Source organism: Rattus rattus, chromosome 17 (genome assembly GCF_011064425.1).
Source record: "Rattus rattus isolate New Zealand chromosome 17, Rrattus_CSIRO_v1, whole genome shotgun sequence".
NCBI classification, from domain to species: domain Eukaryota; kingdom Metazoa; phylum Chordata; class Mammalia; order Rodentia; family Muridae; genus Rattus; species Rattus rattus.
The window spans coordinates 43,719,541-44,007,191 of record NC_046170.1 but is presented as its reverse complement, the minus strand read 5'-3'; the positions used below and the strand labels follow the sequence as shown (position 1 = coordinate 44,007,191).

The following is a 287,651-nucleotide window of genomic DNA, read 5'->3' as shown; positions in this document are numbered from 1 at the left end:
AATGCTCTCCTCTCTTTCCCACAATCCCCCACCACTACCAAACAATGCTTATTTTAGCCATGTCTAGGGGTTCTTAATTAGCTCTTGGGCCTCAGAGTTCTCTTAAACTGATTCTCCATGTACCTTTCTTTTTTTTTTTTTTCCTTTTTTTTTTTTTCGGAGCTGGGGACCGAACCCAGGGCCTTGCGCTTACTAGGCAAGCGCTCTTCCACTGAGCCAAATCCCCAACCCTCCATGTACCTTTCTAAAGACACACAGTCAGCCTGGAGAGATAGTTCAGAGCAACATTGTGTACTGGCCCTGCAGAGGCCCTGAGTTTAGTAACCAGATGCTGGTAATCCCCGCTCCAGAGAAATTCCCCCCCTCTGGTGTTTTCAGGCATGAGAATTCACACGTGCGCACGCGCGCTTGCACACACACACACACACACACACACACACGTTACTGAGAACACAAGAAATCTTTAAAAAGTTAAAAAAAAAAAAAAGACAACTTGGCAGAGAGGCTGAGTACTTTCCCTGTGAGTGCTTTAAATATATTTGTACAAAAGGAACAGTTGTCTGTCTGTCTGCTTGCTTTGACACACAGGGCCTTAAGTATCTCAGGCTGGCTTTGAACTATCGCAGCCACCGGAGCTGGCTCTCTCTGGGGAGTCTTAGGGTACCCCAGGAAAATCCCTCCGCTCTGCTCACTGTGAGTGCAGAATGGCTCAGGGAAAGACTCACTGGTTATGTTGCTAAGGATGACCTTGAACTCCTGACCTCCTGCCTCCACTTTCCAAGCACTGGACCAAAGGCATGTGCGACCACATCCAACCTCAATAAATAGGGCTAAACAGAATCGAAAGCAGTTTCCACCAGCCCCACAGTGATGCTCTAACCACGCCCCTCCTCTCACAGCGGTCCACATTGGGATGAGGTCCTTCTCGGTCACCCCCAACATGCCAAGGGCTGCCACTCACTGCCTCTCCTCTTTTAGGGGAGAGGAAGTACAGGTTCCGAAACCAGCTTCAGGTGGCAGCGCCTCTTGGAGAGGGTCTTGTAGTCTCTCTCAAGTAACTTGTCCTTTGCAACCCTCAGCATCCTATGCACCTATGATCATTGATGCAGTGAACCAGCCAACATCTTCCTGGCACTCCCTACGCCCACTTCTCACTGAGAGCTTTGAAAGTCACACAGAGCTTCTGGTTATCAGAACTTCCTGGGGAGGCCCAGAGTCAGTCTGTGCTCAGTAGACTGGGGCTGGAGTCCAGACTCGAAGTCAGCAGACTGGGGGGCTTTAACTGGAGTGCCCTAGACTCCCAGAGACCACCAGCTTCCATGGTCCCTGCAGTGTCCTCATTCCTGGCAGCCAGCACCACAGAATCTGGCTTTGAGCCGGTGTTTAGTGCACATGAAGACAGGGTACCCTGGGTTCAGCAGATCCTCAAATCGAGTTATTGATTCCTTGATGAGCTTGCCAATCTCCTCAGAGATCTCTTCTCACCAGGATTTGGTATGGAAAGATGAGAGTCACAGGGACCTGTATCTCTGAGAGGGGAATGGCCCCACGGCAGCCTTCCAGCCCACTCTGTGCAACTCGGGGCACAGGGCGTAGGAGATCCCAAGCCTCTGGGATGTGAAGGGCAACAGAGCTACTGAGGTGGACTTTCCAGGACCTGGAAAGGCTAACATGCCTTGTGAGTGTGACAGAGGACAAGGGGATACAGAGGCGCTCAGTGTGATGAAAATAGAGTCTGTGTGGTGTGTAAGGTATGTGATGTATATGTGGCTTGGTATACAGTGGTTGTGTGACGCACACACACACGTTAGGTGTTTGTATGTAATGTGAGTGATATGTAAGTCATGTGAGTGGCGCTGTAGGGGGAATGTGGCGGTAGTGTATAAGCAATATATTTGTATATGTGCGTGGTAGTAGCAGTGGTGTGTGTGTATAGTGTGTGTGTTAGAGAGGGAAGGTGAGAGTGTGAGAGAGAGTGTGAGAGAGTGTGTATGTGAGTGTATGTGAGAGACAGAATATGTGTGTTAGAGACTGTGTGAGTGTGTGTGTGAGAGAGACAGTGTGTGTGTACATGTGTATGTAAGTATGTGTGTGTGAACGTGTGTATGTGAGTGTGCATGTGTGTGTGTGTAAGAGAAAAAGAAAGAGAGAGAGAGAGAGAAATGGAGAGGGAGAGGGAGAGGGAAAGGCCCAGCCCCGGGTCCTGTTCTCCATTGTCATTATTAAGCCATGGCTTACACTATTCATTGGTGTGCACTGCACATGCACCCCCACATATGTTAGATGAACTTCATCCCTGGTCTGACCTGTCTTAGAAAGCGATCAGGACATGGGGACGTCTGCTGCCTCAGGAAACATCCCGCTGTACTTGCCAGCTAAGGCCTGTGCACACCGGTCAGTCCTCATCACAGACCGGTGTGTTCTCCGTGTCACACAGAGGCCTCACACCCTGAGATGGTGGGCCTGGCCTCTTTGTTCACAAGCTCTACGAATCCTCCATGTTAAGGAGGCAGTAGTCTCGAAACAAGCTCTTGACCCCTCCCTGGTACATCCTCAATGCAGGAATGAGGGACTGGGGAGATGGCTCAGTGGGTAAAGTGCTTGCTGTGCAAGCCTGAAGACCTAGGTTCACTCCCCACCCATATGTAAAAGCTTGGTGTGGCTGTACTCTCCTGTGACTGGGATGGGGCAGTGGCAGGCAGATGCTAGGGGGCATGCGTCCTGGAGACTCACTGGTTTCTCAGTCTAACTGAAAAGCAGCGAGCGCTATGCTTAGTGAGAGACTGAAGTGACACTCACCCAAATGCACCTTGTGCAAGTACCCCACAAACGTACACTGCAGTCACCCCATGCAGATGCACACTACACATGCACACCCCACACACAAGCACATATGCCACACTGCACTGCACACACCCCCATGCAAATGCACACTGTACATGCACACGTGCACATTGCCCCCCACTAGTACATAATGCACATTCACACACCTTCATGCAAATGCACATTGCTACATAAATGCCCTACATACATACATTGTGTATGCATGCCCTACAAATGACATGCATATGCACACACACAAATATACACTGTACACACACATATGCACACTGTGCATGCATTCCCCCCACAAATGCACACTGCACATATACACGCCACTCACAAAAGCACTGTACATGAACATACACACATAAATCACACTACACACGAACACACACAGTTACGCATGCACGCACACACACGCACGCACACACACACACACACACACACACACAGCAGGATGGAGACAATTAATTTAGGAACAGCTCTGTGAACATGTTCCCTGCTGAGGAGTAGCTTTCAAGATCCATTCGCCTGTAAACAGTCACCATGTTTAACGAGCCCGACTCTGAGACGGATGAGGCCAGTCCACCCTCATCAACTCTGAAGCAAAATTGGAGCTTTTTCTTCATAAACATCTTAACACTTTTATTAAGTTTATTTTGGTACATAACTATGACATCTTTGGGACATCTTTATAAAACTGGGAAAGCGCCCAGTCCTTGCTCCCTCTGCCATGCTGGGTATAAAACGGGTGCAAGGCAGAGACACGAGCTCAAGTCACTCACCACTTCTTGAACTGTTCAGCAGGCATTGATTCGCTGCCCAGGGCTATTTAATCGATTCTAGTGACTGAGACAGAAAGGACATGGTGGCCATCCTCTGTGGGGCCAGGAACAAATGGTCAGCTATTGCATGAAGAATCCTTTGGCTGCTTTCTATGACATGCTAATGCAACCCACTTACCCAGACCTAGGCAGCACTGCCCTCCGCAGCCCTCTGGCTTCACCATGGAGCCTGTTACAGCTCCTTGGCCACACAGCCTTCCAGGCTTCTTGGTTGCATGCTGTTACTGAGGGCCCCCCGGCCCAACAGTGCAACCTCTAGTGTTTTAGCTACAGCCCTGGACAGGTTGCCTCCATCCCATCGCTGGACAGAATTCTGCAGCTGCTTCGCCACAATGGTACTTACATAGTGTCTTAGTCAGGGTTCCTATTCCCGCACAAACACCATGACCAAGAAGCAAGTTGGGGAGGAAAGGGTTTATTCAGCTTACACTTGCACATTGCTGCTCATCACCAAAGGAAGTCAGGACTGGAACTCAAGCAGGTCAGGAAGCAGGAGCTGATGCAGAGGCCATGGAGGGATGTTACTTACTGGCTTGCTTCCCCTGGCTTGCTCAGCTTGCTCTCTTATAGAACCCAGGACCACCAGCCCAGGGATGGCACCACCCACAATGGGCTGGGTCCTCCCCCTTGATCACTCATTGAGAAAATGCCTTACAGCTGGATCTCATGGAGGCATTTACTCAAGGGAGGCTCCTTTCTCTGTGATAACTCCAGCTTATGTCAAGTTGGCACATGAAACCAGCTAGTACACATATCTAAACAGACAAAAGACAATAAGAATTTAGACTGTAGGGATTTTCCAGGTCCATTATCCTTAGCAGAAATATCTCTGTGTGAAACCTGAGGGCGGTTCATACTGCCACCCTGTCCAGTGTAGTGACTTACTCTGAGTTCTTATGAGTAGCCCTGACTCCAAGTACTGCCATGGTGTGTGTAACTGGCCTCCAACAAGACTTAGAGACAGTAGGGTCTGGGAGAGGCTCATGGACAGTTGTCTAGAGGCCAGCCTGTGTATGTCAGCAGGGGCCAGGACACCTGTTTTTCTCACAGAAAGCATTCTGCCAACATTCACTGAATTAATTCGTGATGGAGAAATGATTAGAGCCCTGGTGCTGTGCGTGACTTGTCTCTTGCCCTTCCCTCCTATATCCTTGTCTCTCCCTGCCCCCCTGTTCACATACTCTCTACCCTGATCAGAGGCGAGCTCTCTGCCCTGATCATTACTACAGCCCATGCTCACTGCTTTTCAATCTGTGACATGGAGAGGACCATGTTCCCCACTAGTGCAACAGGCAGGACTGAGCCTGTGGTGGAGACTCTGCACAATAGTGACACTTAGTAGGTACTCAAGAATGAACCTGTGGCCCTAGTGGAGACTGCATAACCGTGATACTTAGTAGGTGCACAGGAGTGAACCTGTAGCCTTGTGGAGACTCTGCACAACAGTGACACTTAGTAGGGGCTCAGGAGTGAGCCTGTAGCCTCAGCAGAGACTCTGCACAACAGTGACACTTAGTAGGTGCACAGGAGTGAGCCTATAGCCTTGGTGGAGACTCTGCATAACACTGACACTTAGTAGGTTCTCAGGAGTGAGCCTGTAGCCTTGGTGGAGACTCTGTACAGCAATGACACTTAGTAGGGGCTCAGGAGCGAGCCTGTAGTCTCAGAGGAGAGTGCATAACAGTGACACTTAGTAGGTGCTCAGGAGTGAGCCTGTAGCCTTGATGGAGACTCTGAACAACATTGGCACTTAGTAGGTGCTCAGGAGTGAGCCTGTAGCCTCGGCAGAGACTCTGCACAACACTGACACTTAGTAGGTGTTCAGGATTAGATGTGAGGACAGGAAGAAGAAACTGTTCTTCCGTTTATCCTGTCTTCTGACCCAATAAATACTGTGGCCCCTTTCAGGGCCCCTGGCTCTATGACTTCCAGTAATTGCCAAAGCTACGGATCCTGCGTTGGTCAGTGATCTGCTGCTGTGAAGAGCCACCATGACTGCAGCAACCCTTATAAAAGAAAGCATTAAGCTGGGAGTGTCTTACACTTTGAGAGATTTAGTCCACTGTCATGGCGGTAAGCATGGTAGCACTTGGGCAGACTTGGTGCTAGAAAAGGAACTGAGAGCGGCAGGAAGGGAGAGACACTGGTATCTGGCTTGCATCGTAGAAGCTTCAAAGCCCACCCCCTGTGACACACTTCCTCCAACAAGGCCACACCTCCTAATCCTTTTAAATAGAGCCCCTCCCTTTAGACAAGGCATTCAAATAGGAGAGCCTGTGGAGGTCACGCTTATTCAAAGCACCAAGCCTTCTATAAAGTGACCACACGTCCCTCCCCACCTCCTCAACCTTTTGCCAAGCATAAGAGCAATGAGTGTAGAAGCAGAACCCAGCCAGGGACCCTCCACTGGGGACAAGGGACTGGCTGATTCAGACCTGTGAAAATATCAAACCCACAGGAGGATGCTGGACACACACCTGCCCCCAGATCTAGCTGTGTGCATCTCTTCAGATCCCCTTTAGATAGATACTGTTTCCTGGGGCAGGGAGGCCACCGGGGTCCCTGAGTCCTGGATCCCAGCAGAGCTCTCTTTCTCATGTCTCTTGCCTTTGAGAAGCTGGACCCCAGGCCCTCTTTCCTACAATCCTGTCTGTGCCACCAGCCAAGAGAGGCCTCATGCAGGCGACAGGCCTGGGTCCTGTCTGCCCTTTGTTCTGCTCCATTCAGCTCGGGCTGTTCGTAGCCACTCTGAAAGGCCGCCACCACCCCATTCCCCAGGAAAGTGGAACACAGAAACATCAAAGAGTACTTTCAAAGAAAAAAGTCCCCTCACAGGATCAGGAGGTCAATTCCTTCCTATGGGTCAGCTAAAAATAAGCCTTCCAGCTCCTCGGAGAAGCCCATCCTGCCTCTGCCTATCTGCCACCTGCCAGGTTGCAGAGAGAAAGCCACAGGCCACTTTGTCAGGGACGCAACAAGGTCGGTCCTAATTCTCTAATCTGTGCAAAACCCCAATATTGTTTGCTGGAAAATGTTTCTGATTAAAGCAGATAGAGCCGGGGGTGGGGGGGGTAGCTAGATGAAAACAATCCCCAATCTGGTGCCCACAGTCAGGGTTGCTGGACACTCTAGGCAGCAACAAAGCCAGACACAGAATTTGCCAGAAATCTCGAGCAGAGCACTGTGAGTGTGTTGGGCACCCAGGCCAGAGCCAAGGAGGGCAGTGGGCACATGCAGACTTTGGGGTGCATGTGTGGGACTTCTGACAGGGTAATCAATATTCTTTTCTTCTAGGGGTGTGTGATGCTAGCCCTCACCCCCTTCTCAGTTATGGCTGAGGATTGTTCATTTATCACCGGCAGGGAAGCACCAAGAGGTGGCTCTGTAGTAATCCACCACATGCTGACTGGATCCAGGTCTGCTCTCTGCAACCTCTACCTCACCTCTTCCTGAGGTCCAGGATCTGTGGTCCTCATCTGGGCCCCAAGTCTTTACTACACACACTGAATCAGTCCTAATTTTTCATGATGATGAAACACTTGAAGTGTTTGTGTAGCTCTCTACAGAGATGAGGTTTATGTTGCTCTCGGTTCTGGGCGTTTTGAGGTTTGCCGCTGATAAAAGGGCTCTGTTCAGGGTCTCTTGGCAAATGGTATCTGTGGTGGTTTGTTTATGCTCGGCCTAGGGAGTGGCACTATTAGGAGGTGTGGCCTTGCTGGAGTGGGTGTGGCCTTGCTGGACTGGGTGTGGCCTCACTGGGGTGGGTGTGGCCTTATTGGAGGAGGTGTGTCAGTGGGGGTGTGGGCTTTAAGACCCTCATCCTAGCTGCCTGGAAGCCAGTATTCTGCTAGCCGCCTTCAGATGAAGATGTAGAACTCTCAGCTCTTCCTGCACCACGCCTGCCTGGATGCTGCCATGTTCCTGCCTTGATGATAATAGACTGAACCTCTGAACCTGTAAGCCAGCCCCAGTTAAATGTTGTCCTTATAAGAGTTGCCTCGGTCATGGTGTCTGTTCACAGCAGTAACACCCTAACTAAGAGAGTGTCACAGGGTGGTAGCACAGGAAGGATCACATCTGGAAACAGGAACTAAGAGACTCAAGGGTCAGTCTGGCCAGAGCTCAGGGGTCTCAGATGGCTTTCCTAATCCCTTATAAGGACAGGCCTCAGCCATCCAAAGACCCCTTTCCAGGCTCTGTCATTCCACCACCTCTAGCTGCCACTTGAACCCATGGGACAAGCTTCATGCAACTGTAGAGCCTAGAGAGCCTGAAACACCGGAGACAAGAAGCCCAAGCTTACAGAGTGAGCCATAGAGCCCTGGAAGTGGAGCAGTGCCCATTCAGCTGCTGGACACCGCTCTACAGTGCTGATGTAGGCGGCATAGGCTTCCTGGAAGAAGATAGCTATCCATGCTCTGGGATTATTCACAAGGGACAATTGGCTGGGGAGCTGCCCACTGGGCTGCCCCTTCTTTGAGAAGTCGGTTCCTGCCTCCGCGTATCTGCCACCCGCCAGTCAAAAGAGAGAAAGCCATATGTCACTTCGTCATGGATCTAACAAGGTCAGCTCTAATTCTCCAAACCCGGAAACCCCCAATATCGTTCAGTGGAAAATGTCCTGACTGAGGTGGAGGCAAGGGAAGTGTCTAAGTGACAAGTAAAAGACCCTTCCAGTGCTCAGAGCCACAGGACCCGTGGATGCCTATGACTAAAGTCAGGTGACCTTTCCTGTTCAATGGTTCCCTAGGAGGGTCCAAATTAGCTGTGATTGTCAGCTTGACAAACCCTGCAGCCCAGAGTCACAAGAGAAGCCTTGATCGAGGAATTGTCTAGGACAGATTGGTCTGGGGGCATAGCGGGAGGCACCACTGCCTGGGCAAGTGGTCGTGGGCAGAGCTGTATGAGAAAGCTAGGCAAGTCTGAGCCAGTCGATGCCAGTCTATGAGCAAGCATCGTCCCCCATACTTCCTGCTGCATTTCCTTGGTGAATGAATTTCCCCGTTTGGAGGTAATGTTTTGTGTGGACTACTGTGCAAGTCTGTCTCAAGCTACAGCTTTGAGTTCCTGCCCTGACTTCACTTGGGGTGACCGTTCCCTGAAAGTATAAGATAAACAAGTCACTTCCTGCCTTAAAAAGCTTTTGGTCGGTATGTTATCATAGCAACCCAAAGGAAACTAGAATAGTCAGTCTGAAGCAACGTTGAACAAGTCTTTTACAAATGGTTGAATTCAGTACGGTGTGAGTCCTCAGGTGAGGGCAAGCCCCTTGGGTGGAGTGGCAGGTTGGCCCTGGTGATGGAGCTGAAGGAGCCAGGTCAGCTGTGGCCGCTGCCGCATGGTCCCTTCCACTGGGGGCTCAGGTTAGCTTCACCAAGCTCCAGTGCTTCACCGAAAGGACTCCATTTGCTTCCACTTGCAAGGACCACTTCTGATTCCAAGAACAGGACCTGGATTGGCTTCTGTGGAGGAGGACTCTGTGATAGTTGAATATTAGAGCATTTGCCTAGCATGTGCAAGGTCTGAGTCCGGTCCCCAGAATAGATAAAAGAAAAGTCTTCAGGGGTGGGGAGGTAGCTCAGTGGTAACCCGGGAGGGTTAAACCACAGCGTGAGGTTGGGCTCCTGGGTAAAACTGCTGTGTATGGTCACACATGCGCACTGGCCAGTCTGACAGAAGCCATTCTTCAACTGTGCTCCTTTCTTCACAAGTTTGTCAAGTGACAACCAAGGTTAGCCATCATAGGCCCTGCCTCGGGAAAGCAAAAACAAAAACAAAAAACAGCTGGCCATGGTGAAGTCCCCACTCTTTCCTTCCCCTGCCTGCGCCACGCACCACTCCTTCAGAGGAGAGCCCAACTGTTCGCAAATGGCCGTGTGACCAATAGAAGACAGTTGTTCTGGAACTTTCTGAGGCCACATTATAGCACCATGTGCCGGGAAGCCCAGACTAGCCACGGGCAAACGTGTACTTGAAGCAACAGCTTGCTCAGCTTCTGTCTTACTGGGGTGGCCTCTGCTCAGTATCTCAGCCTGAGGGGCGTCTTCGCTCAGCGTCCTGTTTCCGAGCAACGGTGTGTATGGACATAGCTCTTTCCCTGTGTGCGTGACGGGCCGTTGTGGGAGTTTATTCCTCTGTCCATCCGCTCTGTCAGCCCCACTCAGCTAACTGTGACCGAATGAGTGTTCCCAAGGGAGCACGGTGAAACTGAGGCACCATTGAACACCGCGGTTCTGAGCCGCCGTGCCCGGGGCTGCTCTCTGCGTAGCTCTAGATGAGAAGAGCAGTGGAGGGCTTTCCCTATTGACTGTTTGCTTTCTTCACGACGTGCGGGGTAATGCACAGTTTTAATTACCGGCATCTTACATTCAAGGGACTCCCATTATAGCTTGTCTTGTTTCGCAGGGCTGCTGTGAGAATTAAGTCTCTGCACTAATATAACCGCTCCTTACTCTCGGGGTCCGTGCGCGCGCAGGCGAGTCAAGCTGCAGTAGGGTTCGTGCTTGCCCCCTTCAGCTCCTCCACTCTTCCCCCCTCTCCTTCCTGAGAGAGGTCCCAGCTCCCCAGCCTCCCCGCCTCCTCCTGCTCTGTAGTTTTTCTCCCCCTCTGCACCTGCTTTTCCTTTCCTCAGTTAGAAAGGGAGGATGTCAGGTGCGGGAGTGTGTGAATTCTGAAGAAAGTCACATTTCCTTCAAACACCTAAATTTGGTTGGCACAAGCCTTCTTTGTTCACGTGGAAACAGCCGCATGCCCGAGATCCCCGGTGCTTAGGTGGGGTTTGTTCGGTTGGAGCGAGTCACGTGTTCTTCTTCTGCAACCTTGCAGCCCAGGCAAGGCTACATCTCCAGACTCTGGTGGCTTCAGGGCTGTGTGTGACACTGTCATCTCCCCAAGACACCTGTACTCGTCACCCCAAAGAGGACTTGAGGAAGTGTGGCAGGCTCTGAGTAACCAAGCCTAACGGATCTCTTAGAGTTGAGCATCAGCAAGGGCGAGCCTACCAAGCCTCAACCAAACCACACCCACAGCTAAAGATGTCTGAATGGCTTTTTCTTATTTGTTTTTATTGAAGATTTGAGAAAATTCTGCGAGGGTGTGCATACCTTTGCCCTCAGCACTTGGGAGGCAGAGGCAGGCAGGTCTCTGAGAGTTCAAGGCCAGCTTTTTGGACTTAATAAATTCTAGTCCAGCCAGGGCTATATAATGAAGCCCTACTTAAACAAAAAGCACGTGTATATGTATAGATTTGTGCACGCAGTCACGCACGCAACCACAAGGCAGCATTAGATTTCCCTGGAGCTAATTAAGGGATTTTCGAGTGGTCGGACATAGGTGCTGGAGACAAAATCAGGCCCTTTGCGGGAGCCGTTTGCATTCTAAATTGCACAGCAATTCTTAACTGCTCTCCACTTCCTTTCTTAGTTTTTAAATCATGTCTTTTAAAAGGAAATTTGTTTACCGAGATTTGGGTCTGGAGCTCAGTTGGTAGCATGTTTGGTTGGCAGGAAGCACTAGCTAGGATCCCAGCACTGAGCAAACTGGACAGGATAGCACCGACCCGAAACCCTGGTGTTCAGGAGGTGGGGGCAGGAGGATCACAAGTTTAAGGTTAGCCCTGGCTATGTAGCAAGTTTGAGGCCAGCCTGGGCTACATGAGACCTTATCTCAGAAATACCTATTCAATAGGCTTACTACAATGCCCACATAGTATTGCACACCGTTTGACAAGCTGTATGGGCCGGTCCACTGCGGTGACCAAGTGCCCATATCAACAGTCAGACGCCAGCTGGCCTTGTCACTGGCCAGCAAGCATGGTCGCTTGTGCACTCTCCTCCCACACACAGGCGCTCACCTCTTTCAGTTCTTCACACAACCCTGTGTGCAGCTTCCCGCTCTCCATCTTGTTGTGAGATCGCCGGTGTGGTGTCTGACAGAGCTTGCTCTTCACGATGGTTGTGTGTCCCCCCCCCCTGAGAGATCCACTGCTGACGTCTATCTAAGTGGTTTCCAAATCTTGGGTGTGGCAGACATGCTGCTCTGAGATCTCACACATACACATCTTGGTGTGCTTGGGTGGCCTTTCTGTTGAGCCCCCACCTACAAAGCAAATTCAACCCCAGTTAACATTGCTGGTGCTCCCATGTGACCATGTGAGTGGACACATCGTCCAGCTTTGGGAGAGCACACCTGTTCCCACCCTCACCGGGGAGGGCTTCCTCTTTTCCATGGGTCTCCAGTCAGCCGAAGACAGTTCTCTTTCATTGGTCACTGACTCCAAGCCAAAGGCTCCACTAAGTGTCCCAAACATCACCACGTTAAGCCCTTTGCTAACGTTTAACTAATGTTAAATAAGCTGTCGCCCACCCTGAACTGTGTGGCCAACACTCAACCTGCCCCTGGCGTGCATTAAATCCTGACCTCACGGAAGATTCAAAGCATTGGATTAGACCTATAGCCAGCGATCTGGGTCTCCCTGCTTGGTGGACTACTAGGGAACAGGACAGTGATTGCCCCTAACTGGGGACAGCGTCCATACTTAGGACCCTCTTGATTTTACTCTTGTGTCTTTTTTGTCCCACAGCAAGCCCCGATCCTCTATGGCAAAGGTGTGACCCTTAAGTACAGCTCCTGGTGAATCTGTGGGTCAGACTAGGAAATTCAGTATTGAACCCGGGGGTCCTGGGAGCTCCCAGACTTATAGCTGCTGGTTGGGTAAAGGGGGAGTCTATGACTAAACCTGAAGTGGGAACAGTCTTACACAGGATGGAACCTTCAGCTCCCCTGAGGAGGTCACAGTTGAGAGCAATCCAACATTGGCTCCTTTTATTAGAGAGCCAGTTAGTGGCCACCACTGCTAGCGTCATGCCGAGGCCATGGAAACCAATGACATGTCCATGTTCTTCCTCAAGGGTCTTGGTTAGCGGGAGTCCAGACACCCACAGTGCTCCCGGGGAAGCACCGAGTTGGACAGGAAGTGACTAGCCAGAATATGGACCCTGTGTGAGCTGGGATGTAGTCACTCCCAGGTCTGGTAGCCTTGTCCTTCTCAGAGGCCCTCCCCTTGGGTTTCGGATAGATGTCCCCTGGTTCATTTGGATCGCATTTTCAATGTGCGGTAGATCCAGTGGGTAAAAGGTCCTCAGGAATGCGGTTTGCTCCACCACCCTTTGTGCTGTGGTCACACAGGAAACTGGTGATTTCAGAGCCTCGGCCCCAGTTTGCGAAGGAGGGTAGTAATGAGTGGGAGAGTCACATGTCCCTGGGGGAGAGGAGTTGACAATAGGTTTTTAAGTGTGTGCTTGTGCAGGTGTGCGTGTGTGTGCATGTGTGTGTCCAGTGCCAGATGTGTGGAGCTGCATGAGTGCTGGACATGGCATGGGCTGCACGTGTGTGTGTGTGTGTGTGTGTGTGTGTGTGCATGTGTGTGTGTGCATGTGTGCATGTTATCAAATGTCATCCTCAAGAACACTGCCCACCTCCTTTGAGACAGGGGCTCCCATTGGTCTGGATCTGGTCTATTAGGCTAGACTGGCTGGCCAGTGGCCCCTAGGGCTCCTCCTGCCTCTATTTTCTAGTGTGGGGATCGCCTCACTTGGCTTTTATCTGGGTTATAGGGGTTGATCTTGGGTACTCACACTTGCGAGATAAACACCTCACCAACATAGTTACATTACACACAGAGAGGCCATGGGGAGAAGAGGAGAAGAGGAAACAGGACTGTGTGGAGATGGCCCCACCCCCAGCTCCGGGAGAGCAGCTGAGCGTTTGGGAACAAAAGCACCCTAAATAGAGACAAGATTTCACACCTATGTGCTAGAGATTTTTAGAAAAAACGTTCTAGAAAGAACTAGTCACTGTGTGTAGTCTTCCTGGAATTATTTTTTCAAAGCCTGTTGGCTGGAACCCTGGGGTCTCTGATTTCTCGCTAAGTTCCTCCCAGAGCCTCAAGAGGCTCAGGGCCCCGTGGATAGAGAGACCGGAGCTTGGAGGATTCCTATGCTTCTTCAAACTGACCAAGCCTAACTTACGGGAGGGAAACTCTTTAAAAACCCCACCTCACGAGAAAGGACTTGGTGTTTCAGTTTCCTGAGGCCCCCATCTTTGATGTTTGGAGGGTCTTTTTCTCTGTGCATCTGCTGCACGTGTGTGTCTCCTTATCCCCAATAAATGCTTTTCTTCAACTGCTGGTTCTATACACTGCCGTGTGCTGCCATGTGCTGCCGTGTGCTGCTGTACACTGCTGTGTGCTGCCGTGTGCTGCTGTACACTGCTGTGTACTGCTGTGTGCTGTGTACTGCTGTGTGCTGTGTGCTGCCGTGTGCTGCCATGTGCTGCCGTGTGCTGCTGTACACTGCTGTGTGCTGCCGTGTGCTGCTGTACACTGCTGTGTACTGCTGTGTGCTGTGTACTGCTGTGTGCTGTGTGCTGCCGTGTGCTGCCATGTGCTGCCGTGTGCTGCTGTACACTGCTGTGTGCTGCCGTGTGCTGCCGTGTGCTGCTGTGTGCTGCTGTGTGCTGCTGTGTGCTGCCGTGTGCTGCTGTGCTGCCGTGTGCTGCTGTGTGCTGCTGTGTGCTGCTGTACACTGCTGTGTGCTGCTGTGCCGTGTGCTGCTGTGTGCTGCTGTACACTGCTGTGTGCTGCTGTACGTGTGCTGCTGTGTGCTGCTGTGTGCTGCCGTGTGCTGCTGTGTGCTGCTGTGTGCTGTGTGCTGCTGTGTGCTGCTGCCGTGTGCTGCCGTGTGCTGCTGTGTGCTGCTGTGCTGCTGCCGTGTGCTGCTGTGTGCTGCTGTGTGCTGCTGTGTGCTGCTGTGTGCTGCTGTGTGCTGCTGTGCTGCTGCTGTGTGCTGCTGCTGTGCGCTGTGCTGTGTGCTGCTGTGTGCTGCTGTGTGCTGCCGTGTGCTGCTGTGTGCTGCTGTGTGCTGTGTGCTGCCGTGTGCTGCCCTGTGCTGCTGTGTGCTGCTGTGCTGCTGTACACTGCCGTGTGCTGCTGTGTGCTGCCGTGTGCTGCTGTGTGCTGCCATGTGCTGCCGTGTGCCCTGTGTGCTGCTGTACACTGCTGTGTACTGCTGTGTGCTGCTGTGTGCTGCCGTGTGCTGCCGTGTGCTGCCGTGTGCTGCCGTGTGCTGCCGTGTGCTGCTGCTGCCGTGTGCTGCCGTGTGCTGCCGTGTGCTGCCATGTGCTGCTGTGTGCTGTGTGCTGCCGTGTGCTGCTGTGTGCTGCTCTGTGCTGTGTGCTGCCGTGTGCTGCCCTGTGCTGCTGTCTGCTGCTACCTGCTTTTCTGGGGACTTCTCTGCTGCCTCCTGATGTGCTCCACAATTTTCCTTCCTCTTAAGTCTTTAAGTGGCAAAGCAAATAAAATCCATCATGGCCCCTAGATGGTTACATGTTGAAGTTAGGATAGAATTTCCAGTGATTTCTGAAACAGCCCCGAACGTGCTTCTACCGTTTTGTATCACATATTCACACGAAGTGACATTCTCAGCATTAATGATTAAAATCAAAATATTGGTAAACTCTGAAAACTACTGGAAAATACTTCTGTGTCTTGCACGTCAACCAAGGCTTATGCAAAAATAGGCAAGCACAAACATCTCATAGATAGGCAATCCGGCTTTCACACTTAATATATGGTGGAGTTATATGTATACCAAACAATTATTTAAAACAACCTTATGAGTTATTATATCAATAAATGCTTTGTTCGTATACTTATTTTATGAGCCTATATATCCAGGATCATTTAAAAACGTCTCTGGCACAAATGAGTGACTCATGGAATACTTTCAGAAGCTCTGCCTACCTAAACCAGAGCTTCGTGCCTCCCGACCCCCACACTCAGCCTTCCCAGCCTGAGGAGCCCTTGAGAGCAGAGTTGGCTCTGTAGCACCCATCCTTACTCAGTCTCTGGTCCTTACCCGGCCTGGGCATGTAACGAGATTGTAGAACCCTCGCCTAGCACACGGGTTCCGTCTCCAGTACCATGTGGGAAAGGGTGGGGGTGGGGGACAAGTTAAAATGCAATGCTAAGTGGAAGACACAGAAAGAGAGCCCGGGTGTCATCCCATCTGTGTAAAACACACCTGTTACAGTTAAGCCCTGGTTCTACCTCCCAGCCTTGTGCTCCCAGAAATAAGACTCAGACTCAAACTATATTTACAAATGCCTTGGCCATAGAGCTAGGCTCTACTCTGACTAGATTAAAACTAGCTTTAACCTACGTTCTGCCACATACCTGGTTACTAAACTAAGGGGTAAACTAAGGGCTTCAGTGGACCACAAGGACAGAAAGTGGCACTGGAGGGCCCAGGGGCTCTAGGGATCTCTGACACCAGCAAGGTCTGAAAAGTATGGTGAAATGAATCTGAGATTACTGGCTGTTACTGCAGAGTCAACTGTGTTCAAACCATACCCAACAGGGAGAAATTGGACTGGGTGTGGCAGAGCATGAGGCTCCACTCCGCTGAGGTGTCTGCTTGCCCGAGGATAGCATCTTTCACATTTCACGATGCTCACCTGAGGGCGGCATCTTCCCCACCATACTGGGGTACCTGCCTGAGGCAGCATTTTCTCCTGGGCTGATGTGCCCACCTGAGACGGCATCTTCCTCACCACACTGAGGTCCCCTCCCGAGGACAGCATCTTCCTCAGCACACTGAGGTACTCTCCTGAGGACAGCATCTTCCTCACCACACTGAGGTGCCCACCTGAGGACAGCATTTTCTCACCACACTGAGGTACCTGCCTGAGGACAGCATCTTCCTCCCACCACACTGGGGTGCCCACCTGAGGACAGCATCTTCCTCAGCACACTGAGGTACCCGCCCGAGGACAGCATCTTCCTCACCACACTGAGGTGCCCACCTGAGGACAACATTTTCTCACCACACTGAGGTACCCGCCTGAGGACAGCATTTTCTCACCACACTGAGGTACCCGCCTGAGGACAGCATCTTCCTCACCACACTGAGGTACCCTCCTGAGGACAGCATCTTCCTCACCACACTGAGGTACCTGCCTGAGGACAGCATTTTCTCACCACACTGAGGTGCCCACCTAAGGACAGCATTTTCTCACCACACTGAGGTGCCCACCTGAGGACAGCATTTTCTCACCACACTGAGGTACCCACCTGAGGACAGCATTTTCTCACCCTCCTGAGGACAGCATTTTCCACCACACTGAGGTACCCACCTGAGGGACAGCATCTTCCTCACCACACTGAGGTGCCCTCCTGAGGGACAGCATCTTCCCCACCACTGACTGGGTACCTGCCTGAGGACAGCATTTTCTCACCACACTGGGGTGCCCACCTAAGGACAGCATTTCTCACCACACTGAGGTGCCCTCCTGAGGACAGCATTTTTCACCACACTGAGGTGCCCACCTGAGGACACCACCACACTGAGGTGCCCTCCTGAGGACAGCCTTTTCTCACCACACTGAGGTACCCACCTGAGGACAGCATCTTCCTCACCACACTGAGGTGCCCTCCTGAGGACAGCATCTTCCTCACCACACTGAGGTACCTGCCTGAGGACAGCATTTTCTCACCACACTGAGGTGCCCACCTAAGGACAGCATTTTCTCACCACACTGAGGTGCCCTCCTGAGGACAGCATTTTCTCACCACACTGAGGTACCCACCTGAGGACAGCATTTTCTCACCACACTGAGGTGCCCTCCTGAGGACAGCCTTTTCTCACCACACTGAGGTACCCTCCTGAGGACAGCATCTTCCTCACCACACTGAGGTGCCCTCCTGAGGACAGCATCTTCCTCACCACACTGAGGTACCTGCCTAAGGACAGCATTTTCTCACCACACTGGGGTGCCCACCTGAGGACAGCATTTTCTCACCACACTGAGGTGCCCTCCTGAGGACAGCATTTTCTCACCACACTGAGGTACCCACCTGAGGACAGCATTTTCTCACCACACTGAGGTGCCCTCCTGAGGACAGCCTTTTCTCACCACACTGAGGTACCCTCCTGAGGACAGCATCTTCCTCACCACACTGAGGTGCCCACCTGAGGACAGCATCTTCCTCACCACACTGAGGTGCCCTCCTGAGGACAGCATCTTCATTTTTCTTGGCTGTTTCATACTCACACTCTACCTGAGTTCTGTCAAGTGCATGGACTTTGTCCCTTGTGGGTGATGGGATACCAAAGAAGTGGGAGGCTCACAGGTCTAAACACAGAAGTGCTGAAGGCTCCCTGACCTGCCCTCGGGAAGAGTGGGAATAGCCTTGGACTCTTTGTCTTGCAGTGGGAAAGGTTGGGCTAGCCTTGGCCTCCCTCTGCTCTACCCAGGGTGTGGTTAGACTAGTTTGGGCCCCCCGTGACATGCACAGGGGTCAGTAGGGGATTGGAGCAACTGTTGGCCTTTCTATCTTACAGTAAGAGCTATTTGGGCTAACCTTGGAGGGTAGCCTCTTTCTAGAGGGCTGTCTTTGTCCAACATTCCCATTTTCTCTGCCAGGTATGAGGCAGAAGGAAAGGGAGGCCTCACCCTTCCTGCATCAATTGCTTCTAGAAAACACCAATAGGCAGCCAGATGTGGCTTTCTGGTCGTGAGGAGGACAGCACGCTGAGTCTGGGGACGGAAGTTAGTGGCCCACAGACATACGTCCCTGCGCTGTACTGGAGACTGAGTGAGATACTCAGTTTATCATGGTTTCACTTCAGATTTAGGTCAAGGCTGTTGAGTGGAGAAGACGGTCAGAGGAAAGCTACAGCCCCAGCTGTTTCTCAGCTTGGCCAGCAGTACCCAGGCCAGCCTCCAAAGCTGAGGGCAGGTTGGGACTCTTCCCTTAACAGCTCAGAGAGGACGAATGCTGGACCTTGATGAAGACTTTAATGTGCTTTGGGAAACCGGGGTCCCAGGTCTGTTCGCACCACTCTCTGGACCCCGGCACTTCCAGTGGCTCCAGGATGTCCCACCTGTCCCAACGTCCTCCTGCAGGCCCACCTTGCCTGCCAGGCTCCTCACTCAGGCAGCAGGATCTTCCACCAAATAGCCAGCATCCCCAAGAGCGCCACAAAGGCACCGTGTGCGCAGAGAGAAAAATGACCATGTATTCTCAGGAGGACAGTCCGAGCTCAGAAGGCAGATTGGCTTGTGAAATTTCCTGGCTTCCCCCAAGACTTTGAAAAGTAGCAACCAATGTATAATCTCTCAGAAACACAATTTCCCTGGCAACCAGAGCCAAGCTCTTCCCTCCTGTGGGGAAGTTAAAAATAACACACGCTCAGGCCACGGCCGCTAACTCACATCTCCAATTACCTCCTGCACTGTCCCCTGGCTGCAGCAGACACCCAGCTCCCTTGCATCGCATCCATCAGCAAGACAGCCTCGTCGGGACTCGGGGTGCTCACCTGCCTACCCTTGCAGAGAGCACCTCACTGCCTGCAGGAGAAAAGCTGGAGCCTGGTCATTAGTAGAGGGGCTGCAGGGGCTGGGGATGTAGCTCAGTGGTTAGAGCGCTAACCTAGGAAGCGCAAGGCCCTGGGTTCGGTCCCCAGCTCCGGAAAAAAAAAAAAAAAAAAAAAAAAGTAGAGGGGCTGCTGTGTGTACGTGTGTACGTGTGTGTGTGTGTGTGTGTGTGTGTTCGGTGTGGTGTGCTTCTTGAATTCATAGACCATCCCTGGCTTCAAATCTAGTATGTAGCAATTTTTCTCGAGACCCCCATCTCATACTGGAGCCTCCCTTCCACGGTGAAAAATCTCAGTTCTTCAAATACCACATTTCTGGGTTACTAAATCACACAAGTGCAAACCGAGGCAGAACCCAGGGTCTCTCGCTGGGCGCAAAGCATGCGCTCTGCCAGTCAGCTGCACTTAGACCACTCTCGGCTCTTCTCTGGGCAGCACCAATGTTTCAGTCAGTAGCAACCCTCAGAACTCTCTGATGAGACCACCTTCCTCTCCTTCCCTCTGTCCCTTCCCTGTCCTTCCCTTTTTCCCTCCCTCTGTCCTGCCTCCACCTCCATTCTTCCTTCCAATATGACTAGCACAAACACAGAAGATTTTTCAACAGTTACCTCTGTGAGCTTCGCCACTTATAAGCAGGGCGGAATATAGAACACGCCCCATTCTCTCTAGAAAGTTCACCTCCTGTGGAAGAACATGGGGCAGATATGTTCAATGTGGTATACTCAAACGTCAGAAAAGATCTCGAGTTTCCCCTAGGGGAAATCGAGGAGGTGAAAACCCAGAGCTAAGCATGCTAATTCCAGCCTGGGAAGTGGAGGCAGAGGATGGGGAGTTCCTGCCAGCCTGGCAACAGTGTAAGGCCTACCTCATAAAGCAACAGGCCAGTGACAACAACAGACATTTATGAGACCAAAGAGATGGCTCAGCACTTGATGGCCGAGAGCAGGTGTTGCTCATGCACAGGACCTGGGTTTGATTCTCAGCACCCACATGGGCTCACCACCATCCATAACTCCAGCTTCAGGGATGTGATGACCTCGTCTGACCTCTTTGGACACCAGGAAGACATGTGGTATACGAACATTATATTCAGACAAAACCCTCATACACATAAAATAAATAAATCTTTCCTTCCTGAATAAGCTTGATCCTTTAGTTGTTGTAAGCCACTTACTTATAATATCATCCTCTATTTTAATACTGCTAAAGATTGCTTCCTTCAGCGATAACAGTACAGCTCTGATACTAATAAAACAGAGACACACACCAAAGGGTTTATTTGTGTTCTCTTTAATCTGAGAAACAGTAACAGGTCACAACTCATTAGAAGGAAAGCTCCCAAGAGCGAACACATACAGAGGCCACGAGCGACGTCAGCATGAATTGCTTAATAAATGAAAAACTGGCTCCTTTTGTGGTGGCAAAGGAATCAATTAGGCTTCCCCTGGGGGAAATTTCATTGTCATGGTGAAACCTGTGTGTTGTAGATGTGATGAGGGAGAAGCTGGGCTCACACCTGTGACCCCAGCGCTGAGATGCTGAGGCGTTTCAGTTCAGCCTGGATACAGAGTGAGACCCGCCCCCCGCCCCCCCCCCCCTCCCAGCCTCCCACCCCCCCCCCCCACCCCCACCCTCCCTGCCCCCCCCCACCCTCCTGCCGCCCCCTAGACGGTGGAAATAAGTTTGATCTAGTGGTAATAAACCAGGGAACTTAAGGAGGCTCATGTAGATTTTTCTACTCATCTAAAGATAGTCCCTTTTGGGGTACAGAGAAGTGTCTCTTTAAGGGGAATCTCTGAGGACCCCACTTTATTATGAGAGTTCTCTAGAAGTACAGAACTGAGAGAATAAACCTGTATCACGGGGTTTATTAGATCGGCTTGCACGTGAGCTGGGCAGCCCAGTGAACAGCTGGTGCGTGCTAGAGAGGCAGAGAAATCGGTTTGCTGCTCAGTCCAATGCTAGATGCTTTAGCGGTTCCAATCTGTCCATGGAAGCCTGGAGGAGAGACTTCAGTTAGAGGACAGAGAGACCTGTGTTCTGGTGTTGGAAGGAATGCTGCTGCAGTGGCCATCAAGTGGCGACACACAGTCAGCCAGCAAAGGTGGGTAAGCCTTCCTGGGACCCGAAGGTTCTTCCCCTACTGCTTAATCCCATCTGGAACCCCCTCCCCGACACCCCCCCAGCATGCCTCTTGGCTTCTTCCAGATCCAATCAGCCCAACGAGGAAGATTACCCATCATGCCCTTCAAGGTCTTGATGCTCTGGTGTGGGGGTAAAAGGCAGGAAAGTGGTCATGACCTTCCTGCTTCTGCCTCCTCTCAGGTGCTACTGAGCCATGTTTGGGAGTAATGTATTTCAAAACGCACTTCTTCGTACTAATATATTAGGACAATAATTTGCTACAATGGAACAAACAATACCCATATATTATTATGGGATAAAATCTATAATTTTATCCTGTTTTCCTCAGTTTTTCCCCAGTGTCCTTTAACTGTCTTGGGAACCTCCCCCACCCTGCCCACCCTCCCTCTTCCCTTCCCACCCTTCCCCCTTGCCCCCCAACCCACCCCACCCGGCGCCTGCTGCCCAGGACGAACTTCTATCACCTTGATGTTAACAGACAGTATTCCTACCGTCAAGCAATACTTCTTTGCGTCGTGATTGGTTTGATTTTATTTTGAGATTGATTTATGTATATGGGTGTTTTGCCTACATGTATGTCTGTACACCATGTGTGTCCCTGGTGCCCATGGAGGCCAGAAGAGGGCATCAATTCCCCCGAAGCTGAGGGACAGGCTGCTGTGATCCACCACGTGGGTGCTGGGAATCGAGTCAGGTTCTCTGGAAGAACAGTCAGTGCACACAATGGCTGAGCCATCTCTCCAACACTTGAGATTGTGTTTAATGGTAACTTGCCACAAATTAGACTCACCTGAATAGGGAGATCACCTGAACAGGGGTCCCGATTGCCCGGCTGAGTGGGAAGACCCACCTCAACGTGGGCGGTGCCTTCCGGTAGCGGAAAGGGCGTGGCGTAGGGAGATCACCTGACCTTTGTACTTTCGCCCCTTTGCTGCTGCGCCTGCTCCTGACTTCTTTGTCGACACCAGACCAAGTGTTTCCGAGCTTTCATGGCAGACTGGGAGCCAGAGGCTCTCCGGGCTTCCACACCACACTGGGACTACTGGACACCCAGTCTCAAGGACCATGTAACTAATGAGGTATCCAGATATTTTTGGATATATATTTATATATATATATATATTTGTGTTGAGGGTCAGCATGCAGATGTTCAGATCTGTTGTGTATGTCCGTATCGAAAATTGATGTGCACAATGATTGTTACCAGTAGGAGTTTTACCACCGTCACTTGTTTATAGTGCAGGGGGTTGAAGCCAGGGCCGAACGAGCTCTACTGAGCTGCACTGAGCCCCATTCCCAGTCCTGTCTACGAGATCGCTAATACAAGAAAGAAGTTTCCCCTCTCCTACACAGTCAATCCTGTGGCTTTTCAGCTTGAACTTCAGACAAATCTTCCTGAAGGTGCCAGGCTCAGTATCTTTCTAGATTCACGACCTGTTTTGCTATCGTTTGTAGTAATTCATACACAGCTATCACATTTCCTTCAAGATTCCTATCCTTCAATTACAGCGCATTAACAAAGCTAGGAAGGAACTGGATTGCTGTGGCCGGAGTGTGGGAAGGGGCACACGAAAACATAATAAGAAAGCAGCCAAGAATGGAACTGTTAATAATAATAGTAGTAGTAATAATAATTAGTAATAATATCTATCCCAACAGTGGAACGGAGGTTATGTGACCCTCACAAGGATGATCTATGGCTCTGTTCTGCAATGGCTTCTATAGCAGGACTGGTGAGACTGCAGGCTTCTAGTGTTCCCTCTCGGGCACTGCCCATTGCTCTCAATCCGTGACTCTTGCTGCTACGCGTCACTGGGCTTTTGTCGTGTCTGTCTTGTGTCCCAAACCTCAGGAGAGGATGTGATGACTCCAATGGTCCCCTGAATTCACAGAGCAGAGGCAGCCCATAACATAACCAGCTTTGGGAACCGGCCGGTGGTCCAGTGTCTACTTGCTGACCGTTGAGACAATAGGCGCATGCGCTCTCTGTCTCAAGGTGGGCGTGGCACAAACTGGCCAGGTTAGGTTTCCCGTTGGCAAAGTGATCAGAGACTTCAGCCTCCACCATCACCCAGCTAATAAATATCCGACAACAGCTCACTAAAGGTCGACTGGAGTGTGGAGGACCATCTGAATGTAAGTGTCTGGCTCAGGGCTTGTTCCTGCCTTAAACACCACCGCCCTTTTCAGGACTCCTAATTCCAACAATGGAGCAGACATTCCATGCCGCTCTCTCCCTCTTTGCCAAGGATATAATTCACAGGAGCTTCCCAGGAGGATCGAGATTGAAAGGGCAGGACAGGGAGGAGGGACAGAAAGGGACTGTCCTTACGCATGGGGTTTCTGTGAGCCTACTGTCCATCTGTCCATTTATAAAAGCCACTTAATCATGATGGTGACTGATGGACAGATGGAAGGACAGACCATGAATATGATAGATAATAGATGGATAGGTATGATAGAGCTAACAGGTGATAGACATAGATGATTGATTGTACAGATACGTGATAAATATAAGGAGATGATAGAATATATTAATACAGATGATAGATATATAGAGATTATATACAGCTGATAGATAAATTGATAGATACAGACAGATGATTGATTATGCAAATATCTCATAGATGATAGATAAATATAGACAAATGATAGCTGAGAGTTAAATGACAGCTGTATAGATGTGTAATGGCTATAGATATAGATAAATAACAGGTAGATAACCGATATTGATAGGTGATAGACAGGAGATATCTAGCTTTGTACCACATGATCAAACGGCATTCACCCGGGACCACACCTTCTATTGCAGAGCAGAGTAAACTAACAAAGAAGTAACCGATCCCCAAACTGCTAACCCGACAATTTGGACTGAGCCTTTCTACCGAGCTATGAGAGACCCAGGGGACACGAGCTATCATGTCCCCTCTCCACATCATCAACAGCTGTTTGGGGAATGAGAGAAAATTGCCTCAGATAAGCACGGACTATGGCTGGTCATGTTTGTGAGTGTACAATGGGGTGAGCAGTACTACATCACACCCTGGGTACCCCTCACATCACACCCTGGTACCCCCCACATCACACCCTGGTACCCCTCACATCACACCCTGGTACACCCCCCACATCACACCCTGGGCACCCCTCAAATCACACCCTGGGTAACCCCCACATCACACCCTGTGTACTCCCCCCACATCACACCCTGGATAACCCCCACATCACACCCTCACACCCTGGGTACCCCTCACATCACACCCTGGATAACCCCCCACATCACACCCTGGGTACCCCTCACATCACACCCTGGGCACCCCTCACATCACATGCTGAATACCCCCTTTAAATAGATGAGATGCTGCTGCATCCCAAAGTAAATGCCTCCTTGAACAGAGCTGCTTCTGTGAGCAGAGCTACTTCAGGAACACTCAGCAGTCTCCTTTAGTCTTTCGAGATGTTCTGTCCAAATGGCTTTCACCTCCTGTCACCCCCTCCACTGGTAGGATGATGGCTGGACCCTGGCACGTTTCAGAGGGGAGAAAGAAAATGTGATGCCTGGCAAGTTGACCAGGATGTCTCTGTCTCTGTCTCTCTGTGTCTCTGTCTGTCTCTGTGTCTCTGTCTCTGTGTCTCTGTGTCTGTCTGTCTCTATCGCTATCTCTCTCTGTCTCTGTCTCTTTGTGCCTCTGTCTCTCTCTGTCTCTGTCTCTTTGTGCCTCTGTCTCTGTCTGTCTCTGTCTGTCTCTGTGTCTGTGTCTCTGTGTCTCTCTGTCTCTGTCTCTCTGTGTCTGTCTGTCTCTATTGCTATCTCTCTCTGTCTCTCTGTGTCTCTGTCTCTCTCTGTCTCTGTGCCTCTCTGTCTCTCTGTCTCTCTGTCTCTCTGTCTCTCTCTCTCAGATGTGTGGGTGTCAAAATTCACCTCACTGTGCTGTTTCACTGCTATTGGGACCAGGTGTTCCTGGGCTCCTTTTGATGCTGGGGCATCTCGCATGCTGAGTATGCAGTTGTACGCACTTCCCATGAGCTTGGCCTGAGTGTTCTTTGTCTAAAGTATGCTCTGTGAGGCAAGAAGAGCTGCAACAAGGGGTCTCAAAGGGCTGTGATGTTGCCTTCAGATGCCTGGAGCTGTTCTTGGCAGTCTCTGTGTGGCAGAGGGTACATTATAACCCTGAATACCATTCTCTCTGGGATATTGTGAAAATGTCCCTGCAAAGCTCCCCTGGCAGCCGGAGGAGCTCCACCCAGCCATCTAACCTCCACTGGAGAGCCATCCATGCTGACCTTAAGGGAATGAATCACTTAGAAACATGCATGCACACATGCACATACATACAAATGCACTCACACAAACACACATGCATGCACACACACACACATACATACGAATGCACTCACACAAACACACATGCATGCACATATGCACACACACATACACACACAAATATGCATGCACACATACATACGAATGCACACATACACTCACACACTGCAAAAGACTGACAACTTAAAATTTTTTTTCCTTCTCTGACCTCTGACATCAAAGAAAATGCCATTGTCTTAATTAGAATGTCTACTGCTGTGAAGAGACACCATGACCACAGCAACTCTTACAAAGAAAAACATTTAATTGGAGGCTGGCTTACAGTTCAGAGGTTTAGTCCATTGTTGTTGTGGCGGGAAACATGGCAGAGTGTAGCAGCACAGAGACACAGAGACAGAGACAGAGACCCAGAGACCCAGAGACAGAGACATCCTGGCAGGAAGAGTGGCACTGGAGAGAGAGCTGACTGAAAGTTCTATTCCTCCATCCTTGGGCAGCAGGAAAGAAGAGTGAGCCTGGGCCTAGGTTGAGCTTCTGAAACCACAAGCTCCACCCCCATAGTGACACACTTCCTCCAATAAGGCCACGCCTACTTCAACAAGGCCACACCTACTTCAACAGGGCCACACCTACTTCAACAAGGCCACACCTACTTCAACAAGGTCACACCTACTTCAACAGGGCCACACCTACTTCAACAAGGTCACACCTAACAGTGCCACTCCCTGAGCCTGTGAGAGCCACTTTCATTCAAACCGCCATGGCCATCACCCTTAATTCAGGACGATTGGCATATTTGCCAGTTTGGTTTAGTCTAACGGGTTTCATGTAGAGCCATTGTGGTTGCTATAGAGCTGAGTTTTGCCACTGACTCCCCAAAGTCTGTAACGGGGGCCCCAGACCTTAGCATAACCGACTCCATGACGGAAGCACCATTCAGGCTGTAAAACTCAGCACACAGACAGCACAATCTGCCCAAACTAAAACCAATATCTAATCCATCAAAGTCCATAGTCCTGGAAATGTCTCTAAATGTACTAACCCTGCTTTTTTGGCTTCTGTAGTTCTGCTTCTGGCTAACTGTTCTCATTAACTGAAGTGTGTCAAATAGGGACATGGTTTTAGTGCTTAAAAGCACACGCTGAGAAAGGTCAAGCGCTATACTGGGATCCACACACACACACACACACACACACACACACACACACACACACACGTCCTGTGTAATGCTCAGCTGACTAATTAAGAGTTTCTATTGGCTTAAACCTATGGCTGAGCAGTCTCCTCTGGTGGATACCCCTACAACAAGCCCTTCTTTCAGTGTCAAAGCTGAACTCTCATTGGGACAAGGTCCTCTGTGGAGACCAAGGAGCGTTCAGTCCTCCTGCTTCAGCCGTCCTCGTGCTGGGGACACAGGCATGCAGCAGCACAGGTGGAAGAGTTACCCTTGCTTCCACCTGTAGGAAGTCTGAGATACCGTGGTAAAGACAACAGCTGAAGAAATGCTAATGTTTCCATTTCCTTCCAAGAGAACAGACCCATGCAGAACCAGGGACCATCAAGATGTAGATGGGAAATGTCTCCCATCAGTTTTCTGTGCTTAGTCCCTGAGAGGGGAGTGAGGATGTTTATAGGAAAGGTAGAAAAAAAAGACGTGGAGACAAGAGTTAGAATTGAGAGGGCTGACAGTAAATACTGCAGCAGCCTTGAGTTTATTTTTCCACAGCCTTTTTATACCCCACAGGACCATGGGAAGCGAGGCCACAAGCCAGCAGAAACAATTGCTGAAATATACACAGGGCATCTGTTCTTATCCAGAGGCCTCCCTGTTCTTCCCACCAAGGCCAATAGATCGTCCAGCCCCTTGCCTTGAGCCTCAAATGTATCCCCTCTTATCCTTCCACGCCTCAGCGGGCCAGGAGATCCTCCAACAGACCCTGACCTGCCTTGACTCTGTCTGGTAGGCAGGCTTCCCCAGAAGCAGGCAAACTGGCTCCCGACAGCTCACGTGTTTGGGTACTTGGTCCCCGATTGGGGTGGTTGTGGATCCAAATAGCTGGGATAGGCCGCTGTGGGTAGAAGGGTAGGCCTTTGGCGTTATAGCATAGTCCTGCTTGGGGTCCTCTTTCTCTGCTTCCTGCTCTGCCTCCGTGTGAGAGGCATCAGCCGTAAGCACCTGCCTTCATGCCTTCTCCACCGTGATGGATGGTGTAGCGAGTCAAACCCTTCCTTACTGAAGCTTCTCCTGCCCCACATTTTGTCACAGTAACAAGAAAAGTGAGGACGACAGGAGCTGTGAGAGGCAGGAAGTGTGAGGAAGGTCCCACCTCAGGCTCTGCTGAGTACAGGGGTGTAGGGGTCTGCACCCCAGTTGCTCCAGGGAGGGATCTAAGGCTAAACAACTGCAGGAGGAAAGACCTGAAGGACCGGCTTCAGGTCGCAGTGAACTAAGGGAGCCTTGTTGTGCACACGTGGTAAGCATTTTTACCTATCTAGACTCGGTGTTGGAAAGTCATCCCTGGGAAAACGTGACTGTAATAAGATGTGATACAAGGTTTCAGTCCAAATAAACAGAACCTCTCCAGCCACCACATATCACAGGAAGGTGTTTTACTCAAGGTGGTCCTGGGTTGGTAGCATCCTCAGGAGACTCAAAAACAAACCCTCTTTATGAACATCCGCTGGGCCACAGGACTTTTCCTCAGACAACAGGCCAGGGCTCTTCTATAAACCTCTCACAGTATAAGTCACAAGACTTGAAAGGTATTGTGTCAGAGAATTGGAAGGTTCAACAGCTATTGAGGCAGATCCTCGCAGGGAACTGGGTGGACCTGAGGATAATCTGACCTCAGACATAAACCTAAAAAATAAATGAGGGGCTGGAGAGGTAGCTCTGCAGTTAAGAGCACTCTGCTCTTTCAGGAGACCTGAGTTCAGTCCCCGGCACCCATATAGCAGCTTATAACACTCTCTAACCTGAGTTCCAGAGTATCCGATACCCTCTCTTGTCCTCTGACGGCATCAGGCACGTATGTGGTACACATGTACACACAGACACACACTCGTACACATAGAAAAACAAGATCTTGAACAAACCAAAAGCAAATAGGATTGACTAATAAATGACACGAAATAAATGACCCGATGGACTGAACGACAGGTTAGATGTGGCCAAAGAGAAACTTAGTAACATTGAAGACAAAACAAAAGTATTTTTCAGCTAAACAAGGTGCATATCCACAATGCAAGGGAGACTGAGGCAGAGGAGCAGGAGTTCAAGGCCAGTTTGAGCTACACGGTGATATTTTCTCAGAAAAATAAGGGAAAGAAGGAAGGAGGGAGGGAGGGAAGAGATAGTTATAGAGACTAAAACGGCAGTGTGAGCATTTGTCTTAAGTGTCAGCACTAGAGTGGAAGGTTGGGCCATAGTTTAAAGGATTAGAGGAGCTGGAAATGTAGCCACTCAGTAGAGAGCTTGCCTGGCATGCATGAGGCCCTGGGTTCAATCCTCCAGCACTGCATAACTGGGTAAGACGGTGAGCCTCTGAAATCCCAGTACCCAGAGGCTGGAGGCAAGATGATCAGAGGTTCAAGGGCAACTCCTGTTACAGAATGAGTTTGAGGTCAGCCTGGTCACATCCTCCAAACACTGAACGATTAGGAAAGAAACCATTGCAGAAAATCGTGAAGGGCATTAAACTTTGGTCCAAGGAACCCAGTGCAGTCCTGGTGATAAGCCAGGCCCTTGTGAGAAGGAGGGCAGGAGCGTTTCCCGAGGTCTTAGTGCCCTGCAGGAGGCTGCCAAGCTTTGGTCTCCTCAGGCTGATTCGGGTCTAGAAGAGCTCGGATGAGTCATGAGCCTGAAAACAGGACCGATAGGACGGAAGCAGCAGAGCCCTTTCACCGCGTGAGCGTGTGCATCAGCAAATGCTGAAAACAAGCCCTGCGTTCATCAGGAGGCAGGAAGCTGTCCAAACAAGCCCAGCAAAGCCCACACAATGGAGGTCTTTAAAAAGAATGGAAACGTGATTTCCCAACAAAGAAGAGAGAGAGAAGGAACATGGTGGAAGCTGGGACATTTAATCAGCCCGAAGAAGTAGGAGGAAAAGCCAGGAGAAGACACAAGATGCAAAAAGTTAAAAATGAGGACAGGATGTGTTTAAAACATAAAGATCCTAGAAAAGATCGGGCAAACATTAACCCCCAAACGATGACAAACAGACTTTAAAGAAAGTAAGAATGGCTAGAGATTTTTTTTCTAACCAGGCTCAGCTTACGAGAATGAACTGGTAGGGACATGGTATTTAACTTTAAAGCACATGCAGCAAGACTTGGCAAAGTCTAGAAGGAGAGGTATAAAATGTGCCTTAATACTGAGAGATCTAAAAGTATCTCTCTTCGGTGACTGCAGCTGCGACACTGTCAGGGAGCCACCACGTAGACTGAAGGATGGTAGGCTTGTTTGTGAGAACTGAAATGTGGACAGCCCCGAGATACGGAGAGAAAGAAGAGGGAGGGAGAACACACACTCTCCAACCCAGAGAAAGCACGAGCATTCAGTGCCCATGGAATGAGCCACCGTCTAGATTATAGTGCCCTCTCCCCGCCCTGTTGGGAGCAGCTCACCCAGGTGAGACCAGGAACGATGGTTACAACCGTGGCGTGAGCCTGGAGGTGATTACCCACCTAGAAGTTGAAAATAGACCTCTTGGGTTGAGGAGATGGCTTGTGGGTAAAGGCTCTTGTTGACAACTGACCATTTGTTTTTTTGTTTTGTTTTTAGACAGGGTCTCACTATGTAACCCTGGCTGGCCTGGGACTGACTGTGTAGACCAAGCTGGTCTCCTACTCATAGAGATTGTCCTGCCCCTGCCTCTTTGCCCATAGACTCCTGGAGTGAGGCCTTTTACCAGAGTGTAGCTGACTTAGTATGGTTTACGCTCTTAGAGAAACCTGACCCTTTCTCCCGGCAGCTGAGATTTGATCTGGCTGGGGCTCCCACAGGCGATGTGCATGCTGACACAATCACTGTGAGTTCATATGTGCAGCTGCTCTGGTGCGTCTAGAAGGTGCTGTTTGCACCACTTCTAACTCCTAACCTCTTTCTGTCCCCTCTGCTGCAAGCCTTTGGAGGTGCAGCACGATGTTTGGACATAAAAAAAAAAAAAATAAACTCCCAAGCTACTCACTGTTCCCTTACAAAATGACAGTGGAGATGGGACAATATTTAGACATACAAAATGGTTAGAATAGCATGCAGACAGGACTTGTGGGAGAATCAAAGCAAATGCCTGTTATTTAAATCTTACCACTAGGAAAAGAACGTCTCTGAAGGAATGAACAAAGTATCCAAATCAGCCTGACTAATAATGTCTTCTGTGGTAGGACATGGTGGTGCATGCCTTTAATCCCAACACTTGGGAGGCAGAGGCAGGTGGATCTCTGTGAGTTCGAGGCCTGCCTGGTGTAGGGAGAACAAAACAAAACAACAAAATGTCTTTTGTAGAGCAAGGGTTTTTAACTCTTCCTTTATTGAGATGGGTGTCTCAAATAGCCCAGGTGATATGGGAAAAATGGGGGCAGGGGAGCTTTGAGTTTAATGGAGGTCTCTGGTAGGCTTTTTTCCTCTTTTTCCATTGGTGTTTTTATTTTTTAAGATTCATTTACTTTGTGTATGTGAGTTACACTGTGGCTGTCTTCAGACACACCAGAAGAGGGCATCGGACCCCATTACAGGTGGTCGTGAGCTGTCATATGGTTTCCTGGGAGTTGAACTCAGGACCTCTGGAAGAGCAGTCAGTGCTCTTAACCGTGGGGCCATCTCTCCAGCCCCTCTAGTAGGCTTTAGCTCAGGACTTAGGATGCCAAATGTCAAACAAAAATTCCACTGAGCCAGTGACCTCTGAGTTCTTGTTGTATGAATTAAAAGACCGAGATTCGTGGACTGCAGAGGGTGGCGAGCGTTAGGGAGATGCATGGTATGGACTCACGGGTGGGGGGGGGAGGCAGGGTGAGGGGATAGGGCTACTGAACTAGCAAGGACCCCTGGGAACAATATACCATTGGCGTGCTAGGCTTGGGAACTTTTATATAGCTTACAGAAGGACCTGGGGTAAGGTACAGGGTGGGGCATGAACTGCTCGGACCATTTGACCCAACTGCAGGGTATCCAGGTGCCTCCCTTCGGTTTCTGTATGGCTTCCATGCAAGGGTAAGAGGCAAGGAGCCGGTAACCGGAACTCATCCTGGTCTCCAGCAGGGACCTTGTCAGAACCATTGCTTTGAGGTCCCTGTTCTACGGACCTGTTGCTCTCGTTTTTTTATCACAGGTTCCTCTTCAGCCTAGCGTGACCTTTAAATCCCGATCCTGCTGCACCCCATCGAAGTGAGTGTGTGGGGAGTGAGGAGGACTCCCTGTTTGAGTTTGCCTGAGGATGTCCAGTTATTCCAGAACCCTCCACGGAAACCATTCTCCCCTCTGAACTTCACCGCTTTGCTTCTTTGCCAAAGAGTTGTTCTGCCTTCTAGTCCGTCCCCTGAATGCTGTGTCCCCTCGTCTGCTTACCTTTTCTCTTGCTAACTCCACACTGCCCCTTGGTTCCTAAAGCCTTATAGTGAGGCTCACATTGGGGAGTGCCCATCCGGGAGTTGTCATCTTATCCGGCATTCACGTTCTCTACCTTTCCCCTTTCCAAATGAACATTAGGACCAGTCTGTCGGTCTACAACCATTTCTGAGGTTTTGATGGAGGCCACTCTAAAGCTAGAGATCTGTGGACAGATCCCCTCCCCTTCCATGAATATTCAGTGTTGGTCACTTCCTTGGTAATTTGTTTTTTGCTTGTCAGATCTTTGTGGTTTTCCAACATGGTGTTTGTATTTGTGACTTTTCCTCATTGCTCTAACTAAGTAGCTAACACCAGCAACTTAAGAGAGGGAGTGTTATTTGCACTCACAGTCCAAGGGCGTAATCCACCCTGGCAAGCAAGGAGCATGAGGCGGCCGGTCACGTCGCATCTATAGCCAGGAAGCAGAGAGAGATGGATTCTGGCGTTCAGCCAACCCTCTCCATATTCAGTCTGGGGCCACAGTCTCACCACCCCTGGCATGGTACTGCCTGCACCTTAGGGTGGGTCTTCTCACTTCAGTCAGCTCAATGTAGTTGTTTCCTCAGAGCTTTGTCTCCTGGGCAACTCTAGCCCCTGTCAAGTTGGTGATCAGCATTGACCCTCATCACAGCCTTGTGCATCATGCATTGTGAGATTTATACCTGAGCATTTTGATCCGCCCCCCCTTTTCTTTATTTTTGTGCTGAAGGAATTTTTAGAAGAAAATGAAATTAGGAAGCTTAGCAATTCCAAAGAAGCAAAGTAAAAGGAGGCCGTTAGGCCGCGTAACTGAAGGCATAATTACGAGGCACAATAGCACAAAACCAGTGTTAATGGTGTTAGTCTGTTAAGAAGGCATAAAGAAAGCCCAGAGGCTGCTTTAGGGTAGCAGACATGTGGGAGCGATGTGAGCTTTCAGGAAGAGCCCGCCTCCAGCACAGCTCCTAGGCAAAGTTGACTGTCCACAGAGCCAGCTTCACCGGGCTGCCTCAGCCCTGGCCACCGTACCGTGCCACATGCCAGGAAGAGCCCAGGAAGCAAGGAGAGGAGACAACGGGGGCTCAAGAAGCAAGAAGAGGAGGCAAAGGGGGGCAGGAAGCAAGAAGAAGAGACAGGGGGCTCAAGAAGCAAGAAGAGGAGGCAGAAAAGGCAGAGCTCAGAAAACCTCTGCTTTGTTGATCCCAAAGTCACAATGAGGAGCTGAGACGCCACCTGTTCTGACAAGCCACAGGCAGTCAGACAGACCCAGGGGAGGCACCACACAAAGAAATCGGCTCGGCTAATAAGCTGTCTATTGGTCAAGGATGAACTCTGAGGTTTTAGAGACCGTGAAAACAGAGTTAAACTGCAGTTTGGTAAGAAGAACAGAAATCCCAGTGCTGAGAACAGTCAGGAGGAAGCCCAGGGGAGGGTTATCAGTGCAGGGTGGTCCAGACGGGGGAGACTCCAGCATAGATGTTGAGGGCTGGTGCAAGTCAGTGGGGGCTGCCTTATCTCAAGCTGCGTCTTTAAATCTTGCCTAACTGCTTCATGAGAAACCAAAACTTGGGGTAGAAATCAAGAAAGGGGGGCTGTATCCCATACCCAATGCCAAAGAAAAGAGGAAGGAGTCACAGCAATGACACAAGATTAGTGTCACTGGGTCCTCTGTAGAAGTGACGACTCGAGGTGACCTAAACAGGGGGTTACAAGTCTCGGGGAATACATGGACCCTGTTCACCAATTGGCCAGCTTGAGAATCAAGTATTTAAATCAGTCACATAAGAAACAAAACCCAAGTCTCGTGTGTGTGTGTGTGTGTGTGTGTGTGTGTGTGTGTGTGAGAGAGAGAGAGAGACAGAGACAGAGACAGAGACAGAGACAGAGACAGAGACATGTATGTATGTGTTGGTCTATGCATATTTGGTCTATGCAACTATGTGTGTGTTTGTGTGTGTGTACATGTGTGTGTGACATATATGTGTTGGTCTATGCATATTTGTTTTGTGTGTGTGCATGTGTGCGTGCGTGTGTGTGTGTGTGTGTGTGTGTGAGAGAGAGAGAGAGACAGAGACAGAGACAGAGACAGAGACAGAGACAGAGACATGTATGTATGTGTTGGTCTATGCATATTTGGTCTATGCAACTATGTGTGTGTTTGTGTGTGTGTACATGTGTGTGTGCATATATGTGTTGGTGTATGCATATTTGTTTTGTGTGCGTGTGTGTGTGCGTGCGTGCGTGCGTGCGTGTGTGTGTGTGTGTGTGTGTGTGTGTGTGTGTGTGTGTGTGTGTATGTATGTAGGCCCAAAGTTTACACCAGAATCCTCCTTGATCACTTCCTATCTTATTTATTGAGATACGGTCTCTCAGTAGAACCTGGAGATCTCCCATTTGGGAGTCTGGCTATCTAGCTGTCCCTGCCTTCCAAATGCTGGAGTTGTGGGTGGGCCAGCATACCTGCCTGGCTCCTATAGGCACTGCCCTCATGAGAACGCCACACTCACTTGGCATTTGTGTGAGTTCTGGGAAGATGAACTCTGACCTTCATGTTCCAGGCATTTCCCCAGTCCAAGTCTTTCTTTAAAAAAAAAAAAAAACAGGTAATAAGGCTCAAGTGCCTGTTATATGTGTGTAGGTGTGCGTGTGCATGTGTGCGTATGGAGGTCAGAGGTTAACCCTACTTGCCACTCATCAGAATCACCCACCTCTGTTCATGACACAAGGTCGCTCACCGGCCTGCGACTCACCAACTAGGATGGCCGTCAAGCATACCCTTTGTACCCTGTTTCTACATCCCAGTGCTGGGAGTACAAGCGTGCATCAGTGGGGCTGGCTGTGTGTGTAGGTACCCAGGGTAACACAGACCCTCATGCTTGTGTGACAACCCTTGCTGACTGAACCTCACTCCAGTGCAAGGTTAGCACTCTTACCTCTGTTTTTACTCAAAATAGGAAAATTGAGACTTAGAGCAGGTAACGGCTTGCCAAAGGCTCAGAGGCACAGTGACTCCAGGATACAGCACCTTCCACCAGAGGGAAGGGCCTGCAGAAGCCTGTGCTAGCCCACAGGCAGAAGCCTGAGCTAGCCCACAGTCCCTTTGAGTGACCACCGGTAAGGGCATCTCACAGCCAGCTAGGGGGTCAATATTGTCGTCTCCCCACCATGAAGTTTGTGAGCTGGCTTTGAATATGAAACTACAGAGCCTCTTGTCCTTTGAAGACAAGGTTAGGCGGGACACAGACAGGACATTGACAATGCCCTTGGCACTCTCCCCACCTTGGAACCTTTCTCTTCTCTGTGGCCCTTTCCACACTTCACTTTCTGGAATTGGGCAGCCCATTTGTCTCTGATGTCTTCCCAGTCAGCTGTCTGCAACAGCCAAGGTTTTGCTCTTCCTTTCTGAAAAGCTTCTTGATTAATATTTGTCAGACGAGCCTCCATACTTAGTCTAAGGGGCAGTACATTCTTAGTGGTTCCTTTAGAAGTTAAGTATCAGGCTGGGGAGATGCAATAATTCACCTGGTAAAGAGGACCTATGCTAATCTCCAGAATCTATGAATAAAGTCAGGCTTTGTGACAGGCAGCTGTGATACCAGGACCGAGGAGACTGAGGAGGGCAGATCTGGGGGCTTATTGACCACATGTTCCCCTACTTGGTGAGCTCCAGGCTAGTGAGAGGACTAGTCTCAAAGAAGAAAGGAAGGAAGGAAGGAAGGAAGGATAAAGGAAGGAATAGAATGAAGAAGAAAGGAAGGAAAGAGGAAAAGAAAAGGAAGGGGAAAGGAAAGAAAGAAAGAGAGAGAAAAAGGAGGAAGAAAGGAAGGAAGAGGAAGGAAGGAAAGGAAGAAAGAAAAGAGAGAGGAAAGGAAGGAAGGAAAGAAAGGAAAGGAAGGAAGAAAGATAGGAAGAAAGAAAGAGAAAGAGGAAAGAAAGGAAGGAAAGAAAAGAAGGAAGAGGGAAGGAAGGAAGGAAGGAAGGAAGGAAGAAAGAAAGAAAGAAAGAAAGAAAGAAAGAAAGAAAGAAAGAAAGAAAGAAAATGTGGAGCTGGAGAGATCTTGGAGGCTAAGAGAACCTGCTGCTCCTGGCTCCCAGCTCCCTCACAACTGCCTGAAACTACAGCTCCAGGGGGTCTGATACCATCTCTGCACTGGTGCTCATGCGTATCTGCGTGCACACACCTGGACACACACACACACATCACATCACATCACATGAATACATACAAACACATACACACAGAAATAATAAAGTAAGTATTTTTTAAGATGAGGAACAATACCTGAGGTTGCTGCACATGCATGTACACACACACGCGTGCGCACACACACACACAGAGAGAGAGAGAGAGAGAGAGAGAGAGAGAGAGAGAGAGACCTATGTCTGTGTTATATACAGCAGAAAAGGCCCTGTTGAGGGTATCAGTAACAACCTTGTACCCAATAATCCAAGTGCCTATTAATAGAAAAATGGAAAGACTGCCCCTTAAACAGAAGTGAAATGCGACTGTGGAAAAGAACAACCAACCATATAAAAAACGCCGTGTGTGCATCCCAGAAGCTTGTGAAAGCGGTTGGCTGGGGAAATTAAAAGATGACAGCATTCCATTCAGATGAGCTCACGGAACCAGAGAGCCGACCCACAGGGACAGAAGCAGGAATGCTGTCCTGGGCAGGCAGCGTTCACCGCGGTCGGTCATGGAGCTTCCTGGGTATGAGAGTTCTTTATCTAGCTTTGGATTTTAGCCCAGAAATGTGACTAATGTTTTAACTTACCCATCGGGCCTTTTGAGATGTATTTTATGGCTCAATTAAAAACAAAACAAACCTGTTTTAAAATGTTAACTGAGGGCAAGTGAAATGGCTCTTTCTACTCTTCCTGAGGACCTGATCGGGTTCCCAGCACCCACAACGGATGCTCACAAAAATGCCTGTAACTGTAGCTCCAGGGGTTCCAGCGCCCTCTTCTGGCCCCTGCGAGTACTGCACTCACATATTCCTGCACATACAGACATGCACGCATAAATACGAGATTTAAAATAAGAATAATTATCTTTTAAACGTAAACTGTTAGCCAACACGAGGCGGAGAGTTCTTTCTTTTCTCTTGGGAAGCTGTATATCTAGCCCACAGGATCCATTTTCTAGTTGGGAGATGTTGACACTTCCATTTCCTTGTGTATGAGAAATAGACTTTGTCCCCAGTGGGATGTTTGTCGGGATGAAGTTAGGCGAGGCAAGAGACACAGTCGGCCTCCTACTGTCTAGCACAAAACAAGTGTTCCCTAAGGTTGCCATCTTATCTCGCAATTAAAAATAAAAGACAGTTCTCCGGGCTCTCTTTTCTCCTACTCAGGTTGAGGCTCTCTGAGCAAATGTCTGATCTGTAGGTGTGAAGAATGTCACTCCAGGAGACCACAGTGCCTCTGACCTTGAAGCAAAGCAAAACTGGGTCAAACGGAATCAATTTCGATAGTGGCAAATTTGAAGCCTGTCCCCTGAACCTCAGATCTGTCTTTTCTTTCATGGGGTGGGGGGGGGGTGCAGGGGGCCTATGGGAACCACTCATTGATAAAACCCTTTAAAACCATGGTTTTGATTCTCAAAGTAAATGTCTGCTAAAGGTTACGGATATGGTTGGTGCTGTCATTTTATTATCTCAGACAACGAAAGCCATTATTTCTTGATTTTGCATTATTGACCCGGACAGTGATTTCTGTCGCTCAAGGCAGCTGGGCTTGCTCCGGGGGGAGGCTGTGATTGCTGTCTGCATGCTGTGTGTCTCTCCATTCATCCCTCCCGGGACACTGGGACACAGAAAGGTTAGGATGTCAGCGTTGGCTCAGGCTGTGAGAACAAGCGTCTGTCTCCTACGGAATCACAGCAGCTGAGTCAGGGCCCCATCTCAGCGCCGTAAGTCCCCACACCTGAGAACCCAGGGTGTAGGCGGTGAGGTAGGGGGTAAGTCAGAACCATCACCGGTGCCCTGTGCTGTGCTGAGCCCTGGCTGTGAAGAGCGGGTTGTATAAGAGACAGACGCAGCTCCGTCTGTAAACTCTGAGACTGCTCGCTGCTCCTCTCTGCTCAGGAGTCCCCCTTTGCGGGCGACTCCTCGGAGGATGAATGTTCTTGTGAGTTACCATGTACCCGTGACCACATCTCAGTCCACAATGGATGGCGTGCACAAATTGGTCCTGTGACGTGATAATAAAGCTGAAAAAATTCAAATGACGAGCGATACTGTAGCCAGGACAACATTACAGCACCATGGCTCCCTGGTGTCAGCAAACCTGCCACGGCGCTCCATCCAGCACACATAGGATACAGCACACTGCTATACTTCGAATGTTAAAACGCCCCCCTGTTTGGGGGAGCTTGGTAAACCTTTAGAAGGTGGAGTCTCGCTGGAGGAAGTGGGTGGACCCTGACATTTGGTTGCTAAGGCCAACCTCCTCCCTGATGTCTGTTTCTCTCCTGGGGGATGCAACACGGTCAGCTGGGTCTGGTGTTCCTGGCACCGTGCTTTATACCATACTAGATCATATTGCCCAAAATGTAAGCCAAAATCCACCTGTTCTCCTTTAAGCTGCCTGTTTTCTTTGGTCACTGCAAGGAGGAAAGCGGTCTGTTGTGCGTCAGTGTTTTCCTCCCATCCTTATTTGAGGATGTGTTCTCACTGATAAAACAGGAGTTCAGGAGGACAACTGAAGGAAGGCCAGGTTGATCTTGTTCACTGTCCCCACAGTTTTGTGCATAGTGGAGTGGAGTGCCTCAGATTTTGGTGAACAGGAAAGGGGAGGAGTCAGGACCAGGCACCCCTCAGTGACCCAGTGACCTACTTCTTCCAGCCAGGCCCCAGCTTCCACAGTTCCACCACCTCCCAACCATCTATTCAGGATTCAAACCTGTCATTGGCTCAATCCTTCTGGGAAGGCAGAGCCCTCGTGATGGAATCACTTCCTAACCCCGGAGCTGGGGACCATCCTGAAGGGACATCCCAGATTCAGTCTACACCAAGCCTTGGCACACAGCATCTCAAAGTCACTTAACAAAGAGTGACCTTGACCTCCTAGTCCTTCTGCCCCCCAGCTCCCGGGTGCTGGGATACCGGGTGTGCTCTGTTATTCCTGTTTTATGTGGTCCTGGGGATAGAAGCTAGGGCCCTGAATACTCAAACCGAGCACCCCACCGGCTGAGCCACACCCCAGTCAACCTTGACTCTTGGTGTGATTTAACCTCACACTGTTTCTGTGCATGTGGGTGCAGGGGTCCTTCGTTAGTTGTATCAGACACACTGTGTGGCTGGGCGAGCAGTTGGCTTGGTCTTCTAGGCTTAGGGATCACATAGTGAGTGGAATTCTCACAGTACACTTCTCAGGGTGACCCCTGTGTGCCCTGCCGTTAAATGATTTATGAATATTCTTGCTAACTGTGGACAGGGCCATCTGACACTTTCCTGTGTGCCAACGAGGCCATTGGAAAAACACTACCCGTGGGTTAAACAAGAGGTTCCCAGGTTGAGGACATGAGGAAGAGCCACGGCCCGAACTGTGATGGCAAAGGCACGCTGACCCAAAGGCAGGGCTAAGGCTGGGGGTGTCCCTTCCCTCCTGGGAAAGTCCTTATAGGACACAGGCTCATCGGAGTTCCTAGACAGTCCAGAGACCGCTTCTTCCACACAGCTCTAGATTCTAGATTACTGCTTCTCGGGGTTGGGGATTTAGCTCAGTGGTAGAGCGCTTGCCTAGCAAGCACAAGGCCCTGGGTTCGGTCCCCAGCTCCAAAAAAAAGAAAAAAGAAAAAAGAAAAAAAAATAGATTACAGCTTCTCAGTGATAGTAGTGGCCAAAGTCCAGTCGGTCTGCAGCGTTTGAGAACGAAGTCACTGAACGTGAAGCTATGGAAAGGTTGCGTTTTAACTACAGTCATTATAGACTCCGTGTCCTGTTGCTTGGAGTCACTGCAGGAGAATCACGTGTCAACATCGACGTGATGGCTTCATCACTTCCTGCCCCAGACATCCTGATTTCCAGTTGTGTAGTGGGCCTCAAACTTTAAGTTGCATTTTAACTCTTAGAAGCTACACTGGCAAGGTTAAATAGACCCCAGTGAGATAGACAAATGGCTTCTGAAAGTCACTATCATAGGTGTCCTGATGTGTAGTTGTAGACCCATCCATCTCATCGAGGCTCCACTTCCAGCCTGGCTGACCCATCCATCTCATCCAGGCTCCACTTCCAGCCTGGCTGACCCATCCATCTCATCAAGGCTCCACTTCCAGCCTGGCTGACCCATCCATGTTACTCAGGCTCCACTCCCAGCCTGGATGCTTTGTAAATCTGTGTGCTCAGTAATCCTCAAACACTCGGCATCTAGATCATTGTAAGCAGGCCCGGTGTCATGCTGTGATAAGCCTGTCTTTGAAAGTCCATGACTCTGTAACAAATAAAAGTACATTTATTTTCAAGTTAGTTTTTGGATGTGGGAATGGTGACTCATGCCTGTAATCCCAACCCTGGTGAGGCAGAAGCAAGAGGCGCTGCACAAGCTTGAGGTTAGCCTGGGCTACAGGCACAGACCCCGTGTATTAGTTACTATGTTTCCAGTTGCTATGACCAAATGCTAGATAAAAAATAGCTTAAAAGGGGTTGGGGATTTAGCTCAGTGGTAGAGCGCTTGCCTAGGAAGGACAAGGCCCTGGGTTCGGTCCCCAGCTCTGAAAAAAAGAACCCCCCCCAAAAAAATAGCTTAAAGAAGGAAGTATTTGTTTTGGCTCCTGGTTTGAAGGGCTACAGTCATCATGGGGAAAGGCACAGCAGCCGGAGCAGCAGGTGGCTGGTCACATTGTATCCACTGTATCCAGACAGAGAGAGGTGAAAGCCAGTGTTCAGCTTACTCCCCCCACCCCAGCTGAGGCAATGCTGCTGCCCACAGTCAACGTGAGTCTTCTCATCTCGGACAAACCTCTCTGAAAACACACACACACATTCAGGCACCTGCAGAAGTGTGTTTCCATGGTGATTCTAAACCAGCGCAGTTAACAGTGACGACTAACCGTCACGTATCTCAAAAATAACAACAAATTAATTTTGAACCACACTTGGGTTGATCATGGGATTTGGGGTTTAGCTGAGTTCTCATGACCTCTTTCGTCATGACCGTGACCAAAAGCAACTTGGGGATAAAAGGGTTTATTTCCTCCTACAGGTTATTATCCAGGGAGCCCAAGGCAGGAACTTGGAGATAAGGAACTGAAACAGAGAGCATGGAGGGATGTTGCTCCCTGGCTGGCTCCCTGGCTCACAATCAGTTACTTTTCTTGTACAACCCAGGCCCACCAGCCCCACCGGCCTAAGGATGGTGCTGTAGGCCAAGGCCTCCTATATGAATTAGCGATCAACAGAATGCTACACAGACAGGGCCACAAATCATCCGGTCAAAGCCATTCCTCAGCTGAGGTTGCTCCTTTCCAGAGGATACATTATTACACCAAGTAGAGGAGAACAGACGAGCTTACCTCTTCTTGTGTGTTTCCTACTTTGGAACTGTGGCACGGAGGTAAAGGCTTCAGTGTGGCCAGCAGCAACAGTAAATGCACTGGAAATGTTGCCTCTTCAGTTTTCTTCACATTTCTGAATTCCCCTTGATGCTTTCAGGAACATAATGGACATTCAGCCTCCCTGCTGTCATGTTTCCTTGATGACATTAATTTTAGTTCATACATCATATAAAATCGGCTGAACAACTAAGATGAAAGTGGGTTCTTAAAATATATCCTGATGAAACTCTAGAATCTTAAACAAACAAAATCTGGGCTGGGGTTGGCGAGATGGCTCGTCACGTAAGAGTGTGTACCACTCTTGCAGAAAACCTGTTTGGTTCTACGTACCTAGGTGGAGTGGCTCACAACCCCTGTAACTCCAGCTCCAGGAAACCCAGCATCTTCTTTTGGTCACCACAGGCACACGTGCACTTACAGTAGAATGCGTTTAAGCTGGGCGTGGTGGCTCACATCTTTAATCCCAGCCCTCAGTAGGCAGAAGCAGGAGGATCTCTCTGAGTTCGAAACCAGCCTTGTCTACACAATCAGTCTTGGGCTACTTAGGGTTACAGTGAGATCCTGTCTCCAAAAGAACAAAACAAAACAAAAGCAAAGCAAACAAACACAGGAGTATTGTCTTAAACCAGAATCCCAGCACACAGGAAGCTAAGGCAAGAGTAGAGTGAGATGCCACTTTGGGCCACATGGTGAATTCTAGACCAGCCAGGATTTGTAAGACCCAACACAACAACAAGAACTTAAACTTTTATTGAATTTGCATATGGGGCTAGAGAGATAGCCCAGCAGTTAAGAATACCAGTTGCTCTTCCAGAGGACCCTGGTTTGATTTGCAACATCCACACAGCTGCTTACAACTGTCTATAACAATAGTTCCGGGAGATCTGATACCCTCTTCCGGTTTCCAGGAGCACTAGGCATGCACGTGGTGTGCAGACACAAGAGGCAGGCAGAACACCCATACACATAAAAACAATGGTAAGAAGAATCTGCATACTCTTGACCCTCGTGCTTTAAATCCGTATTCAGATCTTTTCATAAATTCCAACTCTCATCTTGTACTGACTCATCCAAAGGTCTTTCCTGCATTAAAGCTAAGGACCCGGTTTTGCCTGAGCTGAGGTCCTTAACCTCAGGCTGCCGCAGGCTGCATCACCGGGTTGTGGCTCTGTCCGTCTTGATAGCAGCATTGGTGGGATGAGCACGTTATGAACATTCTGGATTTTTCCTGGAGAAAGGCCCCCAGTGGAAACAGAACAGAGAGGTAGGCTCTTCGGAGAAGCAAGCAGATGGTTATTAATGTTGTCCTCGGGTTTTTCTTTAACCAATTAAAAGTGCATTGGTACAAAAGATGCCTGGCAAATACCTTTCATCTGATGAGTTTGGCTTTTGAATGAAGCCTGTCTCTTATGTGTAAAAATAACGGAAACACTAGCAACAATGAAAGGGACCCACAGCGGCTAGTGACATGTAATTAACCTCATCCCCGCTCTGTGTAGCCAGCAGCTAATTAGGTTTGGACAGCTGCATCAAGTAGGATTGAAAAACAAACTCCTCAGAGATGCCCAAGTGTTCTGTTCCTCTCCCTGTTAATTTTGGGTTAGAACAAAGGAAAAGCCCCAGGCAGGTGGTTTCTGTCACTGAACATAAGGTGGCCAGGTCCCGAATTACAGGCCGCTGGTTTGTTTTGATTGTGGATGTGTGGAGTTATGGGAGAGCACTTGGTGTTCGTCTGAAGCACGTTTCACCAGGAAGCTACAGATATGTGTTAGTATACACTGAGGAGAAAAACAAAAAAAGACGTAATTATTAGCTTTTTAATAGGCATGTATTAGTCTCAAATGCAATTGGCCCATCGTAAGTAGCTGAATCGTGACCGTTAGTCCCACGATCCACGCGCTGAGGTCAGAACTCTTGATACCGCGGAAAATGTTTGGAGACAGAGACGTCGCAGAAGTCATTAAGTAAAAGGGACCTGAAGCTTTAGATCGGCCGGTAGGACGCACATCCAATATCCAGGATGCCCTGGGTTCAATCCACAGCACTCTATAAACTGAGTGCAGTGGCACATACCTGTAGTCCCAGCACCCAAAAGGCTGAGGCAGGAGGATCAGAAGTTCAAGGCCACCCTTAGCTATCTATATAGGGACTCTGAGTCCATCCTGGCCTAGAGAAATTCTCTCTTAAAAGATGGAGAGAGTGTATTTATTAGAGTGGCTTATAGGCTGTGGTCCAGCCAATCCAACAATGGCTGTCTGGTAATGGAAGGTGCAAACATCCAGTGGCTAGCCAGTCCATGAGGCTAGTCGTCTCTGCTTGTCTTCAAAATACCTGAAATCCCAAAGAAGTAGGCTCTGGTGCCAGTCAGGGGACAGACTTGCTAGCAAGGGAAAAGCAAGCAGCCCAAGAGCAAAATGTCCCTTCTTCCATGTCCTTAAAGAGGCTTCTACCAGAAGGTGTGGCCCAGCTTAGAGGAGAGTCTTCCCACCTCAAGTATGCAGACGTGAATCTTCTTCAAATTAGGCAAAAATCACTCATGTGTGCCCCATTTTGGGGTGTGGGGGGGCTTAGTTCATTCCAAATGTAGTAAAGTTGACAGCCAAGAATTGCCGTCCCAGGGCAGTAGGGTGCGCCCTGATCTGATCTGATCTGATCTGATAGAAAAGGAGATCAGGATGCACGTGAGGAAGACGGTGACATCAGCAGGGCCAGGAAAGGGGCTGAGGAGGAGGAGCCAGACTCACTCTCACCTCGGACTTGGATTTCCAGCTGAACTCCTGTTCTGTTTTGGTTTCGCTTTTACTACAGAGGAGCAAATTCCTTTTGGAAAGGAGAAGGCTGGGACCTCCCTTCATCGTGCACACGCCTCCCTCCGTCCATGCGTACCCGCTCGCCTCCCTCACCACCGAACCATCAGCCTCACCAGACAACACAAGCACAGAGCTAAACTGCTCACAACTGCAGGACAAGGGCAGAGCAACACCGAGCTCCTGGCCCTTCTGAGGGCAGCCCTGGACCGCTGTGGGTTGCCCACGGTGAAGCTGTGTCTGAGTCAGGATAGGAAGACAGGGAGCATTATGGGGGAATGAGGAGAAGACCCCTCTCCCTGGAGTCATTTGAAGCCCCTGAAGCAGCCGAAAATCAAGAATTCCACTCGTTCACACCTTCTTGCCCTCCCCAGTCGACAGCCCCGTCTTTATAACCTGAACAGAAATCGAGCCCTTGCACTGGCAGCTAGGTTCCCGGTGCAGACACTTGAGGAACACGTCGAGACCAGTGAGGCGGCGAGGTACATGAGGGAGCTGCCCCACACTTGGAAAGGACTCACCCCACTCTGCCGTCATCTTTCTGAACACAAGATTTCACAACCAAAGGGAATACCCTTAACAAAACAATGTTAATATTTGAAAAAAACCATTAATTCATTGATTCTCAGGATAGGACAATTTACTACTTATCATGGAAACAAGTGATTATGTTTCAACTCGGAGTCAGTAAGACTTCAGCTTGGGGGCTGGAGAGATGGCTCAGTGGTTAAGAGCTCTTCCAGTAGGTCCTGAGTTCAAATCCCAGCAACCACACGGTGGCTCACAGCCATCTGTAATGAGATCTGATGCCCTCTTCTGGTGTGTCTGAAGACAGCGATGGTGTACTCACATACATTAAATAAATAACTCTCTAAAAAAAAAAAGACTTTGGCTTGGGAGTGGTAGGGGGCTGGTGAGGAGGAGGTCAGAGTCATGTGATGTTTCTGGAGCTGAAACACTGCCACTGCCACCTTCGATGGCACTTCTCTCTAGAGCCTGCATACACTAAGAGCCTGGAGCAGGTAAGGTAGCTTCTCTGCTGCTGAGGAATGGCTTTGTCTCTGCTGTAGTGGAATGCAGTCCCCTGGGCACTCTGTGCCCTGCAGGCCTCCCAAGCAGCATAGGGCCCACCCTGTTGCTGCCAGGAGGTAGAGACGGGGCTTGCAATGAGTATTTAAAATAAAAAAGTTTGTTAAATTTCTTAATATGTTATTTCTGCACATCTGCCTTTATGTCTATATTTACATATATTTGCATGACATTTACATATGTGCATATAAAACATAGCAATTATCTAAAATACTGATGTGCCCCTCTATCCTGGTAAGATGGAGCATGTGGTAACTAAGAGCGCATGGCATTTTCCCCATCTCTGTGATGTCATTTCAACATGTTCCTAGCCCTCACGGCATCCCTACCTCTTACATACTATAATTAAGGCCCAGTTTCTTGTGCACAGAAACATAGCAGTTCATGGCTTCCAGCTTTGGTCTAGCAGACCAGACCGGGCATCTGGCCAGGCAGCAGGGGAAGGAGGGCGGAGACCCCGTAGGAGCAGAAGTCACGGTGCGGGAAGTCTTGGTTTGTCTTCTTGGGCCAAGAGCAGTGTCTGTAGAAAGAGTTTGAAAATGAAGAGGAATAAATGTCCCACGGGTCCCGCGTGTCTGTGAGGAGTCTTGGGAAGAGCTTCAGCGGGCAACAGCAGGTTCTGAGGTACACCTGACTCCTGCCAGAGCCTTCGCCGATTCCTCACTTTGTCCTGAAATGGAATTCCCAGGAGAATGGTGGGGATTACATACAAACCGCAGAATTTTCGGGAGTGGGGTGGCTGACGACGTTACCTGGCAGGATGATGGGGAATGGGCAGAAATTGAACTAAATATTATGAAAATTCCTATTTGAGTGCTTCTGTTTGTTTTCTTTCTCTCCCATGGGGGTACACGTAGCGGTGAGTTTCAGCTACACCACTTTGGCTCTCTGCGCACCTGCCTAGGAGCCATTTTTGGATCCGCGAATGAAAGACACACACAGGTTAGTTTATTTTTTAAATGTCATGGCTACCTCAAAGGCTGGGCACTCCTAAACCTTCCCCGGCTACCTCCGGCCCAATAGGGGAAGTGGCTAGTGGCCACTTACCTGAAGTCTCACACTGACTGATTGGCTTCGTCTCCTGCTGTTCCTGCATCTCATCCTGCTACCATAAGTCCTGGTGATTCTGCTCTGTTCCTCTCTGCATCCTACTCCGACAACTCTAATAGCCCCGCCCCTTCTTCAGCCACTGGTTCTTAGCCTCTTTATTGATGGATCAAAAACCAATTGGGGACAAGGACTTTCAGCATCTGGACTTGCAGATTCCTGATTGCATCCCCATTGAATCAAAGCATTGGAACCAATCTCCAACAGGGCCACCTGGGTTTGCTGTATGGGTTTGTAGCTGTCTGGCCTTTCACCACACTGTACATGAGATTCAGTTGAGGGGACAGCAGGGTGATTCCAGTGGTAGCATAAGGGCTGCCCAGCATTACAGTCTGGAAACACCCCTCGGATTTTTTCCCTAACATCCTTCACCCTCCCCTCTCCTCTCTGGGAGGCTCCTGCGCTCTTGAGCAGTTTTTAAAGAAAATCCTGTGTCGTCTGTATGACCCAGTAAACTGAGCACAACGACCGCCGCTGCTTCATCGGTTCCCAAACGGCAATTAATACGGGTGGGGAGAAGGAAAGTTCTTTTCCTGGACAGAGCCAAGCTCTGAAGCAGTAGCCCTTACACACACAGGGCACACGTAATTCCTATCAGCTGTCACCTTTCCGGTGTGATCCCGTGGCTTCGGTACAGATAAGGGTAAGCAGTGGGAGTGGGATGAGGTAAAAATGAAGCTAAAGGCATCCTAGGTAGCCACCGTTAGGAGTAGACTATGCAGAGATGGCTTCCGCAAAGCCGCTGGGATTTCCAGGTTCTTGTGCCCAGGAACAAAGACTTGGACAGAGACATGTGTACAGTACAGAGCAGAGTGAGAGCTCTGTACGCATATATTACAAGGTTTGCCCAAATCACCCCATTCCCTACCCTCTGTCCCTCCTCTAGCCCCTCACTACCACTTTCCCCTCCAAAATCCATTTATTTGTTTGTTTGTTTGTTTGTTTATTATTAAAAAGCTCATCAGGGACTTCATCCCTGGTGGGAGAACTTTTTTGCTTGTTTGTTTTTGTTTTGTTTGTTTTGAGATAAGATCTCGATGTGTGGCCCTGGCTGTCTTGGAACTTGCTATTAGACCAGGCGGCCTTCAACTCACAGAGATCTGCTTGCCTCTGCCTTCTGAGTGCTGGCATGACAGGTGTGAGGCTAGTTGATGGCTTCTGCCGTGTGTGTGTGTGTGTGTGTGTAGGGTTCAGTTTTCTTTAATGAGCTGCCCACTGGGAGTTTGGCCATGCTCTAATGAGTATATAGGCAACACAAATGGGACTTGGTGGTTTTGTTTTTGTTTTTTATCTTTTTGTGTAGGGCACAAGAGGGGAGTGTGGACCTGGGAGGACTGGAAAGCAAGTGTGAGGAGCAGGGTCCATTGTGTGAAATTCCCAAATAATCAATAAACATATTATGTTGAGGTATAAAAAGAAAGTATAGACTACCTTGCCCAGCCAATGAGAGAAAATTTAAAGAAAAAAAAAAAACCCACTTCCAAGGTGTTGTGGTTTGAGTTGGTTTGGTTCCCATAGACTGGTGCATTTGAATGCTTGGCCCATAAGGAGTGACTTTATTAGGAGGTGTGGCCTTGTTGGAGGAAGTGTGTCACTGTGTGGGCGGGCTTTGAGGTCTCCATGCTCAGGCTCCACCCAGTGTGGATTCAAACCCTCTTCCTGGCTGCCTGCAGAAGCCAGTTTCCCCCTGCCTGCCCTCAGAACAGCTCCTTCTCCAGCACCATTTCTGCCTGGCCTCTACCATGCTCCCGCCATGATGATGATGGACTGAACCTCTGAAACTGTAAGCCAGCCCCAATTACATGTTTTTTTTTTAAAAGAGCTGCCTTGGTCATGGTGTCTGTTCACAGCAATGGAAACCTAACTAAAACACAAAGGAAGAAGACAGCCAGAGAAGAAAGTTTAGCCATTCAAATGGGCATTCTGTACAAAAAGCTGGGCTTTTATATTACCTAAGCCATTTTGCTCATTTGCATAATAATACTTTGTATTATAATATATTCTAAATTACAATATTGTGATTAATATAATTTTAGACAATATATAAAATACAAATTACATTAATGATAATATTAATACAAGCATACTCCACTGTGTAAATTTATTTTTCAGTTTTTATTTTTGTGTGAGTCTGCATGTGTGTGCACACATGTGTCTGTAGAGTCCAGAGAAATGTGTTCGATCCCCTAGAGCTGGACTTACACGCAGCAATGAGCCACTAGACATGGGACCTGGACTCATGTATGTCCTCTGGAAGAGCAGAAAGTGCTCTTAACTGCTGAGCTGTCTCTCCAGCCCTCCAGTCATTCTAGCTACAGCTTCCTGCATCAGATGCCCAATCAGATACTTAAATCTCTACCCAGTGTTCTTAGCCATGTGCCTCTGTGCCTGGGCCACAGCTCTGGCCAATATACATGGCTTTTGTAGCCTCTGTTCAACTTGTGTTCTCTCAACTGCTAACTCCATGAGGCTTTGTGCACTGCCATCTGAACCCTACTCTTCACCTAGGTTTTCTGCTGCAGGAGGATTACTAGGAGTTCAAAGCCATCATGGGCTATACAGGGAGACTCCAATTTAGGAGGAGAATGAGGAGGAGAGACTGGGTGACCCACCCCTAAAATCCACCATGGACAACATAGGCAAGTCTATCTACAAAACCAACCCACAACTCGTAGGGGTGAGTTTTGGAATCAGCACAGATCCTTTAAATTTCCATGCTATCTAAGAATATAAAAACCTAACTCGCAATACTTTTTTCACTCTCAACATTCCATGATATTCACTTGAAGAAAAAATCATTTCAAACCCCAGAAAGAGAAAGGCAGGTTGAAACAGTAATCAGAGCTATTTGTGGTCCCCAGCAGGGATCTACTGCCCTAGATTGTCACACGGGAATGTAAATTATCCAAACAGCTCAAGGAGGAAAAAAATCCTCAGGATAAGAAACCACTTCCCTGCCTCCTTTTTCATGTCCTTCCCTGGATTCTTGCTTGCCAACCTCCCTGGTGTTAATTCTAATTAACTGGTGGCGGGGGTGGGGTGGGGTGGGGGGGCGAGTGTGTGGTATTGGTTGGCTTTAAATGCTGATCCAAAAAGGGCGTGGTTCTGGGACAGGCTGCCTCAGCAGCTTAGCAGCCTGCAAGTTGAATGGAACTATGGCAGTTGGTCAGTTTGTCAAGTGCTTGCTTTACAAGTCCGAGGACTTCAGTTTGCTCCCCAGAACCAGTATAAGAAACTGGCATGGTGGCATGTATCGTGCGCTGTGCCCTTCAGCTGTGAACCAGAGTAAACCTGTTCTCCCTTACATTGCTCCTGTCAGACCATCTTATCATGTCAACGGGAAAACAAACAAAACAAGACAACCTAAGGCGGTGCACTGTAAAAGGAGGCTCAGGGGCTCAGAATACAGCACAGCAGTCCAGTTCAGCTGGCAAATTGTTACTAAGCATGCAAGGCTCTTAGTACAATCCCAAGCACCTCAACAAGTGAGTGAATGAATGAATCAGTCAATCGATACAAAATTAAAGATATAAAGAAGACTCAGACACAATTAAAAATGGCAACAATGTTTCATTTAAAAAACAATGTATTCATTTGTATGTTAGGTATGTATTTTGCCTGCATGTGTGCATGTATGTGCACCGTGTGCATGCCTGTTACATTCAGAGGCTAGAAGAGGGCATCAGATTCCCTATGTCTGGAGTTATGACAGTTCTGAGCCACCGTATGGGTGCTGGGCACTAAACCTAGTTCCTGTAAGAGTAGCCTGTGCTCTTAACCACTGAACCATTTCCCCAGCCTCCACCACCAAGGCATGTTCCCTTTTCTGCTTTCTATTTGATAAACTGTTGTTCCCTGGTCTCTTCCTTCTCTTTCTCTGCTTCCTCTTCTTTCTTTATTTTTCCTTTTGGAGATAACGTCTACTGTACCCGGGCTGGCCTCCAACTTGCTATCTCACTATGTCCTTAAGGGTGACCTTGAACTTCTGACTCGATGGCCTCCATCCCCCAAGTGCTTCAGATCACAAGCTTGCACCACCACAGCTGGTTCGTGCATTCCTGGAGATCAGACCAAGGGGTTCTCGAGTGCTTAGTAACAGTTTGCTCGCTGAACTAAATCCCCAGGCCTGATCATATAATCCTCTTCTTCTGTTGCTGCCCATGTGAGCTACTGGAAGAGGAGTCCAGAAAGCACAAAGGGCCCTGTATTTCCTTGGTCTGAGCACCATATCAGGGTCAGTGAATGACTGCCTGTGCTTTAACTGTTTCTCTTCTGTCCCACGCTCCCCTGCTGGTAAATTGGCCAGAACCACACCCACATTAGCTCCTTTTTTCATCCCCTTTCTAACCAAGTCTGTTTATAGGTACCCAAATCACAACCTTTGGCAGATTGCTTCATGCAGGAATTCTAGAAACTCCCTTTTCTTTGGCATGCTTTTCCAAGAGCCTTGTAATGCTTTGCAAATACTTTCTTGCTTATCAGCTAAACACACACAGAAGAGGATGATCTGTAAGTCCCTTTCTCTTTCCATCCCGACTGCTTGTGATTATCCTGTATTCAAGCCTGTGCGGAGACCTGGGTTTGGAGGGCACAGGGCCTGGGCATAGGAAGACATGAGCGAAAAGCTCAGTCGGTGGGTGGCAGATGAGTCCCAGCACCCTTATTCTTTGAAATAGAAACCCATCGTCTTCCGTTTGTGTAATTATTATTTACTACACCCAATAGGGGTTTCAAGCCCTTCACATCTACTTGATTTATTTTATGTCGGAGTGAAAGTGACTTTATGACACAATTACCATTAATGTGACTTATTGCATTGTGTTAGGGAGGAGGAGGGGAGAAGACATTCTGATGAGGGGAGGCCTGCAGGCCGACCAGCCTCACACTTTGCCCCAGAAGAGAGGAGACGGACTCTGCTCCATTGTTAGAGTGCTGAAGCCCTGGTGACCAGCTGTTTGTTTCCTGATCTTATAATCCTCTTCCAGATGTGTGTGTCCTAGAACTGCGCAAGCGATACCAGAGCGCAGGTGGTGATCGGTCTCCTGGAAGCAGTTTTGAGTTCAGAAGGTGTCAGCGTCAAGGACTGTGAGAAATGACAAGCCACCTTAGTCCAGGGTTGCGGTCCTTACATGACAGTTGTTGGAGGAGAGATTGTTTTAGTGTCTGACCCAGCTTCTCAACAGAGCAAGGTTCGGGGAAGGTAGGAGGGCAGCGTGAGATTCATGGGAGCACCCGGCTCAGCCTCCGCGGGCCGCCCACCTGGAGCGTGTCCGCAGCGTGAATTTCAGAACCGCTAGGCGGACAGCTCCCCGGCTCCGGGCGCGGCTGCGCAAGGGGCGGGCCAGAGAGCACGGAGCACTAGGAGCACCACGCCCGCGAGCCACTAAGAGCCTATGGGCGGTGCTCCCCGCGTGTGACTGCCCTCGCGCCACGCCCCTAGGAGGCGGGGCGACGGGCTATCCCCGCCCCCGCGAGGCCCGCGCTCTCCATTGGCCAGCGGCTGGAGGTGCTGGAGGCGGGCCCGGTCCACGGCTCGCGCCTGGGAAGGTCGGCGGCGCAACGCGGTTGCCGCGGGGAGGGTGCGCGGGGACGCGACGGGGCCGGGCGCGGCGGAGACGCAGCGGGTGGGGGCGGCGGCGGCTCCGGGCAGCGGCTGAGTCTCTTCCCGCCGCGGCCGCAGCCAGCGGCGCCTGAGCTCAAGGCGCATCCCGGGCGCGCGGCCCGAGCGGCCAAGACGGCGGGCCGGCCGGGCGCGGGCGGCGCGCGCTGTGCTGGGGCTGCGCTGGTGGGGAGCCGCGGGTCGCGGCAGGGGTCCCAGGCCCGGCGTGTGCGGCTGGGAGGCGCTGTGGGGTGTGGGCGCGCGGGCGGCGGCCGGGGCCATGGCCGAGGGCGGCGGGGGCGCGCGGAAGAGGGCCCCGGCGCTACTGGAGGCAGCCCGTGCACGCTACGAGAGCCTGCACATCTCGGACGACGTGTTCGGCGAGTCGGGCCCGGACAGCGGCGGGAACCCCTTCTACAGCACCTCCGCAGCCTCGCGCTCCTCCTCGGCCGCCTCCTCGGACGATGAGCGCGAGCGCCCAGCGCCTCCAGGGACCGCCCCGCCACCCCACGCCGCGGATCCCTTGGAACTGGAGGAGGACGAGACCGGTGGGGGTTGGAGCACCGTGCTGAGGGATCGCCCGCCTCCGCGCTTCGAGGACACCGGTGGTGAGGATCGACCGGGGACATTGGGATGGAGGGACACAGGGCGCGGTCTGAAGGCTGGAGCACGGGCCAGACTGGTTCCAGACACAGCCGACCCGCACCTGTGTGTTTGTGGAAACAGCGGTTTGGGGGAGCAAGGATTAAATAGAGACAGTCAGTCCTTCTGCACAGGGTGGTGGTCCCAGGTTTCTCGTGGGTGGAGACCACGCCAGCACTTTGCCAGAGGCTATCCGTCGTCTGGCAGTGTCACACCTGTGGGGTCAGTAAAGTATGGCTTTCCTGGTGGAGGGGATCCAAACGCCTGGCATGGCTGAGGCTGGATCATTTGCAGTATGCAGGACCTAGGTGTCAGGGGTCAGGCCGGTCGCCGCTGAAGCACAGAGAGAGAGCCCAGTGCGAGGGCACCTCAGGATCTTCTCTGAGCTCTGTTTTCCTAAGAAACTCCCTGTGGCGCCAGTCGATCCCTCGCTGAGCACCGGAAGGAGCGAAGGGTGATTCCACTGCGTTAGGGAGTGTTAGTCCGAGTTACTTTCAAGGTGTGTGGACCAGACTCTGGTAATCTGGAGGCGACTGGAACTGAGGGCAGCCACTCTGACACTCTGGGCCCTCGGCTCTTGGCTTCTGCAGAGTTGAATTCTGGAGTACTGCTGCTTTGCAGCATCTCAGCTTCTGCTTTCTGAGAGGTAGAAGGTGCTTTTCCATTTGACCCTCAGGGCCGCTGTTTAGGCTCCATGGCTTCCTGGCAGGCAGAGGTTATCCCATATTCTGTGAAGTGCACACAATCAGTGTGAATGGGCACCAGGAGTGCCCTTTGCATAATCTCTCTCTCTCTCTCTCTCTCTCTCTCTCTCTCTCTCTCTCTCCTCCTCCCTCCCTCCCCTTTCTCCCCCTCCCCCATCTCTCTCTCCCTCACACACACTTTGGGCAGTGTACATGACAGGTGCACAGGAGGCAGGCTCCAGGGCTTGGGTATGGAAACCTAGCTGCAGGGAGCTGGCAATGGGAAAGGTTGGCCCATCTCTGGAGGAGGGAGTGGTCTGCAACCTTGCCAGGCCGCAGTGTGGATGGGCAAAGTGGCAACTGGATTAGAGATTCACTATCACCCTGCAAGGTTCTAAGTGGGTATATTTTTAAAGCCCAGCCATTTGGCTGTGGCTAATGGTCCTCTCAGTTGTCCTCCTGTACCACCCTTCATTTCCCAGTGTGCCTTACGGGCCTCCTGCCCTGGGCAACTGCTTTCCATATCGGCTCCTGGGAGTGGACCAGCCCGGTGCCCTGGTTTGTCAGTCTTTGTGCTGTGAGCCTCTGCGATCCCGTGTTATCTTGTAGCACTTAAGGTAGCCATCTACAGAGGAGAGCTCAGCAAAGCTGAAGTCAAAGGGCAAAATAGGGATGTTGTGCTGGGTTAGGATTACTTTAGATGAAGGGCCTGGTATTGAGAAGGTTAAACACGCCGAAGTGATTTAACCAGTAGTTTATTTCTCAGTAACCTGTAAGTCAAGATGTCCGGAAGCAAAGCCATCTATCCACTGTGCACTCCCAGCATGAAGACCAGGATTGCCTGTCACTAGCATTAGGTTCACATCCTGCTTTCTGACAGTGCCACTGAGTTTGTGCCTGTTCCTGAGAGTCACCCAGAGGCTCCTCGGCCGTTTGCTGGGTATTTGTGGCCAGTGTTGTTTTTCTGCTTTAGGGGTGCTCCTCTCTTTTAAATTTAGATCTACTTTAGAATTTCCTAGGCGGTACCTGCTCCCCGAGAGAAACATGGAGAAAGGAGAGAGGGACAAAGTGGATGGCTTGTTGAGCCAAAGAAAGTGATTTATCAGAGCTTAAAATAGATTCCGACTTCCAGGTTAGTCAGAAAAGATCCTTGAGCCCAGTGGCATGGGGAGAGATGGATGTGTTTATTAGGAAGCCGGTGCTGCAGCGCTCAGCCAAGAGGGTCAGTCTGCAAAGCTACAGCGTCAGGGACACTCCAACAACTGCTGCTCTCCACCTCCACAAACGCAGCCTCTCTCCCTTCTGTGTGGCCCAGTTGTTTAACAGATGTAACTGGGCGGGGAGGGGGAGGGGGAGGAAGAGTGGTGTTTTGATCTGTTACAATGTTACATTGTTTCATAATAGAACATTTGCCTTGGCTACGGCTGCAGCAGTCTAGTGAGGACTGCATAGGACTCTAGGTTGCTATGGGACTTGCGGACTTGCCCCACTGTAAGCAACAGTATCCGTGCATGGGTGTGAGTGTGCAGATGGTGCGAACCGCTGCCTGGCTGCTGGTGGTCAAGCTGGGGAAGAGTTTCTTTTCTTTGGGGAGAATGCAGCTTTACTCCCTTGAAGACCTGGAGACCTTTGCTGAGTCTTCGGGCAGGAAAGAGGTGCATGATGGGACCATTACATATTGAACTGCTGGAGAGCAGTTCTGTGGCTCCATGGAGATTTTTGTGTATATATAATAGAGAGCCATTGGTGCTGAACTGAGACGAGGGAAGGAGAGATTCCGTAGTTACTCGTGAGAATCCTGGCCCTTCAGACTGTTAAGTCTTCCCAGCCTCATCCCCATTTTCCATGGCTTCCGCGGTCTGGATGGAGCATGCTTGGGGAAGTACAGCTGGCAATGGCAGGGGAGTGGCTCGTACATCCCTCAGGGTCTGCTCTGAGGTGTGGGTCCCCTTGGGAAGACTTAGAGATAAACAGTGGCAGGCTGGTGTCCATGCTTTAATCCTTGTGTAGATGGGAGAGTCTCCAGGGAACTGAACTGCTTTCTGGGAGCACAGGGTCTAGACTTACAGCTGAAACCCCCAAAATAGCCCAGCAAGCTGTCAGCCTCCCTTGCCTTCCCATTGTGCCAATCGCCAGCAGCGTGCAAAGTTCTCCTGGGAGCAGTATGAAATTCAGGCAGGCTGTGTCTGGCGCCTCTGACCTTCAGGCTTCTACCTCCAAGCAGGCCTCCCATCGCTTCTTGAGGAGGCAGAGAAGCAGGCAGCACCAGTCTCTGGTCGCCTGTTCTAACTTTGCTGGGTTTCTGTGGTGACTGACAGGTCCCCTCTAATCCATTAACTGCCCGGAGACTCCAGTAGAAACCTGACCTTGGGAAGATAAGAGGAACATGGGGTTGGAAATTAACATTGTTGAATTTTTGTGCTTAGAGTTTACTGCTAGATAATGATGATGATTACTAATTATTATTATTTTATTATTATTGAGGCAGAGTTTCTCTGTGTAACCTGGCTGTCCTGAAACTCACTCTGTAAACCAAGGCTGGCCTCAAACCCAGACATCTACCTGTCTCTGCCTTCCAAGTGCTTCGATTAAAGGCATGGGCCACCACACCTGGCTTACTGCTGGTTTACTAATAGTCTTTTATGTTTAATGTTTGTAGTAATTGTCTTGTTTATTATATATTTATTCTTTGAGGGTTTCCTGCAAACATTCAATGTATTTCGGTCAATTTCACACACTCTTTCCCCCAACTCTTCCCAGAACTGCTCCCCTCACATCTACCGCCCAACTTTGTTCGTTCTCTCTTCCTTCCTCCTTCCCTACCTATATCCTTCCCTTCCCTTTTTAATAACCTACTGAGTCTAATTTATGCTGCCCATATATGCAGAGATGTGGGACTGTCCACTGGAGCACGGTCAACCTAGCAGTTACCTCATCCCTAAAGAGAACTCTTTCTTAGTAGATAGTATCAAAGCTCTTAGCAGATACTAAGTATCAAAGCTCCTTAGCTGGGGTGGGGGTGCTGTGCGGCGTTTATGCTGGAACGTAGACTGACTTGATCCTAAGCTTATGAGTTCTTGAGTGTAGTGGTCCTTCGTGTCCAGGAGACGCTGCACCACCCCAGGTCCCCCGCCCCCCAGCCTGGCTTTTATATCTTCCCACTTCCTCTTCTCCAATGTTCCCTTTTGGGCAGGGGTGTGATATCCTTGTCCCATTTATAGCTGAGCACTCCACAGACGTTCTCTGAAGTCCTGTCCAGTTGTGAATCCCTCTAATACCATCTAGTAAAGCCTTTTCAACTCATGGGTAAGAAGAGAACAAGACCAGAGTTAAGTGCGGTCTGTGACTGGGGGGAGCAGGAGGGCTTCCTGTGGAATCAGGGGAGCAGTACCTTCTGTCTTGGCTCTGTGGCAGCAGGAGGAACCTGGGACTTAGGGAGCTGTGACTGCAATCTCAGGCAGTGCTGCCTAACAGTTGGGCAGCCATGCAGGCTCAGTGCAGCTGGCTTCCTGGGAGCGCTGTATCCCAGGGGTGCCCAAAGTAGGGAACCTGGGGCTCCCGGTGCGGGTCACATCAGTAACTGCTCATGTGTGCCTTGTCCCACCTCATGTTCACACAGACTCCGGCACAGAAGTCGTCATTTCTGCGCAGGAAGACGGTCTTAGCTTCCTAGCTGTGAGGGCAGTCCGCCTAGCCACACCTGACACCTCAGGACAGGCGACGTAGACCCCTTCTGCTACTAGAACTTCCTTCGTCTCTGCCACCTTCCCTGGCTTATTAACATGTTAACACATAAAACCATGTTTTCACTAGGTTGGGGGTGGGGGTGCTGCTCTTGGATTTAACGCAGGAGTATACTTTTATGAGCAACTCCTGTCAGGGCAGGACAGGAAGATGGTAGGATCTCTACTTTCCCAAGGAGCATCGTCATGCTTTTCAGGAGGCGGGACTTCCTGTCCCAGGAACTATAGCTATGGGTGCTGGCAGGGCCTGTGGAAAGCCCCCACTCAGTTCTGGGGTGTCAAACTCACCTTGATTTCTAAACACCATGACTGTATTTGAAAATCTATTAAATTCCTTTTTTCAGTTCCACAGTTTCTCCATCTGGAGAAAACCATTTGTGACACTAAATACATAAGTCATGTTTATAAGGTTATAAGATTATGTCACAGTGGGCGAACTGATTTTTAATTGCAATTAATGACCCGTGGATATTTCCCATTAGATTTTCAAGTCTTAAAATTTTAACGAATCTAAAATAAGCTGGTTCCTCTGGTTAGCCTTGAGCCTATGGCCTTAAGACGTTGTTAGTGTGTGTGTGTGTGTGTGTGTGTATGAAGTGGGGGGAAGGTGTATGCGCCATGGTGTGCATATGGAGATCAGAGGTCAATCTGGGGGAGGCAGTTCTTGCCTTTCACACTCCATGGGTTCCAGGCATTGCGCTTAGGTCTCGTGGCTTGGATGGCCAACACCTTAACCACTGAGCCATCCCACTCAGCACTACTGCCCTTTTATAATTTCACTATTGAGTCAATGTCGTGGTGACTGTCCTCGAATCTTAGTGCATGGACACATTCTTGACTTGATCCTTAACATAAAACCAGCTTAGGAGAATCAAGGGGAAGGATTTTGGTATGTTTTTAGAGGTTTGGGTACCTGTTCTGAAAGAATGTTCTAGAAGCATACCTGTTTGCACTCTTGCCCACAGTGAGGGCACAGGCCTGTCCAGGAGAGGTTTTAGTCATGAGACAGACACCTGCTTATGGTTTTAGAGGTCCCAGACTCTGCTCGCTCCCCTGCTTGGAGGCTGGGGTGAGACAGGCTGAACTGGTGGCGGAGTAAGGACTTCTTCACCTTAATAGGAGCTGGGACGCAGAGAGGGGACGGAATTGGAGGGGCAGAGGCAAGAGACACCCCGCAGAGGCATGCCTCCAGTGACCTCCCTTCAGCCAGGCTATCTTCAGAGTTTTCCACCTCTCTACAGAGCTGCCAGCTTGTGATCCATCAGTGGGTGTCTTAGTCAGGGTTTTACTGCTGTGAACAAACACCATGACCAAAGCAACTCCTATAAGGACAACATGTAATTGGGGCTGGCTTACAGGTTCAGAGGTTCAGTTCATTATCATCAAAGTGGGAACATGGCAGCATCCAGGCAGGCATGGTATAGGAGGAGCTGAGAGTTCTACATTTTCATTGAAGGCTACTAGCAGAATACTGGCTTCTAGGCAGCTAGGATGAGGGTCTTATAACACACACCCACAGTGACACACCTCCTCCAACAAGGCCACTCCCACTCCAACAGGGCCACACTTACTCCAACAGGGCCACATACTCAAACAAGGTCACACCTACTCTAACAGGGCCACATACTTAAACAAGCCACAGTCCATTCCAACAGGGCCACACCTACTCCAACAGGGCCACACCCACTCCAACAGGGCTACACCCACTCAAACAAGGCCACACCCAGTCCAACAGGGCCACATACTCAAACAAGGTCATACCTACTCCAACAGGGCCACATACTCAAACAAGGCTACACCCACTCCAACAGGACCACACCTACTCCAACAAGGCCACACCCATTCCAACAGGGCCACACCTACTCCAACAAGGCCACACCCATTCCAACAGGGCCACACCTCCTCCAACAGGGCCACACCCATTCCAACAAGGCCACACCCATTCCAACAGGGCCATACCTCCAAATAGTGCCACTCCCATATACAAACCATCACAGTGGGTGGCTCTTGCCTTGGGGACCAAGACTTTGGGGGCCACTTTTGTACTTTCATCCTGTTGCAGTGCAGTGATAAGACACTGACTCAAAGCTACTTGAGGGAGGAAAGTGCTTACTTCATCTTAAACTTTCAAGTTCCGTCATTGAGGGAGGATGGGGAAGTCATAGAAGGCAAAAACCATAAAAGAAGGCTGTCAGGATAAGACCCTCTGTACGTGCTCATGGCCTGATCTAGGCAGCGCGTCAGCTGAAGTCCCTCCTCAGGGACTCTAGGTGCTGTCAGGTTGACAGTGGAAACTAATCAGGACAGATGCTCAGCTCCAAAGTGATTAACATCACCTTTCAGGACAGCAAACCAGCATGTGTGTGGTGGGATGGGCCTTGGCCTGCAGGGAGTCTTGCACTCAGTCACGCATCTGTGGGGAGTGTAGCAGACATGGGGTACATGTGTCCTGAATCCCCAGCACAATGACACTTACACGGTGCGTTCACACACCCACACAGGCACAAGTGAAGGACACCTCAAGACCTTGAAGATCCCCCTGCTCCTCACAGCCAGTGTCTCCCTCTCCTAGAGACGGGCACTATTTATCACCTAAAATAATGTTGCTTTATGTCACACTTTGAAGACGCATTCATACCGTTGCATGTCTCATATTTTTAAAAAGTTATGCATAATTTAAAAAGATTCATTATTTTAAACTATGTGCAAGTGTGTGTCCGACTGCAGGTATGTGCAGAAGTGTCTCTTCCCAGGGAAACCAGAGCCTTCAGATTCTGGATGGAGTTAGAGGTGGTTGTGAACCACCTGATATGGGTGCTGGGAACTGAACTCAGCTCTTCCGGGACAGCAGGCCCTCTTAACCATCCACCCATCCCTCCATCCACTTGCATGCGTTTTTACGACCTCTACTTTTCCACATACCTGAGGGTGGATGGCTGGGCATGGTTTCGATGTCTGTTAAGACTTTAAGAGTAGATTGTTTTTGACTGTGGGGAGTCCGCCCCGTGCTTCATGAGCCCATTAAGAAGAATGTCAGGCCCACTCGCTTTCGCTCTCCTCAGTGCTAACTAAACCCGTCTCTGGACATCGCTGTGTATCTCCCGGGTGGGGGGGAAGGGGGAGGGGTGTGCAGCATGACTGTGTGCTGGGCGGGGACCACCGCCGAAGTGGGCAGTGACAGTTTTCCCAATAAGTCTCTGTCAGCAGAGGCACGACTCCAGATATTAATTCCACAAGCACGTTGAGCCTCTGGGATAAAAAGTTAAGTAGGTTCGGTCTCCTGGGAGCGTCGGGGGGAAGGTGACAAATGGAAGAGAAAGAGGTGATCAAGGGAAAGAGATTTACACAGGATCCCAGAGCATGGCGCAAGAACAATTAGAAATTAGTTGTGGGTGAAAACTGTATTAATAGAGATGGCCCAGCACTTAGGACCCTTGCCGAGGATCCAGGTTTGATTCCAGCCCCTACACGGTGGCTCACAATTGTCTATGACTCCAGCCCCAGGGCATCTGATACTTTCTTGTGGTCTCTGTGGGCACAGCGTGCACACGGTATACTTAACATCCAGGCAAACAAAACACACATGAAAAAATAAATATTTTTAAAAAGAGAAAGAGGAGCCGTGGTAGTGGCAGCTGTGACAGCTGTGCTTGCCTTCCATTGACAGAGGCAGGTGGGTCAGTCAGCCTGGTCTACAGAGCGAGTTCCAGGACAGCCGGGGCCTTGCAGAGAAACCCTGTGTTGAAAAGAAAGGGTGGACTCCGTCTTGCTGTGGGGAGCGTCCTTTAAACGAAACCGAGCTTCCTTGTGTGAATGAATCCTGCGTTTCTCTTCTCGGGAGTGCTTTCCACTCCATGGGAGTGGGGTGGGTGGTTCCCAAGGTTCATGGGAGTGGCTTTTGGGACGTTTTGAATTCTTTACTTTCAGATCTTAAGCTCTCAATTCATACCACGCCGTCCAGCAATTAGCTGAGGGGCGTTGAGTTGTAACTAACATTTGGGGATCACAGCCAAAACCTTAATTAAATCTTTGTGTGAATACAGTCTTCTTCACCCTTCTTGTGTCTGTACCTCAGGGGCGGGGTTGACGGCTCCTACCGTAAGGGCTTAGGTTTTCCCTTGCTGTTTTCCTTTGGGGCTGCACCTGTGTCCCAGGCCCGGCAGCAGTGTGTGGCTTGCTAGGCTATTTCTTCTTGTCCCCGGGGCCCCACTCTGTCTAGTTTATGGGCTTGACTTTAGTTAGTCTACTGAGGGCAAAGTGGATCTACGATTGTTCTGACTTGGGCAGCCCCAGTGACTCATGCATTTGAGCGACTCTCCTATTTACCCCTTCTTGAATATTCTTTATGTGTGAGTACACGGTCATGTGTGTTCCAGTCCATGCACCTGTTTGTGGGGTTGCACCAGAGCCAGAGGTCAACCTCGGGTGTGTTTCTTCGTCCCTCACCGCCGGCTTTGCTGCTGCTGTTTTGGGTTTTTGTTTTGTTTTGTTTTTGAGAGACGATCTCTCACACTCACTTGGATTTCACTGGTTCAGCTAGATCGCTTCTGGGATCCCCCAGGACACACACACACACACACACACACACACACACACACACACACACACACACACCGTCTCTGCCCTGTCAGTGCTGGGATCACAAGCACACACCAACCCACCTGGCCTTTTCAAAATGTGAGTTTAGGGATTATTAAACTTAGGTCCACATTCCCATAGGGCAAGCACTTTACCAGTGGAATCATCTCTCTGCCCAGCCTGCTCTGGCCAGTCTAATCCTGTCCTTTGTTCACATTTCCTTGTTGGTCTGGCGATTGAGTTGTAAGAGCCCTTTATATACCCTGGGTATTGTTTCCCAGTAGATAAATGACTTTTTTTTTTTTTTTTTTTTTTTTTTTCAACCGAACTGTATCCCAACGATAAAATGACTTTCAAATGTATCCTTAAAATCAGAAAGCCTGAGAAAGCCTGTGCATCCTGCCGATTCCTCCCCTGCCTGTGTTATCTTTGTGCCTTTGAGGTCCTAGCTAGGAAGCAGTGACAAGATCAGGGCCACTACACAGCGTCCCCCGTTCTCTCCTAGAAGCTCTCTTACTTTTCCTGTTGCTCTGATAAATGCCCCGGTGAAAGCAACTTAGGGGAGGTTTGAGGGCACAGTCCGTCATAAGGAGGGAAGTCTTGGCAGCGCGCTGGTCACGCTGCCTCGGCGGTCAGGAAGCAGAGAGGGGTGAGCAGCAGTGCTTAGCTTGATTTTCCCGTTTTATGCAGTTCAGGTTAGAGCGGGTCTTCAGGTTAGAGCGGGTCTTCCGACTGCAAAGCACTTATTCAGGAAAACCTTTCACAGACATATCCACTGCTGGGTGGTTCCGGGACGGAGGCTGGCAGGCAGTGTGGGGCAGCACAGAGCTGTGTCCTCTGAGCTTCTGTCTGTATTCACTCCCTTCTGAGTTACGCTCCAAACGATGCAAGGTCCCCGCTTTGCTCTTTTGCATGTGGATTTGCACTTTCTCAGCTCTGTTTTTCAGAAAGACCATTCTTCCTCTATTGAACCATCTTGGCACCCTTGTCAAATATCAGTTGGCTATTTAGAGTCACATTCTCCCTCTCTCCATCTCCCTCCCTCCCCCCCTCCCCGCAGAGACTGAACCCAGGTCTGGTGCATGCTAAGCGTGAACCCCATATCAATCCAGTACCGATTCTCCATCTTAACTCTATTTATGTCTCTTTTTGTCCTCCTACTCTATGAGAAAATGCCCACTTCTCTACAGTAATTTGAAAATAATACATTGACTCCCCAAACAAGAGATTTTCAGGCTGGGAGGGTGTAAGTCATTGCTGGAGTGCCTGCCTGCCTGCCAGGTAAGACTCCAGCTTTGATCCCCAGTACCGAGAATTTAAGAAAGAACAAGATCTCCTGCATCAGAAACTTTTCATGTTCTGTCATACAGGTCCAGGGGTTTGTGGCTTGCAGTCTTCAGTGTCGCACGCGCACGCACACATAATAGATTAAACACACATCTTACCCAAATGACTAACTGTTTGCTTAAGTCACGACTGAAGCTGACTGTAGAATGAACCTCTAAGATAAAAAGAACACCTTCTGAAGTTGCGTCCAAAGGCGTTTACATAAAGATCTGTGAGCTGTGGAGTGTTGAAAGGATCAGCCGCACAGCTCAGGAGTAGTAATTCTCCACCCCGTCAGAGCCTGGATCTCGCCTGCAGCTGCTCTACTGGGAGGGAGCTCATGCAAAGAGAGAGAGATGTTCACTTTCTGCAGGGTTCAGGGAGGTCCCCTCATCTGGGGCGTGCGTCCGTTCCTCTACCGGCTGCTCGTGCTGGTTGGCATATGTCTGTCTTTTTGTACGGATGTGAGGGTTTGCTTGGTGGGCTGATGGCTGTTTCATTCGCCAGAGCCGGGTGTGATGAACCTCGCTCCCTGCCTCAGGGTGGTCTTTGGGCAATTTTAGGAGAAAGTTTCAGGGTCTCGTGGTTCTTTTACTCATGTTTCTGCAGGAAATCGCTGTTCCTAGGATCTCCTGAAAAAGCCATGCATGTGGCAGTGGACCAATGTGCTTTTCTTTCAGGCTAACAAAATCATTGGTTTTGTATCTTCCTGCCGAGATAAGTGGTGTGCGGTGAGAACGACCACCCTCCCGTGGCTGATCTCTTGGTTCTCAGGGTTCCGGGGGGGGGGCAGCCAATGCGGGAACTCCTTAATCTAGCAGGCTGTTGACCACAGAGGCCTGTGTGCAGGGACAGAGAGTGCACATTACCTTAGGGAAGTCTCCGTTCAGTGCCACACGTTCAGTGCCAGGAAGCACCCAAGAGCTGAGTCACAGTCAGAGCAGATCCCGGTGACCTCTGTCTCCTGGAGGACAAACACGGCGTCCTATCCCTGGTGCTCACAGCAGCTCTCATGTGGAGCGAGTGGCGTTTTAGTGTCTAGAGATGAAAATTACGAGGATTTATTTCCACCCCCTTCTTTGACCAGGTCTCGGTGCCTGGGTAAGCTGGCCTTGAACTCATGGTAATCCTACTGCCTCAACCTCCACTGGTGTCATAGGTGTATAGGAAAATGACATCATTCGACTTTCCTATAGGATTTGCATACGTTCCAGGCGTGAAGATGGTTTTCTATAGAAATTCCTTTTTTCTATATATACTTGTGTATTCTTTTTTGGCCTAGACTAAGTTTGTGCCATGAGTTGGTATAATAAAGAGTGTTGGACTTTTCACCTGTTCCTGAATTTTCAGCTTCTCGTTTTTCTGCTTTTAACCCCAACTCAGTAGATGACGTCCCGAATAGGACATTTCTTTGAAATAGCTACATTCTCAAATGAAATTAAATGGCTATAAAGTTACATTCAATCCTTAAGAGCTATTTAGTTCAGTATTATGTGTTTTAATACATGGAACAGTTCTACAAAGATTACTATACAGTCTAAGCCATTTTTCTGTCTTGTATCATGTCAGCTCTGAACGAATATTCTTTAAAAATGTGTGTGTATAGGTATATATGTGTGTGAGTGTGAGTATGTGTATGTGAGTGTGTGTATATATGTGTGTGTATGTTTAAGTGTGTATGTGTGAGTGTATGTGTGTGTATAAGAGTGTGTGTATATGTGTGTGAATGAGTGTGTATATGTGTATGTAAGAATGTAAGCATGGGTATATATGTGTGTATGTGTGTGAGAGTGTGAGTATGTGAGTGTGTATATGTGTGTGTGTGTGAATGTGTATGTGAGTGTGGGTATATGTGTGTGAGTGTGTGTGAATGTGTATGTGAGTGTGGGTATATGTGAGTGTGTGTGAATGTGAGTGTGGGTATATGTGTATGATGAGTATGTAAGAGTGTGTGTGTGAGTGTGTGTGAATGTGTATGTGAGTGTGGGTATATGTGTATGAGTGTGTAAGAGTCAGTATATATGTGTGTGAGTGTGTGTATGTGGTGTGGTGTGGTTTTCCTTCAACCTTGCCCTCAGGATAAATATTTTCTATAAAACAAATTTAGGCATTAGGCATGGAGAGATGGCTCAGCAGCTAAGAATACTTCTGCTCTTCCAGAGGAGCTGGGATGGATTCCCAACAGACACACGGTGACTCACATCTGTTTGCAACTCTGGTTCTAGTGGACCTGCTCTCATCTTCAGGCCTCTGAGGGCATTATGCACACACATGCACTAATAAACACACTTTTAAAATGTTACCTGGCAACACACTTACTGTTCTTGTTATGTTTGTGCTGACTCTGGTTTTCGGGTATAGAAAGCTTTTGAGATTTTTATTTTGTTTTCGTGTGTGTGTGTGTGTGTGTGTGTGTGTGTGTGTGTGTGTGTGTGTGTGATTTGTCAGAGGACAGCCTGTAGGGTCAGTTCTCTCCTTCTACCACGTAGGTTCCAGGGATCGAACACAGAATACTGGGCTTGGTGGCAGCGCCTTTCCCATCTTGCCAGCTCCGGGCACACTCATTCTTACGGACTCTCAGTGTGTGCAGAGCTTGACTGTCCAGTGTGGGTTATGTCTACATTGCTTAACCGTGTGAGAAAGGGAACGGGCAGATAGTCACCTCTGTCCGAGTTAGTCATCCGGCGTGTGCTAGGCTGGTTTCTGCTGAGGCTTGTGGGAGGCTACACTACACTGCTCACCCCTGCCATGGGCTCCTTTCAAGCTAAGGTTTGGCTCCTTGCTACTTAATTTCCCTCTGTCTCATCGTGGATTCTCAGGCACAGCTTCTGCCGTTGAGACCTCCACAGCTGTTACCCCTTGCTGTGGGCCTGGGGCAAACGCACAACCGCAAAAGAGCATCTCCGACCTGGAGAGCCATGGATTTGCAGAGGGAAGTCCCCAGCTCTCTGCTGCACTATCCTTGTCACTTAGCGATGTGGCCAGCCTGTACCCATTTCCTTTTCGTTGTGAGTTCTCTCTGCCCAAGAGGCAGACCTTGATTTCCTTTCATCCTAGATCCACAAGTGTCCCCTGGGCCTTTTCTTGTCACCTCTGCAGAACTTGTGCCTTGGCTATGCCTTTTGTCCCTGCGTCTCCGCATGAAGCCTGAGGTGTCAGGCCTCATCTCTCCTCCCCCTGCTTTGCTTTTATTCATCCCAAGTCAGTAGTTCAGTAACCACCCCGACTGCCTTTGCTGGAAAGGTTGCTTACCAAGGAGATGTGGAGTCTTGTGGTGTCTCTGTCGTGTCCCCACCTCCACCCCCATGTATTGCTGTGGAAATCCTTTGGGTGCTGTGATTATTTTAATTAAAATTCAAGCTACACCTGTATCCTCCAGCTGCTCTGTCTTCCTGGACCTGTGGTTCGTTTCTCCTGAGCAGGCCTCCTGCTTCTGTTTCTGAGACTCAAAAGGGAGAGTTAGCCCTTCCTACAGGCTCCCGGGATCTAGGTCCATTAAGGAACTGGCACCCTCAACTCCCATGAGACTTTGCTTCTGGCAGCAGCTTTGGAGTTAGGGTCCTGCTGCTGCTTGCGAAGGCAGGTGTGAACCGTGCCAGCTCTGGTACCTGTCTAGAGACCTGGCACCTCTAAAAGGACTCATGCTAGTGTAGCTAGAGTGTGGCGAAGAGGTGGGTACCGCTGAGGTGACTATAGACACCTTATATGTTTCTTTTAAAAGAAGATATTGAGTGTGTCTGCACGAGGATGCGTGTGTAGATGTGCATGGGCGTGGAGGTCAGAGGATAACTCAGAGTTTAACCCCCATGCGGGTTGTAGGAATGAGACTGATTAGGTCATCAGTTTAAGTAGAGAGCACTTCACCTGCCAAGCCATCTCAGTGGCCCCTACAATGGGTGTCTCTCAGGGTGGCAAGGGAACCACCCAGGTTTTGATACTGACTGATTATAGCCACAGCCCGATGCTTCACCTGAGAGTGGTTTGGAATCTCTGATTGCTTCTCGAAGTGGTAGAGCAGAGAATGTCCTAGCCACACTCTCCAGGGAGCTTCGGGCGTTACAGGGCAGCATCCCTGAGCCTGGCACTTGGGTGCCCAGGAAGCGGCCGTCTCTTCTGCTCTTCTGTACCTCTGTGGGGTGCGTGTGGGAGCACATGAGGCTCTGAGCACGTTTCATCTCAAGTACTGATCCTGACTCCTGGGACACACCTGCGAAAGGAGCCGGGGCCTGCGTGGGTGGAGCACCTGCTCCACGACGGGATCACGGCCAGCAGGAAGCGTGAGAGGCTGATGGCACTCTAGGGACAAAGTGTCACAAAAGAAGCAGCGGGCAGGATCCAGGCAGGACCTCGGAAGTGACAGCAGAAAAGGATCACTGCAGAGTTAAACTGGCAGCCCCCACCCCCCCAGAAGACCACGCTCAGAGGGGCGAAGGGAGCCGGCCAAGTAAATGACAGTGCAGGAAGCGGATGTCACTCACAGACAGGTGAAATCCTCCATGAGACCTGAAGTACAGCTCACTGACTGTAAGGTGCCAGGAGGAGTAAAGACAAGTTGTGGAAGAGGGGACATAGAAGAGGGAGGTCAGGAGGCTAAGGAAGGGGAGGTTTGAAGGGATCTCGAAGGATGTGGCTTATGCTATAAGATGTGGAGTAAAGGGTTGGGGATTTAGCTCAGTGGTAGAGCGCTTGCCTAGCAAGCGCAAGGCCCTGGGTTCGGTCCCCAGCTCCGAAAAAAAAAAAAAAAAAAAAAGATGTGGAGTAAGCAGAGGGTAAGGATGCCATCGATGGCATCTTCTGGAGACTGTCAGTCACCTGGCCCTTTTCCTGGGAAGTCAGTGTTGCCATTGACAGCGTTGATTGTGGATGTTTGAGGACCGGACCGGAAGCGTGGCATGCACAGCCCACGGCGGTTGAGTGTGTGGATGTCAAGGAGTGGGGTGTTCCTTTATGGGGCGAGTAGGCACAGCCCCTTTTCTTATCATAGTGACAGAGACTAGAGAAAGCAGCTTAAGGAAAGAGAGGCTCGGGCTGGAGAGATGGCTCAGTGGTTAAGAGCACTGACTGCTCTTCCAGAGGTCCTGAGTTCAAATCCCAGCAACCACGTGGTGGCTCACAACCATCTGCAATGGGATCCGATGCCCTCTTCTGGTGTGTCTGAGGAGAGCAACAGTGTATTCACATAAAATAAATAAATATTAAAAGGGGGGTCTTGTTTTAGCTCATAGTTTGAAGACACAGTCCACCATGGCAGAAAATGCCTGTAGCAGGAGCGTAAAGCATCCGGTCATGAGACATCCACAGTCAGGGGGCAGAGAGAGATGAACATTGGTGTTCAGCTGGTTTCTCTTAATTTGGTCCAGGAGCTAAGCCCACAGAATTCTGCTGTTCTCATAACATTCATTAACCAAATACAGAAACCCCCTGCACTGGCCGGTTTTGTGTGTCAACTTGACACAAGCTGGAGTTATCACAGAGAAAGGAGCCTCTCTTGAGTAAAGGCCTTCATGAGACACAGCTGTAAGGCATTTTCTCAATTAGTGATCAAGGGGGGAGGGCCCAGCCCATTGTAGGTGAGGCCGTCCCTGGGCTGGTGGGCCTGGGTTCTATATAAGAGAGCAAGCTGAGCAAGCCAGGGGAAGCAAGCCAGTAAGTAACATCCCTCCATGGCCTCTGCATCAGCTCCTGCTTCCTGACCTGCTTGAGTTCCAGTCCTGACTTCCTTTGGTGATGAACAGCAATGTGGAAGTGTGAGCTGAATCAACCCTTTCCTCCCCAACTTGCTTCTTGGTCATGATGTTTGTGCAGGAATAGAAACCCTGACTGAGACACCCCCTGACAGACATGCCTAGAGGGTAAGGTTGCATATTACCAAACCCAGCAACCTGAGTTCAGTCCGGGAACCCACAGGGTGTGGACACAAAATGAGAAAATAGGTGTAAAATGCTCTTTAACAACCGGGGGGGGGGGGTTGTCTTTTAGGTGATTTAGAACTTGTGCCTTTAACAGTATTAACCATCACGGGCTCCGTGAGAACACCGGATGAAGCCAGGTCTGCTTGAAAAATCCGTTTAGTACTAGGCGACTCACCCCCAGTGCATCTGGAGTGCACATAAACATCCTCTTAATGTAAGCGCCCCAGGTACTCCTCGGGGCACACTTCCCTGGGAAAACACACCCTGTTTATCAGACATTTAAATTGAACTGGGCGCTCTGCACTTCGATGGGCTAAATCTGGTCCCTCTTCCCGGCAAGTTTCTGTTCATTACACAGGCCACCCTGGTAACCTGTCAGGTTGCTAAGTAACAGGACTTGACTTCCAAAGAGCCATTTGATTTTCGTTGGTTCCCGAGGGCTCCTGGGTCAGCCTTTTCCCCCTTGACTGAGCTGCACATCAGAGCGTGGGAGTGTTCCACGTGTCCTGACCACCTTTAGCTTCAAGTTTCTTCTGCATAGGCGAGCTATTTGCAGGCCTGAAACCGGATCTGGAATCCTGCTGGCCGTGACAGCGCAGGCCACGGGGAGGGGATGCAGGTGGAAACTGGTGCACAGATTTGCAGCATCCTCAGTTTCTGAAGAACGGGGTGGGGTCAGTGCTGGAGCACAGAGGCCTTGGGGAGGTTCTGCTGGGGGAGTCAGCATTCGATCTGCCGATGGTCACCTCTTATCCATTCAGGGCAGAAACGCATTCCTGACCACTCAGAATTCACGCACTAAAATCTCAGTGCCCTCAGAACGGGACTTTATCTGGAGAGCAGGTCATGAGAGAAGTAATAAAGGTTAAATGGGTTGTGGAGGTGAGTGAGCTCTATCTAGTCCAATCTGCTTTATGTCCTTGAAAGAAGACGTGGACACACACAAAGGGCTGGGAGCCTGCGTCCACAGTGGGAAGATGGTCTACACGTGGCTCTGGCCTTGTACTTTCCAGCCTCCGGGAGGAAGATTTCTTATGTCAGTAGCTATTGTTCAATGAGAGGAGGTGAGAGAGAGCACGTGTGGTTTGCGTGTGGTTGGCTGTCTCTGCGGGTTCAAAGATGTCCTCCAGGGGGCAGGCCCTAGCCCTAGCCTGCTGGGACCACGGTGCCGGGAACAAGAGGGGCCGGTACAGACTTGTGGGTGATCTGGTGCTGCTGGCCCACCGCTCCTCTGGGGCACAGCTTCTGAACAGATAATTACAAGCCCCGTGGGGGAAGGGGGCTGGGAGGTGGCACCCAGAGTGGCTCTGCAGTTGCATTTCATAGCCTTGGGTGTGGAACCTCCTCCCCTGAGGGCAGAGGTTGGGTCACCCACCTCAGAAGCCATCAATAATCCATCTGTATGTTTCTGATGTGCCTAAGGAAGAAAGCACAGGCTGGGGTCGCGGCTCCCACCAAATCTGTGTACCTACCATGGGTGGGCTCCGCGAGGAGGTTGGGAAAATACCCTAGAGCGATCCTTACGCCGGCAGTGACATCTCGGGTAATTAAAGTATCGCTTTTACGTCCTTGTTCTTAGGAACCAACTTGAGAAATGTTCTTACATCCCCGGTGTTGTTTGGATTAGCGTGCCATTTAAAGATGTGTCTCTCTTTATGAAAAAAAAAAAAGTCACTTCAGATTCAGAAGCAGGACCTTGGAGTCAGGGTTCGTTGGAGAGGACAGCGTGGAAGAAGCTGGGTTCTGATTTCCAGTTCACGGATGTACAGGGGGTCAGCAGAATGCTGCTGTGGGGCTTTGCTTTACGTTGCCTTTTTTACCTACTTGGGCTGAGACTTGGCCAATGAGGTTGGAGTGCTGATTGATGGACAGGAGGGGTTGCCAATGAAGTTGGAGGGCCAGTTGATTGACAGGTGAGCTAGTCAATGAGGTTGGAGTGATGGTTGATGGACAGGTAGGCTTGCCAATGAGGCTGGAGGGCCGGTTGATGGACAGGCGAGCTTGCCAGGTGAACGTCCCTCCCAGGTCTCAAGCTTGGAGGTCACTGGAAAGAATCCATCTACAGTGGCCACCTGAAGGCTCAGGGTGAGTGTGCAGATGTGAGTGCTCACACAGTCACATGTGCACATGTAAACACACTTGTATGCTTGGGTATGCTCATGCAGGGGTGTGCTCATTCTGGTATGTGCTTATGTAGACATGTACTTGTGCCTGCACGTGTTGGTACAGCCACGTGTATTCCCTGCACCTATGTTCCTGGATGGGCTGGTGTGGACCATGGTAGAATGATTCCTGGCCCCTGGTACCACCACCGACAGCTGGGGTCTTGGCATACTATTGCCTGAAGCTCTGTCCCCAGCAGGGCCCGCATGCCTCCCTGAAAAGGCTCAGGTATGACTCCTAGACTTGGAGGAGGCCCACAGGTATGTGAAGTTGCAGGGAACCACTGTTTACAGAAAGATGTTAAAACATCAGGGTCCACTTGGCTGATATAAACAGGCTCACGGCCCTCCTCAGTCTGATCCGACCGACACCTCCTGGGTAGGCTCTCTCCTTCCTTGGGTGTTTTCTGCAAGGAAATGGGTCTCTGAGAAAGCAGTGAGCTGCTTTAATTCCCAGGTCAGTCTGAGAGTGTAGGGTTACAGGTAGCGTTCATTCCCTTGGGTGCTTAGTGAGTGACTAGACATGGCTTGGTCTTTGTGGTCAGTGTGACGGATGCCTTCCATGCCTGAGTGTGGAACAGCCCTGACCAAGGCTTGGGTCTCCAGGGAAATCCAACAGTAGAAAGCGCCAGAGTGTTGGGCAGAGAGTACGGAAGAGGTGGAGGCAGAGAGACCATGGGTCTTAGAGGCCCGAGGGATCTTTTCTTCCTCGTGGGCTGCTGTCACCCTGTGACAGTTGAGGGCTTGGGTTGTTGCCTTGGAACAAAAGTCTGCTCTAGGAAGGACAGACCCTCTTCTACCCCAAGAGAACGTCCAGCCCTTGGAGATCTGTGGCGGAAGGTCTCTGGTGGATTTCCGGTTGCGTGCCCCTCCTTGTCACCTCCTATTGTCCCCTCCTGTTCTCAGGTCTGTAGAAAAATCTACCCTCCTTTCTCCTCACAGCTGCCCATCGCCTGTGCCGGTGCCTGCCTGGGTGGAGCATGAGGGTGCTGCTGCCATCACTCCATTCTCGGCCCCCCTTTGTGCCAGCCTGTACTCTTTCCTGTCGCTCCATCTCTATATCTCTAGTCCTTGACCCTCGGGCTTTGTCTGGCATGCCCCTGCATCAACTTCCAAGCCTCAGCAGGAGACCAGGGCAGGGAGGGACAGGAGCCGAGAAAGACCACTGCACTGAGGGACCATGCGGGCTTCACCTGGATGTGTAAGCCAGGAGGAGATGGGGCCGTGGGGCCAAGGTTTGGGAGGAAGGAAATAGCAAGTTTCCTGGCCAAGACCAAGCTTCCATGGAGCTCAGGATGGAACCATATGTGCAGAGGCAAAGGTGGGGCAGGGCCACAGTTCCAAGGCACCCTCCCATCTCCCGAGAGCAGAGACCCGTGAGAGCTCTGTAGCTGGGCTTCAGTGGGGGAAGGAGCTGCCTCTAACTCAGTGATATCCGAAGCTTTTGTGACTGAGGCTTTCGTGGTAGCCTGTCTCATAGACCGGCATCAGGGCTCTGCCTCTGTGAGCTTTTGCTCCTACCCAGTGGGACACAGGGAGGGGAGTGAGGTCAGAGACAGGCTGCAGGCCTCATGGAGGGCTTCTCAGCCACACACAGGTCCCCCTATGGCGTGATGCCAGGTCCCCCCACCCCTCAGCATAGCCTCGGTGTGGGAGGAATCAGAGTCAGCCGGGGATCAGTATCTTACAGCCTGCAGAGGCCTGACGGGGGACCGGAAATCTAAAGAAGTTAGACTTCCATTTGCACATCTGGCCGGGAAGCTTTGCGAGCAGAGAGGAGCAGCCTTCCTCTGTGGGAAGTTCATCTCATCTCCTGTCCCTTCCTAACCTCCTCTATCCGTGAATGACTGCATGCTCAGTGGGACTCATGTCTAGCTCCCCACGCAGAAGGAGGGCAGCTGGGCCCTCTCAGCTCGCCCTCACTGCCAGAGCACGGAGGGAAGGCACGGAGTGGGGAGCATCTGTGTGGGAAAACCTCTTCTGTTTATTGCTATTGGAAATGGCATGGGTGGGGTTTATCCCTGAAAACAGTGTGTTCTCTTTAGTGTACCCTAAATACCTCAGCTGCGGAATCCGTGCGTGACTCTGCGTGCCCCTGGGGTCCTGGAAACTGTCTATCAAATCTAAAGCTAAAAAGTATCCTGCATGATCCTTCTCACAGCATTGGCTGAGGTGTACTGTCGGGTGCAATGCATTCTGGGACAGCCCCTGCCTACACAGATTCCATCATATCCTTGTGGGTGAGGATGAAGCAAATTCATGTTTTCTCTGGGACAGAACGAGGGGGAAATGGGAAAATTGCTAGATTGCCGTTCCATGAGCAATTTCTGACTCTTTCTCAAGTGCTTAAGTGACTACACAAGAGTGAGTCAGGGCCCGCCCTGCACCTGCACTTTGAGCTGCCGCAGTTTCCAGGAGTTGACGGTTGGCTGCCCCACCCGCCTGCATAACACTCAGACACACGAGGCTACCCCGCCCACCTCAGGCACACGGTCTTTGGCTATATCCTATTCCTTCCTGATCACCTCAGCCTGGGTACAGTGGCTACTCAGGTATGAAAGCAGATGGATTAGCCAGCAGGAGCCAGTACCCCTCGAGAGCCGGCCCTTCAGGGTGCTGCTACCAAGTAAGCGCTTTCCAGCCATGGGACAGATGGATGGATGGATGGATGGATGGATGGATGGATGGATGGATGGATGGGTGGGTGGATGAGTGGGTGGGTGGGTGGATGGGTGGGTGGATGGATGGGTGGGTGGATGGATGGATGGTGGGTGGATGGATAGATGGATGGATTTATTTATTTATTTACTTATTTAAACACAATCCCGTGGAACCCAGCCATCCTTGAACTTGCTGTATAGCCAAGGGTAACCTTGAACTTCTGACCCTGCTGCCTTCCAAGTGCTAGGATTCTATGCGTGCACAACCGTGCCTGGTTTATGCAATGCTACATCCTCAGCCCAACTCCATGGTGCTGAGTTATGGGAGGGGCAGGAGGAGTTCAGGAATAACACTGGCGACCTTGATATCACACGTATGCTCCAGGCTGGAGGGCCGGCCATGGATTTGGGTCTATGCTCACATTTTCTCTCTCTTTCCCTCTTTCCTCTCTCCCTCCCTTCCTCCCTCCTCTTCTCTCCTCTCTTTTCCTTTCTCTGTCTCTCAAATTTGCATATCCTATGCGTGTGACTGTTGCCTGGACGTATGTATATGTGTTTATTATGTGCTTGGCATGCACAGAGGTCAGACGAAGGTGTCGGTTCCCCTGGGCTGGAGTTGTGAGCTGCCACGTGAGTGTTGGGAATTGAACCCAGATTCTCCGTAAGAACAAGTGCTCTTAGCCACTGAGCCAGCTCCCCAGATCCGGCCCTTGTTTCCTCCGAAGCCTGCTGAGGGACTGCTGGGGGCACAGTGTCTCAAACGTGCCTGTGCTGATTTTTTGCTGTGGTCAGAAAAGATGTACCCTAGATGAGCTGAGGAACAGTTGACAGCTGGAGCTTTTGCTGGGTCTTCTCAGGGTCTGTGAGGAAGCTGAGGTCAGTGACAGTGGATCAGTATATACATGCAGGCGACAGTGGGTCAGTATATACATGCAGGCGACAGTGGGTCAGTATATGCATGCAGGTGACAGTGAATCAGTATATACATGCAGTTGACAGTGGGTCAGTATATACATGCAGGTGACAATGGATCAGTATATGCATGCAATTGACAGTGAGTCAGTATATACATGCAGGTGACAGTGGATCAGTAGGTACATGCAGGTGACAGTGGGTCAGTATATACATGCAGGTGACAGTGGATCAGTATATACATGCAGGTGACAGTGGATCAGTATATACATGCAGGTGACAGTGGATCAGTAGGTACATGCAGGTGACAGTGGGTCAGTAGGTACATGCAGGTGACAGAGGATCAGTATATGCCTGCAGGTGACAGTGGGTCAGTATATACATGCAGGTGACAGTGGATCAGTAGGTACATGCAGGTGACAGTGGGTCAGTAGGTACATGCAAGTGACAGCGAATCAGTATATACATGCAGGTGACAGTGGATCAGTATATACATGCAGTTGACAGTGGATCAGTGTATGCCTGCAGGTGACAGCGGGTCAGTATATACATGCAGGTGACAGTGGGTCAGTAGGTACATGCAGGTGACAGTGACAGCGGTGACATCAGTATATACATGCAGTGAATCAGTACATGCAGGCGACAATGGATCAGTAGATATATGTAGGTGATGATGGATCAGTAGGTACACGCCGGTGACAGAGGATCAGTGTATGCCTGCAGGTGGGTGGCAGGCCATGCCATGTCTCAGCGTTTTTGCCCTGACAGGCAGAGGGAGTGTGAGTCAGCAGTGGTAACACATAGAGGTCACTTGGATGTGGTGGGTGCAGGGAAGGGTGTCTCCTTGCTCTTCCCTGCTCTCTGCCTAATGCTATCCTGTGGTCAAATGGCCTCTAGGGTGTCTTGCTACATTCTGGGGACATTGATTATGCTTCTCCTATCCTAGCTTGATCATTAGCTGCTGACCACTGAGCTGGGGCTATCCCAGGGGACTGTCAGCTGCTGACCACTGAGCTGGGGCTATCCCAGGGGACTGTCAGCTGCTGATCACTGAGCTGGGGCTATCCCAGGGGACTGTCAGCTGCTGACCGCTGAGCTGGGGCTATCCCAGGGGACTGTCAGCTGCTGACTGCTGAGCTGGGGCTATCCCAGGGGACTGTCAGCTGCTGACCACTGAGCTGGGGCTATCCCAGGGGACTGTCAGCTGCTGACCACTGAGCTGGGGCTATCCCAGGGGACTGTCAGCTGCTGACCGCTGAGCTGGGGCTATCCCAGGGGACTGTCAGCTGCTGACCGCTGAGCTGGGGCTATCCCAGGTGACTGTCAGCTGCTGACCACTGAGCTGGGGCTATCCCAGGTGACCGTCAGCTGCTGACCACTGAGCTGGGGCTATCCCAGGTGACTGTCAGATGCTGACCCAAATAGCTCTCATCTTCTAACCCTACACCTCCCTGCCATGTGATTTGGAAAAGCCACTTTTTCTATGAACTTCAGTTTCTCTATTTATTTATTTATTTATTTATTTATTTATTTATTTATTTATTTATTTATTCAGTGTGTGTGTGTGTGTGTGTGTGTGTGTGTGTGTGTGTGTGTGTGTGTGTGTGTGTGTAAGTATGTGTGGAGGCCAGAGGACAGCCTTGGGTGTTATTTCTCAGGAGCCATCCATCTTGTCTTCTGAGACAGTTTGTCGTACTGGCCTGGAATTCACCTGTTGGGTTAGGCCGGCTGGTCCCTGAGCCCTGGGCATCCGCCTGTGTCTACCTGTTTGTCACTAGCACTGTAACATGAACCGCCACACTGGCCTCTTTTACGCCTGTAGTCAGGCTCTAATGGTCTGTACAGCAAGCACTTTACCAGGGGAGCTTCTCCAGAGCCACTCTCCTCTTTCCTTAGAGGACAGGGTAAGGGCGCTCCTTACCTGTGGTAGGTGCTCCCACCTTGGGGCAGGGTGTTGTCCCAAATCGTTGCAAATGGGTTGCATTCCAAGGTCACATGGGAATTCTAAAGACAGGCATGTTGCTCTTGACTTGGCTTAAATTAGTGACTATGACAAAGTGCGCGGGTAAATAACCTGTGAGGAAGGAAGGTTTGCTTTGGCTCAGTCTCCATTCATGGTCGGCGGCTCCATTGCTTTGGGCTTGTGGAGAGGAAGAGCATCATGGGAAGTATTTATGGAAGACCAAAGCCACTCACTGGATAGAGCCAGAGAGCAGAGAGGCCAGGGGGCAGGAATCCCAGTATCCCCTTCTAGGGCACACTAAACACACAACAATAACATACCTTCCACTAGGCCGCATATCAGAGGGGCAATGGCCCCGCCCTGAGCAGCCTGCCTTCCACACCAGCCTCTGTGAGACATCCAGATTCAAACCGTAGTGTGTCTTAAGGCTGAATTGGGCACATTTCACCTCAACGTACTTTAAATGACTTTCCAGTCCCCGTTTTTAATAAATCCTCTTGCAGAACTTGCACATTTGCACAAGTCCTTCTAAAACCCCAGCTCTTGTCCTAAGCCTGCAGGATAAACAGCCTCCCTCCCTCTCCAGACATCCTGAAGACCGGGTCCTATAGGTTGGTGTACCCACCCTTGAGGTCTGGGCACATCTCCTCTGTCATGGAGACAGTACCCATGAGCACACCATGTGCATTTCTTTGCATGTGTGTATGCATTTCACATTTGTATGATCGTCTGTACATGCACTGCACGTGTGTGATTGCATGTGTGGCGGTCCCAAGTTGACTTTTCCTTGATGGATCTCCGCCTTGTTCACTGAGGCAGGCCTCTCAGTTGAGCACAGAGCTCCCGATACAAGCTAGTTTTGCCAGCCAGCTTGTCTCACAATCCCTGTCTCAGCCTGTGAGCACTGGAATTAGTGACCGGCCCTTAGCCGCTTGCCCTTATGGAGGTTCTAGGGACCTTAGCTCCGGTCTTCACCAGTGTGCTGCAAGCGCTTACCCTGACGGGTCTCATATAACACAGGAGGGTGGCCTAAGACAGCAGGGTGACCTTGAACTCTGATCCCCCTCCTTTTGCTCCCAAGTACCAGGATTACTATTGTGCCCAGTTCCTGTAGTGGTAGGATCCATCCACGGGCTCTGTACAGGCTACACGGTGCTCTTAATAACAGCTATACAGCTCTAGATAGATAGATAGATAGATAGATAGATAGATAGATAGATAGATACCTCTTAATAACTGAGCTATATAGCTCTAGTCCGATAGATAGAAGATAGATAGATAGTTAGAAGATAGATAGAAGATAGATAGTTAGAAGATAGATAGATTGATAGATGGATGGATGGATAGATAGATAGATAGATAGATAGATAGATAGATAGATAGATAGATATTTAATATGAAGATGATTCCGTTCACTTCACAGAGCCACTAAATGGGAAGGAATTTGCTCATGGGAAGGAATTTGCTCAGCAGGGGATTCACCTCAGCTTCCTTAGCTTCCTCCTGGCCTTCCCAGGGAACTGGCTGAAATGGATTGAGCTGACTGACACATGTCTGGGGGTGGGGTGGGGGATCCTGGCTGCAGAAGAGCTTCCTTCAGGTTCTCAGGCTTGATTCAACCAATGCCCAAGGCCGTGGAACCCCACTGCCAACTTCTCTCCCAGAACAGCGCTGTGGCTGGCTCCTCAGGAGGCCTCAGAGCCTGCTTACTCTGCAGTTTATTCCTGGGCCAATGTGGATAACAGAACCAGAAGAACCTGGCTGGGGTCTGAACGAGAGAGCCGGGCTCACTCAACCTTGCCAGGGCTGGTGCCAGAATCCTACATGCAGGCACATTGAAATTCTCCTAGACCGCATCATGGTGTGTCTGTCTCAAGGGTCCCAGCCAAGCGCTGTGCCGTTCTTTCTCGTTCTGTGAATGACAGGTTTGGATGTATTTATAACTCAGCAGCCATCTATCAGGATTGGGCAGTGATACTGGGTTTGGGTCTGGGCAACAGGCACCATTCTGGCTGGCAGAACCGTGGGCTTAGAAAGTCACCCAGCGGTAAAGAGCTTAGCTCACAGCTCCTCATTACAATCCATCGCTGGGGGAAGTCACAGGGATAGAAACTTGGGGAATGAATGGCCACACTGCGTTCAGAGGTAAGCAGGAAGGTGCAGTGACTGCACAGGTCCTGCCGTTAACCCACTCCCCCTCTACTTACATAGTCTAGGACCCAGTTAAAGAAAGGCCCTGTTCACAGGGAGTGGGGCTCTTTGCCTCAATGCAAGAAGATACTGCCTGTCTCCCAGGTGATTTTAGAGTTTATCAAGTTGATACCCTAAAAGCTGTCTTTGGGGGACCCCTTGCAGTGTTGGGGGCCTGAGTGATCCTGGAGCTTTGCCACACCTTTGAAAAGGAGGTCCGGACTGTCAGATGGATTCTCACATAAGCAGCCTCTGAGGGCCCGTTCCTTCCTTCCTTCACTGGGGTTGTGGACCCACTAAGCACTGATTATCCCTACTGTGTGCCTCAGGTTCCTCATAGTCTCTGATAGGCCAGAAATCAGGCTATCAAGCCAACCCTGGCCAAGAACCTGGCAGAGACAAGGAGTGTCTGTCTTCCTTCCAGCCGGGCCCATCCACCTGACCTCAGGGCCTCCGGCCTGCTCACTGCTGGTAAAGGAAATGTTCCTTCCCTCAGGGCTACAAGACAAGCCCCATTTTGTCCCGAACCACGTGGATGCCACCTTCCGAAGGAACTGAATCAGGGTCAAGAGAGAAAGGTGTGCTTAGTTAAGCCTCATTTACCGTAGGCTCAGAAACGCTGGTCTGGAAATGAGGTCATAAGCGAGGCCACGTGGCCTAGAGCTTACTGTAGGGCTCCCATCTGGGTCTCTGCTCGCCTTTTAGAAAATTTAAAATTTCATATAAATGGCCTTCTCCATTACAACTGCCGGGCTGCCGGCTGCAGGGTTATCAAAGAGTAAAAAGTGCTTCTAGCACTCGCTTTCAAACGTCTGGCGCCAGAGAGTGAAGATGGCCCCAGGTGAGACCCAAGCCCGCCATAGTGGTTTTGTGATACCGGAATCCAACTGAGAGCCCGGAGTATGCCAGGCCAGGGCTCTGCCACCGAGCTGCATCCCCTCTCTCTCCTTACGGTTATTCTGGGACAGGATCTCATGCTGCTGACCTTGAACTCTCTGTGTAGCCCAGGTGGCTTTAAACTTCTAATCCTCCTGCCTCAGCTTCCTGGAGTAGCTGGGTTTCTGAGGCTGCAACACCAGGCTCAACTTTACTTTGACTTTTTTTTAAGTTATGGGTATGAGTGTTTTTCCTGGATATTTGCCTGTTTAACGTGTACATGCCTAGTGGCCACAGAGGCCAGAAGAGGGCATTGTATCCCTTGGGACAGGAGTTTAACAGAAATTGCAGGCTACCATGTGGATGTTGGGATTCAAGTATATACACATGCACACATACACACATATATATTCACGTATACGCATACATGCACATACCTATCCATGCATACAGACATGCACACAAACACATACACATACATACAACATATTTATATACACATACAATAAACACACATGCATACATATACACACATACACATACAGACACATGCACACATACATGCACACATGCACACATACATGCACATGCACACATGCACACAGACACATACACACATTCACACATATACACACAGACACAGACACATATACACATGCACACACACATACACATGTACACATTAACACATATACACACAGACACATACACACATGTGCGCACACACATACACATGCACACATACATGTACACATACACACATGCACACACACATACACGGAGGTGACAGGATGTGATAAGGACTTACCACAGTACCAAGCACAAAGCTTTGGCAAGGTCATTTTTAACTTTTCATCTCCTATTTTTTTTGCCTGCTCTGTGCTGGGTACCCACCGTCCTTGTCACCACAGAAGAGGAGCCAGCGTTCTTCACCGCTGAGCCTCTTCAACTTGGTTTTGGTGTCGGTTTCAGGAAGAAAGCTCAGGAGTGAGGTGGACATGGTCCCCCAGCTCAGTCTTTCTTAATAAAACCCGTCCTGATTTGCAGATTAGTCCATTGCTGGGCAAATGTCACATTTGAAATTTGGACTATATGTAACATTTCAGTGTTAGGTTCTAAGTACATAGGAGCATCTCGCTAACGCAGAAGGTCTCGGCAGTCGCGGAAAGAACCAGTGGTAGGCCTGGAGGTGTGGCACAACTGATTGGGTCTGGGTTTAGAAACACTGGGAATTCTGAAGTTAATCATTCCTGATGAAGTGTCCTACAGGTTTATCAAGTAAGGCTTGATATGAAGAAGGTGGCTTAGCATGGCATTGGACAGGCGGTGGCATCCTTCTGCCTTTTCTTGCTGTTACCAAGTCTCTAGAATCTCGGGGCTGTGATTCTGAGCCTCTGGGCTCTAAATTAGGAAGGTAGAAGCAACCCTTCCGTTTCTCTTGTCGCCTTTAAGTGTCTGGCCCGGCTCTTTAAAATACGGCTCAAAATCCTCTGTTCAAAGCAAGGCAGTGACTCGCCAATTCCCCCTGCTGTCAGGAGGATGCCTGGTAATTATGGGGCATCTGTCTCTTTATTCAAAGTCAAGGCCCTGCAGCCAGAGGTACCGTGATTCAGCAAGCAAGAGGACAGAATGTTGTCGGGGAGAGTGACGGGTGCTGTGGAAATGGGAGGCCGAGATCCCAGCCCCAAGGCTGGGTGAGCACGTGACTGGAGAAGGAACCGTCCGTACACTGGGCCGACTGGCACGATCGAAGATTCCCACTTTGAGTTTTGTCGAGGGCAGAGCTATGCTGAGTGGCTGCAGACATTTATATAAAACCAGCCTTGTAGCCAGGGCTTCACGATGGCTTGGCTGGAAGAAGACTGGAAAGGCAGCAGCAGCAGCCCAGGGCTGGTGCAGTATTTCTGGTGATGGTGTGTTAGAGCAATGGTGGCCCAATGAGGATGGGGAAGTGGGAAGGGCTGACACTCCACCAGGTGACAGTTCTGCTGGAGCACTGTTCTGTAACCACAGACTCCCGTATTAGGAGATGGAAACGGAAGGGGGCCAGGCCTCGTGGAAGCTAAGCCAACCTCATTCTGCCTCTCTGCCCGAGGAGCCCTGAACCAGTTACCTCTATGAAACTAAGGGAGGGCACACACAGGCATGTCCAGCAGAGTGCCTAGCAAGTGACAGATGCTCAGTAGCTGGAAGGCTGTGAGAGTGGAGGACGGCGTGAGAAGGATGCCAGCCCCACAGGCCAGGGCTTGGTTTAGTCAGGATGTGTCAGTCCTGAAGTCTCCGTGCTCCACACTGAGCCGCCTAGCCAAGCACCCATCCAAGCTCTCAGCCTTGCTGCCTCCCTCTCTCCTTGTCAGACCCCAAGACCCCAAATCAGAGTATGGGAGAATCTGCATGCTCCTCTCTCAGCACTGGAGTCTTTTCTCAGCAGGATACTCAGTAATCTTTAAGTTAACCGTCCACCCTCCAGATCAGCCCGCTTAACACTGGGGCTTTCTGCTGGGCATGGGCGGGACAGGCAAATAGACTGCTGTGTTGATGTCATGGGAACTGACCTGACGTACTCTGCCCATCCTTGCCTTGACTTCTTACCATCCAGCCTCCGTTCCTTTCTCCGTTTGCCTAGCCAACCCACATAGCCTTCTGCCCACCGAGTCTGAGACCAGAGAGTTTGGGAAGCTGGAAATGGAGGTAGGGAACGCCACCTAGGAGTCAGGCTGGACACTACAAGCTCCTTCAAAGGCCATCCAACCCCAGGTATCCTATCTGTTGCCCAAGGCTCAGGCATAGAACCAGTGGCACATGGCTGCCCCAGAGAATGCCACCAGAGGGCAATGTGAACAAAAGCCAACGCCCTTGCCACATCATGTGACACTGGTCAAGACCTGGATGACTGAGACACAACCTTCACACAAGTCTAATCACCTCACACCGAGCGTCCTGGTTTGCTCTGATCCTGCTGGTTTCAGAGCTGAAGACGGGGGGTTGGGGAATATCTCTCGGACCTTTGCAAACCTGGATGGGTATTCATCCCGTGACCCTCCCAACCGTGATGAACTGTCTCCATGCCAACGTGACAATGCAGAGGAGAGAGGCTGGAGTCCCCACCCACCATCACTGAGACTGCAGTGCTATGCTGCCTGAGGAGCGGTCAGCTTTGGATGCCTCTTTACCTGACCATGGGAAAACAGCCCGTGTTGCTACCTGGTTCCTGCTGTCCTGGACCCTCAACAGAAAGTGACCATCTGGTCACAAGGAGTGGAACCACGCGTAAGAGTGCTGTGTTCACAGGCGGAAGTCAGGCTTGGGGTGAGAAAGATGCGAAAGATGTGGCCTTTTAAAGACGAGGTAGCTTTGCAGCTGAGCAAGGTTTGCAAGCTCTGCAGATGATGAAAGAGCCGGTTAGGGTGGTGTGGAAGAAGCAGCATTAGATTAAGGCACGGTGCGGAGGTTCTCAGAACGCTGGGGCTCCAGGAGTGACAGGTAATAAATGAGAGGAGAGACAGGTCAGCTCCACTCAGTCCTGTGTGCCGACCGCCGTGTGTGCAAACAGCTTGGTGTCTGTTGAGCCCTGGTGCCCTGTCCCTCGGAGCCTTGAGCTTGAACCTGGGGGATTAGCCAAGAGACCTGAAGTGGGTACGTCTTTGCTATTCCTCCACAGAGGCAGAGGCAGGGCTGAGGTGAATCCCTAGCTCTTCCACAGAGGGAGCCTTCGGTGGAGTCTCTGTGTCTGTGTCGAGGCTCATGGCGGTGACGCCAGCATCTTGGCAGATGACTTCCATAGCAGTGGCTTTGAACCATGGTTGTTCCATACCCAGTGTGCACCTCACGCAGCACCCGGCTTTCTGCCCTGTAGTTTGTTTTATTCAAAGGGTCGCTCTGCGTGTTGAAAACTCTTATTCCGAAGATGGGGAAATTGGAGACTCTGTGGTTTCTGTGCCCTGTCTAGAGAACGTATGTGCAAGTCAGGCGTGCCAGTATACAGAGCTGGGTGCTGTCCCTACAAGGCGATCTTAAGCCACTGTGGCCAGCCTAGTGCTCCATCAGCCCCTGTGGCCAAAGGGATCCACTCCAGGCAGCGCTGTCTTGGCAAAGCCCCTGGCTGTGTATCCCAGGCCATTCTGTGGGGAGGTGGTGTCCTTGTTACATCTTCTCTGTGAGGTGTGTGTGTGTGTATGTATGTATGTATGTGTGTGTGTCTGTGTGCACATGCACACACACCACATACACCAGGGACTGTGTGGACTTGAAGTCAGGAGAGCCTGCGGATGCTTCTGGAATTGGAGAACTTTCCCACTTAGGAGGACTGTCATGCTCCGTACACAGATAAGAAGCTGTCCCTTGGCTGGCCTTTGCCTGCTCTCTGGCCATGTTTGTAGCTGTTTTCCTTTGAGAACTTGGTCTGTGCCTTCCCTATGCTAACAACTGGTTTACAGAGACTGTCCAGCCTCTCTCCTGTGCCCTGTGGGTGAGTGGTGTTTCCCCTTTCCCACAGAAGGAGCAGCAACAGTGACTGAAGAAGCAATGGTTCAAAGAGCCGGAAAGGGCGCGTTTTTCAGCTTTTCTTCTTCATAGGGACTCAGACTCATTCCCCACTGTCTCCAGCCTGCTCTGCCCGCCTGCCATCTGAGCAATGCCTCAGCTCTCCTCTCAGCCCTCAGGCTTTGGCTTGATGCCTGGGCTTCGCAACCCTTGGAGTCAGAATGAGAACCCGGAGCAGTAGCGATAGGAACAGCCCATCAGGTGGTGGGAGGGGCAGCCGAGGGGCAGCCCTGGAGGTTAGGAAGAACACAGAAGCCAGGTCCTCCGTGTGCTTACGGGTAGATGAGGCTGCTGGTTAACTCTCTATCTGTATTCATTTTTGACCTCAACATGCAGGGATCCTACAGCCTGAAAAGACAGCAGAATCAAGCAGGCAAAGTGGGCAAGCCGGAAAGGAAGGCCTGCTCCAAGGACTGTTAGACAAGTTTGGGGCTGAAGGAACGGCCTCCTTCCAGCCTAGGATCCTCTCCTTAGCAAGATATCCCCTCTCTAGACTTGTCTTGGAAATGTGCCTTTTAAAGGAAGGCAGGAATGGCGGTCTCAGTGCGGTGGTCACTCAGGGTACTCTGGCCATACTCTGTCTTGGCTGCCTCTGGAAGAAATGAAAACAATAACCCTGGTAGGAGTGGCCTGCATTCCCCGTATGCCAGGTGGACCTCACTCCGTCCTGCAGGGCAGGAGGGCCAAGGCAGACACAAGGGGCAACTGGGCTGTGGTGCCAGGAGCTGTACTCACAGCCTCTCTAGATTTGGGGAAGAATGAAGGAAGAAGAAAGAAATGGTATACGGAGGCCGGTGAGAAGCCCAGCAGGCAAAGGCGCTTAGCTGCACGGTTGATGACCCGAGTCTGATCCCAGGGACAACATGGCGCAAGGGAAGACTTAACTCCCTCAAGTTATCCTTTGGTCTACACTTGTGCCCCACAGTATCCTTGTGCTCATGCATGTACACATATATGTGCATGCTCACAGACACAAATAAACATAAACAGAAAGGCAGCATACTATGTGGGAGCTGCTGGCCTCCAAGGGACCGTGGAGGAAGAGAGCCGCCCTTTGGTGGATTATGGAAGGCAGCTCCCTATTGGTGGACTGCTAGACTGTGGAGGAAGAGAGCCGCCCATTGGTGGAGTGTGGCGGAAGAGCGCTCCCTATTGGTGAACTGCGAAGGAAGAGAGCTGCTCATTGGTGGTCTATGGAGAAAGAGCCCCAATGGTGGACTGTGGAGGAAAAGAGCTGCGCCATTGGTGGCCTGCTACTTTATTATGAATTTCCTCGATCTACAAAATAAGCCAGGTGTGATGGCTCACATCTGTAAACACCAGCACCTAGGAGGCTGAGGCAGGAGAGTTGCCTTGAGTTTGAGGCCACTCTGAATCCACGGAGTGAGTTGCAGGCCAGTGTGGGTCACAGAATTGGACCCTGTCTCAGAAAACGAGTAGCAGCAACCACGCAAAAGGTACTCAGGAAGGAAAGCTGAGCTGAGCTGGAGTTTTAGAAAACTCAAGTCCAACCTTATAGGCATTTGCACTATGGTCCAGGACGATAGAGTGGGCATTTTCCTTGGGAGACCCGAAGCATCCATGTAGAAATTTCAGCTGGCCCCTGGGTGTGGGACCAACTCAGAATCATCTGGAAGAGGGCGCATGTGAGGTGTGTCTGTCCTTGGCTCTCCCTGCCCTCCCTCGCTCAGCCATGTACAACCCGCTCTTACCCTTCCTTGCCTGCATTTCACCGGCATCTGCTAACAGCTGTCTTTTGTTCCCCGAGTTTGACAAACAATACCCTCGGTTAAGAAGAGGGCTATTTATAACCAGCGGAAAGCATAAACAACTATTTGACTGTAATAATAACGTTTTTGGGATTCTTTTTTTTTTTTATAGCCTCATTTAACATGCGTTCTTTGAGGCTTGCTGCTCTCAGTCTGCACGTACACATTTGCGTGATTTTGCTTTCCTTCTTATCCCTTTTTGGAAACATAGCACTGGAGGGAGAAATCAAAGAAGTTATGAAAGCTGTGAGCACTGGGGTCGCCAGGCCCTGCATGCTGGCCAGGGCCAAAAACCTGCTCCCCACCGGGCTCTTTTGGCTCCTGTTTAGGGGATAAAAGTGGACCCTGACATTGATCAGTGGCAACAGAGAGTGTCTACCCCAGAGAGGGTGGGGAATCGCAGCCATCCCGTGAAGCTTCTGCAGATAGAAGGAGAGACCCAGTGCCAGGGCCGGGGATGCCTGAGCACGTCTGTGGTGTACGTGTGGGTTTCTTTCTCATCGCTGACAAAAGACTCACAACGCATCTTCTCGTGGCTCACGGTTTGCAGTTTATGGGCGCAGTTCATCATGGCAGGGAAAGCATGACAGCAGGAACCTGGGAGGTGGCCGGTCACATAACATCCACAGCAGTGGATGAGCAGTGTGTGTTGATACTCAGCTCAAATCCTTTCGTTATCTGGCCCGAGACCCTAACCGATGGCATGGTGCTGCCCTACTCGGGGTGGGTCTTCCCATTTAGTTAACCAAATCTAGACGATCCCTCACAGACATGCCTAGAAGCCTCTTCCTTGGGTGGTTCTAGAGCTTGTGAAGCTGACATTATTAGCTGTTATACTATGGCTTAGGGTTCTAGTCCTAGCAGCAACTCTCTCTCTCTCTCTCTCTCTCTCTAGTGGGACTCCATTGCTACCATTTTTTTTAAAGATTTATTTTATGCATATGAGTACACTATAGCTGTCTTCAGATAGACCAGAAGAGAACATCAGATCTCATTACAGATGGTTGTGAGTCATCATGTGGTTGCTGGGATTTGAACTTAGGACCTCTGGAAGAGCAGTCAGTATTCTAACCACTGAGCCATCTCTCCAGCTCCCTCCCCCCTCCATTGCTACCTTTACCAGTCATACATTTACTTGTGTCAATGGTTTCCAGAAATCATAATTCAAAATGTATAAAGACCAAGTCGGACATCCCCCAGCATCCTAGGCTGAGGCGTGTGCGGCTCTGGCTCGGCCCTAGCCTCACATGTTTGCAAACTCATCTTTTAACTTTTTAAGTAAGTCTGGGCTGTTTTGCACATATCACTTTATAAGTATTTTAAAGACTTTACTATGTGTAGTTTGCCTGCATGTACGCATGTACCACATGTGTGCAGTGCCCCTGGAAGCCAGAAGAGGGCGTCGGATTCCCTTGGACCTGGAGTTCCAGTTAGAGCTTCCAACCATCTGCAATTCCAGTTCCTGGGACCTGATGCCCTCCTCTGGCCTCTGAGGTCACAGCATGTACGTGGTGTGCTTAAAATAAATATGCTTAAAATAAAAATACATTTAAAAAATACTCAGATACCCGGGAAGAGACTGTCTCCCTGATTGCTCTCCTACAGGGGTTTAGCAAGGACATGGCCCCTGGCACCCTGGCTCTTATCACCTGAAGCAGGCATTGAGTTTCCATCACAGCACTGGATGGAGCCTCGGTCTCTGCATTGCTCATGTCAGACTCAGTGGGTTGACTCCAGCAGAAGCATGTGCCGCCTGCACACAGGGGCCACCTAGTCCACTGTGGTATGCCAAGTCCCATCTTGCCCATCCCTGGAGTGTGTATGTGGAGAGAGGAAGCAGAGGGCTGATTTGGGAAACAGCTGTGGGGACAAGTCCATAGGCATCTGAGTGCCCAGCACAGCACTGCGCACTGCCCTTTTTACAGAATAGCCGGTATGTTCTCGGGCTGCCTCTAGACAAAGCCTTTGATCACCTGGAAGTTGTTAGCAAAATAAGTCCCTCCCTCTAGTCTTCATCTGCTGAGCGTCCAGCCAGCATTGGCACAGTTTCAGTTAGAGCAACAAGGTACTGTAGGGGAGAGGGCTGCACCAGGAGAAGGCCTAGTTGAGGATTAAGGGTGGGCAAGGCTACCTGCTCTAGGGTCTTGGGGTGTCACTGCTGGTACCTCAGGTGGCCATGGTGAGAATCTGTAAGGGGCATCTTTGTGCTGTCGAGCTCTTGTCTAGTGAGCCCACCTGCACCAGGGCACAAGGGGCTAAGAAGACAGATCCCTCCCATCTCCACCGTGGCCATTGGGTGTCAGGCTGTTGACAGCATCTCACTAGAGAGCGTGCTATGGAGTCTCTGCAGTTTGCTTCCATTCCTGGGGCTTTCCTTGGAGAGCTGTGTCCTGTGTCCTGTGTCCTTTGTGCAGGAGGACCGTCCAGGAGGGTGGGATGAGGATGGACTGTGGTGGTCGATGGGAAAGGCAATGCCATGCCACAGCAGCCACTGCAGCCAGGGAGTTCTTTCCAGAGATCTCTACCCAGGCAAAACCAGGATTCATGCCTTAGACAAGAAACACATTTCTGAGAGAACTAAATGTGAGGCAAAGTCGGGTTAAAAAGAAAACAGAGAGTGCTCTTGAGAAAGTGAAGCCATCTGATTTGACAAGTGTGGGCTCTGAAAGAGTCCGGTTCTTCTCCACATAGATGTGGAATCTGTGGCTCTCAAGTTAGAGCTGGAAGGTTGCTAAGAAACCACCTTGTTTTTTCCTAACATCGCCCAGAGTGTAATTTATAACAAGCTTTAAAGTTAGAGAATTTTTCTCAGTAAACAAAATTGTGAGTTAGATTTATAAGGTATCCTCTATGCCTAAGAGACTGGCGTGTTAGCAACAGTGTATCCATAGGTAACCACGGCCTTGATTAATTACGTCTTTGACAGCCTTGATTGAAGTGTCTTGGGAGCTCTTTGTCTGACTCCTAAGTGAGCACAACTTAACTGTCTTTCAGAAAACACACCTAGTCTCAGTGAGTCCTATCAGTAGGATCTGAAGACTTATTTCTCATCAGTAAAAGCAGAACTCGTCCCAGAGCCTTCCCTCTCACCCAGCCTTTCTTCTCTCCCTATGTCTCTCCATCTTTTGGTCTTGCCTCAGTGGGAAAAACATCTTGCATTTGCCATAGCTGTCCCATAGTGTCCGGTGTCTCCAGTTGTCCTTCCCTTTTGGTCACATGCTAGACGTTTGTATGTTTGTGTGTGAGACCAGCCAGGTGCAGAATGTTCTCCGCCGGGGTCTTTCTATGGTGGGACTGGCTCTAACTGAGGCTCTAACTGAGGCAACCAGGCAAACCCAGCAACAATGTAACTGTTTTAACCTCACCCAGTGGAATCTCGCATGGGTGTGGAGACCGGCAGAGGGCAACTGCTGAGGCCCAGGCCTTGCTTTTCCATCGCTGGAGTCCAGTAGGTTGTGTCCTGGCCTTGCCTGGCTCACTTAGGGGTGAAGTCATCTTTGGTGTCCTGGGACATGCGCCGGAGGGCCCCCGCTGCTCTCACTGTAATGGAGCACAGACCACTTAACACGCCATGACCAAGTAGACGTCCTGTCCGTGGGAGCCTTTGTCTGCACCCCCCCCCTTCCCTCATGCCTGCTCAGTGCCTCTCCGAGGCTTAGAGGCTACTAGGTTAGCACCACGGTGGGAGGAGAGTATCAGAGGGAAGGGAGCTGGCCTGGCCACTCGGCGCTGTCCCTCAGAGGATACAATAGGACAATGTGTCTAAGCCCTTTGGCCCTCCGCTGTAAAGTTTCCTCAGGATGTGGCTGTGAGTTCTGACAGTCACTTGCTGTGCTCCTGGCACAAGGTAGGCTGAATTAGTGCCCCTCACACCAGTCACCTCAACTTAACCTCTGCAGTTGAGGGTACCACCTCTCAGCTTCTTGGGAGCGAAAATGTCCCGTGTCTGCAATCCCATGTTCTTTTAAGCAGTGACGTGCATGCAGAATGGATGGGTAGTGGTCAGGTTTGGGTCTCTCATCCCGCAAAGGAGTAGACTTTCTGAGTTGCGTTGACTTTAGGTCACAGCTGACTGTCCTTCCACTGGTCTGAGTTTGTTTTCAACATCGACCCCCAGGGCCGGGGAGGGGGGCTGCTGTCCTCGCCAAGAACTTTATCTCATCTCCTCCGCCTTTGTCTTTTTAAGAGCTCATAATTCGAAGCTTAGAAAAGGATGTCTGTTGCCACGGGATGGGGCAATTAGAGGAGCTTTTGTGCTGGAAAGCTTAAATCGCAGTTTAAAAATACTCCAGTAGACTTGGGATGTAGGGCGGTTGGTAGAGTGCTTGCCACGCATGCTCGAATCCCTCAGGTTTAACTCCAAGCCAAACAGAAACCAGGCATGGCGGTACATTCCCGTTATCTTAGCACTTAGAGAGTACACACACACACACACACACACACACACACACACACACACACACACACAATTCTGTCTCAAAACCACGTGGGCCCCTACACGAGTGCCCTTGTACTTAGAAGAGCCTGTATCCATCTCCCCTTTAAACCGCGTTAGGGCTGTGCTCAGGTAGGGCTGCCTAGCTCCGTCCACACTCAGAAGGAAAGGGGGGGGAGGTCTTAGGTCTGCAGGGCTTGTCTCTCCCCCATCTATATCCACTGAGCATGTTTGCCTTGGGCCTGCTGGTTATATTCCTAAGACGTGGGCTCCTTCTCAGCAGATGGCTCTCGGGGTGCTCGGTTTCCTACATCTAGTCGTGAGCTGTTATTGTGTTGGGGTTCGGGTTTGTGTTGGAAGCCTGTGGTACAGGGGACTCTTCTGAGGAAATGGACCCGGCTGGGGTAGTCAGCAGTAGATTCCTCAGAGTTAGCTGGTTCTAACACTGTATTATTAGTCAATTTTCCTGTTGCCACGATCAGATACTTGACAGGAAGTAGCTTTAATTACAACAGTTTATTTTGGCTTACAGTTCAAAGGGATACAGTCCACTGTGGAAGGGAAGGCCTGGAGGCAGGAGCATGAGGCCACTGGTCACGTTAGGTCCCACAGTTAGGAAGCAGTGTGAGATCAATGTTGGCACCCGTTTTTCTCTTTATTCATTCTGGTACCCTAGACCGTGGGATGGTGCCACCCACATCCTGGGAATGCTGCTCCCCCAACCCCCACACACATATACAACCTCAGTTAAATCTCTCTGGAAATGGCTTCACAGATGGCTGAGAGCCATTCCGTGATGATTTTAAATCCAATCAAGTTGACCGTGAAGTCTAACAGCCACACCCACCCTTAGATGTGTGGCCTTGGAAATGACCCTTTAAAGACCAACAAAAAAATCCGTCTGTGACTGAGTTTCCCCTTTGGGTAAGTGGGGTTAAATAACACAACAGATTGCATGGAGCCGGTAACCATGCAAAGAACAGACAAATTGAGTTATCATTTGTGAAGCAGACAGAGCACACACCTACGTGTGAAGGCCCGCTAAATGCTGTGTGTGTGCTAAATGAAGTGAATTTGACATGCTGATAGCTATGGATAAACAAGGGAAGTGTTCCCTTAGCAATGCTTCCAGAGCTAATACTCTTTGAGGTGTGGCCCAAACTGTGGGCAGGAGGCTGCAGGCAGGCTCTCTCCAATCCGCCAGCTCCCGTCCTGGGGAGATAGGAGTCTCCCGCCTTCTTCTGGCCTTCATGCTTTCAGTCCCCTGAGCCTGCTGTTCCTTGTTCTGACCCAGCCCAGTGCTCAATGTCAAATGAAGACACCGAAGTCTGTGCCTTGTCGTTCCCGTGCCTCTGAGCGATGCCGCTGCCTTGGGATCAGTGTCTGTACCCCAACTCCCCGTTCTCATTTTCTCCTTTCTCTTCCCGCCCAGCAGGGCGTGGGTGGGTGCACAGGGGATACAAGGGATATAATTAGCACCCAGGGAGAAGCGGCTCCAGCCTGCGCGCTTTTCTGGGACAGCCTTGCGATGAGGACATGGGTATCCAGGGACCAAGCTTTCCCTGCTGCCGTCGACCCCAGCTGCCCTGCAACCCCAGTGCGTGACCCCCCAGCGCATACCCAAGGTCAAAGCAGGCAGAGGGCCTACGAGTGGAGCAAGGGTCTCTGTGGGTCCTATGAGCTTGGCTGTGTGTTTGGAGGGACCACGGGTCTGTCTGAGCTGTGACAGGCTGTACCTTTCAGTGCCTCCTAGCTGGATGTGTTTAGGCAGATGGGAGGCAGCCACTTGTCCAAGTGGGTCCATCTGGGAGGGAAACCTGGTGGTGTCCTCCCTGCACACACACACCGTCCAGGCAGAGAGTGCAGAATTAGGTCCATGCCACGCCATCCGTTGTCCCGTGTGGTTCTCACTGGTGTCGTTTACACCCTCACCCTATGTCCCTCAGGACAAGGAGCTATGTTCAGTCAGGGCTCTGGACTGGGTTAGAGGTTTTAGCTTTACCCTTTTGTTTGAGTTGGAAAAGCCAGGCCTGTCCGCTGGGCCTTGTACAGACTCTGGCTTCTCCAGAGTCAAGACCGCCTGGGCCACCCCGGTTTTTTTTTGTTTTGTTTTGTTTTGTTTTGTTTTTTATTGCCTCTTTTGACTTATGGTCATTTTTTTTTTCTTTTCTTTTTTTGGAGCTGGGGACCGAACCCAGGGCCTTGCGCATGCTAGGCAAGTGCTCTACCACTGAGCTAAATCCCCAACCCCTCATGGTCACTTTTTAAATGCTGGGGCAGGGTCGTGAGAATGGAAACGTGTTTTCTGTGTCCAGCCTCTCCTGTGTACCCCGGCAACCCTCTGCTTAAGTTCATTTGAACATAAGAACAGGTTTGAAGCCAGGGTTTAAGAAATTGTTCAGCCTGGACCACATGCACGCATGGCCTCTGCACACAACGCAGCCCGGCTCCTCCCCCTCCCCTTTCTCTGTCCTTGGATTCTTCCTGTGTTTCAGCTGGTCCTGGTTCTGGTTCTGGTCCCAGACAGAATTCCAGCACTGCTGACTGCCCTGTTGTCTTCCCCCATCCATCATTATCCCCTCTGGCCCTCCCTTCCCCTTCATCTCTCTTTCCCTTCCTCTCCTTTCCTCAATAGGGTTCCAGTCTATGTAGCACAGGCTAGCCTATAACTTGCTAAGTAAACTAGGCTAGCCTTGAGTTCACAGCAGTCCAATTTCTCAAGAGCTGGGGGCACACACGGGCCACAGGCCCCTCTCTGCACTGCGCTTCACTGAATGAGATGCCCAGCGTCTCCAGAGAGAGGCAGTGCGTGGTAAATAGGACATTCCAGTTACGGTTTTAAACTCACTTGATTTAGCCTGGAGAGAAGCGATTCCAAGTCTGCATTTAAGATATGAATTGACCTTTGGCTGTTCCCCAACAACCTCCGACAGTATGTGCCCCCAAAACATCCCAATAGCTGTCTTTACCCCCAGGCAGCATGGCTGGCTGCTCCTCGGAATGTTCCACAATGGAAGAAGATGCTCTTCTATTCCGATAATGGGAGCCGAGGGTTCATTCTGCCTTCAGGGGTGTTTATTGTCACATTAATGGTCATGAAGTACGCATCGCCTGAATGAAGAATGAGTAGCCCATTATGTCACCTGCAGGAGCAGACAATTATGTCACCTTCGGCCAAGATCCGTGCTGTCTGTCCAGGCTGTGCCGCTCTCGCCCTTATTAGGAGACTATAAAGTTGTACTGTCTGCCCTTGGCTTAGGGCTTAAGATGAAGGAAGGCAGGGGGAACTGAGGAAGGAGTGGCCCCCAGGGGTGGTCCCCAGGGGTTGTCCCCAGGGGTGGTCCCCCAGGGGTGGTCCCCCAGGAGTGGTTCGCAGGGGTTGTCCCCAGGGGCGGTCCCCAGGGACTTGTTCCAGCTGGAGAAAGGAGAGAGAGGGAGAAAACCAAGCCTAGACCCAGGGTTGCCTCTAGGCGGTTATGCCTTTGCCTCTTCTACCCAACACCCAAAGCATCTTGCCTTTTCAGGTGGGCTCTACACATACACACATCAGTGAACCCCTATTTGTCCTCTCAGCCCTCCATGGCACCATTGAAGGTGTGGCAGACATGACTGATCCAAACCTGTCCTCCAAGCAGTGACACAGACACTTTGGTTTCCTACTGAACTTGGCAAAGATTGGCTTTCCGTGGAGTATGGAGCCCACCCTCCCCTCTGGTAACCTCCATTCTTTTTTTTTTTTTTTTTTTTTTTTTTTTTTGGTTCTTTTTTTTTTGAGCTGGGGACCAAACCCAGGGCCTTGTGCTTCCTAGGCAAGCGCCTACCACTGAACTAAATCCCCAACCCCCGGTAACCTCCATTCTTGCTGTCCGTGTGTTAAGTGTTAGGCACACCACATCCTGACCTGGGAGGACAGACAAAGAATTGAGCAGCCATGACCTTGGCCTTCTTGCTTCTGTAGACGTCAGAGAGTGGGAGGCACAGGCAGCCATATCTGAACAGGACCTGGGGCCTGTGGGAAGGGCAGGCAGTCTGTGGGGTTGGACGGAAGAAGCCAGCGGGGGCTCCGAGCTCAGTAGGCTAGAACGCTAGACCCTAAATACAAGCGGTACCTCTTCCCGGCCTCCCACCACCCATGTCCTAGGCCTCCCTGTGGTCACAGCATAGGCCTCTGTTACCTTTAGCTACCCACTGGGTGACTTTATCCACTTCACCACACAGCGGGAGGGTGTCTTGGGGCCATGTGGCATTCATAGCAATCTCCATGGACAGCAGGCGAACCCCCATGCAGCACTACAGAGCCAGTCACCTATAAGTCACCCAGAAAGCACGGGCTACGTCCTACTTCTGACGTTCTGTCTGACTAGCTGGGGCTAATGTCAAGTTATATAGGTCATGCTAGAAAGCTAGGTGAGGCTATGGGTAGGAGCTGTCTCCACAACTCCCCTCCTTCATGACCACCAGCCTCTGTCACCACACTCCAAGTGGCAGGAGTCACAGCAACCGGGAAAGGCCCACAGGGGAGCATTGTCACTGGGAATAGGTGAGGGAAGCCGCTCTCTAGTGTGTTCAGGAAGCAGGCCTCGGCAGTCCATCCAGAAGTGGCACGTCTGGGAGGGAAGATTACTTGAGACGCAACTTCAGGGAGAGAAAATTCCACGGCCCTCAGTCAGCATGATACAGCACAGTAATGCACCCTCTGCTTGCTGATTGAATAATTTATGGCTCTACCCACAGGAGGCTCCCTGGCCTGCTGAACTGCGGGGATGTTCACTGGCACTCATGCACACCAGTAAACGTAGCCCCGTGTTTCGGCAGCCCCCATGCCAATGGGATCTCCTCCTGGTCGGTTTGGTGCACTGGTGGCAGTGAGCCCGTTTGGGGACAGTGAACAAATGCAGTGGATACCCGCTGTCTGGGTGAAGGGAAAACAGAATCTGCTTTGCAGAGTAAATATATAGGGACTCAGTGAGTCCCTATACGTCTCAGGCTCAGACGTTGGCCTAGCTCCTCATACCAGTGCTGAGCTGGGCATCTGGCATACGGGCTTGTCCACCTAACTCAGAGAACAGACTTGACAAGTTGATTTCACTCAGTCCGTTCTACAAACAAACAAACAAACAAACACCCCCAGAGTTGGGAGCAACCGGCAAATCTGATGAGTGTTAGGGAGTCAGGGGCTGTGGAGGTGGCTCAGTGGTTAAGGTGCCTACCATGCAGGCATGAGGCCTGGAGTTCTGATCTAGATCAGTGAGCTCTGGGTTTGATTACCCTGCCTCAGTGAATGAGATGGAGATGAGTGATTGAAGAAGACTCCCAATTTCAAACCAGGGCTTCCGCCTGCATATGCACACGCACACATGTATGTGCACTCACATACACACATACTCATAGACACAGCACGCACACTCACACACATAAAATGGAAACAAAAAAAAAAGGTAATTTCACGCCTGGATCTGGCCACTGCCCCAAAAATCTGGCTGCCTCGTTGGCTTTATCTGTGAACAGCTTGGGTTTTTTTTTTATAGACCACACAAGCTGGTGGGAACGGAAGGAAGGCCTTTGAAACTCTGTCTTCACCCGGTTTTTATTAAAAATCACCACACAGAGGCAAAAGGAAGCTGTACACTATGACTCAGAGCATGCTCCTTCAAACCTGTGTAATAGAAATGCAGACATAAGCTCCTAGGAATCATATAAGCACATGCACATGAATAAACTCTCTCTCTCTCTCTCTCTCTCTCTCTCTCTCTCTCTCTCTCTCTCTCTCTCTCTCTCTCTCTCTGAGAACCCACAGCTTGAGACTTCCTGACTTTTCGGGTTATGTAAAAGCGGTGATGTATTTGAGGAGGAACCACACTTGCATTTTCAAACCTGGATCTTTTCTCTGGCTAGCAGTGTGTCAGATGATACTTCTCCTGAGGCTTAGAACAGTGGTGTTACGCTACGGCTCCCGTCACTTGCCCTTGTGAGGGGAGCAGCCGACACCCACCGTGTGCTGGGACTGAATTAGACCAGTCTGGTTAGGCAGGACTCGTGCATTTTCCACCTAAGATGTTTTGGGTTCATGGTGAGAATGTTATAGGAAGTTGAGTCTTGGTGTGTGTGTGTGTGCGTGTGTGTGTGTGTGTGTGTGCGCGTGCAAAGAGGCTGTATCAGTCAGAATTTGTGAGGCCTGATTCTGATTCTCATCCGTGAAACTGTCTTACACTAGTCCCTTTGAATTAACCCACCAACAGTTGAAAATTATGTGGAACTGCTTAGCAAAGCTTACTGTCTGCTGGCTGCAACTGAAGCATTATGGGTACGGAGTCCCCCTAACGTTTACAGTACGTGCTGGAGGATGACAGGAGGCCATACACACTCCCTCCCTCCATCTCTCTCTCGCTCCTCAAACCAGTCCTCACTGGGCGAGCTGCATAGGGTGAATGAGGGATGGCTTAGGTGTGATGGGTCTGGCATCTGAAGGATCAGGGGACAGGAGGACAGGATGAGGTGAGGACAGGAGGATGGGGTTGTAGGGGTGGCAGGACAGAACAACAGCTTGGGTGCTGGGGAGGTCATGTTGGGAAGGAACATGGGAATAATGTGTATGTTCTGGGGGACAGAGAGCTGAGGGACAAGACAGGAGCACCTGAGTGACAGGAGCCCAGGGGACGTGAGAGCCCAGCCTTTGGCTTCCATTTGGGCAAGGTGTTGGATGCAGGATGGATGGGAGGGAGGCTAGACAGGGCTGAGGCCTGAGGCCCACGGCTAAGAGGACAGGGCTGAGGCCTGAGGCCCACGGCTAAGGGGACAGGGCTGAGGCCTGAGGCCCACGGCTAAGGGGACAGGGCTGAGGACCTGAGGCCCACGGCTAAGAGGACAGGGCTGAGGCCTGAGGCCTGAGGCCCACGGCTAAGGGGACAGGGCTGAGGCCTGAGGCCCACGGCTAAGGGGACAGGGCTGAGGCCTGAGGCCCACGGCTAAGGGGACAGGGCTGAGGCCTGAGGCCCACGGCTAAGGGGACAGGGCTGAGGCCTGAGGCCCACGGCTAAGAGGCCCACGGCTAAGGGGACAGGGCTGAGGCCTGAGGCCCACGGCTAAGGGGACAGGGCTGAGGCCTGAGGCCCACGGCTAAGGGGACAGGGCTGAGGCCTGAGGCCCACGGCTAAGGGGACAGGGCTGAGGCCTGAGGCCCACGGCTAAGGGGACAGGGCTGAGGCCTGAGGCCCACGGCTAAGAGGACAGGGCTGAGGCCTGAGGCCCACGGCTAAGAGGACAGGGCTGAGGCCTGAGGCCCACGGCTAAGGGGACAGGGCTGAGGCCTGAGGCCCACGGCTAAGGGGACAGGGCTGAGGCCTGAGGCCCACGGCTAAGGGGACAGGGCTGAGGCCTGAGGCCCACGGCTAAGGGGACAGGGCTGAGGCCTGAGGCCCACGGCTAAGGGGACAGGGCTGAGGCCTGAGGCCCACGGCTAAGGGGACAGGGCTGAGGCCTGAGGCCCACGGCTAAGGGGACAGGGCTGAGGCCTGAGGCCCACGGCTAAGGGGACAGGGCTGAGGCCTGAGGCCCACGGCTAAGGGGACAGGGCTGAGGCCTGAGGCCCACGGCTAAGAGGACAGGGCTGAGGCCTGAGGCCCACGGCTAAGAGGACAGGGCTGACAGGCCCACGGCTAAGGGGACAGGGCTGAGGCCTGAGGCCCACGGCTAAGGGGACAGGGCTGAGGCCTGAGGCCCACGGCTAAGGGGACAGGGCTGAGGCCCGAGGACCAAGGCTAAGAGGACCTGGCCCCTGTCAGATGGTTCTGGTCATGAGCACTTGGCCTGTTTTTGGGTTTCAGGTCCAACCAGAAAGATGCCGCCCAGCGCTAGCGCGGTGGACTTCTTCCAGCTCTTTGTCCCGGACAACGTGCTCAAGAACATGGTGGTGCAGACCAACATGTATGCCAGGAAGTTCCAGGAGCGTTTTGGCAGTGACGGTGCCTGGGTGGAGGTGACGCTGGCAGAGATGAAGGCCTTCCTGGGCTACGTGATCTCTACCAGCGTCTCGCACTGTGAGTCAGTCCTCAGCATTTGGAGTGGAGGCTTCTATAGCAACCGGAGCCTCGCCCTCGTCATGAGCCAGGCGCGTTTCGAGAAGATCCTCAAGTATTTCCATGTTGTGGCCTTCCGTTCCAGCCAGACCACACACGGGCTCTACAAGGTCCAGCCCTTTCTTGACTCCCTGCAGAGTGGCTTTGACGCTGCCTTCAGGCCATCCCAGACCCAGGTGAGACCATGTGTGTGCACGTGCATGTATGTGTTTCCACATGTGTGTGTGTGTACCCGTGTCCGTGCATACATATGTGTTTGCGTGTTCGTTTGTACATGCATACATGTTTGTGTGCTGGGTACCATTGGGAATTTCTTAGACGTTTCTTGGCTCGACAGGATTTAGGGCCTTTCTCCCTTGTCCAAGATTATTTTATCCAGTGACTTGAAGAAGTCATTTCAAGGTCATCGTTAACTCCATGAGCCAAATGTGTTTGTAAGGGAGGGCAGGGTCTTGAAGTCCAACCCCCAGACAGTTGGAATTAACCCTTTCCTGGAGCTACCGCACTTACCTCTTTTCACCTCCTTATTCATGGCTTTTCCCACACGAGACTTTACACAGACCAGCCTCAGGGTCCCCGTCATGTCTGCTGAGGGGCACTTCCTGACTAGACACCTTCTGGATGGTGAAGGAATGACCTGGAACTGAAGTAATTCGTTCGGTCATTGGGACTTCTTAGATGCCAATGTCCACCTGGCCACTCAGGCCGGAGCCTGAAGCCTCTTCCAGGAACTGGTAGCCTAGCACTCTGTCCCAGCCCCCTGACTCCTTCCAGATATCCCCAACCTGTTCCAGAAGGCAGAGGCTCTCATGGCCCTCAGCTCCTGACCACATTGCCTTCCACATCCACCTGCCCTCAGTGCTGTCACACTCAGTGCTGTCACACTCAGTCCGGTGTCAGAATCTCAGAACTGCTCTGTTGATACAGCACACTGAGGAGGTGGCTGACACCCAGAAACTTCAGAAGTTTGCTCCTAGGGTAAGTCAGCTGAGTCTCCTCTGTGGCGAGAGTCCAGTTACACAGTCGCACCATTTTCATGCTTGCCATTGTCTTTTAAGAGGCTTCTGCTGGTCTCCCACTCCCAAAGGTCCCTCTGCGGAATCTGTAACGTTTTCCTCCTCTGCATAACTGAACTTCAGGGGCTTTTGTGGGTTGTTACTATGTCTCAGGCTTCTGAATGCTCTGCACAGGTGCTCCTATTGTTCTAAAACTTGCCAGGCACCTTGTGCAAGCCAGAGGCGAGGTGCTGGGGAGGGGGTAGCAAGCTGCTTCTTTGCCTGGGAACTTCTCTTTCCCTCTTCTTAGAGGTCTGCCTGCAGACCAGTTGAGATGGTTCTTCTCCACTGTCAGTGCTGGGGTCAGACCTACTTTGGTTCTGAGGAGTGGCCCAGAGCCTGCTATTCCCTTGTACCACCATCATGACTCTGCCCTGAACACACAGATGCTCACACACATGCCCACACATACTCAGGGGCACGACTCTCAGCGTGCAGCCTTGGGAGCTATCATTGTAGCAAGCGTTACAGGTTTTACAGAGTCCTCAGAAGACTCCAGAATCTACCAGCGAACAAAGCAGCCATTTTCCTGTGACGTCCACACACAGGTACAAAACGGGAGGCACCTGCTACTCTCGTCAAAACTGGAGCTAGACTAATCAGAGAACTATCCCTGGAGAGGGATTATGTAAATAAGTAAGCCATGCCTTGCCTGCCGCACTCCATGCCTTACACACCCTGAGTGACTTGTCGCACAGAGGGGACTCAAGGATGGTGCTGTGTGACAGAGCTGACTGTTTTCCCCAGAGGAGGAAGAGAGAGACTCAGAGACTCTTGCTCTCCCTGCTGTGATGCGCTGTAACCATGGTCGGAGGTCATGTAGAGATGGACTCCCTGGCTCACTGAGGGGGCTCTGTTCTTGAATGGTCGGAAACAGCCGACTCATGGTCTAGACAAGGAGATGGTTATGGCAGAGCAGGGAGCCAGGGACACCTTCATGCCATCCTCCCTGTTCCTGAGACCTCCTTAGATCGTCCATTTTGATAAATGGCTCCACATGGAGCTTTGAATGTTTCATAAGCTGCAGGGAGCCACCTTGTCTGTTCCCAAACTGAGCAGACCCAGGGTTTCATACCGAAGTCCTCGGGGCAGAGCGTGTGCAGTGCAGTGGGGTATGGCTGATGCTTTAAAAAACGATTTATCTTTACTTTATATATACGAATGTTTTCCCTGCATGTATGTAAATGTGTGTGCATACATGTGTGCATTGCCCACAGATTGGGAGGGGCATCGCATCCCCTAGAATTTGAGTTCTACAAGGCTGTGAGCCAGCACGTCCTCTGCAGGGGGAGCACCACTGATACTCTAAACATCAGAGTCAAAGGTGCTGCTGCCAATGGAATACTGGGTCACAACTGCTGAGACCACTGTCCAGTGCCTGTGCCAGGCCATGGACTGATGTCCTGTACAGTCAGATACTATTTTAGATTTTATGTGGTCTCTACTGGGTCTTGGAAACTTCATGTGGCCTCAGAGCTGCAGGGGATGAAAACATGATTATTCCAATAAGTTTTGTTTTCGAGGGAGGGAGTGATTTGAAGACCCTCAATCTAGAGCATCATGTAGTGTTGAGATCACCGTGTATACACCTCACCTTGCATAACTGCGGCTATCCATAATCATGGCATAGAACGGTGGAGGGAATGGCAGCACAATGCCACAATGTACCCGGAGGCTTCCCGAGCACCTTCGTTTGAAAAACTAACTTAGAGTCTCTTACTCTATCATCCTGTCCTTGAAAAGGTCATAGATTTATGTTATCGAGAAGTTGACATGCCTGGCAGTGGTGACGCATGCCTTTGATCCCAGCATTGGGAGGCAGAGGCAGCAGCTAGGGCTATCTCCAGGAGTTCAAGGCTAGCCTGGTCTACAGAGCAAATTCTAGGACAGCTAAGGCTATCTCCATGAGTTCAAGGCTAGCCTGGTCTACAGAGCAAGTTCTAGGACAGCTAGGGCTATCTCCATGAGTTCAAGGCTAGCCTGGTCTACAGAGCAAGTTCTAGGACAGCTAGAGCTATCTCCATGAGTTCAAGGCTAGCCTGGTCTACAAAGTAAGTTCTAGGACAGCTAGGGCTACACAGAGGAACCCCGTCTCAAAACAAAAGAAAAAAATAGTAAACAAACAAATAAAGAAGTTGACATGAGTGAAGTAGGGTTAATAATCGCTTAGGGGCAGAGGAGCTGGAGAGATGGCTTGGTGGCTAAGAGCACTGGCTCTGCTTACAGAGGAACCAGGGTCACTTCAGAACATCCATAGGGGAGAGCTCATGACCACTGTACTTCCGGTCCCAGGGTATCAGGCTACCTCTGGCTCTATAGACACTTCTCTTGTGTGCACGTACCCCCATACACAACTCCATACACACTGACAGGAATTGGGCCTGGAGACCCTAGGCCAGCGATATAGATCACTGACACGGGCCACAGTCCCAAAGACCTAGAGTACCAGACACTAAGAGCACCAAAGTTGATTGGGACAGCGGTTCTGATGTTGTCTCACGTCAGTGAAGATCAGAGGCAAAGCCAGCGTGGGCATGTGTAAAGTGGATAGTAAGAACCACAGTCATCTCCTCAGAAGGAACGTCCGCTGTGCATCAGGATGGAGGCGAGAGTGCCCGTGCCTCCCAGCTGAGCCCTCCTCCCTCAAGCAGCAGTGCAGATAAGGAGACTCCAGGTCAGAGAAGTCAGGTGACTTAGCCTTGGTCACAGCCTTCTGAAGGTGTTGCTGGGAGCCAGAGCTCACACTGCCCTGTGAGAACATCCTCCCCGCCCCCTCTTCCCACAGGTGCTACATGAACCCCTGATTGACGAGGACCCTGTGTTCATTGCCACATGCACGGAGCGAGAGCTGCGGAAGCGGAAAAAGCGGAAATTCAGCCTGTGGGTCCGCCAATGCTCTTCCACCGGCTTCATCATCCAGGTGAGCCACCGGGAAGAGGAGAAGTGTTGAAAGTGGGGGCTCTGGGATGTGCAGACACTGGGGAGAGAGGAAGGAAGAGGTAGGGTGCCGTGGGCCCAGGGTGCTGGGGAGTTCTCAGTTCACTGTCTTCCTCACTCCTGTCACACTCGTCCCCAACATGCCAGCAGAGGCCAGTCTGGTCTCACTCAGCCTCTCGCCGGGTGGCTGGTCCTTAGAAAGCACACAATTGTACCTGACTCCACCCCGGTAATGTAGGGTTTTTTTTGACATGATCCCAGGACCTAGGGTGCCAGCCACTCAGAGGCACCAAAGGTGGACAGGAACAGTAGCTCTGGCTTTGTCTCAGGCTAGCGAAGAGCAAAGGCACAGAGAGCAGAATGAAACGTGGGAGCAAACGGCAAAAGATGGAGGAATAGAAAGAAAAGCTCCCGAGAGCTGGAGGGGTTTCCAGGAGGCAAAAGCCATCAGCCTTCCTTGTCTAGGGTTCTTAGAGGGTAACGACAGAGGCTAGACCATGGCTGAAGTAATTGCTTTGGGACTGGCTGGTTCTCCTGACTATCCTGGGTGGCGCTGATAGTGGGCTAGCATGCTCCGTGCATGTCCCCCCTGGCCCAAATGTGGAGATTATCACGTGTTGTTCCGGCCATTAGGTGTGGCTGGAGTCCCACTCTGTCCGTCCCTGGCAACAACATGCTGACCTCGTCGGTCTGCTAGTCACTGGCTGTGTGGCTAAGCCACCTTTAGTAGGTGTCTCACATGCTGTTGTATACACCATTCTCTCTCCTTGTCACCTTTACACGGCCCGGCCCACAGTTCTTCCCAAGTTCCAGTTTCCTGTAACTCACTGCCATCTAAAAATGTCACGCAAAACGCTCCAGAAATAACCGGTTCTTAAGTTCTGTGCCCTTCTTGAGCAGGGAGACGAAACCTGGGGGTCCACCCCGAGAGGGTGCGCTCTGTACACCCCACCGAATGACCCCTAAGTCACCCCACCACTCGGAGTCTCTGGACGGCTCTGGTGCTACTTCCGGATTTCTTGATAGGGGGAAGGCTGCTGGCTAGGCAGACGTCCACGTTGCACTGTCCGCACCTTGAGAAGGAAGTAATGTCATGCCTTGTTCACACTCTGAGAAGGAGGAGGGAGCTAAAATGCCTGGGCTCGCCCTTGTGGGCAAAGCACTGAGGAATTTCAGATGGCCTCGCAGTTGTGGTCCAAGCCAAGGGCAAACTCTGAGCTGCCTATTGCCAGTGTTTGGGAAACTCTCCAGTCCCAGGAGAGCAAAACCCTGGCCTAACTTTGAGTCCTGGTAATCTCCAGATGTGAAAAGAAGTCAGTCCACACCAGTGACCACAAACTCGTGTCTTAGAACACACCAGTTTTCACCTGCACTTAGTCAGTGCTGGCGGAGAAGTCTTTTATAATCAGTGTCTCTTCCTAACTTCCTGACTTCAGCAACACCCCCCTCTGCAATCACAGACATCCATAATTCAGTATATGCTTTCATTTTATGCATACGGTGTTTTGCCCATTTGAGTGTATGTGCACCATGTGTGTGACTGTGCACATTGTGTGTGCCTGTGCACCATGTGTGAGCCTATGTGCACCACATATGTGCCAGTGAGTACCTTGTGTGCACCTGTGCTGGCCAAAAGACAGCATCAGGTCTCCATCAGGATTACAGACCACTGTGAGTCACCATGTGAATTCTGGGACCAAACCTAAGAGCAGCCCATGCTCTCATCCACAGAGCCATCTCCCGCCCTAGTAAATGCTTACTGCTCTCAGTATTTACTTACGTTTCTTCCACTTAGACCAAACACAGGACAAGAAGCAACTTAAAAGAGCTTTCTACTAGTTCAACACTAGGCAGACACAGCGAGAGAGGAGCAACTCATGCCTATGGCAGAGGCACGGGGAGCTCGTTACATTGTATCAAGAGTCAGGAAGCAGCGCTCAACAGGAAAGAGAGATCAGGATGTGACCCTCAAGACCAGCATACCCCATCTTTCAGGAAGGCCCCACCTCTAAAAGGCTCCCCAATTTCTCAAAACAGTACCACGAGCAGGGACCAAATCTCCACACAAATGTGGAGAATATTTGGTATTCTAACCACAACCTGCAGAAATAGCCCTTTGAGTATGGAGCCAACATATCTATATAAACCATGCTGGCTGAAGCTAGAGAGGTAGAGACATAGACAGCCCTCCTGGCTCCCAGAGAGCGATGGACACACGCTGTCCCACAACCTAATTGCCCAGGAGTTTCTTGGGCACTACACAGAAACACACCCGCTAATGTTTGGACTTCAGCCTTGTGGGGCCTGAACCCAAGAGCCACGTGTGCCGTGCGAAGGCTCCCATCCTATAGTGTGGAGGTCAACAGGTCTGTCTGAGGTGCGTGCAGTAATTTTAAAGATCCGTGGAGTGCAGTGTTTCTGAAGCTGAGTGTGTGTGTGTGTAGACTCAAATAACATGTTCAGCTGCGTATTACAGAAGGTCCGTGGAGGGCCGGGACCCACCAGCTTCCCAAACACTGCAGAACCGGGTGGCTCTGTTGTCCGGCACCACTTCCCAGTGAAGCATCGCCCATTCTGTCAAAGACTTTGTGGCTAAGTCACATCCCTGTGCACGGACCTGAACACAGAGTTGGGCCTCCATGCTTTCTGTTCTTAAGGACACTGTGCTTGGTAGGTGAGCTCCCAAACTCACCAGACAGGATGGGCCCTGACACAGTAGCTGGTTCTTCCCTGTGTTCCTTCTGGGTGTTTCTCAGAGAGCACCATTGGTATCCCAGCTCCTAACAGTTCCAGCGTGTCACATCGCTCCAACGTCAGCTTGCTCTGCAGGACGAGACAGGCACAGGGACGTGATAGGCACTGCCGGGCATCTGTCTACAGAAGTATGAACATTCCACAGAATTTCTACTCTCTTTAGGAGAGACTAGTCAGCGCGCTATGTGCAGGTCGGGGCTGCCCTTGAATCCATCCTCTCTCCCACATAGACGCCATTGGTGGTGATCATGGAGCTGGTATCGATCGTGTGTTAGGGACTGTTTACGAAGCTCAGGACAGCCTCTTTGTTTCTCTGGCCCTTGGGGTGTGTCTGGCCTCTGTTGCTTCTCTGGGGCACTGAGACAAACAAGGGCTGTCTTACCTGCCTTTGGGTTGACTGGTAATTTTGCCCAACGGGTGATACCCATGTAAGAGCATGCCTAGCCCTTGAAGTGGCCTTTGCTCTATTTGTGTGTGTGTGTGTGTGTGTGTGTGTGTGCGTGCGTGTGTGTGTGTGTGTGTGTGTGCGTGTGCATGTGCATGCGGGGACTTGGGAACAGGTGTGCATCAAATTTGACCGCCAGCTTTACCATCTGTAACTGCTCCTCTCCCATCCGGGCTCCTGCGGACAGAAGCCTCCAGGCTAAACCATGAGCTGCTCTGGTTTTGGGTAGCCATGGTGGTGGCCTAGGACCTCGTGAGACTCGTGACATAATGGGGTGCTGTTTCCCCATGTTCTCTGGCCCCATGCTTCCCGCAGCCTTGGTCTCTGGTCCATGTTGCCCTTGGCACTCTGACTCCTCTGCCTTTCTGTTCAAGATCTATGTCCACCTAAAGGAAGGCGGTGGCCCCGATGGCCTGGACGCTCTGAAGAACAAGCCACAGCTGCATAGCATGGTGGCCCGGAGCCTGTGCCGGAACGCAGCTGGGAAGAACTACATCATCTTCACGGGGCCCAGCATCACCAGCCTCACTCTGTTTGAAGAATTTGAGAAGCAAGGTTTGTCCGGAGGCTGTCCCAACAGGGCCAGCTCCTTGGGTGTGGGGAGTGACAAAGGATGAGGGGGTTAGGGGCAAGCACACATTGTTCAAGTGTCTCGGCTGCCCTGTGCTCTCATGTGCCCTGTGCTCTCATGGTGTGTGAGTCCTGGGCTCACTGTCAGGTGACAGCATTGGCACAGAGCCCTGTCCGTCTTCTGACAGGACACTGGTTTGTGTGTCCTTTGCTGTGTGGTTCTGGCCATAAATGGCTGAAGGAAAAGGCCCTTGTAAAAAGGGGTCTAGAAGGAACCAGAGTCATCCTCCACAGCTGGTGAGTCTCCTTCCCATTTGGCAGAGACCCGTGCAGTCGAGAACAATCCTACAGGCCTCAGAAAGGTGCTAGGCTCCTGGAGCGAGAGGCTGCTTGTTCTTTGCAGACTGGATAAGCCTCCCATGACTTTGGTAGATGCTGGATGTAACAAACGAAGACCCAAGTGCCAAACCATGCTCGGGGACAGCTGAGAAAGCATCACTCATAGACAGAAGCTTCTAGAATCGAGACGTTTTGCTCCGCAACACAGTGGATACGAGGCCTTAAAACTGAACCCTCTTGTGTGGTGGAGTGACAGGTAGCTTACGCCCCGGGCTTTGAGAGCGGGGTTGAAGTGGGGGAGCAGGCAGCCCCCGCTAGCCAGCACTGCGGCCTAGGTAAGGTGACCCTCTGCACTGGGTGGTGCCAGCAGACTCAGGGCTCATCTGTGGTAAGAACCTAGCCAGAGATCAGACTGAGGAGGGAAAGGAAAGCACCTAGGAGCCATGACACAGCCGCTTTGGAGGAGGTCTGGTGCTCCGTGAAGCACAGTGGGGAGGTGGCCTGCTGCCTGCGCTGACCTGTGGTCTGTGGACGTGTAACCCTTGATAGTGTGTGCATACGTAGGTGAGGGTCCACCTCTTGATTGCTCTCAGCACTAGGAGTTGGACTGTATGTGTATGTGTGTGTGATGTGTGTGTATGTATGTGTGTGTGTGTGTGTGTATGTGTGTATGTGTGTGTATGTATGTGTTTGTATGTGTATATGTGTGTGTGCATATGTGTGTGTATGTGTCTGTGTTTATGTGTGTCTGAGTGTGTGTGTGTCTGTGTGTCTGTGTGTGTGTGTCTGTGTGTGTGTATATGTGTGTGTGTGTGTGTGTGTGTGTGTGTGTGTGTGTGTGCAGCATCAGATGTGTGGAGCCGCATGAGTGTTGGACATGGCATGGGCCGCTGGGGCTCCTTCCCCAGGAGTCAGGAGAGTTGCTTTTGAGATCCCCAGGGAAAGGTATTCCCTGATTCATCAAGCTAGGAGATGGGAAGAGAACTCCTGGCTGGAAGAAAGTAACTGGATGGGAAATTTTACCTTTTTCTAAGGTCGGGTAACATAACAATGATATGACTTTAGAACTTTTAGAAGCATCTAGAGCCACTGGGCTCTTTGCAGTGGAATACCATGTGCCTCATCAACAGTGAGTCCCAAGAGCTGATGGGTGTGTCCGTCCCGAGGTCTCTGGCTGCATTGCTGGGCAGAACCACACCATCCTTATCCCCTCAGCTATGACCTGGGGGCCCTTCCTCCACCTCCCCTTCCCCTCCTGTAATGTACGTGTGGCAGCCTAGTAAATTCCATGTACGGAATCAGATGGGATCACATGCCCCACAGTGCCAACCAAGAGCCCTGTTGACAAGGGTCATGTTGTGTGCATTAATCGTTGCTTGCATTCAGTGTGGCCCTGGTGACCTTTGGTGTGCTCTTGTAGAGGGAGGGGAGGCAGAGAGGAAAAGGCCTCAGCAGCTGCTTCCGAGGGTTGTGGGTTGGAGCCCCCTGACAGTGGCACACGTGACAGTTTGCATCTGTCCTTCCAGGCATCTACTGCTGTGGTCTCCTCAGCTCCAGGAAGAGTGACTGCACAGGCCTCCCAACATCCATGCTGACCAACCCTGCCACCCCACTCGCCCGGGGCCAGCACCAGATCAGGACAAAGGGTAACATGTCTCTGATCTGCTGGTACAACAAGGGGCACTTCCGCTTCCTGACCAACGCCTACTCCCCAGTGCAGCAAGGTTAGTAGGGAGTGCAAGCGTGGGGACAGGAAGTGGGGAGGCACCCAGGGCACCCTCATGTCCCCAGTAGTGCTGTCCTGGGAAGGAGCAGGCAGGAGATTCAGGAAGCTCTTAGCTTGCTTTGGAAAGGTGGGAGGGTTGGACTGGCCAGCGGCTTTGGCCTCACCTGCTTGTTAGGTGCGAATGGTTCCATTGTTTGTAACGGGCTACATTCTGGGTGGAATTTGTGGATCATTTTATTATCTCAAACTCCTGGAAGCAAAGCGCCTGTGTGATCCTTGCTGCCAGGCGGCTTGCTGTTTCCCTCGCTAATTCTCCGGGGACTTAAAATCGATTCAGAGTAGAGGGACTTAATTAGTCCAGAGTCTGTATTTAAAGAAACTGACAGTTAAGACCGTGTTAAAACGGCTGACACAAAAAGTGAGAGGATTGGGGTTGGGGATTTAGCTCAGTGGTAGAGCGCTTGCCTAGGGAAACACAAGGCCCTGGGTTCGGTCCCCAGCTCGAAAAAAAAAAAGAACCAAAAAAAAAAAAAAAAAAAAAAAAAAAGAGAGGATTGCAAAGGAATCTGCAGAGTGGTGTGCACACGCGAGGCTCGCATTCCTGTGTGTGCACTGGGTGTGTGACATGCATGCTCCTGTGGTGTACCGTGTGTATGTGTATGTATATACACACCACTATAGTGTGCGTTTGTTTGTGTGTATGTTTATGTATATACATATCATGTGTATGTTTATATATGTGGATAGATAGATAGATAGATAGATAGATAGATAGATAGATAGATATCACTTGTCTTAGGGTTTCTATTCCTGCACAAGCATCATAACTGAGAAGCAAGTTGGGGAGGAAAGGGTTTATTCAGCTCACACTTCCACATGGCTGCTCATCACCAAAGGAAGTCAGGACTGGAACTCAAGCAGGTCAGGAGGCAGGAGCTTATGCAGAGGCCATGGAGGGATGTTACTTACTGGCTTGCTTCCCCTGGCTTGCTCAGCTTGCTTTCTTATAGAACCCAAGACTCCCAGCCCAGGGACGGCACCACCCACAATAGGCTGGGTCCTCCCCCCTTGATCACTAGTTGAGAAAATGCCTTACAGCTGGGTCTCATGGAGGCATTTCCTCAAGGGAGGCTCCTTTCTCTGTGATAACTCCAGCTTGTGTCAGGTTGACACACAAAACCAGCCAGTACAACTGACCCCTTGTCAACCTGACACACAAACACATCACTATTAAGCCTCAACCCTTACGTTCTGATTCATCCCCAAGATCAAAATAACTTTAAAAGTCCCACCGTCTTACACATTCCTACATTTTAAAATTTGAACCCCTTTAAAACAGCCAATCTCTTTCAAAATTCAAAGTCTTTTTTTCAGTTCAAAGTCTCTTAACCGTGGGTTTCACTAAAATACTTTCTTCTTCAAGAGGGAAAAATATCACAATCAAAAGCGAAATTGAACTCCAACTGTTTAATATCTGGGATCCACTCATGGTCTTCTAGGCTCCTCCAAGGGCTCGGGTCACTTCTCCAGCTCTGCCCTTTGTAGCGCACACGTTGTCTTCCAGGTTCCAGCTGCCTGTTCTCCACTGCTGGTGCTGTTCTTGGTGGTCATCTCATGGGACTGGCGTCTCCAAAACGCTGCTGTCTTCCGCTGCAGCTAATAGCCTCTCATAGACTCTCTTCATAGTGCCAAGCCTCAACTCCTTTGCATGACCCATTCAGTCCTGGGCCATCAATTGTAACTGAGGCTGCACCTTCTCCACTGGCCTTTCATGGCCTCTCGAAGTGCACAGCCTCAGCTGCTCTTCATGACCCCTTTTTGCCTTCAAAACCAATACCACCTGGGTGACTCTTACACACTACCAAGTCCAGATACAGCACAAAGTACAACCTTGGCTATCTCTAGAACACAGGCTCTTTGTGCTCTCAGGAAACACTTCCCAGAAGATTTCACCTCAGCGATGCTGGTCTCTTCTTAATCACTGCTAATTTCTTAGCTCCAGCTGACAGCATCAATAGTCCCAGGAATGCAAAGATTTCGCTTTAGTAGTTCTGGGATCTTGTTAATCACAGCTGATTCTTCAGCCCCAGCTAACCAAAACCACAGAATCATCACAACAAAACAGCAACAGCCCTGATAAGAGTCTTTAATCTTCCCTCTGAAATTTCACAAGCCAGGCCTCCATCTTCTGCACTGTTCTCAACATCATCTTCCAAGCTCCTACAGAACATCCCACAGAGCTCTTAACACTCAATGGCTCTTCTAACCCAAAGTTCCAAAGTCCTTCCACAGTCCTCTCCAAATTTGGTCAGGTTGTCACAGGAATACCCTACTCCTGGTACCAATTTGTCTTCATCAGGGTTTTTATTCCTGCACAAACATCATGACCAAGAAGCAAGTTGGTGAGGGAAGGGTTTATTCAGCTTACACTTCCACATTGCTGTTCGTCACTAAAGGAAGTCAGGACTGAGACTTAATTAAGCAGGCCAGGAAGCAGGAGCTGCTTCCTGGCTTGCTTCCCCTGGCTTGCTCAGTTTGCTTTCTTATAGAACCCAAGAACTACCAGTCCAGGGACGGCACCACCCACAGTGGGCTGGGCCCTCCCCGCTTGATCACTAATTCAGAAAATGCCTTACAACTGGGTCTCATGGAGGCATTTCCTCAAGGGAGGCTCCTTTCTCTGCGATAACTCCAGCTTGTGTCAAGTTGACACACAAAACCAACCAGTGCACCAATATACCACTAAATATACTATATATACTATGTATGCATGTATATATACCACTATACCATTATATATAATATATGCACATATATAGACACTATAGATAGTTGTACAGTATATGTGTGGTCATGTGACATGTGTGGTCTATATGTGCTTCTGAGGTACAGTGTGCATATGTATTTTTGTTCTCCGCATGGTATATGCCTCTGTAGTGTGACATCAAGCTTAGCCAGCACAGTGGGAAACCCCAACTATGTCCAGGTGCACACCATCTGGGTGTGAAGGACACCTCCATCTTTGTTCCTGGGGCCTGCAGAGGGTAGTCAGACAGTACCCAGGCAGGTCAGAGGACAGACATCATACAGCAGCCATTGATCCTGTGGGCTCCCCTTTGGTCCCTGGGCTCTGCTGGTGGTGAGCTGTGCCATGGCTCTGGAGGGACGTTGGCTGTGTTCCCTCTGTGTGTGTAGAGAAACATTCTGGGTAGTTGAACAGTGAAGGCAACGAAGAGGCAAGGTAGGGAATTGTCCGACCCTCAGGAGAGGCCCCTGAGAAGTGTGAGGGGGTTGGGCCTGGTGTGGAAGGACCAGCCCCCTTGCTCCTCTGTGACATGAGCCCACCCATGCTGCGAGAAGAGCCCAGAGAAACTGCTGCCATTGGCCCCTCCTACCAGCCCTTGACCAAGTCAACCAGTATGGGGAGGAGAAGAGAAGCCTCCTTCCCCTCAGTTTTCCTCAGACCTGACCAGGTAGCATCTGCCTCTTAGAGTTGCCTGTGGCTGTGTCATTGTCCCTGAGTCTGTGAGTCTTGGTGGCAGATGACTGTGCACTCGACTGCCTCCAACGCCCCCTCATACCCACCACTCTGTAGAAGCACGTGATGGACAGTGCTGGTCCAGTTCCCCCCCACGCCCCACCCCCAGCAATTGGGCAGCCTGGATGGGGATGGACTGAGCTCCTGTCTCCCCTACAGGCGTCATCATCAAGCGTCGGAGCGGGGAAATCCCCTGCCCTCTGGCCGTGGAGGCCTTTGCTGCTCACCTCAGCTACATCTGCAGATACGACGACAAATACAGCAAGTGAGTGCGTGGGCAGCCGGTGGGTGCGTGGACGGCTGGTATGCGTGCAGGTGGCATCTGGTGCGTGGGCGGCTGGTGTGTGTGCAGGTGGCATCGGGTGCGTGGGTGGCTGGTTTGCATGTGGGTGGCATCGGGTGTGGGGGCAGCCAGTAGGTGCGTGGGTGGCTGGTGTGCATGCGGGTGGACTCGGGTGCGTGGGCGGCTGGTTTGCATGGGGGTGATATATAAGGTGTGTGGGGAGCCAGTGTTCCTGCGGGTGGCATTGGGGCTAGGTGGGGACAACACACAACAACACCAGGGAGGGTAGTGTTGGCCCACGTGTGGTGCAGATCTTGAATGTGGAGCATCAGGACCCACGAGGTCCCCGGCCCTCATCCTGGCCCCAGGTAGCCTGTACACCCATCTCCTCAGATCACTCCACTCTCACCCCGGGCCTCCAGCCCCCCCCCCGAGGTACCCACCACTGCTCACACCCCATTGGTGGGCATCTTGGCACATAGTTCAGCCATTATCTTCTCTAGGCCTTGTCCATCCTGAGCTGGATTCCCTGGTGGTCTTTAGATACGATGTGGCCAAAATGTAGAGACAATAAACAGGATAAGAGAACCCTAAAATAAGTTTCTGTGCCTAATAGTGTCCCCGGGGGACTGAGCACTTAGGCATGGATGAGCCTAGAGAAGGGCTATAAGAAGACAGATGCTGGAGAATGGGGCAGGGCCTGTCATAGCCCCGCCCACCAGCCCCGCCCACAGCCGGTTCCCAGCGCATCCACCAGAAGGGGGTCTGCTTGCTGTGGCCAGATGCTGAGCTTCTAGGCTCCTCTCCCCTGAGAGCTATAACCAGCATGCCTGTTGTGAGACTTTTCTGAGGAGATGTGGACAAACTGTCCCCACTGGACACTAGAGACAGATTCAACAGTTCCACCCCAGTCTAGCCTAGTGAACCAGTGAGTTTACGGCGGACCGTGGGTGACAGCTCACAAAAGCTGCTTCCCTGGATCTCTCTCAGCTGCTCAGAGAGTCTCTTCCAGTGTTTGCCGGGGCTGGTGTAGCCTTGGTGTGGGGCCTTGTGAACCTCTCAAGTTTCAGGCGTCCCCTCAGTCTTGTGGGTCTTACTTGCTAAGTCTTAAAGAGCGTCCCTCCTCCACGAAGGCGTGTGTAAGCCACAGGAAACGGCTACACAGCGCGGTGCCTCCCCTCTCCCCCCAGGTATTTCATCTCTCACAAGCCAAACAAGACATGGCAGCAAGTGTTCTGGTTTGCCATCAGCATCGCCGTCAACAACGCCTACATCCTGTACAAAATGTCAGACGCCTACCACGTGAAGAGGTACAGCCGGGCCCAGTTTGGAGAGAGACTTGTGAGGGAGCTGCTGGGCCTGGAGGACGAATCACCAGCCCACTGAGACTGCTGGCCCAGGGGTGTCAGGGACAAGGAAGGAGCCTGTCACCTGCCTGTCCGTTGGAAGGCCCATGTGGGGTCAGAGGTCTGCTTTACACATCACCCCTCCACCCCCACCAAGGGTGGCTCCCCAGAGCCTGATACAGGTGACTGGATAGGCCGTGACCTCAGAAGGTACCAGCGACAGGACCAGTGGACTGTGCTCTGATTTCCAGAGCTCGAAAGGTCGTGGTGGGCTCAAGTTCAGACCAGGCAAGCTTACAAAACGGGCCACTCAGTGCCACCCCCACAGCACTCGGGGCATGGGTTCCCAGCACTCTCCCATGCGATGGGCTTAGATGGCTCCCTTGGAAGAAGAGAAGCCGTGTGGTGCCATTAAAACTCAGAGCCAACCGGGCAGGAGCGGCTGCAGCTTGCTGACTGTAAACAGGGTGTTCCTGTTCCATTCTCTGGGGCTGTGACGAGCAGGGTGAGGAGGGGAGACTGATGCTGGGGATTTTTTTTTTTTTTATTTTTCAATCAATCTTCAGGTTAATTCCTTACCATTGCTTAAGGTCTACTGTGAACAGATGTGTGCCGCCGTCCCCCCGACCCCCGACACCACACACCCTCACAGCTCCCTGCATGATCACAGTTCTGTGTCTGGCCTGCGGCGGGGTAGGAAGGGCACCTGGCTTCCAGGACAGATGTGGCTACAGCTATCAGTGCCTGGGGAGCCTGCGGGCTGAATACCCTGTCACCATGTCACTGTTGGCAGAATTGCCTGTCTTGAGAACCATGTAGCATCATGAACACACAGTCCTTCACCGCCCTCTGTGGGGGTGGGGTCCCCCAGAAATGTGCAGCAGGATTAGGAAGCCCTGGCTGGAGACTGACCCAGGCAGGAAGGTCTGTGGGACCCCCCATAGACCCAGGTCCTTCCCACCAGAGGTTGACACATCTCCATGGAGCCCAGGCCCCAAGGTGGACCCACCGTCCCCACAGATGGGAAACAAGGACTTTCCCACACCTTGAATCCCTTCCACCTGATCTCGCATCCACCTAACGTCCTCAGATGCAGAATGTCCTCAGCAGGGGCTTTGGGGGACTCCCTCATTCAGTGAGCTGAGGTGTGTCTGGCAGTATGCTGCTCCCCACACCTTGTCACATCTGTGACCTCCCTCTCCACAAGCACCCACGCCTGTGGTGGGACCCCCCGATGCCACAGACCATAGGCCCAATTCCAGTTTGTGTTTGAGATAACCTTTGCTGTACCCTTAATCGGATCAAAAGCACTTTTACCACATGGAGAAATATATTTTTAATTTGTGATGCTTTTCTACAAAGTCCACTCTTTCTGAGTTCAGGTGTTCCCAACACTTAGGGAGACTACTGAAGGCCAATGACCTTTTCTTTTCTGTCCAAACAAGAAAAATAAAAATAAAAGTCTATTTAGATGTTGGCTGTCCGTATGTCGCTTTGTCTCAAAGTTGGAAAGCTATTCCCTTGAACTTTCTTTCCTATCGTGTGACCAGGTACGTGTGTGAGCTGAACTGCTCTTGGAATCTTGGACCATTTAATAGTTTATAAAAAAGAAATCAGTTAGGATTTGGTGTGTGAATATGTTTACACACACACACATACACAAACACACACACACACGTGTATGTATGTAGTCATATATGTGTATATATACACGGATGAGTGATAGTAGGAGTTCCAAGTGCAGTTGTCCACACCCCCCCCATCATTTTTAGTCTTGGTTACCTGAAGTCAACTGTGATCCAAAATTGCTAAATGGAAAATTCTGGAAATAAACGATCCGTAAGTCGGAAGCTTTTATTATATAGCACATTGCTACAGTTGTTATATTTTACCGTTAACTTCTTACTGTGCCTAATTAAACTGTTATCACAGGAGCGTACGCAAAGGAAGAAACACAGTGTGTAAATTCTGGCACCCACGGAGGGACTTGGGGCTCAGAAATCTATTCCCTGCTGAGGGACGGATAGGATCTGCTGAGTCTCCCTGAGACTGTGGTGTGCATCTCAGGCCAGCAGGTGGCGATGTTCTACAGCGTGTCAACTGCTCCAACCTTCCCAGGTCGGAGGTGCTGTTTGTGACTCTAGTGGGAAGACGGTAGCTGGAGGGGTTGTGGGAGGGTGGGTACTGCAGCCTGTGAGGCATCTGTAAGTTGAAGAGCTTTTCTTTTCTTTTTTCATGAAAGTCCTAATGGCATGTGGTATGGAGTTAGAAAGACTCCCAGACATAGACCTTGCCTCCACAGGATTAGTTAGGTGTCAGGCTCAGCTTCTCTTGGTCCCCAGACACTGGCTTTTCTGGAATCAGATGACCCCAGTGACCAGGGAGAGGCCCCTGTGTCAGTTTTCTGTCACCAAGACAAAAGGCCGGTCTGCTAGATTGGAGAACGGTGTTTATTTACTGCACACTGAACATTGTGCTAGCATTGGCTCACCCTTCTGCTTTGGGTTAAGGCAGAATTTCTTGACAGGAGGACGTGGTAGAACAAAGATGTTGACGTCATGAAGCCAGGAAGTAGATAGTGAGAAAGGATGGAGCCCAGGTCCTCGAATCCTCTTCAAGGGCACACCCTGTTCCACTAGACACCCTTCCTAAAGGCTGCCGAGCTCCCAGGAGTGTCATAGACAGAGGAATGTGACTTCAGATCTCAGCCTTTGAGGGACACTGAAGACCCACCCACATTCCAGTGGCCCAAGAAGTGATTCTTTTTTTTTTTTTAAGATTTATTCATTTATTATATATAAGTACACTGTAGCTGTCTTCAGACACACCAGAAGAGGACATCAGATCTCTTTACAGATGGTTGTGAGCCACCATGTGGTTGCTGGGAATTGAACTCGGGACCTCTGGAAGAGCAGTCGGGTGCTCTTAACCACTGAGCCATCTCTCCAGCCCCCAAGAAGTGATTCTTGTGAGGGGTTTAGCACAAGACCCAAATCCTTCCTGCATATCCCATAAGCCACTGGTTCCCCAGGCCTGACAGGATACATGGGGCCCTTGGTGGCTCTGCATCTCATGGCCAGTTAAGCGTGTTTCTCAGGGGATTTTATTTTGTTACCAGGCACAGAAGTGAAAGATTCATGCGCTCTAGACCCTCCCGTTTCTTCAAGGCACCAGGCTCTCAAGCCTCGGAGCAGCTCAGCCTCTGGGGTCGCAGCGTGAACTCAGCTCAGATCATAAAACTCTATGTATTTTTCACTTTCCTTTCCAGGTTTGGTATTTGGCTGATAAGAGCCTCAGACTGGGACATTGTCTTCTCCGGTCATTGGGTCATCTTTGATACTTAGCTGGGTCATCATAGGCGGAGGATCCCAGGGAGACCCACCACCAAGATGTTATTATATCTTGTGTGTGGGAGTCCACATGAACACCACGGCGACACGAGGTCTGAAGGGTTCAGATCTCCCATGTAAAGCCAGGCATGGGTGACGGCTTCCCCAAAGCTGGGCTCAGCACCTGACTGCCTGGGTGCAGGACGGTGTGTGGGGCAGTCACCACAAAGGCTGGTGGCAGCATCACTTCCTGTGAGGCAGGTGGGACAGATCCCACTTCCTGTGGGCTCATCAAGGGTACAGGTCATGTTCTGTCTGGTGTGACCCGCCTGCAGTAGGTTAACACAAACAGGAGTTGACTGTGAATAGGCCCTGGACAAGGCTCCCTGTTCCTACCCAATGTGTACACAGCGGCCGAGTGTATACACACAGGTGTTTAAAAACCTATTAATAAGACAGGGGAATTTTCTTTTCTTTTCTTTTTTCTTTTTTTAACTGTAAGTTTCCTTCTAATGTTTCTGAGAAAGAGAGAGAGAGACAGAGACAGAGAGAGAGACAGAGAGAGAGAGAGACAGAGAGAGACAGAGAGAGAGACAGAGAGAGAGAGACAGAGAGAGAGAGAGAGATCCATCTGGGTCTAGAGAGATGGCTTAGTGTTTAAGGATACTTGCTGCTCTTAAGAGAGGACCCAAATTCAGTTCCCAGCACCCACACCAGGAAACGGATCAAAGAGAGCATTTCTCTAGGTCGTATGTGATCGTGGATTTTATACTTGGAGGTCATTAAGGTCACGGGTTATTACACATGGGCATATGAGCAAAGAGTAAATAATCCAAGCAGGTACCCGTGCCCAAGTCCACTTCCTGCATTCCTTGTTGGAACCTCCAGCCCTTGGCCCCTTGTTCGTGTCATGAGGTAACAGGGAGGGTGGATATGAATAGCCAGTCTCAGTCTCAGATGAAAACCAGGCAAGAGTAGCAGATAAATAGCAGTGGCTGAACGCAAGCCCAGCGTGTGTCTGGAGCCTTTCCAACCAACATGGAGGGCCCATGAGCTAAATGTGACCTGTTTCAGTTGGATGACACTAGGCTTGGGGCCAAGTCACAGGTGAGGACTCATCTAGGGATAGGAATGTGACAGGCAGCAGAGGCACAGCTGTAAGAAAGGACTAGCCCTGCCTGTTGACTGTGACTGAGAATGGACTAGTAATTCCCTTCTCTGGCATTTCTGTAAATGAAAATGGGGAATTACTAAATTGGTAGGTGGGTGGGTCCCCAGAGCCTAAAATCTGGGCTTTTTAGAAAACACTCTCACTCATGATTGAGGCTTGGCTACCCCCTCCCTTCCTCCCAGTCTGCCCGGGACCTTGATCATTTGTAACTATGTAACACATGTGACCCTGGGCTAATGGGCTAACTCCTGCCTACCTCCTGTCTGTATCTGGTTGTCTCCAGCTCTGTGACATCTGTGAGCTACTGATAACTGCTTAACTGAGGGTTTGGGGTGGCATGAGGCTGGGGCAGAGCATCATACAGCGTGGTCTTACTGAACTCAGTAAAATGGGGCTCCTGGCACCTCTTGGAGCTGATGTGGTTTACTCAGAGAGTGGTTCTTCCCGCAAATCAAGGGTTTTTAGGACTGGTGGCGTCAGATGTCTTGAATGCAAACAGATCTATAGGAATCCTGGGGCAGAGTCCCTGAGGCCAAGGACAGACAGTGGCATGGCCCTAAGAAAGACTGAAAGAAAGGAGTGGGAGGCGGGAGTTGTCTGAGTCATGGGCAGGTATGGAAGGTCCCATACATAAGCCAGCCTCTGCCCAGGACAGACCGCCCTGCATTAGCTGTCGTCTGCTAGGTCGAGGCAGGCCTGTCCAGGTAGATGAGGGACTGCAGGTAGGGAAAGGCAACCCTGGCCCAAGACTTCTGTACCCCCACCCCTTTATTTTATGGCAAATGGGACAAACAGGTTCTAAGATTCCTCCAAAGTCACCAACTAACTGCTTCTCAAACACTGGGCAGACTTATTCTCAGACAAAATCCTGATCTCCTTTGTCAGAAGCTGTGACCCCAGCATCCCCTGGGAGGTCTTCCTTACAGGAGACAATGGGAGAAGCCTGACCGCCTATGTTCCCCTAAGTTTGTTTGGCAGAGTCTGAAATAAGAATGGAGGGCATTGAATTGTTGAGACTGTCTGTCTTCATAGGCAGGCAAATGGATGTCGAGCACAGGTTTCTAGGTGCTGCGGGTCCAGTCAGGTGTGGTCAGACTCACAGCAAGTCTGTCGAGTGTAAACCACTGGGTTCAGGTTGTTTTGTTTTGAACTGTTTATTGATTCTTTGTGAATTTCACATCATGCACCTCAGTCCGACTATCTTTCCATTCATCCATATTCGCCCTCTACCCTTGCAACCTTCCCCCAAAAGAAAACACATTTTAAAAAAATCTCATTGTGTCGCGATGCATCTCACAGTACACCCCTTTCCCCAAACAGCTGGCAAATGACCATCGCAGTGAGTCATTAGTCTGGTTTGAGGACTCTGGCTTCTGCTATCAATACTGGATCCTCACAGGGACTTCACTTAGATAACCTGATGTCGCCCTGTGTCGAGGAGATCCTGCAGCTTTGCTTCTGTAGGATCGGCCCCTTGACACGCTCCAGAAGTTCATAGATGGAGTAGATGTTGGTGTGGGTCAGCTCAGAGCCCTGGATCTGGGCCCGTGTGGTAGCTGAGTTGGTCAGCCTGGCAGAGTCTCCCTTGCTCACACCAACCTGGGCCAGCTCTCCAGCAATGCCCAGGTGAGGAGCGGGAATGCTCAGCCCTCAGGCACCAACATGGCCCAGGCAGCAGCCCAGACCAGTGACGTCCGTCCACATGGCCTTTGGTGGGCATTCCCCCACTGCTGCAGGGCCAGGAACCTAATATGGCCCTTAGCAGCAGCTTGGGCCAGGACTTCACTGTGGCCTCAGTGCTGTTCCTCACTACCCTGGGGTTTCCAGTTCTTCCTCTCTTCATCTGCACATTCTGATCTGCTTCTCCTCCCTGTCCATCTCCCCACCACTCGTCCTGGGCATCTGGGGTCATCTCAGAAGTGCTGTGTCCCACCCGTGCCGTGTGGCACTGGGCAGTAACTGCTTCAGGACCCTGGGCTCAGTTTTATAGGGGATCAATAAATACCGTTTCTATAAATTGCCCTATGCCATCTGGCTTAGAGATAGGATTTGGGTCTCCAACTTCAGGATCAAGCGTTGTTATAAAATGTCCTCCAAAATCCCAGTTACTGAATCAGACTGTCCCCGAACTCTGTGGCAGCAAGAAAGGAGATGGTCTAAGGGGGATGACGTCCAAGATATTAGGCTTACATGTGAGTGAGACAATATTCAGGCAACTCTTTCTTACAAATGATTTTTTTCCTAATGAGGAAAATGTTGCCCAGAGCTGGGACACCATAACCTTGGCTCACTTTAGTACTACAGCTCCTAGCTGTGGCCAAAGAGTTAAAGGCATTGTGGCTACTATTTTTTTTTCTATTCTTTTTTTTCGGAGCTGGGGACCGAACCCAGGGCCTTGCGCTTGCTAGGCAAGCGCTCTATCACTGAGCCAAATCCCCAACCCCATTGTGGCTACTATTAATCTCATGACATAACTCTCCTCCCTTGCTTCCGTTATTCAACACTGAAGTCACAGTTGTCATAGATCACTCTGTGTGTTGTGAAAAGACCTTGCTGGGTTCCTATAAGGTTCATCTGGGAACTTAAAGGTTCCATAGTTTGACTATATGCACACAGGTAATATTATGTATAACTAATCAACTTTTAAAAAATGATTTCTTTTTTAACATTTTTATGTACGTTGGTATTTTGTCCGCATGCGCATCTGTGGGAGGGTGACAGATCCCCTGGCACTGGAGTTATGAACAGTTGTGAGCTGCCATGCGGGTGCTGGGAATTGAACCTGGATCCTCTGGAAGAGAAACCAGTGCTCTTGACTGTCTCTCCACCCCTCAGCTTTCTTTTCTTAAGGTGAAGTTGCACTGTAATACCTTCCAAACTAATCAATCACAGGCCAGTTGTGCCAGCTTGTAAAAGGTCTTCGAAGTTAGGCTTGCTGGCTGTTGACTCAGTGACGTAACTTTGTTTCGTAAGATTGCTAGATGGATGGAAGAGGCTCCCTAAGACTTAAGTTACACAGACAATGTGAAAGTCAAAGTGTGATACATTGATAGCAAATCCGAGCTTAGGTCCATGGAGCTGTGGGCAACTCTGTAACCATCACAAGGACCTGCTTAAAAGGAAAAAGGTATGTCAGTTTCAAGGTTTGTTGCCCAAGCTTTATCTAAATATTATAGAAAAGTATGAGATTGGGATAACTGGCCTTCTGGGTTTCCTGTGACCACACTTGGGGGCCAAATGAATAGGATTAAAAGGGAGACTGTTTTCACCTTGCCCTCCAAGGTCAAGTAGGTCCCAGGGTAGGGACTTAGAAGGTCTCAAAATGTTCTGTTAACTATAGGGGAACCACCTGTTCTCTTGGCCATGGAGACCCTACCCAGCTAGCTCAAAGCAGTGTCCAGTCTATGAATACGACAATCAATAGGGAGGAAAAATTTCCCTGGTATGTTGAAGTGGAGCCATGTTCAAGCCTGGCCTTCGACGTAACCTCACCTAGATGGAAAAAATGGTGGTGGAGGAGGAGGAGGAGGAGGGGGGGGGAGGGGGGAGGAGGAGGGGAGGAGTTCTAGAGGATCCAGAGACCATGGGTGAGGGGGAATCGATTCTTGACTGGTGGTGGTTTGTTGCTGGCAGCATCCGGAAGTGGCCCAGCCATCTCATGGAGACAAGTGATGGCCTCACCAGTCCTTTTATAAAAGCCACCAGGATTCAGTCAAGAGCACCACCCTGATGACTTTTCCTAATCTAAATCCCCCTTCCAAAGTCCTGACTGATTGACAAACAGACTAAAGTCCTGTCTTCCCAGTGGGCACTGACACATAATTAGACATAGTGGAACGTACCTGTCATCCCAGAGTGTGTATGTGTGCATGTATGTGTGCATGCCTGTGTGTATGTGTGTGTATGTGTGCATGCCTGTGTGTATGTGTGCATGTGTGTGTATGTGTGCATGTCTGTGTGCATGCCTCTGTGTGTGTGTGTGTGTGTGTGTGTGTGTGTGTGTACATGTGTGCATGGTAAAGGGAACTTTACTTTGTTGGGAGTCTGAGGACAACCTGGATTATCCAGGTCAGAAGTGAGACCCTTTCTCCAAAACAGAAGCCCATGGGGTTGGGGATTTGGCTCAGTGGTAGAGCGCTTGCCTAGCAAACCATAAGGCCCTGGGTTCGGTCCCCAGCTCCGAAAAAAAAAAAAAAAAAAAAAAACAAAACAAAACAAAACAGAAGCCCAGCATGTAGAGCCCGGGGGTTTACAAACCACATTCAAGGCAAAGCTAGAGCTCATGGGAACACTTGGCTGTGGCTGGCCTGAGAGCAAGGACGGCCACAGCCAGTGGACAGCAACCCATCACTAACAAAACCACCGAGCGCCGCCTAGTCCAGACCTGGAGGTATAAGGAGAATCACCCATCAGCAGAGATCAGAAAACCAGATCTCTCCCTTGGCCAGGGCGCTAATAGTAAAAGCTGAGGCTCGGAACGCGTGGTTTATCACTCATTGCCACTGGGTTGAGGTACTGTGGGAGGTCAGGAGGGAGATGCTACTTCACAAGCTGAGTGCCTTTGTTCCTGGAGCAAACCTTTTGTGATGCTGGCAAGTCTGGGGCCAACACCTCTGAGATGACCCGCTGGGATCTCCTGAGCCCAGAGTGTTTGAGAGACAGTTCTGCAGGGCAAGAGAGTGAAGAGACTGCGCCTGTTCGCTCTCTGAAAGGTGAGTGCGTGTTACATGCTCACCCCACCCCCAGCTAAGAAGCCTTGGTGTCTGTACCAGATGCTGATAGGGCTGTGTGGCCACCGCAGTCAGGTCTGATTCTGAGCAGGCACAAGGAAGCTGGTATGAGGTGGAGTGGGGAGGGTTCCTTCATGATCCCATGCAGCCAAGCAGAATGTCTGAGGAGCTTGCAAAGGAGACATGGAGGGCAAATCAAGGCTGCAGCCTCCAAGGGCATTAGCGTATAGGGGATCTAAGAATCCAAGACTGCCATCCTGGCCTGGGTGGACTGCACTGGGGCCGGGAGGGGGATGGGTTTAGGTGCTGCTGTCTAACCTCAAAAGTGTCAGAGAAACCAGACAGCCACCAGTCTGACAGCCTGATCTTACCTGGATCCAACGATCTCCCAAACCTGCTTTTCTGCCTGTCTTCCTGGGACATGTCCCCACCTCTGGTTGAAGCTGTTCCCAGTCTGCCCAGCAGGGGGAAGCAGAACCTCAAATTACCACAGAACAGACATAACAGTGTTGTGGTGGGGTATGGGCGGCTGGAATTATGGAAGTCACAGCCCCACGTGAGACCAGCGACAACACGGCCACTGGGACTAAGAGGGTGACAGGGCATGGATGAGAAAGGGCTGCAGCATTCCACAGTCCTTCCCCTGGCCACCGTGTCTAGGTTTGTGAGGCACTGAGACACTTGGGTCCGTGATGCTGCACCGTATTCTCCAGTAGCGGATAAGCACACAGTGTGCATGAAGGACAACTGGGGCCTGGAGGGGGGAGAGGTAGTAGACTGCCACTCCCTCCAGGTCTGATAGGAGCCCACCGTGGAGAAGAGTAGCAGGGGTAACTTTGTCATTGGACAAGCTGAGCCACAGTCACAGTGACACTGAATGAGGCCAAGGGCCTCACCCGGACCTGGGCTGTGCACAGCCTGAGTCTCAGCCCTCCAGTTCACAGCTGAGATTGGCAATGACACAGGCTAATGGCTTAGCAATGAGCAGAAGTGGGCACAGGGTTCCCATTGTGGACTGGCCCAAGGGGTAGTATAGTGTGCAAGGGGTGGGTGTAGTGTGCAAGGGGTGGGTGTAGTGTGCAAGGAGTGGGTCTAGTGTGCAAGGGGCAGGTCTAGTGTGAAAGGGGTGGTGTAGTGTGCAAGGGATGGGTCTAGTGTGCAAAGGGTGGTGTAGTGTGCAAAGGGCAGGTCTAGTGTGCAAGGGGTGGTGTAGTGTGCAAGGGATGGGTCTAGTGTGCAAAGGGTGGTGTAGTGTGCAGGAGGCAGGTCTAATGTGCAGGGGGCAGGTGTAGTGTGCAAGGGGCAGGTCTAGTGTGCAAACCCAAACTGACTGAGGCTTCTTTAGGTCCCCACTTTCTCCTCAGAATCCCCAAGCCTTCTCTAATACTCTCCAGCTCTTGAGAGCCGCCATGTGTTAGCTGCTACAAAGGGACTGCTTACCCTGGTCTCTCCTGGAGGACCGCCATCTTCCCACCACCTCTTGTCACACAGAGCACTGCACTGAGCCCTCCCCCGCCCCAGGACAGGCTCAGTGTCAGAGCTGGTGCCTCACTTGGCCTAGGCAAATCAACCAGGCTCATGGCTGGCTTGCTAGAGCTTGCCCAGTGCCAAAATGGGAAAAACTTTGTGGGCTGTGAAAATTAGAGGTAAAATATACCCCAGGGCTGGCCAATCCTAGCTCATGTCACCGAGGGAACTCCGTGACCTTTTCTGTTCTCCCACTCAAGCTTTCCTTTGTTCCCGTGTGGCACCCTGGTGACACGTGATAACTCAGTATGAAGAGCAGCCTCTCTCTCCCCCCTTTATCCTCAAACTGAACCTGGATGGGACGCAGGGAGGCAGCGGGTACCTGCCTTGTCCATGGCTGGAGTTAGGCCCAGGGTAGGTCTACCCTGCTATCTCAAAACCACATACATATGCAACATGGCCAAGGGTGGCTCTCATATGGCCTCTTTCTTTTCCTTATTCTGGGGTGTGTTCTCTCTCTCACCCACCTCACTTTCTATACAGTTCCGAGGGAGAGAAGAAGACTGGCTGTACCCCAGGCCCCTCAGCCTGTGCCTTAGGCTTTATCTGCGAGTGTTAGGAGACTGGCAGAGGAGCCTTTAGCTCTCTCCTTGGCTACAGCACCTGCAGGCGATGTTGACTCACTGGTGTCAGGGATTCCTAGACAGACTGACGGCCAGTTACGTACAGGCAGCTTCTCTGGTCATGGAGATGGAGAAGACCCAGGCTACTTGCAGGCTATAGCCCTGGGATGCCGCTCAGCCTGTGTTCACAGCCCTGGAAACCAAGGGATGCTGGGAAAATTCTGGAGCCAAGGGCCAGAGGGCCTAGGACTCTTGTGTCAGTGCATGCGATGGGGTAGAGTTCCAGCTCCTGAGAGGTCACCTTTCTGTTCTACCAGAGCCACTGGATGACTAAATGGTGCCATCTTATGGGGGATGGTTATTCCCACTTGATCTGTCACCAGATCTCAGGCCAGTTTCTGTGTGATCCATCTAGCATTCTCGTACTCAGGCAAGAGAATATTTAAAGTTAAGCCCCTCTCTGAAAGGCAGAGACAGGAAGTCACATTCTCCAACAGGGAGTGCTGAGACGCAAGTGTCCTGTCAGCCACACGGGGGCGCTCACGAGGGAGCTCTGAGGCTCAGACTAGGAGCGCTCGCCCACCCACACCAGCATAACTTCTGAGAACCACGGAGTGTTCTATCAATGACTGGAGCTTGCAGACAGCAGGTATTGTCTCTGTTCTTCTTTTTAAATATCGGTTACTTTCTATTCCATCCATTATTACAGATTTCCATTCACTCCGCATTCTATCCATTATTACAGATTTCCATTCACTCCGCATTCACTGGGGCTTTGGAATCTCCGAAGCAATGAGATAACATGTTACCTAGTGTGCTGAGAATAAGCAGGTCACTGTGTCTTTGGCATGGCTGGCTTCTTTGTGGTCCGCTACAATGTGTTTTTTGAGACTCTCCTGAGAACTCTGAACTGCCAGCAGGTACCAGAGAGGCCAAAGGCAGGGGGAGGGAGGGGCTTAGTAGGCCAGCAGTCACCCTCTCGAAACCATTATTGCTGTCCCATCCATTCTACAGTGGTGCAAACCCTTCCAACACGGTAGTCGGGGAGGCTGTGTGGCTCTGCAAACAGTTCCTTTTCTAGCCCCTGACAATTACACACGAGGTTAGTTACCCATCTGCTTCCCAAACTCCTGAGGCCCACATCCCGCCTCGAGGCAAGGGGCCCTACCTAGGAGCAGCACGACTCATGATCAGAGAGAGGTGTCTGTCCTCTGCGGGGTGGAACCTGGGAGTAGGCAGGCAGTTCAGCACTGAGCTGAAATCCGGTCTCCTGGGTTTCTTGTTCTGAGTTAGCGGGCATGTGTATTTGAACTACTTGTAGGTGTCCTGGTTTCAGGAGAACTCTCCCACTCAAGGGTAACAAGGGGCCTTCTGGGGCAAGCCAAGGGCTCTTCCCATGATCTTCGAGGCCCATGCCTTTCTGGGCCTCACTGAAATACCAGAAGAGAAACCACCCATGGCTACCCCTTCCCAAAGCTCAACTCAGCAGCTGGCTCTAATTCCCAGAGGGGCCCCCTGAATACCTATCCCAGGAGGGCCACAACCCTCCTCCCAGCTCCCAGGCTAGACCTAGGGATAGATTGCCTTTTAGAAGTGTAGTTTAGAGTCTCTTCAGATACTCCAAGGCCTCAGGACATCACTGAGTTACAAGTTACTGCCATTGTCTCTCAGACAGCCACAGAGCCACAGTTTTGGTGTCTCACATAATGAAACCAATGCAGTGTGGTCTGAGAAGGTTCGGGCATCTCCTGGCCAGTCCCTTCACTGTCTTACCATGGTCCAAACTGCAAGACAACCGGCCGGTGTTTATCTCCCTGGATACATAGCCAGTCCCATGAAGGTGTGTCAAAGACGAGTACAAGGCCAGGATGAGTGGCAGAGCCCCCATGGCTGCTGAGCAGGACCATGCATTTTAAATACTTACGTGTAAGAGATTTGGTACCTAGAGCGTGTGGGCCACGTGTTCAGGGCACAGGTCCAGGGCAAGTTAAGCCAGTGCAAGTGCATGGCAGGGGCTGGCCAGGTATCTGGCACAGCCCAACTGTCCCACGCTGCAAACGGTTGTCACTAATGCATCAAACCCGGGGGGCATAGCATCAGGGATGTGTTTTAAGGGAGCGATGAGAAACGTCAGGGCAGGCAGAAGCGAGACCTCGACTCCAACCCTCTGCCTGGTCCCACACCTCGTAGAGCGACGGAGAGAGACACAGCTGGGCATTATCTATAAAGTATCTTCTCTTTATTTAAGTTAAACAATTTCAAGGATGGTTTCCATCTATAAAATGGACAAAGCACAAGCTCTGTACAGCAGTTCTTTTTTTTTTTTAAAAATCAACTGGAAAAAAAAATTACCAAACTATATTTTGAATTTGCAAAACATACTCACAGACACCGTCATTTTCAGCTTCACGGAGACTCGAGGACCACCACAGAGGACAGCCACCATTTTGCCTGTGCGTGCCCAGGGCTCCTGGGAGTTTTTAAGTTTTTTAAAAACAGGAGTGGGAGTGTGGGAGAGCCCAGATTGACTACAAAACGATACAAGCTCAGCAAGTCGCTTTGGCACACTGTCATGTAAACATGGCTCACCCGAGGGCCTTGCCCAGACCCCTTCTGCTCGGAGCTGGGTTGAGTTGGCACCCTGGTGGCCAGACAATCAGATGGTACAAAGGTGACGAGGCCACAGGGTGGGGCGGGGTACACGTGTGGTTGGGACAGCCCATGTTGTCTCACATCTGTGGTGTCACTGACAGAAGCAGTGCAGAGGTGTCAGGGTTAGCAGCGGACATCGTGCTTGGACTGGACTCCAGCACTCTCCTGCCTCAACCCCGGCAGCTCTGCCCCTGTCCCTGTGAGTGACAGTCCTCAGAGTCTACCCAGGAAGCTGGACATGTATGGACTTAGTTAGACACGTGGGCACCCTGTCTGTTACAACGTATCTCTTGTTGCTGCTTGGCAGGGGTGAAAAGACAGAGGGTCAGCACCTGGCCAGGCCTTCGCAGAGGGTCCGTGGTCACGGTGTGCACACACGTGGAACTCCGCAAACAGAAGAAACCAGCCCCGCCCACCCCGCTTTGGGGCAGGTGGGAGGCAGAGCACTCACCTGCAGGCGCTCTGACCACCTGAAGCTCTGGTCCCCCAGATCTCTGGGACACCTGAGGTGAGCATGGGTGATGCTTTGTGGCCCCACAGGGTGTCACTTCCCCTGCACCCTCTGTGGCTGACACATGCCTAGGTCCTCCGTGTGAGTGAGCAGACCTTGTGGTCCGAACTCTACCCACAATTCCTGCCGTAGCCTGTGGACATACCCGGGGGGTGTTGCCCACACCAGGGCTACAGACACATGGGGTCCACCCACACAGGCTGAAGGGCTGCTCTTCTGTGCTCTGCCGGACGCTTGGTTAGTACCAAAGACCCAACATACAGGGTCTCAAACCACTGAGCCTAGGGATAGCATGTGACAGCTGTCCCGAGGGCCCCTGGTCTGTCACAGGGCAGTAGGGTCCTGCTGGCATCACATTAGTTAGAAGCTGTGGGGTTGAGTTTCCCTAAAGAAAAGAAATCTAACGTCAAAAGAAAACCCAAAGCAATACTTGCCAAAAGAGGTGACCTATCTAGGTTTACAGATGACAATGGGCACAAAGTGGACTTTCTAACCCAGCTGCGAACCCCTTAAACGTTGGTGCTTGTGGGCGGGGCCGACGGTTTGGGGACACCCCCGACTGGAAGAGCAGCGTGGGCAGGCTGGTGAGGCTCCAGAGGCAGAGACATGGCACCGGCACCTTCACTCTGGAAGCCCAGGCCCCTCCGTGTGGCCGGGCTGCGCTGTGGGGTTCACATGATGATGTAGGGAAAGCGTGGGGAACGGACCGTGATTCTCTGTATACGCATCTCTATTTAGTGTCCCGCCATAGAAAGTTCACGTTCAAATACAGCAAAGTATGTCAACGGAAGAGGGGACGTGGCCCCGGGGGGCCAGCTGAGCCCAGGGGCAGGGACAGGGAAAGACAAGCAAATCTGCAGGGAAAGGTCAGCTTTGTGGAAATCATTTTTTTTTTTCCTCCTTAGACAGGGTCTTGCCTGCCTCAGCCTCCTGAGTGATGGAGTTACAGGCACTGGCCGCCATGCCTGGTTCACACACATGATTTTGGACAGGTTAAAAACAAAACAAAACGAAGTGGAGATTGGCGAGTTCTCGCTGTGAGGGCGCTTGCCCCTGCTCCCTCTGTCCTCAATATAAACGTGATTGCTGCTTGTCCACTTGCTCCGGCCAGCACCGGGGCTGTCCTCTGAGGGGTGTGAGCAGGAAGCAGAAAGCGGGAGGCAGAGGCCAGCCTTGGGAGGGACCCTCTGTCCTGAGCCCCCGGGGCTCACTGCCTTCTGTACAGCTGTCAGCCCAGCTCACGCCTCGCTGAGGACTCGAGACTCAAGACTTTCAGACCATGGTGGAACACTGAGGTATATAGTTTTGCGGAAAGTTTCAGAAACATAATTATGTGATCACCAAACCGGGCCAGTGTGTGCGGGTGGACGGTGGGCCCCAGGGGCCTCTTATTGCTGCAGGTTGAGTGAGAATTTCCACTGCTGTGACAGGGCCGGGCCGCACACCTCCACACTCAGGCCTCCGCTCTTGGCAGTGCGGCTGTCCAGGCACAGGTTGCTCCCCACGTGTCGCAGTTTGGAGTTGCCTTCGATCTGCTCCCACTTCTGCAACACAGAGCACAGCAGGGGGAGGAGTTCAAGGGCAGCCTAGGGTCTGCAGGCTTCTCTTGGGCACACACCTGCCATTTCCGCCTTCTTTCTCTCTCTGCTCCCGAGTCCCTACTGCCCCCGTGCCACAGGCCCCACGTGCCACTCTTGGAGAGCATGCTACGCCACCATGCTCCTACCAAGGCTAGCACGCTCGACCAACCAACCCACCAAGTCTACCAACCCACTCAGCCATGCACAAAGGCCTAACAGCCTCAAGAGGTCTGAGGCGCCCTGACCCTGTGTAATATAAACATCTCGAACATTTACACTTTCAGTTTTTAAAGTCACACAGGCTTTCCTTTTTGTCCCCACAGCTTCTCTTTATTACCAAGGTCTATGGCTCTAATTAATACTTTATACGTGCAGTAAGGTTCCTTGGAGTATTTCTGAAAATCCCTCTGACGAGGTGGACTTCAGAGTTCCTCACTCTTGCCTCCTCTCCCCCTCTGACCGTGCAAATACGTGCACGGCTCTCTCAGCCCTTGGGCTATTTTCCACCTGGCTCATCAGATGCCAACTGTGGAAGTCAGGGGCCGTCACCCTGAGAGGGGCTCTGCCACCTGCACTGCCTCCCTCCTTCCCTCCCTGTCCCCCCTGCTGTCAGTTTGCTGGTTTCCCTTCATTGTCATGGAAAGCATGCCTAGAGCCTGACAGAGCCTGTGGAGAGAACACAGAGTCTGGCTCCTGGGGGGAGGGGCTGTCACATGTTGAAGCATCCACTAGACAGTGGGTGCTGAGAGAACAATGAAGTCACAGCTGTCCCTGGAAGGTGCTCCTCAGCGCTGGCATTGGCCTGATGGGACGCCCGCAGTGTGGCAGGTTTACTGGTGCAGCGCTCCCACATCCCCAAGACCAAGCAGCCTTCCCTGTCTTAGAATCAGTTAAGGGCCCCACAGAGGACACTGGGGCAGTGTCTCTATCGCCTTTTCCTTCTTAAAAGGCTAACAGACCAGATAAAGTCTCACTTTACCACCGACTTACGGCCCAAAGGCCTGGCTGTGTTCTAGGTAGGTCCAGGGGACAGTGGCCTTCCCTGGGTCAACATTTCCAATCTTTTTCTATAGGGTCTGACTCAAACTATACAACTACACAGACAGAGATGACTGTTTAGAGGGTGAACACAGGGTGGGCTGGGAGTGGGGACACAGCACTCAGGTACGGGGGACAGACTGGGGACCCGACCCTTTGCAAGCGTTTCTCTGACACCTAGGATCCAAACAGGAACTGGATGCTGGCTGTGGCCCCGCACCACCAACTGGTGGTGGTGGGTGGGGAACCTAGGCCTTTGCTTCCCTTTGTGCAATCAGGTGGATGGAAGGACGCTGAGCTGTGGCTCTGGCGGCCCTCGTGCCTCAGTTTCCCTCTACATTTGTCTTCTGGGGAGGGACTGTGGGAAGACTAGCTACATTCCCCCGTGGTGGGTTAGAAGGGACTGCTAATGTCTGCACTGTGATTGTCACCGCAGGGCTCAGAAAGGTGGTTTGCCCAAGATTCCCCAAGGAATAAGCCAGACAGAACCAGCTTCCAAGGCTTGTGATAAGCTCTGGTCCACGGAAGAAGCAGAGAGGTCTGAGGTGAACCTCAACTCTTGCCAAGGTGAAGACTCTGATCTCACTGTGAGCTCAGAGTAAGACACGTGCGCGCCCTGCTGTGGAGCCAGGCACCGCAGGCTGCTCCCCTTATGGCCAGGGACTGACAGGGAGCTGAGGAGATTACTGTGGCCCTGAACCTCAGGAAAACGTCACCCTACATAACTGCTAGCCATGGAGAAATGGAGTCAAAGCTCAAAGTCCACTTTCAGTAGGAGGTGGCTACCCTGCAGTAAGTCTCTGTCCACCCAGGCTCATCTCCTTAACCATTCAGATCGGAACTTTTCTAAAGTTCTGCAGGGGAAACAGGCGTTTATCACCGGGATTTTGTCCAAGGAATCACGTAATTTCAAATAAAACCCTCTGTGGCGCGAGGGAGGAAATGAGACAGGGACCATGGGACATGGTCATCCAGAGGATGAACGGCAGCCACTGGACTGCAGGTGTGAGATGGATAAGCACCCGGTCCTTGTCACTGTCAGCGCCGGGAAAGCCTGGGACCCGGGACCCACCTGTCTGCTGTCGTTCTCCCGGCAGCCCTGCAACCTGATGAGTGATCCCGGCGAGCGGTCCACCACAGTAAGGCACAGGTCCATGTGCTTCACCGACTTCTCCTTAGTCAAGGCCCATTCCTGGGAGAGACCACAAGTCAGAAGCACACCTCAAGTCAGGCTACTTGACCCAGGACGCCAGGGGTAGGTAACTGAGAGCCAGCTGGATACTCCCAGCTAAAGGACAAAGCTACACGTGGCTGCTGAGCTGGCCTTGGTAGCCGTGATGTTTTGGTGGGAAATGCGTTTGCACATGTGGGCCCAGCTGGCAGGTCTGTTCTGGGAGGCTGTGGAAATGCACACTCCCGCTGCCGCTCTGGCTGGCCCGTCTAGTCATGATGGGCTGGCTGATCTCTCAATCCAGGAGCCAAAATAAACGCACCCTCAAGTATTTCTGTCAAGTATTTGGTTAGAGAGGCAAGAAAAGTTGTTAATACAGTGACCGAAATGAGCTGTATCAAGAGTGACTGGCACACTGCGACAGCTAACTGTGTTAAGTATTTTAGCTCAAAGTGCAAGTTAGAGATCCGGTCAGCGTCGCTCTAACCCACAAGTCCTCCCACACACTCTGCTTTGGAAACAGATTTATGAGCGAAGGTGGAATTTGAGAAAACTCCATACATGATACATTGTAGCTTTCAGCGAATGTCTACATGGCTGAAGTCTGCGGGAACCTGCTGCTGGTACTCACAAAGCCCTGACTGCAGGAAGCGTCTACACATCCATGCACGGCATGGCTCCTAACTGGGTGCTCGCCATGTGCTCAACTGTCTCAAGCCTTTGCACAGGAGCTGCATGAGGGGGGTGTGTGTGTGTGTGTGTGTGTGTGTGTGTGTGTGTGTGTGTGTGTTGTGTGTGTGTGTGTGTTCGTGGTGGGGGCAGAGAAGTGGGGAGAGAGAGGATTAGAGGGTAGAAGTATAGAGACTGGGGCAAATGAGATAGGACAGACAGGTTGGAGGCAGCACTGTCCGGTCAGTCTTTCCTTGCCCTCTCTATCCCTGCCCTGGAACGGGACTGCTCCTCTCTGCTGCTGCACATTCACAGGAAGCTACTCACAGAAGAGCCTACACTGTGAGTCACGGGGCTGGGCCCTTCTGAAGACGGCCTCGCTTTCTGTCAACTGTCTCCTTGTAGATTGTGGACATAAGGTGGCCGCTTCCTCCTCGTACTCCCATGCCGTGCTGTCCCCGTGGGACGTCAGAAGGGTCCTTCTCTGTTAAGCGGTTCTGTCACCACAGTGAAGGGTGGGTGGCTTATATATAGTCTGTCTGCTCTATCCAGTGTGCTTCCTTCCAGATGTGCCAGCGTGTGGAGATGGAACTCAGTGTCCCTGGTACACTGCAGCTCCAGGACGTGGAAGTCCAGGACCCTCACTGACGCACCAATGTGTGGGCAACAGCTGGAGACATGCTTGAGTCAGAGGCGTCACGGGGACCCCTGGGCACTGAGGGGCTAGCCTGTCTTCATGTGACAAGTGTGGGAAGATGCTGGCCGGGACGGTCACGTGTGGAGACTGTGTACCTCATTATTTTAAGATGAGTAATACGCTGAACTCCAAATCTGATTCGGCTGTGCACGCGGCAGAGCCAGCCACCTTGTGCTGGTCCTTCAGCAACCTGAATTTGTCAAACATCTAAGAAAAGCTTTTAGGAGCTGCCATCCCTAAGAAGGTGTGGCCATCAGTCATTCTTCCATTTCCTCTGTGCTGCTGAGGCTAGGCTGGGAACCAGATAACAGCGTCCCATCCACACTGCCCGCACCGTGCCACCTAAAGTCCCCATCCTTGTGTCACCTGACCAACAAAGCCTCACTCTGTTAACTCAGAGGGGACTCGGTCCCGGGAGGGACACCGGCTGGTGTCACCTTTGCCTCTGGGTTCCCTCCAAGCACTGGAGCCACACATGGCAGCCCCAATTTAAATTCGGCAGAGTTAAGTAAAACGGAAGACTTAATCCAAGTAGGCACACCTTAAGAGCTCATGTGCACAGGCGCCTGCCAGCCATAGTCCTACAACATTTCTAGCACTGAAGAGAGGGGTCCTGGACCCCAGCTGCCTTTGAGGCGAGGTATCCCGGGCTGAGTGGAAAATCGTGTCAACCACCAAGCGGGCCCTGATCCTTGACCTGAGAAGACTGAAGCTGAGCACAAGCTAAGCAAGGACCTGTTAGGGACAAACATGGGTGCAGACGCAGGTCCAGTACACGGCAGTGGGTTCAGCAGGGACAACAGACAGAGCTGGTGGGAAGTCGTAGTCTAAACAACAGGTGCTGATGCCACCTCGGTATTTCCCTCACCGGCACAGCGCAGCCCACGGTGGATGAGCCGCTCGAGGCGGCATTCGATACCTGTAACATCCAGCTGGCTCCGAGGCTGCTGGTGGGGCCAGGATGTTCGCCTACCTGAGGACTCTGGGTCTGCAGGCCAGCATGCTCCCCACCTACCTGATTTCCCCCAGCGTTGTGACACTCATAAATCCCAACAACTCCATCCGCAAAGTGTCCCAAGGTGTCCAGGCAGTTGGTTCCCTGCTGTAAGGCCCCAAAGGCTATGTCCTGGTGGTCTGGAACCCTGAAAGGCATTCGTTGTAAGAGCCAAGGCCACCTCCCCAGCCCTGTGCTTCCTGTTCACCATGGCCTCTGCACATGGCCTAGACAACAGAGACAAGACGGCAGCTTTGCATCACCCAGACATGATGGCGGCCCCAGCCTCTGGATTCCTAACTCTTTAAGAGGGTTAAGTGGGCCAGGCAGGATGGCACACGCCTACGATCCCGGCATTTAGAAGGCTGAAGGGGGATTTCTGTGAGACTTTGAGGCCGGCTTGGGCTACAGAGTGAACCCGTCTCACCATCTCCAAGCAACACATGGCAAACGGGAGACGTTTCCCAACGTTCTGATAAGGGAGAGTGACTACCAAGTCGGGCTGCTGGCTGTCCCTTAGGAAGCCACTCCCGGGGTCACATCTGGCCCTTCGTATTTCTCACAGACAAGACCTTGCCCGGTAGGGCTCAGCCTGTGGGATTGGGTACGTGGTCCAGTGTACACAAATGGATGGAATGTATGGGGACCTGTGTGTTTAGGAAGGAGACGAGTCTGGCCTCACCTTTGAGAGGCACTGGCTGTGGTCTCCTGATCAAGGGCCATGCTCTAACTAACCCTCGACTGTTCTCCTTTGTGGAAATGGTGAAGTGGGCGGGTCCTTCAGGACAAGAACGACTTGGTGGCATCTGCGGCCAGAAGCCCACTGGTTTTCTAGTGGAGCCCCTGGTGCCCTCAGGACACAGCTCCTACCGCTTACAGGTGTGGAGGCAGGGCTCTGCAGAGGCTGTCTGTCCCTCACTCCCCGGTAGGAGCTGGGACACCATCACTGTTAATGCTACTCTACACTAAGAGGGCCGGAGCAGCTGATGGAGTTGTGGGAGAGGAGTGTGCTCATGGGGAGACAGCCTCTGCCTCACTAGTCCACCTTTGTCACTAGAAGGGGACAAACTAAGTCGGGGGTGCTTTGGGATTCTCCCTTCAGTGTTTCTCTCACAGAGAACAAGGGTAACTGCAAAAGACGGGGTGCCTGTGGGGCGGGGACCATGTGCTCTCCCTGGCAGCCAGGCTCACAGCAAGCACGAGGCTTCTGCAGCCTCCTTGGTCACCTTTATCCCTCAGAGGTCACAAGTGCACTCAGGCCCCAGGACTTACCTCAGCTCAGGGTAGACATTGTCTAGGTACCACTTGAAGGGCTTGCAGCCCAGCTTTTTCCTGAGCTCCAGTCTGCTCTGAATACTAGAAGAAAGAAAGATACGCTCATTCCCGAACGCTGGGAGAGTAAGGTGGCCTACATGGTATGGCACGTGCTGGCCAGCCTCGGGTGCCCATGACCTGCTGACCTCCCACCGGGACATGCTGGCACAGAGTGGAGAGCCCTGTTGACACTGCCAGGGTCCCTATAAGAAGGACAGGGTGGCAGCTATCCCCACCTGTCCCAGGGTCCCCACCCCTCCCAGGGTCCCCAGGAGAAGGACAGGGCGGCGACACTCACTTTCCATAGGGCACGTTGCGCGCAGAAGGCACCGCTGCGTAGTAGAAATGTTTGAACTCGTCCATCCAGACCTCAGCTGCTCGGCGCGTGTTCCTGAAAACAAAGTCAGCCGTCCCAAGCTGTAACCTCCATCCCCTCCCCAGAGGGAGTCACCTAACCCTGTAGGTCTGCCGGAGGAGGACAGTGCCTCAGGGGTGGCATGGTGCAGCCTCAGCTACCTCAGGGTCTGTGGGATGTGCTAGGCTGAAGCATCATCACTCAGCACGAGTCAGCCCAGGGCAGGACGGACGGCACAGACACTGACAGACATCCCTGCTATGCCTCAGGGAAGGAGCCTCAAGTGGAGACTCTGGTCATGCCAGCCTTCCACAGCGTGAGTGGACATGGTACCCTGGCATGCCGGGAAAGTGAACTAGGTTCTTCTAACCCGCTCTGCCCTCCTCGGCGGTAACATTGTGTGTAGATTAGAAATGACAGCATGAAGAAATGGGAGCACCAGGTCCTAGGTCTGGGGACGCCCACTGTCCTTAGTATATAAATGGAGCTTGCTTCCATGACGGTTAGGAAGGGCAGGGCTACTGTAGGCACAGATAGCTGCAGACCCTCTGCTTGGGTGAGGGGAGATGGGGCCTACCACGATCTTCCAAGACGAACACTGCAGGCAGTGGTCGCCCTGTAGGTGAATCATTTTCTCTGCGGTAAGGACTTTTCAATGCTGAACCTGTCACACTGTCTGAGCTGTAATTACTAAATCCATTTCCACCTGGGGCCTCCGTCTTCCCCATAAAGTGACAAATATTCCTGTTGTCCCTGAATGGGGGGGAGGGGCTGTGTTGCCACCAAGGGACAAGATATTGTAAATGTGCTCATCCTTTGGACTCCTGGTGCTGACCCCAGAAATTCACCTCCAGGTTGATAACCAGGGGTGACACACACGTGGAAATGTCCTCATTTCACAGTTTATAATGGAAAACTCGTAGCCCTGAGGGGTGTCTGAGGAGCGCATGCTCACAGCCGTGGAGGTCTGTGCACTCAGAAATGCTCAGATGGTCTTGGTGAGTCTGTGAGGAGCAGACTGCCGAGATCCAGAAGGCTCTGATATGACCACTGCCCACCTCCCTAGGCAGAGTTGAAATTGGCCAGGTGTGTCACTAGGTGGTGGTGAGAGGTAGGGGGTGGAGCCACGCCCCTAAAGTCGTCCCTGCCCTCCAAGTCCTACCTGTCCATGAGCAGCCTCTTAACATGACACTATGACCGCTTCTGTCTAAACAGGTCCAGAAACAGTCAAGTGACCGCGACTGGAGCCTCCCAAACATCCTGCAGCCTCTGACAGGCTGAGCATAGCCCACCTCAGCAGCATGGACTCCTGTGCTGCTTCCACAGGGAGCTTTGTGTCCTTAGCCTGTCAAACTTGTCCCCACCGCCTGTCCCTATTAGCCCAAGTTCTCATCCCCATGGTGCGGACAGACGAGCATTAGACGCAGTTGTCCAGCTTGTGGGTCTTCCTGTCTGCTCCCTAAGGTCCAGTTCCATACCGTCTGTCCCGTGAGGTCTAACTCACAGGTGTTTGGTTTTTGAAGACCAGGCCTGGCTGCGTAGCCTCGGCTGACTTCAAACTCATTGACATCCACCTGCTTCTGCCTTCTGAGCGCCAGGATTAAGGGTGTGTGCTACAATGTTACAATGTTAGAACTGGAAATAGCTACAATGTTAGAACTGAAAAAGATTCCAGGAAAAACCTGGCTGGACAGAGTAGCTTTTCAGTTTCCCTTTGTTTCTGAGCATCTATTGCCATCCGTGATCTGTTATGAGCCTTGATGCCTCCTGGCTGGAGTGCAGTGTGACCTGCCTTCTGATATGGTTTCAATGTCTGCTCCTCCAGAACTCAGGCTCAAATTAAGTTGCAGCGAATGACACCAAGAGAGGCAGGAGCTTGAAGCGGTGGCAGGGCCATGGGGCTCCATTGCCACTAGATTGGAACTGTTCTTCTGTGCCCCGTTCTCATTTCTTACCCTTCGCTATGTGGGGCATTGGGACGGGTTGACACCTTGGTCCCAGATGTGTCAGCACCTGGACAGTTAGCCAACGATGCTGCTCTTTATGGTAACTCAGCAGAGGCACTGTTTACTGCAGTATGTGATGGGTGGATGCGACCCTGTTCTTAGCATCGTGAGCGGTGATGTGTCACAAAACCAGGCTCTCCCTTTGGGGTTTTTGTGACTATCCCATGGTAGTCTTTCCCTGATGTCCCAGTTAGGATAACTCCAGCTATCACCCTCCCCCTGCCACATCCCCTCCTCCATGATGAGCACAGTGAGACAGCTTCTCTCACTGGAATCTTTTTTTTTTTTTTTCTTTTCTATTTTTCAGAGCTGGGGACGGAACCCAGGGCCTCTACCACTGAGCTAAATCCCCAACCCCCTCTCACTGGAATCTTATCTTGCAAGCTAGCCACTGTTCCTTTCTTTCCTCAGCTCAGGGGTCAGGCCTATCAAGGGACAATGTCCTCATAGTTCTAGGGTGTTTTCTGAGCAGACAACAGACTTCTGGTCTGGCCTTTCATGTCTTACCGAGCAAAGACAGTGCCACTGCCACCGGGAAATGTGTAGGGGTGCTGCTTCCGGAACACGTGTCCCACACGGCTGCACGGGATGATCTCCAGGCTGCCACCGCACTGCCATACTCGGAATGAGATCTCTGATAGGAAGGGAAGTTGGCAACCATCAGAATTCATAGCTGCTGTCCCCATGGTTAGCCACCTACAATGCCTCACTTTCTACTGCTGAGGGAAACCTGTGAGGGGCTGCTTCTCCAGAGCAGGATCTGGAGCTTTTATAGAGAGAGGAGACACACTGGGTGCATCCTGGATGGGCCACCTCAGTAGCACACCCAAGATCAAACTTGCATGGAAAGGACTGTGGGACAAGAGGTCTCCCAATGATGATTCTTGGTCTGGGAGCAGATGCCTCCCAGACTAAGACCACGTGCACCCCAGCAGCATCAGAACTGTCAGCTAGAGATGGGCACAGGCCACATCCCTCCACGCTATTCACTACAAACTGACCGAGTACCAGGAGGCACTGGGCTTTCCTTCCAGGGGAAAAAAGAGCCCCTGCCTATCTCTCTCATGTATCAGCAGGTCCAATCGTCAACCAAGTTCCCAGGTAGTGAGCAGGGACAGTCACCTGCCCTAATCTTAGCAAGACACACAGGAGGCTATGTCTGTCACTCTGTGCTTTCGGGTCCCTGAGATGTGGTGGCTCCAGTCACCTACATTGTGAGAGGCTCAGAGACCTTTCAGGTTCACTACCTCAAAGCCTTTCTTGCTCACAAAACTTTACCCAGGCCCACCCAAGTCCAACACGGCACTGAATCGTGGGAAGGAGACGGACTCTCCGCCCCTCCCTTCGCCTCCCCATGGAGCCAGAGCTGGAAGCGGCTTTCATCACGCTGGGCAGAGCTGTTCCGCCAGATGAAACGTCTCCACCAACTTCGACTTCAAAGGACACATTCGAGCAACAGGCTAGCTGAAGCTGCTCTTTTGAGCCAACAGGAACTATCAAAGTCTCTGTCACAAGGAAACCCACTCAAAGGGACAGCAATGTGGCCTTCCCTCCTTGTCCTGGCCCCCTCTCCTCCCAGGGCACACCCGCGTAAGGACGAAGGAAACTAAACTCTTGATAGTGAGGGGAGTGAGCTCTGAATGACAAGCACTTGAAATCAAAGGCGTCGAGCGAAACGAGAGACAAAGGCTGAACAAGCTAAGAGCCTTTTCATCCGTCACTTGAGGCACCTGCCTGCACAGACCGCCATCTGTAAAGTATTCGTGTAGCATTCCTGGGCAAACATGATCTCCAGGGGTCATTTTTTAAAAAAAGAAATTATTCCAAAAAGTAGTAGGGAAGGGTCTGAATATCAGGGCCCATCCATGTGACACTCATGACTCAGCCAGACCCAGAGCTGCCCAACCCCATCAGCAACCCACAGTTTACCAGCGCCATGGCAACGGCTTATTTCTCAGTATTAGAGGCATGTATTCATGACCCAGGTCAAAGGGGGTGACCTGACAGGAGCCACATGTCTTACTGTCATCCCCATGGTCAGGTGTGTGCACACATGTGTGCACACGTGTGTGTGTGTGTGTGTGTGCTCACGTGTGTGTGTATGTGTGTGTGTGTATGTGTGTGTGTGTGTGTGTGTGTGTGTGTGTGTGTGTGTGTGAGTGTGTGTGTGTGTGTGTGTGTGTGTGTGTGTGTGTGTGTGTGTGTGTGTGTGTGTGTGTGTGTGTGTGTGTGTGTGTGTGGGTGTGTGTGTGTGGGTGTGTGTGTGTGAGTGTGTGTGTGTGCGTGTGTGTGTACGCGTGGGTGTGTGTGTGTGTGCGTGTGTGCACACGTGTGTGTGTGTGTGTGTGTGTGTGTGTGTGTGTGTGTGTGTGTGTGTGTGCAGGAGCTGGTTTGTCTACTGAGTGGTTAGCTGCTCTGGGCCTCCCTAAATGTTGACACGACACCCTGCCTCCCACTCTTTACCATGGTGGAGCTGGGGCCCTGAGCAGGGCCAGGGTGAGGGGAAAATGGGAGGGGGAGGGGTGTGGAGGGGGCGGGGCGCACATACCCAGGTTCTCTCCTCCCCACACGTCCATCATCATGTCATACTTCCCCAGCTCTTCGAAATAGAGCTTGTCCATCACGAAGAGGCCGCCAGCGATCATAGGGGTTCTGACAAGAGGGAGCAAGGGCAAGGTTAGGTCATGTCACAGGCTGGACCTCCGTCCTCTGCTGTACTCTAAGGGGTCTTTCATTTCCCCACTGGCCCTTGGTCACTGCTTGGGGTCCCACGGAGGCTTTTACATGCCTCGACTTATAAGGTAATTCTAGGAACCGCGGAAGTAACACTTAAGGCCACAGCACGCAGTTCCGCTCTGCTACAGAGAACATTACGCCGCCGGAAACAGGAGCCAACACAGAACCAGCAGAGAGGCCTTGTAAGCAGGCAACTGAGGAAAAGGACCTAAAGTCCCTCACTGTGTGACCTCACTGTGGCAGATGCTGGCCTTGAGGGGAGGTCAGGGACCCAGAGGGCAGGACACACAGGGCTGCAGGGGCTGGACTCTCCCAGGAGGCTGCACTCACTTTATAGGGGCAACTGGGTTGCCCTGCCGGGATCTCCTCTGCTCAGGTGTCATGTAATCCCACTTGAACACCAAGTTCCAGTCAAAACCTGCAGCCCAGAAAAGAATGGCGATGAGAAGAAACAGCCGCTCACGCATGGCCGTCCTACCCTAGTAGGCTTGACGAGGAATACACGAGGATAGAACTCACTGCCAACCAACCAAACAACCAAAATCGGGAGAAGAGGAGGAGGGGGGGGGGAGGGGGGGAGGGGAGGGGAGAGCCGGGTGACTGGGTGGGTATGGAGCACAGTGAAATCTCCCCAGCCTTCCAAAGCAAACAGAGCTGAGTTTTCCTCTAACCCCCACCCCCCAAACTACAGGTGTGTCTGTTGTCTGTGTGCAGTTATGTGCACATGGGTGTTGGTGTTCGTGGAGTCAAGGGAGAGGGTGGAGCTGGGGTTACAGGTTGCCTCAAGTGAGCGCTAACAACTGCACTCTGGCCCTCTGAAGTGCAGTGCAAGTTCCTGAACCCTGAACCAGCTTCCCTGTCCCTCTATCCCTCTAACCTTTGCTTTCCTGCCCTTTTCTTTCTTTTTTCCTTTCCTTTCCTCTTTCTTTCTTTCTTTTCTTTTTTTGAGGTAGGGTATAGCTATATAGCCCAGGTTAGTCTTGAACTTGTAAGTCCTCCTGCCTCAACCTCCTGAGCTCTGGGACTGCACACAGGTGCCACCATTCAAATGTAAGAACAAATGTGAAACACGAGGACTGGTGTCTGGGCGATGCCACTGCATCTGCAGGGGCTGTGCACACAGGCCTGGGGACCTGGGTCAGGGCTGTGCACACAGGCCTGGGGACCTGGGTCAGAGCTAGGTGAATCACAACTGGCTCCCAGAACCACAGTGCAGCACTTAGTGCCTCTGTGGGCCCCATGGGTCTTCAGGTCTGGACCAGGACCTTTCGGGGCCCATGACTTTAAACTGCTCCCAAGTGACCTAAGATCTGACACGCTGAGTCTCTTGGCGCAGGTCTGTAATCCTGGCCCTGCTTATGAGAGCTGCTAAGGCAGGAGGAGTGGGGTTCTAGGCCAGCTTAGCTCCCTAGGCCACCACCCTGCCTCTTGGTATTTGTGAGTTAGGGGCCAGAGCAGGCAGCAGAGTAACCTGCTTCACCTCGTGTGGAGCAGCGACTCCACACAAGTGTTTACTGCAGTCTCCCTCCACCAGGGAAGCAGTACAGCCTCAACAATCCTTAAGAAGTAAAGGAGAAGCTTGAACAAATTTCTCTTGGGTCCCTGGAGGGGGACCAGAGGGTAACATTTGTTGGCTGTGTGGCCCTACAAGACACTGGTCCATTCACACAAAGGCCACCCAGTGGTGAAGCAGGCTGTGGCTGGGCACTAGGAAGGGAGGGCCAGCGTCCAAGCTTGAGCACAAAGGTGGGACTGGTGCCCGATGGGTGGGCGGTGAGGGGCCAGCAGCAGGATGGCACGACTCCAGGGTGGCAAACTGGCAGGTTGGCTGGGCATGCAGGCTACGAGAGGAAGCCTGGCCCTGGCAGGGGGCACAGAGATGGGTTCTAGGCCCAGGAAGCCAATCCTTGGCTTTGTGGGGTGTTTCAGGCCCTGTCTCTTGCTGCCCCAGCTCTGGAGCCGCTCGGGACAGCTCACCAGTGGGTAGAGCCAAGAGAGAGAGAGAGAGAGAGAGAGAGAGAGAGAGAGAGAGAGAGAGAGAGAGTGAGTGTGTGTGTGTGTGTGTGTGTATGTGTTTGGTGGTGTGGTGCTGCCAGGGAAGCTGGGCCCGTCCTTTCTGTGAGGTACCAGCCAGAGCCCACACCACAATGTGAGCCCCACTGTTGCTGTTGCTGCGGACCATGGGGCAGCAGTGGTCAGAGGCCCAACCAGCCAGAACAAGCCAGCAGGTGGGCTGATCAGGGCTGACACTTACCACCCTTGAGGTCAGCAGAGGCGCCCACATACTGGAAGTTGTCCATGTTAATGACATCGATAATGGGGGATACAACCCGGGTCCTGTCCTGAGAGGGGCAAAGGAAGGAAACATACTTGTTACGACCACAGCAAAGCAAGAGCCGCCATCCCAGCAGGCCTTTCCAGCAGACGCCACTGTCCTGAGGCGTGCAGGATGGTGGCATGGGAGGGGACAGCTGACTGTACATTTCTGCCGCCTCTTCTCCCAGCCACAGACCCAGGCTGTGCAGTGGCCCCGAGTCCTGAATTTCAACCGTGGGTAGATCTTGGTGTCACAGAACCAAGCACAGCCACTTTATGCCTGTCACCCTCTCGTGAGCTGCACTGGTGAACCTCAAGAAGGAACTTGTGGCTGAAGTGCCCACACTACACAGCCAGCCGTGATTTATGGGTACAGGTGGCGTGAGAGGGAGGAGGCCACCATCACCTCCACAGCGGCTGGCTGGAGTTTCCAACCTCGACTCTGTGATTGAACCAACCACGGCTGCCTTCCACAGTGCCAGTGCCGAGAGCAAACTTGAGATCTGTGACCTCTTCTGACCTTCCTACTCAGCTCTGCCTCCTGCTGACTGTTCGTGAGAGAGAGGGTGGGTGTGGGGTCCTTGAGTTACTTAAAGAATGCTTGTTAGCTGAAGGACCAGGAAGTTCCCCACAGGATGAGCAGAGCTCAGAAGCGCTCTTCAGGGGCATTCCAGAGCCCCGCCCCTCCTGCTTGCAGGTTGACAGGGAAACAAGATTTGGGCCATGGAGAACAGAGAGCATCATTCCGGAGACCACGCCACTGTCCCCATCAAGCTGGCCCCAGATAGGCCAGATCAATCTGCTTCACATTCCTCCTGATGAGAAGAAAATCCCAGGAACCCATCACGTGGGCCCCTCCCTCCTCGGCTGGCCAACCTGGGGTGGGGGGCACATGGTAGGGATGGGTACACAGGCGCGTGTGTTAGTGAGGGGCCCAGTGGCAGCCCTGCCTCCTGTGTGAGTCTGGATGTGACCGACGACCCCTGAGGCCCAGTCTCCTCACTTAGGAGGAGGGAGAGCACCTGAGAGCCACCTGAGCCCAGTGAGGGCAGAGATGGCGCCTCTGGCAGCCCTGGGTTGCTCAGTATTTTGTGACTTGCTGCTGCTGCTACGTGTGCTGTGGTGGCAGGCGGAGCGTCCTGTCCTGTTCCCTTTCCTTCCATTTGCTTCATTGCCCTGGGGGGGCACTTTCATAGCAGCAAGGGAAAGAAAGTCAAGGAGACAAGCAGAAGGCAAGAAAAATAACACCGGGCTAAGCATAGCACCATGGAGGACTTCCAGAACGTTCCCGAGCATGGCCAAAGGTCACGTGACAAGCCCACCAGAGCATTCTGGTAGCTTGTTTGCTTCTCTCTGTAGGCCTAGTGCAGCTGATTAATCTGTCCTTAAACAGGATAGAGGAGTATCCCACAGCCGACCAGGTCTCCTCTCAGACATCCCACCACATGGCACTCCTGCTAGCCATATTATCTTCCTTCGTTTGAGCATGTGTGTGTGTGTGTATGTGTGTGTGCATGCTTGTGTGTATGTGCATGTGTGTATGCATGCACATGCATGTGTGTATGCATGCGTGTCCATGCTTGTGTGTGTAATGCCCCTGCATGCTTGTATGTTATGTGTGTATGCATGTGTGTGCATGCTTGTATGTGTGTATGAACACATGTGTATATGCCTGCATGTGCATGCTCGTATGTGTGTGTGTGTGTGTGTGTGGTCTCCCATGACAGCTACCTCTTCTTTCCAGGCTCTGCCAGCTCCATGGAAGCTGTCTTCTTTGGTTGCAGTGATGGCTCTGCACCAATGGGACATAGTGAAACAATGTCTGGGGCATCACATCTTTCCTAGTGACAATAAAGTGTGTATGCAGCACACACCCTCTGTGTGACGAGGCTCACCTCAGCAACCCGTTCCAAGAGCGGCTCCAGCCATCGCTCGTTACACTCGCAGTGACTGTCGAGGAAGGTCAGGACCTTGGCCTGGGCGGCGTCGGCACCCCGGACCCGAGAGCGCATTAGACCTGTGGAGATAAATCAAAGCGCATTGAGGGGCGAGAGCTCCACCTGAGAGCTGGCCTGGCACAGCCAGCAGCCTGTGTCCCGTCACGGAGGAGCTGTACGACAGCTGTGGGTGAACAGCCCAGCAGTCACTGGGCAGATCCCCATTGGGACTTCAAACGGCTCATCAGGTGACAGGAAAGAAAACTTTCCTAAGGCCACTGTCCCCAAAAGGCCTTCCTTCACCTAACAGAAGTCACCCACAGGATGACTCGGAAGCACCCTGCTGTCATGGCTCCAGGTCCCTACTTGGCTAGGATAGGAAAAGCATCCCTCCACACCCTGAGAGCTAATGGTGCCAGGTCTGCAGCTGCATCGCAGACAAAACCCTGTGAGGCAGAGATGTAAAATTGGGTCATGTTTGGCCCCATTCTGCACGAACGGCTTGTGGTTGGTCATCACAGGTACTTCACGAACAGTTTTGTCATCAGCCACGTACGGAGCCTAGAGACGCTCTACACCTGACGGGATGCGGCTCCTTACAATGGGCAAGGATGGGCATTAAGTTCCTTTATATACAAGAAAAGTGGATTTTCAATGACTCTTATTAACTGTATGCTACATCAGGGCAAAAAGACGAGGTTTCCAACTCCAAGCCATACAGACCCTTGGCTCAGGTAACCGATACAATTGTGGAGCTGGACGTAGTGGGAACTGTCTGAAAGGGCTTCCCAGAAGTCACTCAAAGAGGAAACTTGAGTGGAATCAATGCCTGAACTCAGGAACGGCAGAGTGAGACCCAGGTCCTCATGGGCTTGCCCTCTCTTCCCAGGGTACCCTCCCCTCTGATGTGGTGCAGTCCTCTCAGCTTGAGGTGCCAGCAGACCAAGGGCAAGACTTCTACTGCGGTTGGGAAGGGAAAGAAGGCAGCCCCCAACCTGGTGATGAGCCCCAGAAGCCTGTGGCCAACAACTCTGACAACCCCTGGCTCAGGTGGCCACAGGAACAGAACAGCCCAAGGACAGCTATGGCTAGAGGAGTCGAGGCCTCGGCTGCTCCCTACTCCAATGGACACAGGGCTGGGGATTTGAGCCTTGCCAAGTAAACAAAGTCTGAAAACACCTCTGTCCTCCTACAGAGATTGCAGATTTTGTAACGAGGGATCTGCCCAGAACACACTTGTGCAGACAAGCACACAGAAGCACCTTTGTCCAAGTCTTCAGTGTCTGACTGAGATATTAAGCCCACCACCTCTGCACACGAGCTCACACGTTAAGCCTTGGTCCCCAGCTGGTGGCCGCCAGTCTTACCAGTGAATAAATAACCCATCCTTCTCAAACTTGGTGGCACCGTGGGAGGACACGGGTCAGTAGAAGGGCACAACTGCCCAGTCCTGTCTCTCTCCTGCTTCCTGAGTGCTACTGAGGTGAGCAGCCCTGCCACACTACTGTCTTCTACATGGGGATGTTAGGCCTGACCTCAGGCCTAAGAGACAGGACCAAGACTGAAAGCCCTAAGCTATGAGCCAAACAAGCCTTTCCGTCTGCACTTCTTTTTCTAGGTATTCTGTCTCAGAGGGGAAGAACATAGCTGCTAACTGCACTTCCCTGCAGATCAACAGTTAACACTCTTGTTGGGGGCGGGGATAAAACAACTCAGACTGTTTACATCACTTCACTCAGAACACCCATCAAACATTGAAACATCAGGAGGCAGGAGTAGTGGGAGAATGTGGACCACACCCAAGGGGGGAAAAGTCCTCAGCTGAAAGTCACCCTGAGCCAACTCAGATGCTGGAATGAAGAGACGGAGATTTAAAAGTGGCCGTGACTATGTTCAAGAACTCATGGGAAACGATGGTGCTAATGAGTGGACAGGTTAAAACCTTGGCCGAAGAGTCAAATTCCACACTTGAAGAGTGAAATTATCTCCAATGGAAAACTTACTGAGTGATCTTCAAGGCAGAGTGGAGCTGGAAGGAGGACCGGGGAGCTTGGGGACAGTCAACAGAAATAAGAGCGCCCAGGGAACAGAAACCAAATATAGGAGGGAAAGGCTTAGGGGTCTGAGACGATGGGGAGTGGTTCTGTGCGGCTGGAGCTGAAAAGAGACACTGGACGACCCTCAGGACATGATGGTCAACCGTTTCCTGAATCTGTGAGACACCGACTTATATATCAGAGGGATTTGGACAAACCTGAAGCAGGATAAATATAAAAAACAAGGGCTAGGAGGAGCAAATCTGGCTGCAGAGCTGTCAATCAGGGCTGCTGGTGCCAACAACCTGTCCTGTGCAAGGCACAACAATACATAGTATGACTGCGTTCTGAAAGAGAAACAGCTGGGAAAATGGCCCAGTGGTTAAAAAGCACGCTCTGTGCAGAAGACTGGGGTTCAGCTCCCAACACCCATGCCAGGCAGCTTTCAATCATGTGTAGCTTCAGCTCTGGGGAATTGGGTGTTCTCTTCTAGTCTCTGAGGAAACAGACAGATGAACGGACGGACAGACGGACACACACACACACACACAGAGAGAGAGAGAGAGAGAGAGAGAGAGAGAGAGAGAGAGAGAGAGAGAGAGAGAAAAGGAGAAGACAGAAGACAGAGGCAGACCTTGCAACAGCATTTTAAAGAGCTGAAAGGAACTGTCGGTCAAGTCTCTAGGCGGAGAAAACACCCTTTAATAACAAAGGACAAAGAGTCTTCTGATAAAGAAGCTGAAGGGAGAGTCCTGAAAGGAAGGAAGTGTCTGGTCTGGGGGGCAAACACCACCTACAGGGATGGGAACGTGTGGAAGGGAGCAGCGGACTTGGGTGGGGCGGGCAGAGTCTTGTAGCCCACCTCTCTACTCTATTAACTTCTTCTTCAAAAAAAAAAAATAACCGAGGGTCTGAGGAGAGATGTGTAACATTGTATCATGTGCATTATAGAGTCTACAACTTAACAGATGAAAGGTGGCAGCCATGGTACAGGGAGCAGGTCAGGACAGGGGCAGGGAGGGCAGGGGAGAGGGAGGGGAGACTGGAGGCTCTCACGGCTTAGCAACAGCACCAAAGGCAAGCCTACAGTCACAAGCTGGATCTGTGATTCCTTAGAGGGGCTACAGACTCGGCCCCTCAGGACCACATTCTCCCCTGCTAAATCTCTGTCGCCTGTGCCACGGCTGACTCGTGCGTGGAGCTCGACATTGGTGCACGCACACAGCTCGGTCGTGCATCTCAGAATCGTGTGCTTCTCTGATCAGAGGTCACACACACTTCTGGGCCAGCCAGGCCATGATCTGGCTTCTGCGGTCTCACCACCTGACATAGCACAGAGTGCGGGCGCAGGCGCATTCCAAAAGAGCAATTAGCTAAAGTAAGGCAGGGGCTAACCTGTGGGTGGGCTGTTCTGAGTTCTCGCCAGCTCAACTGAGTCATCGGTTATCCACCACCAACATGAGATGCAGAGTTTTCGGTCCCTCCCCCCTCCCTTCTCTCCCCTCCCCCCAACTTTTGCTTTCTTGTTTTAGTCCCTGCTGGCCTTTTCCTTTTCAGACAGTAGAGTGGGGTAAAAGCTGAGTTGAAGCCAGTTATTTGGTAGGCTGTTTGGGGAATACATGCTCTTGGGTTCACTACTGGCTTGAGCCCTTGGCCAACCTGCTCAGAGTAAGGAAGGCTTCGCTGTCTGTGTGAGCTGCAGGCTGGGCTTGGGTAGCCATGGGCCTAGCCACTGCCCTGATTAGCGTCCAGTGAGCCTTCTGTTGCTTATGACCCCTTGCCTCTGCTTTTCTTGGTTTTTGTGAGATTCTTTTTTTTTTTCCTTCTGCCCCAACTGAGGACTGTCCTCCTCCGCAAGGCCTCACTTCCCTTGTGCCACTCAGTGAGCCTCCTCTGAGTGACATCCAAGTCTCTGAGCCCTCCACGACTGAAGTGCCGCCCTGTCAGCTCTAGCCTGCACGGCAGTTTCACGTCTGTATTTATTTGCAAAATTAAAAAGCAAGTGCCGGAGGGGCAGGAATAATAACTGTCTCGTGTTATCCTTGCATTCTCTAGTGTCTAGCACGTGCAAAGCAATATTGTTTAATAAATGATTTGTTTGTTATTTTTACTTTTTTTTTTTTTTAAGATCTTGGGGTGGGGGGGTGGAGAGATGGCTTAGTGGTTAAGAGCACTCACTGCTTTCCCACGGGATGCCCTATTCTGGTTTCCATGGGTACCTGCACATGTAGCCTACCCACACACAGATGCACACACACATACACACACACACACACACACACACACACACACACACGTAATATTTAAATATTTAAAAACAAAAGACTCGTGCTGGGCTGGAGAATTGGCCCAGCAGTCAAGAGCAGTGGCTGTGTTTCCAGAGAACCTGGTTTGATTTGCAGCACCCACACGGTGGCTCACTACTGTCTGTGACTCCAGCTCTAGGGGATCTGACATCCTCTTCTGGCCTCTGTAGGCACCAAGCTTGAATGCAGTACACAGACATGCACTCAGGGAAAAACACCCACATACATAAAGTGGAAAAAATGAGGAAGAGGAAAGAGAGGAAAGAAAAAAGGATGCTTGCAGGAACGCATTCCTGCCGTGACCGGAGCTGCACATGGAGACCTGAGCAAAGTCTGCACCAACCAGGGACACGAATGCCATTCGTGTCATCCTCGCACACTGCAGTGTCAAGAGTGCCATCTCTCTGTAACTGCTGGAAACTGGAAGAGAGTGAGGACAAATAGCAGCAGCACACCAGAGAGGCTTCCAGACCCTTCAGAGGGAAGGCCGTTTTTCCCACAGCATCCCACACAGATGAGACCCAACAGCTCGTCGTCTGCAAAGTCACGTCAGCATGCGGGGACAGCGCTTGCTCCGTTCGATGAGGACAGTTCTCCTTCAGCGAGCTGTCAGGGTTGAGCCTGTGATCCTGTGGCACGCCCGGAACATGGAGACCCTGAGTTTCTCACAGCCGGGCTTTAATGCCTTCTCTAAACCTTTGCAGCCACGGGTGGGCTTCCCAGGCCCGTGGGTGGAAGACAGGAGTCAATTTTCCAAACGTGTAAAGACAAAGGTGATTTGGAAATACGGCCTCACGTATTGACAGCTCCTACTGGTTAGGCTCTGACTATCCTTCCTGAGCTACTGGGACAGAGCCCCCAGGTGGAGGGAGAGACACGTCACTGCTACTCCCCTGAAGTAGCTTCAGTGGGCCGGGAAAGGTGTGTGGGAACTGGAATCTCTGAAGAAGCTGTATCCGTGTAGAAGGCCATGCAAAGTTTGAATGTTGCAGATCACAAGCCATTGGCCTCTCTTGTTTTTATTAAATTTTAATTGTATGCGTACCAGCATATTTTGCCTACATGTATATCTGTGCCCCGTGTGCCTACTACCTCAGAGGTAAGGACAGGATGCTGGATCCCCTGAGACTGGAAGCTACAGACAGCTGTGAGCTGTCATGTGGGTACGGGACTCGAACCTGGGTCTTCTGGAAGGGCAGCCAGCATTTTTCTAACTGTTGAGCCAGCACTCAGCCCCACTGGCCTGTCAGCTCAGTACCAAGCTTCATTATCTGACCAAGCATCCTGTGACCACCGGGTCTTCAGATCACTGCTTTCCACCAACCACAGTGCCAAGTGTGTCACACACAGCACCTGACACCACAGCAGAGGCTCCTCTGCTCTACTGTGACTTACCTAATTAATGCCTCCACCAATATATTTGTTTATGCACTGACTTATGACTTTGTGTTCTGCGACTAAGCTCATGGCCCCTCTTCCACTGCAGAAGCCATTCGGAGCAATCTGATTCTGTGATTCTGGCCACAACATCTGTATCTGATTCAGAATAAAGCATGTTTTTTTTTTTCCTTCCCTCTGGAGCAAGAGTGTGTGTACTGCACTAACACAGAGGCTGGCACGGAATGGCCGGTCTTGACTGTCAACCTGACAGGACTTAGAATCACCATGGAAACATACATTTGGGTACGTCTGAGAGGAACTGTCTAAATTAGGTCAAAAGTGGGTGGCAGCGTGTCATGGGCTGGGGTCCTGGACTGTGTAAGAAGGAGCCGTGAACCGAGCGCCGGCGCTCATCTCTCTCTGCTTGCTGTGGGCCCACTGTGAGCAGCTGCCTCACGTTCTGCCGCCGTGGTAGACTGCATCCCTGGAGCTAGAAGCCACAATAAACACTTCTTCCTTTAAATTGCATTTGTCATGCCAACGAGAAACCACCTCACAAGTGCCCCTCGAGAGGGGCTTTCTTACCTTCTCTCCGGTCATTTCTGAGGACCCGCACCTTCTCGATTTTCCCCAAGAGGGCCCCATCCTCCGCTAAGGAGAGAAAAAAGAGCAGAGAATAGTGAACTCTGAATCTACACAGGGCTCTAGGCTGGAAGGCCACATACTTGGTCACCTATGGAAAGCCCTTCCCCTGGGGTCTCTGGAGGACACCTCTTTCCTGCTCCTGGTGTCAGCTCCACTCCATCCTGTATTAGGTCACTCCTCCCAGACACCCCAAACCAGGAAGGCTGATGAAACTCACGGTCGTTGCTGTAGTCATCCACCAGGATTATCTCCTTGATGAGGTGAGGTGGACTCCTCTTAAGGACACTGAGGAAAGAGAGAGGGACGGAGCCTTGTACGGGCAGAGCTCTGCTTGGAGTCTCCTCTCTCTTTGGCCCCCAGCCTTGGCTGGAGGAGCCAATAGCTACCCTGTGCCTGGCAGCTGATGTCCTTGTCTGTAGGCCCAGCTGATGCACCCGAGATCCCCGGGAGACGCTGGGAACCTGAGGTCTGTTGGCCTCACCTGACCACCGTCCGCAGCAGGGCCGACCTGGCTTCATTGTGGAAAGTGATCACCACGCTGGTGGCTGGCAGGTCCACTCGCCACTGCTTGCGCTGACACCTGAGGAGAAAGAAAGACCACCCTGTGAACAACAGACATGCCTGGCAATGGCAGTGACGGATCGTCCCTGCTTCACAAGCAGAGTGGGCTGCCAAGGCCGGGAGACTGTGCTTAGCCTGCCAGCTGTGGGAGGTTCTGCTTACAGACAAGGGAGTTCTGCAAGCTGTATGAACTGAGAACAGATTTCTAACATGTAAGACACGTGTCCTAAAGCCGTGAAATCCTCCCGCTTTCAGACACACACTCCTCAGCTGCACGCCTGACTCCCCCTCGGCGTGTTTTTTTCCTGGGGGACTGATGCCAGCCATCGCTTTTTTTCTCACCTTGTGCTTTGCCTGCAACAGGCAACGTGCTGCTTGGGTGACCGGCTCTCACAGCATCAAAGGGCCCACTGCCTGCCGTCCCTCACACTGCCTGCCAGGCCTCCTCCCGTGACCTGGTGCCAGAGGAGCAGGCTGTGTTCACGGAGACCAGACTGGCAGGTGGGCGGGAGCATTAGGGCTGTCTCAAGTGCAGGGCCGAGGCGACCTAGGCCTGCAAAGATGGCAGGTGGCACAGGACCTCTGCCTTGACTGCGGACGCCTCACACTTGAGCCAATGAGGGACAGTTTTAGAGCCACGCCTCTTTTCAAGTGTAACACAGTCAAAATATCCTAGTAAAGTAGGACCAGCTCAGCAGAACTCATGTGAGGACACCTCCAGGCCGCTCTGGGGACGCTACACAACCCCCCACCCCTGGAAGGGTGAAGAACTCGTTAGAGCCTTGGGAAACGGTCAGCTGTGTCTGGGTGTAGCCAGAGTCCTGAGCGGCCAATGGTGATGGCAGTGACACCAGACTGAGGAGCAGCCGGGCTGACAGCGTGTACTGAACCGAGGGGGGAACCCATAAACCCCAAGGGGGTCCAGTCCCTGCCTCTGTCAACTCTTTGGGTGGCAGAACCTTCCATGGTCCCACACACTGAAGACTCAGTTTACCCTGCAGCTCGTCAGACTCCCCCAATTGGTATTTATCTTGAATGGAAATGATTTTGGTGGATTTTGGTGGATTTTGGAAGAAGCCTGGAGCTCAGTGCTGGACCAGTGAGCTGGATGCTGGGGTAGCAGCCACTGGACACCAGCAGAGCGGTGTGGAGAGGGCAGGCACTGAGGCGTGTGCTTCCCCGGGACTGACTGACGAGCCCAGACCTGCGGACTGTGAGCAAGCAGGAGCAAGAAGAGCAGCGCGATTATAAAGCAATTAGGCTGCGACGGCGGAAGGGGCGTCTCTGGTTAATTCCAGTCATTATAGTGCGTTCTTTTTAATTAATCACACGAAAAAATTGTATAGGAGTTGTTTGTGGGGAGCCGGGGAACGAATTCTACAGTTAGCATCTGATCTCACTGTAGATGAACCCTCATGGACAAGACGATTGATAAAAACAATTAGCAGGAAGGTAGCTTAAAGAAGAATCTGTCAAGTTTCAACTGGAAACAAATTACCAAATGATGTCACTGCCAAGTGGCCAATCTGTATGCTGTAAGAGGGGGGGCTCGGTGCTTCGGGGCCCACTTAGCCAGGTCCCCACTCAGCCCAGGAGTGACTGAGCCAGCAGACCTAGGTTGGGAGACTTCCCGGGGTTCACAGGGCTGAGTGGGCATGTGAGAACCGCAGGGTAGCATTTTTCACTCTCAGACTGCTGGCTTCCGGGCCCATCCAATCATGCCCTAGTCTCTCATTCTCCTCGTCTCTGCAGGAGGCTCATCTTCCAGGAGCTTGGGAAGTCTCCTAGGCTCTGGAAGCATTTGCTGGAACAGGCAGGCGGCGGCTTCACACCATTTTATTAAAACTCCTCTGCATATTCATAAGGCTCCGAGCTCAGAGTCTGGGCAATCATGAGCTTCGGCAGGATCTCATTCTTAAGGAAGAGGAGTAAGGAGTACAAACCCAAGGATCTCACACCCCCATGGGCAGAGTGAGTGTGTGCACAAATCCAGATAAGCCTCACACTCAACCCAGATGGGGCCCCCAGGGGGATCACTTTAAAAAGAAAAGCAATTAATTTTGAATTTAAAGAGTCTTGCTTGGCCCTGTCAGCCAGTCTTGGCTGTTCTAGAGGCAGTGGGAACGAGGGTGGCAGCTGCTACAAGTCAGTCAGCTATGGAGGCTTCCTCCCAGCCATGCAGGACTGAGAGCTGACAGCAAGAGAACGCGGCAGCTGAACTCTCTCTGCCCAGACACTTCCAAAGAAGCCCACTCTGGGCCCTGGTTCACCTGAGGCTCCAAAGACTTGGTACTGACATTGCCATTCTGGAAGGTTCCTGTCTGTTAAGATGGCAACTTGACAAGCCAGACACATAAAGATCACACACACACACACACACACACACACACACACACACACACACACACTGATCGATCGCACGCACCTACGTACGCATGCAACCTATCTGAATTTTCTGGTTTTGTTAAAGATCACTGGGGGCGTATCTCTGAGAGAACTCACATAAGGAATAAAATTAACTTGAGTGAATTTAGTCCTCACCTGGAGATGTGGGGAGTTCAACTCTGCCAAGAGGAATTGGGATCAGGGAGCCGCCCCCTGGCTCTGTGAAGACAGTGGGATGTATCCCCCTCTGTCCTGAGCTGAGGTGGGAAGATAAGCCCCCCTTGGCTGCTCTGACTTCTGCCTCGGCCACTCACCGGACACATGAGACTCCATGCTAACAGTCAGAAGTCTTGAGAGTCTGAAGAACTTAAGATAGATCCTTCTGCCTCCCAGCCTGTGCATGGAAACGCAGGGAGGACTATTACCACTGGAACACTGGGATGCAGGCCATGCGCAGACAGTAGCTAACTGGAAGCCTGAACCCCTCCCTCCCCCGTCCCTCTGCTGTGCTTCTGACCCACAGTTCCTCTCAGCTGGGGGAAGACATATTTGTCAGCTCAGAGGCTGCCGTGGCAATTGATACAATGTTCCCAAAGTGTCTGGAACAGTATCTAACCTGCTGTGTGGCTGGCATGCTTGCCAAGCCAGAGCTGACCAGTAGTTTGGAGCTGGACTACGTTCCCCACTCTGGAGTTAGCGTCCAGAGTGGGCAGCTGCTGGAAGACAACAGACAGCTGACCACCATGTCGCCTGATCTGGCCAGGGGGTACCAGTCACACAAGGAGTGAGTTATTTGCAGGTGCCAGGCTCTGCTGAACACTGACTGGAACTGGAACAGTAGCCAGGCAAAAAGCCCTGGGCTGTGCTGAAGCAGCTGCCCTTAGATTCATTTTTAAAAACTATTTTTTAAGTTCCCAGATACACATGTATCTGTGTTAAGCCTATTTCCCACGTACCTCCTCCTCCCTTCCCAAGAGTCTCCTCTGTTCCAACCTAGACAGTTTCATTTTTTCCTCCATGTCATAAATATGTGTGTGATTTTGTGTATCTGTATAAAGTCTAGGATCCGCAAGGAGAGAGAGTGAGATGTGTGTCATTTGAGATCCTATTATCTGCCTAATAGGATTGCATCAATTTTCCTACAAATGGCATGACGGCTCCTTCCCGATTTCCTTGCCTTTCCCCATGCTGGTGGCACCTGGCCTGCCTCTTTAACACGGCTGCTGCTGTGACTAGCGCCACAGTAAATGTCAATGTGCAAGTGACTTCTGTATGATCTTGACTTGAACGTCCTCTAGGTAAATCCCTGGGAATGGTGCGGCTCCATCGTCAGAAGATCCAGTTTTGTGGGTTTTTTTTTTGAGAGACTCCACACTGTGTGGAGAGATGCTCCTCACGGCAGCGGCATTCTGCAGAAGCAGAACTCCTGACTCTGACCATAGCCAACGGCACACACAGCAGACCCTGCCGCAGTCAGATGTGCAGCATGGGCCTGCTGGAAACAGCCCTGCCCCTCCCTGCCTGGGCCTAGATGCATGTCTCAGGCTCTGTCTGCCCTGCAAGACAGCACAGGTGGCCCTACATTTCAAGTTGGTTGCCACTGAATCTTCTAGAAGTTGCCGTGAGCAATCAGATAACTTCTAACTTAGAAATGGAGGCAGACGTCGAAAGACAGTTAAAAGAACCAAACTAGCTGTTATGTAATGCTTGCCTAACCAAAATGCTCTTAGTGGCCCTCCCAACAGCAGGGCCAGGATATCCAGGCCCCAGCTGGCTCCTAGCCAGCCCTGATATCTACCCAGACTGCTCTGAGTCTTCGAACACCAGAGAGCCAACTCCTAAAATATTTAATGACCTTTGCAGGCTGCTCTGAAATGAAGCTTAAGGTCTGGCTGCCAGGGTCTGACAGGCCCTGTTCACCCTGGGTTTGCTTGTCTTGTGTCACCATTGTTAACCTAAGACCGCTTTCTCACGTCTACAGTCCTGGCACCACATTCTGCAAACATAAGAGGAGCCAAGTTCAAAACCACAGCATTCGTCACAAGACGCAGCCTGCCTTACTGGCTGCCCTGCCGCGGAAAGCTTGGTGCCCTCTGGGAGGCTGAGGGTTCAGGACAAAAGCACACACAGGGTCAGTAGCCGGGCCCAGCACACTTGAGACTGGACAGCCAGGGAGGGGCGCCCAGCTCACAGAGGAAGTCTGCACCTGCAGAGCCTCATCAGGTGCACTCTGCAAGCTGAGCCATCACACAGGGCAGTGAAACGCTTTCACCCGGGCCACTGTCTACTCTCCGATGCCTTCCGTTTTGCAGAAGTTAAATTTTAACAGAAAACTCTGAGAACAGTAACGGCCTCAGACAGCGCTGTGTGTGAGAGCTTCCTTAATCTCACGAAGGACGCCTCACCAGCAGTGTGCACTTGCCCTCTGAGCTGGAGCCACTTCTGCGAGTCAGAGCAGAACTGTCCTTTCAACTCATTCCTCCTGGTGACGGGGCCCTCCCAGGAGTTCAGCTGCAGAGCAGATGACAGGAGCCATGATGTACCCTTTCCCCTGCTTGACCAGATGCCTGCCTGCCCTGGTCCTCAGCTGCAGATGCCCTCCAACTCCGGTTTCCACAGCACGGGATGGCCCAGTTCTGCCTCACGCAGAGCCACCCGTGCCTCTGTTTGCTCCACGCCTCTGGCATCCTCGTGGCTAAGCTCCAGGGCAACCTTCCCAGGAACTGTCTGGGTGAGTGGCTTACTTTCCCTCCTTTGCTTATCTCTTCCAGGCCAAATGCCAGAGCCTCAGCGCTCTGGTGGCGATCTGACTTTCCCTTACGTGAGCGGATGGGCGAGTTCTGCCCGGCAGGAGGTCTGGAAACTGCTTGACCACAGACGCCTTTAGTGTTCTGTGCTTGACAAACTGCTCAGCTGGCAACTGCAGGCTGTGCTGGATCCCGTTTTTTTTTTTCAGAGATAAAGACAGACAGGTGTTCGATCCCTGGGGGTGTCGGGGTAGCCGTGAAGCGGAGAGCTGTCACCATCCACACTGTGGACAGGACGCCAGCACCATCCCATCTCTTCAGGCAGCACCCATGAGCTGCTCAGCTCTTGGCGTTCTCCCACGAGCCTGGCAACCTAGGACCCAGACAGTGGAAGGGCCACCTCCTGGAAGTCGTCCTCTGACATCTGCGTGTGCGCACGATCATGTGTGCACGCCCCCCACCCCCAGGAAAGAATCGAAAAGATGTGATAAAATTTAAAGAATGTAAGGGTGTAACAAGATAGGGGACGAGACAGGAGGAAACACGAAACCACCTCCCACCAGTGCCGTTTTGCACGTGAGCAACACTGTGTAAATGAAAATCTTAACTGTGTTTGTTTGTGAGTGCACATGCAGTGCCCTCAGAGGCTGGGGGAGGGCACTGGATCCCCTGGAGCTTCGTGAGCCGCCTGACGTGGGTGCTGGGAATGAAACCTGGGTCCTCTCGAGAGACATATGTGAGATCTCTCCATTCTCCAGATAAAAGTCTCTGGAAAGATGATTATGGGGCACTGGAGAGATAGCACAGTGACCAAGGGCACCAACTGCTCTCCCACATGACTGGGGATAAGCTCCCAGCACTCACGTGACGGCTCACAACCCAGTGGCACTGGGTGGCACTTGCAGTGGTGCACAGACACACATGCACATAAAAACTTTTTAAAAATCACAAAAATTAAGACTGTGATCATCTGACCCCCAAATCTCAAACAAAACAAAAATGGGGTGAGACAGAGACAAGCATATGTGCTCCTCATTAAAAATGGGCACAGTTTTTTATTCTTAGTATTAAACCAATACTTGTCTAATTACTACTCTTGCTAAAAATGGCAACTAATTGAGAGTTATAAGTAGAAAACAAACTGTTAACCAACTGGAGGGACAAAACAAAGCGAGGAGCAGTCAGTAAACAAAACTGTGCCTGCGTCAAAGGTGCTGACGACTAACCCTAAGATCCAAGACCCATGCGTCTACAGGAAGGAGGGGGAGGCCAGGAGCATGGAGTCCTGCCCACTTCTCCCCCACAGCTGCCTTCTAAACCGGTGCAGGCTCTCATCAGGGGCCAAGCAGCAGCCCCTCCATGCTCTTAGACCGGCAGGCAGCCTTGAGAACCGTGAGCCAAGTGAACATTCGCCTTTAGGGCGGATTCAGTCTCGGGTACTCTGTTACAGGGACAGGAAAAGAACGGAGATGCAGACTCAGGGTAAAACGGAAGACCTAAACACATGAGGAGACTAAAGGGCAGGGCCAGAGGGGCATGCCGTCTCTCCTACTGACAAGGCCCAGGCAGGAGAGGGGTGAGCTTAAGATCCGGCTGGGCTACAGAACGGCAAATCTAGTGGGCTCCGTTTCAAAATTAAAAGTGAAAATAATGACTCAGCGGTTGAGCGCTGGCCCGGCGTGAGCAAACCCTGGCCCAACCCCCAGTAAAGTGCAAAAGACAAAGGGAAGGAACATGAAGCAGCCTGTCCGTGCAGGCCAAGTCATGTGGCAAAGTGAGAGTTACAGACGGGGCAGGTTTACAGGGTTAGGGTCCTTCCTCTGTGCCAGGTGACAGCACTGTGGCCGGTCACACAGATGCTCTTAGAAATGAACGGCAGCCTGTGATGGCGCAGACGCAGGTGTCCACACGTCGGGAGGATTGAAGTTTACAGTGGGTGCTTTAAAAACATGTTCTAGAAAAACACCTAGAAAACATGTGAGTAAGGAGACAGAGGCTGGGAGTGCGGCTCTGTCGGTAAAGCACTTCCACACGAGCACGAGCACCTGAGTTCACTTCCCGGAGCATATGGAAAAAGGCCAGGTGCAGGTGGGCCCAGCATGGAGGACAGAGGGCAGAGACGGGCAGGTCCTCGGAGCTCACTGGCTGGCTAGCCTATGCAAATTTTCCTGCTGCAGGTGGAGGGAGAGACCCTATCTCAAAAATAAAGTGGAGAATAATAAAGGAAGAGGCCCTACCTCTGGCCAATCTACATTGAACACAGGTACATACATGTGTACACACACATGTACACACATGTGCATACACACATATGCACACATGCATGCATATGTGCACACACGTACACACTGCACACACACACACACACACACGTGAGGAGGACATGAAGACATGGTCCCGCATGCAGGCGTGTTCATGCTGCCCCTACTTACTTAGCCTAAACGGATCCCTCTAATTCTCAGTTCCCTCATCAACACAACACAGGGGCCACAACAAAGGCACCACCTCTCTAAGGCTGCTGTGGGAGCCAAGTGGGAAGAAATGTGTGTGATGTTCTTAGAAACACTTGCAGCAAAAATCCTCAGCTACAGAGAGGTGACACTAAGGCCACAGGTCCCGGGCAAGAAAATAGCATCATGCGGCCGTAACATCTGGCTTCTGAGTGGTAAGGAGCGGGGGAAGAAAGCCAATGACTTAAGTTTAAACTGACAGGAAGGAAAAAGACTCACACAATTGTGAAACTGTTGCCTAACACGCACTGGGTTAAAAAAGGAAAGTCAGAGCAGAACTCCAGACAAGTGGGAAATAGCAATATTTTGGTTATTTTAAAGTAGGCTTAAAAATAACTGAAATGATAATGCTACATTTCATAATACAAGGACACGAGAGACTCGTGAGTGCTGCAGCCCGAGCTCTCGGTGCTCATGGGGTGGGCGTGTGGGAGGAGCCTGGGGTGCTGGCAGACCTCAACACACTGGCGTTACTGAACTTTCCAGAAAGAAGTGAACAGACATGTATTCACCCCAAGTATGGCGTCGATGGAAGACCAGTGGAGAGCCAGAGGGGTCTCCGCACTCTTCACCGCTTAGCTGCTCATGCGTCTTGGCGAGCTCCCCCCGGAGAATACTAAAGGTCTGATCTTGTGAGGGTAAACACAGTGACTGTGATTTCAAGATGACAAAGGCCTTGTGGGGACCGGAGGGCAGTTCTGCAGAGGGACACACAAAGTAGTCTGTGCAGAACCCAGTGGGCGAGAAGAGCTTCCCCTTCCACCGTGGGCAAATCTGAGACAGATAGGAGCTCTGTTCACAAGGATGAGGGCCGGGAGAGAGTGAAGAAGACCCCACTTCTCTGCACGGTGGGGGACAGAGGTTTCACGGCTGCTGGAGACCTCGGTGCGGAGGATTAGCATGACTAAAGTGGCCACACCGTGGCTGGTCTTCACAGACGAAGTCCTCTGCAGAGAGTCGTAATTGCAGAAGAGAAGCATGCCTTCTCCCTCTGGTCATTTCAGTCATGTACCGCAGCCATGAAACAGGAGGAGGAGAAGGAGGAGGCCAGGGCGCTGGCCCCCAAGATCTGACTTAGAAACATAACTCCGAACTAAGCAGCGGCCTCCATCGGCCTAGAAAAACGTTGGGACTTTGTCTGTACCAAGGAGACATGACTAAAATATATTCACCCAACATGGTTAGCATGAACAAGAGAAAGGGACGTCCTCGTCCACTCCCAGAGAGCTGCGTGCATGAGCAGAAACCAGGCAACGCAAAGCCACACAGAGCTGAAGCTACAGCCACAAAAAGAGCCCAGGAACTGCTCCTGTGTGAGGCTCAGAGGCATATGGGTTTCCCTGGCTGTGATCAACAGCAGGATGGGGAACAAGTCAGGAGGAACGGCCTTCGGAGACTGAGTGCTCCTTAGCTTTCTGATGTGCTTTCAATTTTTGCTTTTTTAAAAAAAAACACAACAGATGTACCTACTTAAAAAAGAAAAAAACATGCGGGGTTGGGGATTTAGCTCAGTGGTAGAGCGCTTGCCTAGGAAGCGCAAGGCCCTGGGTTCGGTCCCCAGCTCCGAAAAAAAGAAAAAAAACATGCTTTCAAGATAATAATTTAAAAGGCAGTCGAAGAAACCAGGAGTGTTTAAAGAAAGGACAGAGGGAGTCTGCAATGCAAGGCTGTTCTGCAGGAGATGTGACAGATCCAGCCCGCATCTGCCTGAGAGACGTCCAGTCGCAGTGGCGGCTGCCAGCACGCTCGTCCCCAGTATTGTCACTGCCATCGTCTTACCCTGATTTCAGTGGATTGCCACTGCTAAGGCCAAGCATGAGACAGGAAGCAAACCCTCAGGTGAGGACGTAGAGTCTGAGGACACCATTGTGTGTCAGCCTCCGGGGGTGTGCCATGACAGAGAAAACTGGAGTTCTGGGCACTTTGCTAGTGGCCGGAGAGCCAGCACCCCAGTCACAGAAATAGCCATGTAGGTAGCTGGCCCGGCAGACCTCAAGGTAACCTCCAAACCACAGCTTCTCTAGAGGTGATGCTGGCTGTTCTGCAGAGACCAGGGAGCTCCTTCTCACTGACCAGTAAAGATTCGCAGCCCCTCCTCTTCTCAGGAGGAGAAGGACCTAGTAAGGACCCAGTGCCCCTTACAGCTACACCATAACAGAAAGAAAAAGCCAAAGGCGGACAACTCTTTTCATGTTTGGTAGCAAATTCTGATCCAGTCTTAACGCATGAAAAGGGCCTGGCGTGCTGTAAAAGGCCTGAATGCAGAAGCAGCGGGAGGCAGTCTATCTGCAGTGAACCGTCAGACACAGACCGTGCTCTACCTGCCACCGATGCCAGACAGACACACCAGCCCCAAGAGGAACGAGCAGGCGCACGGGCAAGCCCAGGCACCACAGCTCTTGGTGTACATTATTCCACGGGGAGTCCGTTCGACCCCTCCATCTTCTGCTTCCCTCTCCTGGGGCACACGGCACCCAAGGTGCTATCCTGGGAGAGGAAACCAGCTCCTGTCCAGACAGCAAACCCACAGACCCTGAGCTGTGATCCTCTGGAACAGAAAGATGGATTTCTACTCCTGGCAAGCACTGGCATTCTGTGACCGTGGCACAAACGGTCCTAAAAAGAGAGGGCAACCAATATCCTCACAACATGCTTCTGGAACTCACTTCCCTATACAAGCATAGGCATGCACACTCATGTACACCACATACATGTGCATGCACATACATTCTAGCCACACAAGCTTCCTGTGGTCGACTGGTTGGATCATTAAAGGAAACGGCTATCATTGTAGAGGTCTGAACTTTTTTAGACTGAATGGGGGCTCTGGGCAACCATAGGGTCTGTCACCAAGATCCAGTATCTCAAGGGTATATGGTTTGCAACAGAGAACAGACAGGATCGTTCATTAATCAGCGTCCGTGACTGTTGACCAGCAGGAGACGCCATAAATGCACAACCTAAGCGTGGAGTATAGGCGAACTGACCCAGAAAGGCAAGGCTCTCACGCCACTCCGCCACCTTCCTACACTACACGGAGCTTTTCCACTTCAGAGACAAATGAGGTAGGCCTGGTACTATGGATCTGTAAGCAGATACTCAGGAGGCTATGGCAGAAGGATGTCAAGTTTCAGGCCTGCCTGGGCTATATATAGAGTGAGTTCAAAACTCAGTCGAGGTGAATTGGTGAGGCCCTGCCTCAAAATAAAAAGTAAGGAGAGGGCTGGAGATGTCCCCTATGGGGGGGACACCTGCCTAGCATGTGTGAGCCCCTGGGTTCGATTCCAGCATTGCAAACAAACGCTCATACACACCCATGGCTCCTCGGCGATGGTGAGGTAAAGGCTTTCAAGTGGGCAGCTGAGGGAGGGCAGCCTGGACTGACCTGATTTATCCGGCCAGCCTGCTGAGTCTGTTTTCCCTGCTCTGATTCCCTCAGTGGCAGGCAGGTCATGGTTTCAAAGGTATTTCCTTAAACTGTCTGCTGCGAAACGAACCACACAGCAAGGAAGCAACAGCACACCCAGGGTCAGTCCTCGAGGTCGGCGTGGCGTATCACGTGAGTCAAGAACAAAGCTTCCCAGAGCACAGCCTGGTCTGCTCAAGCTGGTTCACACAAGCCGCTGGTCACAGGGCAGCAGTGACCAAGGCCAGCACAGAAGCCAGGGGTTCACAAGCCTTTTCGTATTTCCACAGATGTCCGAGCTCACTGACAGCGGAGAGACAGTCATGGTTGTACTGTGACTGCTTTGTAGATAAAAGCCCAGGGTCGGAGATCATCTCCACCGTGGTCTGAGAGTAACAAGCGACAGAGTTACTAACAAAGTCATGCCGTCCGTCCCCACGTCCATGACACTTCTGCTCAGGCTGAAATGCAGGACCCGTGATTTTCAAGCTAAACTAGTAATGTTCAATGAAACACTCAGGTGTTCCCCTGCATTCAGAGACAATAAAGTTGTTTGCTCTGGACAGTACTAGTCATGGAAAGCAGAGAGGCAGGGATGAGAAGTGCTGGGGAGACGGACTGCAGGCAGCCAGATGCACCCAGAGAGTGGGGCCAGCACTCCTCTGCCCTCCCCTCCCCTGCCAGGGCAGAATACATCCAACAGAGCAATGGCCTTGTGGACAGGAGGCCAGGACACAAGTTGGAACTTGCTGATGACAACAGGACCGAGATTAAGGTGGCAATCTTAGGAGCTGCTTCCTAGAAGACCTGGAAACTTCCAGACCGCTCCCACCCAACGGAAACCCAGCCCACGGTTCAGTTCTGCACTGCACAAAAGTGATCTGCCTATGCTTTCTGCAAAGTAGATCTCCCTTGGGAGATGGGAATGCCAGGGGTAGCCTTCAAATATCTCCGTACCTATTCACGACCAGAATAAGGCAATTCTATATGTTCTCTGTCTACAGTGGGATTTCAGGCAGACTTAATACATGCAGGGGTCGCTGAGCAGGAAGCAGGCTACATGGGGAGAGAGGAATACAAAATAAGAACGTAAGAGGGCAGAGGGCCAGTGGAAATAACCAAAAAGAATGTGACGAGGGCCTTGGAGGGAGAGGATGGGCTCACAAGGGTGGCAGAGGGAGTTACAGGCGCTCAGACCCTTCAACCCCCAAATAGGCTCAAGTCACAGAAGGCAATGTGCACACGTTCTTACAAATTACTAAAAAGCAAACAGAGATGTATCTTAAAGTGCAACTGTATGCAAAGACAGACTCTGTCCCGTGAGGAGCAAGTCATAGCTAATCTTCACTAGAACAGTAGGAGACACAGTGACTGAGAAGAAAAGAAATGCCATCCAAGAGGTCTGCACTCTTAGCTGGGGTTGGGGGAGTGTCTCAGAAATGAAAGTGAAACAAACACACCAATAGGATCTACTGCCCTGAGCTGGTGCCAAGAGGGGCCTCTGTGATCGCTTATGGGACACAGAGGGTCAGGGGTCCCAGGCTGGATGGAGAAGTACAAGGAATGATGGGAAGAAAGGCTGATATGAAGGGTATTTGCTGAAATCTCTCTCTCTCTCTGTCTCTCTCTGTCTCTGTCTCTGTCTCTGTCTCTCTCTCTCTCTCTCTCTGTGTGTGTGTGTGTGTGTGTGTGTGCATGTGTGCGTGTAAAGAATGATGAAGAGGCAAGGTGTGCTACTCAGAATGTAACAAACATCCGCTCAGCCTGATCTCTGCTAGTTTATCACAGCTGAAAATGCAGCTGGTAAGGGAAACACCCAGAGGGAGAGCAGGAGAGGAGGGTACAGCATGCAGGACTCGGCACGCCTTGAGATACTGGCCTTAAACTCGGTTCTCCGGAGCACACATCAAACACACAAGGACTAAGTGTCCTCCCACAGGACAAAGCTTGTCAGAACAGATGGAGGTCCAGAAGTGAACTAGAGGCTCCTTCGTTTGTCACATAGAAGGTTCGAGAAGGCAAAAACCAATGACGGAGAGACTTTATGTGACATCCCATCAGAGAGATGACACCCTCCAACTAAAGTGTGTTAGGCCAGCAGTTAGAAGGTATTGAAGACCAAGGGTCCTCTGGTTCCTCAGCCACACGAGGACTGCACTGCCCTCACGCAGGTCTTAAACCTCACAGTGAAAAAATCAGGTCTCACAGGCCTCAGTCTGTGCTGGCGGGCTCCTGTGGCAGCCCCCTCTTGGCATTAGCAGTGTTTACTCAGCAGAGTAACAAGAGTAGATACAGTTGGGGCTATGACCAGCCCACAGTTCCAATTCCAGCCAGGTCCTCTCAGGACATGGCCAATTCTGATGACCCAGGGACAGCAGGCACACACAGTAGGACACCACTCAACCAACCTATACCATCCTGCTGGAAGAGAGCGACACCCTCAGGAGTGCTGTCCCTAAGCGTGAGCTCTGTCTACAGCCAGATCTTCTGAAGGGTTTGTGTCAGCTCTCTCAGAGCACCAGAACAGGGCAACCAGGCTGTGCAAACTGAGCAGAGCGAGACGTTCTAGGTCGGAAGCCTGCTGGACAGACAGGTTTGTAACGAGGGCGGACCCTCCTCAGATGCTTCTCTGGAGAGTCCATAATCTCGGGACCACCTTTTAGTTTGAGATGCAAATGCATTTCAAAGTCCCTACATTTGAAATTCAAGATGAAGAGAAACAGAAACCCTGAGCCCGACTCAGTGCTGGGAGGCTGAGGGGATCTGTGCCCTCACCTAACTCATCTCGGTCTCGTGGGATTTAGTGGGACAAACACGAAGGCGAAGTTTGGCCCAGGGGAAGAAATCCCCGGCAGCGTGCTTCCATGTGGGCTTGCTGGTTTCCCAACAGAAGAAATCTTAAATTACCTTGAACTCCTGGCAGAGAGGAGACACCCCCCAAACCTCCAGTTCTGTTTGGAAGCTGCATACTGTCCACACAGAAGCACTTCTAAATGGCCTCACAAGCTAAGAGACCTGCCTGGTCATGTCCCACTGCTGCGGGATGCCAGGAAGGCTCACAGACTCATAGACACCACGATCTCTAAGTCATTCAGGACCTGCTGGGCCACCTCTGCCCCTGAGGCCCATGGAGGTGGCCTTTCTTCTGTTGCTTTTGTTTACCACACCTGGACCTTCCAATGATGGAGGGTGGCATTCAGTATGGACAGATGACCATCTTCCCACAAGTCCTCACATGGCCAAGGGGAAGACTCCCCTCAACCCCTTCATCTCCCTCTCTCCCCCTACCTGATTCCTCCCTTGAACTCCTACTGGGATCCCAGTGGATCAGGATCCTTTCGCACAACTTTATTCAACCTTAACCATGCCTGATAAAGAAGCTTTCTCCAAACAAAGACACATCAGAGGCTTGGGACTTCAATATGTCAGTTCGTCCACAAACACCCATGCTCCCACTGGCTGCTGGTCAGAGGGAATGAAGACTTCTGGTGGGGTCCCCTGAGCCAAAAGATCAGAAAACAATCTCCGTCCTGTCATTCTGCAGGGGGCAGGAGTCCCAGATGTAAGGACCAGGTGGAGAGAGCCTGGGCATCTGGTCCTGAACCTGCTTTCACTGGTCGGCTTCCAGCTGCACAGCCACGGGAGGTTGATTTCTGCTTGTGTGAGGGCTTCAGAGTTAAAGCCAGACTCTCACATGAAAGGGTCTCGTTGCCGTCCCTGTTCTAGAAACCTTAGGGAGCTGGAGAGAAAGCCTGATGTTTTCCACTGGTGCCATGAGGTGGATTCCTGGGGCCAACAAGAGAGGCCAACGCCTGTCAGGATCTAATGTACCCAATCCAACCAATGGGGCTTCCACATAGCAAAGGAGGCTGACACGGACCAGGCAGAAACCAACCCATTCTGGGAGGAATAATCAAAGATTAGTTTGGACAGTTATTCCAAAAATACTGGAAGAAAATATGTCTGTAGACTTTGAGGGAATTTTAAATTAAGCTCACAAGAGAGGCAGCAGCTCAGAATCCAGCCCCAAATCACGCCTTTTCCTGCTCACAGGAGAGCTGGCCAAGGTGAAATCTTAGTGGGAAAACCAGCTAGCACCAGCTGGTGGCAAGGCTCACCAATCCCACAGAGCTCAAACCTCAGTTATCTCAAGTGGCCAGGTGACATTTTATCCTGGCTTCTGAGGTCTATCCCGAGGCCGAAACCCTGGATAAGTTTCTTTTCTCAATTCTGTGTTTAAAAAAAAAAAAAAAAAAAAAAAAAAAAAAAAAAAAAAAAAGCAAAAAAAAAAAAAAAAAAAAACAAAAAAAACCTGACAAGATGAAGAAATTAGGGTGTATTTTGTCTCACAGCGCTAAGCACAGTTTACCACGTCGGGGCAGGCCTGAGGCAGAAACACAAGGCAGCTGGTCACCTTACATCTGCCAGGAATCGGAGAGGCATACGGTGCTCAGCTAAGCTTCTGGTTTTTATTCAGCCTGGGACCCCAGCTCACACTGGGACGCTGCCCACATGAGGTGAGACCCACATCAATTAATCTAATCTAGAAATACAGCCAGAGCCCTGTCCCTGAGGTGACTGTAATCCTGTCAAATTGACAGCCACTGGCTCTTAGCACTTCCTAGTCCAGTGCCTCTGTTTCTTCTCTGGGACATGAAGGCAATTGTAGGGGAGATGGCCAAGGATGGAAAGGTGCCCCTTTCCTTGTAAGCAGCGGCAGAATAGACTCCAGTGTCTGAGAATGCTTTGAGCTGAGCTCAGTGGAGTCAGCGTCCTAAAATCCCAAAGAGCGTGCGGACGGCCCTTCTCCTCAGCGTCTGGAGTACACACTATCTCCTGTCCTCCTGCCCCCTGGTCCCTCCCAGCTCTGCTGAGACCATAGTTTAATCTCTGGTTTCCAGAATATTGTTCCCAACTACAGCTGGCCCAGTAAGAGGAAGTTAGATCTTTTTTCTCCCTTCCGAGACTGTGAACGGTATTTTATGAGTGCAGCTCAAAAAGACTAAAGGTTTGGCCAAGTACAAGGCCCATGCAACTTTCTCCTTCTGACTCCTCTGCTGGCCAACAGCCTGCTACCTCTGCCGGAGGCCAAGAGGCTCACTTCAGGATCTTTCCTTCTTTGACAGCAAACACTACCTGGGTGAGGAAATGCAGCGCTACAAAGGAGAGAGTCTCCGGCTCGTTTCCCACACGCTTGGAGAGACTTACTGTTCGTGCCGTGTGTCAGGGATGCTTCTGTCCATGCGTAGCTTGTCGCTTTCCACCTGGTTGAACTTGTTGCGTGCATAGGGGTCCTGCCCAGAGCGAACCATCGTACCGCCGACATACGCCTCCTGGTTAAAGTCTGGCCACCGGACTTTGCCTGGAAAAAGCAAAGCAGAGGGTGTGGGACAAGTGGACAGGAGACCAGAGAGGGTTGCCAGAGCCGGCAGTAAGTGTTAGGCTTGTCTGGGGATGACAACTGTAATCAAGGGTAGTTGAGAGGGCCCTGAACATTGTCACACAGGAGCTGAGACTATGCAAGACAAGAGTTCAGGCTTCACACAGCTCCCCCCTCCCCTCCGAGACAGAGCCGGCAACTCCGGCACCATTTTTCTTTCTGGGAAGGGGATGCTCTCATGGATTTTGGTCATGCCCCCGAAGCATCCCAGGCAGGCAAAGGAAATGATGCAGGTATAAATTAATAAAGCACTCCAGTGTGCAGCCAGGCGCCACCAGGATAAATGTTTGGGCTGTTGGAGTCCAAAACCAGCATCTAGAGCAGGGCTACCCTGAGATAGTGCTGAGGGCGTTGTTCAGCAGCAGCAGGGGGACTGAGAACTCTAGGCCTCCTACAGACGGACGGACGCTTGAGGAGAAAGTCAGTGGCTAAGGTGAGTGGTGGGTGGGGATGTGGGTGCTGGACTCACGCCACCCAGCGTGCTGTCTGGTTTCATGTAGTTCAGGCTATCCTCAGATTATCCTCGGACTCACTAGGTAGCTGAGGATGAGGCCCCGCCTTCGTGCCCAGCCCTGTCCTTTGACCTCACTAGAATCGTCACATCCTCCCCTCTTTGCTCCCCGTGAAGAGGTCCCTGAGCTGCTAACTACCACTGGGCTAACGGTATCCATTGTTCATTCCTGCAACTGCCCGTGCAAGCAATACACTGAAAACATTTCTTCCCTGAATCCCACTGCTGTTGGCAGACTCACTGGCCATCAGGAGAGGGGCACCTTCCTGCAATGTAGAAAATGCCACGCCCTAAGAAAGAGCATTTGCACAGTCCCCTCAGGCCTCCTGAGGAGTACTCTCTGTAGCTGTCAGGAGGCCTGGCCCTGAGGAGAAGTGGACAGTGTGACTGTCAGAGACACCCGAACATGGCAGAAGGATCCAGCCATTCCTCGAATGCAGGTCTGTCCTTGAGGAGAAGGCTCTAGAATAGCCTGCCTGTTCCCCAACTTTCATCACTCAGTCTTGCCTTGGTGCCTCAGAGGCACCGGTCACAGGCTGGTGTCATGCTAGTTCCAAAGGCACCGATGAGAAAAGGCGGGCTCACATCTGGCCCCACTGGAGTGAATGTTCATGTTCTGAGGGTGAGGGAGGCAGGCTAGGGAAGCATATCTAAACCTGGGGACCAGAAAGCTGCACAGAAGGCCTGTCTGAAGTGAGTTCAGGGGCTCCTGTGATAGCGATCGATGCCATTAGTCTCCTGCAGCTCTGCCCTCCGACCATGGCCATCGGCAGCTGGACACGTGTCCCACCTTGCTAGGATGTTGGCATGAAATCACAGGAACGTAATATCATTCCCTTTCAGAAATCATGGTAGGGTGTGAGAACACTACAGGGGCTGGGGGAAGGGGAGGGGAGAGGGGAGGGAGGAAAGGGAGGGGAGGGAGGAGAAGGATGGGGGAGGGGTTGCAGATGCATTTATCTGTGACTATGACATGCATCGTGCCAGCCCTCAGCAGCTTCGAGGCATTCCTACGAATGGCTAGAGCCTCACAGTTCCCACTTGTCCTCAGCAGAGGGAGGGAGGGAGGGCACAGGTGCAGCCTATGTTTTCATGTGGGTGTGACAGAAAATTGACTTCATCATCTAATAATGGTTTGAAACCCATAATCTGAAAAACATTGGGCTCAACAACACTGTAGGAATTGGTCTGTATCACGCAGAATTGTCAGGTTGGAGACTCCTGGGGCAGAGACCGCAGAAAAGAGAGGAGGAAAGCTCAGGGGAGCGGCCAGCTCATCTCTTAGTCGGCCTCCACTCAGCCTGGCCCAAGCCCTCTAAGCTAGACCCACACTTGAGCCACGCCCATGCCACGACCCCGCCCACACCACGACCCCGCCCATACCATGACCCCGCCCACACCACGACCCCCGCCCACACCATGACCCCGCCCATACCATGACCCCGCCCACATCTGAGACAGGCAGGCAGCCAGGCACAGAGAGCTGAGACCAAGACAGAGCAGCCACAGGATAGGAAGATGAACCCCATCCTGGTATTAACAGGGCACCTGTACTCCTAACATCTTAAAATTTTCCAGTTTAGAAATTACAATTTTCAGAAAAGAAATTATCAATCTCATGATAAGTTAAGAAAGAGGATTAAGGAAAAAGCTCCAGTCACCAGCCAGAGCCCCACTCCCCCATGCCCCACCTTGGGCTAATGGAAAATCCTGAGATAACGTCACACAGGAGGCAGCAGGGAAATAAGGTGTGCATCTGTGAGAACCACAGGGCTCATCACCCAAGCCGGTCGTGAAGCAGGTGCTCACTGACTAGGGGTGTGAAACAGGCGTGACCTCTGAGCTGAGCTGCACGCTGTTGTGTATGCTGAGACCAGCCATAAAAATGAGGTCCTGCTGGGGCTGGTGCCTCACACTTTTCATCCCAGCACTCGGGAGGAGAGGCAAGCGGATCTCTGTGAGTTTGAGACCAGCCCGGTCTACAAATCAAGTCTTGGACAGCCAGGGCTGTTACACCACACAGAAACCCTGTCTCCAGAGACAGACAGACAGACAGACAGACAGACAGACAGATAGACAGACAAGGGGGGAGGTGCCACAATGACAGCCTCCTCAACTGCCTGGGTTGGAACAGGAAGGGCTGGCATGTCCTTACCCAAGCCTCAGGCAGCCAGCAGGAGTCCCTGCCTCTCTTAAAATTGTTCACCAATTGTTCCAAGGCCACCTTGGAGACCACGCCTTCTGAGGAGCACTGGCCATGAGGTTCCCATTCATCCTGGTATCAATCCAGTCTCCCACTCCTCCCCGTAAGATGAGATGAGACTCCCTGGTTAGAGCCCCAGCCACCCACCCGCTAGTTCTCCCTCAGAGCATCCTAGGTACTAAGCATGTCACAGACCCTGCCGGCCACTGCTGGACCACTGTGGTCTCCCCTGGACCAAACACCTGAAGCTGAGTGTGACTCGGAAGAGCACAGCATCACGCTGGCTGGCACTCTCTCTCCGGCTGCAACAGACCAGGAAAGACCGCCAACTGGCAGTCAGGAAACAAGGAGCCTAGGCTAAAGCCAAGGCTCTTCAGGATAAAAACAACTGCCTACATGGAGCTTGGAGCTCCTTGTAATGCCATCCCCAGGTGTGTGTGTGTGTGTGTGTGTGTGTGTGTGTGTGTGTGTGTGTGTGTGTGTGGTGGGGGTGGGTGAACAGCCTTCCTCTCCTGTCCACTCACTGCTGTGCTGACTCTGATGGCCAACGGAGGCAACCTGGAGGAAGGGCTGGGCTAACAGGAAGAGGACTCGGGAACAGCCCTTGCCCATCATGCGTAGCCGTAACCATGGAAACAACAGTTCAGAGTTAGGAAAGGGTGAGCCTGGACCACTACTGCCCTTGGAAGATGAGGGGTGAGTCCCTGTGGGCCATGAAGGGTGACACTAGGCATGGTATGGTGCTGTCAGGAGACCTCCCTGCCCCCCCCCCAGGTCGTCTTCTGGGCCTTTCTACACTGTCCTGTCCTGGTAACTGTCTGCCCTCCCTCAGGCCACCCACAGCTCCCTTACCCATGATGACTCCCCGAGAAGCCTCAGGTCTGGCCTGAGGTCTGGACTGCAGCAAAAATTCTTAGTTAGACATGGTTGGGCTGCAGAGGCTTCTCTACTCCAGATCCCCCTGTGGGGCTCATGAGTCACACCCTGGCTGCGATCCGTGGACTCCCCAGTTCAGTGTGAGGACTTCCCACATCACCTGCCCTTGGCCAGGAGCAGCTGGTGGCCGCATCCACGGGCCTGCTACACACAGAAACAGAGGCCCTGGGATGCTATCTGCCCAGCCTGGGCTTGGGTGACCGGGACAGAGGACTCCTCGGGGCCAGAGGAAAGATGATGTCAAGTTTCTAACAATTATCTAAGTGAAGTTGAAAGGACGGCAGCACTTTCAATCAGGATGAGCCAGGCTTTATAAGACTCATATTAATACATGCTAACAAAATAATGTAGATTTCTTTGTAAAGATTTGTTTTTATTAAACCTCATCCTTGAAAGAACAATTTCGTCAATCTATGATGTTTTCGCAGAACTAGCATGGCCACGTGCATGTTTGAAGTCAGGCACTGAGAGACAAGCACATGGGCTTTAGAGGCTTTGGGGAGCAAGGGTGGGGTACCTAGCACGTGCTCCTGAGGATGGGTGCACCCTTGGTCACCTCAGGTGTCTGCAATAGCCAGGAGCCTGCGGGTCAGGGGCTCTGAGGCTCTGAGTTCGGCACAGATATGGACGCCCCAGCAGAGGCAGCTCAAGCAAATGCCGGCCCCCCTGGACAACCACCTGTGTGGAGTGGAACCACCTTCTCCTGGGACAGCGTGGGAAGCAAGCTAGCAGCAACCCACAGACAGAGGCCTGTGCTATGAAGCCCCTGAGTTTCGTGGCTGATCTCACACTGAACCTAATTTTCTTTTGCTTAAAAGAAAAACCTCATGATGTCCCTGCTCCAGTAAGCACGCAGCACAGAAGGGAAGGCCAGGACTGCAGCCTGCCAGCCCGCTCTCACAGTGAAGGGAGGGAAGGCCGCCATTGCTGGGTGTCCGCTGAAATAGAGCACCCTAAAATAACTCGTTATTAGGGATGGAAGTGCAGGAAACCCAAAGCAATGAAAAGTCCCTCATCAATAGATCTAAGGAGCCACCAGATGTTCCAGGAGAGACACTCGGAGTTAGTTTAGAATGATCGATGCTATCGGAGTTAGTGTAGAATTGATCGATGCTATCGGATGAGCGGCTTCACAGCAGGGAGCAGGGGGCAGCTGCTGCACATCCGTGAGGTTTTGCCCAGCTCTTCTCGAATGAGTCTCCAAAGACTCGTCTCTAACCTGCGCAGGGTTCTTCTGCTTGCATGTTTGTTTGGGGGACAGGGTCGCTCTATGTAGCCCAGGCTAGCCTGCAGTCAGTCCGTTTTCCCTCTTAAGCCTCTCTACAGAAGCAGTCACGTTTACTGCAGGGTCCTCGCTCAACACTGCCTCCACCTGCTTCAGTCACCCCAGTCATCCCCTAATTCATCTACTAATTCAGTACTGCTGAAAATCCAGCTCCCAGAGGACAACTGCCTACTTCTGCAGGGAGTATGGGCTGTGGCTGTCCCCAGTGTGTGAGTGAGTGAATGGTTCCAGGAACCTGGTGGCTCCTTAGTTCTGTGAGGGCACCCAGCAGTTGTGGGCAGGAACCAGAAGGAACTGGCCTAACACCAAAGCTGGGGGACGACAGAAGAAAACAAAACTATGGACCACATTTTTCCACAGACATACGCAGAAGTCCTCAACAAAATATTAGCAAATTAAATCAGGGAATGTAGAAAAAGAATTCCATTCTACAGGTGGGACTTACGATACTTATGCAAGGTTGGCTGGACAAATGAATAATCAACGAAACATTCACACGACCATATCAAATGACGCAGAAAAGGCCCCTGACAAAACCCGACGCTCCTTCAGGACAAACTCTCAGCAAACTAATGTCTGAGACAAATCCACAGTTCAAATGAGACCGTGCTTATTCGTATGCAAAGTATGAAAGAAACAACAACAAACTACCTAGAAGTAATCCTTCAGGACAGGAGACAGTTCAAAGGGTTGTGTCATTGTACAGGGACAAAGTAAAAGTCAGACAGTTAGTGGAAAGAGGTTATTCCCTTTCCCTAGTTTCCGGGCAAACATGTCATTGTATATTGCAGCAGTCTAGTTCACTAGGGGTTCACAAAGTAAAGTCAGAAACAGGGTCAGTCCATGTATAGTCTTTGGGTAGTGGCTTAGTCCCTGAAGCTCTGGTTGGTTGGCATTGCTGTACAACAAGTGGAATTTAAAGTCAGGATCACAGCATCACCTGCACCGGAACTCCCCAGAAGGAATCTTACATTTAAATTCGAACGACTACACATCAGAGCTATGGGAAGAACACCACAGAGCTTTGATGAAAGACACCATAGAAAACTGGGATAAGTGGCCACATAAGCCATGTCTGTGAGTAGGGAACACATCACTGTCACATGTCAGTTCTCTCAGATCCATAGATCCAATGCTAAACCAATGAACGTCTCAGCGAGCTGTTTTGTGGCTATCAACGGATAGACTCTAATTTCAAGTGGGACAGCAGAAGATTCAGAAGGGTTGTTGCCATCCTGAAGAAGAAAAATGGAGTCAGGGGCTGACGTCACCCTGACTTTCTATAAAGTTGCAATAATTATGACTTTGGTAAAATGCATAAATATATTAACTGATCTGAATAAAACCCCACAAACACATGCACACAGTCAGCTGACTTTTGACGAAGGAAAGATAACAGAGAAAAAGTAAACTTTGAAAAGACGATACGGGCTGGAGAGATGGCTCAGTGGTTAAGAGTACTGGCTGCTCTTCCCGAGGTCCTGAGTTCAATTCCCAGCAACCACATGGTGGCTCACAACCATCTGTAATGGGATCTGATGCCCTCTTCTGGTGTGTCTGAAGACAGCTACAGTGTTCTCATAAATAATAAGTACATAAATCTTTAAAAAAAAAAAAAAAGAAAAAGAAGAAAAGACAAACACAATTAACACAAATTAAATCAACATTAGTTCAAATCCCTTATATTTTGACCACAGAACTTATGCTCCCACTTGATAAAGCCAGTGGCAGTTTAACTCAGCGTTCGCAGATGTGAAACGAGGGTGTGAGTTGTTCATAAATCGAAGTAAGTCAGTTAGATACATGCACTCCTCTTTGTATTCCTGGTATCAAGGGTGAAAAAGGAACCCTTGAGCATACATCTCACGTAGGTAATAGCTTCTTTGCATAGCTTTCTTTAGAAAATACTTAGTCGCAGTATATAAATAGGTTACCTACACATTTAATTTCATCATTTTGCCCCAAAACTATAGATCTGTTCTGTTTTATTCTGTTTTATGACTTTTTTTTTTCTTGGCCCAGCGTTAATGAAGATCACAGACTGTTGGAAGGAAATGCTTTGTTTTCCACAATACAAGTAGCCATTAGACAGAAACAACCAACTGACCCTAACAGCCATCGGTTGCCTAGCCTGAGTGCCTGGCAGGCTGAGAGCAGCAGCTTCTTACCCTTCGCACAGCTCACATCCATAGAGCTCCGCAGACATACAAGCAGAACGCACCTGTTCCGACGCTGGTAGGCTGCAGCGTGCTTCCCGGGGGTGTTACTACCGTGAAGCAGTGTAGCTACGAACGTGTACATATTGTACACGACTAGCAACCTCCGTAACGCACCTTCTTCTGGCGTTTACAGGCATCCACACAGATGTGTACACACATACACATGCACACAAAATAAAAATGGAAAAATAAACCTAAAAGTAATTAGCCAGAGAGACATGAAGTGACTTGAGGTATATATTAGTAGGTAAATGCACCAATCTGTCGACTCTGATCCAATCTTAGGCCATGCCAGAAAGGGGAGTGCAGAGCAATAAGATCTGGGGCTTGGCAGGAGGTGGGAGAGGGAGGGGGAACAGAGGGGGCAGAGCACAGGAGGCTCCAGGATGGTCACTCTACTCTGACACTTGATGGATCTGTCACACGTTTGTCAGAACTCACAGGATGTGGGGCTGGAGGAGTACCCATGCAGTCCCGGACGACAAGGCGGCCATCCACTGCATACCAGCAACTCCAGCTTTAAGGAAGGCAGAGACTAGAGAATTGCTGGGGCTTGCTGAGAAAACATGGGTCCCTAGTTTAAGAAAAGACCCTGCTTCAAAGGAACAGGTTGAGAGTGACAGAGGACAATGTCCTTTTCTGACCTCTGCACACGCACTCACCCTCCTTCCCCAAGCACGTTCGCATGCTCGCACGCTCGCACAGAGTGAGCCCCACCACCAAGCATGACCCTGATTTAATGTAGCCCACGGCCTGTTCCCAGCACCCCAGTCTGGTGAGATGCAGACAGGCGGTGGGGAGCTGCGTGCACGGCATGTGAACATTCCGGATCTTCTGTCAATTTTGCTATGAACCTAAAACTCTTTAACAACAACAAAAAAGGTCAAGTCAATTTGAAATTTTTTCACGAACTGGAACTTCAGATCCTGTTGCTTATACTTTACTCTGTTTCTCTTTCAATAAATTCTGCTGACCGCACACCCGGGTCCTGACAGGAAAAGCCAAGGTGTGTTCTCCGGCAGGCCCGGCAGCTTAAGTCATTCACTCTGCCCCACGCCAGCGCTCTTAGCACTGTATTCAGACCATTGACAATCAGGAGGGCCGTGACCCAGCCCCAGACTCCTACCTGGAGGGAGGGTCTCCACACTCTGAGCTTTCTCATCTCCTCTGCTGTGGTGAAGATCTTTCTTTTTAATGGAGTCGATGTCATTCCAGTCACCCTGGAGAAACAAAGACATCGCGTGAGTTGTCTGCATCTGTCCCCTCGCCTTCACTCAGCTTCTCCACCTCAAAGTGGTTTCATGAGGCCATCACGCCTGGGACCTCAGCAGTGAGCGGCCAGCACTCCCAACGCAGGGTGATCCTTGTCATCACCCAGAGGTCCAGTGAGGACCATAGCAACCATGAGGACCATAGCAACCATGTGCTGAGCACCGCACTGTCATAGGGTCCTGGGAAATCTCACAGGGCTGGGCCCTCTGAGCTCCTAAGGTGACAAAGGGCACATTAATCCTACAGAGCTACACCAGGAACTCACAGGGGACTGCCGGGGAGCCGGCCTGCAGACCCAGACATAAGCTTTGGTGGAATCTGTCCCACCCATCTGGGCAAGCACTCGGCTGTCATTGATCAACACTGAATTGCACTAAACGACAGCCTCACAGCCACACAGCTTAAGGCATGATCCACCCACTTCGATCTGACTGCTGAGAGTAAGAGGTGCTTCTGTGCAAAACCCAAACAGGAGACCTCCCGTGGGCCCAGCCTTCTGGAAGGCCCTGAGCAGATGAGGATCCTGGAAGTAGGAACCTTCCCTGGCAGCCCGGCCTGCTCTCCACGTAGCCAAACTCTCTGGACCGGCCTGCTGTGGGTGCTTTCCTAGGTGCTGTGCTGGATCTAAGAAAGGCTTCCTCTAAGTGTCACTTGCTCTGCGCATAATCTGCCTTTAAGGGGAGCCATCCAGCTCTCAGTCCCTCCTCTTTCTGGGGCTTTCCTTCCTCCCTTGGCTTCTGTGGTACAGTGATATGGCTGGCTTGTCATGGGAAGGTGGGGGGGGTATGTGAGGGGGTGGGTGGGGGGTTCGAGGGGTGTGGTGGGGAGAGTATGCAGAGGGGTGGGGGAAGTGTTTGAGGGGGTTGGGTGGGGGTAGTATGCAGAGGGGGTGGGGTAGGGGACTGTGCAAGGGGGGGAGTGTGCAGAGGGGGTGGGGGAGTGTGGGAGGGAATGGGGTAGGGGGTGTGTGAGGGGGTGGGGGTGGGAGAGTGTGCGGAGGGGGCGACAAATGTTTGAACATGCATCTGGACCCTATTTACAATTTTTTCTTACAGCCAGAAGATTCTAAAACGATACTTGTAATCAGTTCTTCTGATTATTGGGCTATAAATAAACTTTGAGCCCACCATTGGTGATGATTGTGCAGTGACCTGGGAAACACAGCAGACTGTGGCTCTGCAATGAAGGGAACGGTGTTGGAAACTAAAACAGCCGGCTCCGGCCCGGCAGGACTGCATGGTGCTCTTTTAATTAAGGCCCCACTTCTATTTCATAGCTGGTCCTGTTAGACTTTCTGACTCATAATACTTCCCTCCCACCAGGGCATCCGACCTCTCAGATACTCTGGTTCCCGGATCAGCTATTTCACCTTGAACGAGATCGAACTCTGATGTGGTCTCTGGAGCTGATGGCTCCAGTCAAGTCCTAGTCTCTGGCAGTCACAGAATCAACGTATCCAGGTCAACTCTCGGCATTTTTCTCAAAACACAATTCCTTCCCACACGCCCCGGGCCTGAGTCTGGGGTGCTAGGCAGGGTTCAGTCAGGGATAATGAGGTGTCACTACTCAATGAGCTTCAAATATGGGAGGCTAGGAGAGCCGCCGTGAGCCCCCAGCCCAGGTTTGCTGCATTGTGGCTTTTCAAGGTAGCAGGTAGCATTCAAGGCCCCCAGGTCCTCTGTGGTCCCAGGAACTGTCTTACATCTCTGTGGACCCTTGGCGGTGGGATGCCCTTGGCTGCGTGGTGAACGGCTAAGGACGGACATAGCTACTCGCACGCTCCGCCCTCACAGGTCCCACTGTTCCTGTGATCGCTTTGACGGTCCCACATCTACAGATCTGAAAAATACATCTAGACCAGCAGCGCTGTTGAAAATGTCCTAATGCTCTGTGTTGTGTTCAGAGCCCACTCGTCCAGGCTGGGACGGGGCACTCTCTGTGCTTCTTCTGCTAGGAGGAAGGAAGACAGAGTCTGCCTAGTGACAGGTCTGTGCTGGTGGGGTGGAGGCAGTAACCACATGGCTTCTGCCATGTTTGTAACAGACATAAAAATATTCCTCTGAAAGAAAACAGAAAATAAACAGGCTGTTTTAAATCTCCCCTTCTGAAACACATTTTTCTCCATGCTAAATTGCTTCAGCTACTAGACCATATGGTCAGGCACAGAACAAGTCCCCAAAATACTCCTGGATGTCGGGTTCCTCAATGTCACCTGTCAGCCTCATTTAGAGACTGCTCAGTAATTATCACCAGGGCTGAGCAGCACAGCAGCACTCGGTTTATAAAAAGCTAGGCCGCCAGATTCCGAAAGAGGGCTTTACTCAGACTTGGAGCCCATCTCAAAATTCAGACGTCCAAACCCACCGAGGTGCTATGTAGCTAGGAGCCAGGCTCTCGGAGAAGAACAGCTCCCAGCTACAGACCACACCTCTCATGGCCAAGTATTTCCACGGAGGGACCCAGAGGGACCCAGAGACTGCCGGCTACTTCCAAGTCCTTGGGGTAGGTCATTCTACCATGGTGGAGCAAAAAAAAAAAAAAAAAAAAAAAAAGCCACAGGTTCCTCCAGACAGGGCTCCCCAGAAGACGGGCTTCCAGACGGCAGGACTCTCCCCAGATGATAGGACTCCCCCTAGATGACAGGCTCCCCCCAGACAGGGCTTCCCTAGACAACAGGGCTTCCCTAGACAACAGGGCTCCCCCAGATGACAGGGCTCCCCAAACAGGGCAAGGCACCTGCTGCTCACTGGGTCAGAGCCTCACTTTCGCTGTTGGCCGAATATCCAACTAGCAGCCACACAAGGGAAAAGGACTGACTCTGGCTCAGGTCCATCACGGCAGGAGAGGCATGGCTGGGGCAGCCTGTGGCTGTGGGCGATGAGAACAGAAGGCTGGGGAGCAGACACAGGACAGAAAGGCTGGGTCACAACCCCCAGGCCTGCATTGTAGAGACGAACTTCATCATCTCCTAAAATTCTTAAAACCTCCCAAAGGAGTGCACCGAACCACCCACCCGACCAATCCAGAGAGAAAGGGGCACCCAGGGTCTGTGAGAGGCCCCCAGCCCCCACAGGGGCAATCACTACATTACAGGTTTCCCAACACAGCCTCGGCAACCCTGACCCCTCGGCCTCGGGAAGCAGCTGGGCTTTACTTGGGAGTTCAACGCCTGTCAGGAGCTCCTCCTCCCCATCACTGGCTGCTGAGGAGTTGAGGGGTGGCTTAGCGCTACAGGTGTGTCTCACGGATCCCTCCCTCGGATCCTTCTCAGAAGCTGTCTGCACCACCACGTGCACAGTGGAAAGGAAAGTAGTGAATCTTCCTGCCCCACCTTACAGGAATGGCGCTGGGACACATCTGAAAACCAGGAAGAGCCCACGACAGATTTCCCAGCCCATGCTGACAGAACTACAACCTTCACTCGGCTAAGAGCCCGAGGGCATGAAGGTGTAAGAGTCAGGGGTCAGTGGAGGAGATGAGAACCCAGTTCAGAGACGTGGCCTCCCACACAGCCATAAGACGCTGCTCCACGTCTGTGCTCACTGTGCCAAGCGGCTTGTAGAGCTCTGTCCCGCTCAGGAGGGCAGAGGGCAAGGTTCAGTGAGGTCTGGGTGAGTGTGCTCTGTAGACGCTCAGTTGACCTCGGGCCACAGGCGCCACGCGACAAAGGTCATCCGTGTGTTTGTTTGGCTGTGTGTGCTCATGGGGAGGCTGCCTGCTGAGAAACATCAGGTGCACTCGGTGCTCTGGAGCACTGTAACTGGAGCACGCTAACTGGTGCTCCACCAGGAAACCCCCCCCCCACACCCCTAGCACGATACCCATTACCCTGCATGCTACCACATACGCCATCAAAGCTGTGCTCTCGGCCACAGGCAAGAGCAATGGTTGCCAGCAACCCAGTCCGCCAGGGGCTCCTGAGACACAGTGAGGAAGATCAGACTTAAGCTGCTCTGTCTGTCTCCTCAGGCAACTAGGGCCGCACTACTTGAAGATCGAGGTGCCACGGGGCCGTGGTGCGGTGCTGCCTTGCTCCCAGTAGGAGCCACCAACTGCACAGTGCCTTGTCACAGCCTGGCTTTGTCTGTCTGTGGACTGAGGGTGGCCTACGGAGCATCTGTGGGGGAAGGTGGCTCTAGGTGACACGTTCCAAGCCCAGGAGCCTGGGGCCAGGGGTTAGACACTGAAGGAAAATGTGGCCTTACACACTCTGAGTCCAAATACACACTCCTCACAAGTCCTCACACACTCGGGTGTGTGTTTGGGCAGAGGCCGGTGACTAGACAAGAACTCCGATTGATAAAATACCCATATAGGCATCCTATATATGCAAGAACTGGATGATGAGTACACAGGAATTCCACACAATATTCACGATGTTCTCCAAGTCTAAAGTTTTAAAGTTTTACAGGTAAAGTGCTCATAGACCTTATTTTCAAAAAAGAGAACGTGGCGCCTAGGCCAGTATCCATCACTGCTTATTTCGGGGTGGGGGTCCTGGACACTCTGACTGGCAGTTTTGAGCAATCTTACCCCCCACCTTCTCCTTTAAGGAAGTAAAGATAGACATCTCTTGGGAAAATTAGTCAACGTGTTGTAAGAGATTAGCCAACCTTAGCAGACATGAGGGGAGAGGGGAGAGACGACCTATTTCCCACTGCATCCCTCCTTCTAAGAGCAGCCGGTATCCCCTAACCATGGCCAATGACATCCACAGGAGGCCGGTGTGAGCACAGGATAGGTAAGCAGCTGCATGTGACCTCACCCTGGATTCTGAGGAGGAGTCTGGGAGCCACGGGAACCAATTCAGCTTTCGGTCCTGTTCCTGGAGGCAGAGGCAGAGGCCTCAGGATAAGGTGGTGGAGTGCGTGGGTGAGCTGGGTGTGACCTGGGCGTGGCGCCCACACCCGTTCCCTGCCTATGAATGGAGATCCTGCGTGTGCAGTGGTGTGGACAGCCCTTTCTTGGCCCCGGTTCTGTTTGTCCTGGGCTTCTGGCTCCAGTCGAAGCAGATCCTCTCGTAGTACAGAAGTGACACATATCAAAGGCTTGACTAGAACATGTCTTCCACATAAAAGGGAGGGGCTTTTAGCAAATGCTTTCCCCTGGGACTCATCCCAGTCAATCACATTTTTAAACTAAAGAAAGTAAAGCTTCCAAACAGATGACAGGAAAGTGGTGGAAAGGCTCAGCAGTCAGACAGCACTTCACAGTGTACAGCCCAGGGTGAGGGTACAGCAGAGGGCAACAGAACAGGAAACGGGGTCTCGCTGGCTGGTGTGTCCGTAGCCTGGCACATCATTCTCCAGCACACTTCTCACCATGCCTCCTCCTGCCCTATTCGCTACCAGAAGTTTGTCTGTCCATGTCAGCCTCAAACACCCCCAAGGCAGGTCCACTGTGTCCTGGATGATCAGGTCCCATGCAGCCACCGTAGACCCTGGCGACCCTTCAGAAGACACCTTCTTCAGAGCATCCAGAGCTTTCCCCATCGGTGTATCTGGATCAGGGGAGCAGAGGGGCCAGCCCAACACAGCTCCTGGAGCAGAACCAGCATCTTCCAGTCGGGGACCCAGCTATCACATCTTATCAGCCTCAACTAGCACAGCTAAATCTGTTATCTCACGCCATCCGGTCTTCCTTTTACTAAACAGTCTTCATTCACAATGTGTCTGTGGTTTGCTGGCCTCATTTTCCCCGTGAGGAACCACAGGGTGAAAGATGGCTGCTACAATGTAACATTAGGAGCTGATCTACCACACCTGATCCAAAGGCTGGCCTCCTGGGAGTGCCAAGCCCTCCTGACGGCTACCCTACTCAGCGTTCCCATGTCCCCTAAGGAGTAGTGATCAGTGAACACCAACCCTGAAGACAGGCGCAGCTCTTTCTAGGCCCTGAGGCTGGGCTTCACTCCCCCTCCCAGATCTACCCAAGGGCTTCTGCAGAGTTACCGCAATGAAGAATCCCAAATAAGGAACACATTCTATGCGTAACTACTACAGTGTTACTTATACAAGTAGGGAAGAAACTTAAAATATCCTCCTCCAAGCAGTTAATTTATGTTACAGCCCCTTACGAGGATATTACGCATTCATTAAAAATTATAATGATAAAGACCACATCAAATATGCAAAATGCTTATGTTAAGCAGGAGACCAGATTTTATGTACACAATAAAACAACATGGACCAGCCGGGAATGAGACACGGGGAGGCAGAAGAGGAGCTCGTGCTGGGTGAGAGTGCTGGGTGGTGTTTCTATTTCTCCAACTCTTTCGGGTTCTTAAATTATTCTCATGAATAATTTTTAAACCCAGCACAAATATGTTACGGGTGGAGTTATAAATCTACATGGTGCTCAGCACCGCCGAAGAGGCAGACAATCTGGCCAGGCCTGGCCTGAGGTTGCCAACGGTGCCCGGCCACGGAGCTGTTTGCAGAAATGCTGTAGGTCTGGTCTCTGCTCCTCGGGTGTAGTCCACCCAGTAGCCCAGAATCCAAAGGTCCCTGGGAACTCAAGTGAGTACCTAGAGTCACCCCTGCAGACTAGACTTGAGCAATGATGGGTCTGTCTCTACGTCTTTTTGGTAAACACCACTTTCCATACTAAATCTGTTTTCTCCAAAAAAAACCTCAAGAAGCCAAAGTAGCCTTGTGAGATACAGCCATTGCCGTGAGCACACAGCCAAGGCTGGACTGTTAGGAGAACATCGGATGGTGATGTCTTCATAGGAGGCTGGCCATGTGCAGAGAGAGCCAGATGCTCCTACCAGATGCCACATCGGCATTTTGGTGAGACAGAGGACACTGCCTTCTTGAAGCTGGTGCTTCCTGTGGACAGGCCACCTGATGGGGCTGTCCAGCTCTCAGGTGCCCTGTAGTCCGTGTGTGGGCTTTACCACATTTGTGGAGCATCCCATTGAAAAGAGAAGAAAACTGAGACCCAGATGATAGAATTGAGGGCAACCACTGTATACCTCAGTGAAACTGTGGCTGCCTGGGGCAGGGTGCTAGCTCTCTCCACCGCCAGGGACAGTCCTGGGACAGACTGGCTGACCAGATACATGGTCACCCTCTGGCACATGCTGGCCATAGGCTGGTCCACAGTGGCATCCTGGAATCACAGTGCCCCATACCCTGGATGTGGCCCTCGGGAACCAATCAAGAAGCAGAGCGGCTTCCTTCTCTCCCATTAGGGAAGCCTGGTGGGTCTCAATCTAACCAGATTACATCCCGAAGGGCTTCTTCAGAGAGATGTGAAGTAAGCGGGGAAATTCCCATCAGCCCTGGGCTCACTGAACTCCTGATTCCTGCCTTTTCCTGATGCTTCTAGCGAGTTCCAGGAAGCACTGAACATTTCAGCCTCAGAGATGGTAAGCCAGGGTCACCAGAGAGTGTAGGCAAGTCAAGCTCTCGGGTGACAGCTCAGGGCAACAGCCACAGCGTGGGGCAGAGGGTGCCCTGTTTCATCCACTCAGCCCACACACACAGAGCAAGTCCCTGGCCAGCCTGCCCTGTGGCTCACAGATACCCGAAGGAGAGAGCATGGCCTCCAAAGCCTGAAGCCCAAGGCTGGTCCTTCTCATCCTTCTGTTCACGCCTTGTAACGATCTACCTTTCCTATGGGCTTGCAGACAGGCTGACGGCATCCGCCTTTTTCTGTAGGCAGCTGTGAATGAAGGACTTTCTAAAAAAAAAATGGTAGATGGGGCTACAGATGCAGTTCACCACCTGACTTGGGCGTACATGACCTGGACACCTTGGCAGGCTGGGAGCTGCCCAATAGGGGCCCGGAAGCAGATACTCCCAAAGGAGTTTGCATACATTGCCCCTCCCTCTACCACTCTAGCCCCAGGACACTGCTAGTCTCTCTGTCTCTGTCTCTGTCTCTGTCTCTGTCTCTGTCTCTCTCTCTCTCACACACACACACACACACACACACACACACACGCACGCACACACGCACGCATGCACGCACACACCCCACCCAAAAGGGGTTAGACCTCCCAGCATTTCAAGTCAATAGCCAGCTACCTCCAGTGTCAGTCACTGTCACAGCCGTACAGCTGCAGGCTGCTCTGGGCACAGTGCTAGCCTCCTTCCCCAACCAGCAGATGGTGTCCTCTCATCCAACACAAGGCTTCCATACAAAGGGAGTCCTTGTTCTAACGAGCCTTTGTCACACTGACATAGCTTTCTCAGTGTGTGTGTACACATGTTTCTTCTGTGTGTGTGGAAGGCAGAGACCAACCTCGTGGTCCGCCCACCTTGTTCTTTGAGACAGGGTCTCTTGGTGACTTAGAGCTTGTTCAGCCGGCCAGCGGACCCCAGCGATGAAGAGGATCGCAAGCATGGGCTGGCACACCAGCCTGTTCATATAGGTCCTGGGAACAGCTTCTCATGTTTGCACAGCAAGCTCTCTACCGACCAAGCCATCTCCTTAGGCCTTGAGATAGACCAGATGTTCTTCTGCATGGCCTGCAACCCATCCCTTGGGTGCAATTTCTTTGGAACCGGATCTGGGGTTATAAATCCTCTTTCCCTTAGAAATGGAGTTTCATAGAAAAGTGCAGGCCTCACAAAGCCATAACTGGGAGAGTCCTAACAGCCCCACAAGAAACTCTGTGACTAAACAACATCTTGGGGAAGGGAGATCTCTCCACTAACTCCCAAGTACCGGTCTTTTTAAAGAACATGGAACAACTGAGAACTTCTTATCTTAACCTCTGAACTAAGTCACCTGAAAAAGCTGCCCGTTGGATTGTGTTCTGATTTTCAGTTTTTGGACAGGTCACCCACAGTGACCCCTGGGAGTGAGAGACCATGACCTCAGAGGCCTGTGTCTTGCGGGTCGCAGCAGAAACCAAGGCCCCGACTCAGAGAAGGAATCTGATGGCACCAGAACCCAACTTCCCCGCAGAAACTCAGCCCAAGCCCAGTGACATCTACACTACAGAGAAAAGCAAGGCTCCCTCCCCAGGACCTGCACTCAAAGCTGGACAGACCTCCAGCCTGCCCAGGAGGGTCTTTGTGCTAGAAACAAAACCCCAGACAACAGTCCAACCAGCAAAGGCTACAGGTCCTCACACTGAGAGGCTGGAATCTACATGGTTCATGTCTTGAAGTTAATTCATAACCCAGAAGATATCACTTGAATCTGGGGATGCCCCAAATGGACCCCAATCTGGGAGGCTCAGTTTATTTTTCATTGCTCTGGGCATCCAAGGCCTAGGGGTCACAGGGCTGGCTCCAGGCTCCTCCCCCTAAGTCTGCAGGTGGCCGATTCCCCACATCCTCTCATGGCCTCCTCTGTGTTTCAGTGCCCACGTTTCCCTTTTATGAGGACACCAGTCACACTGGCTTTGGGCCACCTTACTGACCTCATTGTAACTAGACTTCTTCAGCAAAGACCCTGTCACCAAATACAGCCCCGTCCCGAGGCCCTGGGGATTAGGAGTCTGGCCTACATTTTCGTTTGGGAGAATAGCACTTACTGCCCCAGAGATTTTCATGGGGGGGATGGAGGATATGAAAAGGAGGTCCCAGGGGCTCCCTTGGCTTTGGCTCCCTTCCCATCCTCAGTGGCTTGATCTTAAAAGGCCTGAAGATTTTGGCTGTGGCCCAGCCCTGGGAGGGCAGGTGCAGAGGCCAGCAAGCTCAAGGGACCCTGCTTCTTCTCTGTGTAAGTGTGCCCCACACAGAGAACACAGCCCCGCGTGACGGAGGGTCTCTCCATCTGCTTGATTTCTGCCAGGGCTGAACAGTGAAGTGTTTAAGATGTTCAGAATATACTTCTCGGCTTCAGGATGAGGTGAGTTCTTGGCCCAAGGGCTCCACAGACAGCCACTATTCAGCTTTGAGTCCCAAGAAGCTAATCTGACAGAGACTTATTATTCTCTTCAAATAATGGGTGAGAAAGAACCCATTTTGTTGTCTTTAATAAATTAGACACTCGGGCAGACAGACCACACAATAAATCTGCATACGTGCGTAAGAGGGGCCGGGCACCAGGGCTTTTATTAACGTATCAATTCCAGACAAGGCAGAGGCCAAGTGAATGCAAACCAATGCCTCTGGGGAGCCAGGGCCTCCGCCTAACTCAGCCCCTGCGGTCAGCCTTGCCAGGAGGCCTCAAAGAACAATGGCTGTAATCCATCTCCCAGGGGTGGGGACAGCCCAGACAGCCAGAGCTCTTGGGTCTGACAAAAGGAACCTCAGACACAGACCTCTGTGTAGAATCATGAAGTGCAGGCAGGGGAGGGCTGGAAGGAGGCTCCGTCCTGGTGAGCGGTGGGTCTAGGAGTCCTCAGACAAAATGGGATGTTGTTTCTCAAAGGGATAGCTCGGCAAGGTCGCGGCAGGGGCTGTTTCTATATGGAAAGGGCCGTGGGTGTTTTCGTTTGTTTTGCTTTGCCCCCTCTGACGTGTAGAAATGTGTATACAAGAGAAACAGAAAGAAAAAGCCATGCCAAGACCCTTACTTAGTGGGCCCAAGGATGAGCTTCAAGCTGGACTGCTCCCCTCTGCCTTCAGACTATCAGGACAGCCACAGAAACGCCCTGTGGTGAGGGAAAGACACCAGGGCCTCATGTTGTATCTGTCCCAGGCAGGACAGTCTGTCTCTCTTGATTACATCACTTAATTTTAGACCAGTTAGAGATACTGTGATGTTTCACACAAGAAAAGAAGAACAAAGAGCCCCCCTCGGTGTACATGGTAGAGGAGACCACACGGGTGAAAGTGTCCCAGGAAGGCAGGGACGTAAGAGATCAGGCTCGGCGAGAGACCCACAGGCAAGGGAACCAACCAGATGGCCTGGCTCTCACAGTCCCTCTTCTGGAACCTTCCAGACTCTCCACCAGGCTCACAGTAACAGGGACTCGCACAGACTGCTCTGGGTTTACTGTTTGTTTTCCACAGCGTTTTCAGGAGCTACTCGCCGGGGCTACAACTTTCAACAGGAAAACTTCGCCCAGGTGGTCTGGAGGGCAGGGCAGGTAGAGTGAAGCCAGGAGGCCATGCCACAATCAGGGAGCGAGAGAGCAAAGGCCCTGGGGGTGACCCCTCCCAGCCTCTGTTCTCAGGCGGAGCCACCATGAACTATAGACTCTGTTTTCCCGCCTGTAGTCGGTGTGGTGGGCACAGGGCCACGCCAGGGACCTCTGTAGCACATTCTTCCAGGGCCACCTTACAGTATTCCTGCCTGGTAAGGAGACTGTTGCTTTACAAAGGCATTGTACTGCAAGCCATCTATCTCCATGGCAACCTGGCTGACATTCCTTAAGTATGCCTCATCTGGAGCCTGGGGACACCAGGGTAGACACTCAGATCACCGTCCTGTCTCAGATCTAACTTGCAGGGCTGTATTCAACAGGTGGCAGCCAGGACCGATGAGGCGGCAGGAAATTCTGTAAGGACACAGCCCCACTAGTCTGCTATCAGCAAGACATCTTAGCAATCCTGCAAGTTTCAGGGGACGGAGGAACAGAAGTTAAAGGCCACAGGTAGACAGACAACCTCTGGGGCAGGACCATTGCAAGTCATCTACGCCCTGAACAGGGGAGCAGAGCCACCACCTGGTCCCCAACAGCTGCAGAGTCCTGAGGCCACCCTTGGGCAGAGTGCACAGCTCATCACAGCGTAATCGGGGCAGATAGCGAGACAGGATGGTCTACACTGCAGGCCAGACTAACCTGAACTCCCATGAATCTTCCCACCTCAGCTACCGAGCGCTGGGATTACAGGTGTGAGTCACACATGTGACTTCAGGGTGGGTTTTCAAGGTCTGAATTGGCAGGGAAGTCGCTGGAGAACACATGTGTCAGGTGGGTGGCAGCAACCCCTCAAGGGTACCCTGCTGGAACGTCCCCAAGAGTGTCCTGCTGGAACACTCGGGACCTGCCAATCAGCCGTGCTGTGGAGGAACGCTGGGCGGAGTCCATGCTTGCACACGGCTCCACTCCAGCTCCTCCCCCTGGATAGGAAGTTTCTCCCTGTGCTCATCACTCACCTGGGTGAGCAGATCTGGGGGCCAGGTGTGCATGTGTGCGTACGGGTCACTCACACACGCCCCCGGGCACTCTTTCCAGTCCTCCCAATCGAGGGCCTGCAACTGACTGCTGCACCAGCCACACTGAAAACTGCATGCTGTTCACAGAGCTCGCCCCGGAGCTGCTGCCGAGGCAGGACATGACTTAGTTCAGAGGTCTCCACACCTTTGAGGCTGGACCCAGGAAGTTCAGTGGCCTGACCAGAGCCACCTCTGCAGTACATAATACAGGCCAGAAACCTGTATTCGCCCCTACGAGAGCTAACGCCAAACCTGACACTTCATCACCAAAGCCAGCCCTGCCAGAAAGAGCGCACGGTCCAGGCTCCACCCTCCACTCCAGCAAGCGGCAGGGGCAGGTCTGCAGTCACTGCGTCCACACAGGAAAGCACTATTCCCGCTGGGGGTGGAGGGCCAGGGGAGGGGGGAATCGCAAGCCTAGGGAAGCAGATGGCAATGGACTCGCATGGATGAGAAGGGCCGCCATCCCGGCCGCACCCCGGGGCCCCACACTGACACCCGTGAACAGGAAGGGAAAAGGAGCAACCTCCTGTTATCTCATCTGCTTCTTGTGTCCAACTCCAAACAGCAGAGGGGGTGCTGCCTTCCCGATTCCTGGTCAAGACACATACACGAGCTTCCATGGGTCGACAGGAGCAGAGAAGGGACCCTCGGAGAGAGAGCCAAGAGCAGCAGGGACAGACACCGGGCACCACACTGTCCTGGATCATGGCAGACGCTCAGGCCCGCCCCACTGACCTCAGTACATGAACGGGCAGTGGCTGTGCACTCTGGGATGTATTTCCAGAGCACTGGATGAGTGGCACGCAAGGGGGCGGGGCTGCATCCTCTGGGATTAACTCACGCAGGTCTCTTTCGAATGAAGAGCAATGTGACTCCGTAGGCAGATGCTTGAAGCCCTGGGTTCAATCTCCAGCACAACACAGACTGGGAGGGCTGGTGCACACCTGTGACCCCAGCCCCTCCACGGCAGAGGCAGGAGGATCAGAAGTTCAAAGTCACCGTTGGCTACATGGTGAGTGTGAGGCCAGCCTGAGCTAACATGAGACCCTGGGTCAAAACAAACAGCAACAAAACCACACACACACACACACACACACACACACACACACACAGAGAGAGAGAGAGAGAGAGAGAGAGAGAGAGAGAGAGAGAGAGAGAGAGAGAGGGAGGAAGGAATGGACACGTCTACAGGGCCAGTGCCTGCCAGAGAAAACAACCACCACTCTGTCTGTAGTGACAGTCGTTGGCCTGTGCACCCCATATCACAACCACACCAAAAGGGTGTGGGCTCGAAGCTCTGAAACCCAGACGTAACGGAACAATTAAGTCCAAGCTTGGCAAAGGAGTGGAGGGCTTGAGCATCCCAAGGAACGCGGACTCTCAGAAGTTAGAAACACCACTCCACAGGGAAACCCAGGCTGGTTCAGACACCACACACCCAGCTCCACCCCGGAGCACCAATCTTATATCTCTACCCATACTCAGCAGCTGACTGAGGGACACTCACTCTGTATATCAACCTCATCCATGAGGGAGCAGGCCACTCGGGGTTGAGCCACCCGGCTCAGCGGCCGCCGACAAAGCCGACTGGAAGGCCCTAACCGCTGAACCGCACAGCCTCGCCTAAAAGACTGATGTGTGAGGCCCACATTAAGACCTGTGCTGCACAGGGTGACACAAACCCAATCTGGCTGTGGGGCATCATAAAGAGAAGAGGCTTTGCCGAGCTCCCGAACCCCACCAACGGGTAATCACACTGACAGAGAAGGCTGTCACACTGACATCTCCCTTGCCAGGAGCTGGAGTTGCTGCATATCTAACACCACCCGTGAGAAAGACAGACTGCCTCGGTTTGCCTCTTCGTCTAGGTATTTCCATGATGTGCAGAATTCAGGACCCCACCGCCCAGCAGGTACATTTGTCCCAGTCACGGTGTCTGGACCTCCTCCCTTCAGCAAGCGCAAGCGGGTCCGACTGTACCAGAGTGCGAACCATCTCCACATACGAGTAAAACCGCCTTTTATTGTGATGTCTGGGTTCACAGTCGAAGCAGGACACACGTGCAGGAGAGAGAACTGGTCGGGGAGAGAGAAGACACCCTTGTCTGACTGGTGTCTGCAGAACCTTCTCCCCCGGTCCCCGTGTCCACAGCAGTGCCTGCCCCCAAGTGCAGCTCACCTCAGGTTGTGCGGAGTGACAAGGACTTCTCTGGCTGGCTGGCAGAGTACCAAGTACACTGTATAGTCACCGAGATGGCACAATATGGCGGAAGAAGATCCATGTTATATTTACCATGGAATTTTACCGCCAGCTCAGCAGCCATCAACATATGCAGAGTTACGCACCTCCACAGCACAGCACCGTCCGTCCCTGAAGAGGCCAATCTGACACAGGCGATGGCAGGTGAGCCCTAAAGACGCTGGTCAGCAAAATGCCTCAGAAAAGGGCAGTGTGTCCACCCACATGAGGCTTGCTTGGTCAGAGAGCTGTGAAGGACAAGCAGAGTCCACAGAGGGACCTTGGTAGTGATAGTGTCACAGTATGCGTGACAATGTCAGAAAACTGCAGGCTTAATGACAGGTGACACAGTCTGTGTGTGCTTTACCACAACTTAAAAAAAAAGCACGTACAGTGCACGTGTGTGCGTGTGTGTGCGTGTGTGTGTGTCTGTGTGTGTGTGTGCGCGCACACACGCGTGTGCACACAATCACAGAAGCACACCAGAGCTGGATGTACCAGAGGCAGCACAGCGCTCATCCATGTGCCCTAATGATGTTACGGTCTCCCTTTCTCCAGATGGAATATTAGGTACCCACATTTCTAAGACAAATCAGATCTTTCCAGACTCCTGGGGTGACCTAATTCCTGTTCACGCATAGCCTCTGGAAACCACAGATCCCTGGGAAGCAGAATCAGAAGCCTCTTCATCCATACTCAGAGATAATCCTGCCAGCCTATGGTCTGCCCAGGCACATGACGGATTTCAAGGAAAGCTAGAACTGTTTGGTGACATGGGATCAGAGACAACAGAGCCTCACGTGGATCTTATTTTTCTCCCTTCAACACCATCTTCTGGTAAAGGAAGTCCCTGAAATATAGGCGGGCACTGAACCAGGTGGTGTGAGGGCACACAATGCTCTAAATTCACCTCAGTTGTTACTCTCAGTGACCTGCCACTGGGTGAACATGGGTTGAATTACTAAGGGACAGAGTTAGAAGGACACACGCAAAAAGAGAGGCTGTGTAACCCCAACCGACAGAGTGCAGAGAGGAGGAAGGGTTGTGATGCATCAGCAGAAAAGCCCTAATCTGGGAACAGGCCATGGTAGGACACCCGGGGACACTGTCCCTCACTGCTAAGTCTGATTCCAAATTTCTACAGAACAGGAAGTGCCTTCAAATGGGAAACCACAGTCTCTATGTACCCATTATCTCCGGAAGGGCAGAGTGCAGTCACAGGTACCTGGGCACTCTTGTGCAGAGCTGACGGGTGTGGACAGCAGTGTCAGAACCAGGCATTGACAGGATGGAAATAAACATTTGATTCTTGGCTGAACCTCCTGGCCACTCACTGTTCACTGACAGAATGCTGTCTGCATACACTGCTCTCTCGGAACTGCCTATAAATGTGAGGCAAGGATCCACCTGACCGCCCTGTCCCCTGCCCTCCACACAGCCCACGATACTCCATGAGGGTCCACCAGAGGTCTGGAGGAATGGCCTCCTGGGGTGGATTAGTTGTGTGGTCTCTAAGGGATGCTGGTCTAATTTGTCTTCCTGGTGCCTTCCAGCATTGTACAAAGCTATGATGGCCCCGTGAATCAGAGTTACAGGCCTCCAGAGCTTAAACTCAGGCTGAGTAGATATTTCCACATGACTCAGAACAACCCAGTTCTCAGAAGCCTTGGTCTCAGTACTCCATTCGAAACCTGTGATTTTCCCCAGCTTTGCTGCGATGCTAAGGAAGGCGGGCTCTCTTCCAATCTGCTTCAGTACTGTAGGTCGTGGAGGTGAGCGGGTGCATCTCCACCAGGCCTGTTGCAGAGGGCCATGGACTCCACAGGCACTGCCGAGGTGGAGTCGAAGGCTTGGAAGCCTGCGTCATGCTGTGGTGATTGGTCCAGCCCAGGTCCTGGCCTCATCCTGACTTAGGGGGCACAGATGCTGGATGGGGACCCACAGGTGGATATCATGTCTGAGAGGAGCACTGAGGGAGAAGCAGCCGGCTTCTCACGACCACCAGCACACCTCAGACGTAGCGATGGGACCTGGTACTTTCACCTAGTGTCCTCATCTCCATGCTGGGGACAGAGATGACGGACAGGACAGTGCCTGGGAAAAATGACTGCAGGGTCTCCCAGGATTAAGCCCACAGCACAGCAAACACTGGGCTCTGCTCCCACACATGGTGTTGCAAGCAGGGACAAGGAATGGGGAAGGCGAGGGACGAGTGGGTACACGCTCCCGTGACCTCATCACTAAAGAAAAGCCCAGGAGGAAAAGGTGAAAAGGATTCAGGAGGGATCAGAATGGGCTGTGCTCTAAAACTAACAATGCCAGGGGGAAATCTCCACTTTCTCCCGGAACTTGGGGGGGTAGGGGTGGGAGCAGACATCTCCCTTTGTTAATGAAGGGTAATAAAAGCTGAACCACACACAGTCTCTCTCCTAAGCCAAATGTGGGTTCCGAGCTATAATATAGCACTAGCCCATCTTGAAGGCTTGTGACAAGACGGGAAATGTCTGCCCAGATCAGTCCTGATGCTGCATCCGGAAAAGAAGAATCCATGGTGCGCCATTCACATCTACTCGGGAAGATCAGACTCTCCTGTGGCCACCAGCAGAGAACCCTCTGTAAGTGCCCTTGAAGGTACTGGGGCAAAGGTCAGCAAGCCTGTGGCCCCAGAGACAAGGGACATCTGCTGACAACCCTAACTGAGACTTAGCCTTTGCCGACTTCCCCAGGACAGAACCAGCCCTGCCTATGTCGGGCTCCGAGGAGGCCTAGCACAGCAAGACAATCAGGAACCACCCAGTGTCCATTTGTCTCCAAAAAGCTCTGCCTGACACCCCCAGCAAAGCCTGAAGACTTCAAGGGAAAGGGGACTGGAAACAAGACGGGTAGGGAAGGATCTACCTTTGGTTTGAAGGAGAAGTTTTCTTCCTAAGAAGACACCCCAACCCTTCTTGACGGCTGACACCATGCCGCTCCCTTATTTAGGCCCAAGACTTCACCATTATCAAGACCTGGCCCTGCCACACCCCAATTGTTTCCATGGGTAGTCACAGGCAAGCCAGAACCAGCTGGAGGGATACAGACCCAGTCCCACAAGCTTTCCCAGGGCCCTGTGTCCTCTGGGGCAGTGGGAACTGCTTGGGGGCAGGGTTGGCCACAAAGCACCCTCTGATCAGTCGAGCCCTGCCTCTCTCCACATCCTGCTCTCCACCTTCCTGACTGGAGATTTGGCCCCCAACACCAAGGGCCCATCCTCCTCCTTTTGGGTCCCTGAGTCTCCTGACCTGGTCTGCCATTTTACGCTGCCCCATGAACTCATGAGGTGGCTTGGTCAGGGTCCATCAAACTTGACTCTGAACACACAGGATCCACTGCTGACACATCCATATCTACCTGAGTGTGAATTCCAAGTCCCCGGGGGCACAGCTGGACAGAAGCTCCCACCTGCCTGCCCCACTCTGCACAGGGCCTCCCTATTCAGATAGGCATATGATTCGTACCGCTGCCTTTCTAGTAGAAGCCAAATGGCTGTGTCAACTCCGGTCTCCTGAGGCACTTTACCTAATGGTGGGGTTAAATAGCAGGCTTCTAGATCCTTCATAGCTGAGCGTGAGCCCAGTGTATTCTAGCTTAAATTATGGCATCCCAGCAACGCGGATGCTGATCCCAGCGAAAACAGGAGTAGCCCTGTGATCAAAGCACGTTAACAACGACGTGTACTGCACGGCATACAAAGAGCGTGTGCAAGGCATTAAGGCGCCTCTGCCGGCGTGCGAACCACTCAGCCGGTGCAATGAGATTTATTATAGAGTTGAGGGTGGGGGGCACTCAAGTGTCTCCAGACAGTTAAGAGGTTTCTAAGTAGAAACAATCCTCAGACTGCTGTGGTAGCTTGTATGAGAACGGCTCCATAGGCTCCTATCTTTGATCCTTGGTTCCCCATTGGTGGAACTGTGTGTGGGCGGTTAGGAGGCGTGGCCTTGTTGGGAGGCGTGGCCTTGCTAAAGGGGCGTGGCCTTGTTGGGGAGCTGTGACCTTTATAAGGGGCGTGGCCTTGTTAAAGGGGGCGTGGCCTTGTTAGAGGAGATGTGTCCCTAGGGGTGGGCTTTGAGATTCCAAAAGCTCAAGCTATTCTCAGTTAGCCTAGGCACCAACCCCTACCTGCACTTACCTCCTGGTTGTTGTTTGGACATGTAAGGTCTCAGCTACTGCTCCAATGCCATGCCTGCCTGCTGCTGCGCTTCCTGCCTCGATGCTCATGAACTGTACTACCTTCTGGAACTGTGAGCTCCAACTCAGATGTTTTCTTTCATAAGCTGCCTTGGGCGTGATTCTGTTCCTGTTCATGGGACAGAAAAGCAACTAAGACAACCGTGGTGGACAAAAGCCACTAGAAGCCGCTCATGGGCCATCTACCCTAACTCCCACTTCACAGGTAGCAACAGAAGGTCATTCAGATCTGTTTGCTATGCTCTCACCACATCCTGGGGTTCAATCACTCCCGTCCTGCAGAATCCCAGCAAGCAGCTGGTCTCTGCCCTCAGGCAGCCACAGAGGAAACGCCCACCTGCAGAGCCTTGGGCCAGGGACTGTGTGTGCCTCTTCAGACCCAAGGCTGGGACACTAAGTGATTCACACAGTACAGGAACCTGCAGGTGTTGGGAGTGTGGCCACCACAGGATACCTGGACTCCTTGCTTCCTTCTCAGAGTTCCAAGTCTGGACTCACTCCTCGGTAGTAAGCAGGCAACAGGACAGGAGAGGTGGGCAGTAAGCAGCAGCAACAGCCCCAGTATACCCACACTCAGATCCCGGCTTTGATTCCTGGCAACATAATCTATTTTGAGCATGAGACAAGTTCGCTGATTCCAAAGGAGCCGGCTTAAAAGCAGTCTACGAGCGGAACGGCAAAACACACTGTGAAGCCGTGACAGCGCCCCAAGCACCCCCATTTCCCGAGGACTTGGGCAGGGGCACGGGACCAGAGTTAGGAGAACTAGTTCACATGGGCTGCAGGCTTCGGGAAGGGGTCTTGCTGGAGACTCCTCCTCACTCAAACATAGGCCAGGGTGTGACCATGCAAGGCCAATGGCTACCCCTGGGGGTCTCTCATGAGCTGAGAAGATGGCTCAGCTGGAAGAGTTTGAACCCCAGCATCCATAAAAAAAAAAAAAAAAAAAAAAAAAAAAAAAAAAAAAAAAAAAAAAAAGTCAGCACTGGGGAGAGGAGAAAGGCAGACTCCAGAGGTTGCTGCCCACTAGGATAGCCCAACTGACAAGCTCCGGGTGTCAGTGAAAGTCTCACAAACAGAGTGGATACTGTCTAGTTCCTTGAGTGTAAAGGAAACCACACTCCTGCTTCCACACGCATACCCACAAACCCACCCACATTCAGTGACAGGAGCAGGAAGGGGCGTGGCGTGGGAAACAGCAGCACTAACTCCACAGACGTAGAAAGGACTCATGGCGGTCTCGTACCCAGCAGATCTGCCATGCGAAGCGGCAGAGAAGGCAAGAAGAACAGCACGTGTGTGAAGCATCCGCTCCACCGTGCCCGCCCAGCACGTGCTGGGGCGCAGGATCCTCGAGGGACACCACCGTGGGAAGCTCTGTTTGAACTCGCCAACGAGGTTTGTGCCACGTAAGCACTGCTGCGGTAACAAGGAATGAGTTAGAGCACTGATAATTCACACCTCAAAAAAAGTTCCCACACCCAGCAGCACACACGCGGAGCAGACGACAAATGGCTTCTGATGGAGTCTAAACAGAGGGCATCACCCAGGGACATCACAGCCTGCCACGAGTCGCTCAAATACACGCCATTCTTCAAAACTGAAGGGCTTTTGTCATGAATTTTACATCAAACTATTAAGACAACCTCACACAGCCCAGGGAGAGCCTGGCATGTGGGGAGGTCAATACCCCAATACACTGACACACAGGAGCTTCAGCTGGACAGAGCTCACAGTGGGACGTGAGGGGAGCCTACACCCCTGCCTCAGTCACCAACAGGAGTCCTCCGCTTACCAAACTTCCCAGATTCCCTTACAGTACAAAAAGGTTATATCTACCCTGGAGAGTGAGAGATTACGTCTGGACTCCCACCACCAGGATCTAAGCCCGCATCAAGCTGTGGCTGCAGTCGGGCTTATGTGTTAGGAACAAGGTCAGCCCGAAATACTTTTCTCCCCGTCCAAAGTTCTCAGGGGCAGAGGGCTGACCTACAGAGTACCAGACAGTGACTTGTGCTACGGAGAGAACAGCTGCCCCTGTGGACCTGCAAGACGAGAGCCAGGACTATGCCTTTTCAGAGGCCACTCCTACCGTGGCAGGAAGAGCCCCTCCCCACCAATTATACACATCTTCCCCTTCCCTGAGTATACTTCGCACCTACTCATCCCCACAGCTCGGTGTTCCCAGCTGCCCTCAGCTGGCTTCAGCCATCCGAGCAGCAAACACAGCCCCATCCATGTGACCCTTTGCCCTCTGGAGTGGCTCTCTCTGGGCTCCAGGCACCAAGCTGCTTTCCTGCTCCTCTTGCTGAACACCTCACACGCCAACCCTGCACCTGAGCCAGCAGTTTCAAAGCGTGTGTAGGCCTGCGATCCATCTGGTTGAGCACCAGAGAGGCCGCCATCCCGCCTAGCACCTGCCGGCTTGATGCCTGAGACAAGGAAGTAGGGATGAAAGCCCTTCCAGGTGAGCCAGGTAGGCCCCAGCCTCGGAGATACAACACGGTGGGGCAAGTGTAAGTGCGGAGGGCAGTTTGTCCATTTAGACAGAAGCCGGGCACCCGGTTCTAAGCTGGGTGTCATCCGACACAAAGTTCTACTCTTCACGCCCAAACAGTGTTCTCCAGCTGAGTCGGCTACCGATCCCTTTAATACAAGGCTCTCTTGCTCCCCCATCAAAACCCACAACTTAGGCTTGGGCTCCATTGGCATGTCTGACACTCCCGACCGGCGTAACCAACACTGCGCTACAAGACTGAGCACAGGACCTTGGCTGAGAGGCTCCTGATCGGAACACAGCAAGCCCCTCCCCTCTTTATTCCATCTGCCTTCGATTTAAAACGTGTTACACTCTCAGGCTCAAGCCAAACCAGCAGCCGCTCAGAGGAGGGTGACTTGCAAACTGTGAGGTGGACTCAAGCAGTGCCTCCCGCAGCTGCTTCTGCTCCTCCATTCGCCACGTCTTCCTGACAGCAGCTTGCAGGCTCCCTCTGACCTCTGACCCAGTAATGGCTCGCCCTTTCCTCCTCTGCAGTGCCAGGCAGACAGCAGATGTGACCGTTTGGGTCAGATGCTAAGGACAGAGAATGTTGGCTAAGGACATAACGGGTTACAGGCTACAGGTGGATGACCTTAGCCAGGAGGGCAACAGCCAGGAATCTGGCTGAGAACAGTTCACGCAGACGGCGGAAGAGTGATCTCACAGTGTGGGCAGCAGGCTGTGTCTAGCCACCTGTCACCAAAACTTAACTCATCCCCCCCCCAAAAAAAAATACCTGGGTACTTGAGAATAAGACCCAAATGACTGTGCTCTGTCCTGTAACGGAGTGAACCCCTCCCATTGAGACCTGAGTGCAGACCACCCAAGTCTGGTGCCTCTGGGACTGACACCATTTGAAGAGTTCAGGCCAAAGGACGCAGGGGGCTCTGATCACATCCCGTCTCCAAGGATCTGAAGAAGCTGGGTGCTTTCTGAACCACTGAGAAGGCATAGCCTTGCTTCGACTCTCTGAAGGGCACGCACCAGCAGCTGGGGACAGCGCCTGTCACGTCCCACCATGGCTGCTCCTGAACATGACTCATGTCACGGGCGGGTTTTGGAAGAAGTCCTGCTTTCATTTTTTTTCAGCTTCTTCCCAGTACAAGGCTTACCACTGGCGACAAGGGGAAGTGCTGGTTGGTTACAAGCCTAGGATGACCGCAGCTGGGACCATAGCTCCTTTGGCGACGTTATCCACAACCCCAAACACGCTCTTGGGTGCTGGTGTCTTCCCCTTTCCTGTCTCCTTGTATAAGACAAAGTTAGAAACAGAAATAATAGAGAAAAAAAACCTCCAAGAAGTACCTGGCCAGCCTTGGACTTCATTTGACTTCATCTGAATCAGAGCTTGACAGTATGTGGCACTGGTGACAGTCACTGTCTGTCTGGGTTTTGTTTTGTTGGTTGGCTGACTGGTTTTAGACAGAGTCTCACTATATAAGTTTGGCTGGACCGGAACTCCCCAGGTTGAGGTCAACACGAGACCAGGTTGGCTTGGAACTCAGAGTTCAGGCTTCCCCTGCCTCTCGAATGCTGAGGTTAGAGGTATACGCTGCCACACCCACCCACCTCCGCTGCTTAAAGCTGAGGCAGCCTGTGAGCAGAAATTCTCTCAGGCCAGCTCTATGTCATCACTGGAGACTGGACCATGCAGAGAAGGTCATCTGAGGGCCCTGAGTTCACCACAGAACCAGAACGACAAAGAAGCCTGAATGAAACGGTGTTTTTATTTTCAGAATGCCCAATGGTGTGGCTTTGTGACTTGGTTTCTTATCATGCCTGTCAAGTGTGCGGGCCATTTTCAGAACTAGGAGTCTAACAAAATTGTGACCACAAGGCTAACAAACCCAAAGACAGCAGTTAAGGCTCTCCCGTGGGGTTAGAATACAGCGCAGGTGACAGAAGACTTGCTTACATGTATAAAGCCCTGGGTTCCATCCCAGCACTGTAGAAACAGGGTGGTGGTATAGCTTATAATTCCAGCACTTGGAAGTTGGAGGCAGCAGGATCAGAAGTTCAAAGTCATCCTCATCTGCATAGCAAATTCAAGATCAACTTGGGATACAGACTGGGGGCAGGTGGGGAGGCATTTCTATGACCTGAGATACTGTGAAAGGACACAGACCTCCTGCTGCTTTATAAACAATGCGGTTTTTTTCCTTCCGTGAAGGGAAGAAAACCAGGAAAAGAGGTCTATTGAACAAAGGTAAGGTTTGTCTCCGCGGGCGCTGCAGAATGAGAAGGCGCTGGGAACAAGAAGAAAAAAAGGCAGGACCAGAAATCAAAGGTACGGTCTACGTGGCTCAGATGTCTGAACCTCACTGTGTGAGTCACACACTCGGGCAGGACGGCATGAGTCATTAATCTTCAAACCCTGGAACTCCCACAAAGACCCAAGCATCAGCTGTGCCCAGTGCACTGAGTCCTCAGCAGCGCACCGTGATGGCACCGTTAGCCATATGGCGGAAGCTCCTGAGATAGACGGCACTGATGCTAAAATCATGGCCGCTGCCGTCAGAGGCACGTTCATTTTTGGAAAGTCCTGGTGGTTACCTGTGGCTCTGACATGGGGTGGTCAAGCTTGGTAACTTCAATTTGGTCAGAAATTCACAGAGAAAGAAAACAAGCTAAGCCAAACGAGTAGAACTCCAACCTGTCAGAACAGGACGGCAGCATCGGTCAAGACCAGAAGCATAGCCATCCTCCCAACAGCGTCTTTGGAGAGCCACATTTCTGCAGAGGCACACACTGCCCAGAACTCTGACTTTATAGTCACCTGCTGACAAGTCGTCCCTGGACACACCTCCCCAGAACAAGCCCACTGAGCTGCTACCGATGAGAGACAGGGAGCCTCTCAGCCAACCAAGATGTCTATGGACAACAGCCTACATGGAGACGAGGTGCCAGATTCTGTGTATAGATGCCAGCACTCAGGAGTATGGCAGACATAAATATTCACCTTATGTGTGCAGATCCCCCTCCACAACACACACTCATGCACGCACATACATGCATGCACACACATGCACACACACACATGCATGCACACACATATGCATGCATACACACACATGCACACACGCACACACATGCACACACGCACACACATGCACGTGAACACACACATGCACGCATACACACACATGCACACATGCACACACATGCACACATGCACACACACACACATGCACGCACACAAGCACACATCATGGATTCATAGCTTATTCATCAGCGTTATCCTAAATATGAATAACAAATTCATGTTAATAATAGCGGAGACCTTTAGAAATGCTCTGGAGGAAACCACATCACATGCGATGCACATATACCCCGGTATGCTGACTGTACAACCGTGACTCCAGGCCTCCTACTCTCAGGAGGAAAACTGTGTTAAGAAGAAATACAGCTAGAGGAAAGGAAATGAAACCATCAACCTTGCAGGTAAACGGATGTTACCAGGAATGACTGTACTGAGTGAGGCAGCTCAGACTCATGAAGGCAAAGGTTACGTGTTCTCTCTCGGCAGAGCTCCTAGCTCCAAATTTTCTGATATGAGTGCATAAATATTCCGGAGTAACTGCAGAAACCGGGAAAGTAGAGAGACCCATTGCCAGGTGGAGGTGGGAGCAAGAGAGAGGGGACTAACAGGGTACAGGCAACCTGATGGGGAATGGGGGAAAGGAGCAGCTCTACTTAGGGAGGAGGAAGACAAATACAGGAGGAGGAACCATCTCTATAAACAGTTTAAATGAAGTTGTCCCATCTGGGCTGAAAATGCTAACTCCCCTCCCGTCCCCAGAGCCAAAGATCACCTAAGAAAAACCCCAGCAGCAAACCTGAGAAGGTCTCTCGCTCCTCACACTATGGATGGATGGATGGATGGATGGATGGATGGATGGATGGATGGATGGATGGATGGATGGATGGATAGATAGATAGATAGATAGATAGATAGATAGATAGATAGATAGCTGGCTATGGCTACTGCACCCTAGAGGAGGTAAGTCCCTACTGCTGAAGACCCCGTGCACTTCAGACAGACACAGGGCCCAGAGACCTCTGTCTGAGCTAGGACTGACCTAAAATGCCCCTTCATGAGGACCAGTCCTCCTGGTACCATAAGGCGCTATGAAAGCTTCTAAAGGAAGCCAACCGACAGTCCTACCCAGCTCCAACACGCCGGAGCCACAAGTAGCATGGCGCACCAACCCTAAGGATACAGCGGTGGCATGCATCACCTTGGTAATGACCAATAGCTTTGTAAGTGGCCGTAAGACCTGCTCAACAAAAGAGAAATCATGCCTCGTGCTAGAAACCTAGACAACTACCCAGAACTAGGGAGGCCATGGCTCTCAGAACCTGCTGTTGTACAAACCACCATAACCCCTCTTTCCATATTCTATATATCCCTTGTACCCACAGTTAGGTGTAGTCATTGTCCTTTACCAAGGAAACTTCTCTGTGTAATAGAGACTATTAGAGGAAACCACAACCAAGCAAAAGGCAGAGTAGCGGATCCCAGTGGATACATACATCTACAATGTAACTTCTGCCCAGTCCAGTGGATACATACATCTACAATGTAACTTCCGCCTAAGAACCACTGCAGAGAAGAGGGCAGAAAGACTCTAAGAGCCAGGGGAACCGGGGGTTTGCTGTGAGCTTGCGTCTCCTAGGAATTGTCAGAAGCTATACCCATCGTCTCTCCAACAGAACTGCCTGTGTGTGAGCTGGACAAAAACAAGAGACAAGCTGACGTGGATGGGGTGGGGCACAGGGCCTCAACCCACACAAAGAACAACTGAGGAATGCTGGGAGCAGGAGAAAGTCTTCCCAGGGAAAAGCACACCAGCTGGTTATCCAATACCAAATGGTCAGCCCGGAAAACACACATCGGTAACAAAATACAGACGAGCAAGTTGTATTTAATATGTGTTTATGGCTATACACAATAACAATGAACAAAAGAGACCATGGATTTGAAAGAGAACAAGGAGGGGTAGATGGGAGTGTTTGGAAGGATGAAAGGGAAGGGAGAAATAATGTAACTATATTATAATCTCAAAATGAAAATAACTTTAAAGAAGTACACCTAGAAACATCAGGCAGAGGAGAGAGCACCAAGGGGTGGGGACAGGTACAGAGAGCAGTCGCTACCCATCAGTCTCAGGCTCGTACCTAGTCCCTAACTCTCAATCCGGTGAAGAACAAACACCTTTGAGGGAAAGCTGTGTAGCCTGGTTTCCCAACAACAGCAGAAGATCAGGTTCCCTGATTCAAGGAGTGCGCCCGGGAGAAGCACCCTCTATGCACAGTGGCTAGAGGTGCTGTGTTAAAGGTGTGTGAGGAACATGGCACTCTGCAACTCCCGCAACCACCATTATTTGCTCCACAAATGCTCAGGAGGCCACCATCCTGCTCAGAGACTCAGGTGCATGCTGGGCCACAGGCCCAGGTCTGAATTCAGCTTCGCTTTTCTGCTTTTGCTAGTTCCTCTCACCATGGGTGTCTTAATGAAGGTTTCTATAGCTGTGAAGAGACACCATGACCACAACGACTCTTACAAAGGAAAGCATTTAACAGGGTCCAGCTTACAGTTTCAGAGGTTTAGTCCATTATCATCACAGGGTGTGCAGATAAACATGGTGCTGGAGAGGTTAGCAGAGAGTCTGACATCTGAATCAACAGGCGACAAGGAGAGAGAAACAATGGGCCTGCCTTAAGCCTCAGTGACACACTTCCTCCAACAAGGCCATGCCTAATAGTGCTGCTCCTTATGAGCCCATGGGAGCCGTTTTCACTCAATGACTGTGAGTTCTTGTCAAGTGAGGCTCATGGCGACACTGAACTCCTAGAGCTGTCATGAGGCTCAAGCAAGAGGCCAGAAAAGACTTCACACACAGGACCTTGGACAGTGCAAAGGATGGCTCTCAATCTCTCCCTGTGACTCTCCTCTGGAAGAGGGACAGCCACATGGAGAGACAGTCACCCACCTTCAGGGAAGTCTAAAAGGAACATGTCAGGACTAGGGTGGGCACTAATATCCAGCAGCAAAACAAAGTCCTGACAGACACATCCTTTGCCTGGCTGAGTACCCAGTACTGGCCGGCACCTCCTTACCAAGATGGAAACTGCCCCAGAACTGAAGCAACAGTCAGCACAAACATGAGAGAGAGGGAGGCCCAACAAGCGGGCAGATGGGATGGCATGGGACTACTGCCCAGATCTGGCTCTGTTAGCATCTGTTCTAAGCCAGGTGCTTATACCAGTAGAGTTCTGAGTGGGATCTAAGGATCTGCCTGAACCCCATGTGCACTCATGGACTCAGGAAGCACACAGCAGGCATGTGGAGGACCACAACTCTGGGCCAAAGAAGAGAAGCAAAGGCAACAGCTGGCCTGGTGCCCAGGGCGACACAGGTAAATCCATGTGCCTATCACCTGTTCCTCATGGCTCTGGTAATGATCACAGGAGACACAACACAGGGCAACAACACCAGGTGTTTAAGTCTCAGGGATGCTCCCAGAGGCTTTGGAGAGGAAGCCGAGGTCTTTAACTAGCCTGAAACTGTGTAACGGTTTCCTCCTAGATTGAAACATTCTAGCCAGCAGGGAAGCTCTTTAAACAGAAGAGTAAACAGCTAAAAGTAGTTTCAGAAGCTACCTGAGACTGATCAGATTCACCAGGTCCCTTCCCCATAGAGTAAGCAATAAAGCTGAGCTGCAAAGACAACGCTGGACCGTACCAGCTGTCAGAAGCAGAAGCCAGCTGACCTGCCCGGAGGAGACTTAGAGCAGCGGAGGACCCTGGAGGGCTCACTCTCTCGCCTGCTGAGCTGCCTGCAGGTCATGCAGTGTGCTCCAGGTTCTCAGCTTTGGGAGTTGTCGTCCATGCTGGGGTGGGCCGTGGTGATGCAGCTGTATCTGAACGGTTTCTGCCCCTGTAAACAACCCCTTAACCATATTCCTGTAAGCAACCCCAGTAAAACGCATTGGTTCACCAAGCTGGACGTCGATGTATGTTGGTCTGTTGTGTGTTCCAGATGTGGGGTGAGTGAATGTGGGTGCTGTATCTCTCCAGGAAAAGTTCTGGCATACACAGATGCTCATTTGTGAGCTCCTTAGCCTAAACAGCTCAGCCAATAAAGGTCCTTGCTGTGCAGGTCTGATGACCTGAGTTCATCCCCAAAACATATACAAAGGCAGATGGAGAGAACTGACTCCACCCCAATGCCATCTCTCTCTCTCTCTCTCTCTCTCTCTCTCTCTCTCTCTCTCTCACACACACACACACACACACACACACACACACACACACAGACACACACACATGCTATGCCCTGACCATAATGTACTCACATATACAACAATAATAAGAAGAGGCTGAGGAGATGGTTCTTTAGGTTGGAGCACCAGCTGCTCTTCCAGAGGGCCCCGGTTCATTCCCAGCATCTACACGGCGGTTCACAACCATCTGTAACTCTAGGGGTCCTCCAACACCTTCTTCTTACCACCACAGGCGCCAGGAACACATATAGTACAGACATACATGTAGGCAAAATACCCATACACATAAAGTAAGATTAAAAAGACATTAATTTTTAAAGAGCCGTGGAAATCTTACTATAACTGGAGGGTGGAAGCCATACCAGTTGGGTCGCTATGGGTGATAACCATGGGGTCCTAACCCCTGGAAAGAAGTTTGGAAAGGGGCTTGTGAAGAGCTGGAGGGAGACGGTCAAGGAAAGGATCCCCTGAGGAGCAGGGCTCCAAGTCTCTAGGAGAGGAGCATGGAAGAACACGGGCTCCTAGCCTGTCTCGTGACTGTGAGCCACGCGGTTTGATGCTCACTTGGCACCGAGATGCAGTGACACAAGGAGGGAGGCACGTGGATTCCACTCAGAGCCCGGAGTTCCGATGGGTGGAGGCACCATGTGAAACGCCAAGCGGATCAGAGGCCAGCCCTTTCCAGGAAGAAGTGTGTGAAAGCTAACTGGGCCTATATAGGTGAAAGTCACAGGTACCAAAACCTGACCTGCTGACAGATGCCCATGCATCACTGGGAGACAGGGGAGACAAGCAAACCTGACCTGCTGACAGATGCCCATGCATCACTGGGAGACAGGGGAGACAAGCTCACACCCCTCCCGCAGAGTTCTGTGGCACAGGCTGGCGAGGTGTAGGTAACTGCCACTGCCTTCCACTCCTCACGCCTGCTTTGGGTGAGGCTAGGAGCACAGTACGAGCTACCCAGCCCTGACTCTGGACACTGCCCCTCACGCTCCCCGACCCTCCTGCAAGGGAAGGGCAGAGCAGCAGCAGTGCCAGCCACACCTGGTGGCAGCACTCGGAAGGGTCTAGCTGTGTCAAGTGCACAGAAGCAGAAGGGCCAGGGGGCCAGGTAGGAGAAGCAGCAGGCACCCCAGGCCACTCAGCAGTCCAGCGTGCTCTTCAGGGTGCACAGTGCTCCCTGTTCAACAGGAGTCTCCTGCCTCACATCACTCAGAGACAAGAGCAGCAAGGTCAGGGAGGTAAAAACCTGGGGATGAACCCGTGCAGCCCTGAACCTGACTGAGAAATTGACATTTGGAGAATTCCTCCGGGGGGGGGGTTGGGAGAGGCAGTTTAGAGGCTGCCAGGCAATGCAGGAGACAGGCAGGCTAAACTGCCCCAGCCAGGCACTGATCCTGACAGTGGTCTAACAACAACAGGCCTGAGAACCTGATAGGCAGGGCTACAGAGAAGCAGGTCAGGACCTACAACTGTAGCTTTGCACCCAAAGGAAACCTGTCTTAGAATGAGGCAGAGACCCAGGCTTAGTTAGCACAAGGTTAATGGCCTCATGTCAGACATGCCGGGGACCCAGGCCTCTGTCCACTGCCTCTCTCTGTGAGTCAGACACCTGGCACATGCTGCCATTACTCTGCCGAGAAAGGCACGGGACAGCTTGCGTCTGTGTGTACGTCTGTGCTCTGGGCTGCACATCATATGCTAGGCCCTCCCCAAGGGCCCCGCCCAGAGACAGTGACTTCTTCCGTCCCTCCAGCCATAACGGGCCTGTGCATTGCTCCCTGGGCCTCTGAAGACAAGATGTCAGCCATGAACATCTGACACAGGAAGGGTCTACAGGCACCATCGGAGGCCAGAGAGCTTTCTGGCTCCCAGCCCTCTTGGGAAGGATGATCCCATTGTTTGCTCCACACATCACACGGCTGCCATGCCAAACTTGTGAACGGACTGCACCCATGCTGCTTTGCAGCTTCATGGTGCTGGCATTCTGGACCCAAGGAAGGCTAGCCAGTCTCTCCCCGCATACCTAGGCATGGCAGCTGTGCCCTGTAGCCACAGATACAGCCTAGGCATGGTGCTGCAAGAGCAGTGAGAACAGGTTATTGAGAAGCTGAGGGAGGGAGGAGGGGGGGCTAGTGAGAGCTGGGCTGGAAGAACAAAGCTCATCTTGCTGTCTGCACAGAGTCGGGTGGCTGCTCTGGGCATCACAGGGATTGGCCCAACAAGTCTATGCCTCGGCTAAGGGCTCTACTTCTCTGGCTAACTAGGTAGAGTGGACACCTCATCATGCCAAAAGCTCCTTAGAAAGTATGCTCACACATGACCAGTTCACACGTGACCAGCTCACACATGACCAGTTCACACATGCCAGCTCACACGTGACCAGCTCACACATGACCAGCTCACAGGTGATCCTCAGTAATAAGGAGCTCAGACCTCAGCGCCCTCACTCTGGCTTCCTGGGTGTGGTCATCACTCAAGGTGAATGGGCAGCGGAATTCAGATCAGAATCCAGAACGCAGGCAAAACCTTCCTGAGCCCGTGAGGACAGCTTGCCTTCTGGATGCTAGCACAAGGTGAGCTTTCATCCTAGCCCACAGCCCAAGGGCAGAGCAGGGTCATGCTGGGCTTTCCGAGCTTTCCGGAGGAGGCAAGCTTTGATGGGATTCCCACAGGACAGCATGCCCCCACACAGAGACGACCCCATCACTCTCCTTACTTAACTGCCCTCAACCCCACAAAGAAGCTCAAAGGTCTCTGTTTAACTCCGTGTAAGAAAGAGCAAATGTCAGCCCAGAAAGGCCCTCTCAGAGCAGATGTCCTTCACTCTAACACCTGTGCTGCCTGCATTCCCTTCTCTCCCTCCACCCCTCTTAGCCATTCAGGATAAGGACAGATACAGCACAAAGCACAAAATGCTTTCCTATCCGAGACTCTGAAGACAGAACCTGCACGCTTGTCCCCGACGGCTCCAGTCCCGTCCGTTATCACTGTCCGTATCTGCACGACATCTGCTCCCTTTGCAGAGGGCCGCAGCAGAGGCCAATATTACACTGGGCTCCTGGGCTCCCTCGGGGAGGCTCAATCCAGGCTGAGAAGCTGGACCAGGGACAGACAGATACAAGATCTGAGCAGAAAATACCTTCGCAGAAAAAGGAGCAGAGCCTGTGATCTGGGGCACAGAACCAGGACACTAGACTGTGGCGGCCCAGGCTGACTCCGGGTGCCAGTCCCTGGCAGCCTTCCTTCCTTCTCAGTGAAGTGATGCCCTCCTCCCCCAAGCGCTCCCTCTTCAGCTTACTCCTGTCCTAGATGGTTCTTACTTGGAACCAAGAGGCTCTAGAAGGGAGACATATGTGAAACTGAGCGAAAGGAGCCTCCTGGCGTGTACACCCTAGCTTGCGGGAGCAGGAGCACATCCTGCAGCCAAGCCCAGGTCCAGAGCCCCAGCTCCAGGTGACCCGGTCTTTCCTCCACAGGAAGGTCTCCCCAGTCTTCATCTTGCATACATTTCCTGAGTGAAACAGTTTTCATTTTAAGAGGCTTTAGTTCCAGGCAGCCTGACAATTAATTTAATCCAACGAGCTAATCAAACCGAGAAGCATAACAGCAAATATTTCCACTCAAGTTCGGGCGCTGGGACTTAATGGAGTGGAGGTGGGGAGTTAGGACTAAGGGGTCCCTGGTGATTTCTGCAGGAAGAGAAAGGCAGCTTACCCAGGCTTCGGAGTAAACACTGTGGCCAGGCTATCTCTGGGGACTTCACCTGGAGTATTAGTATATGCATGCAAACACATGTCACGTGCACATATGGATATGAGCCTACACAAATAGGCATGTACCGTGTGTGTCATATATGCATAATGCATACAACATGTACTGTGGTATGTTGTGGACACACATAAAATACATGAACATGTGTGCAAGCATAAATGGGAGTAATGAATTCATACATTCATGAGTACATGTATTCATACATGTTTGTATAAATGCACCAATGTGTGCCATAGGTGATTACTCACAAACATACAGGGTTGGGGATTTAGCTCAGTGGTAGAGCGCTTGCCTAGCAAGTGCAAGGCCTTGGGTTCGGTCCTCAGCTCCGGGGGAAAAAAAAAAGACAAAATAACAAACATACATGTTCATGCACATACACAAACATACACATTACATTTCCACATGGAACTAAATGCAAGTGCATGTTTAGTGTGCACACATTTGTGAATGTGTACAGCACACACATGTGCACCTGTATGCATCCCCACAAGCCAAGCATGGCTACCCCTGCTTCACTATATTTTGCCTGGTGTATACACGGACATTTATACTAACAGGAAGGAGCCTGAGTCCTCTAAGGCCTGGTGGGGATTCTGCAGTCCTTCCTAGATGACTAACTCAGTAATGTATTCTCATCACTTTCAATTCATGGTCAGTACAACTGCATCTCTAGGGTTACTTTGCCACAGAAGTCTCCAGAAAAATATGTCGAGGATAAAAATACCAGAAAAAGTACAGCTGAATGGGAATGCCAGGCCCAAACACATAAATACTCAAAACCCAGTAACTAAGTAAGAATACCCATGACCGACTGACCACACAGCCTCGGCGCATGCCCAGCGCCATGCTTTCACCCCCACTGGGCCCTCAGGCAAGGCCAGTGAGCCCACTTAGTGTCACATGTGGAACAGAGTGCAGAGGCCAGGCATGAACACGACAGGACCCTGTCCTGCCCTGGGATGACACTGGGCTGCCCAGGCCTTGGCGTTAGTGAGGACCATTGAGATTTAGACAAAGGCAGCCTTGAATGCTCTCGTCTTCGGGGCACACTCTGGAGACAGGGGTGTGTTTCACCCCAACACATGGTGGAAACACGATCCAGAAGGGAGGCAGGAGTCACAAAAATTGAAACCACCAAAATATTTTCCCAGTGATTTTTAAGCGGAACATAGAGAGAAGGGGGTGCGTGAGGAAGGGACCCTCCTCTTCCTTGACCCGCAGCTATGGAACATGACTGTCACTCCCAGCAGGCCTGGAACATGCCCCTCTGCCGTCAGTAACACCCGGGAAGAACACACGGAAACGGGACCACAGGCTCTGCACCCAGAGCAGCTAGCATCAGCAAGCCTGGAGGATTAGCATCTGCCCCCAGACGCACACATCTCTGTGGGCTCTGACACCACCTTCCTCTCCAGTCACCCTGGCCATAGCAGTGCCAGCCAGCTTCATGACAGTGGCCTGTACTCAGAGGCCTTTCTCGTGGCCCCTCCTGTGGCCTCTGCCCTCTACACACAGACATCACTGCCCAAACCACGTCCCCTTTCCTCCCTGCTCTCTTCAAACATACCTCCTGCTTCTTCCTGACATCACTACCCTCCTCTGGGAGGCTGTTCCCATCCCACAAGTCCACAAACACACAGGCCAGTGTGTCTGGGAAGCTTCCTGCTTGCTCTTCCAGCGTCAGAAAAGCCGTTTCTGTCAATGACATGGAAAAACACTACCTTTTCTAAGTTCTTCAAAAACAGTGTCCTCAAGCTGGGTGATAGCTGTGGTGTACAGTGTTATCCCAGCACTGGGAAGGTGGAGAAGGAAAGTCCAAGGATAGCATCAGCTGCGGAAGTCCAAGGCTAACCTGGGCTACATACCTATCCTAACATGTCAAAATCTGGCTGGAGAGATGGCCTGTTACCGAAGCAGAGGACCTGTGTAAATAGGAAGAACCCACACTGGGCAAGACTGCAGCACGCGCCCTGAAAGGTGCAAACAAGGGGACCCTGGGAGCTCACCCTTCAGACAGCCTAACCCGCACAGCAGGCTGCAGGTTCAGTGCGAGACCCTCTCTCCAAAGCTAAGGTGGAAAGCAATAGGGGAAGACACTCGGTGTCCTCTCCTGGCCTCTGCCTGCTCATATATGCCTGCATACACACATGCACACACACACACACACACACACACACACACACACACACACACACACACACATTTACATGCAGCATTCACACGTGCGCACATGTGCACATGCACACACACGCAACATCAAAATCAAACGAGTCAAACACAGTGTTCGTTCTCTGTGGACAGTGCAGAGGCACTGAGGTATAGGACTGCATCTCAGAACCCCTGGACTAGCAAACACAGCAAACTGGGGCTGGGCTCTGGGGGCTGGGGGTGGCCGTTGCTGAGCAGTTCAGAAGCATCAGAAACCTCCCTGTCTCTCTGCAACCAACTTCCTGTCCTCCATACCCTTCTACCCCCAGCGTGAGGGCTGCTGTCTGCAGACTGACTCACCTTTGCCTGTGAGAGGGGCAGTCTAGGGGCACTGAGGCTCCCCTGCGTGTTCTGCTAGCTGACGGACACTGGCGGGCGGCACCAATAGCCCTGTGCTTGGGTGGGTAGGTTAAAGAGTGAGGTCAAGACACCCTCAGTCTTGGCCTGGGGGTGCATGGGAGGCTTTCTGCTGCTCCCTGGGATAGGAAGAACAGCACCCAATGACAGCGACCACGATGACAGCTGGAATCCGAAGCATCTTCAGCAGTGAGCCACGGGCTCTTCAGATGGGTGCAGATGGGCACTGCCAGCATCTTTAGAGTGGAGAACAGGAGTCAGGAGCCCAGGCAGGTCAGACTTGAAGTCTGCCCTGAGCAGCACAGTGGCCACAGAGAAGAAGGGAGGGTCCTGGCTACAAGACTGAAGTGACCATATCCAATGAGACACTGGCCTCTCTAGTTGCAGGGCCATCTGTCCCAGTATCCAGTTGGGACCCTGTGCTACATGAATCTGAAGCAAGAAATCTGTGAGGCGCTGTAGGAGGGCACAAGGGGGCTTCTCACCACTCAGTGAGAAAGCAGGAGAGCAGGCAGAGCACCAGAGAAGGCAGGGACGCTGTGCACCACTCAGGCTTCCTTCCCAGGAGGGTCTGCTAATCCAGATGCTACCCTCCAAAGCCATCCACTGAGGAAAGAGACAGTGGGGAAGTGGGTAGGTGGGTGTGCTGGGGACAGTGTGTGAGAAAGCTGTTCAGCAGCAGAGGGACAACCGACAGAGGCGAGCCCTCGGTCACTGCACGCTCTCCTATCCTGTGTTCTCCTTGTGTATATTCTTCTTATATAGCATTACTGGTCTCGCTCATCATATGCAGAACTCACACATGACAGGCACATAACGACGTGGCCTTCACCAATGAGGAAGAGAGGAAAGACTTTAGTAAAGAGCCTGCTGAAGAGTGGGAAGGCTTGGGTTCCATCCCTGTGTGGAAGTCAGATTGGGGGCTGCAGGGATGACTCAAGGGCTGAGGACACGTGCAGCTCTTACGGAGGACTGGGGTTCAGTTCCCAGCACCCATGTTGTGTGGCTCAGAATCATCTGTAACTTCAACTCCAGGGGATCCCATGCCCTCTGGTGAGACCTTTGGGCACCCATACATATATGCACACACACACACTCATAGGCACATAACAAGTCACGAGTCCTTGACTTGTACTGGGCAGGTTCCCAGGGCTTAACCTTGGGCCGTCTCCTCTGATGGCCAGCCAGTCTGGCCTACTTGGTGAGTTCCAGGCCAGTGAGAGATTGTGCTAACCCTAAAATAGACAGAAAAGAGCAGGCGGGGAGCACATGCACAAATCAACACACACAAACAAAGGACACACGTCCTAGGCTGTCTTCTTCTGGAGTTCTTTCAAGTATCTGACTGGCACTGCTCTTTCAGGATCACTCCTGCTACCTCATGGGGTAGCTGACCTCATAGAGTTCAGCTGATGTCTTGTGGCAAAGTCTGGCACAGCCTTCCGTATGGATCTTGGTGCAGTATTCCATTCTCGGGCAAGCCAGGAGCTCTGCCACGGGGTCTGTCTGAACAATGCATTATCCAAGCCCTCCTCACAGAGTAACATTCACCTTTGCACCTGCACAAATACGGGGACCCAGGAGACAACTCAGAAATCCAAGCTGAGCCCAGGACCAGCAGCTCCTGCCATAACCATCCCTAAAACGTAGCCTTGCCCCACCACCCCCAAGCGGCTGCCACATCCTGCTTCTGTCTTCTCCAACCTCGCACTGCCTCAAGTCTAAAAACACTAGCTATGATAACTGTGGCTTAGTTAATAAGAAACAAAGAAACAAAACAAAGCACACAAAACAACCTCCTCCAGGAGCTCTCCGCAGGAAGCAGGATGGAAACCCCGCTCCTCCGTGGCAGTGTGGGAGTCCAGTGCTGTGATTCTCCTTTCTCTAATGAATGGCACACTCCTGTCAGTGACATAGCTTTGCCCTCCAGACACCAGAGTCTCCCCTGGCTGCCAACCAAGCAAGGCACCTCCCTGTACACCTAAGACTTGGTATCTCAGCACCATCATTCTGAAGGGACGCAGCCTCCGGTGGAGAGGGTCCAAAGAACCCAGCCTTGCCCTGCAACGGAGCGGCTTTCTCCTCTAGGCCCAGGTCCTCAGCAGAGCCCTCCAATGCTACCTGACCATGGGAGCTGTGGGCTAACTAACAGCATTGCCCAGTTAGTGTTTGCTACCAGAGTTAAATGAGAGGATACGCAGGATGGATCTACTAGAACCATCCAGACTGGACACCTACTCCAGTCCCACTGAGGGGAACATGGGAGTCTCACTCCTCACTGAGACGCAGCCACACTGCCCTGCGGCCTGCCTCCTGAGGGTCGGCAGAGCCACGGAAGAGCAGCTTTCTGATTCCTCGGGTCCCGAGCAATGAGACAGGCACCGCCAGTGGCAATGGAGCTTCTGCTCCTGTCCGCCATGCCGAAGACCCCCTGGCATTACCCATCGCTGGTGTGTGGTTCTTGCACCTTGCACATGTGAAATGAATGGTACCTGCTGCTTCACAGGGGACTGGAGCTAAACACAACAGAAAGCTCTAAACTCAGCACCCCGGGCAGCAGGATCTCCAGGCGACGCGCCAAGCCACTGTCCGTTCCAGCAACACTGCAGGACCCAGAGCCTCAGGTGCACAGAGACACATGGCTTAAGCTGCCAAGCGTTTCCACCCAGCCCCTTTTCTCAGTGAAACCCTCCCACGGTGACAGGTTGCTTCCACAGGCCTGCCCACCTTATAAGGGACTTGACGTGGTCTCCAGAGACACAGGGCCTGAGAAGAAATCGTAAGCCGACATCTGGGAAACCACAGGCAAACCCCGGAAATGACGCTTCACAGAGTGAGCAACCAACCGTGTGCAGAGGTAACCAGCGGCCACTGCGCAAGTTTTCGAGACGCGGGCCCCAGGAGCAGGCTGAAGAGGTGATTACTGCATTCACTATGCTTCAGAGGCCTGGGAATTAGGGGTGTAGGGGTACGGACATCTGTTTACTTCTCTCTGGGGTCACCGTCCAGTGTGTACAGAGCGCTGACAAGTTAGTTAGTCTGCGAGATGCTGGCCCTTCGGGAGCTGAGAGATGAGTATCTGAATTGTGAGGATCCTTGAGACACCAGCAGGGCACTGTTCACTAGAAGGTCACTGCTCTTCCTCTTAGGCTGCTGACAGGACTGGAAAGGAGAGGAACCTCTGGGTTCACTGTGCCTTCAGTGCAATGGCTGTAGGGCAGGCAGCCACCAAGAGAGACATCACGACTTCCAATTTCCCATTTCTGAGGTGCCAAAATGTGGGGTGGGGAGTACTCCTGAGAATCTGTGAAAGACACAGCAGGAGCCCCAGGGCGGCCCAGAACTCAAGCTCTGTTCTTGCCTGGGGAGTGTCAAAGGCAACATGGGCTCAATGAGGTGGGCAGTGCTCTGATAGACTTCCCTAATTTATTCCCAGGACATGGCTGACTTCAGACCTGATCCCACAGAGACTTGCTGGGCTGCTATGGATGAGCCTGGGGAGCCTCTCACTGGAAGCTACTGGGACAACACAGTACCCTGGGCCTCTTCCAGAAGGGACCGTGGAGGTCACTGGATCCTGCAGGTCTCCCATTGCCTACCCCACCCCGCCCCCGCCTAATGTATCAGACTGCCACATGTGAAAAGTCAGGTCAACTAAACAGGTAAATGCTAAGAGCCAAACCACTAGGGCTGCCCTCCCCACCTAGCCATGGGACACGCCTCAGGAAGGAGCACGGAGCAGAAGTCAACAGATGGTGCAGCCCTAGCCCCACCAGGTCTTTACCCCGTGGCATGCACCTCTGTGACTCATTTTCCAAGTGTGCACTTGCAAACCTGCCCTTGAAGCAGAGGAACTAGAGGGACCCTGGGTAGTACATCTCTAGCTGAGTGCCATCGAGAGTAGTCCTAAAGAGGGCAGGGTTTGCAGCCAAAGACTGCATCCGACACTTCTGGGGACCAGATGGGGAGAAAGCCCGTGGTCTGCAGGAAATGGGGGTGGGCCTCCATGCACTTGAGCCTACACCCCGGAGTTTCGGAAACCTACTGAGAAAAGCCAATGGAGGAGCAGGTGGCTGCACGTCCAGTCCTACCTGCCTCCCTCTCCTGACCCACTCTGCACGTCACACTCTGCCCCTGAAGAGGGAGGGAGGTGTCTCAAGGCGTCACTATCCTGAGGCACACAGAGCAGGTAAGGGGAGCCCCAGGAGTAAGAAGCAAGACCTCTGGGATGGACGAACGGCCACGCGTCTGAGGCTGACAGCTGGTTCTCACAACCTTTTCCCTAAGGACAGAGAGGCAGTCTCCAGCCTCCTCCCGCCATCCTTCAGAAGATAGTACTTTTACTTTCTAGACCAGCAGTTCTCAGCCTGAGTCATGACCTCTGAGGCAAACCTCTATCTCCAAAAATATTTACCTTACAATTCCTAACATCAAAGTTTCGGTTGTGAAGCATCAAGAATAACCACGACCCGAAGAACCATATTAAAGGGCCGCAGCGTTAGGAAAGTCGAAGGCCTCCGTTCTAGACAGTAGTTCCATTGAGGTTTAGAGAGGAGGGAGAGGAACCCCAGCTGACCTCTCAGCCTTGTGGCCCAGGCAAATCTGGGGTCTTCATCTGCAGCCAAAGGACAGGCACAGGATTAGCACTGCCTAGCATGGCGTAATTGGGCCTTACTTTCCTGTCTTCCTTGTGGAAAACCCTAATTCTGGGTGAGGGAGAAGCTATGGCTCCTCTGGAGACACTGCAGCCAGGAGGCAGCAGCTGAGAGTAGAGAGCTGGGGGAGAGGGGAACGGCACCCCAAGACCTCACAGGGGGTCTGAACCAGCAGGGTCATCCCAGAATCAAAGTCCAAATCAGATCAGAGCCAAATGACTATGCTCTGGGGCCGGGCTGGGATTTTCTGCTTTAAAGCTACCAACCATGTGTGTTCCTGGAGCCACATACTAAGCCTGCCCGGGTTTCTTTCACCTCCTCTCTCCTCAGCCCTTCCCTCTCTACAACCAACCTCGACTGTCTGAAAATCCCTCCATCTCTGGCTTTGTTTCATTTCGGTCCTGGGGAACTTGTTGCATGGTGCTAAGGACTGAATCCAGCACCTCAAGAAAGTTAAGCAAGCGTTCGGCACTGAGTCACCTCCAGTCCGTCTGTCCTTCTATTTTCACTCTGCTTCGAGACAGGGCCTTGCTACGTCATCCAGGTGTCTAGAACTTGCTCTGTAGCCAAGATAAGCCTTGAACTTGTGGTCCTCCCACGTCAGCCTCCCGGATAGCTAGAATCACAACCATAAGCTGCCAGAGTCCGCTTCCTGGAAAAGAAATCCTGTCAGAGAAGCTGATGACGGCAGATATCCGTATCTGCCCAGAGCCAACCAGAAGACTGGGTTTTCTTCCTCATGCCTGAGGTGAGCACAGGAACCCGAGCACTGGCCAGTATGTACGGTTACTATATGCTACCAAGTGTTTCTAAAGATGGAGGCCTGTTGGAGGTCATGCTCTCCCGGGGAGAGAGCAAGCAAGCCGTTCAGCAGGAAGGCACTTCAGTTCTTCACCCCAGCTGATTCTCCCAGGAAATGAATTACTGTCTGCAACAGTTGCAAGGGAGCCAGGGAGGCCAGGTCTGAAACAGCCGAGGAGGATGCACACAAAGGTCTCCAGTGTGCGGACTGAGGGCTCACGAACATCATGAAAACCTACAGGTTCTGGACTCACTGCCATCGGGGAGCAATCACTAAACAAGAAAGGCCATAGCTGCCCTTGCCAGCAGCCCTCCCAGCAGCTGCTTTCTGCACAAGGCTGGGACAGAGGCAAGGGGGCTGCAAGGTCTCCAAGAACAAACCTAATTTGATCGTGAAGTCCTGGGAAGGCCTCAGCATGGCACACGCTGCCACACTGTCCCTTCCACTTTGTCCCTGCTTGCTCCTCTGGCCTACCCTCCCACTGCCCCTCAAAGGAGAGTTCTCACACCTACACTGTCAAGGCAGTAGATAGTTTTAACCTCCACCACCCCCTGACCACAGATTCTTCATCTCTGCCAGTGGCTATGAACAAACTGGAGTCGCGTGGTCTTCCCGCTCTATGATAAGCCATAGAGGTCCTAAACTGTTGCTCTCGGTGTCTGCTGTTCTGACTGGAACGGCCATGCCTGCATCTTGTCAGATCTAGGAATTATTACTAGCTGTATGTTCCAAACAGCGATAGTCTAAGGAATCCGGGCTAGACTCCTGGGATGTAAACTCCCCAAAGAGTTAACACCACCTCTGCCACACCCTCCCAGAAAAAGTTCCCAGAACTTAAAACTGAAGGTGAGTGTCCACTTCAGACTCTCAACTTCAGACCCAAGTCACTGTATCTCTCTGAAGCTCTGGAACGCCTCTGGCAGGAGCGCCCTGTGGCTTGTCCTATGCCCACACTCCAGAAATAAGGCCTAGCAGACTCGCGGGCAGCCAACAAGCCAGGTACCAGCAGCCAACAAGCCAGGTACCAGCGGGAGGCAACGGCGGGCACTGAAGAAGCCATAGCCAGAGAGTCTGGCCTGCCGCTGCAAAGCTTCAACTGGTCTCTGTTCTGATTTTAAAGGACAAGGCAGCTTGGTTTTCGGGAGGGAAAAGATGTGTCTTCTAAAAGAACAATAAAGTCTGGAGTTTTGTGAGCTGCTCCAACACACAACCTGCCTTCAACCCTTCGTACACACTGGAGGGGCCGTGCAGGCGCTAGCAGGGGCAGTCCCGAGGAAACAGGGTGGCTAATCTGAAAGGCAGTGTACTTCTTCAGGCAAAGGGACAGGAAAGAAGATAAGAAAAGCAGCCCTTAAGTCTCTCCAAGGACAATTCCCACCACACATCAGCCCATCCTCCCAGGCTCAACTGCTCCAACAGACTTCTGAGAACAGGGCCTATAGCAGATCTCCAAAGGAAAGATGAACACTTTCAGGAAAACCGTGAATGACTGACTGTGACTGACCACACGCAACAAAGCAGCAGCGACTCTGGCACACACTGCAAAGCCTGCACCAAGGACGACCTCTTGATGTTGCCCTCTAATCCAGAGCTCAGCAGGCCAGGGCATGACAGGACTGGTGCAGCACCAGGATCCTTCCACATCAGGACACTGGCAGGCTTGGGAACTGCACCCACACCGACATGCACTAGACCACGTATATGCAAGGGTGAGGAGCTCTCTGTGGACACAGGCAACTGTGAGGGTCAGAATCATGGTACCTAGAGCTAGATACAGGCCAGGGACCTCAATTCTCCCCAAAAAAGGAATGGGTCAAGGGCAGGCAAGAATTGTGGTAAGCATTGCTAAGATAGCAAACATTTAGGTGTGAAATACACACATGCATGCACACACACATACACACATACATACACATACATACACATATACACATACATACACACATACACACATATACACATACATACACACATATACATATATACACACACACATATATACATACACACATACACATATATACATACACTTACATACACACGCACATACTTACATACACGCATATACACATATACCTACATAAATACACATATACAATACACACACATACATACATACATATATACATACACATGTATATACACATACATACACACATACATATATACATACACATGTATATACACATACATACACACATACACATATATGCATACACACATACATACATGCATACATACACACATACACACATATGCATACACACATACACACATACATATACACATAACATACATACACACATACACACACACACACACACACCTCTGCACTCCCTATAGGTATCTACATGCAAGTATGTAGTACCAGGCTTACAGTTGCTTCAAACCTGCGTAAGTTCCACCCACATCCTTTGGACCCATTCAAGAAACACTTAAATGCACTCAAAAATCTAGGCAACACAGTGTTTGGGCAAGCTGCCTAGAGTTATAGCAAATTAAAGCTGCTGCCAGGACCAAACTCTTCACTTTTTAATCATTTGCTGAACAACCTACTTTTGTAACTCAAACTGCAAGGATCTGGGAATTCATCCACAGGGAAGCTGGGGCTCTTGCCCAGAGGAGCCTAGGCCTCTGAGGAAGGGAATACGCATGAGTTAGCTCGTCACCTGTGCAGTGCCCGAGACACCAGGTCCAGGGAAAGCAGCTAGCTCTTTAGAAGGCAGGTGTCTCAAGAACACTGCAGGAGGGACAGTGTCCTTCCTGCAGGCATCAGGCCCAGAGGAAGGACATGATATGTTGACAGTTTCTGCAATTAGAGGAGCAGAGAGACCACCCAACCCTGCACAGGCCAGATTCCCAAAGATACCTGGCCACAATGCAGAAGGCTAGGGGCAGCCAAAGGCTAGGACTGTAAAAGTAAAATACAATACAATAAAAATTGGAAGCCCATGACTAAACAAGCTTGCTTGAGAGTTCCAACCTCAGACTATGAATCTAGAGCAGACAGACCAGCTGCCCCAGGATGACTCTGTGCACAGTCTATATCATCTGGAAACTCTCACCCACCTCAGATCGGTCTTGGAGTGAATGTCCCAGTGGCTCACCTCACATCATGGTAAGCCATGCATATATATGGAGTAAATGTTCAACAAACACATCCTGGGAATGGACACAGCAAACCTACAAGCTATACAGCCTGTGTGTAGGAGGTCTAAGAAGGATGCTTCCCCTCCCCATGAATGTCATGTTGTTGAGGACAGAATTACATAAAAGGAAAAAGACAGGAGACAAAGAAAACCAGTTCTAAGTAGGCACCACTACTCCTGGAGAAGCTACAGAATTCAGAAATGGCTTCACGCAACAAACAGTGCCAGACAGTTTAAGCCTGAGCTAAACAGAATAAAAAGTGTCTGGTTTCTTGAAGAATTAAGTCATGACAAAACTTCTACTATTATGTACAGAAAACACACACAAATCAGGATGTATTATCTAGTGTTAATATTTATAATTAGTCAATTGACCAGTTAGGGTCACCTAGCCTTGTTTCTAGGGACATGTTTAAGTCCCCTATAAACACGTATACACCCTTTTTATACAGCATACTCACACATACTCATCTGGATCCCTGAAGTCCAGATACATAGTTACATACAAAACAGTTATATTTTGCAGAAGGCAAGTTAAAGATTTACAATATACTTTGCCCGACATCACCACCCAGTCTCCTGTGACTAATACAATGCACAATGGTGCATGCTACCTTAATTCTCTAAAATAGATACTTTAAAATTCTCTACTATAGTAAGGACACACAGTGTTTCACCCGAATGTGAAACAGTGTTACTGATAACAGCCACAAAGAAACAACCCTAGTTAGTGTCCTCTGTTAGCTGAATAAACAAATACAAGATGCTGTATTATTCTTCTGCAAAATGGAGCCTAACAACAGGCCTACCATCCATACAAAAATCTTTTTTCATGTTACACTTTAGTTGATTTACTTTGTGTATGTTTATTTTATTTATTTTGTGTGGCTCAGTGGCATAGCACTTGCTTCAGACACACAACGGCCATTTGACTTCCAGCCCAGCAAACAATAAGACCCATTTGGCGTATATTATTACTGAAGTCATCTATGACCCTGGGCTAAAATTATGCAATGGCCAACAAGCTCTTTCCCTCTCTGCCACTCTCCATGAACTTCTCCATGCCTTCTCCATGAACTCTAGAACACTCTGTGAGGTTTTTAAATCCTCACAGCAAATGATACAGTGGGAGGGGCCTTTGGTTTGTGTCTTAACAACCACCAGATGCAGGAAGGGACTACTCACTGTGGGTCATACTTCTCAGCTGTCTGAGGCAGGCTTTCTTGAAGGAAGCTGGGCAGGGGGAGCAATGTGGATTGAACCCAGAGAGAAATGTGGCTTCTAGGTTCAGCCACTGGGACCACTCAAGAGTGACTCACTACACAGAGGCCTCCAAGCAGAGGTCAGTCATCAGTGAAGGTGAAAGAGGGGAACAGGACAGAAGAGGAAGAGGAGGGGAAAGCGGTCTAGAAGTGGAAGAGAGATGGGCCAGAAGAGAACAAAAGGGTAGGAGGAAAGAAAGGCGAGAGGGGTACATGGGAAAGGTGGGGTGTGTGGAGAAGGGGAGGGAGAGAACAGGAGAGAGGAGAAAGGGGCAGGGGGGGAAGAGCGGGTGATGAGTGGAAGGGAGAAAAGGAGAGGAAGAAGGAAGAGGGACGGGGAGGAGCAAGAGGCGGAGGAGGAGAAAGGAGGCTGCCAGCACTCCTCTAGCTACCCTGCCCTGGGGTCCCCTCAGAAGCTGTGCAGTAACACACTCCCGGCCACTTAAGCGATGACTAAGCTGCACAGCCAGGCCGCTTTAGTCCTAATCACCGCGGATAAACGCCTGTTAATATTTCAGCTCAGTAATTAGAACCTTCTTAAAAGAGAAAAGACTCTCTCCGCTAATGTGGTAGGTGCTGGAATGGGAAGGCTCACACGGTTAACTGGGATGCTGTCTTAAACCAAAAGCATCTAGGCAGCACCAGGCTGGTGAAAACCCCCATGAACCCCTGCCATGCCCAGCTGAACAAGGCCCCACTCTCTGGGCCTCACCATATTATATCTGCACGAGCGCTGGAGTTCATCCCAGGCGGCAGGAGTGGCTGCCATTCTCACACTCCACAGACAGCATCGAGCAACGGTTCGCATCTTAAATCCGGTTCTCATCTCAGAGCCTCCGGGACTGGGTGGACTGGAATTCTACCAGGAGACTGCTGGTCCTGGCGCTGGGCCCCTCATCTGTCTAAGGCCTCAGCACCTGGCCCTCCACGGGGCTCCCCTGCCCCATTCCAAGGGCAGAATGCCCAAGCACGGTGGCAGGGCTTCCAGCTAGTGACACAGGGCAGCCAGACCCAAGGTCACATCCATTCAGACACCACGCTGTCCAGAGCCAGGGGGCCCAGGTCTGAAAAGGAGCCCTGGGATCAATGCTGCAGATCAGCCACCAACACCAGCCCGAAGGTCACCGCCCTCTGAGACCGGAACTCCTCACACTTGCCTGGGGTGTAGACCCAGCCATCTCAGAATTCACTGTGAGGAGAGCAGGGGTCTGCATCAATACTGCCTGTACCCTGGGCGACCCCACAGATATCCGTCCCTTCGTCCCCGCTGGCGGCTTTTTCTACTGGAGGAGGCAGGGTCAGCAAGAAAGCCGCCCGGGCTTTGGTTTGGTCCTGCGGAATTTGGGTTTTTTGTTTTGTTTTTGTTTGTTTTGTTTTTGCAAGGAGCAGAGTTGAGATGGTGCTGGCCTGAAACTTGCATCTGCATCTGCCTTCTGAATGCTTGCATTAAGAGTGTTTGGTTGGTCTCTATCTGATACCCCCATGCCACGAGCATACCCCTGGGACCTGCTGGCCACTGGCCACATTCGAAGGCATCTCTCGGCTCCAGAGGCTAACTCACTGCCTGCCAACGCTGCACAGCTACCCAACTGGAGACACTGAGAAGAATGTGTTGACAGCACACTTGGGTGGAAACGTCAGTCTGCAGTGGTAGAGGCAGCCGGGTGACCATGAGTTCTAGGTATCTCGAAAATGTGCCCAGCCATACCTGCACAATATCACTTGACCCTAACCACCTAGTGAGGAGCTAAGAGCACACATAACACAGGTGGGGTCATGACCCAGAATCTACTTCCGGGCTGTGAAGAGAGAGCCTGCAAGCTGTTTTCTGGCAGTCCAGGCACCTTGGGTAGGCAATGGGGTTACGTTCAAGCCGACAAGATACTGCTGCCCCAAGTTAATAATTAATGAGCCTAAGGTTTGGAGTTATGAGGCTTGCAAGCCTCTGACTGGTTCACAGTGGTCTGTGCTGCTCACCAAAGAAAGCTTCCTTGCTTGTTAGAGCCGCGTCAGTAAGCCTCACCTTGGCCTGGGGCAGAGCCACACATCAGATCCAGGCACTTCCTTAAATGAACAGGCGTGGGAGCTCACCTTGACTCCGGTGTCGCCCTCCAGGAACAGTAGCCAGAACTGTGTTTCACAACCTTGAACTCAGCACCACACGAGTCTTATCAAGTTGAAAGGCTAACAAAAACCTCTTCAATCCAGGCAGTGGTGGCTCACGCCTTTAGATTCCAGCACTCAGAGGAGATAGAGACAGGTGGGTGGGTCTGTGAGTTCAAGACCAGGCTGGTCGACAACAGAGCGAGCTCCAGGAAAACACATACAAACAAACAAACTTCACATGGAGTCACCTTGTTTCCTGGAGAAAATGTGAATTATTGCCTTTCTTGTTTTGGCTACCCATATACAAGTATGCTTAACTGAAGAGGCTTCTCTGATGCTGTTGGCTGACATGCCAAAACCAGGTGGGTCCTAAACCCCCCACTGTACCCCCATCGCTGACTGACCTGGGGACAGCATCTTTCATGCTAGACCGTGCTGAACACGTAACTAAACACAGGTGAGGAGCAGTGCCAAGACCGGCCCAGGGGCTGCAGGAACTCCCGATCCTCCACCAGTTCTGCATCCTAAGCTCGAACGTCCTACAACTCCTGTTTTGGTTTTTGAATCTGTGTGTAAAGTTTTAATCATATTAGGAGTGTACATGTGTGTGACGTGTGTGAGTGTGAGTGCCCACACGGACAGCAGAAAACAACTTTCGGGAGCTGGTTTTCTCCTTCACCGCCGCTTCTGGGAACTGAACTCAGGTCCTGCATGAACACAGGTCCTGTGCACTGTGCTGGTTAAGTGCTGTCACTTTTTGCCACCTTGATACAAACTAGAGTCATCTAGGAGGGGGGACCCTCAACTGGAGGATTGCCTCCACCAGATTTGCCTACGGCCAAGCCAGAGGGGCATTTTTGTGACTAGTGATTGATGTGGGAGGGCCCAGCCCTCTGTGGGTGGGGCCATCTCTGCACAGGGAGCCCTGGGTCATCTAAGAGGCCAGTTGAGTGAGCTATGGAAAGCAAGCCAATAAGCAGCTATTCCTTGGTGGTTAAACTTCAGTTCCTGCCTCAGCTTCCCTTGATGAGAGGTTGTGAACTGTAAACTCAATAGACCCTTTCTGCGGCACACTGCTTTCTTCCGGTGGCTTACCAGCTCAAGACAGGCAGCCAGTGCCTTTACACATGAGCAACCTGGAGGGCTGAGCCCTGTGGTTCCACTCTGGTTCCCTCAGATACCCATCCAGTCTCCCTGAGGCTTAGGAACATGGCTGGACAGGAGAGTATCTCTGAGACAAACACCAGTAGTCCTGTCAGGAGGAGCAAGTGCATTTCCCGTGAGCACGAGTGAGCACGAACCACAGTATAAATAAGTGGAATGCATCTACGCCTACTACTGTGTTGGAAAGCAGGCCACGCCACCAACCACAATCTAAGCAGAACTACAGGTATTTCTCCAATAGAGGGGTTCCCATATAAATGGCCACCTGGGTAACCCTGGCAGTCAGGTGACTTTCGTATATGTCAGGGGGGCCTCAACTGCCGAGGCAGCCTCTGCCTGGGTATAAGGAAATCCAGGAAGGTCAGACTGAGCCTCTGTACCTGCCAAGGCTGGAACACGCAAGGTTGGAGTCCTTGGAACAGAGAACACAAAGCGAGATGCTCTTTTCCTGGGGCTGACATCTCCAAAAGTGAGGAGCCAACGTCTGTGTCACGAAGACTACAGCAGGGGCGACAGGAGCCAAGGAGGGACCAAGTTGTCACCTCCCTCTCATTGATCCCTCTCATGTCACCTACCAGTAGAGGCTGGCAGTGTGCTGGGACAAAGCCTGGTGCAGCCCTGGCTTCGTGTCAGAGCAGAGGCAGATGGGTTGGGGCTGAGAATGACTCTGACGCTCTCCAGGGAAGGAAGGAAGTTCATCAAGACTCCTGCGAGAAGAAGCAACTCTGACTCTAGAAGCCAGTAACCGAGTCTTCCAAAATCAGAAGACCAGACGCCATCGTTACAGCCCAAGAGCATCATACAAGACCCTGAGTGGAGGCCCCCACCCGGCAAGATGAAGCCTCAGAAATGGCTCCCAGCTGCTCCACACCTGACAGCACTGCCTGGAAGAGGTTTAGACCAACTGAGGCACCTTGAAAGGACACTCAACACGTCCTGAGCTGTCTACAGGTTCCAAGCGTTTGTGAGATGTCACCGTGCTGGGTTGGACTTTGATGATGCACTGTCTTTGAGTCAACTGCTCCTATAAGTGACCCCAATAAAACTCACTAGTTCACCACGTTGGACTCTGGTAGATTCCATACTTTGGCCTGTTGTAGGCTCCTTATGTGGGGCAAGAAGATGTGTGTGTTGTATCTCCCCAGGAAAAGTTTTGTCATAGAACACTGGATTGTCCCCGGCACGTGTCAGTGCTTGCCGAGTGATAAGTGGTGAGTCCTTCAACAGCTCTGAGCCATGAGTCTCCGTGATTTGCATCTCACACCTCAAGAAGTATCTGAGGCCAAGGAACGTACCCATAGGAGATTCAGCTTCAAACCAGCTGCTGGTGCTGTTCCTCAGCAGGAAGAGTCCAGTTCCTCAGGGGCTCTGACTGAGGGGTGAATCTGTGTGTGGGCTCCGAGTGCCCTCTCATGGTGTCCCAACATTTCACACACACACACACACACACCCCTCTATCCTGTCTGAAAGTGTCACCAACATAACACTATTATAGCAACAGTTTCCTAAGATCAGCTAGGACACTGAGAATTCAGAGGCTCAGAGGGAAGGGCTGTCCAGAGTAATGAACAAAATTCTGATTCTATGTCTTACAATACTCCCTGACCTAGCTCTGCACGGTGGTGCCACCTCTTCCCCGTCAGGTACAGGCTGCAACTCCACCTGTGGGCACACCAGGGTCTAACGGCTTAACGCAAACACAGCCAAGGCAGGTCGGAGCAACCTCGGTGAAAGGTTTCAGGAGAACTCTGGTCTCGCCTAACCCTTGTACCCACTGCACCTGGAGAGAAAATCAGGTTCACCTCAGAAACAAGGCTGACTCCCTACCTTGGCCAGTACCAAGGACCACTTCACACCGCAGATTCTAGTATAAAAGGGTAAAAGCCCATATGTTGGGTCCCAGGAAGGAGGCACAGCTCACCCAACAACATAACATCTGGGAGCTGGTAGTGCCCTTTCCTGCAGGCTGGAGAAGGTAGACAATAGGGCTGGGCTATCAACCACCCATGAAGGCTAGCAGGCCATGGGGATAGCTACCACTTTGGGCCACGAAGTTACAGCGGGTCCCAATCAGTCCAGATGCACTGAGTTAAATGTTGAGAGATTCAATGCTGCACACCTCCCCCAATGAGTATGTCAGGCTGACTTACAGAGCGCAGGGGACCCCCAAATCAGCAGCACCACCAAAAGATTCGCCTTGGCGTGGATGCCCAGTTACCTATAGCCCAGGATGGAGTTAACACTCAGTTGTGCTCTGCAGTCGAGACATCACCTCCCAAGACTGCAAGACCACAGGCAGATGGGGCAGAAGGACAGAGATGGCTGGGAGGTGTAGGGAAGAGTGGCTAGAATCTCAGATGCCGGTCATTATCCAAAACTAGTTCCATGAAGAAAGGCCCTTCGCAGGTGACACTCAGGTTAGGATGGCTGCTACGATGGAAGGACAGTTCCACACTGGACTCTCAGGAGTGGGCTAATGTATTGAGGGCCTGGGAGGTAGATGTCTAGAAAGAGGGGATCTAGGGGAGGGCACCACCTAGAGACATCAGGGTATATCAGATAATCTCAACAGTGGACCACCGAGGGGTAGATGTGGACCACTGGAGGACCTCAAGATGGGAGAGTACAACCAGCCTGGACAAGCAAACGAAACCCTGTTCAGCAGCCACCTGGTCCACTCATCGAAGCCGCCTGTTAATTAATCTTTGAGGCCTTCCACTGCCATTGCTCTGGGGCCCTGTACTTGTTTGGCTCATGACAACACCTTAAAATAGGGCCAACTCAAAACACAGCCTCACGGATCCAGAGCATCTCCATAACAGCAGGGGCCTTCCTAAATCCAACTCTGGGTGGCCCAAAGAAGGGAGAAAGCCCAGGAAGACCCAGACAGCCACTGTCTGCCCACTCAGCTGTGGTTGCTCCCGGGAAGTCCCTCTCCAACAGAGGGGAGAAAGAGCATATGACCATGTAGAGGCAGCGAAGGAGCCTCACTGAACCCTTGGGTCCCTCCGTCTCTCACTGATACACCATGCCCCTCTTCACTGTGAACCGTACAGAGACCGAGAATCACTCCAGGGTAACGAAAGGCTGAGGGGTGGCCTTCCTCATGCCTGGCATCCTCACCAACATCCAGACTTTAGATCATTCTTTGCTGCAGTCATTACCAAGTAAAATTTGTTAGTCTGCAATCCAAGAGTACATGTGTAAACTCTGAGCCAATCGGCATGACCAGGCCTCAGCCCTGCAGCAGCTGTGCTGTGGGTACTGCCACAATTATTTATCTGTCTTGCCTGTGTCAGTCACCCACAGTTTCACAGGCAAGCAGACGCTGAACTGATGAAAAAAAAAATAATGTTTACCAATCAGAACCTTGTGGGAAAGTTTCAGATAATAACAACTCAAGATGTTGAAATAACAAATTAACAATTAGTTTTAAAAATTAATTACACAGCTACACAGTTAAAACGTGCATCCGGATACAAATTTGCAAAGACAAGTTACAAGGCATGAAAGGGTGGAATTAGGAAAGGACTTCTGAGAAACCCAACAGGAGGAGTGAAGGCTGATGTCTGTGCCCTGGCTCTCACCATGGGACATACCTTGCCTGCCATCCTCAGGTGACAAGGGAGCAAGGTTGCTGGGTCCTGTCGTCTCAGCTCTTCCCAAGCAATCCCACTGTATGAGACAACATCCCTGTGTGGTAGAGGCTCCTGTGGTGGTTTGTATGTGCTTGGCCCAGGGAGTAGCACTATTAGAAGGCGTGGCCCCGTTGGAGTGGGTGTGGCCTTGTTGGCATGGGTGTGGCCCCGTTGGAGTGGGTGTGGCCTAGTTGGAGTAGGTGTGGCCTTGTTGGCATGGGTGTGGCCCTGTTGGAGTAGGTGTGGCCTAATTGGAGTAGGTGTGTCACTGTGGGTGTGGGCTTTAAGACCCTCACCCTAGCTGCCTGGAAGCCAGCATTCTGCTAGCAGCCTTCAGATGAAGATGTAGAACTCTCAGCTCCTCCTGCACCATGCCTGCCTGGATGCTGCCATGCTCTCACCTAGGTGATGATGGACTGCACCTCTGAACCCGTAAGCCGGCCCCAGTGAAACATCCTCATAAGAGTTGCTTTGGTCATGGTGTCTGTTCGCGGCAGCAGAACCCTGAGACGGCTCCCTTCACTGTACATCATTACTTGGCTCCCATCTTTAACATTTAACACTAACAGCAGCCGTCACAATGCCCAACATCTGCTGTGCGCACAGCAGGACCAATCACAACGGCTCATACATACTCACTCACATGCTGCACACTGGAAACTGCTGAGGCAGGCAAAAAGACGAAACCACACAGAAAGGCTAAGTGACTTCCCTGAGGTCATGGGGCCACCCAGGAAGCAAGAACTCATATGCAGGCAGCCTGGCTTAGGCCCAGCACTTTGCTATATCCTCTTTGCCACGTCATACAGGTCCTACAGAGGAACCCAGAGCCTGCTGCAGTGCAGTATCTAGGTTGTCACCAACCCCTGCAAGGTGGCCTTCAGAGTTTCTGTGCAATCCTTAGTATTAAGATCTCCATGCCTGGGGTTGGGGATTTAGCTCAGTGGTAGAGCGCTTGCCTAGCAAGCGCAAGGCCCTGGGTTCAGTCCCCAGCTCCGAAAAAAAGAAAAAAAAAAAAATCTCCATGCCTTTGTGGTCTGGTGGCGGATAAGCTACTGTTTGCAAACCGCTGGGTTACTCTCAGGCCCCGCCCTGTACCTGCTCCTGGACCCAGGCAGCTTGGGAGGCCAGACAGGCAAACGTCGGCATGTGCCGCCCATGTCCCGTTGGGGAGAAAAACTCTAAAGTAAGGTCCTACTGAAAAGATAATGGCCTGAGTCGGAAGGGTAGCTAGTCCATTCCTTCCTAAAACAAAGGGCATCGACTCGTCCACACCCTCCTAGGCAGAGGGTGGGTGGTCGCACTATCCCCTGATGCTCATGGTACTGCTATGTGTTCTTGGCTTCCCCCGGTCAGGAATGAGCCACCCAGCCCTTACCTGCTTCTATGAGCTCAGTGGTCAGGCTGGTAACCTGCAGTCACTGCCCTTTCACAATGCCAGGCTTGGGCCTGGTCCTCAGACCACCCAGAAACCCAGACACCCCCCTCTGAGCTTTCTGCTCACCTACGTCAGCAGTTTTGGTGGAGGACAAGCAGACAGGAGCCCTGTAATCAGCACCCTCCTGGCCTGAAGCTGTGGCTGAGGAGGAGAGCCCCGGTGCCTCTGCCTGTGTGTCAGGGGCAGGTTGGAAACGGGCCACCCAGTGCTGGATTTCCACGAGCCTTATCACAGGCATCTGGTGAGACCTTAAAACAGCCTGACTTTGCTACTGTGTGACCTGGGGGACAGTCTGGTAATGTGTACGGAGGAAAACCTTGCCAGCCCAGTCCTGCCCTAGGCCTACAGGCAAGCAAGATGAATGGCAGGGCTCCGAGCCTTCTAGGAATTACAGTGTCAAGGCTGATATAAAGTGAAGTCACCAGGAATTACACCTTACAGAAAGTATGCAGTATCACGTCCTTGCCAAAACTGCCAGTTACGAATACGAGGTAATATGTGGGGCTTTTGCAATAGCGTCCTGTTGGAGGAATGAAGAGGAATAATATATATTTATTAGTCTTCTCCCCACTCCAGCGTCCTGCCCAGGATAAGAAGGCGGGGTGCTGACGCAGATCTACAGGACGATCAAGAACCCCCCACTGAATGGCCACACCAGCCTGTCGGGTAAAGGGCTGTGACAGTGACCTGTGCCTACCTTGATCCACACTCTGCCACCAAGTGCTCCTAGAGTGGTATCAAAGGCAGTCGAAATCAGCACAAATAGTAAATGCTTTGCTGTCGGGATCTCCCAGGACTTCGAAGCAACACTGGTAAAACCTCACTAAGTGTTTCTCAAACACAGAAGGGACGTCTCAAAACACACTAGCTACCTTTCAACTAAAATCTCAATGTAAGACTCGATTGCCCCTCTGCAACCGGGCACCCAAGGGAACCTCTTAGATGGCGAATACTCCAGCAGGTTTTCTGAACGGGTGCACACTCTCAGCCGCTCTCTGAAATGAGAAGTGCCCGTCTATCAGGACTCTGGGAATGGAGCAGACAGAGGCCAGCCTCCGCTGTCACACAGAGGGCCCAGAGAGAAACTGGGCTCTCATGGATGACAAAGAGCCCCGACTGGTCCATTCTGAGATGATCCTTGCTTATGGCTGATCGTGAGAGATTGGAGTAAGTCTCCCTCAAACCACCCACGTCTCTGTAAGCCGGGCTATGGCCCCAAAGCATCACCAGAGGCTCGGCATCTCAATCCGACGGACACATGTCAAAAGCTTAAAAGAAAATCCAAGAACAGTGATCCCTAGAAATCCTGTCAGGATGAGACAGAAGCAGACGGTGAAACAGAGAACTCAGCAGGATTCAGGGGGGAACGTGCAGAATCGGGGGTGGCTCCTTATACAACTGCCAAGCTGCCTTAAGGGTCCAGAGCCAATGGCCCAGCACTTTTATGGTCCCCCTCCCTTGGGAAATGCTGTCACCAACGGTCTTGGTGACACAGTGGACAACTGAGAAAAGGCAGAGAGAAAGTGGCTGGACTCAGAAAAAGTTTTGGGGACACCTGACCCCAGATATTCACTTATGATCTCCTTTGTGTCTATGTGCAAGAGTGATAGGTAGAAAAATCAATGCCTGATTAAGTCTGAAAGGGCTTTACAGGTGAGTAGAAAACAGAAACATTAAATGATAAGGAAGCAATCGGAACAGGACAGCCAGGCAGCAAGGCATCCCATGCTGGGCCAGGCAGCTCTGCAGGACATGGACTACACATTCCCACTGTGAGCATCAGACTCACCCCACACCTAAGGAGTGCTTAATTTATAGGCAGCTTCAAGTCCGAGTCTTTAATTTGCCCAGGGCTCCTCAGGTTTCCATCCCAAGTGATTAAGCTGAGAAAGACCTTTCATCTGAGGCCCGCTGATTTTCCAAAGCAAGGAGTCAAAGGTCACACGTGGGCTGGCCTTCCGGGAAGATATCAGAAGCCACTAGAGCACTCCTGAGCCTGTCCCCAGCTGACTTAGTAGCCACTCTAGCTGCTTCCTCCACAAGCACCTGGAAGCCCCCATGTAACCACTCCCTCCCCCAAAGATACCTGCCCTGAGAACACAGCTGACAGAAAGCTCTCCCCTGGGGACTGCAGGAGTCCCTCAGCAACTCCAGGCGGTAAAGTCACAGCTTCATCTTGCTCTCTACAAGCACCCCAGATCCTAGGTTCCCGACATGGCCTTTACTACCAAGTGCCACCTCTCCAAAGCAGGGCACCATCAGGTTCTGGCATCTGCCCTCTTGCAACTTTGAGTGATGGATGACCCCTCCTGCAGCTCCGTCTGCTCCCGGGGATGGAACAGTAATGGAGCCCCCTTGACTACAGCAGGGACTCAAGACCCAAGGATGACTCTGAGCTCTAAAGGACGGGGAGAACTCTCTAAACACACGATGTCCTTCTACAGAACCTAAACCCAGAATCACCTCCGGCCTGCCCTGCCCTGCCCCACCTCACAGACTAGCTCAGGCATCCAGAGGCTATGCCACAACACAGCCTAGCAAGTCTATCACACACACAACTACAGGTGTCTCTGGGAACTGAGGACCACGGGAGGGTGAGGGGCCGGCAGGAGTGTGGCGGGTGACTTGCACTCTAACCAGATGCCTGTGGTAACTAAGTGAACAGAAGAGAAAGACCAGGCGTCCCTGTGAAAGGAGATCCACTCAGCTGGCGAAGTTAAGGCAATGACCCCTGGTACCTGGTTCACTCTAGCCAATGAGGAGGCAGAGAGGCTGAGCACTGAGGAACCTGGGGGCCTCGGGAGCAAAGGCAGACAGAGGCTCAGGCTTCACAGGTAGGCTGGACTCATGCTGACCGTGACCTGAGTGACCTCTACCCCTGCACCCAGTTTCCCAGAACTGCCCTTCATGTTGTTCTGCCTGCTGTCTGCCCACCCCCACCCCTCCAACCACGGTGAATATGGCAATCGGCTGGGCTCCCAGGAAGATTGCAGACAGAGCCATGCTCAGCACATAGGGAGTCCCGAGACACTTGGGAAGAGAAGGAAAGGGACAGGCCCTAGTATCACTCTTCAGCCAACACGGTGTCAAGCACTGCTGCTGCAGGTCAGGCCAAGACCAGAGGGTGGGAGGGTAAATCTAATGCTAGACAGAGGAAACCTAAGACAAGGCAAACAGCCTGCGGCTGCCATTAGAGCGCTCCTGAGCACAGTCAGGGTGCAGGGTGCCTCCCCAAAGTCACACCACAGTCAGGGAAAGGACACGGTCAATCACGGAAAGGGTCTAGGAATCTTGGGGAGTCGCACCCATATCCCGACCACTGGAAGACCTCAGGAGACAGATGCCACCGGAGCCCAAGTGACTGTCTACCCACGAGCTCTGTGACTCTCGGAGAGCCTCTTGCCTTCCCTACCCTTCACTGTCTCCAGTAGCGTGACAGATGCTTTAAGGACGTACGTGGCACGCGGTGGATGCTAAGCAGGTATCTATTAGATTTTAAAACTTAGTAATCACATACGTACCCCTAAAGGGGGCCCCCACCACAGACCTCCTTCTGAAAAGACCCAGCCACAAAGCTGCACCAAGAAGCAGCAGAACAGTTACCCTCAGCATGGAGGTCAGTCGTGTCCACGCCATGCTAGCATCTGGTATAAGCTAGGAGGGCGCTGCGCCCAGTGTGCAGAGGTTGCCAATGCTGTGAACCTCTGGAGAGGGTGGACCCCAAGAAGCTGAAGCCTCCAACCACTGGCCACTGCTGAGACACACATACAACCCAATGGCCCCGATACACCCATTTCCGGGCAGTCCTCTTCCTTGGAAGAGACAGGAGCTGCCCACCTTCAGAGAGGAGGCTAGCAAGGAGGCCTGGAGGAGACTGCTTACTTCACAGGGCGCTTCTAGGAGGAAGGCGGCCATTCACCAGGATGACAGCCAGCAAGGATAGGCTGAGCTGCGGGTGACAGGTTTAGCCTGACCCGAGACAGCCACCGTCCACTGACGTTTTGTCACAGCCAGCCTTGGGGTGACATATGGCTCCTAGGAAAACCCAAACTACGGCTCCACAAACAAGAGTTCAAGTAAGAGGACCTACTTTTCTACATACCCAGCCCACATGAAACTCAATCTGTTCAACACGACACACACTTCCTGGGCCCATACTACAGGGCAAGACTAAGTACAGGTGTGCCAGCCTCAGGGTTCAAACCACATCAGGGGATGCTGGCAGATCCACACCCACTCCAGGATGAGAACCTAAAAAAGCACAGGGTCTTGGCAGGTGAGCTGACTGGGATTGAAGCCTGACAGCCCATCCTTGGCTCCACTCCAAATGGGCCCATAGTCTCTGGGAAGTGAGACAAAATGGCCTTCTAGACTAAGATATATACTCCCAGGGGAACCTCTGAGGCTGGAGTTAGTCCTGAATATAATGCTCAGGCCACAGGTCAGGAAGTCTTCCCACCCAGAGAGACCAAGCCTGTTCTCGAAGCTCCTTGGGCAGCCTTTGTGGGAAGCACTACTGAGTTCTTGCATCAAGAGACCTCACCAGGAAGGAGCTGAGACCATGCGGGTAGACAAGCACTTCTGCTCAAGGAAAGGCCAGACCTTAAGTCACTGACAAGAGGTGAGTGTTCCAACACTCGGTACCGGTAACACCTATTTTGACAGGACAGGGAAGTGGGCACAGGAGCCCTAGTGGGTGACAGAGTTCACCCTTAGCTGATCGATGTGAGAAGGGGGACAAGAGGGAAACTGACTTTCTCAAAAATACAGGGGTGGTGGGCAGGGAGAGACAAGCAATTAGAGCCTGGGGGGCTCTGGGTGCTTAAGACAGTGGCTCCCAGGGGTTGGGGATTTAGCTCAGTGGTAGAGTGCTTGCCTAGCAAGCGAAAGGCCCTGGGTTCGGTCCGAGCTCGAAAAAAAAAAAAAAAAGAAAAAAAAAAAAAGAAGGAGGAGGAGGAGGAGGAGGAGGAGGAGGAGGAGGAGGAGGAGGAGGAGGAGGAGGAGGAGGAGGAGGAAGAAGAAGAAGAAGAAGAAGAAGAAGAAGAAGAAGAAGAAGAAGAAGAAGAAGAAGAAGAAGAAGAAGAAGAAAAAAAAAAAGACAGTGGCTACCAGACTGTCTGGTCTGGCTACATACATGACTCCCCTCTGCCTAGCCAGCAAATCTCGGTGTTACCACCAAACTGAGCTCTCAAACAGGCTGCAGAGAGACACAAGACCTCTGGGAGCAGGCTTGGCCAAGGCCCAGGTTTCCCACTGTGCATTCAGCTGAGCCTGCAGGAGACTGTCCAAGGACTCCCCAGAAACACCTACAGCCTTCCTGGCCTCTGTCTGAGCCTCTCCCCAGTGCCCAGGCAGCCACCTCTTAATAGGACTTTGGACAGGAGTATCACAGCAGCCTTGGGGCTGACATCATGTTCCTTAGAAATCCGAGACTAGGGCAGCCGCAGAGACGCCACATGCATCCCTGTCTTCCTACCACCCCCTCACATACCTCTCCTTAGATGCGAAGGGCAATGAACAACCCACCCCTTACCCCCGACTCCCACCCCACCCCACCCCAAACTCCCTTCATTCCCTTTCTTCCAACAGACCAAAACCCTCAGAAAAACTCTCCCTGCTCCCAGCCCAACCCCACAGTGGCTCGCCCAGGAAGCTGAGCAGACCTACGGCCCTAGCTACTGGCAAACTGGTTCATTCTCCCCTTTGCTGGAGGGTCCAGGGCATAGCTCTCTAGCTTTCTAGTGTTTGTGGGTCACAATCTGTTTCTAATGTGTTTGCACTTCCCTGCTCCACAACAGAATTCTGGAGCAGGGGACTTTACTTTCCTTAAGGAGGCTTATCTTACGGCTGTAGATGAGGCTATGCTGGGCTTTCCCTGACCGTCTCCCCACCGTTGTTTTGGAGCAGGGTCTCATATAGCCCAGGCCGACCTAGACTTGAAGGTGATGCGTAAGAAACCGTGACCTTGAACTCCGGATCCTCCTGCTTCCACCCCCACTAAGTACCGGGATAACAGGCCTGTGTCACACTAGTGCAAATGGCCTTTCTTAAATTGCACGCCTATCACTGTTACCCTGCTGACAAAGGTCAGGACATTGCGTGGCAGCCTCTTGGCAGCCTCCAATAAACCCAGCTACTCCTCCTGACCAGGGGTCAGGGAAGAGTGGGGAGTTTGGAGCCCATCCTGATTCAGGAGCAGCTCGAGCGCTCTCACCATCATGGACTTTACCCTCACTCACTTGGGCTATCGGGAACCCCATTAGGACACCACAGCTGGGTCCAGAACTGGGACATGTGTCTCTAGGATTTGCCCACAAATGGCTCATTAACAGAACCCAAGGTTCGGTGCAAACCTTGAAGGAACCCTGCAGACCTGTCCCTCAGTAGGTACGCAAAAGAAGACCCCAGGACACACAGTTTGCCAGAAACAAGAACCTCACAGGATCCTGGCTCACTCCGTTTTCTGGGGCTAGGGGATTTTTCTCTCCTCTCTTTCTTTCCTTCCTTCTTCCTGTATTAGTTAATAATAACTTACTAACAGTATATGATCCTAAGAAATAAAATAAATAACACAATAAACAAAGTCATGGTATAAGGATGCTACTCTCCCAGTGGTGATGAGAGAACGGAGAGGCAGAGATGAGCAGCAACTGAGGAAAGGTCACTGAGCAAAAGGAAGAAAGCGAGATGTCCTCCGCACCACTGGGGCCACCATGCCATCACTGTCCACTTGCACACCTAACTCAAGGTGGTAGTGGTTCCCTCCAAATCAGTCACATGAACGAGTGAACAAGCCACTTCCATGGGAAGCCCTCTACAGGACAACATAGCCCAAGTCCCTTCTCTGCTCTTAGAATCAACCTATTGCTCTCCCAATGAGTGTCCCCACCAAAGGTCCCTCGATAGTGCCCCTCCCAGTGCTTCCTGCCTAACACCTGCACCTGAGGCCCAGAGTGGGATGCAGCAGAGGTGCCAGCTCCCAGGAAGAGCCGTACCTCAAGCTCTTAGGCGGTCCATGAAGGGGCCGTGCGGTCTCTCAGCTGAGCTCACTGCTCTCAGACTGGGAACCCTTCCTGTTGCTACACTTCAGCCAGAGGCAGCTTCCTTTCAACAGAAATCCCTTCCCTCCTATGCAGCTCCATCCACTGCCAGCATACCAGGGCCCCAGGGAAACTTAACATGATTAAAATTTTAAAGCATTTAAGATGCTCAAAGGAAAGGCATTCTTGAAGTGCAAATCATCAGTTTAGGGAGGCAAGAGTAAATATGGCAGGGGGAGATACCTAGACAAATGAAATGCAATTTTAAACATTATGCATAAATTGCTCCAACGTGGGGCCTCAGCCCCGCGGAATCACAGCATCATGGAGTCCCGGCTTTCCAGCAAACGCTGACAGTTGGTTTTCAGCTCCTTAGCTCATTCAGTCTGTAGTCTGAGGTGAGCTGACTTCCTGGGTTTTGCTAAATGGAGAACAGCAGTTCAGAACAGCAGTTCTCAGAGCTGTTGTTTAGCAGGCCGGGCACACAGTGCCCAGCCTGGCCTCTCTGCTGAAGCAGCAAAAATCCTAACAGGGTGCCCTCAGACAATCCCCAAAGCACAATCCTGGAGCCTGGGGCCCCTGGGGAATAAAACAGCAGAGCATGAAGAACTAACTAAATACGGAACAGGAGCCCGTGCGATCAGTACCGACCATGAGAAGGAATGCCCGTCTACTTACCGCTAGAGAATCTGCACACTTTCAGTCTTGACGCATGCCTTATCCTCACACTCAGGTTGTACCCACTAAAGGAATCCCACATTTTCTCTCTTATCAAGAGGATGAACTGAATGTGGGGAGCCTTCCAGGGTTTAAACCCACTAAGGGATTCAAGACGGCACTCCACAGTTTGGGGGCATCCTCAGCTTCTCTCAGGATCCACCTTGCTACATCAATGGGACCACTACTGAAATGTCAAAATCTACTGCGGTTTACACACCACTTCCTTGCCCTGCAGATCACTGAACTGTGATACTCGGAGCCAGGACTACAGTCTATGGCTCACTGACAGCAGAACTCCAGGTCCTCACAGTCTCTATCAGATCACAAAGAGGTCTCAGGCATTCTTCAAACCTAAAGCTTAGACCTCAGAGGCATCCAGAGGACTTTAATGGGGAGACCAGCCAACTGCTTGCCAACAGACACCCCCAGAGGTAGGGTGACGACATCTTTGGGAGTCTGATGCCACAGGTACCTCTCCACAAACCCATGCTGGTCCCGGGCTTCCTGGGTTTGCTTTTTCTTTGTGTGGATGAGAAAAAGCACTGTCAGCAGCCAGGCTATTCCCAAGATGAGGGAAGTCTCCTGGGGATGCAAAGTTGGTACAAACCACACTTGCTCAAAGTCACGATGGTTCTCAAAAAACCAGCCGCTGCCACCAGGCACACTAGACTTAAAAACTAACAGGGGCTCCCAACACACCAACCATTCAGAAAGCAGGGCTGAGAGTCTCTCAACTCCACACAAGCCAAGCACAGGGAAACACTGTTTCCACTTTCGCTACTGAAAATAAAAAAAATGAAGCATGCACTTCTTTCAGAGCCAAAAGGACACTTCCACCTCCCTCCCTCCGTAACTGTGGCTAGGAATAACTTGAAGATGCCAGAGAAAAGGGGAGTCAGCCATGTGCCTTTGACATTGGTCGGCTAACTAGGGGTAAAGTCGGCTCATGGACCATCATCCTACTCAAGACCCTATCCTCTGGCTCCCTCGGCCGTGGTCTATTTCCATTCTTTTCTGGTCATGTAGTGTTACTCAAAACCAAGTGAGGAGGGCTACAAATTTTTGGGAAAGATAACTACATTTTGAAGCGTAAAACATTACAAACCCCTCCGGAGAGAATCCCAGAGCAGACACCACCAACCAAGGCAAGGACCTCACACTCGGCACCCAAGCCGAGACGACTGCCGAATCAGAACCTGTAAGTTCTAAGCGACCCGAGGTTCCCACGGCCTCACCACAGAACCCATCAGACACAACACACCAAGGAGGGACTTGGGGCTAGAAAATGCAAGCGCAAAAGGCTAGGCAGTTCCCGCCGCCATGAGGGGCCAAGGGCCGAGGTGGGCAGTGTAATAAGTAGGAGGGGAGGTCTGGCAGGACGACAGTCCGTCCTCACTGCCGGGTGCAGGATGAGGAGCATCAGGCAGAATCGTCGCCGGAGCACCACGGTTCCAGCCCGACCGAAATCCCCAAGATCTGGGCGCAAGACGCGAGGATCGCAGGTCCCAGTTGGGCGGAATGTGGCTGGGGGAGCACCGGGTCTCGGGTGACAATGATCCCCAAGATCCCGGAGCAGGGAGTGTGTGGCTCTGGGGCGAGCTGGGCGGAGTGCAGAGCAGGGGGCAGGGAGTCCGGCGGGAGGGTTGTCCCAGCGATCCCGGCACAGGGAGTGGAGCGCAGTGTCGCCAGCGCGATAACAGCCCCCAAGATCCTGGCGCAGGGCGGTACGTGGCTCCGGGTGCCCGCGCCCCGCGTGCGGGAGGCAAGTCGCTGCACCCAGAGCCCCGGGTGAGCGGGGCAGGGCCGGGGCTCGCGCCTCTGGCCTGAGGGCCCGGAGAAAACTTGAGGCGCGCGTCCGGGCCAGGGTCCCCGCGGGTGCTGCCCGGAGCCGGGGAGCACTCTCCGTGCACGGCGCCTCCCCGCCGCAGGCCCGGGTCGGCGCACAGGCCTCGCGCACTCACCTTCCTGCCGGCGCCGCCCCCGCCCGCGGCCAGCGCGGAGCCGCCCCCCGAGTACATGTAGTAGGCGATGCCCAGCACCCAGAGCAGCGCGAAGCACAGCAGCATCCGCGAGCGCCGCCGCATCCTCGCTCTGGGCGGCCGCCGGGCAGCCTGGCGGCGCGGCGGGCGGAGCGCGCGGCGGGCGGAGCTCGGGGCGGCGGCGCGGGAAGACGCGGCGCTCGGCGGCGCGGCGCTCGGCGCTCGGCGCCCGGCAGGAAGCGGCGGCCCGGCGGCGGGGTCAGGGAGCAAAGGGCGACCAATCGACGCTTAGGGGCGGGCGCGGGGGCGGGGCCGAGTCTCCATGGCAGCGGCTCCCCGCCCACTGCGCGCCCCCGGGAGTGGCAGGTGGAGACCGCGGGAGCGTGCGCGCGGTTCCCCAAAGACCTGGAATGGTCCAGTCTGCAGAGGTCGCCCCGGCTCACCGTCCATGTCATTTACTATTTGGGCAATAGTGGGTTCTTGGGTTTTTATTTTTATTTTCGCTTTTTATTTTTAATACAAGGTCTCATTCTATAACCCAGTCTGGCCTCGAACTCACCATCCAGCCGAAGCTGACCTCAAACTCTCAGCACTCCTTTTGCATCAGAGTTTTGAGTCGTGGGATGATGGGCACGCACTGCCCTGCGATCTGAACAAGACTAAGACAGGGAAGGTAGATTTCAAGGAACTTGTGAGGATGACGGTGCCTGCTCTTAAGAGCAAAATGGTGATGGTTTAAAATAAACATGAAAAAGAGGGGCGAGTGATGGTAATTTATGTTTTTAAATCTGTTCATGTTCTATTGGTTGCTTTCTTGAAGGAATGAGGTGAGCAGAGTAACCCACTTCATAGAGCAGGCAGTGAGTTCTCTGACAGCAGCTCTGGTGACTGTAACCTTGTCCGTGCCCTTGTGACTCTTTAAGTTCCTGTGTCTGGAAAAGAATTTCCAGTACTTGAGAGCCTGCAAATATTTCTCAGATCTGCACAGACTGCAAGAGGAACGGACTCCCAGGGCGGTAGTCTGCCCAATTCTGAACAAAGGGCACAGCAAGCCTTTGGCTACTAGGATTTTGAGCCTCACCTGAACTTCAGACTTCTCAGAAGTGAGGAGGAAGAGCCACTCAGTCCCACCAGATACCCGATTCCTGCAGATGCCCTTCACAGAAGACAGGCTTGTCACATCATAAGTACTAGAATCTAAGTTCTGTACTGACCAGAGAAGAGATTTGTAAAAAACTGAAGAGATGACAGGTTTGAAAACGCCCAGACTCTGGAGGAAAGTCAGATAAGTGGGAACAATCGTTGCCCCTCAGAAGCCTGGTAGTGAAGGGAGTGAAGAGGAAGAAGGACAAACCCCAAAGAACATGAAGGAGAAGAGCGGCCCCTCCCCCAGCACAGCATCATCTGTTGAAAACTAAAACTGCAGAGGACAGAAGAGAAAGTCCCCAAGCAGAGCCCTGCCCCTAAATGCTTCCTATCTGAGAAGTCAAGGCTAGCAAAACTGCTTCTGCAAAATGAAAACAAAAATTAGTCATATCCTGAGTGTGGAAAAGGAATCCTAACATTTCATCTGATTATTCTCCCCCCTCATCCCCAAACACACACATTGACTGATGGTGGTTGTGTCACCTGTAATCTCAACACTTAGGAGGCTGAGCCAGGAATATTGTTATAAATGAGAGAGAGAGAGAGAGAGAGAGAGAGAGAGAGAGAGAGAGACAGACAGAGAGAGACAGAGAGACAGAGAGACAGAGAGACAGAGAGACAGACAGAGACAGAGACAAAGAGACAGAGACAAAGAGACAGAAAAGAGCAAGGAGGAGGAAAAAGAAGATGGTGGTGGTGGTGGTGCTGGTGGTGATGATGATGATGATGAAGGCAAAGAAGATGGGGAAGAAGAGGAAGAAGAAGAAATAATAGTCTGGAGAGATGGCTCAGCAGTTAAAGTACTTACCATGCAAGTGAGGACCAGGAGTTAGAACCCCAGAAACACACCTAAAATGTGGGTAGGCTTGCTAGCCTACCAGTGGGACAGTGCATGGCAGGTAGTCTCTGGGGCAAGCTGGCTACCTCAACAAGCCGAGAACCAGCAAGCTTTGATGTAAGAGACCTTGCTTCAGTATATAAGGTGGAGAGCTATCGGAGATCACACCACAGGTTAACTAACCTCTGGTCTCCACACACACGTATACATGTCTGACCTATCCCCACCAATAAGGACATGGCCTTTGCACACAGACACAATCACACATGCATATACACATGCACACTATGCACACATTCACATGTGAAATGGAGAGGATGGGGAGGAGATTGGAGATGAGAAAAACAAGTAAAAAGGTTCAGTAGAAGTTGTTGAGAGCCAGGAAAGAGGAGCCAAGTCCATTGTATTAGAGGCACTGAGAAGGAGACTTCAAAAGTAAAGCAAAACTGATATTAAAGTGTTAACATCTGAGCCGGAGGTGACACACACCTTTAATGCCAGCAAGCAGGAGGCAGAGGCAAGTGATTTCTAAATTCAAGGTCAATCTGGTCTATTGAGGACAGCCAAGGTTACACAGAGAAACCTTGTCTCAAAACAACACTCTCATCCTCCACCCCTTTCCCCCCAAAAAAATGTTAATCTCTGCTGGGATGTAACTCGGGGCTAAGTTCTTACCTACCATGAGCAAGACTCTGGATTTGAGCCCAGCATCATCACCACTCAAGAGTACTTTCCAGTTTAATAGATATCTTTCCACAATTTTCATCTGGAAACTAAATACTCCAGGAGTAAAGGAAACGTCAACACTACACATCAAAGGTGACTTCCACACACCTTGGGGAAATGGTGTGGAATAACTGAAACATACCTTAGCACTTGTATTAGATTCCTCTTACTTAAGCCAGTAGAAGGTCTGGGTGCCTCAGTGCCCCAGTGGATAATGTGCTTGCTACGCAAGTGTAAGGAGCTGAGTTCAGATCCCCAGACCTACAGGAAATCCGACAAGGCAGTGCGTGACTGGACTCACAGCTGCTCCTCTGATGAGGTGGGAGATGGAGAGAGCAGAATTCAGAGAAGGTTGCAGGCCAACTAGCAACAAAGAAGCCAAATCCCCAGCAGGGTAGAAGGTGCAAGCCCACACAAGAAGTTGTCCTCTAGTCTTCACATGCATACCATGACACACACACTTCCACAAACACTTATCACAGTGCACACACACACACATACACACACACAAACACACACACACATACACACACACACACACACACACACACACACACACACACACACACACACACACACACACACACACACACACACACACACACACACACACACACACACAAACACACACACACAAACACACACACACACACACACACACAGAGTTAAAATTCAAAGGCAAGGAAGACATAAAGATGTAGCAGGCAGGATCACACTTCCTAAGAGAAATGCAAAAAGTATGACCACAAGAAAATGCATTTACACAGTGCTCAAGGCAAGCGTGCTAGCCACGGACCCCATAGCAGGCCTCCAGGCTCATGGGCTACAGAGGTATGAACCAACTGTAAAAGTTTGGAAGAGGGGTTGGGGATTTAGCTCAGTGGTAGAGAGCTTGCCCAGCAAGCACAAGGCCCTGAGTTCGGTCCCCAGCTCCGAAAAAAAAGAAAAAGAAAAAAAAAAAAGTTTGGAAGCCCCACATTGTAACTTTAATTTTTTTCAAATCCTACTTTTTATGATGGTTCTTAAATGCTTTATCCTCCCTTGTAGTCACCCACCAGAGGTAGTGGGGAAAAAATGATATGGGGGGAAGTGGACCTGTTTAGAAAGGTTCTTTGGAGCAACTCCTGTCTATGTTGTCTGGAAATCGGCAGTTTGGTTCACAGGTCAGCAGCAGCAGCCTGATCCATTAGCAAACACTTCATGGATACACTAGCAGTCTAGTTTAGTAGAGTCAAACAGGAATAGCAAACAGGAATCAGCAACAGTAGTATGACCTAGCAGAGACAGCCAGGCCTCAGCCTCAGTACAAGTCAGCAGGAGGGACCAGGAGGAACACTAGGAGTTCTTGGCTCTGCCTCTCTCAGGGAAGCAAAGATCAGAGAAGACTCGACACCCATAAGTGCTGCACAGCTAGCTCTGTAAGCAGGCCTAGCTCAGCCCCTGTCAGTGTCTGTTGAGTGCTATTTATACCCTCCAAACATCACATGTCCTCCATGTGCTTGCTTGGCACATATGAAGTTCCATCTCAGCACTGATAAGCCATGAGTGGGGACATATCTACAACCCCTAGTTGGGACAGGAGAATGGATAGGACTTGCTGCCAGCCAGTTTTGCTACAGGTTTAGCAAGAGGCCCTGTCTCAATGAACTAAGGCAGAGAGTGACAGAGCAGGACACCAGGTGTCCTCCTCTGGCCTCTACATATACACATGCATGTGCACATGTGCATATACCACACACACACACACACACACACACACACATACACTCACAGACACACACTCACACTCATTCACACTCACACACACTCACACACACACAGACACACACACACTCACATACACACTCACACACATTCACATACACACTCATACACACACACACACACACACTCACACACATACATACACACACACTCACACACTTACTCACACTCACTCACACTCTCACACACAGACACACACTCACTCACACTCACACACACACTCTCATACACACTCACTCACACAGACTTACTCACTCACACTCACACATACTCACACTCACACACACAGACACACACACTCACTCACACTCACACACACTCTCACACACAGAGACACACACACTCACACTCACACACTCACTCACACTCACACACACTCTCACACACACACTCACTCACTCACATTCACACACACGTTCACACACACAGACACACACACTCTCACTCACTCACACTCACACACACACACACACACACATACACTCTCATGGTCACGTTTGACTCTGTGTGTCTTACAAAAATAGAGATATCCACAAATGGCAAATTGAAGGAAGCTGTGTCCATATATGTAGGTAAAGGAAAGATATTCCTGGTATTTAAAAACTTAAAACACTAAGGGGGGGTTCTCTAAGAAATGGGGGAAACTATAAACAATCCCCAGTAATGCTCCAAAAAGAGCCCATAAGTGTGTGCGAAGATGTTAAGTTTCGCTCCGTTTCAAATTAAAGCTACAGAGATACTATTTATCCCCCCACAAACTGGCAAAAACTCAAAAGCTTGACAAAACACTGTCAGCAAGACTATAAAAAAGAATAAGGCAGACTTCTGTGAACAGATACGCAGAGATTTCCAGGACACGCTACGATACAAGTGTCAGAGAGCATTATCATATGCTGTTTATATATATATATATATATAAATGAAAGAAAATAAGAAAACATAAATATATCTGCTTGTTTGGGTAAAACACACGCACTAATGATAAATCAGAAAACATTAAGATTCCCGAGCCAAAGCTGGGTATAGTGTCTCATGCCTGCAAACTGCAGCACTTGAGAGCTAAGGCAGGAGGATTGAGGCCAGCCTTGGCTACGTCATAAATTCAAGTCTAGCATGGGCTATATAGTATGAGACCTCTGTCTCATTAAGAAAGAAAGAAAAAGATCAGTGAGCCACCAGAACCCCTAGAGAAAGACACACAAGGCGGAAGGAGCAACCTCTCTGAATCTTTTCCTAGGTTTGATAATGATCTACATGTTCAAAATAGGAAAGAAGGGGATGTAGCTCAGTGGGCAGAGCGCTCGCCCTGAATGCATGCTCTGAGCTCCAGCCTGCACCACATACACCAGATTTGGTGGTGCCTGCTTGCAATCCCAACACTCAGGAGGTGGATGCAAGAGAAGCACAAGTTCAAGGGCATCCTCTGCTACATAGCAAGTTTGAGGCCATCCTGAGGACCAGGTTGGCCTGGTCATTGCCAACCAAGGACCAGGCAATGAGCCCAGAGCCCCTCGGAAGCCTCCTGGAGGAGGAGAGGAAAATAAAAACAAAATCCCAAGCCACATATCTGAACCCAACTGTTGCCAATGAAGAACATGAAGGAACCAAAGAATAAAGGTCTGTCCTTATTTAGTTTTTGCTATGAAGCCAAGGATGGCCAAGCACTCCTGATCTTTCTGCCGCTGGCTTTTTTTTTTTTTTTTTTTTTTTTTTTTTTTTTGGTTCTTTTTTTTTTTTTTAGCTGGGGACCGAACCCAGGGCCTTGCGCTTCCTAGGTAAGCGCTCTACCACTGAGCTAAATCCCAGCCCCTGCCACTGGCTTCTTAAACTCTAGGACAGTTGGAATGCACCACCGTGCCCAGCCTTTTTGTAATGTGTAAACGAAGTGCATGGACTTATATCTCAGCCCAGAGAATAAAAGGACTACAAAGAATTTTGAACCTTCCCTATATTGTCTTTTTCTATAGCATAATGGGTGTAGAAATTAAACTATTTTATTCATTATGTCATCTATCAAATCATAAAGCTGTTGTTCGGGGAATTAGGAATTTCATTATTTGAGAATAGAGAAAGGCAAAGAATGTTCCTACGGACTAGATTCAAAGCTAAGGGAGAACTCACTTCACACACACACACCCCTAATAGTCAAGCAATGTGAATATTTGCCTACATGTGTGTGTTTATGTGTACAGATATAGATTGATATGGATAGATATAGGTGCAGATATAGATACATGTATTTATGTATATAGATACAGATAGATACAGAAATAGATACATATGTGTATTTATGTATACAGATACAGGTTGATACAGATAGATACAGATACAGATATAGATACATGTGTATTTATGTATACAGATATAGATACATATATGGGCTTTGGCCAGTTGCGGCCAGCAGACATGAGCACACCTCCCACCATGTAGTGGTTGCTGTTGTCAACTTGACAGACTATAGAATCACCTCAGAGATCAGCCTCTGGATATACCTCTGACTATACCTCTGAGGTATTATCTTGATTTCGTTAATTGATACATTAAGACCTATCTTAATTGTAGGCCTCACATTCCCTGGGCAGAGGATCTGGGCTTGCTCATGACACAAGGAAAGTGAGAGAGGTGCTAGAATGCATTCAAGCCTCTCTTGCTTCTTGACTCCTGTTGCTGTGACTTCTCCGCCATGATGGACTGTCGCCCGAACTATGAGGCAAACAAGTCCTTCCTCCCTCTAGTCAGAGTGTTTCATCACTGCAACAGAAAAAGAGACCAAGTTGTGCCCAGAGCTCCAGCCCCTGAGATTATGCCATGCTCCGCTCTAAACACGGCTTCTGTGGAGAAATGAGTGGACACTCCACTTGGAGAGTACTGGATGAGTCTCGCTATACATCTCACTAGAAAGTCAAGAAACACAGAACAAAAGGAAAGAAGCTAGCATCACAATGTTAGGACAACATGGGGGACAGGTTGCAGTGCCAGCCACCCCAACTAAACCTAAGATGGTCCCTTCAAAACAAATATTGAAGAAAATCTAAACCTGTGAGTCCATACTGGTCACGATGGGTCCATATGTGGAGAAGAGGGAAACTCTCTTGATGATGTGGGAAGGAGTGGGGTGTCACCCCTGCAGCAGACACAACAGATAAAGTGCTGGCTGCACTTGCATGGAGACCTCATTTGGGATCCACAGCATCTACACAAAAGACTTGGCATGCTAGCACACATCTATAATCCCAGCACCAGGGAAACAAAGGAAAATCCAGGGCCTTGCTGTCCAGCTCATCACCATGGTTCAGTGAGAAACCCCAGCTCACAAGTTAAGGTGGAGAGAGCTGGAGAATCTGCTCAGTGGGGGGCTCACTTGTTGCGGGGGACCCAGATGGATTTCCAGCATCCACACTGAGATTCACAACCATCTGTAACTCCAGCCTCGGGGGAATCTGGGTACCATGTGTGAGCTCTCTATACTACTGCTACAACGTCCCTGTAATTTTCAGGGCATCTGCTTTGAAAAGCAGTTTTAGTTGCTGGATTCTGACAGTTGGCTTCATTTCAAACGGGTAGAGAATAGAGACTGTCCTGTTAAGGACGCAAGCCTGGGTCTCCAGATGGGAGATGCAGTGTGTGGTTTCTATACTTGTTGTGGGTCAAGCAATGAGTGCTGTTGCCCCCCTGGCAGGGCACAGCTCTAGAGCTGTCACGTACAATCCAATGCTTTCATTCCAGAAGTCCGAAGTGCTTCATTCCCTGACTGTATAGTTGTTGACTGTATAGTAGAGACAGCCATATGTTTTTAGTAGCACGTGATCACGGTTCCAGTATCGTTGTTACCTGCTCATGGACCACTCACCGTGTCTGAACCTCAGGGTCTTAAAACTGTGGATCAAGAATGAATGTGGGGGGCTGGAGAGATGGCTCAGTGGTTAGGAGCACTGACTGCTCTTCCAGAGGTCCTGAGTTCAATTCCCAGCAACCACATGGTGGCTCACAACCATCTGTAATGGGATCTGACGCCCTTTTCTGATGTGTCTGACACACCAGTGTACTCATCATATACATAGAATAAATAAAGTCTGTTCAAATAAATTTAAAAAAAAAAAAAGAATGAATGTGGAAGCCAGGTAGTGATGCTTACCTTTAATCCCAGCACTCTGGAGGCAGAAGCAGGAGGATCTCTGAGTTTGAGGATAGCCTGATCTACAGAGCAAGTTCCAGGACAGCCAAGACTACACAGAGAAACCTGAAAAACTCAAAGGGGGTTGGATGACAAAGGATGAATGTAGAGATTACCGAAAATTTGGCTACAATAAAAGTTTTCAAAATACACGATGAGCAAAACTTCAGAATCAAATGTTTAATTGATCTGAGGTGTTTCTGGCTGTGCTTGGCTGTGTCAAGTCATGAGATTTCACTACAGCCTCAGTTCTGCACAGAAAGCACATATGTGCACATGTACTATGCACGGCATCATGCCAGTCAACAGCAACCAAACACTGGAACACTAGGCTCAGATTGAAGACTTCTGTGTGCTATGAACTGAAGTACACTTTCTGTACATCCAGTTTTCTGACTCAGTAGAAACATGACAGCTTAATCACAGGAAACAGACTTTTAATATTTTTCTACCATCTCTCCCAGCACGTATCAGATTGGTGTGATCTCTGGGCTGCATTAGGACATCGATTTTAAAAATTGGTGTCTGAGGTGCTGGCTTGAGTTTCATTCAAAAGTTTGTTAAATGAATTTTGGCTTGGGGTTAGGGCTGAATTTCCCAACAATTTCTGAAATGTCTCTAAACGTACTTACTCCATTTTCTAATGTGTACTTATGTGAAGCAGAGTTCGTAGCATTGACGACGATAAAATCAAAAATATTGACGAACTCTGAAAAACTCTGACAGTGCTCAGTGTCCCGGAGTATCAAATATTCTGCCAACATTTAGTCTTTAACGCATTAATCTCATTAGTATGAAACACTTCTCTCGTCTTTAATAAGTGATAAAATTATAGATGATAGATGGGGAACTGTTTAATATTGCCATGGAGAAAGTAGATAATTATGGCTATGTGAATAGAAACAAGATATATCGTGGGTGTAGGAGTGTGGGTGCACACACCTGTGCAGAGGCCAAAGGTCAACCTCAAGTTGGTTGCAAGGTCTCTCACTGGGACCTGAAACTCACCAAGTGGGGTAGGCTGGCCGGACAATAAGTACAGAGGTTTTACTTGACTTCACGTCCCCGTGCTGGGATTTCAAGGACGTGCCACCACACTTGGCTTTTCCCCTGGGTGCTGGGATGGAGCTCAAGTCTTCAGACTGCTCAAGCCGTGTCTTAGACTCTAGGACCAGAGCAATATCAAGGACCGATATTAAACAATCAGAATTCTCCACCCCTCGCAATCTAAACCATGTAGACACAGATAGTTTGTCAAGATATTTAAAACATCCTTCCCAGGTTCTACCACACTCCCAGGAGATGCTGCGGCTGCGGTTCATAAGAAGGACACTTTTTTTTTTTTTACTTTTCTATTTTTCAGAGCTGGGGACTGAACCCAGGGCCTTGTGCTTGCTAGGCAAGCGCTCTAACACTGAGCTAAATCCCCAACCCCAGAAGGACACTTTTTATGTCTAGCTGTTAGCAGCTCTTAGGGACACAAGACACGATGGTGACCAGCCTCTGTGCCTGCCCAGAAATTTCCCGACTTGTGCTGTGAACGAGGAGTGCTGTATTACCAAGGTTTAGGCTAAAGAATTCCATCACCCTGAACCGGTGGAGCTCAGTGACAGGCTCACTGCATGCTGGGTGCTGGTCACAGACAAGCTAGTCACTATTCTAATCCGTTCTCAGTGCGGTGTGGGGCTAAGGCGCCTCCAGAAATCAGATCTAAGGGTGATAGAGCCAGAGAGCGTAGGCTGTGAGTGCGTGCTTGACCATACTGTACTGCTCATCTCTCTCTACTGCTTAGCATGCCGACCAGAGAGGCCCAGCGCTGGTGCGTGGATGTGCCCAGAAAGGCCGACAGGCTGTACGACAAAGCTATATGCATTTTCCCACAGACAAAATGCTTTTCAGCAGAAATAAAGAATGCCAAATCTTGCTTCTTTCACCTCAACTCTCTGTGACGAGCATTGAGAAAAGTTACTCTGTGTGCTAGAGTGTGAAACCACATGGGCAGTTGCCCTGTCACTGTCCCCCATTCTTGGAGCCCTGTGACTGGAACTATCCAGCAGGGACAGCTCTCATCAGATGGGTCTGCAGCCTCCTGGGAGCATGGAAGCAATACTGTCCCCTTTGTGAGGGCTGTCAGGTCACTAAGAGTGTCAGGTAAACCCTAAGAGGGGCTCTTCCCACACTGGAGAGATGCTTTGTCTCCTGAACTTTCAGGTAGCCTTCTTGGAGCCTCCCTAGGTCCAGGGCTTTGTGGATTATGTGTCTGGAAGCTGAATGGTTAGTGTCATGGTCCCTTGCAATTCTGAATTGTTCTTTTCTCACTGAAGCATCCAGGCCTCAGGACATATGTGCGTAAGATGGGAAACCATCCACAACAGCCCAACATTCTGGTGTCAGAGGATGGGTGAGCAAGAGCAGGGCAGAACAGATTTTCTTTTTTTTTTTTTTTTCCTTTTTTTTTTTTTTCGAGCTGGGGTCCGAACCAGGGCCTTGCGCTTGCTAGGCAAGCGCTCTACCACTGAGCTAAATCCCAAACCCCCAGATTTCCTTTACCAGAACTTTCTCGGTCCTGGGAGGCTTCAAAATAAAGACATCCAGACTTGGTTTCTTTGTTTTCGATGCTCTGCTTTGAGCTAGGATCTCAGTTACCTCAGGCTGGTCTCAAGTCCCCCTTTTTAGTAGAGAAAGACCCTTGGACCCCTGATCTTCCTGCCCCCATCTCCCGAGTGCTAGGGTTACCACCACACCCAGGTTATGTAGTACTCAGATTTCAACTCAGTGTTTCATGTTGTGGTAAATATTTTTAAAAAGTCTTAACCTCTTATGGCGTGCTAGCATTGGCACCCATAGGGCCACGTGGCACTGTGGAATATCTTTATCTCAGTGGCTCCACGCTGCCCCCAAGTACTCTCAGACCCGGTCCATGAGACATTCCAGTGTGGAGTTAGTTACGGCACCTGTGGGGCCATATGGAACTAACCATAATTTATCTCAGGTTAGTATCTCTCCCGGCGGCTCTCTACAAGCCATGAACTCTCTGGTTCCAGCTACCCAGTAAACTCAGGGCTCTAGAAGACCAGCATGGGCTGGCCTATCCTGGCTCCCTGCCATGGACTCTGTCCACACTCCCAGCAACTGCCCCCTGGTAGTTAAAGTCTAAACTCCCAACTACCCGGTGAAATCATGACTCAGTAAATGATAACCCAACAATCAGATTTGTATGTTAAATTCTCAGTCCACAATACATCCACACAATAAACTCACAACCGATTGATAAAGATATAAACCGCCCACCTAGATAAGATAAATTGGCCTATAGAAATCCATCTCTTAAGAAATATTCATGGAAGCGCAAGGCCTGGGTTCGGTCCCCAGCTCCGAAAAAAAAGAACCAAAAAAAAAAAAAAAAAAAAAAAAAAGAAATATTCATGGGTGGGGGATTTAGCTCAATGGTAGAGCGCTTGCCTAGCAAGCACAAGGCCCTGGGTTCGGTCCCCAGCTCTGAAAAAAAAGAAAAGGAAAAAAAAAAAAGAAATATTCATAACAACCTGTGTCTGTGTAGAGATGCATGGCAAGTATCCGTCTACGTCTGCCTCCATGTTGCCTCTCTCTTTCCTTCTAAAGCTTTGTTCCTGCCGCCCTTCCTTCTCGTCCAATGACAGGCCTTGTTTTATCTTGTGTCTGTCTTCACCTGCACAACGACATCAATCTGTAGTTTCACGCAGGTCAGCCAAACACTCTAGTCATTGAGCTGAGAGTCTTGCCTGAAAATGCCCTGATTATCATAGATTGTACAAAAATGTGCAGTTCGTAGACAGGTATCACATGGGAAGGAGACAGGTGCCGAGCTGAAGGCCCAGTGGGGTCTGTACGTTAGGTTTTGTCTTGGCCTCTCTGGGTTGTTCCTTCCTCCTGAATTATGTGACAGAACCCCTGCTGGAGTAAGAGTCTGAGCTACAACTGACAGAGGAGCTCTTTGGAGGGTTCACCAGCTCCTCGTGGGAAGGTATGGGAGGTCACAGGCTTCGGGAGAGGGCTACCAGCATGAAGAGCTGGAGTCCTGCTCTATCCGGTTGCTTGGAAGGATGTGGGGAGGGTGGGGAGCAGGAGGGGGAGGGGCACAGGGAATAAAGACCTGAAGACCTAGTCCCTGAGCCTCCTTCCTCTGGATCAACACGCCATGCTTTGAGGTCTGATCCCCAACCTGGATGTTGAGGTGACCTGCAGCCCACTACACGTCCTCATTAGTCATTCTTGTTCCCTCGGGGCCACACTTGCTGTGTACTGAGGGGCAGTCTTCCTGTCCACTCCCTTCCCAACTGTGTTCAGGACTCAGAGCAGTTTTGCCTCCATGGTACCCCGAGATCTAGGCTACTCTCAACTGGGCTAGGAATCAGGATGTCAAAGGAACAACACCCTGCTCATGTCCACATTCAAGGATGCTTGGCCTGTACACTTCCTTTTCTGTATTCTGAAGCAGAGTCCTCCTGGCCATGGAGTGACATCCCTTCAGTATCAGGACTCTACTTCCCCTCGCACAGTAGCAGGTTGCCCTGAGTTTATGCAGTGGCTTGCTTCTGGAAATCCAACCTCCATTTCCCAGTGGATCTAGGCTCCGGATGATCCAGAGAGGCCTGTTTGGACCCCTGCTTTGTGCTTTATGTCGTGATTTTTCAAAGTGCAGAACCTTCCTGGAAAGTGAGGAGATGAGGTACCATGGGGGCTTTGGGCTGCCGGTGCAGAAACTACCTACCTGGGTCTGAGCAAGTCTCCGCCAGCCCAGAATCAGAGAAGGCGACTGGCCCGTGTGAACAGTGACTCTGAGATGCCTCGACACACTAATGGGTGTGTAGGAACCAGACCAGAACCCAACATAAGGTCATCCTTGTCTGACCCAAAAGCAAACTCCACCAACTGGAGAACGAGTGACGGGCTCTTGGGTCACGCTTTGAGATGATTATTAATTCCTTGGCTGGGTCAATGTTACTGTGGTTATGCAGAAAATGTCCTCCTTTTCAGGAACTGTGTTAGCATATTTGTGAGAGAGACGTCTTAATGTCTGCATCTTACTTTCAAATATCCCAGCCAAAAAAAAAGTATTTATATTTATGGAGAGCATTGTGAATACTACACTGAGACAGAGAAAGAAAGAGAAAATGCATGTGGAAACATTTATTGTTGAGTCAGGCAGAGAGCAGGATGGAGCCATCTCTCTTCGGTACTTGAGGCCTTTTATCTATGTCGTAAGCATTTCCAAGTGAAAAGTTAGAAGAAAGTAAACGACACAGGCAGGGAATCTGGTGAATAGTTGCAATGAAAATAATTACAAGTTTTACTGAAAACGAAAAAATCCCAGACATTGGGGCCAGACAGAAACATCCGGCGGGCCCAGCTGGCTGTCAATCAATCAATTATTTTAACAGGTGTTTATTACTGGTCGTTGCTGGGCCTAGAATGTCTGCAAATAATGGAGGGAAACAAAACTACCCACCATGGGCTTCTTGTCTTTGAGATGCTGGCAACCAAATTCTGCTCCTGAGAGGACTTTGCGCTACTTAACACACCCCCGTGGTGGGGGGGAGGAGAAAGGTGGGGGGAGGAAGAGGAGGGGAGGTGGCACCCACCAACATTGCACCTCTGTTAGCAAAGGAGACCTCTCCCAGAAAATGCTCAACCAGAAAAAAAAAAGAAATAATCCAGGTTGTTTCAGGATGCCAGACAAGATGGGTTTTATGAAGAGGCCCTCAGTCAGATCCTAAAGAGTATGTCCAGAGGTCTGAGGCAGAGAAGAGAAGAGTGACAACCTGGTTACAGGCAAATGAAGAAAGCATTTAGCCTCTGTGGGGTGGTAATAGTGGAGAGCCCTGGAGAGAGGGACTGGAGAGGGGCGCCATAAAAACGGGTGGTGCCACAGCTGGTTCCAACCAAGGACCAGGCAATGAGCCCAGAGCCCCTCGGAAGCCTTGGCAAGAGGTTTCATCCAGAGCCATGTCAAAGTAATTCCGTGACCAATTTAATGGGGCAATTACCTAGCACATTTGTTTACAGTGGTATGGAGAGGGACAGTCCCATGTCAGGCACTCAGAGCTGCGTCTAATAAGAAGAGAGAAGTCTGACTTCTCTCTTGTGCTCAGGATGAAGCCTGGCACCGTTGTCTTTACTGTATTGGTATTTCCTATACCTTGGGTCATCTGCTTGACTCTGTATACCCCTCAAGGAATGTCTGTCTAGCCTACCTCACCCCCCTTTAAGGCTGATATGAGCCATTGTCCCAAACCTGCAGTCACCCATTCTAGGAACAGCGGAGTCTCAAGGACAAACAGCCCTGCTACGAAGGTAATTATCTATGAGGGCGAGGCTTCACCTGGAGCAGAAGTAACCATTTCATGAGAACCATTGTTCCTTCAAGCACTAAGAAGTCCCGTAGATTGCCTTAAATAGCAAAGCAGAGATAAGATGGGTGGGCTCACATCTTGACCGGGACTGGTTAATCTTACAGACCTTCTGCCCCACCTCAGTTTCTTTCTCAGTTTCAATCTAAAGTTCTTGTTAGTGTCTCCAAAGACGAGTTTGGAGGCCAGCAAACCTTTATCTGTTCCTTCTTCTCCAACACATGGATTAAATTCCCTGCTCTCTGCCTTCTGCTGTTCTGTTTGTCTCCTCCACCCTTACAGAGGAAAGTTGGCGGAGTCTTGCCTGGGGCTACTGAAGTCTGGAGATTGTTTACAACGACTTCATTGAGTAGCTAAGGGTAAACAAATTCAAAGTATCACCTCCATTGAGAGGACAAAGTTAACTTCAAGAGCAGTTACTAAGTATCAGTCAAACTCTAGTATGGTTTGTTTGGCTTTGGATTTTTTTTTTTTTTTTTTTTTTAAATAGGCTTTTCCTCTCCGAAACCCTGGCAGGCCTACAAGTAGCTAAATAAACTAGGCTGGGCTCCAATTTTGGGTGAACCTCCTGCCTGGACCTCCCAAGTGCTCAGATTACAGGTATGGGCTCCTCTGCCAGCCCTAAATTTCACTCTGCATGACAACAATGTATCTGTAGAGAAAGCAGAAGGCAGACCCCGCCTTCCAGCTGTGTACACAGCAGGTGGGCGAGATGGTGGCTTGGTGGGTTGGGAGACTGAAATTCTTCAAGAAAGACTATGGACCACCTCCGCTCCGTATTCATTTACATCGTAGGAGCCAGGTGCTCAGGAACCAGAGATACACATCTTTGAGATGTTACACCATTGTGTTGCCCAGGGCAAAAATGGAGAATGGGAAGACTGAGGAGTCCAGACTGCAGAATTCGCCTCAACAGTCCTTGGGCAGAATCACTTGAGACAGACACTGAGTACTTAAATAGTGACGTGCAGTTTATGAGCAGGCAGCTTGCTCAGAACAACCGATGCCAATCTTCTTCCCTGTTTGTTTGTTTGTTTGTTTGTTTGTTTTAACATAGTTGATTTTTGAAATGAATGAAATCAATGAGCTGGGGAGGTGGTTCAGTGGCTAAGAGCACTGACTGCTCTTCCCGAGGTCCTGAGTTCAATTCCCAGCAACCACATGGTGGCTCACGACCATCTATAATGGGATCTGATGCCCTCTTCTGGCACGTCTGAAGACAGCTACTTGTAATGAATAAGTAAATAAATAAGTAAATAATTTTTTTAAAAAAATAAATGAATGAGTTTTATTCCCCATAAGTTTATAAAATGATAAACCAGCCCTTCTCTGGGGGCTCAACTGCTGTTGCCACTGCTAGAACCTGTACAGAAACAGAGACCCCGGTGCTACATAAGTGTCAGTGCTGACTGGGGACAACGAAGAGGTCAGCAGAGAGTTGTTGGTGCCGTTGAGGGCTGGGGATGATGGAGGGCTGGGGGTGCAGCTCTGTTGGTCAAGCGCTTGCCTACCATGCTCTAAGCTTCTGGTTCTAGCCCCAGCACTGCATAAGCCAATGATCCCAGCTCCCTGAGGATGGAGGCAGAAGTTCATCCTCGGCTACAAAACTAGCGAGAGGCCAGTCTAGCCTACATGAGACTCTGTCTCAAAAGCAAAACCATGGGTTGGGGAGGTGACTCAGTGGGTGAAGGCAACCTGAGTCAGTTTGACTTCCAAGACCCGCATAGTGAAAGGAAGAACTTTCTCTCACCAGGAGTCTTCTGACTGTCACACGAATGCTGTGGCCTGTGTCTATCTTCCCAACCACCACCGCATACATACATAAATGCCATGGAGACAATGGAGTATCTAAAGTCATGTTGCCACCTGCCTCTCTGTGGGATTTCCCATTGGAGAAGGTTTCCTTGCCCTTGGCACCTGCCGAGCTGGCCTGGATTTAACCCAGAAGCTGGCCTGCCATGCCGGGTGTTGTCCAGCTGGAGCTGAGAGGGAACCTGGCATCTGCTGTGGTGGCCCATGCCACAGGCAGGCAGTCCACCTTCTGTGCTAGGTGCCCTCTGCTTGTGGCATAGACTACTCTCACCAGGTTTGGAAAAGTAAACCTTTTCTTACCTTTTGATAATAAAGGGAGTTTTAGTCCCCTTTCCATGTATTCAATTAAAGTCACGCATCACTTAAACATAGGTGCTTCAGGGAGCACACCGCCAAGCAATTTCGATTTCATGCTGTGTAAGCACCATTAAGCAGGGCTTATATGCACATGAAGCCAGCTCTGGCATCCTCCCAGGGACCACAGTCCTGGGTACATCCTGATATCGGACGATATTATGGTCTCTGGCATCATGAGGTCAGAGAAGGTGGATCGGTAACCCTGGGGAGATGCCCCCTGGATGTATCTTGTGGCCAACACCAGACACATACTCCAGCTCTAGACTCGGATTGTGCATGGACGTCCTGGCTGCCCTCTTGCTGAAGGGGAGGGCTGCCCTCCTGCTGGGTAAGTGTTCTACCAATGAGGGACACATCAAATCTTTTCCTTTCATCTTTTAACAGTTATGTTTATTTGCTTATTTTGTGTGAGCACATGTGCCACAGTGTGCATTTGGAGGGCAGATTCTGTTCTTTTCGTCTACCATGGTAGGTCTTGCGGCTTTAGCTCAGATCCCCAAGTCTTGGTGTCTTGGTGTAGAGCCTTCTCGTGTTTTTGTTGTTGTTTTTGGTTTTGTTTTGTGTTTGTTTTGAGACACGGTTTTCCAGTGTATCCCTGGGTGGCCTGAAACTCACTATGTAGATCAGGCTACCCTTTTAACAGTACTCCTGCCTCAGGCTCCTGAGTGCTGAGATTGAATGGTACTGAGTATCCTATACCCATCCTCTTGTGAACGTGAACATGTGTGTGTTCCTGTGTGTGCGATTGTGCATCTGTGCAGTGCATAAGCGCCTGTGTATGTCTGGAGACTACAGTCAACCTCAGATGCTGTTCCTTAGTTATTGTCCACCTTGTTCTTTGAGAGAGAGCCTCTCACTTGCCTAGAGCTCCGTGTAGGTTAGGGTAGCTGGCCAGTAAGTGCCAGGGATCATTCTGCCTCTCCAGTGCTGGCACAGCCCATCACCCCACCACTGTGGGAATTGTATGCAGGTTGGGCTTGCATAAGCAAGTGCTTCCCCATCTGAGCCATCACCCAGCCTTTTGTCCTTTACTTTTAGATAGCAACCGAGTGAAAGATCCAAGGATAGCTTCACTGACGGGCCTGGGATGCTTAGAGACACAGGATCGCTCACAGGTGACTCTGTCTGGCATCCATCTCCCTCTGTGACAGCTCAGAAATATGTCAACAGTGCCTTGGCTCTGAATCATGGTGTCATGGCCAAGTGCATCCTTTCAGACTACACTCCTTTCATTCAGGTCTTGTTTTTGGTTGGTGTCTTCGCAAGTCTGTGGCTGGCAGTTTGAGCCTCTGGTCCCCCACCTCTCTAGTCAGATCTTCTCAGACTCCTCCAGTGGGCCTTCATCATCCACCATGTTCTCCAGCAGCAGAGCCTCCCGCATCACAGAGATGTCACCAGGAAGTGCTTCGAAAGCTTACTGTCAGACCCCCTTCTGACTGGTGCTGTGAGGGCATCTGTCCGTCCTCCATCCTCCAGAGTTTGCAGATGGCCCGAATGATTTTGGGTTGGCTGCTTGGTTTTGAGACAGAGTCTTATGCAAGTCAGACTGCTTTCAAGCTTCCATATGGCCAAGGGTGATCTTACAGAAGAGTGTTGGGGACAGAACTCAGGCGTGTGTGTGTGTGTGTGTGTGTGTGTGTGTGTGTGTGTGTGTGTGTTAGGCACACTCTGTATCACCTGAGCTGCATACCCAGCCCCCCCCTTTCTAATACAGGTTCTCCATGTGTAGCTTCAGGCTGCCCTTGAACTCAGTTCTCCTTCCTCTCCGTTCCCACCTCTCCATTCCCACCTACAGTATGCACCTCCACACCCAACCGTAGGTCTTCGAGAGAAATGTATTTTGCACCATGAGTAATGGATTCCATAATTCTCTCTGACCTTCAACATGCTTCTCTCTCTGCCAAGAGACGCTCTCAGCGTGTTGTAGAGCTCACCTCTACCCACATGAGCCACAGTAGGTAGAGCTCCCCTCTGCACAATTGAAGAACAGAACAAAAGTGTAATAAACAAAGATGTTGTAGACCGTGGGAAGCAAACAGTAGAGGCCACTGCTCAGACTGGATCCAGCTCTGCAACGGCCCAGCATGCACCTGGGTCAGTTGGCGGCCATTGGTGTTGCAGTTCGAGGTCCTGGGAACCAGAAGAGAGATCAGAACAGTGATAGGATCATTCCCGGGTTCACATGTGCGAGGGAACGACTCACGCCCCTCACTCCTGGTTGCTCACACAACATCGCGTGCGTGGTCAGGATGAATCCGCCCGAGACAGGGACTGCAGCTCAGAGAGTCAGCAGGAGCTTAGGAGGCAGCAAACTGACTCAGAGTAACTTAATCCCCTGCCAGCAGGAAGCCTGACACTTGAAAAGGTCATCAAAAAAATCCGACACCTCAAAAATATGAATTCCACAATGTCTGCCATGCAGCCAAAAGTCACTAGGCAAGAAAAAAGCAAAACATAGCAACCCATTATCTGGAGGGAAAAAAAAAATATATCAGCAAACCAGAGCAGGAGCAATAGGAAAGAAGGCGCTGTTACACACAGCCATGTCCGTCCGTATACTGTAGAAATGCAGTCCACTGCACAGGGAAGTAGAAGAAAAAGTAAGAATGAAATTAAAGAGATGAGGTCCAAATAGAACTTGGAGAGATGAGAACCCAATACCTGAAATAAAATGCACCAGAGCCAGGCTGTGGCGGTGGAGGTGGTGACAGCAGAACATGCCTTTAATCCCAGCGCTCACTCGGGAGGCAGAGGCTGGGGACTCTGTGAGTCCCATGCACTCGTGGTTTACACAGCAGCTTCCAGGATGGTCAGAGCTACACAGGGAAATCCTGTTTTGAAAAAAAAAAAAGTAAAACAAGCCATCAACAATAAACACGACTAGAATTCTAAATGAGCAAAAGTGATGGCTGTATCATAAGAAAGAGGCCAACAGGTCAAGAGGAAGCCATAACTCGGCTTTAAAAGCAATTATTTTTAGGTGAAAGTGGTGAGCCTAGAAGTGGAAATTGACAAGCTCACAGCCACACTTAAAGCTTCAGTGTCTCAGCGACCCACACAGCTAACAGAATAGGTGGAATACAGGCGGCTTTAGCAAAGCCATCTATCTCTTCCTTTCTATAGCGCTCCAACCATGAATAGCAACAGTGTATCCTGTCTTCTGTCAACCGCAGACTGAGAAAGACACAGACTTAACCAAAAGAACTTAGAACCGAGCCTGGTGCTCCAGCCATGAACTCCCAGGAAGAGAGGAGGCTGAGGCAGAAGGATCCCAAGCTCAAGGTCTTCTGGGATACAGAGTGAGTTCAAGGCCAGCCTAGGCAACTTAGAGGGACCCTGTCTCAAAACTAAAAAGTAAGAAGAAATCTGGAGATGTAGTTTAATGGTAGAACACTTGCATAGCATGTGTGAGACCCCAAAGTGGATCCCCAGGACCTGGAAAGAAGGAAAAAAATTCACTCTGATCAGAATTTTTCTCCAAGGTTGACAAGACACATGCTGGACAAGTCCCTTTGTGGGCCAAGGCTTCACCTTTAAATTAATAGTTTGAAACCTCATTTAGAAAATTTAAAATATATTGGAAAGGTGGAGTCAAAGACTAAATATCAACAAGGAATTAGAAGATTAAGGGGGGGTTGGGGATTTAGCTCAGTGGTAGAGCGCTTGCCTAGCAAGTGCAAGGCCCTGGGTTCAGTCCCCAGCTCGAAAAAAAAAAAAAAAAAAAAAAAAAAAAAGAAAAAAAAAGAAGATTAAAGGCCCATCAAGATTCCTCAGCAGGACAGAGCACTAGTAATACAAGCTGGTCTTTCAATGGTCTTTCCTTCCCACAATAGAAGGAAAAAACTGGTTCACAAAAGTTGTCTCTGATTACAATGCTGTGGTAGGTATCTGCCCATACACTATTACAACTGTAATAAATTAAAAAAAAAGTTTAAAAGACACACAGAAGGCTCTCCATTTCTCCAAGAACTGGGAAGGACATCAGTGTAGAAGACCTTGGTTACCAGGAGTACGCTGTTGCCGAAACCTCAGATGCATGATCCTCTGTCCAAGCGTCTGTGGGTTCATATTGGTGCATTCATTGTGGCCCTGGGAGTTGCTGCTGCCCGTAAGTTTGGTGCAGCTGAACCAAGAAAGAAGGCGTATGCAGATTTCTACAGGAATCATGATCCCATGAAAGATTTTGAAGAGATGAGGAAGGCTGGAGTCTTTCGGAGTGTGAAGTGATTTTAGAATGCAAAGGATTCTTTGGATTGAGCTCCATAGAAGTTCATTGCTCAAGGTCCAGGGTTCGATCCCCAGCCCCGAAAAAAAAGGAAAAAAAAAAAAAAAAGAAGTTCATTGCTGGCCTGTGTTCCTAAACTATGAAACATGAATATGTGAGCTAAGGAGTAGTTTCTCTCAATAAACAATAATTACATGGACGGGGGTGGGGGAAGACACACAGAAAGAGAAACTGTGTTTTTAATAGAAAGGGTCTCCCATAGCCCGGGCTGGACTCAAACTTGTTATAACCTTGAATGTCCGATCTTCTTGTCTCTACCACCTAAGTGCTGGGACTGCAGGTGCCACCGCCTCGCCTGGTCTGCGCGGTGCCAGGCTATGAGGCAGGACCTCCACCATCTGAGCTGCATTCCTTGGTCTCTCACTTTACCCTCTTGCAAAGCAGTCTGAGAATTGCCCACCCTCCTGGTTGCTTCTGGTTCACCCAGCCTCCTCTCTCCCCGTCCCTTCTCCTGCAGACTCCACGTACTTACAAACCCAGAAGAACGACATTGTAGAGCGGGGTGACTGCTCTCCTGTATGATTCAGAGCAGCGTGTCACCATGAATTTAAGAAAATAAAGTCACAGCCCAGAGCAAAGTGGATTTAATAGTCACAGAGGTGTCCACAAGCCCTTCCTTTCGCTCCACAGGCTTGCGCTTTAATAATTTAATGCTGTTTCTGCACAGCGGCAGGGTTTTATGAAGCAGGGAGAGAGCTACAATAGACACAGTCTCTCCCTCTCCGTGTTCACAGCTGCAGATACGATGCCTTCCGCACCACCTGGGTGGAGAATGCCCCGGATGGAGCAGCTGCCCTTTCCAACCTCTGCACTGGAGGCCCTCACACCCACCTACAGAGACGGAAGCCCTTGTGCTCAAAAAGGTTATCGAAGAAAAAGGTGTCAGCTTTGCTTGATGTGTTTGATTCCATCTGTCTGTCTGGCTGTTCCTCTGTCCAGCCATCCACCCACCCATCCATCCACTACCCATTCATTCATCTGTCTGTCCATCCATCCATCTTTCCATCCATCCATGTGTCCATTCATCCATCTGTCTGTCCATCTATCCACGTGTCTGTCTGTCCATCCATCCATCTGTCCATCCACCCATGTGTCTGTCTATCCATCCGTCTGTTTGCCTGTCCATCCATTCAGCCATTAGTCCAACCATCTGTCCATCCATCCATCCATTCATTCATCTGTTTGTCCATCCATCCATCAGTCCATCTGTCCATCATCCATCCATCTCTGGTGCTGGGAATTGAGCTAGGATTTGGCACATAGCAGGCAAACCTTTTCCCTACATCCCTAGCCCTCTTTCACCTTTTATTTGGGACAGGGTCTCATTAAGGTGCTCGGACTGGTTTGAAGTCGACCTGTAGTCTTGGCAATTCTCGAACTTACAATCCTCCTGCCTCATCCTCTGAGTAGCCGGGATCGCAGTGTGTATCAACTGGCCTGGCCTGACCCAGCTTATTTTAGGTTACTTTAAATTCAGAAACCCTTATTCTATAAGCAAAATAATTAACATGACATCAAAATAACACAAAAATGTTGATATCCTGATACACTGATCAATTGGCCTTAGTGACCCCCCACCCCCGTGACTTTATTAGTACTGCTAAGGGTACCAATTCAAGAATTTCAAAATACATTTATAATTTTAAGCTTTGTTGTTGTTGTTGTTGTGAGGAAAGCGGAGGCCGAGAGAGAGAAGGGCAGGCACTCACCAGTGCATGTGTAGAAGTCAGGACAGCTTTGTGGAACTGGTTTTCTTTTCCTGTCTTTAGATGGGTTCTGGGGTTTTAACTACAGCCGTCAGGCTTCTGTGGCAAGCACCCTTACCGCCAGTTCCCCAATTTTCTTATATAAAAAGTAATCTATGGGTCAGAAGAGATGGCTCAGCAGCTAAGATCACCCGCTGCTCTTCCAGGGGACCCAGCCCCCACACGGCAGCTCCTAATCCTCTTTAACTCAAGGTCTAGGGAAGTCTTCTGGCCTCTGCAGGACCTGCACCCATGTGGTGCACAGACACACATGCAGACACAACACCCATACACATAAAAATAAGTAAATCTCTTTTTAAAGCAGTATATGTGTACTCCTAGAATTTGGAAAATGGGATCTACTCAAGAGGAAATGAAAGTTAGTTACAGATGTATTCACTGACCAAGGACTGCTGTGATAGTTTGTATCATTATTCTATTTAACTATGTATCTATCTATCATCTATGTATCATCTATCTATCTATCTATCTATCTATCTATCTATCTATCTATCTATCTACCTACCTACCTACCTACCTATGGTCTATCTATCTATCTATCTATCTATCTATCTATCTATCTATCTATCTATCTATCTTTGGTTTTTCAAGGCAGGTTTCTCTGTGTAGCCCAGGCTGGCCTTAAACTCATAAAGATCTGTCTGCCTCTGCCTCCCAAGCACTGCCCGACCTGCTTCGATGATTTTTAAATGTGGCTGTTTGGACCTTTAAGCGTCTACTCCCCAGTTTGTGCTTATTTGCGCTCATTCTATGAACAACTTTATGGTTTACTTCTTTTTTGACTTCTCGATTGCTGTATGGTTTGAGTTTTTATATTTAGCTTAGTTTAGTTTTAATTTTTTGAGACATGGTTTCTCTATATAGCCCAGGCTGGCCCAAAACTCCTGGCAATCTTCCTGCTTAAGCTTCTTTCTGCTTCAGCCTCCCCAGTGTTGAGATTTACAAGTGCACACTACCGTGTCTGGTGGCTGTCTTGTTTCTTTTGGGACAGTCTATCCTGTAACCTGGCCTGACCTCAAACCCCTGCATTTCCCTCCCGAGTGGGCCACTGGCATACCCAGATTTTGTGATGCCTTTTGCAGTCTATCATAAATCTTGCATTGCTTATATAACCCGGGTTTTTAAATTCAGTGACTCCTATTTGTTCATAAACAATATCCTTGTCTGTCTGTCTGTCTGTATTTTAGCTCATCTCTGCTTTCATAGGACAACCCTATAAATGTCCCACCTGCAGCTCTAACAGCTGACCCTAGGACTTTGATATCCTTGCTGCATTGAGCCATGGCTTGAAGTCTCTACTTCCAGTGGATTCTATAGTTTGCTGAGCCTGAGAGAACGTAGACTGCACTGGATTTAGTCTTTCTTCTGGTACACTCTGCCCCCTCCGCCCTCAACACCCGATTTCTAGTCTTCGCAATGAGCATGGCCCATGGTGGTACTTCAGGGTATAAATATGAGAGTAGATACTTGGCAGGTTAGAAGTGGGTGGGTAGTTGAGGAAGGGATAGGGTGAACTAACCAAAACTAGAATTTTCTATGTCGAACCCCAGCAATGGGTGGTTGCATCTGGGTTGTCCTCCCTCGAGTCTGCATGTGAAGCTGCACACGCTCTCTGGTGCCTTGGTGCCTTGGTGCTGGTAGGGATTGTTTCCTGTCTGAGACGCTGACTGGAGTCTGTGGTGTAACCGTTGTCTCTGTGTGAGGTGGCTTTCTAACACGGACAGGATGCCTGCCTAAAACAACGTAGAGAAGGACGATTTATTCTGGCTCACGATTTCAGAGGGGTTGGTCTCCAGCTGCTTCTCCCCAAGGGCTTGGGTAGGACATCATGGCAGAAAATCGTGCTGCAGAGCTGCTCCCTCCTCACGCATTGGATCACAGATGGAGAGTGAAGAGGAGACTGACACAAAGTAGGGGACAAAGATGCAACCAGAAGCTGTCCCTCGTGGCCCACTTCCTCCAGGGAGGCCACGCCTTTCAAAGTTCCTTAAACTTCACAAAGTGGCACTGTCAGCTGAGGACCAGACACTTAAGACAGTCTAGATTTAAATCCTAAGATGCTGACATGGTGGCCCACACACAGTCACAGCACTCAGGAGGTAGAGGTAGGAAGATCAGGTGTTCAAGGCCAACCTCAGCTATACAGTGAGTTTGAAGCCAGCCTACACCACATAAGCCCCCGCCTCTAAATAAATTAAACAAAATGTAATTGAACAAAGCTCTCTCTAGAGGACACCAGACTCTTGGGTCACAGTCTTGAGCTGCAGTTTCCAAATAGTGACAGACAAAAATGGTGGGTCTTTAGTGATGAGGGACAGCTGAAAGCCAGCATAATGGAGCACCATTCTTAGATCCCTTCATCACGCTCCACCCGTGCTCCACCCATACTCCACTGGTGCTCCACCCATGCTCCACTGGTGCTCCACCCAAGCTCCACTGGTGCTCCATCCCTGCTCCACCCATGCTCCACTATGCTCCACCCATGCTCCCCTGGTGCTCCACCCATGCTCCCCTGGTGCTCCACCCATGCTCCCCTGGTGCTCCACCCATGCTCCACTGGTGCTCCATCCCTGCTCCACCCATGCTCCATCCCTGCTCCACCCATGCTCCATCCCTGCTCCACCCATGCTCCACTGGTGCTCCACCCATGCTCCACTGGTGCTCCATCCCTGCTCCACCCATGCTCCATCCCTGCTCCACCCATGCTCCATCCCTGCTCCACCCATGCTCCACTGGTGCTCTATCCCTGCTTGACCAGTGCTCCATTCCTGCTCCACCAGTGCTCCATTCCTGCTCCACCAGTGCTCCATTTCTGCTCCATCAGTGCTCCATCCCTGCTCCATCAGTGCTCCATCCTTGCTCCACCAGTGCTCCACCAATGCTCCATTGGTGCTCCATCTCTGCTCTACCAGTGCTCCACTGTTGCTCCAACCATGCTTCACTGGTGCTCCATCCGTGCTCCACCAGTGCTCCATCCCTGCTCTATCAGTGCTCCATCCTTGCTCCACCAGTGCTCCACCAATGCTCCAATGGTGCTCCACCCAAGCTCCACTGGTGCTCCACCCCTGCTCCACCAGTGCTCCACCCATGCTCCACCCCTGCTCCATCAGTGCTCCACCCATGCTCCATCAGTGCTCCATTCAATACCGAAGATGCTCCTCCAGCAGCCAATTTACTCTGCCTTCCACCTGACTAATGGTATAAATGTAATTTAATTTAAAACTTAATCCAGGCAAATAATTGATAAATATAGAAAGTCAGGATTTCCACCCTGTGCATAAAGCATGCACAAGAATAAAATATGTTTATTAGAATAATTACTAGTTTTGAAAAGTCTAATAATTACTGCTTGCTGGGAGCAGGCTCTTGGAGAGAAGGGGGGGGGGGGAATTAACTCGGGCAGACAAAGAACATACTGTTTGCGGCTCAGCCGTCAAGGAGAGATGAGCATCGCTCGCCAACCAGAACTTGCCCTGACAGAAGAAAAGACCAGGAAATCCTGGTGGGAAAGCCGGGCCTTGGATGAAGTGACCACATTTATCAACATTTTCCAGAGAAGCAATCAGCAAGAGAAACGCACGGGTCTGCAGAAGGACTCTGTCACAGGGGCTGGCTCATGAGGACAGAGACTAGGAAGCCCTTCCACACCCTGTTCTCAGATTGGAAGGCCAGAGAATGTGTGATGTGTGGGGGGGGGTGGGGGGGGCTGGTGAGCAGGGCGCCAGTGCTGCCTGTGCCAGGAGGTCACACCAGGCTACGGGTTTTGTTTTTTTGTTTTTTGTTTTTTTCCGGAGCTGGGGACCGAACCCAGGGCCTTGCGCTTGCTAAGCAAGCGCTCTACCACTGAGCTAAATCCCCAACCCCCAGGCCACGGGGTTTGATAGCTTCAGCAGAGGAAGCATGTCCAGCCTGTTTTCCCCTGTGTTCCCTCTGGGCGATGGGGACACCACTGCATCAATGAGGGTAAGCATTGATTCTTCCTTCAGTCCTCCAACTCAGGAACCTCTCCAGAGAGACCCCGCAGACAGGCCTAGAAGTTATGACGCACCACCAGTGTAGACGGGACAAAATGAACCGTCATGGTGACGCTCCTGTCTGGCCCTCGGGGTCGAAGTGGGTTTTGCCTCTGAAGGTTTATCTCATCCATAGAGCAGCCTCCAGTCTGCCCACGGCTGATGGGGAGTCAGTTCCGCCCCCTGACCCTTTGAGGACACTGCGAGGCCAAGCTCGCTGTAGTTCTGGAGTGTTGTCCACATTCCTCATGGTACTTAAAGGAGAAATACACGCGATACATCAGAACCTTCCACTTCACTGACCCATGTTTCTTCCACCAACCTTCTCCACTGGAATGGACTGACCCCTCAATCTGTGAGCTGAAATAAGTTCTTCCTTCCTCAAGTTGCTTGTGTCAGTTGTCATAGCAACGGAAGAGCATCGGACCAGATTGGAAGCGAAAGCACACAGCGCATGCTCGAAGCCTCTGACTAGAAGCTGGCAAGAAGAAAAGGGGAGAGGGAAGTGGAGGATCTAAGGGCCTGAATCACATGCTGTGGCACACTCTGAGAGAAAGCTGGTTTCTCTGGAGGGGCAGAGTCACTGCCTTTGAAGACACACCAAGGAGAGCGGGAAAGCCCTCCCATCTGCTCACGGTGGCTGCTGGCTCCTGTGAATGAAGCCGCGGGTGAAGCGGGTGAAGCGTGGATTCAAAGGCAGCGCACAGCATGCTGCTGAGTTCAGAGCCAGGAGCCTGGGAAAGTCCCAGAGCCAGGCTGGCTTCTAACAATGGGGTTACAAAGGCAGCTGGTCACCCTGGTCTACCTGTGTGACCCGAGGGTCCTTTATACAGGGGAGGGGGACTGTTCCATCTCCCTCAGATTAGTCAAACGTCCTGGAAAGAGGAAGGCTACATCCAGGAAGGCATCCTGATTCAAGCTCTGGGCCGCACTGTGTCTGCCGAGGTGAACACATATGCACATACTGAGCGCGCACACATCCAAGCCTGAGGGAGGAGACGGACCATGGGGCAACTGGGTTCTGCAATTGTTTCACTTGTGGGTGGGCCTACTGGACCAGCAGGACATTGCCCCACACTGCCCATTAAAAAACATGCCTAAGGGTTAGGGATTTAGCTCAGCGGTAGAGCGCTTGCATAGCGAGCGCAAGGCCCTGGGTTCGGTCCCCAGCTCCGAAAAAAAGAAAAAAGAAGAAAACAAACAAACAAAAAAACATGCCTAGCTGGTGCATACCCATAGGACAGCCAAGGCTACACCAAGGAACCCTGTCTCGAAAACAACACAAAACAAAGCAAAACAGAAAAAAGAAGACACATGCCCAGTGAGTGTAAGACATCCTGACTAGAAACAGTATTCCTTTGTGGTCTCACCATAACCGTAAGGATTTTATTCCTTGGTAGTAAGCTGGATTGGACAGCATGAAGACTAGCCTGCCTATTACATGTCTGTGAATCAGTGATCCAAGGAGAATACATGGGTAACCTATAGCTAAGCTTTCGAAAAGGAGGAGACCCAGAGGCCTGGTACAACATACACCTGTCACTCCAGTGTTTGGGAGGCTGAAGCAGGAGGCTGTCAAGTTTGAGGCTAGCCTATACTACACAGCAAGACCCTTATGGTAAATAATGAACAAGTAAATAAATAAAAATACCCAGAGATAAAATGCTAAGCTGGCTGGTGATACATCACTATGATCCTAGTACTTGGGAGGTGGAAAAGAAAGCAGGAGGGTCGAAAGCTCAAGGCTAGCCTCAGCTACCAACGTAGTGGGTTGTAGGTTACTCTGGGATACATGAAAGCCTACCTCAGAACAAAACATCAAACACACACTCAAACAGCCATGGGTAAACTTTATTAGCTCCAGATTCCTTCTTTCCTTCTTGCCAAGATCCAGGCCTATCGGCTGAGACCAAGGCTTACAGTGTGTCTGCAGTCACCCTTGCCCAGTGCCGAATGATGAACTGGAGGCTGGCACCAGCTGATGCCCACCAGAGTGGCCCTGTTTTTCTGTGCCAACAAACACGTCCTTTCTACAAGCCACCCGGTACATGCATTGCCGCTTCTGTGCTGTGTTTCAGTAGCTTTCCTTTTGAAGGTGTCCCCAGTAGATGCCAAAGTGTTGCTAAGTGTCCTTGAGTATGGGATGCTGTGATGTTCCTGACAGGAGACGCTGGGCTGACTGAACTTTGCTGAAGTGGGATTGCAGCCCTGCCAGCCATGATTTCTTGAGTTGACAGTCATTAAGGAATTCACAAGCACAAACACACGTTGATCTGGGTCAAGTGCCACGCAGTCAGATAGAAAAGCAATGAGAAGACTCTGCAGGATCTCAGGCTTTCCCAGAGTAGGAGTCAGTGTGGGGTAACCTGGGAACACAACTCCTGCCAGTAAGCAGTTGTGGGAGGGGGGAAGGTCAGTGTCTGAAAGCTGAGGGTTTTCTAGACTTGCCATAAGATACAAATCTCAGATTCACAAAGTGCAACCAGACCAGGCAGGATTGTAGCAGCAAGTCCAACACGGAGACCCAGCGCCATGATCCGGCAGGCACACCCCAAACTCAAGACATTAAAACAAGAAGATATATGATCGTGGAAGCTCATCCTGTGAGCTGAGGGTTGCGGGGTACACTCCAATTGCAGCACCCTGGAGGTGGAGGTGACAAGATGGAGAGTTAGAGGCTAGCCTGGGCTACATAGATCTTCTCCAAAGAGAACCAAGCACATCAAAACTAAAGGAATCAAAGAAGTCAGGATTACATCCTGCGAGACTGCAGCCACAGTTCTCACTATCAAAAGATGAGAGCAGAACCCACTCAGAAAAACTGATAGCCCAGTGACCTCTGCTTACAAACACTGCAAGAATCAGAGGGAGCCAGGCTGGGGTGGTTGCTCATAGGTAATCCCAGTATGTGGGAGGCTCAGGCAAAAGGATAACTGGGCTTGGGGGCAGTATTTCTGGGCTACCCCGTTTTAATAAACAAACCAGAGGAGAATGACTCTTTTGTTTGCTTTGGTTTGGCTTGTTGTTTTTGTTTTTCCCAGACACATAAAGGCGAAAACAATTTTCTGCTAAGGACCCTCACTGGAAAAATGAATTCCAAGAGTCAGGAATTGACCTCACGGGTTAGTGGGAAGGGAGGGGGCTTTGCCTCCTGATGCTGAGATAAAGATGATGACCAAAAGCAATCTGGGGAGGAAAGGGTGCACCTCGACTTAAGGTATATAGTTCACCATGGAAGGAAGTTCGGGCAGGAGCTCAAGGCAGGGAGCCTGGAGGCGGAACGGAAGCAGAAGCCATGAGGGACACTGCCTACTGGCTTGCTTCTCCTGGCTTGCTCAGCCTGCTTTCTTACACAACCCAGAACCACCTGCCCAAGGTTGCTCAGCCTACAGTGGGCTGGGCCCTTCCACATTAATCAATCAGGAAAATGTCCCACAGACTTGCCTACAGACAATCCGATGGGGGCATTTTCTCATTTGAGGGTCCCTCTTCTCAGATGATACCAGATTATAGCAAGTTTGATGCAACCAAGACAAACCCACCACTAACAACAGCAACAGCAGCAGCGGCTGCGGCAACCACAATCACGACCAGCAGCAGGAGGAAAGGAGGGCTGAAAGGAGCATTAGCGAGCAGAGGCGTGAAGAGATAGCAATCTTCCCTGGGTAAAGCAAACAGAGGCAGAGCTTGGGCAGCATTCTCGCCCTGCACTCAGTGAACAAATATTTGTTATCATTCAGGGTGCGCTGGCAAGTCTTACGTGGCGGTGTAGAGAGACGCAGGTCCTGAATGTCTGCCTTATAAAAGGTGCCCACGAACAGCTAAAAGGTTTCCTACACTGTGGGATGATTTCTGTGATGGAGAGGAAGGACAGAGCGCAGAGGGCTTGGGGCAGCTGGAGCATGGTGGGTGGACAAGTGTCCATTCTTGCAGCCAGCCTTGTGTGTCAGAGGGGAGGTTGGGCTCCCAGGCTGCTGTGGAGGCGCCCGGGGTGAAGAAGAGAATCTGTGTGCATTCATTTACTGCCTCTGACACTCCATTGCTTCTTCTTGTTTTCCTATGCAAAGAGGTGTAATAGCGCTAGGGCTGAGCTGTGTGTATCCCAGTTGGCAGGCTGTAAGCCTGAGTCTAACCAGCACTGCACAAGGCAGCCACGGTGGTGCAGGTCTGGAATCCCAGCATGTGGTAGACAGAAAGCAGGGACATGAGGCGATGAAAACCATGCTTGGCTAGTCTGAGGCTGGCCTCAGATCCTAAGAACCTGTCTTTAACTCTCACCCATCAAATAAGGTTATAATGACATAATGCAGTAAGTCAGAAGGCTATGGCACCATAACCTCTTCCCCATCACCCTTGAAAGGGACACCTAGGAGGGATAGTACAGAGAGTTCAGCCCTTAGAGAGATCAGGATCACCACCCACCAATGGGGTGGAGGGTAGTTTGCAGTCAACTTGAGCTTTGGAGAAAAAGTATCAGTCTAAAGGAAAGACCCTTTCGAGTTGACACAATGTTTCTGCAGAGCAATTTAGCCATCTGTGTTGCAATCCTGGGAGGAGGGGTTGTGGTACACTGGAGTGCTCTCCCGATTTAGAAAGAGGTGGATTTTAATTCACCACCACAGCAGTTAAGAATGTAGAGTAATCTTGTAGAGGACCCAGTAGTGGCCCATAACTGGCTGTATCTCTGCAGGCACCTGCACTCATGAACACACACACACACACACACACACACACACACACACACACACACACACACACACACACACATATACACACATATACACACACACACACACACCACACACACACACACATTCACACACACACACTCACACACACATATATACACACACACACACATACACACACACTCACACATACTTACACACACATACACACACACACATACACTCACACTCACACACACACACACATACACACTACTCACACACACACACACACTCACACACATACATACACACACACTCACACACATTCACACACAAGTACACACACACACACACACACACTTAAAATTAAATAAAAATATTAAAGTGAGACACAGGATTTGGGGTTGTGCCTTTAATGCCAGAGGTTTAAAAACATAAGTTTTACAACCCATAAATCAGTTTTACTTATAAGTTTATACATGATCTTCCCTTCTTTCTGTTGCTCTCCATACATAGGCTAAGCTCGATGGTGTCCCTTGGGGACAATTATGAAACACCAGTGGCCCCAGCTCATTAAGCTCCAAGTGGCATGACTTCTAAACAGTGTTTAAGAGGGTTTTCAGTTGTGAAACACCCCTACCCTGTCATCAGGGCCCTGCTGGGAAAGACGCTCCTTCCTGGCCAGGAGAGGGAAACTATACTGCTGCCCAGTTTGTAGGGACTTACCCATCTCTGACTTCAGGGAGAAGGGGACTTTTGTAGGCCATGCTGGCATCTGAACAGGGTATGCAATGGTAAGTGAACTCAGTTATAAACAACTGATTTAATCCATGTCTGTGGCTCACGCCTACATGGGATGGATGCAAAGCAGCCCAGGGTGATCAGGAAGAAAGGAACCCAGCTGGCTCTAGAGAAACTAGCTTCCTGCCACTACCAGAGCACTTGGCTTTCTCTTGAAGAGCTGGACTTGGTTTAGGGTGGTACAAAAACTGAGGCCAAGGCCAGCTGCAGATGCCCTAAGGAAAGAAGAGTGTCTCTAACTGTCCTGAGCCAGAGCCTGGAGATCCCCAACCCCCAAAGGGAGAGGCAGCCAGGAGAACAGGGAACACCTGAGCTGACCAGCTTTCATCGCTGGGCTTAGTGAGTGGATCCACCTGGCCCTTGCTTCGGTCTCATACGCCCTCTTGCTGAGGTAGCTTCCAGAAGAGCTGCTACAGTAGGCTGTTGGAAGCTTGAGAGTTCAAGCCCTTCCTTGTGACCGCCACTGGATACGTTGATCGTTGGTAAGCTGGACAATAAGGAATCTAACCACAAGTGTCCCCTGGGGACTTCTACAGAGAAGCCTGAAGAGCTGAGGGTGAAAACACACACCAGAATCCCAACAGAGGGAGTTCAAGGCCATCCTCATCCATCTATGAGGTTGATGGAGACCCTGTCTCAAAAATTACAAAAAACAAAACTCAAACCCAAGACACCTTCAGATCTTGGTGCCCCAACCCATGGGTCAGGAACCTGGAAGAAAGTCCAGGAATACATATGCCTTATTAAGTCTTCCGATGACTCAAATGTAGAGCCAGGTCAGAGAAAACCTGACATAAAGAATCCAAAAAGGGGTCCCAGTCCACTGTTTTGCGTGATGAGAACCCTTTGTAGCATCCAGTTCCTCCAGACCAATACAGAAAACGAGACGACATCTTCCTTTGAAAGGAAGTTTGGTCATGAGACACTGCAGCTACCAGCCTGAAACGCTTTCACACAACTGGCAAAGTTTAAAGCGTCTACTTCTGAGCACTGCTGTCATGAGAAAGCCCACACACCCCTGCGCTGTTGGCGGGAGCATGAATTGATGCAACGTGTTTGCAGAACAATTTAGCAATCTCTGTCAAAATCTTACAGGAACACGGCTCTGATGGAGCAGTTTCAAGGCTTTGCTCTGTCTGATGTGTGTGCAGAAGCGAAGGCACCCATGCGTCACAATGGCTCTCACAGGGCCGTTTATCATAGCTGACCCTGAAAGAGTGCTACGGGGGTCAGCAAGACATTCGTGCAGACTGCGGTGCAACCACGAAGTGATTCTTGCTAGGCTGTCAGAAGAGCCGCTACGTCTCTGTGTGTCTGTCTCTGGTACATGTTTTGTTGAGGGAGGAAAAAAAGCACTTACACATAGTGGGGATTTATGTCAAGTAAAACAAAAATGAGTTTCTGTCGCTTTTATGTGCATGGGAGATTTAGAAGGAAACCAAGGGGTCATACATGGGGGCTCCTCTGGCGACTAGGGTAAAGGTTTGGGGTGAGAATTTTTTTTAAAGATTTGTTTGTTTATTTATTTATTTTTATGTATATGAGTACACTGTAGCTGTCTTCAGACACACCAGAAGAGGACATCAGATTCCATTACAGATGGTCGTGAGCCACCATGTGGTTGCTGGGATTTGAACTCAGGACCTCTGGAAGAGCAGTCAGTGCTCTTAACCGCTGAGCCATCTCTCCAGCCTGAGAATGTCTTTTAATTACCTTTCATGTGTCAATCATAAGTTAGTTGAATTTCTAATACAAGTTTATATTACTTTTGCAAATTAAAATTGATCAACTAAAGCTAAAATAATCAAAGATGGCCTTGGTAGTACAAACCTGTACTCTCAGCTCCTTGGGAGGCTAAGGCAGGAGGATTGTAAGTTCAAGGCCAACCTGAATAACTTAGCCAGAGTTTACCTTATAAAATAAAAAGAGGACTAGGGATAGAGCTCAGGGGCAGATTGTCTGCTAGAATAAAACCCTAGATTCAGGCTTCTGGTCTGTGGTACTGTGAAAGAAAGAAAGAAAGAAAGAAAGAAAGAAAGAAAGAAAGAAAGAAAGAAAGAAAGAAAGAAGGAAAGAAAGAAAGGAAGGAAAGAAAGGAAAGAAGGAAGAGAAAAAATGAAAGAGAGAAAGAAAGAAACCTGAAATTTAACTTGCAATTGGTGTATACATGGTGAGACCTTACTCCCTGGTCTCCATCACTACAGAAAGCCCTGGCATGCTGCATCTCCTAGGTACATCTCTGAGTTCCTCCCACCCTGGCCTCATGAACCATCCACATGAATTTACCTCCTGCATTTAGTCCAGGCTCATGCTGGTCCTGAGTGTCTCTGTGTATTAGAGAAACACATGCATCGAAGAATTTTAAGGAGCAGCCAGGGTTAGGGATAGGAGACGTACAGGCCAGCTCCCTCCTCCTGGAGCACATGAGCATTTCACGCTTGTCTCCAGATCAGAAATACAAACTGTGGGTTCTGCTTTCCCCTAAGGCATGGGAAGCCATGTTGGGAGCCATGTTTTCTCCAACCGGCAGTGTAGCAGTACTGAGTCAGTTTCCATGCTGGCCTTTATGTGTACCACCCATGTCTTCGTCCCAACCTGCTAACCAGACGCCATCTTGACGCCCCATTTTACATCGGAGAAAACTAGCTGACCCGTGGTCCCCAGGCAGGCAGGTCTTTCCCTCCGACTGGTCACCCTGACTAGTTCCGAGGATCCATTTTTCAGAACCTGGCCTTCCTGCACTTTACAGATCTGCAGCGGTAAATGCTGGGGCAGGTGCTGAGGGATGCATCTGGATCTGTAGAAAGAAGCCAAAACAGCAGAAGGGAAGAGGCAAGAGTGCTCCCAGTGGTGTGGGGACAGGGGCTAATGAAGAGAAGTCACTCTGAGAGAGATCCTGAGCTGCAAGTCCAGAGTCACCTTCCTTCATAAGCTGCTGTTGGAGGCAGACACCGTTCACTGAATATTGTCTTCCCAGAAATAATTCATGCTAGAAAGCCCCCTCCGAAGTAATAGTATGAACAGGTAGGGGCTTTGGGGCAGTCTGATGTCATAAGGACGGGCCTCGTGAACTGGTTAGTGTTCATAAGGAAGAATACAGAGAGCTCCCGCCCTCACCTCTCCATGCAAGAATGGTCAAGTAGGTAAGCACTGTCTGTGAGCAGGAAACGGCCACACCAGATGCTGGGCCAGCTTAGCGTCCATCCGCTGTGAGGATTCAACTTCTGCTCTTTCCTCTTTCCCCATACTGGAGATTGAACTGGGGGTCCAGCTCATGCTACCCAAGTGCTCTCCCACTGAGCTATCCCCAGCCCTCTATATTTTACTTCAAGACTGTCTTTTTTTTTTTTTTTTTTTTGGTTTTTTTTTTCGGAGCTGGGGGCCGAACCCAGGGCCTTGCGCTTCCTAGGTAAGCGCCCTACCACTGAGCTAAGTCCCCAGCCCCCTCAAGACTGTCTTAGTTAGGGGTCTTATTGCTGTGAACAGACACCAAGGCAACTCTTATAAAGGCCTATGTTCAATCGGGCTGGCTTACAGGTTCAGAGGTTCAGTCCATTATCATCAAGGCAGGAGCATGGCAGCATCCAGGCAGGCATGGTGCAGGAGGAGCTGAGAGTTCTACATCTTCACCCAAAGAAAGCCAGGAACAGACTGAGCATCCTCAGGCAGCTAGGAGGAGGTCTCCAAGCCCACCCCACAGTGACACACTTCCTCCGACGATGCCACACCTCTAATAGTGCCACTCCCTGGGCCAAGCATATGCAAACCATCACAAAGACCATCTTGTTAAGTTGCCCAGAGTAACTCTTTTTTTTTTTTTTTTTTTTGGTTTTTTTTTTTTTCGGAGCTGGGGACCGAACCCAGGGCCTTGGGCTTCCTAGGTAAGCGCTTTACCACTGAGCTAAATCCCCAGCCCCTCAGAGTAACTCTTAAACTTACTATGTATTCCACGCAAACCTTCAACTCAAGATCCTTCAACCTCAGCCTCTTGAGTAGCTGAGATGCAGTCTTGTGTCACCAGACCAAGCTTCAAACTTGTATTCTTTAAGCTGTCCATCAATGGGGTTCTGTCATGCAGGTCCAGCTGGCCTTGAACTCACGCTGAAGCTTAGGGTAACCTTGAACTCCTGATCTTCCTGCTTCCATCCCCAGAAAACTGGAATTACAGGCATACGCCACCACATCAAGTACACATAGTGTTGTGGATGGAACCCAGGGCGCTGTGGATGTTACACAGGCACGAATTAGCTGTAGGAGGGAGGGCATCCACATTCCAAACAACACCACCCAAACCCGTCCTCAGCACCCTCACCCCATGTCCAGCTCCTAACTTTCTTACTTCATTGGAGACCCTAGTTGTAGTGATGGGGCTTACAAACCTTGCCGAGACTCTGAACTTCTCGCTTTTCTTCCCATTCCACTTGGCTTCTCTGGAAAGCCAGTCTTCAGGGTCTCCCTCAGGGCTCTCTGAAGCATCCAGGCTTTACTGCAGGGGGGTGGCCATCTGTTTTTACCACCGTATCGCCTGTAGCAAGGATGGCTTGGGGGCCCGGATGGCAGCTCTGTGTACAGTGTTTGCCTAAAGGCATCAAGCTTTGCGTGTAGAGAAAGACAGAAACTAAGTATTTAGCTTGCTTTCTACCATTGTGATAAGAGTCCATGCCTGAAAGCAATGTGTGTGTGTGTGGGTGTGTGTGTGTGGGTGTGTGTGTGTGTGTTGGGGGGGTGGGGGGTGTTTTATCTTATAGTTTACCGTCCAATCATTACAGGAAACTGAGGCAGGACCTGGAGCAGAAACCATGGAGGGATGCTGCTTACTGGCTTGCTCGGCCTGCTTCCTTATACGACCTGCGCAGAGGTCCATATGGGTTGAACCCTCCCACATCAACCACTTAATCAAGAAAATGTCCCGCAGGTTTACCTTCAGGCCGGAATGATGGAGACATTTTGTCAGTTGAGGTTCCCCCCTCCAAGGTGACTCCTAGCCTGTATCAGGCTGACAGAAACTAACCAGGATACTAAGTGGGATCAGAGACAAAAATCCAAAACCAACCAAACGAAAGCTCCAGAAAGCACAGCTGCCCAACTCGGACCCCTCCCTGGCCCCTCCAATTGTTTGTGTTCGGTATACTGCAGTCTGTGCTCCGGCAGCTCAGTTCGTGCAGGTGACAGGGGGCCCCAGTCTTGTTCAGTTCACCGGAGGGCTTTGGGAAGAGGTAGAAATGAATTGCTGTCAGCTCTGTCCTGGCTCCGTGCTGTACCACTCAGAGCATCATGGGAAGAGTGCAGGAAATGCTTGCCTGCTCTTGCTGGTCACTGGCCTTACTTTCCCAATGCTTGAGTCTGACAAGCTGTTTAGAACTTGGGACCAGGGAGGCCGCAGACATGGGTGCTTTCTTGGAGAATGCCAAGCTGTAGTAACCTGAGCAGCTCTGACCGGGCAGGTTACTTGGTTACTTTAGCCCTGGGTTACTTTGTATACAAACCTGATCTCAGTTTGCTCAGTTCAACAGGCAGGTGCAGCAGGTGAACGTTTTTTGTCAGCTTTGTTTTCTGGAACAAGGCTCCCCTGTGAGGTGAAGCACTGCGGACTATGGGTCTAGGTAGTTAAAGTCCATCTGCACCCAGAGCCAAGACCCATTTTGTCCAGTCTGGGGCGTAATAAGGTCCCACAAAGTCTGTGAGGGTAGGGATCTTGGACTAGCTTCGTCCTCCATCCTGAGTCCTTGAGACCAGAAACACAGATGAGCTGGTTCATAGCCAAGTTGTCTGAGCCCCCAGCACAGCAGTGAAGTTGGAGATGGTAAAGCCAGCCTCTGGGGCCTCCTTAAGACCCATTCCCCACCCCCACTCATCTGAAATGACGTCTTTATTTCTTTTCTAACTCAGCTTTCGCAAACCACTGGAGAGATGAAATCAGTCTGGAATTTAAGCCTCTGGGTATTTGGCCGTGGCCCTGATGGGGGCTGGACCTCAGCACGGCTTGAACGAACGGTGCTTCAGGGTCCTCTGTTGGCCCTGGTCCTTGGGCGGCTATGGTTCAAGTCAAGACCTGAGGCTGCAGCTGGGTGTCACCTCCTCACACACTGAGGGTCACTGGCCTTACTTCTCCCCCTTCCCTCCGCTCCTGCGGGTCCTGGGAGAAGGCATCATCCCAGGATTAGTCATAGCCCTTAACAAGTGGTTCTCACAGAACCCTCAGACAGACTCAGGGTCTTCTTCATGAAATGATGGCTTATACGCTACACTGGCCTACCATGGCACCTCTGGGTCTCTGCTCCAATTCAGCTGAGTGCCCAACAGGAGAGGGTAGTGTGTAGGGAAGGGGGAGAATGCAGAGGCTCCCCAGGAGGGACCTGATCCAGGAGCCTTGTCTTCTCGAACCTTCTCCTCCTCCTGCCTCAGATCAGACAGATGACCTCCCGAGGTTCTTTGTTCATTTTCTAGTCTTGGATAGCGATGTTGAGCTGGCTCTGTTCCTGCACCCTTGAGTGCAGCTCATTCATTTCCTGATGTCCAGCATTGTAGCCTCAGGGTGAGTGAGTGTCCTGGCCCAGTGTTGCAGCCTGGCACAATGGGATAGAGGTGCACGGTGGACACCTGGGACTATTTACCTGGGTCAAAGCACTGTGTGATTTGTCTGCTCCTTGCCTCAATTCCATCATCTGAGAAATGGGGTGTTCTGGGCCAAATTATGTCTCCCTGAGGTTCACATGCTGAAGCTTCAACCTCCAGGAGCTTAGAATGTGACTGTATTTGGAGATGGAGGGTCTTTGCAGGAATTGTCTGCTAGCGTGAGGTCCTGCTAGCGTGGTACCCCTAAATCCAGTGTGACTGGGGTTCTCATCAGGAGGGAAGATCAGGATACAAACGCATACACAGAGGAATGGTGTCCTGGGGCATTAGAAGGCAGTCACCAGCCTGAGGGATATCAGCCTTCTTATATGTAAGCCTTGGACGTTCAGCTCTCAGGACAGCGAGGAAATATTTGTTAACCAAACCCCACTGGCCCGCAGGGTTTTGTTATGGTCATTCCAACAGATGACCCAGAGGGTGTTTGTAGCCATCACCACTCTAAAGCCTGTCTGGTTATCTCACTCTAGAATTCTACCCTCTTGGATCAGGTCGCTGTTAAGTGTTTGCTAAGTCTGGAATACCGAGTAAGTCAGTTCAGAGTATCAGGTTCCTAGACTGGGTAGTGGAACTCATGGCGCCTGCCATGTATGGGGCTCTGGGACATTGAGTACTGAAGGCGACAGCGGCAGTCATGCAGGGTTTGACAGGAAAAGCAACCTGGCTCTAAAATGAGCCAATGTAGGCAAGATTGTATTTTCACTACAAACCGTACCTCCCTAGGCAAACCAAAGTGGATACTGTGAAACACAGAAGCCAAAGTTGTGTTGCTCTCCAGTATGATCTCCAGTGAGGGCTTGAGTCGACAAGCCTCTGCAGAGCAGAACTCTGAGGCCAGAGGGCCGCCCATTAGTCTTGACAGTCTGCGCTGCATAGAGCACCCCCTGGATGCAGGCCTCTGTCGCCTTCTATCTAATCCACAACCCAGAGCTTCCAAAGAAAACAACGGCAGGACCCTGGGATAAACAGCAGTGATTTACTAATGCTAGGCAAACATTGGGAAGGGGACCAAAAATAGCATTGGCCATTGCTCATCTGTCAAGAGGAAAAACAGCTTCTCAAGTGGCTCATCAGGCGTTGAGTGGTTGAGGGCGCTGTTAACTCTTCCAAACCATCTCTCTGAGGGCTCTAGGGGCGCCTGACAGCAGAGGTGGACATGAGCCATGTGTTACCAGAGCTGGGGCAGGGGAGACTTAGGTTTGGAACAGGCTTCGTTATGAATTGTATATTGTTACCATGAAGCTAGCTAGGGCTAGCCTTTGGTCAGTGCGCGGAGGCAAGGGCTAGCCCTCAGTAGGGCTGCCCGTTTTTATCGGTCACTTTCCTTGTCACTATGATCAAGCATCTGAAGAAGGTAACTTGAGGAAGGAAGGTTCTAGTCTGGTTCCCAGTTTAGGAGGCCACAGTCAATCACAGTGGGGAAGGCATGGCGGCAGGGGCTTGAGGTGGTCCGTCCCACTACATCAGAAAGCAGAAAAACCGATGCTCACCCTTACAGTCAAGTCCACGGGTAGTTACCATGGTGATAGTTACCATGGTGATCCCAAAACCTGTGAAACTGGCAACGAATATTAACCCCTACATGGTCTGTTAGCTGGGAATCAGCAAAACCCAGTTCTCAGCCCCACCAGGCAGCATCACAGAGGAGGACTAGCATCCAGATGAGGAAGCTGAGCCTCAGATCGCTTGCCTGGGACAAAGGCTTCTCCAGGATCTGTGCATCAGCCGACTACAGATCCTGGCAGGTGATGGGTGGATTGGCACATCTATAAAGCCCCAGCCAGGATGCTGAGCAAGGTGGCTCAGGTCTGTAATCCTAGCACTCCAGAAGCTGATGCAGGAGGTTTGTGAGTTTGAAATCAGTCTGTCCTTAAGGGGGGGGGGGAAGCTGGGCAGTGCTGGCATACACCTTTTAATCCCAGCACTTGGGAGGCAGAGGCCAGCAGATCTCTGAGTTCGAGGCCACCCCGATCTACAGAATGAGGTCCAGGACAGCCAGCCAGAGCTGCACAGAGGAACCTTGTTGAGGGGAAGAGGGAGGAAAGGATTATTTATACACGTAATGTCTCCTTATAATCATGTTGCTCCCACTTCACTCTCGATAAATAATTCACCACGGGTCTGATGAATATATGCTGTCAAAAGGTGGGATGCAAGGCAGCAGACACCCTACCTACAGGGAGTAGGGCATTTACTTCTGCGAGGATCGTGACAGGGTCTGTGTGGGTGGACTGCCACCAGGATCCCACTGTCCACAGCTTCTCTCATTTTTGGCAGTGACATTTCAGACACCGTGTGGAAGGCAGATATTTCTGGAGGAGGCTTGACCATTGTGCTTGACCTTTTAGGAGAAAAGTAAAAAATCAGGAGCTAGAAAGAGGAGAAATTCTTCAGGCTCAGTCCGTCCCCCCTGGGCGCCTGCCTGCCGAGGGCAGCTCGGAGAATGACACAAGAGCGCGGCTCCAAGCGCAGAGATTTAGTACAAATTCACTATTTCCTCCCTCGGCTTCCGGTTCGGTTAGTCATGGGGAGGTCTGAATTTTCCTTTCCCAGAATCCTGGCCCAGAGCTTGCTTCCCTCTGAGAAGCCTCTTGTGTTTCTGTGAGGCTGAGCTCTGGAAAATGGCTCCAGCCCAAAGTGACTCAGGGCTCCTGGGACAACTGGTGAAGATTAGCGATTTCCCAGCTGCAGACGAGAGGCGGGGTCCAGGGGTCCAGGCCTGGTCCAGGCGGCTCCAGCTCTCACACCTGAGGTTGGATGAGGGAGATCACGAGGTTAAACAGAGCTCGGAACCATCCCTGGCTCCCAGCCATTCAGCTGCTCAGGCTCTGAGGGAACCCCGTGGATGAGCAACAGGGCTTAGGAGTGCTTCCTCCACAAGATGGCCGCGTCCGCGGATGAGTCTGCAGAAAAGCCACTAGACCCAAGGCGAGGGGACCATGCTTGGCTGGACCCAGATTCCCAAGGCCTCACTCCTGCAGACCTAGGGGAACTTGACCCATATATTACATCCTTCTTTGCTCTGAGAAGAGGCACCATCAAGAAGCCCAGAAGATCTCCACAGGACTTGTGGGCGCTGAGATGTGGCTCTATCTTTCACACGGACCAGCACCATCTAGATTCCTTCCATGTAGTATTTGGGGTTCTGGCTGTTCCTGATTTTTGAGCTAGTCTTATGTGGCCCAGGCTGGCCCCAGACTCACTATGATACTAAGGATGACCCTGAACTGCTGGCCTTCCCGCTGGTACCCCCCTCAGTGCTTGGTTAACGAGCATGCGCCCCCACTTACGGTTCATCCACTTATTCTTGAACAGCTTGTCATAAAAACACCATGCTGGGCCTTGTGCCAGCCCCCACTGTATATTACTCCATTTTTTCCTCTGAGCAGCCCGAGAGAGGCTTGTCAGAAGGCCAGCGTTGCCCTTCCATCTGCTGAAGGAGGGAGGGAGAGACTAAGGCACATGGGATCCTCTTCTGAAGGGCGTGGCTAGGACCGGACCAGAGTAGCCAGCCCTACACCTGGGCCCTCTGTGCCACCTCACTGTGGTACCCTATCCTCCAGACTCGCCTTCCCCCTGGACAGCTACTGTAGGCAACGGCAGCTGTGTCTCTTCCTGAGGCCCTGTGTGCATTTGCTCTGCTCTGGGTGTCTGGGGCTTCATGTGTTGCCAACTAACCCCTCCCAACGCCCCCACTCCCACCCTCACCCCCGTGAGGTCTCAGAGATTCCATCTGGGAGCTGATCAGGGCAAAAGGCTTCCTGGTTGGACAACGCAACTGGATCTGAGTGGCCCAGAGGAGGAAGCAAGACTCAGGCATACACCTTAGTCCTTTTTTTTTTTTTTTTTTTTGGTTCTTTTTTTTCGGAGCTGGGGGCCGAACCCAGGGCCTTGCGCTTCCCAGGCAAGCGCCTACCACTGAGCTAAATCCCCAACCCCCACCTTAGTCCTTCTTGTCTCCTACCCTGTACCCTGCCATGTCTCAGGGACTCTGCCATCAAAATGCCATCTCCACATTCAGCCCCTCAACTCTGACCCCTAGAAGCATGCACACAGTGAACACGTTTTCTTTATGGCTCTCCTACTCTGAGACAATATTACTGGCAACAGAACACAGACAAACATAGCACTTATAAATATTCCTACGTGTGCAGATCGTGTGCTGCCTACAATATCAATCTATAGTCTTTCTTTAGAGAAACAGCATTCGTGCTATTGAGCTTCCTAGGCAAGCGCTCTACCACTGAGCTAAATCCCCAACCCCGCATTCGTGCTTTCTTGCATCACACATAGAAACATTCGTTCCACAGACACTCATGTGCAGCTAAGTTTCTTTTTTATTTACTTTTAAATTTTGTGTGCGTGTGTATTTGTGTATGTTCACACATGCATCATGTATGTATGACATACAGATGTGTGGACAGCAGAGGACAGCTTGTGGAAGTCAGTTCTCACCTTCTACCACATGGGTCCTGGGAACTGAACTCAGATCATGAGACTAAGTAGCATCCTCATCTGTCGAGCATCTCACGGGCTCTGCCATTAAATGGCTGCCTAGCGCATCCCATCCTAAAAGCCAGTTGGGGAATTGCCCTTCCGACATGAGATTGGGCTGCTCCCACCGCTTCACATTTGAGTTACGTTGCAGCCCAACACTGAAGCAGCTGTCCTCTCAGATGTAACTCTCTTCACCGTGAGGACGACAGTGACAGGCAGGGAGGCCACCTCATCGGGATTCTCAGTCTGGTCCCTAAAACTTTCCCTGTGTTGTGCTATGGGGCAGGAAAGACCCTGGAGGTGGAATCAGAGCTAAGATTATTGCAGGCTATCCGGATGTAACCGGTGGAGCCCGGGCTATGACCTGGGTGGTGATGCCCCTCACCTTCGTAAGATGAGCCTCTCCCTGGCGATCGGATTGAAGTGTAGATTATGAAAGCGGAGCCCCCATGGAAGAGATTGGTGCTGGTGTGACTGCGTACTGTAATTCTGGCACTCGGGTGGCTGAGGCAGGAGGATTGCTTTGAATTTGAGGCTCTCCTGATTTACATAGTGAGTTTCAGGCCAGCCTGGGTTATAGGGTGAGGTCTCCAAAAATGGAGGAAGGAAGGGAAGGAAGGAGAGAGGGAGAGATGGGGGGGGAGGGAGGAAGAGAGGGAGGGAGGGAGGGAGGGAAGGAGGGAGGGAGGGATGCCGATGGAGGACAGGCCTTTCAAAAAGACCAGATCTTGCTGGATTGTTCTATGAAGTAGGGCTCTGACCTTGGGCCCATCTGACTGAGAACAGAAGCCCAGTTCCAGGAAAGGGTTAGAAAGTTTGTCCTTCATGCAGCTAGACTAGGACCAGGAAGCAGATGGAAGATGAGGAGGCCAAAGTGCACGAGGGACCTAAAGAGAAACTGGCACAAGGCAGGAAGGAGAGGGCCCAGTGTGCCGCTGCCGCCATGCTGTGCCAGCAGAGCAGCTCTAGGCCGGTCTCCAGGCCGCGCTTTAGTTGAGGAGCCCCACAGGGGCATGAGATGGAGACACGGACTGCACTGGCTCTGACTTTACCCTGAGCTCTAGGGGAAAGCCATGAGGGTCTGTACAGAGCTAAGGTCGGAGGGAGAGAGTGCCTGGTGGAGGATCCGGGCAGCCCAGAGCCTGTGTGCCGGCCGGCTCTGTCGCGTGTGTCCTCCAAGTCCTGCTTCCTGACGACACCGTTCTCACAGCCTCACTTTAGGCATCATAAAAATGGGAATAAAATTATGGGCATCTAAGGCCGAGGAACACACACGCATGCGCGTACATGTGTGCTTACACTTCCATGTGTGCCTCGGACTTACTCGTAACCTGCGTTCACGTGTGCCCACACATGCGTGCATGGACGCACATTTGCAGCACGCACAGGTTTCCACTGTAATCCTTCACTCAGAGGAGGGTGTTCTAAATCATGACCATTGCTGTAATTTCAGGACTGATTGAAATGTATCTGACAATTCACCCATTTCCGTTCAGCTATTAACGGAAAGTGAAACTCAGGCCACCAAGGACTATGGTTTCTTCTGTCCTGGCATGGTGCGCTTTTTACCCACACAGAGAGCACCACGCCCCTCAGAGGGCCAGGACACCCATGTCAGTGTGGGCTTTTGCGTAATGAGAAGGCTCTCCTGACAACTCCTGCAGCCTCACCTTCTCAGTGGATGGAGTCCTCAAGTGATGAATATGGACTCCAGGAGAAATGTTACCGAGAGGAGTCAGGGGTTAGAGACGCAAGACCTTTTCTGTCTTGGAGAGAACGGGGACGGATTACTGTAATTTACCTCTCCTCAGGCAGCAGAGGCGAGCCAGCCAGAGCAAAGCCTTTAAAAGAACCACTTAAGATAATTTATCTAAGCGGTTCCCGAATGTCATCCGCAGGCCACTGTGACAGTCATCCTGCCTCTGGGAGCTCGAATTCTGGCAGCTGGGACCCACGGACTCTGAGCGTTGGAAGGACAGCCTGTAAAACCGTTGTCACTCAGTCCTCTGGGTGTGGACGCTGTCATGCAGCATCCTTGATAGAAGACAAGGATGCAGCTGGAGCCTCGAGGCAGAAGACGCCACACCAGGATCCAGCAGGCTGGCCGGTCCTGCCACCTCAATGGGCTCCTTCCCTAGAGCAGGTCACCGCCCCCCCTCCGCAGTCACCGCAGGCCAGCGTGGCTCTCCGAGGAAGACTCAGTACTCTGCGAAGGCAAGCATTCTGCATCGGCACCAGCACCGAGCACTCTTTCCCTCCCACAGCACAGCTGGCTTCCTGCTGAGGCTCTTGCCCAACTGATGGCACGAGGGGCCAGTTCGTCCCAGATCGTCATAGTTACCGGAGCCTTGACCCCACCCTGCTTCCTCCACCACCCTTCCTGTTCTCCCATGGTCCATCTCCACTCCCTTTATGGCTTCTTCCCTGGTCACATTCATCAGTCCTGGCCCACCTTCCTTGGAATGGTGCTTCCCCCAGTGGCCTGGGTTCTCCTATGTCAATTAGCGATTAAGAAAATGCCCACAGGCACACCACAGTTCAGTCAGATTCAGGCAATGCCTCAGTTGAGGCTCCCTTTTCCCAAGTGCCTCAGCTGAAGCCGTGACCCCATCCATCCACACTCATGTTTGATTCTGAGGTGTTCATCTGGGATCCACCCTCATGCAGACATGAACAAACATGCTGCCTCCTTCTCCCTTTACATAGTAACCGCTGGACACTAACTTCCTATTTTGTTTGGCCACTTGTGACCACAGGGAGCTGTCTCTCTCTCTGTCTCTCTCTCTGTCTCTCTGTCTCTCTCTCCATCTCTGTCTCCGTCTCTGTCTCTCTCTATCTCTCTCTGTCTCTCTCTGTCTCTCTTTCTCCATCTCCGTCTCTGTCTCTCTCTCCATCTCTGTCTCTGTCTCTCTCTCCATCTCTATCTCTGTCTCTCTCTGTCTCTCTCTGTCTCTGTCTCTCTCTGTCTCTGTCTCTCTCTGTCTCTCTCTGTCCATCTCCGTCTCTTTCTCTCTCTCTCTGTCTCTGTCTGTCTCTGTCTCTGTCTCTCTCTGATGTATGTATTCACCTGCTTGTGCATGTATGTGCATGTGTATGTGGCAGCAGATGCCCTCCTTAATCGAGCTCTACCTTACTTTTTGTATTTCTATTTCCTCTTGGAAAATTTCATGACTTTATTCAATGTATTTTGATCCATCATTAGCATTACTACCTAGGCTCTCTCACTGAGCCTGGAGCTCACCACTTTGGCTAGACTGGTTGACCAGTAAGCTCCACCTCCACTGTACGGACCACGGGGATGTCTACTGCGCTTGGCTTTTCATGTGGAGGCTGGGAATCCTAACTCGGGTTTTCATGAGCACATACCAGGCACTTGACCAGTTGAGCCACATCCCCAGTCTCCATTATGTGTTTTATTTTAACAGTTGCGTGTTCTTGTTATTATCTTTACAACCACAGTAGTTTCTCCCAACAATGCAATCGAGATACAATCCACAAACCATAAAATTCACTTGCTTAGGAGATACACGAGGCCAAGTGTTACATAGTTAGAGCCGTGAAGCCATCTCACAGTACCAGAGTTTGCTAAAAACCATTCCTTGTGAAGAAACAGCTTTGGTTATTCCCCACCTGCTTTTATTACCCTCCCTCAGCTATAGCTGCCATTCTAGTTTCTGCTTCTTCCAGCACACCCTCCATTCCTCCTTGGGCTCTACTGTCCTAGGTAGATGGGCAGTAGGATTAAGCTGGGCCAAGCAGACCTCCTGTCCACCTGATCGCTTCCTCTGCTTTCTCTCCTGTGTGCCTGGGGTGGGCATTTCTGGGCATGTGTTGGGTGAGGGTATAAATTGATATAGTTTGTCTCCAAGCACGACAGAGGCTGTTTCTGCTTTCAACGGTCTCAACGCCCTTCTCCTTCCTTGTCCTCTCTGCCACTTTCTTTGAGTTGTCCTGTGCTTCATGTTTATGTGTCCAACACAGATGACCAACAAATGAACAGCGAATCCCAAATCAGTGGACTCTTTAGAGGAGCCACGGCAGGGATTCTTAAACCTTCTCTCGTCTCCCAAGAAACGACCCTGGAATACAGGTACAGAAAACACACGTGCCATTCACTTACTGATAGGAACTCATGAAAAGTTTATGCTGTGCAACTCTTGGGTCCATGTAAAACTCTCACCACGTCTTAAGGGGAACCGGTTTGCAGGC

General features: G+C 51.2%; 3 protein-coding genes across 3 annotated transcripts; 2 read left to right on the top strand and 1 right to left on the bottom strand.

Annotated features, from left to right (window-relative positions):
• Nucleotides 1-52,557: 52,557 nt before the first annotated feature.
• Nucleotides 52,558-115,247, top strand: Pgbd5 (piggyBac transposable element derived 5). The gene is made up of 7 exons (XM_032887618.1): nucleotides 52,558-52,920; nucleotides 98,529-98,956; nucleotides 102,621-102,755; nucleotides 106,346-106,526; nucleotides 108,407-108,604; nucleotides 112,304-112,409; nucleotides 113,618-115,247. The coding sequence occupies exons 1-7, from the start codon at nucleotides 52,593-52,595 to the stop codon at nucleotides 113,811-113,813; spliced, it is 1,572 nt and encodes a 523-aa protein (XP_032743509.1). The 5' UTR covers nucleotides 52,558-52,592; the 3' UTR covers nucleotides 113,814-115,247.
• A 12,063-nt stretch (nucleotides 115,248-127,310) lies between these two features.
• Galnt2 (polypeptide N-acetylgalactosaminyltransferase 2) lies at nucleotides 127,311-239,742 on the bottom strand. Its single transcript, XM_032887406.1, has 16 exons — nucleotides 239,554-239,742; nucleotides 176,766-176,859; nucleotides 168,254-168,407; nucleotides 151,918-152,016; nucleotides 151,654-151,721; nucleotides 151,377-151,442; nucleotides 145,028-145,149; nucleotides 143,071-143,158; nucleotides 141,147-141,234; nucleotides 140,629-140,732; nucleotides 138,588-138,714; nucleotides 136,018-136,110; nucleotides 135,678-135,761; nucleotides 134,427-134,553; nucleotides 131,947-132,066; nucleotides 127,311-129,800 (listed from the first exon to the last, which is right to left on the bottom strand). Exons 1-16 carry the CDS (start codon nucleotides 239,674-239,676, stop codon nucleotides 129,645-129,647), a joined length of 1,713 nt encoding a protein of 570 aa, XP_032743297.1. The 5' UTR covers nucleotides 239,677-239,742; the 3' UTR covers nucleotides 127,311-129,644.
• A 21,040-nt stretch (nucleotides 239,743-260,782) lies between these two features.
• LOC116886083 (cytochrome c oxidase subunit 6C-1) lies at nucleotides 260,783-261,004 on the top strand. Its single transcript, XM_032887403.1, has one exon. It carries the CDS (start codon nucleotides 260,810-260,812, stop codon nucleotides 261,002-261,004), a length of 195 nt encoding a protein of 64 aa, XP_032743294.1. The 5' UTR covers nucleotides 260,783-260,809.
• The last annotated feature ends 26,647 nt before the right edge of the window (nucleotides 261,005-287,651 follow it).

Bases quoted from the DNA above. Each gene is read 5' to 3' on its own strand.
- Pgbd5 (XM_032887618.1), top strand. From the start codon at position 52,593: ATGGCCGAGGGCGGCGGGGGCGCGCGGAAGAGGGCCCCGGCGCTACTG. The intron at 98,957-102,620 runs GTGAGACCATGT...CTCTTCCCACAG, and splicing joins TCAGGCCATCCCAGACCCAG to GTGCTACATGAACCCCTGAT. The intron at 112,410-113,617 runs GTGAGTGCGTGG...CTCTCCCCCCAG, and splicing joins TACGACGACAAATACAGCAA to GTATTTCATCTCTCACAAGC.
- Galnt2 (XM_032887406.1), bottom strand. From the start codon at position 239,676: ATGCGGCGGCGCTCGCGGATGCTGCTGTGCTTCGCGCTGCTCTGGGTG. The intron at 176,860-239,553 runs GTGAGTGCGCGA...TTGTTTCTCCAG, and splicing joins GGGGCGGCGCCGGCAGGAAG to GGTGACTGGAATGACATCGA. The intron at 168,408-176,765 runs GTAGGAGTCTGG...TGCTTTTTCCAG, and splicing joins TGTGGAGACCCTCCCTCCAG to GCAAAGTCCGGTGGCCAGAC.
- LOC116886083 (XM_032887403.1), top strand. From the start codon at position 260,810: ATGCATGATCCTCTGTCCAAGCGTCTGTGGGTTCATATTGGTGCATTC.